This window comes from Peromyscus californicus, unplaced genomic scaffold, assembly GCF_007827085.1.
Source record: "Peromyscus californicus insignis strain IS unplaced genomic scaffold, ASM782708v3 Scaffold_21__1_contigs__length_65335640, whole genome shotgun sequence".
NCBI lineage: Eukaryota > Metazoa > Chordata > Mammalia > Rodentia > Cricetidae > Peromyscus > Peromyscus californicus.
This window is the reverse complement of record NW_026294514.1, coordinates 63,956,798-64,200,590: the sequence shown is the minus strand read 5'-3', so window position 1 is coordinate 64,200,590 and position 243,793 is coordinate 63,956,798. Positions and strand designations below refer to the sequence as shown.

General features: G+C 41.4%; 3 protein-coding genes and 1 non-coding gene across 22 annotated transcripts; 2 read left to right on the top strand and 2 right to left on the bottom strand.

Annotated features, from left to right (window-relative positions):
• Positions 1-251: 251 nt before the first annotated feature.
• Positions 252-133,391, bottom strand: Trip12 (thyroid hormone receptor interactor 12). Of its 16 annotated transcripts, none has more exons than XM_052750574.1 (43): positions 133,273-133,391; positions 108,112-108,258; positions 91,846-91,971; positions 89,709-90,367; positions 89,562-89,621; positions 76,286-76,391; positions 72,859-72,995; positions 68,478-68,561; positions 67,144-67,239; positions 59,491-59,639; positions 57,951-57,986; positions 57,774-57,869; positions 56,500-56,592; positions 56,159-56,320; positions 54,549-54,617; positions 54,296-54,461; positions 52,255-52,372; positions 52,003-52,162; positions 49,946-50,099; positions 47,826-48,054; positions 47,433-47,551; positions 43,742-43,949; positions 40,550-40,650; positions 40,021-40,195; positions 38,898-39,039; positions 37,977-38,168; positions 36,721-36,872; positions 34,232-34,404; positions 33,851-33,924; positions 33,019-33,218; positions 32,343-32,470; positions 31,377-31,528; positions 29,153-29,295; positions 27,979-28,135; positions 25,761-25,859; positions 20,071-20,185; positions 19,633-19,787; positions 18,312-18,476; positions 7,446-7,610; positions 5,291-5,404; positions 4,816-4,910; positions 4,421-4,524; positions 252-3,813 (listed from the first exon to the last, which is right to left on the bottom strand). In XM_052750574.1, the coding sequence occupies exons 2-43, from the start codon at positions 108,207-108,209 to the stop codon at positions 3,617-3,619; spliced, it is 6,123 nt and encodes a 2,040-aa protein (XP_052606534.1). In that variant the 5' UTR covers positions 108,210-108,258; positions 133,273-133,391; the 3' UTR covers positions 252-3,616. The 16 variants fall into 16 exon arrangements, with proteins under 16 accessions (XP_052606534.1, XP_052606535.1, XP_052606525.1 ...); XM_052750575.1 differs by having other exon boundaries at positions 34,232-34,389; positions 52,006-52,162; XM_052750565.1 differs by having other exon boundaries at positions 89,562-90,367.
• Positions 16,001-16,107, top strand: LOC128118058 (U6 spliceosomal RNA). The gene has a single exon (XR_008220982.1). It is a non-coding gene; the product is annotated as a U6 spliceosomal RNA (small nuclear RNA).
• A 401-nt stretch (positions 133,392-133,792) lies between the features above and the next one.
• On the top strand, positions 133,793-194,526 carry Fbxo36 (F-box protein 36). 3 transcript variants are annotated; one of them, XM_052750583.1, is made up of 5 exons: positions 134,312-134,413; positions 134,508-141,598; positions 170,389-170,497; positions 180,829-181,001; positions 191,017-191,552. In XM_052750583.1, exons 2-5 carry the CDS (start codon positions 141,572-141,574, stop codon positions 191,200-191,202), a joined length of 495 nt encoding a protein of 164 aa, XP_052606543.1. In that variant the 5' UTR covers positions 134,312-134,413; positions 134,508-141,571; the 3' UTR covers positions 191,203-191,552. The 3 variants fall into 3 exon arrangements, 2 of the variants coding, with proteins under 2 accessions (XP_052606544.1, XP_052606543.1); XM_052750584.1 differs by lacking the exons at positions 134,312-134,413; positions 134,508-141,598 and adding an exon at positions 133,793-134,001; XR_008220966.1 differs by lacking the exons at positions 134,312-134,413; positions 134,508-141,598; positions 170,389-170,497; positions 191,017-191,552 and adding an exon at positions 193,734-194,526 and having other exon boundaries at positions 180,887-181,001.
• An 11,145-nt stretch (positions 194,527-205,671) lies between these two features.
• On the bottom strand, positions 205,672-231,951 carry Slc16a14 (solute carrier family 16 member 14). 2 transcript variants are annotated; one of them, XM_052750581.1, is made up of 5 exons: positions 230,350-231,951; positions 224,309-224,581; positions 217,787-217,930; positions 211,219-212,196; positions 205,672-206,175 (listed from the first exon to the last, which is right to left on the bottom strand). In XM_052750581.1, the coding sequence occupies exons 2-5, from the start codon at positions 224,565-224,567 to the stop codon at positions 206,024-206,026; spliced, it is 1,533 nt and encodes a 510-aa protein (XP_052606541.1). In that variant the 5' UTR covers positions 224,568-224,581; positions 230,350-231,951; the 3' UTR covers positions 205,672-206,023. The 2 variants fall into 2 exon arrangements, with proteins under 2 accessions (XP_052606541.1, XP_052606542.1); XM_052750582.1 differs by lacking the exon at positions 217,787-217,930 and having other exon boundaries at positions 230,350-231,950.
• Positions 231,952-243,793: the final 11,842 nt, after the last annotated feature.

The following is a 243,793-nucleotide window of genomic DNA, read 5'->3' as shown; positions in this document are numbered from 1 at the left end:
CAGGGCATCTGCCATCAAGAGACTATTGTCGCTGCACATTTTCAAGTGTTTTTCAAGAACTCCAAAGGCAGAAGGCTTCACCAGTGCATAGGAGTCCCTTAACAGTGAACATCTTGCTCTGAGCAGGCAACCTATCCCCAATACTGTGAAGATCACTGCTACTTACCAGAAGCAGCTTTTCAAAAGAACCTTCCACACACCACCTGTCACAAAACACCCTCTGGTTGTACATAATGTAACAAAACTAACCATGAAGGATAATGCTGTTTATTAAAAATATAGTCAGGAAGTCAGGGCATTGATGCAATTTTACATACACATTTGTAGTCTGAAGTTCCATTATTCCAGCAGTTCGTATAAATGTTTCAGATCAAAAGAGAAAGAAAACACTTTACAGAGATCAGCAGTTGCTTATCAGTTTGGTTTTGAGTCCGTTTGTAGTAAAAATAAAACTCCCTCTTCCATTATTGAAGACTGTCTCCTTGATAAAGAGTAAGTCTATAAGCATTAAGGAATTTCTTCTCGCCATTAGTTGTTCAGTTGAACTTCTTGGCATATACCAATTGATGTAGTTAAGTGCTATGAGTTGCCTGGTATTACTGTCTAGGTAACTGGGACTTTCCAATGACCTGTCACAAGGTCACTCCTTACTGTGGATACCAGCTACAGCAATGTCAAATCTAACACCTATATAACACTTCTCAAAGAATCATACAGAGCATGACAGTTCAAGACAATATTCTCATTACAACAGGGAAAACAAAATGGGTCAGAAAACCAAAGTGTAAAGAAACAAATGGAGGTCATTTCTGTCAATGGAACACCCAGAACCCCTCAGGAAATCCTAGGCATAGTAATACACTTTTACACATTTCCTCCCAACCAGTCTTGGAATAATGGTGACCATTCTATTTCCTCAACTTTGTACTTACTGTTAAATGAAAAAGGAATCTCAAAACAAGGTGAACTTCAGAGAACACCAAAAACTCAATCTGCTGGTGATGCGCTAGGGAGACGGCTCAGTGGGTTGAGTGCTTGAGCCATAAGCATGAGGACCTAGTTTGGGTCACCAGCACCCCACCCACATTAAAGACAAAACAACAAAAATCATAGGCATGACTGCACAGTGCTGGCGGGGGTATTGGGGGAGTAGAGATAGAGACAGGAGTGGGGACAACCTGCCTGTGAGAGGCAGAAGCTGGTGCTCTGGTCCTTGGCCTTCATGCACAAGATGTTCAAGAAGTCACTCTTGAACAGGAGCTCAGCTGTTGGCTGTACCACTCCTCATGAGGTGTGCCTGCCTAGCTGGACAACAATCAGACTCTCCCAGTGTTGCTTTTGCTGAGCTGGGTCATGGCACCTACTGCCTCTTAGATCTCTATGCAGCCTACTCTCCTAGGACAAGGGAGATTCTGTTAACATCCTGACAGTGCAGCATTGGCTGTCATACCAATGGTGCTTGCTGGTCCCTGAATCAATCCTTTAGTGAGGACTGGAGCACAGCAAACCAAGTGTACATTCCCCCAGTGTGCAAAACTAAGGCCTCTGCTGAGAGTGTTTTAAAATGTGGTCTTCCTGACCCCAACTAACCACAGATCCCACGTACTGAACACAGAGTAAAATGACAACCAAAGCTTTTCAATGACTTCGGGCTCTGAAATAGTCCAGTCAGAACCATAAGCATTCAATTGATGCAAGGAATCAATGAAGCCAAATCTGCCAGCACCACAGGTGTAAAATGCAAATACAGGTTATTTTAATATGAAACATCACTTTCTTTTATACAGATGTCTACATTTTAACAGACCTTTAAAAAGTGAGGAACAAAATGCTATGTTCACACAAAAATGTTTGTGCTCAGTTTGTAAAACACAAGAACTTTGGAGACAAAGGAGCCCAGATCTTCTGGCCAACAGGGTGAGGCTGAAGAACCCAAATCCCTCCCCCTCTAGGTAACATTGCTCATTTACAAGCCTCTGTGAGCAAAGGCCTCCTGGCCCCAACTCCTCCACACTGGGCAAACTGTCAAGAGATTTCTGTCAGCAGGGGATGTTTCCACGTAAGGCAAGGTCAGTGTAGAATGACAGTTACAGTAGTAAACTAAGCCACTACCTTCCTTTGGGGCAATGGGATGAAGAAGGCTATATGTCAAGAGAGTCAGCACAATTAGTTTTTTCAAAGTTCAGGGTTTTTTTTGTTTTTTTTGTTTTTTAAAAAGGTGCATCTCATTTTGAAGGAGATGAAGGCAGAGTTCAAATTTATTAGTCTTCATTTGAGTCTTAGGAAGGAATTGGATCAGCTCCCATTTTCTTTCCACATTTTGTGTTCAAGAAGCTGTAAACAACAAGACCTGCCACGGCTGGACTTGTGGTCACACGACTTACTTGCACTGTAACGTGGCCGAAACGGCTTATCTTAGACAGGTGGGCATGTGTACAGCACAGAACTATAAACAAAAACGGTGAAGCAAACTTCTTTTATTTTTAGGTAAAAACATTAACCTGATGGATTATTGCAGATCTGAGAAATGAGCACACAAACAAATGGACAGCATTGTTTACAGGTGCTTTGATCTGTGTGGAGACAAAGGCTGAGCGGTTCATCTGCAATTAACGCTGGGAGATGATGAGAGAGTGAAATAAAGACTGAGAACAGCAACTTAAAACAGGAGTAAGGGAAGGAAAAAATCGTTTAAACTCCAATACGGAATGAAAAGTAATTCATTTAAAACTTGACATCAATTTAAAATGGTCTGGCCATAGGATAAATACTGGCCAGCCCAAGCTGTGGACCTTTTAACCTACACAGAAAAATGAATGCACTTTCCTTCCTCCTTTCCAGAGGGTGATGGAAATATCATGTAAACAGACCTAGTGTGTCACTTGGCAAAAAGCCAGGAGTGCTCTGTAACTATATTAAAACTAAGCTATAAGAAAAGCCTACCTACCTAGTTACAAAGGCTGAATTATATTGAGAATGTATTTCAATTCAATGAATTTTAAATTGTATCTTAATTTGAAAGAGCCCAGGATGACAAGGCCCAGGGCTAATGAAAATGTCTTTAACTGTTCATGTTGCATTATTTAAAAACAAAAACAAAAACAACCTGTATGAACTGCAGAGGCAGCAATGAAGTGGGAAAAGAAATTCAGAGAGGGAGGTGGAAAGCACACAGAACCCGTTTACTAAACTAGAGTTGTCAAATACACATGAGTTTAATGTCTGTACTTATGTACAAGAGTTGTCTTTGGAAGAAACAAACTGCAAACTTAGCTAGATGGATACACACAGCCCAGAATTAAACTGCACAGCGACATTTATTGTTCCAGCCTGAAAAAACATCCCTTTGAAATTTCACACAGCAAAGCAAGTTAAAAACTTCACTCATCAAATAAATGATAATTTAAACACGAACTTGCTAAAGAAACCTCATCACAACAACGTTTTAGGGCCTGATCACTTTAAGTCCACGGGGCCATTATGAATTATAATCTGCAAGCCGTTTTCCTACAACAAGAAGGAGGAACATGTTTCCTTGACTCAGGTGACACACAAAAAAGAAATCATGATTTTTTTTCTTTTGCTGTAACAGGCAGACACTGATTTCTTGTTGTGATCAGGAAAGATGGAACGACTGTTGGCCTTCTCTTGCTGCTATCAACAGTTTGTCACGCATTATCTCAATGCTCGAGTAGTCCGGCAACTTAAGATAGTTCACACAAGTCATTACAGAGGGTAAGAAGTCATCTGGGTTTTCTGTTGATTCAAATGTCTTCCGCACAATTGTCAGAGGTGGATTTAAACTCCGGAACCCTAATTAAGAGAAAAAGAGTTCCAGAAATTTGGTTATTTTTTTTTTCTTCAAATGTCACAAGACACATCACTGCTTTGTTTAGTGTTAAACTCCCACACAAAGTAGTCCTCTCTCCTGGCTAATGATGGCTGACTAGCTAAGAGCATTGGCTACTCTTCTGGGCTCAATTGCCAGCACCTACAGGGTGAATGACAGGCATCCAGTCCAAGGAGGATCCATCCATCCATACCCTCTTCTGGCCTTAGGCATACATGACAAGCAAAACACCCATACATAAAAAAATTAAAAAACTCAAACAAACTAAGCAGACTCATTCAACTTATTTTTAGAATCTATTCTCATCTAAGTCAACTAAGAATTTAAAATTTGCACTCTAGAATTTTATCGAAGCAACATTCCTGTACATTAGTGACTGTGTATGTTTAAGGCAGGCTCTGAATTTCCCTGCCAGCGTTTCTTCACATACTCCTAGGCAGATAGGTGGTCACCTTAGAAACCTAATGGATTGTAGTAACTAAGAGACACTGTACTCCAAGTAATGGGCTGTCTCCTAAGACAAGTGATGCTTCACTCACAGAATTAAGGCTAAGCACAGACACTACCCACCTCCAACCGGCAATCGTGGGCTACCCGTCACAAACTGGAGAAACAACCTCTGCTGCTCATTATCAAAACTACTGAGAATCTCAAACAAGAACTTCACAGCTCGACTAAAACAAGAAGCAGAACAGAATTATTTTGTGTTAAAATACTATGTCAATATACCAAGCCTCACTTATAATCATTGATAATGACATCTATTTTCAGATATGGTTACATATGAACTCTCATTACAACACATTATTTGAAAGTTTATTTTGCTGTCATAGCTGAAATCCAAATGGAATAACTTTAACAATACAAAACTTTAGGAAAAAAATTTCCCACAAACTTTGATGAGTTGATCCCTCTCCCTCTAAATCTCTAACTAAAACTGAAGAACTGGCAGAGTCCACACTTACCTGTCATGAGTATAGCCATGATCAGGCCTGCAGCATTCCATCAATGTTTTTGCATCCCAAGTGTCTGCTTTACTGCCACACAGGAGCTGATCCAGCTTTGAGATGAAATAAGGACAAAGAATTAGTAAAAAAAACACCTGCATGCTTGGGTGACAAGTAGCTCTCTAAAAACATGGCTTCCAGGGTGCAACTCCGCCAAGTCCCCTTCACACTGACCAGCAGGGCGGTCTGAGCAGAATGCTGCTGCTGTACTTTACTTTCACACAAGGATTCTATCCCCTGCTGTCTCTAGAACACTCTTATTTAATAAACTTCTTTAATCAGAAAATTTCCTTAGCCTTCCCCAAACTCCAAGCCCTTACTTACTCCAAAATAGCGCTGTAGAATGGTGGGTTTGAAGGAGTAAGGTAAACTACTCTGCTATGATAATTACACAGACAGAAATGACCATGTCTTTTAGACATGAGCTACTCACTTCTTCTGGGTAGAAGTACTGAAGATGACTGAGTGGGAAAACTGATTCAAATCCATCTCTGAACGAGTCAAATTGCCTAGAAACACCTTCATTTAGTGCCCAGAATATCACCAACTGCAAGAAGAAGTCATTTTTAATAAAACACAAAATTCCAAATCTGTTTTCTTTTTAATATGTGACAAAGTATAGTAAATGACCTTCTAGAAAAAGTGTTATTAAGCCAGGTGTGATGGCACATGCCTTTAATCCCAGCACTGAAGAGGCACAGGAAGCCACATCTCTGAGTTCAAGGCCAGCCTCATCTACAGAGTGAGTTCCAGGACAGCAAGGACAGAGAAACCACACCATAAAGTTATTCAATCTCCAGACTATCTCCAAGAAAACTACATCAGTAAAAGCCCAGTCAGATAAAAGTAAGACAATGTCAAAACTGCCACATACATTTTTACATTGTTTTAAAACTTCATAGAAAACCCTCCCTCCAGAAGATAATTACATGTTATCTTACTAGAAGCCAAAGATAATATCCCAAGAGGTTAAAATGTTACTACTGAAATTAAAGATTAACATTTCAAGATCCTTAATTAGCAACTGTCCACATTTTTAATGGGGAGTATTGACTTCTAAATCCTGTCCTCTGCAGTGTGTGCCTCTTCCTAGAAACAGATACAGCTTGGACATGCAGGAGAACAAAATTTGAGGATAAGAAAAAGCAGCTCTAAATTTACTCAGCTCCCAGTGGCCCTGGTTAATTTATTGGTACACAGAATTTCAGATTAAGATGAAACCATTACTACACTGTAAAACTAACAATTATAAAGTACTTTTAGAAAAGCAAGGATATGGATGTTTGCACATTGTTGGTAAGCTGGAAATGCAGCTTCTTCAAAGATAGTACAAGAAACAAGTAATATGAGAAGATAGCCTGATTAGTTATTAAAAGGGATTACTTGAGTCATAGAACTGCTGGGAAGGCAAGGATCTTGGATATTATCTTCTTTTTAAAGAAAATAAAGAAACTACAGCTGAAGTTTTCCAGAGGCTGTAAAGTCCCACACAAGATTTTACGTAAGACCAAGGTTTCAAAATGAGTATTCTAGCTTGAATCCAATGTTCTCTTTAGCCCATGTCAAGAAGAAACCCAAGTAAACTTTTAAACAATGCTAAATATAAAGATATAGCTTGTAATATTTGCATGCAAAGGAAAAGTTTCTCCTACATTTAGCAACCTTAAGTCTACTGCTGTAAATATGCTTTGAGGTGGGTGAGTCCAACAAACACATTAAGTGTGGGTATGTGTGCCTATGCTGGTGTCTTAAAAGCAATTCTGCCAAGGCATCTGGCTTAAAACAAGGGCAGAAATGCAGTTCAAACAAGTGATGACTCCTTTTCACTGGTATCTTCTCCTACAAGAGAAAATGTGGTGTAACGGATGATATTCAATCAAGCTTAAAGATGGGTCAATGTAAGATTATATGAGGCACTGAGAAAGAACTGGTAAGGTTTTTACACAAACATGTTTTCTGCAGAGTTCAGTGCAACCTTTCAGCCCTAGAGCTCCTCCCAGTTGAGAAAAGATACAGGGCATCTATACATTGCTGCTCCATCATGATGGAGCCTTTGATGTGTGAATAACAGATAAGGAATTCCACTCTGTCCTTTGAACCAACAAAGGATAAAATTTAAGGTCACTTTTCGAAGTCACCCTTGAGGTGAGCAGCGGACAGAGCCCACAATGTTGAGGGTCATCCTAAAAGTAAACTACAGTGGACCTATTCAACATGCAGTTTTTGGTAGCATGTTATGAGACTGGGTGGAAGACTGTGTTTCAATGATCCACAAAGTCCATCTGTCTATCCACAGGTCTCACCTCCTATGTTTAGACTTTTGTGTCTATTTTCAAAATGTAGAGAAAGTTAACTTCTTAGGGTTTCTTTGCTGTTGTTTTAGCATAAGGTATTTGTGTGTTCTCTACAAAGTGCACAGAAGCTTACAAAGGCTGAAAGAGACTCCAAGAGTAGTCCCAGTGGTGTGTAAGGTCCACACAGGCAGAAGCTAAGGGACCAAGTTCCAGCAATCCTAACTCCCCTCCTCATAGGAACACAGCACACAAACTCCTATGGCCCATGACCCACAGAAAAGAGACAATACATACTCTTAGGTATTCCTCCAAATTGTGGATAGTGACTGGTATATCCTTCCCTCCTTTCTTCAGTTCAATGTTGGGAAACCCTGGCAGCGTGAAATCCAGTCCCAGATCTTCCACTGAACAGCCATTCATCGTAAGAGTTTCTAATGCATACTGTAGACTCTCTTTGGTCTTTTAACGGAGAGAGGAAAGAACACAAAAATTCATGCAAAATTCTATTGTAGTCACAAAAAACAGAATATTGTAACAACTGATGGTTCCTGTAAAGCTGGTTAAATTTTTGGTTGTATTCTACATATTAAACAAGTCACTGGAATCACAAAAGGAATCACTTTAAACACCTCTTTATTGATACAATTAATTTTGTGGAGAGAAACAAGATTGTTGAGGTATTTTCCATACTGAAAAATAGTTGCTCCCTGTAAGCACACTCAAATCAAATATTAGAGAAAGTCCCTATGCATTTTTGTTAAGCTTTAACAAAACAGGAAAAAACAAAAACAAACAAACAAAAAACACTTGTCACTGTATACCCAAGAATATATATAATTTGGAAAATTATAGACAGCATAATAAATTTTTCCCCTCCCCTACAAGGCTCAAGTGTAAAGCACACCCTGGAGATGCTCACTTCTTATCCACAAAGCACAGCACAGCTTTGTACATTGGGGGTGGGAGCTTCCAAGAAAGCTGAGCCAAGTCACATTAAACCCAGAGGATTTTTAAAAATACTTACAACTTAAAAGGTCTACATAAATGCTATATTTTTTTAAACATTAAGGATCAATGACAAACATACAAATTGAAGTACTGAAAATGAAGGCAGTTAATTAATGCTGATTCATTAGGAAGCTCTCAAACTATCCTTCACTAAAGCAGACGGGATTATGGAGGAACAAGTGAGGAGGATATGGGAGAAAAGTCAAGGGAGAGGGAGATAGGAAATCCTGGAAGTTTGTTCTGAGGAATCTAGAGAGAACATTTGCACACCTGCCCATGCAGATACACACAACATGACAGCAGAAAGAACACTACTTTAAGGGGGGGAAGTTAATGGACTGGGAGAAAGGATGAGGACAAAAAAATGTGTAAAGTACAATGATGCATATGAAAATCCTTAAGAAACCTATGATTTTGTTAACAAGCTTTTAAAAAATAAAACAAACCTGTCTCTAAACAACCTGTTATAGATCAAAGTGATCCCAACTCTCTACCCCAATTACATGGTCATGTGTAACATTCAGTACATCTAGAACATATTTAAAGAGAAGAAACTTAGTTTCTCTGGCTTATATACTATATCAAATTGAACTTAAACATATTCCCAATTATCTTGTGAGAATTTCATCTAACAGGTCAAGGGTCTGGCTCAGTGGTGGAGTGCTTGCCTAGCAGACATGAAGTGGCAGATGTGGTCCCTAGCATTGTTTTAAAAAACAAAAAAACCAACCAAGCAACCAAACAAAAAAACAAAAAAACCAGTCAAATATGAACCAGAAAAATGTGCCCCATTTGCATGTTTTATAAAACAAGGGGAGAGTGGGTCAGGGATGTAGGTCAGCTGGTTATGCACCCTGGGTTTAACCACCAGTACTGAATAAACCTGGCATTGTGACAAACATATTTAGTTCTAGCATCTGGAATTGAGAGGGAGGATCAGAAACTCAAAGTAATCCTTGGCTACATATTAAGTTTACGTAAAGTTAGGACACCAAAAGTAAATGCATCTTACAAGATTGTAGAAGATTGGGTATACGTGAGGCAATCAAAACATGCTACAAGTTTTATCTCCTTTCATTTCTTTCCCATTCTTATGTAACACATGCTAAACAATGTGTTAGAAGTTTAAATTATTGGTGTCTGAGAATCTTCGGGTAGGAATGGGAAATCAAGCAGAACCCTGAAGTTCAATGGACAGCTAGTCAAGCCAACCAGTGAGATTTAGGCTCAATGAGCTATGTATCCCAAACATCAGGTGGAGAATGATTGAGGAAGCTATCCAAAGTGAACCTCTGGACTCCATGGGCATAAGCAAATACACCAACACAACAAAAATCTTGCAGTTGTTCAATACAAACCTACGCAATTTTAAAGACCCTTTAAAATATTGTTTATTCATTTATTTTAATTTGTGTAGTGGTATTTGCTCTGCCCATGACTTTGGGCTATATGTCCTGAAGGAAGCAGTGCTTCTTGCCACCGTACATGACGTGACCTCTTTAAAAAAAAAAAAGTGAGGCAAGAAATCCACGTAAGTCTGCTGAAGGAGTATTAGAGAATTTATTAGGGTATAAATTGAGGAAATACACTCACAAATACAGAACCAAGTAAAGAGCTGAAGTCATCCTCTGTTCTAACAGGGAGCAAATCCACCTGGCAGTCTGCTCATGCCAGGAAGCAGAAACAAGGGACCACATGACCCCTCTTTCCTTTCCTTTCAAGAGGTCACGTACGATGGCAAGAAGCACCACCCTCCTTCAGGCCATATAGCCCAAGGTCATGGGCAAGTAAATACCACTACATATGTGTTTGAATGTGTCTCCTTGTCTGAATATGCACCCATGTGTGCATTGTGTGTCCAGTTAAGAAGACAGTGTCAGATTCCCAGAACTAGAGTTACAGATGACTGTGACCTACTATGTAGGTGTATGGGAATCGAACCTAGGTCCCTTGGAAAAAGCAGCTAGTGCTCTTAACTGCTGAGCCATCTCTCCAGCCCAAATTCTAAACATAAGACATTGGTTCTTGCATAGAAAAAAACGGACTTAGACAGTGTGTGTCTTAGTTTCTTTTCTGTTGCTGTGATAAAAACATTTTTTGAGAAAAGCAACTTAAAGGAGAAAGAAAGGGGCGACAGACTCTACCAGCTTCAACTAGACCAAGAGGTGAGTCTGTTCTAGCCAATCACCCCAGCCTCTAACCTTCAGGCCCAGGGACACAACCATGCCACCATACACTCCCCGCCCCGCACTGGACCCTGTAACCAACAAGCCCCACTCCATCCCCCCAAGACCTCAGATGCTCCCTGAGACAGACTCCGCCAGCTCCAATTGGACCAAGAGCTCCGACTGGACCAAGAGTGACTCCCTGATACACAGACACTGATTGGAGGAAAAAATGGGTAAATGTCAGTGCAAGAATATATTGAACAACATAAAGAGCAATATGGCACCACCAGAAACTAGCGGTTCTACACGAGCAAGACAGAACACCCCAACGTAGAAGAAGCAGAAGAAAAAAACCTTAAAAATGACTTTCAGAAGATGACAGAGGCCTTTAAAGAGGAAATGAAAAATCCCTTAAAGAAATCGAGGAAAAGACAAAAAATAAATCCCTAAAATCCTGCAGGCCTGCAACTGGGGCTGCAACGGGTGGGGGTATGGGGGTATGGGTTGTACCCCTGGTTAGAGATTGGTCCAATCCAAGCTGGCGGAGTCTGTCGTCCCTTTCTCCTTTAAGTTGCTTTTCTCAAAAAATGTTTTTATCACAGCAACAGAAAAGAAACTAAGACACAGTCTAGGTCCAGAAAGTCAAGAAAACCAAGAAAAAGCAATCAGACGGGAGAAACAGTTCAAGATGTGAAAACTGAAAGAGAGGCAATAAAGAAGACACAAACTGAGGGAATGCTGGAAATGGAAAATCTGAGTAAATGAACAGGAACTACAGATGCAAGCATAACCAACAGAATACAAGAGAGGGAAGAGAGAATCTCTGACGTTGAATATACTATAGAGGAAATAGATTTGTCAGTGAAAGAAAACATTAAAGCCAACAAAGTCATAACACAAAATGTCCAGGAAATCTGGGACACCATGGAAAGACCAAACCTAAGAATAACAGAGACAGAAGAAGAAGAACAGCTCAAAGGCACAGAAAATATATTCAACAAGATCACAGAAGAAAACTTTCCCAACTTAAGAAAGAAACGCCTATGAATATACAAGAAGCTTACAGAACACAAAATAGACTGGATCAAAAAAAGTCCTCTCACCACATAATAATCAAACCACTAAACATACAGAATAAAGAAAAACACATTAAGAGCTGCAAAGGAAAAAGGCCAAGTAACATATAAAGGCAGACCCATCAGAATAACACCTGATTTCTCAATGGAGACTCTGAAAGACAGAAGGTCCTGAACAGATGTTACACAGACACTAAGAGACTATGGATGCTAGCCCAGACTATTATACCCAGCAAAACACTCAATCGCCATGGATGGAGTAAACAAGATATTTCATGATGAAACCAGATTTAAACAATACCTACCCACAAATCCCTACAGAAAGCACTAGAAGGAAAAATCCAACCTAAGGAAGTTAAGTGTACCCATGAAAACACAGGTAACGGGTAATCCCATGCCACAAATACCAAAGAAGGGAAACACACATATACACAACACTACCACCAAAAGATAAAAAGAATTAACAATTACTGGTCATTAATATCCTTTAATATCAATGGACTCAATTTGCTTATAAAAAGACACAGGCTAACAGAATGGATACAAAAAGAGGATCCATCCTTCTGCTGCATACAAGAAACATGTCATCAGGAACGGCATTACATATTCATCACAGGAAAATTCCAAAAGATGAAGTCTCAAATCTGAACATTATGCCAAAAAATACAAGGGCACCCACATATGTAAAAGAAAAATTACTAAGGCTTAAATCACACATCAAACTCCACCCACTAATAGTGGGAGACTTCAACACCCCACTTTCACCAATGGAAAGGTCTACCAGACAGAAACTTAACAGAGACATACGGGAACTAACAGACATTATGACTCAAATGGATTTCATAGACATCTACAGAACATTCTACCCAAATACAAGAGAATATACCTTCTTCTCAGCACCCCATGATACCTCTTCTAAAACTGACCACATACTTGCTCACAAAGCACATCTCAACAGATTAAAAAAAAAAAAAAAAAGGAACAACCTCCTGTATTTTAATCAGACCACCATGCCTTAAAGTTAGAATTAAACAACAACACAAATTACAGAAAGCCTACAAACTCATGGAAACTGAAAAATGCTCAACTGAATCACCACTGGGTCAAGGAAGAAATCGAAAAAGATTAAAGACTTCCTAGAATTCAATGAAAATGCATGTATAACATACCCAAATTTAATGGGACACTATGAAAGCAGTGGTATGAGGAAAATTCCTAACACTAAATACCCACATAAAGAAGTTGGAAAAAAATCTCATACTAGCGATTTAACAGCACACCTGAAAGCTCTTGAACAAAAAGAAGAAAACTCACCCAAGAGGAATAGACACCAGAAAATAATCAAATTGAGGGCTGAAATCAATAAAATAGAAACAAAGAGAACAGTATAAAGAATCAATGAAACAAAAAGTTGGTTCTCTGAGAAAATCAACAAGGATAGACAAACCCCTATCCAAACTAACTAAAAGGCAGGGAAAGAATATCCAAATAAACAAAATCAGAAACAAAAAAGGAGACATAACAAATCTGACAATAAGGAACTCCAGAGAATCATCAGGTCATACTTCAAAAACCTGTACTCCACAAAATTGGAAAACACAAAAGAAATGGAAATTAATTAAATCAAGACCAGATAAACAATTTAAATAGACCTGTAACTCCTATGAAAATAGACAGTCATTAAAAGTCTCCCAACCTAAAAAAGCCCAGGGCCAGATGGTTTCAGTGCATAATTCTACCAGAATTTCAAAGAAGAGCTAATACCAATGCTCCTCAAATTGTTCCACACAATAGAAACAAACAGAAGGAACATTGCCAAACTCTATGAGGCTACAGTTACCCTGATACCCAAACACACAAAGATGCAAAAAAGAATTACAGACCAATCTCCCTCATGAACATTGATGAAAAAATACTGAATAAAATACTAGCAAATCCAAGAACACACATATACACACACACACACAAAAAAAATTATCTACCATAATCAAGTAGGCTTCATCCCAGAGATGCAAGGATAGTTCAACATATGAAAATCTGTCAATGTAATCCATCATATAAACAAACTGAAAGAAAAAAACCCACATGATCATCTCATTAGATGCTAAAAAAGCCTTTGACAAAATCCAACACCCCTTCATGATAAAGGTCTCGGAGAGATCATGGATACAAGGAACATTCATAAACATAACAAAAGCAATATACAGCAAGTCAACAGCCAACATCAAACTAAATGGCGAGAAACTCAAAGCGATTCCACTAAAATCAGCAACAAGACAAGGCTGTTCACTCCCATATTTATTCAATATAGTACTTGAAGTTCTAGCTAGAGCAATAAGACAATAAAAGGAGATCAAGAGGATACAAATTGGAAAGGAAGAAGTCAAACTTTTGCTATTTGCAGATGATATAGTCTACATAAGTGACCCCAAAAATTCTACCAGGGAACTCCTACAAGTAATAAATAGCTTCAGTAATGTGGCAGGATACAAGATTAACTCAAAAGAGTCAGTAGCCCTCCTATTCACAAATAATAAACGGGCCAAAAAAGAAATCACAGAAATAATCACACTTTACAACAGCCACAACTAATATAAAATACCTTGGGGTAACTCTAACCAAACAAGGAAAAGACCTGTAATACAAAAACTTTTAAGTCTTTGAAGAAAGAAGTTGATGAAGGTATCAGAAAATGGAAAGATCTCCCATGCTCATTAATGCTGTGGGATGGTCTGTATGTTAAATGTTTTGCTGATTGGTCAATAAATAAATCACTGATTGGCCAGTCGCTAGGCAGGAAGTATAGGCGGGACAAGGAGGAGAATAAAGCTGGGAAGTGGAAGGCTGAGTCAGAGACACTGCCAGCCGCCACAATGACAAATAGCATGAGAAGATGCCGGTAAGCCACGAGGCAAGGTATAGATTATAGATTTATAGAAATGGATTAATGTAAGAACAGTTAGCAAGAAGCCTGCCACGGGCATACAGTTTGTTACCAATATAAGTCTCTGTTTTTACTTGGTCGGGTCTGAGCGGCTGTGGGACTGGCAGGTGAGAGAGATTTGTCCTAACTGTGGGCCAGGCAGGAAAACTCTAACTACACATTAATGGCAGAACAAACATAAAAATGGCAATCTTACCAAAAGCAATCTACAGATTAAATGCAATCCCCATCAAAATCTCGACACAATTCTTCAGAGACCTTGAAAGAACAATACTCAACTTCATATAAAACAAAAAAAACATAGGATATCTAAAACAATCCTTTACAATAAAGCAATTTCTGGAGGCATCACCATTCCTGACTTCAGGCTCTACTATAGAGCTATAGTAATAAAAACAGCTTGGTATGGGCATAAAAACTGACGTGTGGACCAAATGAATCAGATTGAAGATCTTGACATTAATCCATACATCTATGAACCCCTGAGTTTTGACGAAGAAGCCAAAACTGTACAATGAAATGTACAATGAAAAGCATCTTCAACAAATGGTGCTGGCATAACTGAACGTCTGTATGTAGCAGATTGAAAATAAACCCTATCTATAACCATGCACAAAACTCAAATCCAAATGGATCAAAGACCTCAACATAAATCCAGCTACACTGAACCTGACAGAAGAGGAAGTAGGAAGCAGCCTACAATGCAATGGCATAGGAGACCACTTCCTAAATATAACACCAGTAGCACAGACACTGAGAGCAACAATTAGTAAATGAGACCTCCTGAAACTGAGAAGCTTCTGTAAGGCAAAAGACACGATAAGTAAGACAAAACAGCCTACAGATTGGGAAAGGATCTTCACCAATCCCATATCTGACAGAGGGCTGATCTCCAAAATATACAAAGAACTCAAGAAACTAGATAGCAAAATACCAAACAATCCAATTTAAAAATGGGCTACAGGCTGGGTGACAGTGGCGCATGCCTTTAATCCTAGCACTCGAAGGCAGATCTCTGTGAGTTCGAGGCCAGCCTGGTCCAGGACAGGCACCAAAACTACACAAAGAAACTGTCTTGAAAAACCAAAAAAAAAAAAAAAAAAAGGTGGGGGGGGGGGGGGAACGCTACAGATCTAAACAGAGAATTCTCAAAAGGAGAATCCCTAAAGGCCGAAAGAAATTAAGGAATTGCTCAACATCCTTAGTCATCAGGGAAACAAAAATCAAAATGACTCTGAGATACCATCTTACACCTGTCAGAATGGCTAAGATAAAAAACAGTGATGATAGCTTATGTTGGAGAGGATGTGTAGTGCAAATTTGTACAGCCACTTTGGAAATCAGTATGGCGACTTCTCAGAAAATTGGGAATCAATATACCTCAAGACCCAATGATACCACTCTTGGGCATATACCCAAGAGATGCTCAATCATACCACAAGGACACTTGCTCACCTATGTTTATAGCAACATTATTTGTAATAGCCAGAATCTGGAAGCAACAACCTAGATGCCCCTCAACCACAGAATATATTTACAACAATGGAGTATGACTCAGCTGTAAAAAACAATGACATCATGAAATTTGCAGGCAAATTGAACTAGAAAATATGATCCTGAATGAGGTAACACAGACTCAAAAAGATAAACTTGGTGCTCGCTTCGGCAGCACATATACTAAAATTGGAACGATACAGAGAAGATTAGCATGGTCCCTGCGCAAGGATGACACGCAAATTCATGAAGTGTTCCGTATTTTTAAATTTTCTTAATTTAAATAAATAAATAAACAGATAAATAAAAAGAAATTTTAAAAAAGGAAGAAAAAAAAAGACAAACATGGTATGTACCCACTCATAAGTGGATACTAGATGTAAAGCAAAGGATAATCAGACTACAACCCACAGCTCCAGAGAAGCTAGGAAACAAGGAGGACCCTAAGAGGGACATACAGATCACCTCAGGATGGGTAAACAGATGAGATCTCCATGAGTAAACTGGGGATAAGGAGGGCAATAGAGGGGAGGGGATGGGGAATGAGAACATGAGGTAACAGGATGGTTGAGCTGGGGGAGGGACGGAGTGGGAGAGCAATGAAAGATATATCTTGATAGAGGGAGACATTATAGGGCAACAGAGATCCCTGGAGATAGGGAAATTCCCAGGAATCCATAAGACCGACCCCAGATTAGACTACTAGCAATAGTGGTGATGGTGTCTGAACTGGCCTACTCTGGTAATCAGATTGGTGAATACCCTAACTGTAATCATAGAGCCTTCATCCAGTAACTGATGGAAGCAGATGCAGAAATCTACAACCAAGCAGCAGGCCGAGCTCAGTGGTGAAGTTATATGTGTTGGCTTATTGTCCAGTACTGAGAGAGAGAGAGGGGGGGGGGGGGGGCAGGCTACAGCCTGTGCCAGTACAGTCACAATGGCAGGAACTTGAGAGAATTGTTCATAGTAGAGCCACAGTCACAAGCAGAACTCAGTAGAATACACATGCTAATGCTCAGCTCACTTCCCCCACTCTTACACAACCCAAGATCTTCTGCTTATAGAATAGAGCCACTCAATGTGAGCTAGTCTTCCTACCTCATTAACATAATCAAGACAACACAACACAGATTCAGAGGCTAAACTTTACTAGATAATTCCACACAAGTGTGCCAGAGGTTTGTCTCCTACGTGCTGACAATGAATACTAATAACTATCACAGCATCTTTAGACACTATCTCCTCATAAACATAACTGGGAGATAAAATGAATAACCTTCCAAATCATCTTCCAGTCTCTACTGCATTTACTCCATCAAGGTGCAATGCTGACTTTTATGAAATGTGCTAGTCTTACCTTAAATAATCTTAAAGTGCTGGAAAGATAGCTCAGCTGCTAATAGCACTGGTGCTGATCTTACTTAATCCATATGGTGACTCATAGCCACCTATAACTCCAGGTATAGAAGACCTGATGCCTTTTTCTGGCCTCTTTGGGCACCAGGCACTCGTGCAGTAAACAAACTCAGATACAAGCAGTCATACATACCCATAAATACAAATAAATAACTATAAAACGACAAGTTGGTTAAACCTACACAAATATAAGTTACTGCACAATGTTACTTTTTAGAAAATACAACCTGTTTTCTTCTGATATCCAATACCATACATATAATCACAGACTGAGCCTAAATGAGCTGGTAATATATACATTAAAAAAAGACAGCAATGATACAGAGCTCAAGATTATCTGTGAGATGAAACAGAAACTTCAAAGGGTAGGCATCCATAAACCTGTTCTTGATTAATAATACTGGGTAGTGAGCCTACCACCTCATACATGCTAGTTTAAGTGCTTTACATTTGAGCTGTATAGCTCCAGCCTGTCAACAACCATTAAAAACTATTTCCAAGCTAGGTATAGTGGTATAAACTCACAATACAAGCACAAACTGTGGTAGAGAGGTGGAAGAAGACAGAAACAGAGAAGTATCTTTCTGAAGAATTAATGATAAGGTATCGGATTATCTAAAATTTAAGACAAGTGGTCTTAGAACTTCCATTAGAAGTATATTTTATTTGGAAATCAAGACATCCACTTGCTGTTATTAGCAATTGTCAAATCATGCTGCTATTAGTTTAAAAGATGTATTAAACATCTCTATTAAGATGAAATACTGCTGTGATAAAGAGAGCACTTGTTGCTCTTTCAGAGGGCCTGGGTTCAGTTCCTAGCTCCATGTGGTAACATCTGATATCCTCTTCTGGCTCCCAAGGGGCACTGCATGCAAGTTATATGCAGACACACATGCAGGCAAAACACCCAGAAAGATAAATCATTTTTTTTTAATTAAAAAAAATACTATTATCAAATAAACTAGGTCAAATACAAACCAGTGAACAGGCCTCATAATTCTAGAACAAATAACTGATCTGATCCTCTGGCTGTCTCTTCCAGACCTACCTGGGATTTATCTTGCTCCAGTCTCTTTTTCTGTCTGACAATGTCTTCTAGGTGATATACTGATCTGGCTACAACCGGATCAATGTCAAATAAATCATGAGATGTCAGTGAGGTTTCCTGCCGCAGCATCCACTTATAAAAGGGCAGGCCAAGGGGAAGGTCCACCTGAAAGGGAACAAGCAACATACTTTGTCACAACTAGCTTGTAATAGGCACTTTACAAGAGGTCATTTGAAAAGGTCAAATATTCCCAGGGGGGAAAAAATTAGGAACTGTTTCTATCTTTAAATGAAATTGAGAGCCACAAATCTCTGCCAAAATTTTAGAATGCTAAAGAACCTATTTAAGGGAACTGGAGAGATGGCTCAGTGGTTAAGAACATTGGCAGCTCTTCCAGAGGACCTAGGTTCAATTCCCAGCACCCACATGGCAGCTCATAACTGTCTGTAACTCTAGCAACAAGGGATCTGACATCCTTACACAGGCATACATGCAGACAAAACATCAATGCTCATAAAAAACTATTTTTAAAAAAAGAACCTATTTAAGCGTAACACAAAAAAGAACACCAATGGTGAACATACAATGTCCATAAAGTATTTTACCCGTGTACCTCTGAAACACTACGTGAAGTGTTTGTCAGTGAAATTTTACTTTATTCTGAACCAAGTAAACACAATACAATTCTACTTATATATTTAATATTCTGAAATCAGAGAAGGTAAAATGAAGAACTTACTTAAAACAAAAAATTAAAATGAATGGAACTTCTGAAATAACTAGTGAGCTGTATATATCTCTTAAAAGAGAATGTAAACTTGTGGGCTTATCAAATGAAAATGTTTTACCCATACTGATAAAGTACCTCAGAAAATGTGAGAAGAGGAAATGAAGAAAAGTCCAGAAATATTCAAACCTCCATGAATATTGATTACTTGGTTTATTATCACAAGAGCATTCTAACAGAAATTCAATGAGTTTACCTACAATGCTCATGGCTTTATTGCTGAATTAAAAACATCAAATCGAATCCTGCCAAAAATACAATTAATGCCATCTTTATGTTGCCTGACTCTGAGCCCTGGCTACTAAAGGAATGCTACACAGACTAGAGGTTGGGTGCTATCATCTTGGACACAGGACAGCCTTACTTACATGTGTGCCTCAGAAGCAGAATTGGCATTTTCAATGAAATTCTCAAGCAGTTTGTGCACACATTCAAAATAGAGTGCTCTAAAACACAGCATTGAGTGCAGGGGACTAAGGTACTTTCACAGAACATTGTACAAAATTACAGACAAGCAAACAATCCTAAACTTACCAATCTGAAATCCATGATAGCCTTAGCCATTAATTTTCCTAAGAAGCGAAACTTCATCTTAACCTTTGCGATATGAGCTGGCTTAGCTGTCCTACCAAAGGGAAGCGCAAACAGGCCCTGGAGGTTTTGAATATACTTGGTCCCTTCTTGGCTTCCTGTAAAACGAGCAAGTCACCAAACTTCAGATGAGACTTTCCAAAACAAAACAAAATCTGATAACTAAGAACATTAAGAAATTTAGTTTTCACAAAACTGGATCAACGGCCTCTAAACTAGAAAGCCTTCCCATTGGATAAATGAGAAAATAGGGGTTAAAAAAAAAAAAAAAAAAAAGAAAAGACAGACAAAGACCAAAGCCCCAGCAGGGACTGACTAGGATGTAGGACCCCTTACCTGATCTGAGTAATACAAATCGAGCGACTCACAGCTGCACATTACCTTTTGGATTGCTAAGAGTTACTTCTTCACCTCTCCAGAGACCCAAGTCAGCCCTCTGTAGTTCCTGAGAAACAAGTGCATAAAACTCCAGTGTTGGCCCAAGACCTGTACCAACCTAAAATAAATAAATAAATAAATAAATAAATAAATAAATAAATAAATAAATGGAGAATTATTTTAGAAATTGTGGTGTCATTTTGCCTGGCAACCTCTTGGCTACATGGACATTTGTTTTTTTTGTTTTGTTTTGTTTTTCGAGACAGGGTTTCTCTGTGTAGCTTTGTGCCTTTCCTGGATCTCGCTCTCTAGACCAGGCTGGCCTCGAACTCACAGAGATCCACCTGCCTCTGCCTCCCAAGTGCTGGGATTAAAAGCATGCGCCACCACCGCCCAGCGCACAACATGGACACTTATACAAAGTATTTGCCAGGAAACCTAAGAGATGGTTTCCCAAACTGTCCATTCCCTGAGTCCTGGGCATTGGAAACCCTCTGGCCCCAACATTCCATTTGTATGGCTCAAAATTCCTGCTGAGGTTACCAATTTTGCCTTTAGAGAACAACATGGTACTATTTGTATATGCTATTTTTCTCTTTAAGGGAACTATCATCCCAAAACCAACTAAAGTGCCACCTTCTCAGGAGAAGCCCCCCAACCTCCCCCAAACAATTAGTTTGACTCTTTCCTATGGCATTTTATGGTCTTGCCACAATTCCATTATATACTTGCCTTGTAAGTTTTAAATGAAGAGAATTATTTCGACTGCCTTGAAGCCCCATATAGTCTAACACACATTTAATAGGAGTCTAAGGGGTAAAATTCAAGATCTGAATTCATGTCAGTAACCAGAGTTAGTTAAGTCAGTGGCCTCTTAAGTCCAAGGGTACACTGGAACCCCAAGATAGTTATCATTGTCACACACCATCACAACAATAGGGCTGGGGGTGGGGGGCGGTCCTGGAGCTCCTGATCTGCTAGTTTAAGGGACTAGGCTTTGCTATTTAAAATTATTTAAAGGTGATTGTTCAGTTTACAAAGTTTCTACATGACAGCACCATTATCAATATGCTTGGAGTAGTGTTCACAGACTCAGCATTCCTCCATGTTCTAGCAAGATCTCACCAGTTTTAGTCCATAACAAACAAAGACAAGCAATAATAAACTTACATCACAGTTAAGATTATAATCTGACAATAATCTGCTCAAGTGACCACTCGCTTACAAACATGTGTAAACAAAGGATACTACACTTACTTTTTAAAATAGTCCATTACTATCTCAAGAGTTGATAAAATCTACCATATTTAATTCCTATTTTAAAGCAGTCATTTTGCACCCCAAAAGCACTTTCTGATTAGCTCCCACCCTTTCCACAGGAGTCCACATGAGTAAATGGGTATCACTAACCACGAGTGAATGCTCCAAAAGGTATCTGGTAGTTCACCTTTGGCTTTTCTTACTCCCCACAATCTAAACCAGTCACTATACAATATAAGCTCTGCCTTAAAAATACATTCTAAACTAATGATTCTCCACCACTGAGGATTCATTCTCCTGAATGACCACATACACTAGTGTTCCTAACATCCTACATACCATATTAAGTGACATTTCCTATGAAAAAGTTTTCTTGTTCACTCAAAGCACAGCACATTTTTTTTTTTTTTTACCACAGCCTAATAGCCTATATGATCCCTACTTTCAGTATCACTGACCTTGACTGCTACTGCTCTGTCCTAACTTACTAGTAGCTCTAGCCACTTTGATCCCAAGATAGTTGGAACACACTGCCTGAGCTTCTGCTAGAACCATTCTCCCTAACAGCAGGGACTTGCTTTCAACTCAGATGTCATCTTAGAACCACATTACCATCTTACACAACCTGTTCTATGTCTTTAATCTTTCTTGATCACATAGTTTAAAATGGCGGGATGCGCGCGCACCCTCAAAACTAAAGAAAACCTCCACAATGGTAGTGTAGGGACCTTGTTTATTTTGTTTGCTCACCATTGATTTCCAGCCACTGGAAGAAAGGGAAATTTTAGACATGTAGTAACACTGTTGTCCACAAGGTGGCGCCCTGGGGCCATTTAACTCCCTTTTCCACAAAATTATCCCCAAATAATCCTAATACTCTATTCCTTTCTCTTAAACAGTTATTTCTAAAAGTAAAATGGATTTAACTTAAAGTATTAAATTCTATAAAAAAAAGTATTAAATTCTACAGGTGAATGTCTATGTCACAGCCACTAAAGCACAACACAACTCCCTCCTGAGGCCGGTCAGAAGTATTCTGCCTAGACATTCCACTAATGTACAGCTACTTAGTTGGTCTGGCTTTATCTCCATTTTTAAAGAGAGGAAAATATGATATTCCAGGAATAAAAACAAAGAATAAGAGACTGTCTCAAACAAACAAATATAAAAACCAGCACAATACCACTACCACCAACTTGGCTTAAAATAGTCTTTTTACTTCAAAGTTAACACAAACCAGTATATTTATACGCCAAGCAATGTTCTGTTTATCATATTTTAGTTTGCGAGCCATTCTAGCAAGATGATGTGATGAATATATTTTCCCAATGAAGACGGATTCTGTAACTTCTTTTCAGACTAGGGAAGACCCACTGAACACCATAAACCATTGGTTTCTGCACTAGTAGTTCAAATCTTAACCCTAAGCAGAGCCACTGAAAAGCTGTTCTGAACCCATACGGTTCTCATTTAATAGTTCACGCCTGTTGTGTGTGCATGTGTGAATGAATGCATACATGTATGTGCAATCCAAGTACTCAGGTTTCAACAGACAATTTGTGTTACACATTTCTCTTTTCACTATGTGAGTTTCAGGGAGGCTTAGTGGCAAGTGCCTTTACCCACAGAGCCATCTTCACCAGCCTTATGTTTCATCCCAGCTACAATCTGAAGATGAGAGTGAAAAAAATCCAGCATTCAGAAAAGAAAAACACTGGAATAAGAAAATAGAAAGCATGTTTAATACAGTAAACACACCTGATGGTTCACAGACAGCAAAGGTTTTACAGTCTTACAAATGAGAAATTGGAGTACCATACCCTGTGAGCAAAAACTACTTTGAGGGAGATTTAAAAAAAAAAAATCCAAACCAGTACTAAAAGGCTTATAAACTTATTACCCCTCTCTTTTTCTTCTCCATTTCCCCTGCCTCCAAAACTTTCAAAATAGCACTGGCTTATGTCACTCATCACCAAGGCCCAATCCCTTGGTTCAAGTCTCAATCTGCTGGAAAACATCTCTCTCTTTCCATTAAGAGTCTTTGCAAGGCTTAACTCCCTGTCTGAATGCCTCATTCGTGTGGCACCTACATCAATTATTTGCAATGCCCTTTTGCTTTTGCACCTGATCTGTAAGAATGGGACAGTTCTGCCATAATATGGATCACTGACACATAATACACTTCTCCGGACACAAACCTCTATATATTTTTTTTCTGGGGACTGTGGGCCCTTAGAGCTTTTCAAGGAAAGTTTTTATAAGATTATGTTTAAGAAACTGAGTAAAAACTTAAAGCCATGACTACAATTATTTAAATAGCTACTGGTAATACTGTAGACAAAACTATTAAACTTACACTGTGTTTACTATTATACAGTATTCTAACTTCATACATAAACATAAGAACTTAGCTACAACTTTGAGGTACTTCTATTATCCACATTTTTTACAAAAGAAAATAGGAGCAAAGCAGTGCAGATTCAATGGAGTTAAAATCACCAAGTTTGTCTTTACACAGAAAGCCATTACTTGAATCTCTTGGCACACTGCCCTTTTCTGTCTGATGAAAACCATCTCATGGGGTTGGAGAGATGGCTCAGCAGTTAAAAGCACTGAATGCTCTTAGAGGACCAAGGTTCAATTCCCAGAACCCACATGGCAGCTAACAACTGTCTGTAACTCCAGTTCTGTGGCAAAACACCAATGCACATAAAAAATTAAAAATAAATTTAAAAAAAGAAAAAGAAAGCCATTCTTTTTTTCTAAGAAAGGAGAGAGGAAAGAAAGAAAGAAAGGAAGGAAGGAAGGAAGGAAGGAAGGAAGGAAGGAAGGAAGGAAGGAAGGAAGGACAAAAGAGGGGAGGAGGCAGAGAGGGAAAGAGAGAAGGAGGGAGGGTCTCAAACTATATTAATGTGAAATGATCATTGAATATGGACTAAAATAACAAAACACAGGATTTAAAATCTGAGATATCATTCATGGGAAATCTTACAATGCAAACACATGAAAGAAAAAATTATCAACTAGATAAATGATAAACTGAAAGGAAATGACAAGTCATTTATAAATCCAGTTAACAAAACTTTTTTTTTCCTTTTTGGTTTTTCAAGACAAGGTCTTTGTGTGTGTAACAGCCCCAGCTGTCCTAAAACTCAGTATGTAGACTATACTAGTCTCAAACTCAGAGATATGCCTGCCTCTGCCTCCCAAGTGCTGGGATTAACTTAATTCAATGGTAAAGCAAAACCAAATTAAACACTAAAAAGTCTCAGAAACTTTTCCAAAATGGCTAAGTGACCAACAACAATGCAAAAACTATGTTTTCAATACAAGGAAAATGCTAATTCAAATCATACCAAGATTCTACTACTAACTCATTACTAATTTCAATTCTTAAAACTGAAAAACCTGGTAACAGCAAGTACAGAGTAAGAACATAAAACACTGGACTCAGAAATAACATCACTGGGAAAGTGAAAGACCTGGTACCAACACTGATGTACAGTATGGTATTTTTTAGTAAAATTAAAATATATTACCAAATGACTTAGTAATCGAGATATATATCCAAGAGAACTACAAGTATGTTTATTAAAGAAAGACTTGGGGCATGAAAGTTATAACAATGAAAAAACTGAAAAGAATGCAAACACCCCTACTAAGTGATTAACACGTAGTAAGCCACCTGTGAGATAAAATGCTCAAGGAAAAAAAATTTGAAAATTAAAACAAAACAAACCACACACAACATGAATGAGGCTCATGTGCATTGCAGAAGTGAAAAAAGAGCAACACAACAGCCACATTATTGCATGAACGCATTTATTGATGAGCTTGTAAAACTAGCAAAACAACTTAGCAAACTAGACCTGTGGCTGCCAGGGCAGTCTTTACAGAGATGGATAGTCTCCACTTGCCATGGTGGAGATGGCTCCATGTCAACTCTTAGAGAATGCTTTTACAGTGTACACTGTATTCTGTATCAATAAACTAACTCTGAAAATGCAGTCTAAGCATTTCTCAATTACTGATTCTTAGGATAGCCTCTCATTTCATGAACATTATACAGGTATGTGCGTAATTATGCCAAGAAAAAAATCCTGATTCTGATTTTGCATTTAAACCCCTGAAAAACATAGAACTTAAAACATATCATAAGCCAAGTGGTGGAGACGCACGCCTTTAATCCTAGCACTCAGGAGGCAGAGCCAGGCAGATCTCTGTGAGTTCTCAATCCAGGACAGGCACCAGAACTACACGGAGAAACCGTGTCTCGAAAAAACAAACAAACACACAAAGCATATCATTAAAGAGAAAGTAGACCAAAATTTTTTAAAGCTAAATTTCCCAACTGCCTTTCAGAATTTCATAGTATCAATATGCACAAATGACATTTTATCAATAGCGTAAGTTACAAGGAGTCCAAAACTCACCTCATTTTCATACTGGATTTCTAACATTGCCCGTGAACTCCCAAGGTCCTGCATCACGGACTCAGCTTGTTTTAGCAGCTCCTCTCTGTTCACAGTGCGCTAACAAAGGAAATTGATGTGAAGAAATAATGCTTCAGGTATCACTTACTGCAGTGCAAAATAGATTTCACTGTTAGAAAAGTACTCCTTTAAGCACATCCCTTAGGAAGGTTAAAGTGGCTGCACTGTTAAAGACATTAACCAGTCCCTGAAACTGACCCGACTCACTACCCTCCATGTCAGATTAAAAAATATAAAGCTGAGAGTCCCTCTCAGGGAAAGTAAAGCTGAGCTGCACAGAAGACTCAGATGAGCTGACTTGCCAAGACTTGGAAAAGCTGAGTTGCAAAGAACATTCTCAGAGGAGAAAAGCTGCAGAGAGAGACCAGCACAGTTACCTGGAAGAAACAGAAACCAACTGAGCTGCCTGTAAGAGGTTTAGACCAACTGAGCAACCCGGAAAGGACACTCTCCAAACTGTTGAGCTGCCTATAGACTGTGCAGTGTGCTCCAGGTTCCCAGCTTTGTCACCCATTCTAGGGTGGGCTTTGATAATGCAACTATCTTTTGAGTAATTTCTGCTTCTATAAGTAACCCCTCACCCATATTCCTGTAAGTAACCCTAATAAAACTCATCTTCGCCACACTGGACATCTGTACTTTGTTCTGTTCTGGAACTCCATAACTGGGGTGAGAAGATGTGTGTTGTGTCTCCCCAGGAAAAGTTTTGTCACACAACAAGTATTCTCTCAATATATGAAAGAAAGCTAGATATAAGCATAATTACTGATATAACCTGATCCATGGCAAGTTTAGAAAATTCAAGTCAGAGGAAAGATCTTTGCTACTTTGCCAAACAGTGATATAATTCAGTGCTCCAGCTACATAAAATATCCTTGGGCACATTTATACTTTGATGATAGGGAAGTAGGTGTGGAGACTACAGAGGAGACAGGCAAGCTATTTCTCTAGGCTCTAAACTGCCAAGAACAAGATGCCTCCTAATGAGATCATGAGGATGACAAAAGTCCTGCTATTTCCAAACATAGAGCACTGCTACTGATGGAAATCTTCATGAGATAAAGAAATAACATGATCTGCTGCTAAGTACAGTAACCTGGGTATGTATGTTTGTTTCTAATTACAATCACTCCTTCTACCTTTTGTTATCCCTAATAGGATTTTTGGGATTAAAAACTTGGAAGCCGTGAGATAGATAGATAGATAGATAGATAGATAGATAGATAGATAGATAGATAGATAGATAGATGATAGATAAGAACAGTGGAAGTCAGCCAGGCGGTGGTGCACACCTTTAATCCCAGCACTTGAGAGGCAGAGGCACGAGGATTTCTGAGTTCAAGACCAGCCTGGTCTACAGAGTGAGTTCCAGGACAGCCAGGGATACACAGAGAAATCCTGTCTGGAAACACACACACACACACACACCCCAAATAAAACAGTGCGGGTCAAAGGACACACACGGACGGACACACACACACACACACACACACACACACACACACACACACACACACCAAATAAAACAGTGCGGGTCAAAGGGCTGGGATTGGTTTCACATGAAATGGCTTCGGTACAACTGCAAGCTAAGATGAGAAGCCCAGGAGACGATAAAGTCAGCAACACTGGAGCTGACTGGGACAGACTCAAAATATGCAAGGGATTCTGTTTCACTCTTCCAAATGGGCTGACATGCTAAGGGAGTAAAATGCATCTAATACACAGAGTCAATTTTAAAAGAGAAGCTTTTCAATATAAAAAGAAAGAAATTAAGGTGTTAAGCATCATGGTAACTAAATGAAGTATGTTATTTCAGAAATAACAGAAGACAAAAATTAAAAAAAAATAATAGACAATATAGTTTTAAGAGGCTCAATGGGAAATTTTACTAACGGGTGATTTTTAAAAGATAGAATGATAAAGTTCAGCAATTAAGAGTAACTGCTACTTGGTTCCCAGCCCCTTCATCAGGCAGCTCACAACTTCCAGCTGAAGGGGATCCAATACCTTTTCTTCTAGCCACATGCATAAACACTCACACAGACAAAAGAATCAAGTGAAAGCTGTTACTCCACAGGCATAATCAGATGCAGTATTTTAGGTTCTGCCTTTAATTTAAAAAGCTCAGCATCAATAAACTCTCTTAGGAAATACTTACCTTTTTTCTATCCAATCTAGGTGCAACTCTGCTGTCTTGCGAATCAGACTGGTTGATTTCAGGGTTGGTATCAAGAAGTCGTTGCATGGCCCGGTCCCGATCAAATGCAGTTACATAAAAAAGCATTTGTCGGGTATCAAAAGGAAAGAAAAATGGGCTATAAAAGATAAAATACAAATTTATCATCTGGGTGAGAATCAGAAGACATTTTAAAAACTTCAAAATCTGTATTGAAAACAACTTCTGATATAATAAACTATGATGTACACCTTTAACCCCAGCACTGGGGAGGCAGAGATGGGAGGATCTCCAAGTTCAGCCAATCTGGTCTACATAACAAGCTCCAGGACAGCCACGACTACATAGAGGGACCCTGTCTCCACACACACACAAATTCTGTAACTGTTTTGTTGCCATGGAGTTTTACTATGCTGCCCAGATTGGCTTTAAACTCTTAGGAAGGACAGTCCTCCTAAAACATCTCTAATGGAAGGGCCTAGAGGAGTATGCCATTACAACACCACACCTGGCTGTTGTTGAAATTACTAAATGTTGAGCAATCATGTATTCTACATGCCTTTCCACATGAAATCTACAACTGGATATCCACAATCACCTTAAACGTATTCCAAAGCTTTTTGGATATGCAAGCCCTCATGCCATACAAGCTCGACAACATTCCAGACTCCAAATACAAAAGTACTTCATGCACCACAGGCTTAGCATTAAAAAAATCATTGCCAAGAACAAGCTCCTTGTTTTCAAAGAATGAATCCTACAGCCAAGACACTTCCTACAATGACTTTAAAGGTTTGATTTTATTTTTATTTTTGAGAAAAGCTGTTGAAACGACCACCTGAATCTCTGTTTTTCACAATATGGCAGCCTGTAGGGGATATGGTGAATCCAAGTGAAAAACCTCAATTTCTAACTTATTTTTACCACAACTAATAATAGGCCTATAGTATCTAGTTCAAAAACAGCTCAGAAAACCAAGCAGCCACATCTCTGGAGTATGATCCTCAGTCAAATATCTTTCAGTGGGTTTGCCAAGTTGTCAACAAATACTACAATATTGGTAAAGATATGAACAAGTCAACTACAACATTTCTATCACAAATCAAAGACCAACACCATGCTAACATTTACAAGTTTATCAAAGAGACTGTCTTACCAGGTTTTTCCTAGCTCAGTGAGCCATGTTGGGATGTTTCCTGTCATGATTACTAGAGGATCTTGAAGCTGCCTATTCGCTTTTGCTGTTAACTTACTGTTAATAAATTCACTAGTTGGAATAATCTCCTTGCACATCGCGTTCTGTAAAATTGAAAACAAAAAAGAAGTTCAAAAATGTCTTCCTTTATCCATAAGTCAGTCAGTCTGTAGATTTCACCTGTGTTTTTACATGCAATATCCAGTCCCTCAATGATATTTCCCACTTCTGAAACTTCTTGTATCCAAACCCCATGAAAGCTGTTTCCTTCACTCTTCCCCATACTACACAAATAAGAAATGAGGTATGCAACTGTTTACTCATGAAGAAATGAGTGCTGGCTAGATTTATGTCAACTTGACAGAAGGGAAACCTCAACTTGCTTTTGGTCGTAGTATTTCATCCCAGCAACAGAAACCCTAACTAGGACAGAAACTGGTACTGGGACTATGAGATATTGCTGTGACAGACCTTGACCATGTTATGTTATCTTCTGGAGGACTATGGAAGCATCTTTGACCTTTGGGCTGGAAAAGTTAGTGAACATTCAAACCTTAGTTAACTGTGCTGTGGGAGTGTGGAGGATAAGAATTTTGAGTTATGCAGAGGATGGAAGCCTGGCTTGGAAAGTTTTGGGAACACTTCATTATCTATCATTATCAGAGCCACTACATATTTTGAATTTAAGAGCCTCTGGCTCTTGTCAGCTAGAGCTCAAGACTCAGCTGTGACTAACAGGAGACCAGCACCACTGCAGTGAAACCTTTGTGTTACTGGGACAACTGATGCTGGTCTGCTGGACCTAAGAAATTAGCAGTGGTTAAGAAGAAACTAGCATCACTGAGGTGAAATCTTCTGGGAAATGTTTCCTCAGTCAGCACACAAAAGCTGTGTTCCAGAGGTGAACAAAGTTTTATCTTGAGCTGGCAGCTGAACTTGGTGATGTACACGTCACCTAGGTGGTACTATTTTGAACATATGAGGGGATCATGAAAAGCAGGTGAGGCTTCACACTGTGGGGCTGTGGGGCATGGCTTAAGTTACTGAAGAGAATTGAGCCCAGGAGAGGCTGCTGGTTAAAGTGCAGCCCAGTTGCAAAAGACCCCAGCATTTTGGAGATGCCAGTACCATGGGATGATCACCAAGGAAAGCAGCAGAAATGAGGTAGAGCTCAGAAGACAAGCAATATGCCTGGTAGAGGGAGTTGGAGAAGTGACCCAATCCCCTTGGAGGAACCGTAAGAGTGAGTGAATCCCAGATATTGGAAATTGAGTAATTTACACTGTTAAGAATTTAGTCTTGCTTTGTTCAGATTATGACTGTGCCCTGGTTATTCCCTCTTGAAAAAAATAAAAGTACTTAATTTTGATTTTTGCAGTAGCCCACAATTGAGACTTTGAACTTTTAAAAGAGATTTTGGATTTTTAAAGAGAATGGATATTTTTTAAAAAACTGTGGAACTTTATGTTTTATATTGTGATAATATTAACATGTGAGCTTGGGGATGAATAAGAAAAAAGATTGTGGTTTAACAGTGATATGCTTGTGTGTCAAGTTGACACGGGATCAACTGTGCTGGCTAGTTTTATGTCAAGTTGACATAAGCTATGTATACTCATTTGAGATGAAGAAACATCAATTGAGAAATATTTACATAAAACTGGACTGCAGGCAAGCCTGCAGGATATTTCTTAATTAGTGATTAATGTGGGAGGCACAGTCCATCATGGTTTTGGCCACCACAAGGCTGGTGGTCCTGGATTTTATGAAACAGTAGGCTGAGCAAACCACCATAAGAACAAGCCAGTAAAGTAAACAGCACTCTTAAATGGTCTTTGTATCAGCTGCTGCCTCCTCCAGGTTCCTGACTTGCTTGAGTTCCTGCCTGGACATACTTCAGTGATAAACAGTGATGTGGAAGTGGAAGCCAGATAAACCCTTTTCTACGCAACTTGCTTTTGGTCATAGTATTTCATCGCAGTGATAGAAACCCTAACTAGAATGAAATGTTTGGTTATTTCTTTTTTAAAAAAAAAGACTGAATCCAAGAATATAAGTTCCACAAAATGAGTTCATTGTGTACTTTTAGTGAATCACTGTTTCTATTTCTAGTATAATAGAACATTCATTTACTAAACAGAAAACTGTAAGGTGACACAGGATTTCATGAAGAGACATTACTCACATCATACAGGTAATACCAGTATCGACTGATGGCATGTAAAACTCTTAAAAGGAGGATCACATCTAAGGATGGGTCTTCAAAGGTGATATTTTCAGGTGGTGTGGGAATGAGGTAAACTTCTAAAGGATTTGCTACTGATGGGCACACTCCATCTAAAGGATAAAGCAAGTTTCAGTTTTGATCAAAGTAGCAATAGCTAAACCTTCAGACCCAGAGTCATCTTTACTATCTGAAGCTGTGTCATGTTTAACTTCTTGATATCTCAATGCTATCAGACATTTCTTCCCTTTTAACCTTGTGCACAGTAACACACAGGCATATAAAATGTTCAAGTTCACCTGAACACACATACACAAACAACAGTAGAAAAATAACTCCTTTGCATTCTCTTCTTGTGTAGAGACACACTGTAGCTGTCCTATGAGGTTAAGAGCCAATCTGTTTGTTGGTGACCTTTCGAAGAAAGCCTTCAACATTTTTTTCTTTAGTGAATGAATGCATTTAACCCCTCATGAAGTCATGAATTCTTTTTTTTTTTTTTTTTTTTTTTTTTTTTTTTTTTTTTTTTTGGTTTTTCAAGACAGGGTTTCTCTGTGTAGCTTTGCGCCTCTCCTGGGACTCACTTGGTAGCCCAGGCTGGCCTCGAACTCACAGAGATCCGCCTGGCTCTGCCTCCCGAGTGCTGGGATTAAAGGCGTGCGCCACCACCGCCCGGCAAAGTCATGAATTCTTAAAATATTATAAGACTGTCCTCCTAATCTATTTTCCAGTTTTAATTTTATAGATACTTAATTCTTGTTTACTAGACATTAAAGTCAAAGATTTAACTAAAAGTAATCACACTATAGTAATTTATATCTTAATTATACTCAAAGCTTTCTGAAGCTCTAAATCAGTTTTAAAAAGCAAGAATACAGAGAAGCCAGGGCCTGATGACAGTCTGCTTCCCTCAGTATGTCATCTTACCATGCCATAACTCATCATGCTTCTTTGCATTTCTGGGGGAAGTTTTTGTTGGAGCTGTCTGGGCTCTCCCCCTTTTGCCACCAACACAATCTTTACTACTTTCTTCATCCTCTCTCACAGGTTTGTACCTAAGGGGATAAGACAGTATGAAAATCAAATATAGATTTTTAAAAGTGCAAACTGTTGAACAAAGCTAATGTCTAAGTCACAGAATTCCTAAGAGTTCCCTGGAATCCAACCTCTCCCTCCCCATTTGTATTCAGAGAGTTACCAAGCATTTGTCTTCTTAAAAGAACAGTAAATAAGCAAGTAAGTCTTCCCAGGAAGACTTTACTTTGGGAAATGGTTCTCTTAAAGGCAGCACAGGAAGCTGCATTCAAATGCCACAGATTATAAGTTATCAAAACTTATAATCTAATACCACACCATTTTGACTCCATTAAAAGACCTGAAATGAATCAAAAAGCAGATTACTGCCTATAAACATGCTTTCCAGTAGATAGAATGAGGAAGTAATGTTCATATACATATATGCATAATTAAATATTTGAAAGGCTTTTCATAGTTAAAATATAAGAGTTAGGTTCTCCCTCTCCTCACAGAATTGGGCCACGACTTTAATATGAATTCAAAAACTAAGATCACATACTACTAAGAGAAACCAGTTTAGACTTGCCATATTGTATGAGTCTTTGTCCAAATACCAGCTCTTCCCAGAGGATTGCTCTCATCATCAGTAGATTCCCTTTCATCTTCAGCCTGTACACTGAACTGCCGCACTGCCTGATACACAGTCATGTTATATGGTAGTAAATGTTCTCCAATATAAAACTGTAGCCGGTGCCTTACATTTCCTGAATTTAAAAACTGAGCAGCCTGAATAAAGCAAAGAAAGGTCCATATAAGTCAAAGTACTGACATCTGTAATTAGCCAAGACATATCTGCTGGGGAAACAAGCAAAGACCTATGGTTGATGTTTGAAACTACAGATCCTCCTGAAGCCCATATATTCTGATTATCACTTATCTGAAATGCTTTAAGACAGAAGTGCTCAGAGATTGAACTTTTTGTTTCAAGTATGAGGATACTTAACATATATACAGGTATGGGACCCAAGTCTAGACAATTCATATTTTGCATACACATCTTTGAAGACAACTGAATATTGGTATGGTTAGTGTAACGCCCCCCGCCTTTTTTAAAACAACCTACCACTTACAGGCAAATGTGAATTTTGCACATGTAACATCCAGTTGACTTCAGATTTTGAATTCAACTTATATTAGTCTATTTTTTCCTCTACATACACGATTACAAAATATTTCAATTTATAAGCAGGTACAATAGGAAATTAATAACTAACAAATGAATTACATATATACACTAAAATAAGTTACTAAAACAATTAATTCATTTCTGTGATTTTTCGAATAGTGGTTGATGAGGGCACCACTTGAACCTGGGAAAGCTGAATCACAGATATAACATTGTGTGAAAAGTACCTTACCAGAGACTCATCTATTTCCTCATCTGATCCATCATCATCACTGTCTTCATCGTCTTCTCTTACTCTTCCATACCCTAAGTACCAAAAAACCCCAAAAAGATAGTTATCTAGGAATATTAGGTGTCAGATGAAAGAGTATATACATTGGTTAAATAGGTGTTCTCTTTAAAAAGAAATAGATATTACATTCTGATCTATGAAGAAGAAAGCTAAAAAATTCTGAAGCACAAAACACTCTGCCTATTAAGTAACTGCAACATATGCCTATTTACTTCTGGTAGGAGCAGAGATTCCCACTACCTAAGGTTTATCATTACTAGCAATCTACCCTTTAATGCTAATTTCATAACCATATAAGTAAAGTACATAGGAAGAAAATACCTCTAACCACAAGGTATCTTTCAATAGCTTGCACCAGAGCCAGGGGATCAATCTTAACAGGCCCGCCTTTCCACTGCTTCACATTTGCACAGTCTGGGTGTCTTTGTAACTGACATTTTAACTGATGTGTGTTGAAAAATTTTAAAGCTTGTGATCCTCTGTTGAGAGAAAAGCTCAAGATAATTTGAGAAAAAAGGTTATTCTATTATTTTCAGTCAACATATATTTAACTAAAAAGGTAACAAAAACTTCATTTCTTATGGTACAAAGCACTTAAAGATTTAACAACAAATCAAACTATTAAATACAAGTTATTATAAATTAACAATTAAATGTGTTTTCATGCATATGAAAGTATGAAATGAACATGATCTCTGGCCACTTTGAATTTATGTGATCATGCCTATCAGATTATTTCTCTGGAATAAGAATTCTTCAATTATCTAAGCACACTCACTTCTGTAGTATTTTGTCCTTCCCTACTAAATTCTATTTGAAAAGCAAGGGGGAAAGGATCCTCTATCTTTTTGCTACTACTTTAGATTTCACTTATAAAAATAAAAACGTGAAATAATAATATAAAAATAAAAACTAACCTTCAAATTTACTTTGTTACTGTTTCTTCCTGTTAAAAATTCTGATAAGAATCAAATATAGTCAAACTTACAATGTGGCTAATTACACAACACCATGAAGCGTGTAACTATTAAGCAAGCATAGATCATATAAACTCGGACAAAAGTGGAAAGCTGTAGTGGGTAGCCATTCCAGCTTTGACCTGGAAGTTCCAAACCCCATTGAGGCTTCGGTAACGGTCACGCCTACAAGGCGGGGCTGAGAGAGAATGCTGAAGACCCAAGTTCCAGATTTGGGGGGGGGGGGGGGGGGGGGGGGAGAGGGCACGACCCTGCTCTTGGTTCCTGGACCCTGGAGGCAGACCGAGCTGAGTTCTCCAGAGAACACCTCCGGACAGCCCTACACACCTTTCCTAGATCCTGTAAACTATCCCTTCACTTGTAAGTTACCCCACAAAATAAACCTCCCTTTTAACTACGTGGAGTGGCCATAATAATTTCACCAATAGAAAGTCTCATGGTTTTTTGTTCTGGTTTATGATTTTGAAACTCAAATAGCCCAGGCTAGATCTAAATTTCAAGGTCCTATTCTACCTACTTCTTATAGCTATTCATTTAAAAGGATGTAGCAAAGTAAACTGAAGGTTAGTTTTTATTTTTGTATTATTTTGCTTTTATTTATAAGTAAAATCTAAAGTAAAAGCAAAAAAAAAAAAAAATTCCACCTTCCTTGTTTTTTGAACGGGACTGCAGGTATGCCACCATGTTTGGTGATATCCTTTTCCTTCATTACTATCCCAAGATAGTATAACGCTATAGCACAATATGCAGAAAACAACTTCAGCCACACTATGGATAACAATATCTACATGACTATACTGTTTTGATTCAAATTTTTAAAAATGTTTTTAAAACCCATGAAAACATGAGTTTTAAAATAAAAATAACTTATATTAGATTTTTTTTAATGAAGCTTCAAGAATTCCCTAACACATTAATTTTATCTTTCTAGAACAACTTGTAAGTCCTTAAAACCAGTAAGAGTAACACAAATTTTTACCGAAAGTCAAACTTCAATATGACCACTTACATGCTAAAACCCATTAAAATACAGTTATAACCACTTATCACATGAAGTCACAGAATAACTATTTTATTGCCCACATACAAAAAAATTACTGGACCAGGCAGTGGTGGCGTTTGCCTTAAATCCCAGCACTAGAGAGAAAGGCAGGCACACCGCTGTGAGTTCGAGGCCAGTCTGATCTACAAAGTGATTTCCAGGACAGCCAGAGCTGTTACAAAGAGAAACCCTGTCTCAAAAATAAATAAATAAATGGCCGGGCGGTGGTGGCGCAAGCCTTTAATCCCAGCACTCGGGAGGCGGATCTCTTTGAGTTCGAGGCTAGCCTGGTCTACAGAGCGAGATCCAGGACAGGCACCAAAACACAAAGAAACCCTGTCTCAAAAAAACCAAAAATGAATGAATGAATGAATGAATGAATGAATAAAAATAAATAAGTTGGAGAAGCATTACATATTAAAACTTATCAATATAGAAAAACTAAAAATGTGTATCAAATATTGTCAACCCCGTCACTGATTTACCTACTTGAAAAATGTTAGTTGTTAAAATACATGGTATGAGCTAAGGGGCTAAGGGTAGTGTCACATGTCTAATCTCAGCACTTGAGAGGGAGAAGCAGGCAGATCTCTTTTTAAGTCCAGCCTGGTCTAAGGAGTTCTAGGGACAACCAAGACAGCACAGAAAAATCCTGTCTTAAAAAAAACAATAAATAAGCAAAAAATAAATACATGGCATGACCTTACCAAGACCTTACTACCAGACCTTTCACCATGCTTTCATTCAACAATTCTGGTGACAAGTGGACATACCCAGGCAATGGTCCTTACCTGCCGCCAGCCCCATTTCCACTAGGGAAATCATGCACTTTGACTGGAAATTGTTCCATTTGGCTGAGACAGTTGTTCATCTTGTGAACTAGTGCCAATAAAGGCGCATGGCCCACTGGTTCTACTCTTCCAATGGGCTCTTCTCCGGGAAGCTAGAGTTATAAATAAACCATCATTAAACATGGCCTTTTGAAAAGTCAACGCAAAAACATTTTAAGTTTCACAAATGGAAATTTATCTATTACTTTTGTTATCTTTTAAAATAGACTTCATTAGGACAATGTTTCCAAGTAAGTTATTTCTTTTTTATTTTATTTTATGTGCACTGATTAGTGTTTTGCCTGCATATATGTCTGTGTAAGGGCATTGGATCCCTGGAACTGGAATTACAGACAGTTCTAAGCTGCCATGTGGGTACTGGGAATTGAACCTGGGTACTCTGGAAGAGCAGACAGTGCTCTTAACCGATGAGCCATCTCTCCAGCCCCATATTATACACATAATCTTAAGCAAGGTATAAAATACTTGGTACATCCCACACTTGCACCGACATGCATGTGAAAATAAGATTTAAAACAAAACACAACAAAATACGTATCTAACAATACCATTTCTGCCTTTAGGCAGTGTTTAAAAATACCCACGAACACTTAAAAGGGGCATGGTTAAGTAGTTTTGCTATTAAGCAGTAATCATTAAGTTCATTACACACCAAATATGCAGAAAACAACTTCCTGAGTTATGACTTCTTTAAAGCAGTTGTAACAGGAGGTCTAATCAACAGTAGTTAGCTCTATTCTCACCTACTAGGGGTAAAAGGAAAAAATGGGAACAAGCCTACAGACCCTGCCCTTGTAATCTATATTAAAGATTGGTTGTTAAGCATCTTTTATGGACAAAATGGAAACACTGTACACTCCTATCATAACCTCAGTAAATATTAATAAGTGTTGCTACTATTAAGGGCTTATTTTGTAAGGGGAGGAGAAATACTGGACAAAGTTGATGTGGGCTTCATGTCACTAGTGGTTGGGAAAAGGGTATTTGGTTTTTTTTTTTGTTTTTTCTTTTTAAATACTATTTTATGACAAACAAAAAGCAGATTTCTGAATTCCAGGCTAGGCTCATCTACATAGTAAAACTTTGTCAATAAGTAAATGTCAAAGGAATCTAACTGAATAGGCAACACACAGGGCACCAATGTACACACTTGCTAGTACCAACTTATTAAGACATCATGACCATTATTAACTTACTGGAGAAGAAAAAAAGACATGTAGGAATCGCTTTAATCGGATCTCTCTGCTGACAGCATCCTTTTCACTTTTAGATGTCAAATACAGTAACAGCTGTTTCACAAATCCACTATGTTGGATTTCAAATGAAGAAACATCTGACTCAGAGACTATGCTACGGATTTCTACAAGGCACTCAGCTCCACCGTCCACCTGAAAGAGTGGAGAATTCCCCAATAAGAATCAAAATATATATTCAATGGCTTTTAAAAACAAACAAAGAAACACCTGCCAGCCATAAACCCTATGAGCTCCAATACAACCTGGCAGGCAAGATGGCCCACTGGTACAATAGTGGCTCGACTATTACTGGGCTAATTCTCTGCTGAGATCTGAAGCCCACTGCACAAGAGGGAATTCATTCCTAGTACTATAAACCTGGTTAAAATCCAATGGAGGTCAAAAGACCTACTACTGTTATGAACAAGTAATAATGAAGACCATGACTTTGTACAATTAATATTTTAATAACTTTTTCAAATTGGAATAAGGCTCTTTTAGAAGGCCAGATTAAAATGATAAAACATGACATTGCTTTAAGTTAATAAATTTAAAATATTTATGAAATAGCTTAGAAAACAAGAACAGAAATTACAAAAAGTATATTAAAAAAGAAAGAATCAGATGAAATGGTCATGATAAAGATTCAAGCCTTTACGAGTAATTGTTATGAGTCTGCAGTTGGAGATGGTTATGAGGAATTATAAAAGACATTCTTAAGCATTTTGAAATTTTATCATTTGTCAATAAATAGGAAACACAAAGAATGGAAAGCAACGGCTAGTCAAGAGACAAGGAGCAAAAGAAATCAGTTGTAGAAACCACTGTTTCTACAACTCCTCCTTAACTACCGACCAGCAAACAAGATGCACTGCACAGTACCTGGAGGTTGAGTTGTTCGGTTGCAGCACAAAGTCTCTGAAGTACATTCAAGGCAGGGTTGCTTCCATCCATATTCTCAGAACTAAAATAACGCTCAACAAATTTATGTGCCTGCTCCTTAATCCAACCTTTAATTTTTTCTCTAAAACGAGGAAAAAGGAAATATCAATGTCTCTGTGTAGGTATGAAAAAAAAATCTACATTGAAAGTCAGAATAGGGACCTAGAAGATATTTCAGCAGGTTAAGGTTCAATCCCCAGGATCCATCCACATGGTGGAAGAACCAACTTCTACAAGTTGTTTACTGACTACAACTGGTCTATGATCATTACTATAATTCAGAGTAAGTAAATTTAGCTTCATTCTGAAAACAATTTATCTACAGATTTATAGATTTATTTATAAATTTATCTATAGAATGGCTTAGGTACATGGAATATATTTCAGGTCATTACATGAACAGTAACAAGATGTTTATATGCAAATGAAAATTGACATAAGCATGTGAGCAGGCTGTTTAAATTATAAACTTTAAAAATACATTTGCTTATTCTTCATAATTTAGAGAATCAGCAGCCAACTCAATATTAAAAGTTATAATTAAAATAAAAAAGTTATCTTTAAAATAAAATACCACTGGGAAAATGTCTTTTTTATAGAGGAAATACTCTATACAGGTACTCTACATCACCATCAAGTGCCTTCCCAAGAAAGACATTGCCGTAAGATCCATACACTGGTGAGAAATTAGTATCTGACATAGATCCAAGTATTTTTTTAAAAAGAGCTGCTCTCAGCTACCAATCTTCAAATTCCATTAAATAGGTAGAAGAATTTTCACTAGAATATATAAACATGAAATGCAAGAATAATCCAGTGAAAGGTTCCACACAGAATAAAACTAACCAGAGCTTTCAAGTGGTTATATATTACTGCTATGGTTTTTATATGTAAGGAATAGGGCTGGAACCATAGGCAAGTCTTGAGCTACATACATCTTTGACTTGAGAACAAATTGAACCAAGTCCAAGTATCACCTACATATGACGAATGTGCTCAATACAATTATATTGAGACCTTTCAGATGAAGGACTCCCACCCCCAATTCCAGCACACACTTCACCTATTATTGGATATGGTGTCTTTTGAGGCTGCCCTGGCAAGACCACTAACTCCCGCAGTTCGTGCTGGCTCGATGTTGTTGCTGTTGGACTGTGCACTTAACCTTCCCCATGTTTTTGGATTCAAGCTTGCCAGGAAGGAAGATTTAGGTGACTGAGTAGTGGTAGGGCTTTTAGCTATAAACAGAAAAGAATTACATTCAAATCATTTCAAAAAAACTGAAGAAAATCAACAAAAACTTGAGTCTTTTTTCTTTTCTTTTCTTTCTTTTTTTTTTTTTTTTGGAGACAGGGTTTCTCTGTGTAGCTTTGTGCCTTTTCCTGGAACTCACTTGGTAGCCCAGGCTGGCCTCAAACTCACAGAGATCCGCCTGGCTCTGCCTCCCAAGTGCTGGGATTAAAGGCGTGCGCCACCACCGCCCGGCAAAAACTTGAGTCTTAATACAGGAATTAAGAGTACCAAATCATGATGAGGACACTTATTTGATCACCTCCTCCTCCATTTCCCCATCAATTTATCAAGGGACTCACCTTGATTGTCTACTTTGTCATCATCTCTTGGAGGTGAATACTTAGGCCTCCTTGGCCCTCGTTTTGGCAGTCGTTTTCTCTTGAGAACATCACTTAATCGACTGTTGCATGGAAGAACAATGAATGAAGTTAGCAATTACCAATGAAGAACCCAGCTAAGATAGTAGACAGTACCTACCGTGAATAAAAATGTCACAACAATTTTCAATGAGTGATTTAATATGGAGTCTGTAACAGTCATATTCTATAGGAGTTATGGAGATAGAAAATTAATTACTAACTGTTAAAATTAATAATAAAGGCTTAATTTTCTTCATATCCAACTTTACAAAATATAATACATTAAACAAAAATACAAAGAACAATTGGCTAAAAAAAAAAAAATCAAATAAAATCAAACTTGAGTATATTTCTTCCCTAACCTAACTTGCAACAGAATATATATGGGATTTAATGTTCATACTATAAAAGTATTCTAACTACTTATAGTATCATACTCAAAAAGCATAATGAAGGCAATAACATAAATATATTCATTCTGTTGAACTTGTAGCCTTTTGTTTGTTTTTTCGAGACATGGTTTCTCTGTGTAGTTTTGGTGCCTGTCCTGGATCTCGCTCTGTAGACCAGGCTGGCCTCAAACTCACAGAGATACTCCTGGCTGCACCACCACCGCCCAGCTTTTATCATGTTTTGTTTGGTTGTTGAGACAGTGTTTCCACATTACCTCATGTAGGACCTCAAATCTCTGATTCTCTTGCCTCATTCTCCTTGGCTCTGAGAGTAGGGAGGGCTTCACTTCATCTGCCCAAAGTCGTTACTCTAAACAACACTACAATACTCTACACCACACCTTGAAAACTGCTGCTCTTGACATTGACAAAGATACATAAGAATGGGCACATAGATGAACATTCTAGGGGATAGCAAGATAGTTGACCAGGTAAAGGCATTTGCCATCAAGTCAGACAACCTGAAATTGATCCAAGCACCCACATGACAGAACAAGTGAACCAATTGGTGCAAACTGTCCTCTGACTTCCACAATGGCACCAGGAACATGAACACACAAATATATATGATTTTAAAAATTAAACTGTTCTGTTGTTCTGTAGCTCAAGTAACATTTAAATAATGCAAATGATTTTTTAATTAGGAAAAGACTCCCAAAGTCTGGTAATTCTGTAAGTATACTTAATATATTCAAATGCATAACCAAGAAAAACAGACTTTCAGAAAAGAAATATAGTACAAAAACTTGTAAATGGAAAATGAACAATTTTCATGTGGAGGGCTGAAGAGATGATTGGACAGTTAAAATTCTCTTCTATGAATTGGGGTCTGTTCCCAGCACCCACATAGAGGCTCACAACCTTATTCCAGGGCATGTGACACTCTCTTCTAGCCTCTGAAGGTACCTGCACATTTACGGTACACAAACATATACTAAGGCGCACACGCATAACAAAAGCAAGAGGACTGCTGTAAGGCCTGGTCTTCACAGTGGGTTCCAAACGAGCCAGTGCTACATATCAAGATTTAAAACCATGGAATATGAAACAACAACTCAAGACAAAGTATTTTAAAAGAATGGCTTTCTTTGAAAAAATGAAAGAATTGTATAATTTATCATACAATTAGATTGTATAATAAACAACTACTCCCTTACTGAAACTGGCAAGGCTAAATAGAGAAACCCTGTCACCACCACTCCCACACAAAAGAAAGATTACATTTGTCTGAGCTATCTCACAGCATCCTGAAACTCATGGAGCATTTAAAGACATCTCAGGCATCAAGTCAACATTTTATAGCAAAATCCTGTAATAATTTAGGGTTACTGTAATGACCAGAGTATACAGAAGAGGTGAGATGGAGGTAGAAGGGTAAATGGGAGACAAATACAACATCATCATAGATGGGAAGGTTAAAAAGTTCAAGAGGCTCAAAGCCTCATTTTCAGAAACTTGGCCAATTGACACAATGAAAAGCAAAAACTCACCCACTTTTCTGAATTAGCAATCAGCCCAAGCCAGACTTTTTATTTAAGCTAAAGTATATAACTGCCACAGGGTGGCAGCAAAAATGACTTCCTTCAAGTACCTGATCCCCAGCCATCTAGACAAATGTACATGATGGGTTCTTTAAGGTATACATGATTTAATTTTAGGATCCCAGTGAGAATATGTTACCAAGATACATTTTACAGGAGCTGGAAAGTTGACTCCAGATTCAAGTTTACTAGCTTTGATTCCTAGCAGCCACATGAGTTCAATTCCCAGCACCTACATGGCAGCTCAGAACCACTGTAATTTTAGTCCCAGAAGGTCAGGCATCCTCTTTTGGCCTCCAAAGGCACTGTATTAACATGATGCAGAACCATACATGTAGGCAAAAACACCATATACATATAACAAAAGTTTTTGTAAAAAAAATTTTAAGATGTATTTTAAAGAAAAAGGAAAAATATGTATGTATGATTACACTGGGTACAATTTAAATCAGAACTGAATATGGCTTATCATGTACAACTCATTTGGCAATATTCCAGTTTCTAACATAAAAGAAATAAGACCACTTAAATGTGTGATCTTCTAATGCAACAATTAAAAACAAAAAAAAAAAAATCAAAGTTTTCCAACATCCTACATAGTACAGCAGAAGAGGCACAAATGACTTTAAGAACTACCATTTACCTTTAAGAAATAGTCATGTGATTGACAATTAAAGCTAAATGAGAAGCCAGGTTTGGCCACCTAGCTTATAGTTTCTAATTTTGTATTTTTCACGGCATCAATACCTGGGTATCACAAAGGCGCATATGCAGTAATTGAAATAATCACAAAATTATGGAATGAGAAAGAAAGGCTAAGATAATCTGTGATACGTGTAAATAAACCCTAATGTGTCTTCACCTCATTTCATTTGGGTACCAATGTGAATAATGTACATATATCTCATGTACCTATAAAACAGGGCCCAGTAAAGTAGCTTTCCTGAAGTTATTTTCTTTCCATTTCAAAGAATAGAAGGGCTGAGAAAATACTTCAGTGGTGGAAGTAATTGCTGAGGCTGTAGACTCAATCCACACCACCACAAAAAAGTCTGTCTCAGGGATTTTATTCTCAGTAGGAGTCATGGATATCAACATAGATAAAGACAAAGTATTTTTAAGATCACAACAAAACTCACCCTTGAGGGCTCAGGTCCAGAGAATCATCTCTGCTATGCTGCAAACTGGGTGACCCCAGATCAGCAGAAGCATTGGTTGCAGCCGTGGCTGTCCCACTGCTGGCTGGTGTTGTAGACCCCAGGGATCCTGACCCATTTGTGCACGCCTTTGGTGGACTTGTCAACAAAGACTCGGATTCTGCTAAATGTTTTACTTGGTGCATGACACCTTCAACAGAAACAGGAACATAAAGAGGTCAGTTATTCAGGAATCAAGAACAACCCCCACCACTACAAAATTCCTAAATATTAAGCCTGATAGACTAGAAATAAAGCCGGGAGCACTGGCTGTTCTTCCAGAGGTCCTGACTTAAAATTTCTAGTGCCCATGTGGTAGCTCACAACCATCTAATAATGAGATCTGGTGCCCTCTTCTGGCATATAGGCATACATGCAGGTAGAACGCTACTTTCATAATGAAAAATCTTTTAAAAATAAATACAATGAAAGGTATTTTTATGAGTATCTTCTAATCTTCAAACCAAAATCATATAAAACAGTGCTACACAAAGTTTTAAAACATTTTAAAAACAATAGTAAAACAATGAGAAACAGCACACATCACAATATGATAACCAGAAAGGGAAAAGATGGAAGTAGTCAATTAGCTTCAAAGGAGAACACTGTAATAACACTGCTATCCATAAAAGGTGGTGGTTGCCACATTGTCACGAGTAAGGAGAAATGAAGAGTTCTTATTGTGATAGGAGATACACAGTCATAGATATTAAATACATGAAAATCTGTGGAAGGAATTATGTATGAACATTGTTCAGGGGTCCTAATCTTCCATTAGATTCTGTTTTACTTTGTTTAGGGTTTTTTGTTTGCTATTATTTGTTAAGGTCTATGTAGCTCTAGCTTACTGAAATTTTTTATGAAGACTAGGCTAGCCTCAAACTAACAAAAATTTGCCTACCTCTGTCTCCCAAATGCTGGGATTAAAGGTGGACACTATCATAACTGGCTTCCATTAGATTCTAGAAGGAAGGAAGGAAGGAAGGAAGGGAGGGAGGGAGGGAGGGAGGGAGGGAGGGAGGGAGGGAGGGAAGTAGGGAAGTAGGGAGGGAGGGAGAGAAGGGAGAGAAGGGAGGGAGAGAGGAGAGAGAGGAGAGAGAAAGGGGGTGGCACATTTTATACTTCAGGCACTTGCTACAAAAATGTGTTTTAGGCCAAGCTATGCTAAGTACTGAGGACATAAGTAACAGGCAAGACAAAAACACCCAGAAGACAAAATGACTAGGAATGATGAATTTCCAAAGATTGTAGTAAGTAATGATGAGCTCATAAAACAGAAATACAGCAAGTTAGGGCACACTATAGGAGAACTAAGCTCTATCTGGGAGGAAAACAAGACCTTCAGGAAGAAGTTAACATTTAAGTTCTAGTCTTTTGAGTAGCATGACCTAGCCATGCACAATCAACACCATTATGTATATGCCACAGATATCTGAGGGTTGAAAATAGAATCTGATGGTACAGCAGTCTCTAAGCTCAAAAATGACTTGGCATGGGATGGAGATGAAAATGGGCAAGTGGATCTCATATACTTCTAAAAAAAATTAAATGTGCGCCCACACAAATACTTGACTTGATAGCAGCAGCTAAATTTGGGTAATGGAAAAATAATGCTTTGTCTTTAACATCAATTCCTACTGTTACATTTCTTTTTTAGCATGTTGTTAGTTGAACAAAGCTAATTTTATTTAGTTACTATGTTACCTCTTAGGTTAGAAATCAAGAGATCTGCCCCTCTTTCGGATTTAAGGTATGTACTTACCATGCTCAAAGATAACTAAATGGTTAAAACTTCTTTCTACTTTGTTTCTAGTACTATATTGGCCTATCTATAATATTTTCAAAACACAGAAAGATTAAAAACCCAATATAAGAAGAAGTATGACTCTAGCCAGTTCAACCATCACCTGAAGCTTTCTCCTTTAACCAGCATCCAGGAAGACAGAGGCAGGTAGATTTCTGAGTTTGAGGCCAGCCTGGTCTTAAGAGCAACTTCCAGGACAGCCAGGACTACACAGAGAAACTCTGTCTCAGAAAAACAAATCAACAACAAAAAGAAGCTTCCTCCTGCAGCAGATGGTAACAAATACAGAAACCCACAGCTAGACATTATAGAGATATTGAGATTTTGGAACACTCAGTCTGGATGGGACAACTCCATCAAATCCTTCCCCTCAGGGCTTAGGGAACCATGCAGAAGAGGTGATGGAAGTAATTTAAAAGTCAGAGAGAATGAAGGACACGAAGGAATTAAGGCTCTCTAAACAACACATATAACTCAGCCTGGGGCAGCATGCACAGGCCTGCATGGGTCTGCACCATATGGAGTCCTAGAGCTGAAAGAAGTGCCATCTCTAGCCCTGAAAGCGGCCCAGAAGCTATTTCCACTTGCAAATGAAAATTTAGTATTCTCCAAGGGAGTCTCACTCAGGAAAAACTACTCCTAAGGATACACTGCAGGCCCAGCAGCAAATGGTCAACAAAAAATTAACTCAACATCATCTTTGAAAGCTCCTTGTCTCAATGTTGTATCATGGCTCTTCCTTTGTCCCCTCTCCTGCTATTTTTTTTTTTTTATTTTATCTATTTACTCTTACATTTTTCTTCTTCTCTCATCCTTTGTGTATATATTGTGGCTTTCACACTAGTGATTTTATGGGATTCCTAAGTATATGAACGAGTGGGTCTCTACATCTCTGTTTCTTGTGCCTTTTGTTGGGCTCTTTCCCTCTGTTATGTCCTCTTCTGATGTGTTACTTCTTATTTATCTTTTATTTGATTATTATTCCTTAGAAGCCTGTTTGGTTTTCTAACAAGAGACAAAAAGAGGGTGGATCCTGATGGGAGGACAAGTAGAGAGGACCTAGGAGGGGAAACAGTAATCAGGATATATTATGTGAGGAAAAAAATAGCTATTTCCAATAAAAGGAAAAAAGAAAAAGTGATCAAGAGCTACAGAGATGGCTCAATGGTTAAGAGTACTGCCTGCTCTTTCAGAGGACCTGAGTTCAATTCCCAGATAAAAGCCCACAATTATCTGCTAAATCTAGTTCCAGAGAGTCTGATGCCCTCTTATGGCACTAGTCATGTACATTCTCAACCCAATAAATGATAAAATAAATCCTGAATTGTTCTAATCTACTGCAACCTTATTCAAAGAATCACTATAGATTGAAATATAGCAACTATACTTTTAAGTCTGACTGCTCCCAAACTTGAGCATGTATTGGGGTCAGGCACGGGGCAAGGCAGGGAGATCACTGAAAATGACTAATAGTCATCAGTGACAGTGACTCTCAATCTTCATGTACTTTCCACACAATATACATACTACACATGAAACACACTGATTATGCTTGAGCTCTTAAACATACATATACTTTTAAACATATATTTGAGCTCTTAAACATAATACTTTCCTTGTAGACACTGAACATACCACATCAAGTTCTATCTGGACCATTAAAGGTGGTGATGGTACACGTCTTTAATCCCAGCACTCAGGAGGCAGAGGCAGACAGATCTGAGACTGAGGCTGGCCTGGTCTACAGAGCAAATTCCAGGACAGCTAGGACTACACAGAGAAAACCTTTCTCAAAAAGAATGGTGGGGGAGGGGAAGAAAAAGGCATTACCTTCTCTTCTGAAGTAAACACTAAAAATATCAGGTAACTTTTGCATTAAAATTTCTGCCATTTGAAGTGCTCCAACTACTATCTTCAGGTCTTGGCTTGACAGCATAGAAGCAATGTGACTAAAAAACAAAACATTTGTGTATGAACTGTCTGAAGTTGGTGATTATTTTTGGTCATACTGCTTAAAACTTAAGAACAAAATTCCATCCTATTTTAACAATTCTAATTTTTATTAAATTCAGTTAGATTTTAAAAATTATGATTATGCTAAAATAGACATTAAAAATTATTCAAGACATTCCAAACTTCATTTTTCTGTACAGTGATTTAGAAATTTCTAAAATAACTTTAGATTTAAATTTCTAAATCATTTTAATATTTTCATGAACACACCTTGAAACAGCATGATTTTTCAGAACATCCTTCAGAAGTTCAGCATCAGCAAAATAAATTATCCTAAGAATTGCTCTAAGGCACTTATGTCTGACTGCAGGTCCTGCTGAGGAGCTATACACTTCATAGAGAACACCAAATAAGGTCTTAATGAAAGACTTAGCCAGTTCCGGATCTTCTTTCATTAGCTGTGCTCGAGCATCATCCTTCTTTAACTCTGAATATCCACCTGTTATTAAAAATAATAATAATAATAATAATGTCCTGAAGTGACTGACCAACTACTATAGAAGCAACCATAAAAACCAAGTATTCAGCTCAGCAACTACTATGTAAATGTTTTTCATTATAGAACAAACATTAACTTACCTAATATTAAGAGATTACTGCACTGACCACTCTGACCAGCAGAAACCATTAGTGTAATCAGTGTACTAAGCAGACCTCTTCTTTGTACTAAAGCATAATCTAAGAAACACTAGAGAAATTTCAATAGTAACTCACTAAAATATGAGCTACAAAAATGAGGGTTATAAGAAATGGAGTTATTACTCAGATAAAAGCTATCAAAAAAAACTGGATAAACAAGGGGATTTTTGCTATTTTGTTCACAAACAATATGTATAAGGAGAATGGAACTGATGAAGACTATGAACAAGAGTTTGGCCAATTATGGTTACACATCTTGCCCTTTGCCCATAAAGTACATTTGTTTACATCTTATAATAGGACAGCTTTGAGACTACAAAAGTATTAAATAGTGCAAAGGCTGTATACCTTATGAAGCTTCTAACATTTACTACCCAGACCTTTTCTGGGGGTGTGGTGTGGGGCAGGACCAAATGAACACCTGAAATAGATCTCACAGGCATCCCATCACTTAAAGAAGAAAAATTAGTGGGAAAGACATCGTACATGTAGTAATACTGGCTTATTCATAATAATTGAAGCACAGGTTTTAGTGAAATATATCACCATTACTTAACTATGTAGCTGCAGTTTTCCCCTGTTGGCCTAATGGCTCAGGCTTCTTGCTAGGTACATCTTATATTTAAATCAACCCTTAATTCTTATTTATGCTTATCCATGTGGCTTGGTACCATTTCCCAGGTCTGCCTTCACATCTTGCTTCCTCTATGTCTGGCTGGCAACCTTCCTGTTCCCAGAATTCTGCTCTCTGTCCTGCCTATACTTCCTGTCTGGCTACTGGCCAATCAGAACTTTATTAACCAATCAGAGCAACACATTCACAGCATACAAAACTTCCCCCCCCCCTTTTTTTCCCAAAAGTAAAGTCTTAACTTTAACATAGTAAAATTACATATACCGAAACAATTATCAAGCAAGAATTACAGTTACAATATCTAGTCTATTTATAATAATTAGTCTATCTGTATTTGGCAAAATTTAAGAAGACATCCTAGCTATCCTATATTTGTAAGTCTAAGGTTTCATATCTAACTTATCTTTTATCATAACTAAGGAAATTACAACTATCTAGTCTTCAACTACATGAAAGACCTCAGAAGGATATAACTGAGACCGGACTCAGCTGCTCCCTTTCTTCGGGAATGGAACAGTGGAGGTTCTCCGGGTTATATAAAACTCTGCAGGCGGATTTAGGTGCCTGCCAGAAGGAGGAAGCAAAGGAAGGGAAACAGTCCCGGGAGGTTAAGGGCTGAATGGGTAAGTGTTTGTTCGGGGGGGGGGGGGGGGGGTGGGGGGGGGGTGTTTAAAAGAGACAGGAAAGAAGAGACAGGGAAGTGGGTAAGTGTGGAAAGCGTCCCACAGCAGCCACTGAGGAGGTTGAACGTGGAAACCACCCAGGCCTTTGGAATTTGCCTCACGTGAGCGCCACAACTATCTTACCCTCCTCAAAGGATATTCAATGAAAGAATTACTATGTAAAAAAGAAAATATTACAGGTTCCAGCAAGAATAAAACGTGCTTGACAAGGCTAAAGGCTAGAACCTACATGGCAGAAGAAAAATGGCTCCTTCAAGTTACTCTCTTGATTTCCACATGCATGTTGTAGAACATGTATACCCACACAGTATACTCAAAATCAATTTGAAATAAATTCCAACAGTGCATAGCTACTTAGCTCAAAGGATACTTACTAGTGTTAGTATTGGCTAAGGGGTTAGGTTTTCTCTGAATGGCACGTGCTGTTCCCGTGTCCTCATTGATTTGCTGCATAGAATTAAAATCAATAGTATAAACTCGTCCCAGAGTGGACAAGCTTATCTCATCCTCACCGACCTGATGGGCTGCCTGAGAGCAAAGAGAGAGAAACCTTGAATATAAACATGTAGAAATTCATTACCTTAAGCACAGCGGGGACCCTCCACACATGCTACTTTACGTATCTATTTTATGTGGCTGGTAAACTCACAGAATGTGGAAATTCTAATACTGTTGATGACAAAACTCATTGGTTTAACAAATCATGTAAAATTAAACCACCAAACGGTGAGCCCTGAGATACTCTGAGACAACAGTCTAGGAAATACCAAGTGATAGAGCATAATTGACATGAAGATACCATTTGTATTTCAAAAACTGCACTGTGAAAGAAATTTATAGATGTCCTTAGAACTCTAGTTGTTAGATGGAAAACATATTTTTACCCAATCAATTTCTAATAACCTACTAAAATTCTCCTTAAGCCAAATACCTTGTAGAATTGTCCTTAGGTAAACAAGACAACCTCACATTTAACTGCTGTTCTAAGACTGTAAGGAACACAACTAAAATTTAAGATTAATAATAATGATGCAAACATTACACAGAAGGGACTATTTAACTTCAGACAACCGAGAGAAGTTGCAAAATATGTTACATATGGTGGTTGCACACCTGGAATCCCAGCACTCAGGAGATTAAGTCAAGAGGTTTCCAGGTTCAAAGACAGCTTAGATTATATAGCATAACCTATGACTTTAAAAACAAACAAACAAATACTCTTAATATAAAAGACCAATCTAAGCGGAGACTCCTAGAGAGAATGAATAACTATCTGGAAATAGAGAGTAAACTAAGTAAGATGTAATTATCAGGAGAATGCTAAAAAGAAAAACAAAGTTAGAAATTAAGAACACTAGCAGCTGAGGCACAAGGGACCAGTCAACAATTAACTCTCATAAAAGCACAAACTAGTTCTGAATTGTGAGTTCCTTTATAAGGACTCCTGACTTTAGAAACTGATTGGAGGAACGTATCTTTAAGGTACATCTTTACAAGAGATATGAAGATGGTTGCAATTCAAGCAGTGTTTTAAATTTAGAAGAATTATGTGTGTGTAGAAAAATGCTAGCAGAAGCAGGGCGTTGGTGGGACATGCCTTTAATCCCAGCACTCGGGAGGCAGAGCCAGGCGGATCTCTCTATGTTCAAGGCCAGCCTGGTCTATAGAGCAAGATCCAGGACAGGCACCAAAACTACACAGAGAAACCCTGCCTCGAAAAACCAGGAGAAAAAAAATGCTAGCAGAAAATGTACAGCCTCTCCAGCGCTGCAATGCTTTTCTAGCATCAAGTCTTTGTGTCATCTGAGAAAAGATTATTATTCCATTGACTACAAACAACATCAGATGAACAGAAATCACAGCAACTGTCATGGAAAATCATCATTAACATTTTGGTATATTCCTCCAATGTATCACTCATCTTCTCTTATATCAAGTCGCCAAAAGTTCTATTGTTTTGAACACTGCTTTCATTTATGTCATTAAAATCTATTGCACTAATATTGAATTACATATTAATCTATTTTTTCACCATTTTTGTATTCACCCTGGGGCAGGTATTTGTTTTCACTTTTTCCCCCATTAAATATAAAAAGCACACATTGGGAGATTTCTTCTGGTTGAAATAAAAGACCTGGCTTTGAAACATAGTCTAACCCTCCAGTGTTTCCTTTGGGAAACAAAACTATGGGACAAAGAACTTAGATTACTTGCTCCAAGCCAAGCAGGTAGTTAGCAGCAGAAGCAGGACTAGAACATCATGTTTTCTGACCTCAACAGAATGAGGACCTTCTTTCTCAGGAGACAAAATGAGAGAATCTTAAGTTAATTCAAAACTGAGCACACTAAACACACACAACCACCTCCCCATTCCATCCCTACACCCACTCTCCACAAAAATAGGCATATTTAAATGGTACAATGAAACTACTACCTCAATGATCCGGCTGTCAATCCTGTTATAGGGATGCCAGAGGCCTCGGTCATCCCGCCACTGCCAAATTGCACCATCTGTGTTCTGGGCATTTCCCTTCTTCAACATGGTATCAACTGCAAAGATGCCTTCTTTTGGTAAACATGGCATAAGTTCACTGAAAATGAAAAGTGCAATTATTTTAATAAGTAACTTTCTGCACCATCTGTAGGTATTAAGACTCTCAAGGAAAATGTCCCCATTCTTTACCAAATCAGAGATGTCAGTTCATACAGTTCTTGAGGGCTTCGTGGCACAAGATCAATCTGCTCTTGACAACTTCCATTAGAGGCACCACACAGGAGGAAGTGAAGTGTTTCTGCAATGTCTGTTAAGCCAACAACAACAAAACATAATACACTCATTCACTTACCACCTTCCTTTCAAATATACTGGAAGCACATGGCCTATGAGGTAAGCATCTGGAGCTCACATTTCCTGCCTTACATGATGCTTACATGTTAACTCAAGAAACAAACATAATTAAAATGTTCTCCATATTAACTTTCCACTCCCCTAAGACATCAGTCTCTGGAGAATTTAGCACCATAATCACTCAGATGCAGAGGTTTAGTCACTGTAAACACTAAAACCTAAGACAAAGTTGTGTCTGTTAGCTGTAGTGGGTTTGTATACATATTATGTACATGTGAAAGAACACAAATCCAGCTATTACATTTTTTATTATCTTGGAAAGGTACCATTTTGTTAACTTTGTCAAGTTATACAAATACACTCTAGTGTTTCACAAAGATGCTTTAATGGGCATGAACAGAATTCAGAGGCAGACCACTTCCTTATCATACAGCAGGCTTCAAGCTTCATTCTGCAGTACCACAAAAAGTGACCTTGAAATTGTGTTGTGTAGTTTATTTTTACAAGTGATCGGGAAAGTAGTTAAGATACTACCCCACAAAAAGGTAAACGTGCTCACAATTACTTATCACTGTAGAATGAAAATGTGTCTAGTGGCTTCCATATGCTATATGGGAAATTTCCTGGAATATGCAAAAGAAGTAAAAATGTGACATTAAAGGAAAATTATCCAGTGTATTCAGAGAAAAGAACTGACTTCCCTTCCCAAGCTGGTATTTAAAGCAGGACTATTGTGCCTAACAGTAACTAGAGAGAAGCTGTTCTCTGACCCTAGGAAACTATGGACTAATCAAGCTTCAAAAAGGTCCTAGAGACTTCAGAGTAAGTTAATAAAACTACTTGAGAAGGAGTTAAATATTTCTCAATTTCACTGAGGCAGACAGCATTGTGCTCAATCTGTCCAACTATTCACCTCAATCACACTGTCTTTTTGCCAAGGTCTATGTCAATGCATTAGTTCATAAGAAATACAGTGGAACGTGAAACTAGGTTTCTCCAAACAAAATATTATACAGTCTGAAACAGTGGGGCCAAAAGCTGAGTCTTCAGTAAAAGGCAAAACTGACTCCTCAAGATTGTATATTAAAATTTCAAAATTCTAAGTATGAAATTATTAATCATGACTATAGATGTTCCAACAATTATTGACTCTGTAAGAAAGAATCATAACACAAATGTTTACTGAAACCATACCACTTTCTGACATTTACTTATGAGACAAGGCCTAAGAAAGAGGGGTCAATGACAATTTGTCACTGGTTAAGAAATAGAAAACTGGTAAAATCATTAAAAATTGGAGCTATTGATCAGTAGAAATAAGGTTCAGCTTTCTGAGAGAAGCATTCTGCACTCAAATAATTCGCTGGAGAAAATCAAACGGGCTGAGAGAATTGAGTTACCTTAAGAAGTTACCTTAATATAAAACTTATGAACGATCATTAATGATTAGTGTGACATTGGAATCAATGATCTGGAGTCATTAGTTTTAAAAACACCAAAGGTGAGTTTTAAGAAAATATAACATCAGAAGTACATGATCAAGCCAGATGTGCCAGCATACACTTTTTCTCAGCACCAAAGACGCAGGTGGATCTATGGAAGTTTAAGGCAAGTCTGGCTTACATAGCAAGTTCTAGGATAGCCAAGGCTACATAGAAAGACCTTGTCTCAAAAAAACAGAAAAGATCTTTAGCACTGCTGGATATCAAACACCCAGACCTCATATATGTCAGGTAAGCCTCTACCACTCACTGAGCTACAGTCCTGACCTCATCATATTTCTTCTTCAATATCCAATGGCATTTATCATTTCTTTTACTTCTGTGACTTAGGTTGACTTTTACAGCTTAAAATACAATAATAAAACAGCACTTACTTTGTTTCATAAGTTGAACAGCTAATGTTGGGCAGTTGGAACACATCAGAGAAAACATGCGAACCACCATTATAAACATCCCAGAACTTAAAATTGGTGGAGTCACTACCAACAGTTGTTGAACATTTGTAAGCAGATCTTTGGAAGCAACCTGCTGCAGTAAATTCTTCATGAACACAAGAAAAGAAATTATTATGCTGTAATTCAGCGATTCTACAACTTTAAAAAATATACTACCAAAGATGATACTCACCTCTTCGTGTTGAAAGTTGTCCACTAGACGTGCAAAACAAAGGCAAGTGCTTTCTACTGACTTTTTGTCCTATTTTTTCACAAAGGAAAATAAAGTTTATTAATATAAAATGTTAGCACCACCAGTCAATTAAGTTCTTTCTTTGCCTCAAATCTAGGTAACCTCATTATCAGATGTGAGCTTTGAAAAGAAAAACCTGCAAAGTGTAGTTGGTAATATTAAAGAACATATACATTTGCATAGAGACTTGAAGATTCACGAATTTGACACCATCAGCAGATCCAATGCCCTAAGCACTAAGGAATGAAGTTCCTGATAACCAAAAAAGATTTGGCTATTAGAATAGACTTGCTATAAAAATACAGGCCTCTTGAAGAAACATCTGTAAATGTTCCTCATAACAACAAAACCAACATTATGTTTACTTCATTAATGGAGCAACGAGGCTTCCTTCTGTAAAAATATAAATCAAATTGCAAAAGTGCACATCTTTGCTGCTACTAGATTCCCAAGAAAGCAGGCTAGAAAGTAGCAGTCAACTAATTTAAATTTTCTGATTCTTAGTTCTCATTTATGAAGTAAGGATGTTAGTTAGTATTGATTTTCACAATGAATTACAGAATATATTTTAAATTACCTCAATTTCAACTATGCTTTTAAGAATAAGCAAATTAAGCATTTGCTTAATTACATTAAGTGCATTCCTTAATCACAACATTTGGGGGCCAGAAGCCAACTGATCTCTGTGAGTTCTAAGCTAGCTAGGGCTATAGTAAGATCATATCCCCAAAATAGATAAGAAACAAACTGACTAGGCATGTATGATGTAGACTTGAAATGATTCAAATTCGGAGATAGTCTGGACTGTAAGCTGTCCCTTATCCCACAAAAAAAAAAGAAAAAAATTTAATGCCTTTACTCTATCTTTATCATTATAGAAATGTAAGAGACAAATGTGAGCCCATCATCTTATATATAATCCCTTAAGTATATTCTGTACATCTAATTTTCACAAGGCTTAACATAATTTGCAGAAGCAAATTTAAAGTAGATTCCTTAAAAAGTGTCTCAGTAATAAATGACATTATTGATACAGGGTACAAGAAAACAGTTTCTCTCTGACCTCCAGATGTGGCAGCTCAATCTCCTCCATTTAATTGTGGTATGAATTCTGCTTCTTAAACTATTTCTAATGTTTTACCTTTTACATACCTACTCCACTCTCCTCCAACCCCAACAGGTGGAATTTGCACTTTTCATTTCTATTTCAAGACAACCTGTCTCTTCCCGTCTTAACCCACACTCCCAATGCCTTTTAAAGAGATCCTTCTGAAAGTAAATTCTGACCTTACAAAGGAAAATCTCAATTGTTACTAAGCCATAGTTGCTATCAATATAAAGATACTGAACATATAAATTACCTATCATTTGAGTAAATCTGCCAAAATCTTATTAAAAAAAATAACCTAATTAATATGTGACTGGATAATACACTTAAAAAGAAGCATAGATCAGAACATTTTAAGTTATACACATCCAATCAGAAGACCTCAGGGAAGGAAAAAAAAAAAAAAAACTTTCATGGCATAGGAAACAGATTCATACTTTACCTGATGAGTTAGCCTTTGGGTAAGCAATGGTAGGGAATCTGCCACAAAATGAAACTCATCTGGTGTGATACTCTGGCAGCAATTAGCTGCAATTGCTAGTGCATTTCTTTGGGCATTTATGCTGAAGAATTCTAGATACAACAAGCAGTCTGCCAAACCACCCTAAAATACAGAAAACTGTTAAAGTGAAGAGAAAATATTCTTTACCAAAAATAACTATTAAAATGTCTAGTACATCACTTCGGAGGAATATGTCCTCTTCCAGAGCTACAAGGAAGTAGCACAATGTAGTTCTGAGATAAACATCAAAGGAAATACAGTCCTTCAGCAACAACACTTACCGCCTGTAAAATGGCTTTACTGTGTCGCCGTGACAACATCTCCAAGGCAGTTAAGGCCTGCTCTGCCACATCAATACACTGAATAACTTGCAGCTAGAAACATTAAAGTAGGTACCAAAGGTTATTATTTATTCTTCAACAATACTTTATCTACATGAACACTTTACTTCCTCTATTTGTAGCCACTTAAACTAGCTCCACCATGAAACCAAACTAAAAAACAACTCACCCTTGAGTAAAAGCTAGAAAGCATAGCTGGCAGTTTCCTCCCAACAATTTACTCAGTTTCAGGATACTGAAAAATATAGCCGGGCGGTGGTGGCGCACGCCTTTAATCCCAGCACTCGGGAGGCAGAGCCAGGCGGATCTCTGTGAGTTCGAGGCCAGCCTGGTCTCCAAAGCGAGTTCCAGGAAAGGCGCAAAGCTACACAGAGAAACCCTGTCTCGAAAAACCAAAAAAAAAAAAAAAATATATATTACCGTAAGACAAAACTTCCTATTTATAACAAATGAGTTGATACATGTAAAAATTTTTTTTAAACCAGGCTTAAAATTTTAGAGTATATTTCATTGGAGTAATTATATTTTATCATTACGCATTAAAAAAAAATTAGAATATACACCAAAAGCACAACCTACTAACCACTGACCATATGAAAAATTTCCTTTCTCCACTAGTCAATTTTGTGAACATGAGCAAGATCCTTTGTCTCAAACTTATCAGCTATCAAATGAGATTATAAATAGCTATCAATTCTACTGTCCTATTTTTCTCTTATTTTTACAGATTGTGATGTGTTTATGCTATGGAACACATGTAGAAGCCCTTCCACTGTGCACAAGCAGGTCTCAAGTGTCTCGTGTCTCATCTCCCCTCTATCTTACAGGTGCTGAGACCACTGCGCCTGGCTTTTTTATGTGTATTCCAGAGATGATAAAAATTCAGATCAGAAGGTTTACCCTACAAGCACTATTACTCATTGAGGCATTTCACCAGCCCCCAATGTATTATTTTCTAATGAAATGCTTTATGCTGTTCTCTGATATTAATATATTCAATACTATCATTAAAATCATAAAATTGGGCTTATTTTGTAAATGATTTATTAGTTTCAACTTTAAACTACTAGTCTGTTGTACATAAAATGTTTTTTTTTTTTTTGGTATATTGGTTGAAAACACAGACTTCAATTACATCATAGATATGAATTAAAGAATTCAAAACTTGACTCCTCCTGTGCACTTATGAACAAGGTGTACTAAATCAGGACTACCTTTTCTAAGAAGACAGGGATAGCATCTACTACAACAGCAGATGACCGAGGGAGCGCTTCCATCATATAGGTTAAGGCTCGGCAAGCATGATTCATCTAGAAAACAAGGTGAGATTTTATTCAATAAATACTCATATTAAAGTTTAGAGTGCCTTTAAAAATACATGATGTACTTACAATGTCAAAATTATGTTCCATCTGCAGTAATGTTATCTGTTAAAAACATAACAAAGTATTAAGAACACACACACACAATGACAGCAAGGCATACGTCAGAATTATGCTTATGATGTCATTCATTACATGCAACAGCTATGGACTGGCAATGCTGTTGTAAGTCATCAACTTAAAAAAATCATCATTTCTGTTGCTTATAACCAACCATTTTAGTAGTTCTAATATCCTTGAAAGAAGCTCATTAACAGAGGATTTACCAATTGACACATCATTAGCACCAGCAATGACTGGTATTTGCTGAATTAATATCAACACAGACTGAAGACCACAGTTTATATTCTGTGTACATCTGAAATGAGTACCATTATAGCAATATGTTAATCATACAATAAAATGTGATTTGAAAATAGGATTGAATATATTAGAGATTACAATTAATAAAGGATATGAATGTAATTATTTCACAAATAAATAAGTCTAAAAATCAGATTTTACATTATTTTCTCATTTGAAAAAGACTTCACAGAGATTGCAGCTATTTTTGTCAAAAGAAGGAATGCAAAACTGGAAAATTTTAAATGCACTGTATTTCAGGTATCAAGTACCCTTCAATTAACTGGTGATAATAAAAGATATACAATACCCATGACTTCTTGGGTAAATATATATAATACATGCCTTGAAAAAGTTCTTCAAAACTAAAACATTTATACACATTCACCATCTAAATCAGTCACTTAAAAAACACATCTAAATTCAAAAGGCTTTCATAGGAAACACCAAGTTTTCTAATTGAAAGATGGAATCAATCAGCTGTAACACATGTATTATATATATTACATATATATATTTACGACTTGTAAATGTCAATTGTTTTAATCTCATTTCTGTTGCTAGGATAAAATACCCTGAAAAAAGCAACTTAGAGAAGAAAGGGTTATACTTCAGTTAACAAGTATAGCATAGAGTTCATCATTTCAGAAAAGTCAAGGCAGGGACTTAAAGCAGCCAATCACAACAACAGTGAAAAACAGTTATGCTTACTCCTGTTCAGTACCATCTCTGTATATATAGTCCAGGATGCCCTGCCTAGGGCATGGTGGAGCCCACATAGGCTGCATATTCAAGTTAATATAAAGAAGACAATTCCCCAAGATACGAGCCCAGGCCAAGATGATCAAGGATCCCTCCCAAGTGATTTTAGATTATGTCAAGCTGGGATTGAGTAATAAACACTCAATCTTTCTCAACCACAACGACAACCCAAAATAAGTTAGCTTATTATTGTCCCAAAAACTGGGAAATTGAACAATAAACCCTAACACATTTTTTCACAATGTAGAAACAAAGCATTACTGATAGGCTGAATAACTTTAAACCATTTAAGTAATAAAGATCAAGCGAGTGACTTCAACAAAAACTTGGCGCAAAAATATTTACAAACTCAAGCTGGGTATACAGCTCATTAAGAGAGAGTATTTATTTGAACAGCATGTACATAGGCAAAGTAAACCAACAGAAAAATAGTAAGTATGCTTACCAAAGCTGGAACAACACTCTTCACAGGAAACCCTCCTAGAGTCTCTTCGTTTCCCATAACCAATAGCTGACACATTTCAATGACTGCCTGAAGCTGTTGACTCTCATCACTGGCTTGTAGTCCTTGAAGAAGCTGTTGGGCCTTAGAACCTTCAAGAGAATAGAAGGCATTACTTTTAAACACTGAGAGCTGGAGACACAGCTCAGCAGTTAAGAATAATATTACTCTTCCAGAGACTCCAACTCTATTTCTGGCAGCAATGTCAGGCAGCTCACGAGCATGGATAACTGCAACTCCAGGGGAATCTAACACCTCTTCTGGCCTCCTCAGGTATTCATCCATACATGTGTACATAGAAACATGTAGAAACACTCGCAAACACGTAGGAAAAAAATGTTAATCTTTTTTTTTTAAATTACAATAAACATTGAAGAGCTGGGGAGATGGCTCAGTAGTACTCTAAGATCAGATTTCAAAACAAATGTTTCTCCAACCATGTAGAAATAAAAGATATAACACAGAAAACCTTAAAGGAATACCCACTCCTGGAAACAGACATTATAAGGCAAAAAGAAAAAAGGAAAGCAAACTCAAGTCTATGCCACTTAAACACTCAAAAGAGAGCTACTGTGTCTGCTCAGCCTTAACATGACCTCAATTACTTGGTTTATGCCTTTTTAACTTAAACAAGTTGATTAATTTTTAGCAGCAAAATTCAAATCACCAAAAACAAACAGGAACTGTTTGCTTTGCTATACCTACACTTTCAAAGAAATGAATGTAGCGAGTACAATTTTCGTCCAATAAAAATTTCTTAATAATGGTATCCGGGTGTCAAAAGAATGTTATGTTTCTTTAAATATACACACCAGGATTAAATAGAAAACAAAGAGTAGAGAAAAGGAAGCAAAATTAAGACAGGCAGAATAATGCATCTGAAGATATGAAGTATTTAACACAAAAACAAACAACTTTTGTAGTTCTAACTACACTAGCAGGTGCTGGCTGCTGGAGAGGTTCTTTTTTTAAGCCTCAATTCCATTTTGCAAATTCATTACAGTGAAGAAAGCACTCAAAATTAAAACCAATGCTGGGGTTTGTAAAAGCTCAGTGCTACAGCGCCTCCCCTAGTATTCATGAAACTCAGGGGATCCATCCCCAGGATGGTAAACAAATGAGTAAAATCTACCAATGTGTATTGTCTCTTCCCTATTCAAATTATTATTTGCACAGTGGGCTTTTATACCAGTTATCATTAAGTTTTAAAATATATAAATGTGGATACAAAAATATGTGAAAATAACTTTCAACCTATATGAACTCAGAAACATAATCACCTAAACAGAATAGAACTGGCAAATATGCCATGCAAAGGGTGGTCTCATAAACATTGAAGCTGGCAATCTTAAGTATAATTATTATCAGTGAGATTGCAATTATCTAAAAGCCCTATATCCAACTGTGTTTCTAAAGAGACCTTTAGTAAAACCAATGGCCAAACTGCTACATATCAATGATGTATGAAGAAATCTAATTACTAGAGCAGTAGATTTAGATATAAAATGATCATTTTATACTCATAAACAATTGAGTTAGGGGTTCAATGGTAGACCATGTGACCAGCATAGATGATGTCATGAATTCAACTCAACTAGCAGAAAACAAAGAGAATAAAGTTGGCAGCAGCCATCACCACCCATGCCACTGTTTCTTGTTTTGTTTTTTGTTTGTTTTTTTTAAGATTTATTTATTGTGTATTATGTATACAGTGTAGTGCCTGCGTGCCAGATCTCATTGCAGATGGGTTGTGAGCCACCATGTGGGTGCTGGGAATTGAACTCGGGACCTCTGGAATAACATTCAGTGCTCTTAACCTCTGAGCCATCTCTCTATCCCCCATGCAGTTTCTTAAGTAGACTAAATGTACTTATTACCAAAACTTGGTGCAGATAAAAAGAGAGATGTTTCTAATGGACTGGCAATTAATACATTATATAGTATAATATACAAAAGATTAAAAATACCCTTTTCCCAAAACAAAAATTTAATGAGAACTGTGTTACCGTGTATCTGGCCAGTCATCTCAACATCAAGCAAGTTTAGTAACAACAGGACATATTAGCGCCTATGCTGAAATCAAGTATATGGAAAAAAAACGTTCCCCATATAATCACAAAGATTAAAAACACTAATTTAGGAGTAAAGACCAATTCTGTTAATGTTTAATATCTGAAAGGCATCATAAAGCAAAAATGGAATTACTAAACTCAGCAGCACTAAATAAAAGTATTCAGGCCTGCACTGAAAATATAACTGAGGGGCTGGAGAGATCGCTCAGAGGTTAAGAGCACTGGCCTACTCTTCCAGAGGTCCTGAGTTCAATTCCTAGCAACCACATGGTGGCTCACACCATCTGTAATGAGATCTGGCGCCCTCTTCTGGCCTGCAGGCACACATGCAGACAGCACACTGCATACATAATAAATAAATAAATCTTTAAAAATATATATATATGTAACTGACAACTTGGAGGAGAATGGGATGGAACTGCTTTGGTTCTTATTAAGCTACCGGCAATTTGCAGCATCAGTTCAAAAAAAGTTCAAAGCACCAGCACTCCAACTACTAGTCACAGCCTCATCTTTGCATGTAAGGATTTCAGAAACCTAAAACATAGCCACAGACCAAACATTCCAATAAACAGGAGACCAGGAATTGGCAGGCCAATATTTTTCTACTAAGAGCCAGACAATAATTATTTTAAGCTTTGCAGGTCATACGATCTCCACTGTAGCTATCTTAACTAGTTCTGGACTCTAGTATTTTAGTTCAAAAACAGACACAGATAGTACAAAACTAATGAACATGGCTCTGATCCACTAAGACTTTATGGATAGTAAAATCTGAAATATACTGAATTTTAAACTCAAAATACGATGCGTTTTTCCCAGGCATTTAAAAAGGTAAAGGACATTCTTAGTTCTCAGGCTACATAAAAAGATGCAGGAGGAGTCAGTGAATGTTTTATGAAGAAAAAGAATGAAAGTTACCTTGTCAAGTCTCTTCAGTTCTTTTATACAAAATGTTGTAAATACATAAATAAAACAAATACTAGGCTTAATTGTTAAAAAAAAAAAACTGGGAACACAGGACTAAGAATTATAAAGAGAGGAAAAAGAAAATCAACACTTCTCAGATATTAACTGTGACAAATACTCGGAAAAAAAAACAATGAGCTGGGAATACGGCTTATCAGTGTAATGCACAAAGTTCAATTGCCCCAGCACTACCAACAAAAGAAAATAAGGGGCAGTGACACTACACAATTTCAACAGAGAAATCTGCTATAAAGAATCAATGAATTGCCTAGAACTAAAAAGCACAGTATTTCAAATTAACTCAATACAAAGCAAGAAGTAAGAAAAGATTGTAGCAGACAACTTTAGAAAAAACAAACTGGCCTGGCATGGTAGCGCACGCCTTTAGTCCCAGCACTAGGAAGGCAGAGGCAGGCGGATCTCTGTGAGTTCGAGGCCAGCCTGGTCTACAAAGTGAGTTCCAGGAAAGGTGCAAAGCTACACAGAGAAATCCTGTCTCGAAAAACCAAAAAAAAAAAAAAAAAAAAAAAAAAAAAAAAAAAAAAAAAAAAGAAAAGAAAAAACAAACTGGTATTGGGCATGGTGGCACAAACCTTTAATCCCAGCACTTAGGAGAGAGGCAGAAAGCCCTAATTATAGAGTTCCAGGACAGCCAAGACTACACAGAAGCACTAACACACACACACACACACACACACACACACACACACACACACACACACACACACACACACACACCCTTGTTCACAGGAAAAAGAAAATCCTAAAAAAGAAAACAAAAAACTAAAAAAAAAGTTTAATGAAGATAAACTATAGCAATCAGGAAAAAAAAAGTGCTGATAGAAAATGTTTCACAAAAGAAAATATCCTTTGAAATTTAAGGGCCCAATGATTTTTCAAACAAAAACAGATGATTATTGGTCACCCTTAACTCTATGAAATACAGTCCTTCAGCTGGAAAGAATAAACATTTTTAATAATGCATCTAAAACAATTATTTGTTATCAAATTTCTTTTTTTCCTTTTTTTTTTTTTTTGTTTTGTTTTATCAAGATAGGGTTTCTCAGTTTTGTTTTCTTTTGTTTATCAAGATAGGGTTTCTCTGTGTAACAGCCCTGGCTACCCTGGGACTGACTTTGTAGACCAGGTCTCAAACTCACTGAGATTCACCTGCCCCTCTGCCTCTCAAGTGCTGAGATTAAAGGTGTGTACCACCACCACCCAATGTTATCAATTTTTTTACAATGCAATCATGAAATTTGCAGGCAAATGGATGGAACTAGAAAATATCATCCTGAGTAAGGTAACCCAGACTCAGAAGGACAAACATGGTATGGACTCACTCATAAGTGGATACTAGATAAAAAGCGAAGGACAATCGGACTCCAACCCACAGACCCAGGGAGGCTACATAGCAGGGGGGACCCTAGGATGACTGTGGCTTATAATTAAGTTTTGGTTTTTCCCAATCACTGGGCAAGCTTTAGTGAAACATTTCACTACTAGGATAAGAATTTGTACCGTATCAAGCTGATGACAGAAAATGCTGGCCATACTTTCAGGAGGGGAGGCTAAAATCTTTTTAGATTATGGATTAGCCTATAGAAAAAATGTCTGCCGTAAATCTAACAGTGAAGGGGAAGATGAATAGGAATCTCACTTACCCAACTTACATAAAACATAGCTCGCTGAACAAATGAAAATAGGTTTCTTCTGTATCCCAGAATCTAATCAATATTTTTATATATATATAAAAAATTCAGCTAGCATTTGGCTTAAAGGGACTTATTGGAAAATGTTATCATTTTTACTATTTTCTATAGAGAAAATATTTTACTGTTTAAAATAACCCTGGACTGTTGAATTATAGCCTGTTTTGATGTTCAAGCTATCTATTATTTCTCCTGCAGTTGTACATGTTTTTACATTCAAAAAAAGGGAACAAATACTATAGAATTGTATTACATGAAATATACAGAATATACAAATTCATAGAGACAGAAAGATTAGACATTATCTCAAGATGGAGAAGAAAAGAATATAGAGCAATGATTTCCTAAGTATAGAATCTGTTTTGTGTGATGGGAAAGTCCCACAAATCGACAGTAGTATCAAGACATAATATCATAAATGTAATAAATCAATACATTAATGTAATTAATGAATATCATAAATAGAATTATTGAATGAATGCTGCGAATATAATCGATGAATACCACAAATGTAATTGATATCATGAGTGTAATAATGAATATCACTGAGCGTAATTAAATGAATGAATGAGTTAATGAATGAATGGAAAAGAAATATCTCATACAACAGTAATAGAGGAGGTCAGGATCTAAACTACTTCAATTCTTAAACTGTTTGTGATATGATAAATTATTTAAGGTTATGTGTAATAATTTCTAGTGAAACCATTAAAACACACAACTGACAGTTTAGTAGAGAAGAGAAAAATTATATAAAAGAATACAAAATGATTATCAAAATTAACAGTTCTCACCTTAAGTTTTATAAAAGCCCCAAAATATAACTATAGTACTATACTATTGTTATACATAATAAGTAAAAATACAGGGTTCTATATCTCCACAGTGGTGAATTAGTAGCTAATAAAACTTTGTGAACATCTGACATTTGATCCAACAACCCTGTTTTCATAGAAAAAAAAAATGTCCAATTCAAGATAAGATGTCCAATTTAAGACAAGAGAGAAATACAAGGTGGCTCCGTGTAGAAAACAACTCGGCTTAAATGTACTTATGATCAGGATAGTACCAGTATCTAGTTAGTATATGGTAGTAAATAAATATTTAAGAGTTCTCAAGAAGATAGGTATGGTAGTATCCACCTGCTGTGGATGATTGATTGATAGATAAAACTCTGATTGGCCAGTAGCCAGGCAGGAAGGATAGGGTAGGCTGGACAAGGAGGAGAAGAATTCTGGGCGATGGAAAGGCTGAGGCAGAGAGACGCTGCCAGCTGCCGCCATGACTAGCAAGATGTAAGGTACCAGTAAGCCACGAGCCACGTGGCAAATTATAGACTAATAAAAATGGGTTAATTTAATATATAAAAACAGCTAACGAGAAGCATGAGCCATTAGGCCAAACAGTTTAAATAATATAAGTGTCTGTGTGTTTATTGTATAAGTGGGCTGTCAGACTGCTGGGGCTTGGCAGGACCCAGAAAGCAAACTCCAGCTACATCCACCCATTATCCCAATACATGGGAGACATAAGAACCCCAGAGTTGTAAAGAAGCCTGGGGCAATATTTTATAATTCACAAAACTCTCAAAAAGGGAACTCTGTGGCAGAGTATGTCACCTGAGATGAAGGGAAACAAAAAACACAACTGCTTTTAAGTTTTCCTTGCTAATAAAAGCCAGAAATGAGGTGTTTTGTTTGGTTGTTTTGCCTGAATATATGTCTATGTGAGGATGTCAGATCTTGGAGTTACAGACAGTTGTAAGATGCAATGTGGGTGCTGGGAATAGAACCTGGTGATCTGGAAGAGCAGCCAGTGCTCTCAACCTCTGAGCCATCTATCCAGCCCGCAGTTTGTTTCTTGTGAGGAGACATACCAGAGGGAAGATTCGGGAATAAAAATTACACATGATGCAATGTTTTTTAATTTTTTGTTTTCATTTTTTGAGACAGGGTTTCTCTGTGTTGCCTTGGCTGTCCTGGAACTCACTTTGATGACCAGGATGGCCTCAAACTCAGAGATCTACCTGCTCTCTGTCTCCCTAGTGCTGGGATTAAAGGTATGTGCCATTAGGCACATCATATAATGCAATGTTTTAACTACAAAATAAAATTTAAAAAGTCTTATCAAATAAAGATGCTTGCTACATAAGCCTGACAACCTGAGCTCCCATCCTTGGAACCTATACAAAACTAGAGAGGACCAACACCAAAGTAGCCCTCAGACCTCCAAATACGGGCGCGCTGCGCGCACGCACATACATACATACATACACACACACACACACACACACACACACACAAATACCACTTGTAAGATTTTATTTAAAAATTTCAAATACTTGATGGTACGTATATATTAGCTAGCAAGCTATGAGGTTATTAAAAAATGATTAGATGTTGTCAAAAAGACTTTAACTGGACTTTTAACTATAGAACAGTATATTCCGTTATAAATTAAGATTACAAATAGTCACTGTTATGTCAACCATGTATGTAAAATCTGGGTTATAATTAATCTGATAGAAGTCTGGTAAGAAGTAATGCTGCAGAGAAATCGCTATCAGGTTCACATTAATGTCTTATGAGATAAATTTTGTAATAACATAAAAAGCTTCAGATAAAAAAATGAATTCAAAATATGTAATCAGATGACATAATTGTATGATTCCTTCCTACAGCTAAAAATTTTTATTTTTTTTTATAAGAACGTGGATTACTTAGCAGTCAAAAATAAAATTACAGAAGGAAATCTAAAAGATGCTAAATTATCACACCAACAAGTAACCAATAACAATTATTCAGAGACTTCAAGGAAGGAAACATTTTAAAGTATTCACTTACTAGCTCCGCTTCCAATTGTTCTATGGAAAAGCTGTGACATCCGAGGACCAAGAGGACCAAACAGGTGAGGAGGAAGACCCCTGGCCTCTAACAGGGCTAAAGAAAAAAGAAGGGCAGGGGAGTAGTTGAGTTGATTTAAAACAACTGACCTTACCTAAAAATGTCAAGGAAGTGATTCATCTCACACAATTGAGTTAGCCCAATGTTACTTTCTACTCTAAGTTTTAAAAGAAACTAAATTAGCCGGGCGGTGGTGGCGCAGGCCTTTAATCCCAGCACTCGGGAGGCAGAGCCAGGCGGATCTCTGTGAGTTCGAGGCCAGTCTGGGCTACCAAGTGAGTTCCAGGAAAGGCGCAAAGCTACACAGGGAAACCCTGTCTCGAAAAACCAAAAAAAAAAAAAAAAAAAAGAAACTAAATTAAATTTCTAAGACCTCAGACACACAAATTTAGTTGCTACAAATTAAAGCACCCCCATGACATCTTCAAATATGTTAAAGTTTTGGAGAGAACTTAAAAATACATTCTGATCAAAACTATGTAAGAAAACCATAAGGTAAATTACTATTTTAAGTAAGTCATATATTAAGAGCCCCTGCCTCATTTTCCCATTAAAATTACTTCCCAGAGAGATTTTGGTAAACCTGTCCAAAAATATGAAAATCATGACACCATTTTTACCAGTTAACAAAGAAAAGCTATGCTTCTAAGTGATATCAAGGGGGAAATTTTAAAAACTTGTTATTTCTCTCAGAAACTGTAGTAAAGCAATGTGAAACTACATATAATGTATTGGAAATCTATTAAAAATCCATCATCTGAGATATAAGTACAAACCTACCTAGTCATATACATGGAGTATACATAATACAAGATTGTATTTTAAAGGCTATGTCAAATTTTTTTTAAAAAGAAGAAAGAAAACTAGAGTTTACGAAAGTAACATGGGACTTGGGGAAAACTCACCCTGCTAGATTTATTTTTATTTAATTTATTATTATGTTTTTAGATACCAGAGAATAACAACATATTGAGGTGCTTCGTAATTTATTACTAAAGCCAATTACACATGTAATCATGTGAAGAAATTTTTTTGAACAAATATGAGGCTTTGCTTGGTTAAACAGTAAAAATGAAGACGCAGACAGGTCATCTCTGAAACCAAAGCATCATGTTGTCATTAAGCACAATTTTTTTTCCCAGAGGTGCAGGTATACCTAGAATTGCTAGACAATGTTCAAGTGAATATATATGAACTGAGTTCGTTCAAGTCAAGAATAGGAGGATCTGCAGCCTGCAATAATCATTTCTTGCAAACTCAATAGCTGTCTTTACCTTGTAATCGTCCCATCTCAGAATCATCCGATTCACTCTCCCCAGAGGTGGTCATGCCAACAGCCCCTGCAACAGAACTAGAGGCTTGGGGAGAGGGGGGAAGGTAAGGATTAGGAGGAGCATTTAATCTTGTATGTCTGGCTTACCTTAAAGAAAACCAAAGCTTACAGACTATAATAAATGTATCACCCTACACACTCAGCCCTTCTACACTCTCTTCCATGAAATTTAGGAGCAAAAGGGGAGCTCAGCTACTTTATATAAACATAAGCTCTGTAACCTTCAAGCTCTTGAAAGAGCTTTCTCCCAGATTCCTCAGCCACTCAATCAAGTCAGACTCTAAATGACATTTCAGAAATGTAAATAACCATATATCTGCTTTCTCTAATTGCAAGAGTATGAAAAGATTATACATACTCAAAGTGAAATACTAAAGACATACATTACAATTAACACATAAGTGCAAAGAATTGCTATAAAAAAGAGGGAAGCTGCCGGGCGGTGGTGGCGCACGCCTTTAATCCCAGCACTTGGGAGGCAGAGCCAGGCGGATCTCTGTGAGTTCGAGGCCAGCCTGGGCTACCAAGTGAGTTCCAGGAAAGGCACAAAGCTACACAGAGAAACCCTGTCTCGAAAAACCAAAAAAAAAAGAGGGCAGCTAAGAAGTCAAAACTTAAAGTAGAATGAAGTAGAAGGATTCCACTACACAAAACATGTATGAACCAAATAAAAAACAAAACCAGTTTAAGTTAACAGCAGCAAATATTATGAATCTGACCAAACGAGAAATACTATTCTTAGAGGAACTAGTAGTCCAATAAATCACTAAGTGTATGCTGAAACCTACACAGCCTCAAAAATAGGTTTGATCTACATATGACAACATCATTAAGAATATCATCAAGCCTGCTTAATGGATAATGACAAAATGCCATTCAAGAAGACACAGGTTTATGACTGACAAATTTTGAGAGTTCTTCTGAGCAGGACATGGTGGCAAGTGCATCACCAGCATAGGGGTTTCTCTGTCTCTCTGTTTCTCCCTCCCTCCCTCCCTCTCTGTCTGTCCCTCTCTCCCTCCCTCCCTCACTCCCTCCCCGCCCCCCCCCCACACGACCTTATTTAAAAGTAAAAGAAGTCAATGTGCCAGTCACCAACCAATTCTACATTTTTAGAAAATATTTCTATATATATTATATACTTTAACTTCAATGGATTCTTTAATTATTAAATACAGATTAGAACAAAAGCTAACAAAGAGTGGCCCGAAGGCCTAATCCAGCCCTTTCGTTATTTGATAATATAAGTGATAAGAAGAGAGCCAAGCCCAGCTTTTTATAGAGGTACTAGGGATCTCAATCCATACTTTTCCACTTTTGCAGCAAAAGCTCTTAGACACAGAGTCCCTCCCCAGCCCTTGGCAGCTCTTTCCAAGTCTGACACAGCTGTCCAATGATGTTAAGTTCCCTTTATATACTGTTTTACAAAATTAGGTGTTCAGGCTAGCCTAGCCTTTAAGCTAACTTAATTAAAAATAGATAGCTGTTTGGTGAACTGTAACAGCTGTCAACTCAAAAATTCATTAGTCAAACCCAAAAACTTTATTCACAGGACATACCATTTCTGCCTCTACAGCAGAGACAATCGTTTATATTTTATAAACATTTCAACCTCTTACAAAGGAAAGATAACAACATTGGAATAAGGCTTACAGAAGGATTTTTATTTGCCAAAAACTGCTAAATATCATGGGTAAGTAAAGAAAGCTTTAGGAAGATTTGTATGTCATAAAACTTCGTAGTAAGACAAAAAGCAGCTTTCCTTTAATGTAGTCTCCATCACAGGGTAAAACAGTTCTAACAAAATTTGTAGTACTAAACAAAAGAGGGAGAGAAAAGCACCCATTTAAAGCTGGGTGCTTCCCAAGTGGTGGTGGTATAGGTCTTTAATTCCAGCACTCAAGAAGCAGAGGCCAGCCTGGTAGCTAGGGCCGTTAAAAAGAGAAAGCCTATCTCAAAAAAAAAAAAATCAAAACAGAAAAAAGGAAAAGAAAAGAAACTGGGTGCTGGGTATGGTAGCTTACACCTTTAATCCCGGCACTTAGGAGGGGAAACAAGGTGAGCTCTGTGAGTTGGAAGCTAGAGTGACTACCAGGCCAGCCAGAGCTCCATAGTGAGAACCTATCTTTTTTTTTTATATGACTGTTATTATTTTTATACATTTTTAATTTCAAAACAAAATAAAACCAAAAGCACCACAATAGATAACTCCCAACCCCACTATTTGGTGAAGGAGGGAGTTTTCCTGTCTTAAGACAACAAGGACAGAACAGAGGAAAATAACAACTAGACAAGAGCAGAGAGCCAGGTAGAGACCCTGTCTTTTTAAAAACAACGAAAACAGTTGCTTTCTAGGACATGACCCTGATCACTTCTTGTAGTTATGAAGTCTTGATATTAATTAAAAAGTGAATGCCAGACCATTATCTATTTTTCCTTGCCATTTCACTATTCTGAAAGAAGTCTACCAACTACAGAACCACTCTTCCAGAGACAGACATCAAAAAGTAGTTGAAAACACCACAGATGTGTCCTCTATGCTAGTTTTGATTTGTATTTTACACATAGAGAAAATAAAATACATTATCTCACAAGTATTTTGCCACAAGCCAACAAAGGAATTTCTGCTATCCACCTCCAAAGCTTAATCAACTCAATGCTCCTTAAATAACAGTCAACACCTATGTGTATCTTTTGTCAAAAAAAAAAAAAGAGAGAGAGAGATAGAAAGAAAGAAAAAAAGGAGGGGCGCGCTATATCACACTGATTTCAAATATGAATGTCAATAAAACATACATACTACATTCCCTTTGAACATTTATCTTCTAAGATAATGTATCAAAGACCAAATCCACTGGCACTTCTCCTTTCTAACCTGGAAGTTTATCTATATGAATTAAACTTTTCTAACCTGTAGGGAGAAAACACACCTGTACTGTGTGCATTCGGTTTCTACGACCTGGATTGAAGCGTCAAGCATCTTAGCTTAGAACTCTGGGAAAGCTTAACCAATGTGCCTCAGTTTTCCCTCATTTATAAAATGGCAGTAACAGAACTCACACCTCAGCAGGTTGTTTTGAATATTCAATGGGAATATATGGAAAATGTTTGAAGCCACATCTGCAGAGTGAACAGGCACTGCAGTTATAATTATTGTAAGAGTCAACTCTAACAATATATTCAGAAATTTCATTTTTGTTACTTATTTGGGAACTGGCCTCATACTTCAAATATTCTCACTTGAAATAAATAATGGAAGTTTAGGAAGTGATGTTCAACACTGGCAAGTAGAAGCTGTGTATTATCAACAGCCTGAATGAGCCTGCAAATGAAAAAGCTTATATTCTTCCAGAAATTTACCAATTAACTATTAAGAAAAACAGAAGGTGATTTTTAAAAGGTAATTTCTCAATAGAAGAGATGCTACAAATCCAATGTCTATAATTTTTCTTAAAAATTGGGATACAGTAATGACTTCAAAATAAACCTAGCTAAGCAGAATACAGTAACCATGGGTAACCAGGCCTTTCCAGCAAAATGATTAATGACCAACCACAGGCATAAGAGAAAACTATTGTATGTTCTAATATTAAATCACACTACATAATAGAGCTTCGTACAAAAGTTTGTATATGTTTTGCAATTAAATTTGATATAGCATGATTATAGAAATACATGTTCATAATGAAGAATTAGAGTATTTTTTGTTTTGAAAGAGTAATTTCACACTAGATTTTAAAATTCACTTGCCACAATTCTGTTAATGGTAACAAATACTTAAAGCTAAAAGGAAGAAAAAAAATGTCTTTTCTAATTTTTGCCATCCAAAGATTATCAAGAAAAAAAATTAAAAGCCCATAAAAATCTAAATACTATTATAAAAGTAGCTTCAGAACAAAGTAAATTTTTAGGGCTTACAAAATGCTAAGATTCATATGCTTACAAAGAGATTTAAAGTACATCCTTACATTTTTATTAAGAATTTAAATTCACTAAAACAATTGTTAGTCAACTCACACACATTGGTCAATATATAAAAACCTTAAATGGAAAATTTACACCTTCCTTATGAAGCCCTCTGAATGTAATTAGTAAATGTATGGAATGGATGATAATTGAAATTATAACAATGAATAAACTAATCAAAAACACCCAATCTATGACGTAAAACAAAATAGGGGGCAAAAAAGATATTTCATGGTAACATCTATGATAATTCTGTTCCCTCCTTTTTTCACCTTACTTCGAAACAAGAAAATTCATCCAAAAGTAAATTTGTAAGACAAAAGAAAGTGTCTTAGAGCTAAGTAGTACCAGTCTACCTGCGGCTCCTTGGGGAGCTTCATCTGTCCGGGCAGCTGAGGAATTTACTGTTTCCTGGTTGCTTTCAGGGTCTGCCATTTTCTCTTGCCGCCGGGCCTCAGCTGCTCCTCTCTTGCCCAGGCCAGAGCCTCGCCGACTGCAATAGAGAAATGTCATCACAGTGAGCATTACCAAGGCAGGAGGAGCAATGTATAGTCAACACAAAGCTCAAATTCATACAGCACAAAGCCAGTTTCTTCTCCCTTTTAAATAAAAACTGTTACAGAAAATCACTAAGACTTTGTATATCTGAAATTCTTCCAAGTTATAGCTCACACAGTACAAGCTTTTGTGTTACTGGGAGCTGTTGTCATCTTTATAGACATGATCGTTAAACACTTCCAGATAAATGGAAAAGTAGATCCTCCTGAAGGGGAAAAAAAATTACTGCAACCTGGTAGTGTCTAGAAACACAAACAAAATGAAGCTCTTAATTACCTGAGTACTTGAGGGGTTTTGTTTGTTTGTTTGTTTAGTAAATTCTCTAAACAGGAGTGGGTTTAACTAATCTTTCCTTCAAAAGTAAAGAACTCATTCAAACCTAACTTATTACCAAGCTGCAAATGAGATTCAAATTCATCCAACATGTAATTTTCACAACATTCTAGGCTAAATACTCTGCATGTAACAAGTTGCTACCCTCAAATCCTGTTTCTCTGAAAGAAGCCCACAAGTTCATTAGGTCACCAAAGCATAAAACGTAAGAAAAACCCTAACAATTCATAAAAGGTTGTGGACCAAGACTGTTTAATTCAAGTATGCTAGATGGTTTGTGCATAACATGACCATGTATACTGAAAGTAATTTTACATGCACTGATCACATGGCCATGGGTACCAAAAGGGTGCAATGAAAGAAAATTATATTAACACTAAATTATCTGACTTCACATACAGCAAATTCAGACTATAACTCTTTGTTAAGACTAAAAGGGGCAGGGAGAACTGCAGAGTTGGTTCCACAGTTAAGAGAGCATATAACTCTTCTAGATCAGAGATCAATTCTGAGCTCCCAGGATCTACATGGCTCACAATTGGCTATAACTCCAGCTCAAAAGGATCAGTTAGCTTTGGCCCCCTTAAAGCACCTCTATATATCAATATTTATTTCAAATCTTTTTTTTAAAAAGTTGAAAACTTTGCCCAAAATGGAACTAAAGCTCTGCAGAACTCAATTATTTTCTCACAAGTCCTCAATGGGTTTCTCTGTGTAACTTTGTGCCTTTCCTGGATCTCGCTCTGTGGACCAGGCTGGCCTTGAACTCACAGAGATCCACCTGCCTCTGCCACCACCGCCCGGCTAGATATTTTAAAAGCAATATGAAAAAAAATGTGTGTGGGGGACAGGGAACAGAAGTTTTTTATCCTCAGGCTATTAAAAAAAAAAAATCCATGGTCTATCTGGGCGTGGTGGCATACATCTTTAATCGCAGCTCAGGAGGCAGAGGCAGACAGATCTTTGGGTTTAAGGCTAGCCTGGTCTCCATGGTGAATTCCAGAACAGCCAGGGATATATAGAGAGACCCTGTCTCCATTTTAAAAGAAAAAGTAAAATTCTCTTCTCATATCATCATTAACCATTGAAAGTGATCAGAACTTAGTGAAGAACCAAATGCCATTCAAAAATCTGCTTACTTAAGTCTGAACAGAAATAAGGCAGGCTAAAACTCACTTGACCCATTAATGGTTTTACTCCATTTCCTAGAAGAAACTATATTTAAAAGAGGAAGCGTTGATATTTGGCTACAAAATAAATAGCAAGGATGGTGGCACATACCTTTAATCCCAGTCAGGGCTACATAGTGAGACCTTGTCTCAAAAAAGATGGTGTAGTAGTTTAGAACACTGGCAGCTCTTCCAGAGCACCCTGGTTCAGTCCCTAGACCTATCTATACTGATTGTTCAAAATTGTTGTCTCTCTCCTCTCTCTCTCTCATTGAGACTGGGGTTGTTTTGTTTTGTTTTGTTTTGTTTGGGGGGGGGGGGGGTGTTTAGATAGGTTCCAAGACAGGGTTTCTCGGTTTAACAGCCCTGGCTGTCCTGGAACTCTCTTTGAAGAACAAGCTAGACTCAAACTCAGAGATCTGAGTGCCTCTTCCTTCCAAATGCTGGGATTAAAAGCAAGGTATATACCACCATACCTAGTGATACAGCCACTAAAACAGGCATCTTTTTGGTTCTTCAAGTATATCACAGGGAAAGTTCACCTTTCTTTAAACAAGTCCAATCTGCACAAAAGATATTCACTGGAGATCTATTTGGCAGACTGTTTGAGTACCTTGTGAATAGTCTTGGCTGGCCTGGAACTCACTACATAGACCAGGCATGCCTTTAACTAATAGAAATCTGCCTACCTTTGCCACCAGAGTGCCCGGAGGAGAAACTAAGTCCAACTCAACCTAATATCTAGATACTGCTAATAACTGTAACAATGTTTTTGCAAGAGAGGAAAAAGTATAAATGTGTCAAAAAGTAACATAGTTTGTGTTACCCCTTTGAGGCACTGATTATGAAAGTTGGGCTTTCATTTTGACGTTTTTCATTCATTTGTTACGGGATAGGGTCTCTTTATGTGGCCCTTGCTGCCCTGGAACTAGCTCTGTAGACCAATCTGGCTTCTACCTCAAGAGATCTATTTGCCTCTTCCTCCAAGTGCTAGGATTACTCAGCCCAACCACTGCAACAGGAATTAAGACATGGTTAGAATCACTAAATATGTTTGTTGCACTGATCCATTTAGAAAAAGTGTTTTTTGTTGTTGCAGTTCGTTGCTTTATTTTTTGGCCAGGCATGGTGGCATATGCCATTAATTCCAGCACTCCAGAGGAAGGTCAATCTCTGAGTTTGAGACCAGCCTGGCAAACGGAGCAAGTTCCAGGACAGCTAGGGCTACACGCACGCACGCACGCACGCACGCACGCACGCACGCACGCACGCGCGCACACACACACACACACACACACACACACACCAATTTAGAAAAAAAGGTGATTTTTTTTGTGTGTGTGCATAAAGTTATGTCAAGTTATTCCTTTAATTTTATTTAACATGTAAATATGTAAAGTGCATTGCTATATATTACTGGGCTGGGTGTGGTGGTACATCCCTGTGATCCCATGACTTGAGAGACTGAGGCAAGCAAATATTAAATATATTCCAGGCTACCTTGCACACAACCAAGACCCTATCATAGCAGTGGTAGGAAAGACGGGAGAGAAAATGGAGGTAAAAAGGAATAAGAAGAAAAAGGGAGGGGGCAAGGCAAAGAGGGGAAGGAAAAATTATTTGGTAATTTTACGATGTACAGAAAGATTATGATAAAAGTTGAAACACTTGAGCAAAAGAAGGTAAATGAAAACTGTAAACTCAAAAATACTAAATAACTTACCTGGTACTAGCACAGGAGCCCGTGGTCTTTTGACGTGTGCTCCTCCTCAAACTGGGGAGCTCAGCAGGTGGGGACTCACTGCGCTTCTTGGTAGACTTTCTTAAACCTATATGGGAAATAGAAAAGTTGAAATTTCTAAGTTATCATGAATTAAGTATCCAGCTGGTAGGCTTTTAAAAAAAACAGGATCAGTCCAATCACTCAACCCAAACCTCAGAGTAGCAGTCCTGTCTTTCCCAGGTCCTCTACCCTCCAGCTTCTGAGATTTCCCTGGTATATACACTGTACTTCAAGAATTCAATCTCTCTGGGTGGTGGTGGTGGTGGCAGTGAACGCCTTTAATCCCAGCACCCCGGAGGCAGAGGCAGGTGGATCTCAGTGAATTCAAAGCCAGGTTGGGCTACAGAGCTAGTTCCAGGATAGCTAGACTGTTACACAGAGAAACCTAGTCTCAAAAAAACAAAAACAAAAAACAACAACAACAACAACAAAAAAAAAAAAAACAGAGAGAGAGAGAGAATTTTTCAATCTCATTAACTTTACCCCCTTGATACATTTTTTTGCTACTTTACACAAGGCTAATCAAAAAGAACACAGAGGCTGGGTGGTGGTGGCACACGCCTGTAATCCCAGCACTTGGGAGGCAGAGGCAGGTGGATCTCTGTGAGTTCAAGGCCAGCCTGGTCTACAGAGCTAGTCCAGGACAGGCTCCAAAGCTACAGAGAAACCCTATCTCGAAAAATAAAAAAAAAAAAAAAAAAAAAAAAAAAGAACAGAGAGCTCAATAGAGTATTTCATTTATGCCATGAGCATGGAGCTAAAGATTAATGGAATGACCAATTTTTAGAACATAACTGGGAAGAAATCAACCAGCACATTTTGCAATTATTCTGAAAGCTATCTAATGCCTTTATAGTGATAGTAGTAAAGTTCTAATAACCAAGAAATTTTATTATTATTTTCTGTTTTGTTTTTCGAGACAGGGTTTCTCTGTGTAGCTTTGGAGCCTGTCCTGGAACTCACTCTGTGTAGCCCAGGCTGGCCTTGAACTCACAGAGATCCGCTTGCCTCTGCCTCCCTAGTGCTGGGATTAAAGGCATGCGCCACCACCGCCTGGTCGAGAGATTTTATTTTTTTAAATGAAGAGGCATGACAGCATCTACCCACCCACCCCCTCTCTTCACCATAAACAATGATACAATGTATGATAGTATATTGGGTGGTAGGCTCTATTTAACCAAAGAACTTCAATAGTGAACAGACTCCAAAGTCAACAAGTCAAAAGTTCTCTGAATACTACTGCACCAACCATGTTAAAGGAAAGTGAGCTTTATCAGGGAACAATTATTATTTCTATTTTCCATTAAGTTTTAAGTTTTGGATATATCCTTTTAAGGAGAAAATTCGCTACAGGGTGGTGGGGGGCAAAGACAGAATCTCATGATGTAGCACCAGCTTGCCTTGTCTCCCGGTGCTAAGATTAAAATGCACTATCACTACCATGCCTGGCTACTCTTGAGTTCTTAAAGCACCAATCGGGACTGGGAGAGAATGAGTTGAAAAAATAATTCTAGATATTTAGGGGACTAGAGATCTGACTCAGCAATCCAGATTCAGTTCCCAGCACTCACAGGCAGATGGCAACCAACTTATCTCCAATTCCAGGGAAGCCTTCTTCTAGCCTCCTCAGGCTCATGCTCACACATGCCTTGTGCACTTCCATACACTCAAACATACAGATACATTTTAAAAAATAGTATATTAGTTGTCTCCACCTTTTCTATTAAGTTAAAATTGCTGCTCATGAAAGAAAGTAGAGATTATCTTTACATAATCAGAAACAAAATCAGACTCTATGAAGACAAAAACTGAAGACTGGAGTGACATTTAATATAAGACAAACTTTCAGGAAATTTATTTCTATATAACCTCTGTGGAACTTAAACTGAATGCAAAAGAATCAGAGCATTATAATATAATTGATAACTAAAGATTGGCTTAAGAATTCTTGAAACTTCCATTTGTTTTTAGGTTAATTTTCAACACAGTTTCTTCACATAATCACACACACCGATGCTTTCTACTCTACTCAGTCTTTGTCTTGACATACACCTTGGTCACAGGAAGCACAACAGAAGCAGTGTACACTGCAACAGACTTGACAATATATTTAGTCAACATTTAAAAAAATCCAACCACTCGTGAAACATGCTAAAAATCTTGCACTTGAGGCTGGAAATGGGAGGATTATGTTCAAGATTAGCCTGGACTGAATGAGGCTCTATCTCAGAAAGAAATTTATTTCAAGGTTACCTGGGCTACACAGTAATTTCAAAGCCAGTCTGAGTTACATGAGACTGTCTCAAGAACCCAAAAGCACTCAAAATCAAGGGAAATAAATATACAATATATACACAGGAAAAACGGCAAAACAACTTTCACATATAATAAAATCACTTAAGAGCCAGGAGGTGGTGGTGCATGCCTTTAGTCTATCACCTGGGAGGCAGAGGCAGAGGCAGGCAGATCTCTTGAGTTTAAGTCTGGCCTGGTCTACAGAGTGAGACCCAGGACAGCCAGGGTTATACAGAGGAACCCTATCTTAAAAAAACAAAAACAAAAGGGGGGAGGGAACCTGTTAAGAATATTAATAATGAGGCTGGAGAGATGGCTCTCAGGTTAAGAGCACTGACTACTCTTCCAGAGGTCCTGATTTCAATTCCCAACAACCACATGGTGGCTCACAACCATCTATAATGAGATCTGGTGCCCTGTTCTGGTGTGCAGTTGTACATGCAGGCAGAACACTGTACACATAATAAGTAAATAAATCTTTTTAAAAAATCGCTGTGTTCTTAAAAAAAAAAAAAGAACATTAGTAATGTCATGTTACGATGTGTATTATCTTTCTATATGACATGACAGTGATAAGTGGTAAATAGTAACAGAAAAAAGAAATGCCTGCTGGGCAATGGTGGTTAATACCAGCACTTGGGAGGCAGAAGCAGGTGGATCTCTGAGTTCCAGGTCAGCCAAGTCTACAAAGTGAGTTCCAAGACAGTCAGAGTTGTTACACAGAGAAACCCTGAATCACCTCTCCCACAAAGAAAAGAAATGCCTAGTGTCATGAAAAACAGGAAAAGTATGTACACATGCGTGCGTGCGCGCACACACACAAAGACACACACACACACACACACACACAAAAGGAAAAGTCTGGATTAAAAAAAAAAAAAGACTAAAAAACATCTACTGAATTCTACCCCTTCACAAAATGCCACTACATTTTGTGAAGGCTACACAGAGAAACCCTGTCTAGAAACAGGCCCCCACCCTCCAAATTTAAAAAAAAAAAAAAACTGACACATAATTCTACAAAGGTGTTAAGAATGAAAGATCTTCAATCACAACTCAGTTTTCCAAGTGAAAAGCAAACATATTAAGCGCTGCAGTCCAAAACGCTAAAGGCAGAAAACTAAGATAACCAATTAGAACTGAGTCTGCTCTGAGACACTGAAGACTCAGGAACTGGTGGTGTCAAGAACCCCTGGGGCAATATGAGGTTAAAACCAAAGATTGGCCAGTGTGGGGGTGCACAACAATAGGAATTGCTGAAGGAGGCAGAGGCTGGAGTTTGAGGACATCCTGGTAAGAGAAAAGAAGAAATTAAAAAAAAAAAAAAAAAAAAAAAAACCACCCAAAGATTGAATGATGGGAAGTTTATGAAGCTACCCGATTTCCACATCTCCTGCATATTTCCAATTGTGAAGCTGGGTAACTTTCTGGACCCAGGAAACACAAGAACATTATATTTTACAACATCTAAATAACAGAAATCCTTGATAAAAACAGCCAGTCAAGAAATAAATATGTCATATTGCCGCCCCAAACCCCAGAATTATTCTTGGTTCAAGCTCCTCAGAAATTTGACACACCTTCACTTTCAGACAGGAGTTTAAGTCTTCCCTGGGGAAATTTATCAGCCTAAAAAAAGGTAAGCTAAAAATAGTAGCAGATGAGGTTTCATTACAGAATAGTCCAACCAATCATTAGGCAGTAAATCTCAGTCAAACTAACTAACAGCTTAAAAATTGGATTTCTGCTCTTATCTTACACTTGACTATGAGGAGACAATCACAACCATCAGCCACTGAAGAAAAGTTCCCAGTTTCAAACAAAACCTATCCAAACACTAGCAAACACACATACACTTAAGTTAGAAAAGATAATATTCAAGCATGGAAAACTGCTGTAGTCAAAAAACAAATGTCAATAATCCAAATACAAGAGTCTATGTAGGAAAAAAAATGAATCATAACACAACAATCTCTTCAAAATAAGATAGCAAATGTGCAGGCTAGGGTGAAAAAAAAAATCCATTAATAGGTTAAGAGATGAAATTGAAATTTACCAGAAGAGAATAAAAAAGAAAACCAAGGACAAAAAGGTCAGGATCATAAGAGGAAATCCCCCTATCAACCTCCCCCATACATACATACATACATACACACACACACACACACACACACACACACACACACACACACACACACACACAGAGGAAATCAAGAGAAAAAATAAACAAGGGCCAGGCAACTATCCACTAATAACTGTCCTGGTTTTTCTGGGGGCAATCCTGACTTTTAGGCTTAAAGTCCAAGCCTAGTGAAAGTCCCAGATCCAGTAAAACAAGGACTCTTGGTCAACCTAACAAAGAATCAAAACAAATGCAAAAGCAATGCGATAGCTTTACTTTCTAAGTGACAGTACTTGAGCTTCCATTAAAGCAACTTACTAAGAGATACAGGTAGTTATAGTATTAAAAAATAAAAGCAAAATGGTCAAGATACAAACATTTAAAATCTGAGAAAATATTTGGCTATGGTTATATGCATCTATAATCCCAGCTCTGAGAAGGCTGAGGCATGGTAACTATGAGCATGAGGCCAGCTGTAGGGAAAGCCTCCAAAATAGGAAAAGCTGAATGACTGAAACACTCCCTACAGCTGAGACAGTGGCACAACTGAACCAGGCACAAAGAACAACCATTTGGAGGTCTCCTGTCTTCAGCATGATGAAACATATTTGTTTATACTGTGGAATATTTGTTTAATGATGCAAAAATGTGTTGATTTCTTTTCTTTTTTTTTTGTTTTTCTTTTTCTTTTTTTATTTTTCAAGACAGGGTTTCTCCCTGTAGCTTTGCGCCTTTCCTGGGGCTTCGAACTCACAGAGATCCACCTGCCTCTGCCTCCTGAGTTAAAGGCATGCACCACCAACACATTTCTTTTATGTTGCATTTGTTAACTCTGTAAAGCTGTGTTACTTTGTCTAATAAAGAGCTGAACAGCCAATAGCTAGGCAGGAGAGAGAAATAGGTGGGGCTACCAGGCAGGGAAAATAAATAGGCTCCAGAAAAGAAGAGGGAGGCACCCAGGGGCCAGCCACCCAGACATACAGTCAGCCACAGAGTAAGAAGGAAAGCAAGGTATATAGAATAGAGAAAGGTAAAAAGCCCAGAGGAAAAAAACAGAGAGAGAAATGGTATAATTTAAGTTAGAAAAGCTGGCTAGAAACAAGCCAAGCTAAGGCCAGTCATTTTTAAGTAAGAATAAGTTTCCGTGTATTTATTTGGGAGCTGGGTGGCAGGCCACCAAAAAGTTTTTTTTTTTTTTTTTTTTTTTTTTAAGAGAAAAGAAAACCAACTACAAGCCTGTCTGTCTAAGGCTAGTAAGGCCCTCCGTAAATTTGAGTGGCACCATTCCTTGGGCTTGAGTTCTGAACTGCAGGAAAAGGAGACAGCTAAGCACCTTTTTTTTATTGTTTTGTAGACACATTTTTACCAGTTGCTTCATTCACTCCCTGCCATGATACCAGCAAGCCAACATAAACTCTTACTTAAGCTGTTTTTGTGAGGCTACTTTATTGCAGCAACAGGAACAATAACTCGACATGATTTATAGGCTATTAAAAATATAAAATATTTTTTAAATTACCTGAACCAGTACTATAGTACTCATTTTACATTTATGACAAATTGCAAGAATATGTTCATGTGAGTTTAAGTTAATTATAAAATAAAAATATTAAATAAAAAAAGAACATATGTTCGCACATAAACATCTGTAAAATGTCAAAAATGCATACCAAAAATCATCACATACCATCTTTTCTGGGGTATTCTTCCCATCTCTACATGGAGTTTACTGATCACTTCAGCTTGGAAGCAGCAGAACTGAGGGAAGCCTGTCACTGAGGCAGAAATTTCACTTGTCTTTCTGACATGCTAGTACCCAGAAAAGAATTTGTTCATCTGCCTTTGAGACTTGAGGAAGAAATAAACTAGAAAAGGCCTTCCTATACAACTAGCCAGAATAAATGAATTGTATCATTTACAAAGTGGTCTCGATGAACCACTGCTGCTTCCTAAGAAAATTGCAATTGATCAAATAAATCTGCAACACGTAGGTGTTAATTCTAGCACTTGGGAGGCTGAGGCTGGAGGAAGGATCAGGTATTGCAGTTCATCCTCAGTATATAATGAGTTTCTCAGTTGCCTGAGCCACACATTAAGACCCATTTCTCAAAAGAGTAGCAAAAAAAGTTTGTCAAACAAAAGTTACTGAACGACTTCTCGAAGCTTCCTAGCTATAATGCATACCCTGAATCTCCTTAAATACTTGATCAAAGAAAAGTTCTCCACATGGCAGCTAAAAATTACTAGTGTTTCTACAAATGAATCAAAATGTCCCTTACCACAAATCTCTTGTCAATCAAATCTTAGAATGAGCTCTTTCCCCATTCTCACGCCATGTTAAAGTTGAAAGAAAACATCTGTAAAGAAATAATCTATCCACTACGAAGCATCTCTTATTTTAGATCATAACATGGTTTTTATGCTTTTTTTCCCCAACCAAGATTGCTAATCAGAAGTCAGTTTCACGACATTAAGTCAAATAGGGCTTGTGAATGTGAAAAAACAAATTTTGATGCATTCTTTTAAGCAATGAAGGCACCCACAAGATGGCCCAGTGGGTGAAGGCACTTCTGGTCAAGCCTAAAGAAAACAGGCTACACAAAGCTGTCCAGTGATCTCCACAAACACACATGCCTTGGTATACTTAATGGACACACAGACACACAATAATACTTAAGAAAAATTTGCCAGGTGGTGGTGGCGCACACCTTTAATCCCAGCACTTGGGAGGCAGGCGGATCTCTATGAGTTTGAGGCCAGCCTAGGCTACAGAGTGAGTTCCAGGACTGGCTCCAAAGCTACACAGGGAAACCCTGTCTCAAAAGAAAAAAAAAAAGAAAAAAGAAAAATTAAAAGGAAAAGGTTATTGAGGGAGGGGGAGCTTAGAGGGTTAGCACAGTGTTCAAACACTTGCCCGGCACATACAAGGTCCTGGGTCCAATCCTAAGCACAACAGAAATATAAGACCCCACTAAATATTTGACTAGGATTCTGAATATATAACTTGCCATATTGTTTGCTTTAAGTTTATGAAATTCATTTTATATTCATTCACATTTCACAATGTCAATTTCTTGGAAATAAGATTAGAGGGGAGTTTGGCCCTAACTATAATGTTTTGTTAGTCACAAAACTGGTATGAGTAACAGAAACTCACATCTGAATGTTCCCAGTGTAGAAACAGACTCGAACTATGGCCAAACTCTGTGTTTGCTGCTGAAGTTAGTCACCTTCAATTCAGTTATGCTTACTACATTCTGAGATAGCCACATGATAGTGATTATGTTAAATAAGTCTCTGCAGATACACTTACTTTTCAAGTATTATACCCATTTCACACACACAAAAAAAATTGACAAACAAGATTGTTGATCTCTATTATGGACTTTCTCCCAAAAACATTAATAATTCAAAACCAGTAACAGTTGCCCTTCTCTCACTCTGCCCACCGCTATGCAATTCACTTCAAGATCAATTTCAGAATGGCCTGGGTTTGAATCTCAGCGCTATGACTTCTTTGTTTTATGACCTTGGACAGAAACAAGACCAATGACTCCATGTTCTTTCTACCTGTAGCCTAAGAATACTTGTCACAGAAAACTGATGGACATATGAGACGACCCAAGACAAGCACAGGCACAGTAAATATTGGCTACTATTTTATTTTAAACTGTTTCTCACTTATTTAAAAAAAAAAAAAAAAAGGCAGTAGAGCAGTGTGGCTGAAGTCTTTAATCCCAGCCCTTAGGAAGAAGAGGCAGATGGATCTCTCTGAGTTCTAGGCCAGCCTGGTACACAGAGTGAGTTCCAGGACAGCCAGGATTATTACACAGAGAAACCCTGTCTCAAAAAAACAAAAAAAGAAAAGGAAAAGAAATTAGAAAAAGGGTGGTAGTAGTAATGAGACTGGGAAAGCAATGTGCTGACTGAGAGAGTGACATTATATAATGAGTCTGAGAACACTACATCAAGTTTCTGATCATATAAGCATGTTTAATAGAATAGCTCATTTGCTCATGTTCCAAGGAACTGACAGAACTCTTGGTGTTTTTTCAATGATAGTTCTAGGAAAATCCTTTAAAAAGAGTCTGGGTTATCTCCCTACACAGTGGTCAAGAAGTCCCATGAAACTTCCCAAACAATATAGACAATTCAAAAATCAGCTGATAAAACCCTATTGCTGAAGTTGCCATACACCTACGTGACAGAATACAGAAAAATCAAGCTGGTACTGAGCTTGAAAATTCCTATTTACTGCCTAGCCCTCATAGTGCTAGTGGAAAGTATTCATGATTATTGGAAGAGCTGTCACTCAGCTGTGGATCTTATGTCAAGATGAGCCAGTTGACACAATAATGGCACAAAAATGGCAAGGTTGTAAAAAAAGCAACCAACTGCTTTCTGACAATATTTGATGATCATTCCACGGGACAGAATTTAATTTGTTACTGTAAATCCATGGTGTTACTGCTTTGTGAGGGGTGGTGTAAGCTCTAGTGGGAAAGCTGTTGCTGCTCCTTTTTTTTTTTTTTTTAAAACCTGGAGCTGAGGACCAAACCCAGGGTCTTCAAGCCCTCTACCACGGAGCTAAATCCCTAACCCCTGTTGCTGCTTTTTTACTAAACAGACATGGTATGCTCATCATATTCCCTTCTAAATAGCTATGCTCATCAATTAGTGCTTCTATTTGGTGAGATAAGCACCTTCGCACTGTTCAGTGGTAACTGCATAGACTGATTAAAGTACTAAGAAAGAAAGAGTGCTGAATGCTTTAAAGGGACATGTGTATTATGCCCGACAAAGGGCAAGGAACACTGCAGAGGGTGGAAGACTTAATAGTTTGGGGCAGGAGAAATGGCTCACGTTTCACAACAAACATCAGAGTTTAATCCCTACAATCCAAAGTGGAAGGTAAGAACTGACTCACTAACTCTGCCCTCCACATACGTGCCATGATAAGCATACCATTTCCTATTCTCATTCTCTCTTTCACCTCAGACACACACACACACACACACACACACACACACACACACACACACACACACAATGGCATAAGGGGCTGAGACAGGTAAAAGGTAAAGACAATGCTGTTCAGCCTGGGACCCAAGTTTGATCCCTGAAACTGACAGGAAAACAACTGACTCACACAAGTTGTCTGCTTGACTTCAACATACACTAAATGGTACCTGTGTACCATCATCCTCACACACACAAATAAAAGTAATTTTATTAAAAAAACTAAAAATAAAATTTTTTTTTTCAGAGACAGGGGAAGAAGGAAAAGGGGTGAAATGCTACCTCCAGATAATGACATGTTGTTGTAATCTTGAACACCCAGCAATAGCTGTGACTACCTTCACAAGAGCTGCTCAACTAGGCTCATTAAAACCTGTCCTGGAAAGAGAAAAGGCTCATAGACCCCACTCCTCCCTGAAGAATTATACATATTTAAAGAAACTGATGTAAAGGTAAAGACATTTTCTTAAATTGCATAAGCTGTTAGCTAAATGTCCTAGAAATCATCCTTCACCCTATGTTTCTGTAAGTAGCCCTAATGAAATTTACTAAGTGTACCCATACACACATACACACACACACACACACACACACACACACACACACACACACACACACACACACACACCATACAACATTTAAGCTAGGGGAATAATTGGGAAGAGGAAGTTGAATATTAAAAGGAAACAAAAGGTAAGGTAATAGATATGACTGAATTACATGTATACGAAGACTTAATGAATCCCATTCTTGTATAATTGTATATATACAAATTATATATATAATATGTATATATTATATATATATACACACACAAATTTGTATAATTAATATATACAAATAAAAACTCTTTCCTTTCCCCTTCCTTCTTCTGACACACTCCCACCTCTTTCTTTCTCCCTCCGCCCCTTGAGGGTCTCACTATGTAGTCCTGACTAGCCTCAAACTCACAAAGATCTGCATGCTTCTGCCTCTGCCTCCAGACTGCTGGGATTGAAGGTGTGCACCACCATACCCGGCCCTTGAAACTATTTCTTTAAGTGGGGTTGGCTGGGGGGTTAAGAAATGGCTAATCGGGCCGGGCGGTGGTGGCGCACGCCTTTAATCCCAGCACTCGGGAGGCAGAGCCAGGCGGATCTCTGTGAGTTCGAGGCCAGCCTGGTCTCCAAAGCGAGTTCCAGGAAAGGCGCAAAGCTACACAGAGAAACCCTGTCTCGAAAAACCAAAAAAAAAAAAAAAAAAAAAAAAAAAAAAAAAAAAAAAAGAAATGGCTAATCACTTAAGAGCAGGGGTTATTCTTCCACACAACCCTAGTTCCAGTCCCAGTAACCAAATGGCAGCTCACAACTTTAACTCCAGTTCCAGGAAATCTGGTATCTTCTGTCTATAAGGGAACCACACATGTGCATGGTAAACAGACATGAATGCAGGCAAAACATCTATATACATAAAGTAATTTAAATGTTATAAGAATAGAAAGCTTAACAGGCATAGTGGTGCATGTCTGTAATCTCTGTACTTGAGAGGTGCAGGCAAGGAGGATCACAAGTTCAAACTTGGACTAAAAAGTGAGCTATAGTTCAACCTTACTTGCATAAAGAGATCTTGTCTTAAAAGAAATGAAGAAAGCAAGCTGACATTTGAGAAGAGCTTGAAGACATAGCCCTGTGCTTACTATGTGCCATCACCTGGCCATGGAACTACTTTAAGAAGTAAGAACCAAATGAGATGAATAACTTGAGTGAAGTATTGAGAATAGGAAACAGGAGTATGAATCTTAGGCACTGTGATAATGGTAAACAGAATCCAATTCACAGGCTATGAAAACTACACAGCTATCTAACAGAGACCCACAAAGAAAGCCATACGCAATTACTTCACTTCAAGTGAGAAGGGGGGATAAGAGTTGACATCAATATTTCCAAATGTCAAGAAAATTGAGCAGGATGGGATGTCAAACTTTTTTTTAAAAATATTTATGTATTTATTTATTATGTATACAGTGTTCTGGCTGTGTGTTTGCCTGCAGGTCAGAAGAGGCATCAGATCTCATTACAGATGGTTGTGAGCCACCATATGGTTGCTGAGAATTGAACTCAGGACCTCTGGAAGAACAGCCAGTGCTCTTAACCTCTGAGCCATCTCTCCAGCCCCCGATGTCAAACTTTTTAAGCAGGTCTTTCATTTCCTTTTGACTTCAAGCTACTAAACTCCCAAATCCCAATGCATTACTATACAATTTTAAATGTCACCTTTCTAATAATCATATGATGTACATAAACAAAAAATGTTATGGTTAAACAAGTAAGGAGCTTGCTCACTACCAAACTTAAAGACACCAGAATCCAAAGCAGGAGAGAACCAAGTTGTCCTCTGGCCCCCACAAGCATCACAGCACATGCCCAGGTATGTGTGTGTGCATAGCTATAGATTTAGTGCTAAACAGAGTTAACACCTCAGGCTCTATATTAAGTTCGGCTGATTCAGTATTAGCTGAAGTTGTTGAACAAGAACGCTAGTGACATGGCTCAGCCCGTAAAGGTGCTTGCCACTGAGTGTCAGGACCTGAATTCGATCTCTAGGACCCATAGGGTGGAAGTAGAAAAGCAATGTCTTCTGACCTCCACATATGTACACCATGACGTGTACCCAAAAACAAACACAAGAAACAAAAATTACTTAAAAAAAAAAAAAAATGTTAGCAGCAACCACTCAAAGGCTTTCAATAACCAAGGTAGACCATAGCTCTATCTAGCCAATCTTGTAAGAGGACTCAAAAACAACAACTTCCTGACCTCCAAAGTACTGTGCTATATGCCTGCAATCCCAGGCTAAAGTATAAAGATCACAGGGCTTGAAGCGAGTTTGAACAACATGCTGAGACTGTCAAGAATTTAAAAACAGAAAGAAAATTAAGACCTTTAAACCTGTTATTAAATGTAAAAAGGGCCAGGTGATGGTGGTCCAAACCTTTAATCTAAGCACTCGGGAGACAGAGAAAAGCATCTCTCTGAGTTTGAGGCCAGCCTGGTCTACAGAGCAAGTTCCAGGACAGCCAGGGCTACACAGAGAAACGCTACGCCCACCCCACCCCCCAAAAAGGATGTGGCTTAGTGTTCTCTTAGTTTCTTTGTCCTTTATTCCTTACAACAGAACAAGGAGAAACAGCTTCAGTATCACCATAATCAGCAGCTAAAAAGTCAGTATCATCTGTTCACCCCAGTGTTTGTGTGTGTGTGTGTGTGTGTGTGTGTGTGTGTGTGTGTCCCCGTCCGTCCGTCCGTCCGTCCACCAAGGCTAGTTCAAAAAGGAAAACACACAGCACTATGCTCTTCCATCTGTTTCTTTGCTTGGAATATTGTTCTACTCTCCTACAAGCTTCAAGAGGACAATATTCTTCCCATTAACTTAAGTACCCAGCAGTATGTGGAATGTATGATGCAATCATCTTTTAAAATCACCTTAAAAAGTCAAAATACTGCACTTTTAAAATCTAGTACAGAACACCAACATTTCCCCCATGCTGACATTAGGAAATGACTGATCAGCAAATGCTGTAAAGACAAACACATAGATATTGAAAAAAGATTACTTAGCAGTAATAAGACATTTCTTGTCTGTCTCTGCAAATTTAACTTGTATTTCAATTGACATGCATTACCATATGGAGATAAAACAGTAAATCTAAGAGAAAATAAATAAACGAACTTGAATGTATAATCATTACTCCTGACTAACCAGATGTTCTTTGAGTAAAGAAAGATCGATCCACAAACTTACTTGCTAATTTGGCCTGTAATCCAGAAGGTCCAGGTTTTGATGTCTCTGACTTAGAAGACCCTGGAAGAGACAGTTTTGTTTTAGGTAGGCTAACTTTAGGGCTGAAACGAGCAGCCCAATCAAATTTTGAAGAGCCACCAGTTTTACTCTGTTCCTTTTCCCTGCTACTTCTTCTGGGACTAGGGCTGGATGCTGAACGGGAACGCCTGGCCTTGTTCTGGTCTTTTCCTTGTTTCACCCTGGCACCTGGTGGTACAGTAGAAGAGGCCGAGGCTACAGCTGAGGATGAGGAGGAAGTGGAGGCAGCAGCAGCAGAAGAGTCGGTGATGGTGCTACACCCAGCTTTGGCTGAGGTGGCTGATTTTGAAGCCAGCTTGGTGGGTTTTGCAGCTCTCTCTTCGGCCCCAGCTGACTCAGACCCAGAACCACTCTTGACACAAGAACCCTCTGTCCTCTTCCGTTTCTGACTCCGTGAACTGCCGGCAGCCACACTCTTTCTGGTGTGAGCCTTGCTTGTTGACGGCAATTGTGCAGATTTCAGTTGTTGCTCCTGGTCTAAATGTCTCTTCTTTGACTTACTATGTGGCTTATTGGTTTCTGAGAGAGACTCAATGTGCTGAAATGCTCTGGGCTTTTTTGCAGAGTTAGGAGAATTGGTCCTGTTGTAGTCTGGACTAGCACTGCGTTTCACTCCTCGAGAATTGTCTTTCTTAGGCACCTGCCCCGTTTTCTGCCTTTCAGAAGTATTGGCTCTGTCTGGATCCTCTGGTTGTGGAACTATGACAGCAGATGATGAACTGCAGCTTCTATGAGGTTAGATAAGAAAAGAGTTAGTAGTAGCCTGTCATGAGTAAACCTGCCATTAACACTGAAGTCCCCAACTCCCCTAAATCTCTGGACTGAACCAGGCAGTGGTGGTGCACACGCCTTTAATCCCAGCACTCAGGAGGCAGAGGCAGGCGGATCTCTGTGAGTTCGAGGCCAGCCCGGTCTACAGATCGAGATCCAGGACAGGCTCCAAAGCTACACAGAGCAAAACCCTTCCTTGAAAAGCAAACAAACAAACAAAAATCTCTGGACTAAGTATCTGGAGGAGAGAAGGGGGTAAGACAATTCCTATGTAGTCCAATACTAACATTTTCAAATAGTTCAAAGTGGAAAGAAAAGGCTGTGATTTTTAAGTGTATTTTGTTGGAAAATAAGCATACTTCTTATAGGGGTGGAGAGGGAAGAGGTTATTACCTCTCTCATAGCCCAGAATGGTATATAACTAAGAAGAGTCTCAGCTAAAACTGTCTTTGAAAATTGGTCCTGCCTCTATTCCCATGTGCTTGGGATTACAGGCTTGTTCCCACCAGGCCCAGTTCAAAGTAAGAGTACTCTTTGGTTCAAAGATCACTGACACTAACACTCCTAATCAAGAGTTTATTGTTTTAAGAAAAAGGATGCTTAATGGTTCATAACCACTAAGTGAGAGTACTGAAGTTCCAATCTAAAAGACCATCTTATCAAACAAAGAATCTTCACAGTAACATCTCTTTGCAAAGCCTCCTACCAATCGAACATCTAGAGAGATGGCTTGTTTAAGAGCACTTGTTGCTTTTGCAGAGGTCCAGTGTTCAATTCCAGCACCCACATGATGGCTCACAACAACCAGTAACTCCAGTTCTAGGGGATCCAAAGCCCTCTTCTGGCCTCCTCTAGCATCCACATATATATATAGCACCCATAAATAAAATAAAATTTCTTTGAAAAAGAATACTAACAAAAAATAATATTGACTTAAACAGGCTCTGACAATTGGCATTAAAGAAAACGTTAATTAAATGGCATTTTCAAATGCCGACAATGGGGCATAAGCAATTAAGAGCATTTGCTGCACTTCCATAGGACTTGAGTTCGGTTCCCAACACCCAGACCAGGTGGCTCACAACTAGTTGTAACTCCAACTCCAGGGAATCCAATGCCCTCTTCTGGCCCCTGTGGGCACTGGCACTCATGTGCACATACCCACACAAATACACAACATACACAGGATTTTAATGCCCACCATGGTTTGTTAAGCAAATGAAGAACATCATCACTCCCACACAAGTAAAAATTTCATTGCTTAAGGCACGTATCAGTGATACCACCAGAAAGGGAATAAAATATACACTCAAGAGAAAAAAAAGAAAACTTGTGTAGCAACATTTGAGATAATATTGTAAGCTTTAATATTATGCAGTAATTCAAATACCATTTAAGTCTCCCTGGAAATTGTACAAGCAATGTGAAAATTTACCTTTTAGAAAGGTGTCCCCTTGACAGTTCAGAAGTAGTATTAGATTGCACTTTGGGTGCCTTAAAATTAGATTTTCTACTCTCAGGAGGGATATATCCCTTATGTTTTGCCTGCCCTAAATGTGACCTGTCAGCAGAAAATCAAAACAGAAATCTATCAGGATACTGAGATGCAAATACAATATCAAAAGTGAAATTTTTACATTAAAGTCTCCATAATTGACCTACACTTCTTCCAAATATTCATTAAATTTTGAACCTATCAAATAATCTGAGAAAAGTAATTTTGTCTTAGAACAAACCATCTATATACCCAAAGATTAAGATTCCTAGGTATCAGTTATCAAAATGCAGTGTTTTCTTAAGCAAGCTTTTCAGATTTCATTACAGATATTCAAATATTTTCACACACACACACACACACACACACACACACACACACACAAAGCAAATACACTAACTTGAATATCACAGTGTATGCTAATGCACAGTAGGTTGACTAAATGACAATATACTATATTTTCCAAAAACTGAACTCTGGATGTTTTAAAGAGGAAGAAATGATAAATAACGCAGGTATATTTAATTTGATATGTTTAACATTATTACATAATGTAACATATATCAAAACATTATTACATTGTATCCGATAAATGTGCGGGGGGGGGGGGGGGGGGGGGGGGGGGGGTTTAAACTTTAAAAAAAAAAGGCAATGTGACTGTGGCTTTTAAAAGTTTATTACTGCTGGGTATGCAGACCAGTGGTAAAGTATGTGCCTAGCTATCATGTACAAGATCTTGGTTTCAATCTCAAGCACAGAAGGTAGGGGGAGAACCTGGAAGGGGAAGGGAAAAAAAAAAAAAAAAACCCTTTGTAGAAAAAAGGCAACTGTGATTCACAAAATGGTTCCAATTTGTACGTAAATACAGAAATGGGTGAAGCCATTTTCAACCTGGTTTTGCATAGAAAAGTCAATGTGGGCATCAAATAGCAAATAAAACATCATAAAATCAAGACAGTATTAATAGGAAGTACACGTGTGCAAATGTACAGCTACATTCTGGAGATAGTAACAATTACCACAAAACATTAGTTCATGCTCAAAAGACTCCAGTGATATACCTATATTTTGTTTATTTACAACAAATTTTAGTATCAATACCATCATTATTCTAAAAGAAAGTTTAAAGAAAATGTGTCAACTGTAAGGTCTTTTGTGTAACTTCAGCCAGGGACTACAATACATATGCAATAAAAAGGCAGATAAACATCTATCAAAAAATTCATTTTAATAAAAAGAATTGGCACCCATGTTCTTCATAAAAGTATTTGCTAATAAGGAATGAGAGCACACTATTACTAATTCTCAAGACAGTTACTTTTCTAAAAGTAACTTGACAGGGGGTAGAACTTAGGTTCTACCCTAAGAACTTGGTTTAAAACTTAGGTTTATGTAGTAGGGTCCTGGGTTTGGTCCTAACTTTGCAAATTGTTCTAGTTACTTACAAAGAGTGTAAATTTTTTTTTTAAGGAAAAAGGATTTAATAGCAATAGAATATTGATACACTATATCATCCAGATATTTTCATATTTTTTCTGTACTTTATTATATTTGTATTGGAGACTGAACTCAGGGCCTTGCACATGCTAGACAAGTGTTCCACTGCTGAGTATCCTCAAAAGTTTTATATTTTAAAAATCATTAATTATTCATTCAAAGTTAAGCATCTTTTTGAGAAATAATAATTAAGCTGGGTGTGGTGGTAAACAACTTTACCACTAGTATCAGGGAGGTAGAGGCAGGCATATCTCTGAGAGTTCAAGGCCAGTCTGTTCTATAGAGGTAGTTCTACAACAGTCAGGGCCATTCTAAGAAACCCTGGGGGGGGAGGGGGGAGTGGGAAGAGGGATGAGAGGAGATCTGTGGTTGGCATATAAAAAAAAATATTTTAATTAAAAAAAGAAACTCTGTCTCGAAAAACCAATGTCAACCTCTGGCTTCCACAAGTGAATGCATTGGCTCCTATATACTATATACTAACACATACACCACAAATTAAATACACTAAATATAAGAAAGTAAAATGGTTACATATCCCCAATAAATCATTAGAAAACTATAAAAACACTAATTCTTTACCATCAGAAATTAATCCACTATAAAGTAGAAACTATTCTTTCAAAACAAAATTATTCTTTGGTTTTATTTAAAGCCCATTAAAATTTTGTTTGCAGTGCTAAACTTAGAATGCATTTATCATGACCTTACTAAGACCTTCGATGAACTAGAAAACAGCATATAAATTCTTAGTATCATGTCACAAAAAAGTAAAGTCTATTCTATCAGATTAAAAAACCAATTCAGCTGAGTAGTGGTGGTGCTAGCCTTTAACCCCAGCACTGGGAGACAGAGGCAGGTGGATCTCTGTGAGTTCAAGGTTAGCCTGGTCTACAAAAGCAAATTCCAGAACTGTTACACAAAGAAACCCTGTCTCAAAAAACAAAAAACAAACAAACAAAAAAAAAGTCTGGTGGTTGTGATGTACACCTTTAATCTCATCACTCAGGAGGCATAGGAAGGTTGGTCTCTGTGAGTTCAAGGCCAGTCTGGTCTATAGAGCAAATTCCAAGATAGCTAAGGCTATACAGAGAAAGCCTGTCTTGGAAAAAAAAAAAAAAACCCTCTTCCGCACCCGCCCCCCCAAAAAAAGAACCAAAATTCATAAAACTGGCTTAGACTAACTAACAATACAGTGTGACCCTTTCAGAATCATTTAGCTGCTGCTATTCTCATTGAGGAGTGACTCTTGTTTTTAAAAACTGCTGTACAGGGCTAGCAAGCTGGCTCAGTAGGTAAAGACACTTGCCACTAAGTATGACAACCTGAGTTCTAGTCCCAGGACCCACATGGGGGAAGGAGAAAATCTCTGCAAAGTTGTCATCAAACCTCAACACGTGCACTATAGGACCCTCACACATTAAATAAATCATGTTAAATCACTGTACAATTGGATGAAAACAGTAGTCATTTTCACTATTTGTTTTAGAAAGAGGCCAATAGCTCTTCTTTATTTAAAGGACAAGTCAATATTTTCGGCTTTGTAGGACTTGGGGCATAACTTAGTGGTCAAGTAATGCAAGCTTGGGTTTGCTCCCTAGCACCACAACAACATAGAAAGGACTATAACCATCAAATTAAGTAGTGTCTTCCTTTTTGAGCTCCTTGTAAAGACAGGGGCATATTCCTTCGAGCTTCCTATGGTATTGACTGTGGAAAGTTCAGTGGTCCTTGGAACTAATTTTCTGTTCACATATCAACAATTTTTTTTCTCTCTTTAATCAACTTTCATCACTTGACTTTATGTAGTAATGTTGAGAAAAGTGCCTATTAATCAATAGTACTTCCACATTATACTGACACCAGTATAAAGCTAGGGAGGAATAACAAAAAAACAAACAAAACTACAAAGCCCAGCATAGTGGTGCATGCCTCAGCACCTGAGGCAGAGGCACACAAAGCAAGTCTAGACTATATAGTGAGAGTTTTTTTCAACAAAAAACAAAAAATTAACAATTAAAACTTTAAAAAAAATTTAATCAACTCTACGTTATGTACTTCCAAGGTTATCTTAAAAGCAAATCTCAAATACCTGTTGTCTTTTATGATAAGAGTGTTTACAGTAACTGCTATATAGTCAGAACTTTGGTAGATAAAGGATTAAGTATAATCTGTAGGGCTTGAGGATTAAATCAGTGGTAAAATATGTGGCTTAGTATGCATGAGGCCCTAGGTTCAATCGCCGGCACCAAAACAGAACTGCCACCAAACACAAACCAACACATACAAATTCATAGTCGAAAGATTACAAAGAGATCTAAACTTCATGTCAATGAGTATATTGCACTTAATGTTAGAAAATGAAATAAGTGACTAGTTAACAACTATATAGTTCCTCATGTTATACAGATTTCTAAATGTTTGAATTCATGCAGATATGGTGACACATATCTATACATCCAGCGCTTAAGAGTATTATTTGAGGCTACCCTGGGCTATACAGAGAAAAAGCTTCATGCTTGTGCTCTCTCACCCTCTCTTTCTCCCTCCATCCCTCCCACACACACACAGAATCCATATTGCCAAGTATTAAGTTCACTGGAGACTTAATTACATCTCCAAATTTGTATGTGTGAAAACAGGAACATGTACCTTTTACTAATACAAAATTAATTTTTGTATTCCAAAAAAATTAAGTTTTTTATTTGAAACATATCATAAGGATTTCAAGGAAATTTTCAACTACATAGTGATTTTGAAGCCAACTTGGACTATATAAGACCCTGTCTCAAAAAATATGGTTGGGGGGGCTGGAGAGATGGCTCAGTGGTTAAGCACCGACTGCTCTTCCAGAGGTCCTGAGTTCAATCCCAGCAACCACATGGTGGCTCACAACCATCTGTAATGAGATCTGGCACCCTCTTCTGGCCTGCAGGTATACATGCAGACAGAATACTGTATACATAATAAATAAATAAATTAAAAAATACAGTTAGAAGGAGGAAGAATAGATTGAGAAGACTGCTCCATAGAGATGTGCCTCTTGTAAAAGCATGAAGACCTGACCTCAGATTCTGAGCATCCACATGCAAAGCTGGGCCCAGCAGTAATGCATATAGTCTCAGAGCTGAACCTGAAACTCACTGGTGACCTAGATTAACAAAATTGGCAACTGCTAGTATTGGTGAGAAAATCTGCCTCAAAAACAAGGTGGAGATGGGGGCGGTGGTGGCTTACACCTTTAATCCCAACACTCAGGAGGCAGAGGCAGGCAGATCTCTGTGAGTTCGAGGCCAGCCTGGTCCACAAAGTGAGTTCCAGGGCAGCTAGGACTGTTGTACAGGGAAAACCTTGTCTCAAAAAATAAAAAACAAAACAAAAAAAAGCAAGGTGGAGATCAAATGACAAAGACAACCCTATGCAAGCAAGCATGCACACAGAGAGACGGATATACAGACAGACAGACAGACAAGCACACACCACACAGGCAAATGTGTACACAGCTCGAACAATGAATGAGTAAATAAATAAGCAAGCAAACAAAGAAGAAATTCTATCTAGACAGCAGTGATACTGCCCCTAGAGATATACACTGGGTAATAGTGATGCTATTGTCATCTTATAGGTGTAGGCTAGAAGTTAGCACACAATACAGATATCAGTGTCATGGGACTGAGTGTGGTTGGTCAGCAATGAAGTGCTTGCCAAGCATATGAAGGCCACAGTTTCAACCCACAGCACTGAAAACTAAAAGAAAAACAAAAAGCTGTCCCCTGATCAGTATGCTGCAAATATTCTCACTAGTAAATACATGAACACATAATAAAAAGGAATAAAGAAAAAAATGAAAACACCCTGAAAATGTGACATGAGATACATGGAAAATATAATTTTAATTTCTTAGTTATTTTACAGATTTTAGACAAGTTGTGAATTTCCATAAATGCAAATGAAGCAACAAAAGCTTATTTTCAGACTGCTACAACCCTACTTAAGCCACTGAAATCTACTTTTGAGATGCCAACACACGAATAAGCTAACGTAACATCAACAGCCAAACATTTACCTATTTAAAATGTTACTTGGCAATTGTGTTCTTCCTGCTTATTTTTATTTCTGTAAAATGCTAATACATGATATTGGTATTTTTAAGCAGTAAGTAAGCAAATATTTTATATAAATGTATTATTTTAACATACTAAAGGAGGGGAGCATGGTGGTACATGCCTTTAATTCCAGCACTCAGAAGCCAGCTAAGGCAACAAAAAAAAAGGTTGGGGGGGGGTGGGGGGGGAGGCACCAAAGCATAATGAAGACAGATCCTATGATACACATTAATGATTAATCACAGGGAAACCTGTATCTGGTAGGGTTAAGAATTACTGTACTAACCTATTTCAACAAGTATATTGGGTTTACTCACTACCAATTTATGTGCAATTCATGGCAGGACAAATATAGTAATAATTAGTCTAGTCTTTGTCTTCAAAGAATTCTATCTCACAAAACAAAGTAATGCATCTACTAGGTGCTCTACTGAAGTTCCCCCATACACACAAGTTACCTCTATCAAGAGAATACAGGCTTTTCAGAACATCCAGCTTCAAGTCTGCCTTTAAAGAATGAACAGCACCAGACGATGGTGGTGGGACACCTTTGATCCCAGCACTGGGAAGGTGGAAGCAAGTGGATCTCTGTGTTCCAGACCAGCCTGGTCTACAGAATGAGTTCCAGGAGGCCAGGACTGTTACACAGAGTAACCATATCTCAAAAAAAAAAAAAAAAAAACAAGCAAACAAAACAGCAATCAAAAGAGCATTTCAGTCAAAAACTAGATTCAAGAAATTACAAAACTCCACAATGCTGCTGAGCAAAAAAACCAAGAAAAGAAAGAGTTGGAACCTGCTGGATGGTGGTGACCCACACCTTTAATCTGTCTCAGGAGGCAGAGACAGGTGGATCTCTGAGTTTGTGGTCAGCCTGGTATACAGAGTGAGTTCCAGGACAGCAAGGGCTACACAGAGAAACCCTGTCTCAAAAAAACCAAAGGAGAGGAGAAAAAAAGGCAAACTGCTCTTCCAGAGGACCTAGGTTCAATTCCCAGCACACAAATGATAGCTTCCATGTTTTGCTCAATATTAGACTATTTCACTAACATATTCAAAGCACTAGGTTCAATATCCAGCACAAAGGGGTGAGGTAGAAGACAGGGTGTTAAATATTTGCAATTTCCAACTGGAGAGTGGTGGCCTCTTTCTGAGAGTAACCAAGGCAATCATTATAAATCTTGTTTCTCAGTCCCAAGACAAGGTATTAGTCTTCTCACCGTTATCAATACAATGTTGAAAATGGAAACTCATGTAAAAACTCCAGCCTAAATTCAGTAATTTTAGCAGTAATATTTGCTACTACTGACTAAATCTACTAACACAAGTTGCTCAGTCAATACTGGCATAATTGCTTTTAAAAATTGCTCAAGCCAGGAACAAGTAGGGCATAAAGATGAGAGGTTCGTGATCATCTTCACATAGCAACTTTAGATCAATATGGGCTACAATAAAAAAGCACTGAGATGTCCTCATAAAATTCCCTTCCTCCCTTCAATCTCACTGAGCAAAAGACTGATGTGGCTAGAGAGATGACTCAGCGATCAAAAGACTCGCTCCTTTCTAGCATCTACAAGTGCCAGATTGCAAACAACAGATATTTCTAACACCAAGGGATCTAACACCCCTACCCTCACTGGATACACTCAAGATGTGTGTTCTCTCTCCTCTCTCCCTCTCTCCCTCTCTCCCTCTCTCTCTCTCTCTCTTTCACACACACACACACACACACACACACACTCTCTCTCTCACTCACACACACACACACACACATTCTCTCACACACACACACACACACACACTCTCTCTCTCTCTCTCTCTCTCTCTCACACACACACACACACACACACACACACACACACACACAGAATCTTTTAGAAAAAAGAACAAAAAGCAAAGAATGTAAAATTTAGAAGACAATAATGCTGGTTAAGTAGGAGAATCAAAATACCATACTATACTGATAGGTTTTATTTCACAAGCAGAAGAGATAAAGAGAACAGAAGAAAGCAAGAAGTCACCATTTGCTCAAAAGTCCTGCAGAAGTGGAACTTGTCAATACCTCAAGAACCACAGACTTGGGTGGTGGTGGCGACGCCTTTAATCCCAGCACTCGGGAGGCAGAGCCAGGCGGATCTCTGTGAGTTCAAGGCCAGCCTGATCTACAGAGTGAGTTCAAGGATAGCCAGGACTGTTTCAGAAAAACCCTGTATCGAAAAACAAAAAAACAAACCAACAAAAAAGAACCACAGACTCTTAATAACTCTGCTTTTCTGTCTGCCCATTTTCATGCATGAAGCAGTCAATATGCCAGGTGGCAACTTTATAATGATGTCTTCATACCTTTGCCACCAAAACAAAAAAGAAAAGGGGAAAAAAAAAGTATATCACAATTTAGTTCATGTGTCCATATGAACATAAAGTCTTGTACTTTCTCTTAGCTTTGACCAAAGGCTAGACAATGGTCAGCTAAAACCAGGAGTTTAGTTAACAGAAGTAACAAACATTCAAGATGAATAAGAAACCACTGGACAGAAGAGTTGCTATGATAGGTGTCTGATAAAACAAAACCACAGTTCTTCCATTCATCCTCTGTAAAATGGGTGTAATTTGGGTTTTTTGTCCCCCAAACAAACTCCTACTACATATAGTCCATGATCTTCCTGTCTCAGCTTTCTGAAGTGTCTGAATTGTAGGCATATAATATCATAAATAATGATATATTTGCTAAAATCTAAAGCAAAGAGGACCTGGTTTACTCGAGACTATAGGCTTAATGTTAAGCCTACCAAAGAACACAGGAAAAGAAGTGAATGCATAGCAGTAGTCAGCTACTGCTTAGAACAATTGTTGAACAAGGAGGAAAGGCTAGATAGATAATGAGTCTGCCTGCAGATCCTGGGGATCCCTAACATATTACTCTAATAAATGTGTTAGGAGAAGTACAATGTGCTCTGAGGTTTCTGCAGGATTTCTCTGGAGGAGAGAACAGACTACATTAAAATGGAAAATGGGCCTGAAAGATGACTCAGTGAGCAAAGTCTCCTGCCACCAAATTTGACAATCTGAGTTTGAGACCCAGGACCCACACAGTGGAAGTGAAAATCAACTTCCCAAAGCTGTCTTCAGATGTACTTCCACACACATACAAGACACACAGAAATATATGTATTTTTTAAAAAGGAATAATTATTTCATATAATGGGAAGTATAGTGACATTTAAGTGAAGCAATTGTACAGATATGCAAAACATGCTCATGCTTCTGATACAGCTAGTGAAAATTAACAAGATATACAATACCTTTTTTTTTAAAAGGGGGGTGGGGGGATCAGACACAAAGCTATGCTAACGCCCTCTTATTCAAATAATCATTTTATAAAGATTTTTATAAAGATTAAGTCAACACCCTCTATAAATTCTTCTTAATATCTATAAAATTTTAAGACTTAGAGAGTTCAAGTCTAGATTTCTTACTAGGTGTATCTCACTTATCCACTGTGCAAATCTTATCTTGCCAAATACTTGAGTAAGATTGTCATGGAAGAGGAATCATGTGGCATTTCAAGACAGAAGTAGAGAAAAGAGAATGTCAACTCTAGACTAGCTTTCTTCTATTTCCCCTTTATTGTCTGAGGACCCCAGCACACAAGATGGTACTACCTTCTTGGGGGGTGTCTGGGAGAGATATCTTCCCTCAGGAAAAGGTGTCCCCCACCACATCTCCTAGATGACTCTAATCTAGCAAACTGACAATGAACATTAACCTTCACTTTGAGACAACATGAGCAGAACAATTAAAGTCATCTTTTTTAATTATACTAATGTATATTGGGAAAAAACCTAACATAAAACAAGTTGAAACATGTCAAAATTTTAATATAAGCACGGTCTTATCTTTCTCTGCCTGCCCACCTTGACTAACTCTTATCCCTTCAGGGCGAGGGATGTCCCTCAGTGGTACAGTGTTTACCCTAAGTTCAATTCTAATACCACAAAATAAAAAAATATTTAAAGTTTTAAATCCTACAAAGTTCTAAAGAAATTAGAGACACAAACATTACAGAACAAGCAAAATGACTGTCCACTGCAACAATCTGACCAATCAAGAAGAAAAGCTAAATTCAGTCCAGTGTGTGATCATTAGTAAATAAATCCAGATTACAAAGATGAAGGCAAATGTTTAAGTTGGCAAAGGGTACCAACAGCAAGACAGGATACTGGATACATGAGTATAAACAGCTATATACTAAACTGTATTCCAAAGACAAAAGCAAATATAAGCTAAGAGGTGAGTCCATTTGTTTCTACATAATATTGATTTTTAAAAAATCTTTCCTCAAAACTTTTTCATGTCTTGTGTGTGTGTGCATGTAGGCATGTACGATACAATGTGGAGATCAGGACATTTGGGAGTCAGTTCCATCCTTCCACCAGAAGTCCAGTAGTAAGAGTAAGCTCATCTTACGTGGCAGCAAGCACCTTTTCTTGCTAAGCCAACTTGCCAGCCTTCAAGTGTTAATAAAAAGCTATTGTTCTGGTAACTATATCAAACATCAAGTAAACTGTGCAGGACCAATTTCTGAATAAGGGTAAGGCAGATTTGACTTAAGCACTACAAAAAGCAAACCACAAGAGAACTCAGAAGAAAAGGCTATTCTTGGTTTAAGGAAAGGACAAAGAATAGGAATGGTATGGTGATATTTTATTTGTACTGAAATGTGATTTTATTCGTATGTTAATAAATAAAGTTGCCTGGGGGCCAGAGTTAATAGCAAACCATAGCAGAAGTCTGGCAGTGGTAACACACGCCCTTAATCCCGATCACATGACAGGCAGATCTCTGTGTGTTCAAAGATACAGCCAGAATCTCAAAACCAACCATAGAAGACCTGGAGGTCTGTATAGATGGGCAGTGACAAGGAGGTCATGTGGTTGGGTTTACAACCAATGAGAAGGCAGAACAGAAAGTCTATATAAAGACAAAAACACAGGAAGTAGCTCACTTGCGGAGAGGTAGGACAGCAGCAGCAGTGAGGGTAAAGAAAGGGTTTCCTAGCTCTTAACTACTGCTCTGACCTCTTGGGCTTTTAACTCTGAATTTGGCTCTGTATTTCTTATTTAATAAGATTGTTCATCTACAGGATGGACTTAATTTTGATGACTTCCATACATTAAAACGACACATAGAACAAGAAAAATGTCTGTCAAGGTCAGTGAGTTAATAACCTTCCATGAAGAGCTACAATTTTAACAAGCATCTTTGAAATTAAGACAAAGGCCATCTAACAAGCAATGACAAAGCTGGACAATATAGAGCAAGATGTTCAACTCACAGCAATCAAAAAGGCTAATTTTTGCCAACAGCATCTTTTTTCTGCACTTTTAAAAAATAACTGCTTGGGGATAGAGTTATAGCTAAGTTGACAGAATGCTTTCCCAGCATTCACAAGGTCCTGGGTTCAATTGCCAGCACTGCATCTTCAGATACTCAGCTAATCAATACCAAGGACAACTCAACTACATGAGATCCTTTCTCAAATTAAATGAATAAGGCTATGCTCTATTAATTAGCATTTTGATAAATGGATGCACATAAAATAATAATAGGATTAGAAACTAAACCAATCTTGTTGGAAAAAAATATTCAGAAATTTAATAATTTGTTAATTCATATCCTTAGAATTTATAAATCTATTTTCAGGAATTAATACAAACAGAACCTCATTCAAATGTAATAAGCACATCCACTCTTTCATAGAATAAAAAATAAAAAACCTTCAGGAGGTGGGAAAGGGCACTAAACTCTCCAATCATGGGATTTCAAGTTAAAAATCATGTAGGCATTTCAAGTTCTTGTATATTCTCACTTACTACACTTACTGAAAGCAACTGGTCACTGTAGTCTATTATTCCTACTATAATTTTTATGCTGAAAATTCAGATATAAAAAAGGCAGTTATAAAGATACAGAACAGAACTACATACCATGGTTATCTAAGTGGTAAAACTAAAATGATCTTATTTTCCTGCAGCTCCCCATTTTACAGTCTCCATAGATACTTTATAATAAAAACAATACAGAGGAAATTAGCACTGATACAATCTTAAGCAAAATTGCTATAAAAGTTTTTTTAATCCCACCATTGCCCATTCAGAAAACACGTGAAAGCACACAGTACAATTAAAATGATACTGCATGGCCAAGAGGGAAGGGATAGCCTACAAATACCTGTGCTAGAAGTGGAAAATGCTAGAAGTATCCCTGAGAGCAAGCCAACAGAGAAGCAGTGGAAGGAAGTTTTTTTCCTAAGGAAGAAAAAGAGAACAGAAAAGAGAGGAACAGATCAGCTATCATCCAAAAACTCAGAGGAAAGAGAAAAAGAAAAATAATAGGAGCAAGATGTCTAGTTCATTACACACAGCAATGGAAGATGTTGAGAATAAAAGGGAACAATCAGAAGACACTTTTATTGTAGGAATGAATGCAAATTATTATTCTTTTAAAAAGGTAAAGGGACTGAAGTGATGGTTCTCAGTTAAGAACACTTGCTAGGTCATGCTAAGGACCCAGAATTTATTTCCCAAGTACCTACATGGAAGATCACAACTATCTGTAACTCTAGTTCTGACACCCTTTTCTGGCCACTTAGAGGAATACATTGTGGCACACATACATACATGCTAGGAAAAAAAACAAAAAACACTCAGACAAAAATAAAAATAAATCTTAAATTATTAACCAGAGCATGCTTGTAATCCCAGTATACAGAGGCTAAGGCAAGGGGATTCAAAGTGAGGCTGGCCTAAACTAAATAGAGAAGCCTTGCTGAGCAAGTGAAAAAGCAAATAATGAGAGGTAGAGTGAGCTTAAGAGGTATTCTTGATTTGGGAGGACAGGTTAACTGGAAGGAGACTACACAACACTGGCAGTTTAATCCTGTAGGAAAGAAAACAGCAAACCAAGACTGAAATTTAAATAAAAAGTCTAAGAGATAGCCAGGTGGTAGAGGAGCCAGGTGAGTTTCTGTAAGTTCAAGGCCAGGTCTACACAGAGAAACCCTGTCTTGAAAGGGGGAAAAAAAAAAAAAAAAAGACCAAGACCTGAATAGAGTCCCACTTTGGCAGTTCACAACCACCTGTAAAACTGAAGCTCTATGGGACCCAACCCTTCTTCTGTCCTCAATAAGCACATGTACACAAACACACACACACATAAAAATTCATCTTCAAACTACAACTGCAATTGCTTTTTCCCAATTAATCTTAATTCTCTACCTCACAAAACCACTGGAGAGGTTTTTTTCAAGATTAGATAAACGTTAGGAGAACATGGTAGCAAAAGTTAGTCTGGGCTTTGATGAGAACACTCTAGCTAAGATTCTCCTACCAGGAAAAGAACCAAGATGAGAAGGAGAAAAAGAAAAAAAAAGAATTAGACAAACAAGGCATATTTTCATTTTAAAAAAAAAAAGTTCTTTTTGGCCTAAAGCTGTTTGATTATGCTTATAGTTATACACATAAAAAATAGAAAATAAATCATTATTACAATGCACAGCTGAACACAGACATATTTCAAACAAGATGTATGTAGTGATACAAGAAATGATATGATGTTAAGCTTAGATAAGTAAATAGGACTTCTTATGTATTACTTCTATGAAGAGATTTTTCTTTGGAAATAGGAAGTCATGAACTTATTGTGTAATAGAAGATGATGATCCTGAACTTCCAATCCAGTTCACACAGTGCTGGGAATCCAACCCAAGGGTTTTTGCATGTTAGACAAGTACTATGTATAGACAATTCTGAAACAAAACAAAATATGCCAAGTATCTTTTTAAAAGACATGTTAAAGGCTGAAAAGTGTGAGAGCATCAGCTAGAAAGATGGCTTGGTCATTAAAAACAATGGCTGGGCCTCCAGACAAACCAGTACCCAATACTGGCTCCATCCCCTCTTCTGGCCTCCACGGGCATCAGGCATGCATGTAGTGCACAGCCACACGTGCAGGTAAAAGATTCATAAAAGTAATTTTTTTTTAAACTTAAATGTTTAAAAGAAAATTATGGAAGCTACATTTTACAGAAGTGAAGGAAAGTAAAGCTAAAACGAAGGCATAGCTAAACTCTTCGCATGTTTTCCACCATCTTTAGACATTTAGAATTTGTATTTTTTCCTTCAAAAGGAAGCACAGGATAGACTACCTTACGCTGAAGAGTTAAAAGCATTTGCTGCTCTTGAGAAGAGTCCCCAGCATTAAGATGAAGTGAAAATTTCTACCATATATCACAAGATTTACAACCACTTATAAATCCAACAACACCCTCTTCTCAACTCCAAGGGCACCTGCATATACTCATAGCAGACACATACATAAGCATTAACTTAAAGGCATAGATAGCTAGATAGGTAGATAAAAGGATATCTTAAAAATACATGTAGAACCCGGGAGATGGTGTGTCAGGTAAAAGTACTTAACACACAAATCTAGCAACCTGAGTTTGATTCCTACAATATGTGTAAGTGGATTTATTCCAAAGTTGTCCTCTCATCTATACACATAACATGTGTGCCCATACTCATAGATCATCCACATAGTAATGAACTATTTTCTTAATGTTTAAATTAAAATGTGCCATTCTACAATCTAGTGGAATTGCAATTATTGTATACTTATAAAATTATTTAAACCAATGCAACTGTAACACAAAAATTAGTAACTTCCATTTGTTTCTAGCTTTTGGGAAGATATGGGTGAGACAAGGTCTAGCTTTATATGCCCCTGAACTTGCCGCGTAACCTAAGACAGGATTAAATTTGGGGTCTTCCCTGCCTCCCTCCAGAGTACTGAGAATACAGAAATGAGTACCATGTCTAAACCAGCTCATTTGTAAACATGTCACCGTAAGAAACTGCTTGAAGTCTATAGAACACTAATATAGCACACAAATGGACAAAATATTGCTATAGTTAATAGAGCAATGCTCTTGACAGTTCATGTACTCAAAATGTACAGCTTCAGTTGTTCGAAAGACTTAACTTATATGAACATATAAACCCATGTACTTTCACAGTTTTAAAAAGACTGACAATATGCCAAGGTCAATAGAAACATTTTAAGTAGACTGTGGAATTAATACATTTTTATTTTACTTTTATATATTCCCTGTTCATAATTATACTGATAACTATACTTATTATCCATATCTCAAAACTGGGCATGGGGACCTATGTATTTTGTTACTACCTAAATTACAGTGGTGCTGAATGCTGAAGACTTTGAAATGTTCCATTTTCAACAATATGTGAATGAGCAGGGTGCAGTGTCACACGCCTCTAACCCCAACACTATGAAGGCAGAATTAGGCAGAGCTCTGTGTTTAAGGCCAGCCTGGTCTACAAAGTGAGTTTCAGGAGAGCCATAACTATACAGAGAAACCCTGTCTAGGGGGGAAAAAAACAACGAAGTCAATATGTGAATGACACAGATGTTAGGATTACATTCTCAAAAAGTAATACTATTCAAATTAATAAAAATGTATTTTTTTAGCCTTCGCCATAAAGGTAAGAACGGATGTTTCATATCCTCAATGTAACAAAGCACAACTCTCTAAGTGTGACACTAACTTTGAACATTACATTACATAAGATAACCAGCAACTCCAAGAAACAGACAGACCCACTTGAGAGGACTAAGGAACTAAGATTCCCCTGCAACCCTTACCTAAAGACTTGCAACTTCTACAGAAGAGAGAGAACTCACACACAAAGCTGTCCTGGTCCAAAGTCCATACCCATAACTACTTACAGTCAACATGACAAATTACAATTTATTATTTACATCTGACATTTCAATTTCTTTTTAATGATTTAAAAATATTATAAACATGACTAACTCAAACTGTTAATTTAAGTAATCATTCTAGAAGTAACTACAATTCACTGACTCACTTCAAGCTAACCACTGACATCACTAGATTACAGAACTATGCTTAACAAGTAGAGTTCTGAGTACTTCAACAGTGACAGACCATGCCTAAATCAGATCCATAATTTTACTTTCAAGAGACTTTATCTTACTCTTCACACTATTGTATATAAAACCATTCTGATAGAGACGAACAGCAGACGACAAAATCAGAGAGCTGCTATGCTAACAAAACATTTCACAGCCTCATTGTTCAGACAGTGTTCATATGGAGTCCACAGGTGAGACTAATCCACACCCCACCCACCCACAAACTGGTGTCAAAACCTAAATGAAACTTGCTTTCAATAAAATCATTCAGTCTTAAGAACCACAAAAATGGCTGAAAGACATGTTGCAACATGAGTCAGGCAAGTACAAAGGACAAACAAAACATGATATGCCTTATGCTAACAACCTTAAATTAGGGCTTCATATCAGTGACTGGGAACTGATTTTAGGAACCTAACTTATTCAGAGAAAGACTGAGAAATAACTTTAAATTCCAATTTTGTTCTACTTTGCTCAGAAATTAGGGAAATGGCCCATGTACAATGTTCCAGTCCTCATAATGAGGATGTTTTTGTTCATTTTTTATTCCCAACTCCTTTTCAGATTACCATGAAATACATACCTTCCTCCTATTGAGTCGTCTTGTGGTTGGGCCCCGGCAGTGTTCCTCTGTGAACGTCGCAGTGACCCCCCTGGATTGTTATTAGGCCGGTTGGACATTGGCACCTCTCTCTTGAAGGGACATACCCTTACTAGACACTACCATTCACTGTAAGATAAAAAGGAGGAAAAAAAGTCTAATTAGACACACACAATATAATAGAGAAGAAATGAGGCACAGCAAGCTGTACTACCTTATTATACTGTGTAACTTGACTATGAGAGTGCTATAAAAGATCAGAAAATTTTGGGCTGGAGTGATGGCTTAGTGGCTAAGAGCACTTGCTGCTCATCTAGAGGAATTGAGTTTGATTTCCAGTATCCACATTAGGCAACTCAAAACCACTTGGAACTCCAGTTCAATGGATCCACTGCCCTCATTTAGCCTCCTAAGGTGCAAGCATACATAATGTAGGGTCAGCAAAATGGCTCATCAGGTCAAAGTACTTTCTGCCAAGCCTGAGTTTGATCTCTGGGACCTACCATGTTGGAAGAAGAGAGTCAGTTGCCCTCTAACCTCAATTCATATGCACTCATGGACACACAGAAATAAACTTTTAAAATAATAAAAAGTAGCCTGGAGGTGGTGGCGCACGCCTTTAATTCCAGCACTCAGGAGGCAGAGGCAGGCAGATTTTGAGTTCCAGGCAAGCCTGGTCTACAGAGTGAGTTCCAGACAGTTAGGACTGTTAAAGAGAGAAACCCTGCCTTGAAAAAAAAAAAATTAATAGCAACATGTCATGCCTACTTTATGGTTCTGCTGTAACTAACAATGGAAACTAAAACTGCAGTATCTTAATAGTACCATGAAAGCAGTTCATTACAGTAAACTGAGCAATAGTCCCAGATCTTGCTGTGAAATCAGACTAAGCTTACAAAGTGGTAATTATGGTATAAAATGTTTCATAAAACAAGACAATATTTGGGACTGTAAGAAGGGCTCAGGGGTTAAGACCAGTTACTGTTCTTACTGTGGACCAGAATTTGACTCCCAACACTTGTCAGATAGTCAACAACTGTCCAGTGAATCCAACTCTCCTGGCCTTCAAAAGCACCTTTACTCAAATGTACATCTCCAAATGTAGACAGACACACACCTACCTACACAGAATTTTTTTAAAGCCTATACTTTAATCATAGAACAGTTTGTGTAAATAAATCCAAGTCGGGTATGGTAGCACACATCCTTCCAGTCCTGGTGAGGTAGAGGCAGATAGAGGAGGATCTCTGAATTTGAAGACTACATTATATACGAAGTTCCAGGCCAGTCAACACTACATAGTGAGAACTGTCTCAAAAAATAAATCATAAACCCAATCTTTCATTTTTGTTGTTTTTGAGACAGACTTGCTGTATACCGGGTTACTGGGATCCTATTTCCACTTGCATAGTACTATACAGAAATGAACCACCTCACAAAGTCCAATTTTTTTTAAAGTCTCCAAACTGGCAATCAATTCTTTCAGTACATCTATTTACAAGGGGAAGAAATCTTTACAGAAGCTGATGCCAAAAAGAATACAGATGAATCATAGCTAATCTTCTCCATTCCACCCTGGCCACTGCCAGATCATAACTAAATGTGTTGAATGGATTTTTTAGACCTTTTTTAACTATGATAGGAAAAAGTAGTTGAGTTTATAATTTGACCCAATTCCATACAAAAGAACTATTTATCCTTCCTTATTCTAAGCAAACTATCAAGAAGCATGATAGCTCATCCCAGCATTGAAGAGGCTGAGGTAGTAATGAGCATTATATCCAATGCAGCCTGGGCTATTTCATCAAGACACTGAATACAAGAAAGAAAAAAATTGTTGGGGGTTGGGAGGGAGTTATTATAAAGAATTTCAGCCCTTTCTTTGGCACATAGAAAATTATAATTTTAGGATATGATAGTACTTCCTAGTCAAATAGTTCAAAACATAAAAAGGAATAAAAGATTGCTAATACTTTCACAGAATTTTAAATCACAGAAATGCTATTTGATAGACTAGGGAACAAGCCTGTAATTTAGTAACCCTAATAATCTTGAGCAGCCCCAAAGCCAGTTCATATTACATTGACTCATGAAACACTACCACCTACTTAAGAAGCAACTTTCAAAACTGAAGGAAAGCTTTAGTATTTTTACAGTGAAGACTGAGAGACAGGAAGGGGGAGGGGGAGGGAGGGAGGATGGACAGAAACAGAGAGAGGGAGACAGAGAAAATGTGAACAAGTTACCATATCCTATGTAATGTCTAAAGGAGGTTTTCATTATGGATTTGACATTTAATGTGCATCTTCTTTGTCACACATCTCCCCCTTCTGTTTCATGCTTTTTGAGATAGGGCTCATTCAAATCACTATTGAGTGAAGCACAGCCTTGAACTCACCCTACTACCATTAGGTGACAGGAAAATACTGGAATTACACTATCATAAACAGTACTGGAGGTTGAAGTAAGGGCTCTGTGCATACTTAAGCACTCTACCAACTGAGCTGAGCCATAGCCTCATCTCCATTTTGTTTTTTGTTTGTTTGTTTTTTGTTTTTGAGACATGTAGCCCACAGGCTGTCTTCAAACTTGCTAGGTAACCGAGGAACTAATCTTGCTTCCTCCACTTCCTAAGTGCTGAGATAACAGACATGGATGGGCTCAGAGCCCATATGCTTTATTTTATGTATTAATGCATGCTTGTCTGTATACCACATACAGTGTGTGCTACCTGCAGAGGGTTAGATACCCTGGAATTGGAGGTTATAGATGGTTGTGGGCTGCCACATGGCAGCTGGGTACCAAACCAAACCCTAGATCCCCTGTAAGAGAAGCCAGTGTTCTTAGCTTCTGAGCCATCTCTCCAGCCAGGCATTATCAGTATCTTAAGCATGTGAGCTTCAAACTATGAAATTAAATATACTAATTTGGTATATGGCAAATTAAATATACTCATTTGGCACAATAGTATACTCATTTGGTTACAGTAACAGCAAAATTTAAATGTGCCAATGAGTCCTATACTACTACTATTAGAAAATTAAAGAACCGGGAAGAGGGCGGGAGAGGGGAGAACAAAGGAATCCGTGGCTGATAAGTAGAACTGAATTGTATTGCAAAATAATAAAAAAAAAAAAAAGAAAATTAAAGAACCACAGTAATAACAGCATGTGGATTTACAAGCCCAAATCCAGAAATGAAGCAACAAGCCAGAGAATAACCAAAGCATATGAGTAACTACACACAGCATAGGGAAAATTACTAAATCCTGTAAGAATAAGAACTAAAGGACAGTACAATGCAACAACTCCACAGGAAAATGAAACAGCCACCCTCACTTGTGACATGTCATTCTTGCTAAGAAAGAATGTCAAGGACTTAAAATAAACCTACCTTTAAAATAGGAATACGCCGGGCGGTGGTGGCGCACGCCTTTAATCCCAGCACTCGGGAGGCAGAGCCAGGCGGATCTCTGTGAGTTCGAGGCCAGCCTGGACTACCAAGTGAGTTCCAGGAAAGGCGCAAAGCTACACAGAGAAACCCTGTCTCAAAAAACCAAAAAAAAAAAAACAAAAAAAAAAAAAAAAAACAAAAAAAAAACAAAAAAAACAAAAAAAACAAAAAAAAAAAAACAAAATAAAATAGGAATACATAACCTTCAAGCTTCCTCTAAAAGAGAGAGAAGAGCTGAGAAATAAATACAAGTAGCCTTACAAAAAGCTTACTATTTTATTACTTCACTGGATTCACACTCCATAAAGACCTACAACTACCAGTAAATAAACAAACAGTACAAACACCAAAATAAAAGGTCCTTAATCTCCATAATCTCCATCTAAAATTCTCCATTAAATTGACAGACTACAGATGGTAAAATGGCTAAACTGATAAGAACAGCTAATGCCAATCATGTGGAACTACTTAAATATATTAGATTACTAATATAATGTAGCAGAAACAGAGAGGGAGGTGAGTTGTGAGGTGTGGGTTTTCTGACAAGTTGACTTCTCAATAGCAACAATTAAGCCAGAAGGTTATAAAGTTGTATTTTCTTCAGTATGGTAAAGTTAAATGTTAATAAAAAATACATCAAGGGGCTGGAGAGATGGCTCAGCCCTTATGAACACTTCCTGCTCTTATAGAGGACCCAGGTTCACTTCCTGGCATTCACATGGCAAACTGTAAACTCCAGTTCCAGGGATATGCCCTTCTCTGGCTTCCTGAGGCACTAAGCACACATATGGTGCACATATATACATACAGGCAAGCAAACACATATAAAATTAAAATACAAATAAAAAATATGTTGGTAAACTCACTTTTTGTATTTTCTATAAAATGTGAAAAGTACACACTTGCCAGGATAGTAACTCATATCTCTGATCCCAACACTCTGGTACCAGGCCAGCCAGATATACAAGGTTTCAAATACGCCTACGTTACACAGTAAACCCATTTTAAATAAATATAAAGGTATAGATGTTATTACTCGCACTATTTTAATTTCTTTTTTTGTTTATTTGGTTTTCTTTTTGTTTCTTCAAGACAGGGTTTCTCTGTATGGCTTTGCACCTTTCCTGGATCTCACTCTGTAGACCAGGCTGGCCTTGAACTCAGAGATCCGCCTAGCTCTGCCTCCCGAGTGCTGGGATTAAAGGCATGTGCAACCACCGCCCGGTCTATTTTAGTTTCTAACAGAGAGAGACAAAGACTAGATTTTCTCTATTAAAAATAATAAAATTCAAAAAAAGGCAATAAGCCAGAAAGAAAAACATGGTAAAACTTCATCTCTAGTCATCAGATAGGATTTTTAAATGTTCTGAGACAAATCTAAAGAACAAGTATACTGAAAGATGGAAAATATGCAAAGACTAGACAAAGCTAGTGTTGCAACATTACTTTCAAAAAAGATACGACTTTTTAAAATAGCAAAGGCAGTAAAAAAAAAGTATAGTATGTTGATATAAGGGTGGATAAATCACATCTCATTAAAAATTATTCTAGTTCTACAGATTATGTTAAGAGCTACCCCTAATGTAAACTATGGACTCTGGAAACTAATGTACAATCAGGGTGGCTTGTGGGGCTATGTATCTGTGAAGGTTTAGATTACTTAGAAAACTTCTGTACCTTCACTTTAATTGTTCTATGAACTAAATTTGCTCTGAAATTGAAGTTTTCATTATTTTATGCGTATGATTGTTTTGCCTATGTGTATGAACATGCACCGTATTCCTGCCTGGTGTTCAGAAAGTACAGGTAATGAAGTTGGATCCCCTGGAACTAGAATTACAGTTAGGAGGCACCATGTGGGTGCTGGGAATCGAACAAGAAAAGGACAAACGAAACTATCAAGCCACAGTGTACAGGATAACAATGCACAGATTTCCTATCCTATTTCTTACTATCTAACCCTAAAATCCCAGATTACTAAGAACAAGTATTACTCACTTAACAGCTCATCCACACTTCAGTATCTACAATTAAAGTTAGGTTGGAAGGCTAGTGTCTTGACTCCAGGACAACTGTTAACATGACTTCTTTTTTTAAACACCATTTCACACTGTAATCTAGGGTGGCCCTGAACTCTTTGCTATCCTGTTTTGGCCTACTCAGTGTTGGAATTACAGGTGTGAATTACCACCACTACCTGCTTACACTGACCTTTAACAGGTTAGGTCTTTATTCAAATTCATCCTGGGGCTTTCCCTTGTTCAATGCCACATACACCCATATGTGAGTAGTAATACATAACCTATTAGGAAGGTAAGACTTTCTCTCTAAGAAAAGACAGTAGTGTTCAGAGTTTCCAGGTCAGCCATAGAGATGAGACCCTGCCCACCTTCCCCTCACCATCACCCTCAAAAATATAATGTATTAGCATCCTTTTCTCACTATTTACCAAATTAACAATATTATAAACAATTCTAAGGCTGAACAAACCAGTAACAACATTCCTAAGATCAATCATTCCTTCTCTACAATAGAAAAATAGTTCTATATAACAAGAAGCACAGACAGAAACAGAAGTAACTTCCACACTTCCAAACTGTAAAATTAAAAAACAAGCCAGGTTTGGAACACACCTTTAATCCCAGGGCTCAGGAGGCAGAGGCAGGCAGATCTGAGTTTGAGGTCAGCATGGTATACAAACAAGTTCCAGGACAGCCAGGGCTACACAGAGAAACCCTGTGGGGGAGGCAACAAAAACGAAAGTCAGGACATTTAAGTCTCTCCTAGGAGTGTGCTCGTTTATAAAAACCAAGAATGAGTTTCAAGTGATAGAAGATTTACCCCTGTGCTTTGTAGAGACATAAGCTATGGCCCGAGCCCTCTTAAGACAATTGAAAGTGAGATGGAAAGACTGTGATTGACATTAGAATCTTCAGGAGGGAGGTTCACAGGAGGCCTTTATAAATCTCCACACAACACAGTCTATTATTATCGCTAGAGTGAAGAGAGAGCCTAATAATAGGGAAAGCTGGGCATAGCCATTCATGCCTTAAATCCCAACACTCAGATCTGTAAATTCAAGGGCAGCCTGGTCTACATAGCAAATTCCAGGCCAGCTAGGGCTACACAGTGCGACCCTGTCTCAACCCCATCCTCCTCCTCCAACCACACACACACACACACACACACACACACACACACACACACACACACACACAAACCACCAAATGCTATTAAGGATGTAGGGGAAAAGGAACTGTTTTAGAGGAATGTAAATTGCATAGCCACTATGGAAATCAGTGTGGAGGCTCCTCAAAGAACTAAAAACAGAATGATCTTGTTATTTCTTACTGGACAAGATGGCCTTGGCAATTCTGCTGTTTCTCAGCAGTTTGTTAAGTGTGTAGTATACTCAGGTGATCCTAACCTCTGTTTGAGGGAAATCTCCTAAATTTCCCATGTACACACGATTTGAGTTCTGGCCAAGTTACATGGCTGTTATCTGGCCCAACTATCACACTCTTAAGTATATAACCATAAGGGTTTCAAGTCAGCATACCACATAAATACTTGCACATCCATTTTTTACTGCTGTGATATTCAAAATAGCCAGGAAATATAGCTAGCCTAGGTGTGTCCATTACAGTGAATGAATAAACACAATATGATACACAAGCTAAATGGAATTTTATATATCCATAAAGAAAAATGAAATCATAACATTTACAGGAATGTATGCATTGTGAAATAAGACTCAGTAAAAGACAAATACCACATGTTTTCTCTCATATACAAAAGCAAAATTAAAATAGATATTTATATGTATGTTTGTAGGCCACAAAACTAGAAAAGTAGTGGAGAAAAAAGATCTAAAGGGAGGTGGGAAACAGTAATGTGGAACATATGCATTGGAAAGCAAGAGGAACAAATAGAATAAGGGAAGAGGCATGGGAGAGGGCAATGGTGAGGGAAATGAATAAGAACAAAGCAGTGACACATGTGTATGAAGATGGCATTATGAAACATTACTTTTATATTAACCTTAAATTTAAAAAAAAAGTTTAAGTCAGCTTAGATTAAAGAAAAACAGAATACCCAGAGCATAGGGAGTACTATTACAAAATAGTAGTACAAGTCCTGAGCAAGGCAATACAACTGCCAGGGAAAGAATACATACATCCTGGAGTAAAGGTTTTCTCCAGGAGGAAAAAATAAAAAGGGGGAGTGTGTCTGGAATATGAGGCTGAGAACTTTTAGATAGGAAGGAACAATTTCAGGAAGACCTAAATAAATGAATAGCAAATAGATGGTAAATGCTCTGAAGAAAGTCTGAAGCTTCCTTAACATAGAGGACAACCCAACACAATTATATAAGGCACGCTCTTCCCAAGAAGTTCCACTCCAATGCACTAAAGGCTTTAAGTCAAAATACCCCATATAAACCTGCAAGTATGTGAAAAGATACAAGTCCTTATTTAAGCTCTGAGTAGGTGGTGGTGTAGCTAAAGTGGCAGAGTACTTGTCTAGCATGTCTTAGAAGATCAATCACTAGCAAATCATACACACACCAACACAAATTAACTACTAATTCTTACTTTAAAGGGGGGGGGTTAGCCATTAAAGGCTAAGATCAAAACAAAGCAAAAAAAGCTAAAGGTAGTTCAATGATAGAATGAGTGGTATTCAACACCTACACCCACGTCCACAACAAAAAAAAAAAAAAAAAAAAAAAAAAAAAACTTTTACCTCTTAAGTAAGGACTTTTACAATCTTGGAACAGTAAAACAGAGTTTTTTAATTGCTCCTGTCTCTAAGTTTGGTTCTTCAGTAAAAATGTGCCATCTTCCCTAAGTATCTATCCAGTCCTGGCAAGAAAGTAGCACATTTTCTAAGGCACTTGAGAGGAAGTGCCTTTTCTTAGGCAGTTCATACTGGTAGGAGGTACATACAACACAATTTTTTTTTTTTAAAGTTTATTTAAGGCAGGGTATCCCAGATGTGGTTTGAACTTACTACATGGCTGAGGATGGCCTTTGAAGTTCTGATTGTTATCTTTACCTGTCTGGTGAAGTGCATACAGATATGCACCAGTTTATGTGGTAAAGAATCAGCAAAGGTGTTTGTGTATGCCTAGTAGACACTCAACCACCTGAGATTCATCCCTAGGCCCCACCCACACCACACCCATCTACCTTAACAATACAGGCTACCTCCAAACTCACAATCATCCTTCCTCTATCTCCAGAAACTTGTTCTAAGATGCATACTGTCAGGCTGGAGAGATGGCTCAGAGGTTAAGAGTACCCACTGCTCTTCAAGAGGTCCTGAGTTCAATTCCCAGCACCCACATGGTGGCTCACAACCATCTGTAATGAGATCTGGCGCCCTCTTCTGTGTACATAAAATAAATCTTTAAGATGCATACTGTCACAACAAAACTGTCACTTTTATAACAACTAAATGTGAGTACAGGTTTGTTTTAATAGATGAAAAACATTCTAAAATCAGATAGTGGCTTCTAATCTCAGTGCTAGGGAGGCAAAGGCAAAAAATTCTATGAGGCCTGATCTACAAAGTGAGATACTGCCTCTAAAAATAAAAATTAGAAAGTGATGATATGGTAGTATAATTTAAACTACATGAAAACACTACTCTTAAGTAGATAAGCCTTATGGCATATTAATTAAATCTCAGTGATAACATTTTTAAAATATTTTAGAACCGGCAAAGATGGTAAAGGACAACTGCTGCCAAGGCTGACCATCTGAGTTCAATGCCTTAAGAACCACAAGGTGAGACCCCATCCTCAAATTATCTCCAGAAAACCCATCCTTGTCTGACCACACACACACACACACACACACACACACACACACACAAAATCAAGTTTGTTTTTTTTGGTTTTTTTTTTTTTCGAGCAGGGTTTCACTCTGTAGCCCTGGCTGTCCTGTAACTTGCTCTATGAACCAGGCTGGCCTGAAACTCAGAGATACACCAGCCTCTGCCTCCCAAGTGCTGGGATCAAAGGTGTGTACCACCACCGCCTGGCCGTGGACATTTTATTCTTAAATTGTTTCTGCTTCCTGAAGTATTCCATTGCATCAGGAGGAAAGTCTTGGATGTTTTATTATATTTGGGGAGCCAAACCCTTCCTCAGGTATTGAAAGGTACCATAAAAAAAATGACATTTACTTTGTGATTCAAGGAATCAAATTAAGGGCCTCAGGAATTCTAGACAAGTATAGGACCATCACCAGTCCTAGACTTTTCTTTGAAACAGGATTTAACCAGCCCAGATTGGCCTCCATTTTGCTGTCCTTCCTCCACCTCCCAAATTACCAGTCTCTCAATTTACCACTTAACTTTGCTTCTCAAGTAACAAGCTAAATAATCACCTTTAAGAATGAAAAACTAGCTGGGCGGCGGTGGTGGCACACGCCTTTAATCCCAGCACTCGGGAGGCAGAGGCAGGTAGATCTTTGTGAGTTCGAGGCCAGCCTGGTCTACAGAGCGAGATCCAGGAAAGGCACAAAGCTACACGGAGAAACCCTGTCTCAAAAAAAAAAAAAAGAAAGAAAAACTAGCCGGTCGGTGTAGTTCTGTAAACCAGGCTGGCCTCAAACTCAGAGATCCAGATGCCTCTCAAGTGCTGAAATTAAAGGCATGTACCACCACCACCCAGCCTAAGAAAAACTCTTAACACTCAACCCTTAAGTGAGTATAAGAGAAATTCAACTTCTCAAACTGTATTTTCAGATGTAAAGAAAAATCTATCCTATCAGTAAGAATGGTTACTAGCTAGCAATAATAGCTAACTAATCAAGCATTTATCTTGTTACTGGCATTATTCTAACTCCTATGCATACATTAATCCTCATAATACTCAGGATATAGGTGCTGTTATTCCATTTTTTTTTAAGGGGAAATTGAAGCCAAAAAAGTGGCCTACCCAAAGTTATGTGGCTAATAGTTTAAGAGCCAGGATTTAAACTGATTCCCAGCCTTGGCTCTTAACCACTACTTAAATTCCTTTATAACTGGGACATTATTACATTAACTTCCCAAGACTCCGCAGTCTATGAACTCTACCATACTCCAAGTAGGGAACCAAAGGGAAGGATTGAAAAGCTGAAAAGAACTTAGCTGCTGTTGCTGATATTATTACTTAAAGCCTCTCCTACACGTGTTTTATTGTGTGTATATATATACACATATATACACACATATATATGTATGTATATATGTATATGTGTGTATGTATATATGTATATGTAGTATAGTCTTAAAAGGTTCTGGGTTAGTCAAGACTGTGAAAGCTTAATGAAGTAAGAGTTCCCCGGAACTGTGAAAAACAAAATAAGCAAGCTAAGCTAAGCTTCAATTTTTCAGCTAATTCAAAATACTCCAATGATGGACTAGTATCTTCTATCAATTCCTTTCACTTCTAATTTCTCCAAATTTTTAGGAACGAGGAAGGGAGTTAGCATGGCCTAAAGTACAAGCAGTGATGAAAGGTAATAGTAGCTGGTTAGAGGCAAGAGCAGATTTTCTTACACTGCACAGCCAAAGCTGAAATTCCCCAAGTCTTAGCTCATAGCAGCAACTGGAAGGCAAAATTAAAAAGGCAAGGCAAAGAACAGCAAAAAGATAGAGACGCAGTCTATATTTAACACTCTAATTTTCTAAAAAGTATTTTGAAATCAAATGTGTTCCATTCCATTAGCAAGCTGATCTGTTCTAAGTTAAAGTTACTTAAACTTCTCAAAATTCAACTGAATTATTGCCATCTACTAAGGAAAAGACAAACACATATGGATGTAGTATAGGGGAGGATGGATCATGCAGAAATTCCATGAGACTAAGCCACTTCCCCTATGTAGCTAAAAGAACGGAAATAAATACCTCACAAAAGAAAAGCCTGAAACTGCATATTCCTTGTGCAGGGAGGCTCCTGATTCTTATATCAGCAAAATATATACTTTACACATTTTTATCCTAAAGTTCACACAAACGTATAAAAGGTGGACTACGCAGTCTTCCTAACTCCACAAAAATGTTAGCTTAAGAATGATGTTGAGGCCAGGCAGTGGTGGCACATATCTTTAAACCCAACACTCAGGAGACAGAAGCAGGCAGATCTCCGAGTTCGAGGCCAGCCTGGTCTACAGAGTGAATTCCAGACAGCCAGGGCTGTTATACAGAGAAACCCTGTGTCAAAGAAAACAAAAACTAAGAAAATGCACAATGTCAAACTATGAAATTACACTAACAGCATCTTTGCTATTTCAACTCAAACCAGGTCCAGTGTGTTGGCATACACTTTGAATCCCAGAACTCTGGAGGCAGAGGTAAGCAGGCAGTTTTCTAGGACTTTGGAGCCAGCTTGATCTATATATATAGTGAGTTCCAGGGCAGCCAAAGCTACATGATGAGAACCTCAAAAAATAAAACAATTTTTAACCAACCTGTAATTAGCAGAGTCTACAAGAATACAGTAGACAACAAGAGATCACAGCACTCAAGCTTAGAAGGATGGTGAGTTCAAGGCTAGTCTGGGATATATAGTAAGACCTTGTCACCATAATCAAAAATATTCAGCCGGGTGGTGATGGCGCAAGCCTTTAATCCCAGCACTTAGGAGGCAGAGCCAGGTGGATCTCTTTAAGTTCGAGGACAGCCTGGGCTACAGAGTGAGTTCCAGGAAAGGCACAAAGCTACACAGAGAAACCCTGTCTCGAAAAACCAAAAACAAAACAAAACAAAAAATATTCTAGAATTCAAGAGGCTGAAGCAAGAGGATCAACTTTTGAAAACAGCAGTCTGTGCCTTTCTTTCCAAAAACCCACTCCTGAGCCAGCCTCCAATTCGGAGGGATCCTTCTGCCTCTGTCTCCCGATGCTGGGATTACAGGCACTGGTTACTACCACATGCCTTGGCTTCAGTTTTAATAGGCACAATTTAAATTGCTTCTGTTTAAAAAATCCTGTTGTAAGGTTTTTACATTGTTCCAGGATGGCCTAGACAACACAGCCAAGAAAAGCTAGGGTCTGAATTTTGTGTTTAATAAAATTGCTGGAAGCCAGGTGGCAATGGAGCACACCTTTTATTCCCAGCACTAGGGAAGAAACAGCAGATGGATCCCTGAATTTGAGACCAGCCTGGTATACAGAGCAAGTTCCAGGACAGCCAGGACTACAGAGAGATAAACCCTGTCTCAAAACAAAAAAGAAAACTGTTGAAGCACCTTCATTATACAAAAATATCAGGAGCAATGAATATACATCTGCAGGCTGGGAGTGTCTCATAGTGGGAGAATGCTCACTTAACACTATTACTGAGGCCACAGAAGAAAAATATACAACAAAAACCCCTTACTCAAAGTGTACCTTATTTCAAGGAGTTCAAACTTATAAAAATAGAGCACAATATTTAATACAGTATGAAACCAAAGTGGCATGAGATTCAGACCTGTGTTAAATAAAGCTACAACTTCATGGATGGACTTGAGAATAGGTACAGAAGAATGTTTAATGGTGTCACTGTGGCTAGGCTACAGTGGTAAGGTTAATGATAAGGAAACCTGAATGACATTATTACAGTAATTCTGAGAGAGAAACTATGTTGTCCAGACTTGCTCAAACCCACAATCCTCCTCCCTTTAGTTTCCTGAGTGCTGGGACAAAGGCATGGGCCTTTGTCATTACTGCCTTTACTGTAATCTTCAGTGGGAGATAAATAAATTTGATATACTGTAGAGAAATGGTTCAGAGCATTTGCTGCTCTTGAAGAAGACCAGAGCTCATCCTAGCACTCACACTGAGCAGCTTTCAACCACCTGTAACTAGCTCCAAGGGATCTCACACTAGCCTCTGTAAGCACACCTATGTATGTGCACGTACACACACATAAAAACAAATCTTTAAAGACATCCTTAACACATTAACTATATTAAATTATCATTAACCTCTGAAATAAAAAATAACATGCAAATATTAATTTATAAATGAACTGAAAAGGGGGTGGGGGGGGCTAGAGATGGCTCATTGGTGAAGAGCCCTGGCTGCTCTTCCAGACAGCCACAGTTCTGTTCCCAGAACATACAAGGTAGCTCACAACTGTCTGTAACTCCAGTTCCAGGGGATCTGACACCCTCTTCTAACTTCCATGGGCACCAGGCATGTACATAGTGTGTATACATAGAGGCAAAACACTCAAACATAAATAAATCTTCAACAATTTTTAAATGAACTGCAAAGAAAAATAAAACTGCTGTTGGACTTTATTATTTTTATGAACTTGCTTCCCTTACTAAGACACTGAATTTTGTGCTAAATTTTGGCAACGATAAACACAATGAAGGTATATCTGGAACAGGTGGTACCTATCTTTAGCCACGGCTATTCCTGAGCCTGAGTTAGAAGGATCCCTTCAAATTATAAATGAGCCCAGACAGAGTAACATAGTAAGAACCATCTCAAAGTGGGCAGAAAAAGCCCTAAAAACAACATTTCTTGTTTACTTTCTGAGTACCAAACAGCATTAAATGTTTCATAAAATAAGAAAGAGTTAACTCCCATCAGTCCCTTCGTTCAATCACAGATGTCCTTTGGTGGAAGCCGTCTTAGGATATTTGATTACCATTTATTCAGATTTTTTTTTGGTTATTATTCTGAGTACTGCTTAAGACCTAATGCCTGATTTTTGTTATTGTTCACTCAGTAATTTTTAAGTTATTATAGAAAAAAATTTTGTTAAGCATAGTACAGTTAAAAAAATACTACTTCCTCAAGGGCTAGTGAAGGCAGATCATTTAGATAATAAGACTTGCCTGGCATGTGTGAAAAAATCTAGGTTCCATTCTCTCAAAAAAAAAAAAAAAAAAAAAAAAACGTGTATCTTTCTGGAGCTAGACAGACATCTCAGTGGTTAAGAGCACTTGCTGCTCTTCAGTTCCTGATACCCATATCAGGTGACTCACAACTGTCTGGTGTAACTTCAACTCCAGGAGATCCAATACCCTCTCTTCTAGCCTCTACAGTAATCCATACACATGAGGCACACAGATATATCCAATATACATAAAAAAATAATTTTTTAAAAAATTATAGCTTAGAATACAAATTAATTCTACCCAGTTTAATATTAAATTTTTTAAAGTATCTGCCTAGCATTCTGGTTGATGCCATAGGTATTTTTTAAGGTTACTATGCTTTAATTATGAGCATGTGTAATCTTTGGATATGTACACTGAGTACAGATGACCCACTCAGTCTATTAAGATGATCAAGGCTAGCCTGGTCTACAGAGCAAGTTCCACGACAGCCAGGGCTACACAAAGAAACTAAGGGGGGGGGGGGGGGAGAGAGCCTTGGAAGTACAGGAGCTGGAGTTATAGGCATAAGCCACATGAAATGGGTGCTAGTGTTATGGAATAATCTTTTTGTACACTATGAAAATGTGCCATTCTGATTGGTTTAATAAAAAGCTGAACAGCCAATAGGTAGGCAAGATTTTCAGGTACACAGGATGCTGGGAGGAAGAAGGGAGGAGTAGCCAGACAGAGAGGGAGGAAACAGCATGGGCAGTACAAAGTAAAGGTAGTAAAGCCATGAGACAAAAAGTACATTGATAAACAAAAATGGGTTATTTTAAGTTGTAAGAGCTAGTTAGTAACAAGTCAAGCTATGGACTGAGCTTTCACAGTTAGTAAGAAGCCTCCAAATAGTTATTTGGGAACAGGTTGGTGGGACAGAAAAATCTGCCTACATGCTAGGAACTGAATCGGGTCCTCTAGAACAAGAGTCCTTAACCAATACGCAGGAAGAACAGGAGCTCTTAACCAATGAGCCACCACTTCAACCACTCACAAATTACTATTCTTTTACTTTTCATTTGTCTTTCAGGCTGGGCATAGAAATAGAACCCAGAACCTACTGAGCCACACCTCCAGCCCACCTGTTCATCTTAATAAAAGTGAATAAAACAAGAGGATTTTATCTTATTTACTTTGGTTTGTTTGGGCTAGAGATAGTTCAGACATTAAAAGCACTGCTCCCCTTCCAGAGTACAAGGTTTGATTCCTAGCAGCTCCATGGTAGCTCACAATTGTTTGCTGATCTACAGTTCCAGGGACACAAGACAAAACATACATACACCTATACACATTAATTTTTTTTAAAAAGAGTCTCTCTCTGTAGCATAAATTGCCCTCAAACTGATTATATAGTCCAGACTAACTCTGAATTTGCAACAATTCTCCTGTAAAAATGCTGGAATTACTGACATAAACCTCTTGCAAAAAAAAAAAAAAAAAAAAAAAACCATGTCTTTAGAATACCTATAAACTGCTGCTCATGATAAATACTGTATTCCAGCCAGGCAGTGGTGGCATACACCTTTAAATGCCAGCACGGGAGGCAGAGGCAGATGGATCTCTAGGTCAGCCTAGTCTACAAAGTGAGTTCCAGAACATCAGACAGCCTGGGCTACACAGAGAAACCTGTCTTGGGGAAAAGGAAGGAAGAAGGGGGGGGGGGGGGGCAAGAAGGGGAAAGAGAGAGAATACTGTATTCCTATATAATTTTTTTTCATTTGGGGAAGAGTTTGGAGTGCTGATAATTAAACCTAGACCTTTACATGTACTAAGTACACTTTCTGCCAGACATGACCAAACAACTCCTGTGTCAACTATATGAAACACAACAAAACTCCAAGAACACAGATTGTTTTCAGTGCTTTTCATATTCCTCCAATAATGTTGGCAAACAGAATGCAATGGATATGTATTGGTAAATTGCCATCTACTTAAAAAAAAATACAAGCTACTAACATTAAATCTGCATCAATTTACCAAAGTTGTCTTGTGCCTTAACAATTCCTTAATAGTGAGCTCAGGATGTAGTTCAATTGGTAAAATACTTTACCCAGCATACACAAAACCCTGAGAATTCACTCTCCAGCAGTAAATTTCAGATGGGCTGTGAGAACTGACTTTGGGTTTCCAGACCATCAGATGTTTACCATCATAAGGCCTTCAAACTGGGTTCATCTTAAGGCAGCACAAGGTACTCTTATTTATTTAGAGTACCACCCACAGTACAGTGAACAGGAATTTAAGTCAGGATAGAACTCACCAGCTATGACAGCAAAGAGATGATTAAGTATACACGGAAATGCTCTAACTCAAGTCTTGAAGGCTCATTTATAGATACTTCAGTGTTATGGAATATTACTTTAAACTATGTTAAAGGTGTGTTACATTTGTTTATGCTGCATTTGTTTAATTACGTAAAAATGTGTTGCTGTTTTCACCTTGCCTACCTAAGGTACCTGACTGGTCTAATAAAAAGCTGAATGGCCCTAGGCAGACAGAATAATTAGGAGAAAAAAATCTAGGCTAGAGAAGAGAAGAGAGAACAAAGGAGAAAGAGGGAGACTCCTAGGGTCAGACAGACAGACACAGAATAGGACATACATAATGAAAAAAAGGTAAACAAACGTAGAGACAAACGTAGAATGAAGAGAAACAGGTTAAGTTATAAGAGCTAGCAAGAAATAAGCCTAAGCTAAGGCCGAGCATTCATAACTACTAAGTCTCCGTGTCATGATTTGGGAGCTGTTGATGACCCCAAAGAGGGTCTATTACACTTCAGTTTATAAATAGCCTTAAAAATCCCTGTATGGCTGGGTGTGGTAGCTCAGGCTTTTAATCACAGCACTTGGGAGAAGGAGCCAGGCGGATCTCTGTGAGTTTGAGGCTCACCTGGGCTACAGTAGAGTGAGTTCCAGGAAAGGCACAAAGCTACACAGAGAAACCCTGTCTAGAAAAAAAAAGAAAGAAAGAAAGAAAATCCATGTATGTCAACAACACCATATTTACAGAAATAAATGAATCCTTCTAAAAAGAAACAAACTAAAATGATGAGTTAATATAAATTGGTGTGGGAAACTAAGCTTTTGCAATATATCAAAACATTACTGTAGCTTTAAATGATAACTATTAGGCTTGTCCTAGTGGTACCACAACTGTAGTGTCTGCTACACAAGAGGATGAGAACACCTCAGTTACATGGCAAGAACATTTCAAAAATAAAAGCTAACTTTTATTATTTGTACACAAATAATGGACAATTAAAGAATAATACGCAACTGCCCAGGATCCCTACTCCCTACCCCCACAGGGTTTCACAGTGTAGCCCTGGTTATCCTGGAATTTGCTCTGTAGAACAGGCCTGGAACTCAGAGATGAGCCTGCCTCTGCCTCCTGAGTAACAGGATTAAAGAATTAAAGGCAAGCCGGGGGGTGGTGAGATTGCTTTAGCTATATAATAAGACCTTGTCTCCAAAGAAAATCCTTTCAATTTAACAAGGCATACAATTATTCTTACAAGATTTGTTTCCCTCAACAAACTTTTTTTCTTTTCTGAGACAGGATTTTGCTGAACTGGAACTTAAGTACTTACTAGACGACATTGAACTCGGAATCTGTCTGCCTCTGCGTCTCCACAGTGCTAGGATTAAATAAAGTATGTACAACCAAGCCCAACCTTCAAAAAACATTTTTTTAGAAATATCTATTATTAGGACTGGAGAGATGGCTCAGAGATTAAAAGCACTAGCTGCCTTTCAGAGGACCTGAGTCCAATTCCCAGCAACCATAGTTGCATGTTTGCGCACACACACAAAGACCCAGTCTCCAAGCTATTATTGCCAGGCTATGGTGGCACTCACCTTTAATCCCAGCACTTGAGAGGCAGAGGCAGAGGCAGGCTGATCTCCAAGTTGGAGGCCAGACTGGCCTATAGAGTTCCAGGACAGCCAGGGCTACACAGAGAAACCTGTCCCAATAAACAAAAACGAAAAAAATGTTGTTCACTACTGAAAACTAAGAACAGCACAAGCAGCTAGAATTATTTTTCCCAAGGCAGTGTTTCATCATGTAGCCCTGGCTGGCCTTGACCTCCTGAATCTGGGGCCTCCCAGGTGCTGGGTTTATAGGCACGGTTACCATGTGCAGCTAGAACATACCCCTCTGCCGTTTTTTTGAGATAAGGTCTCATTATGTAGCACTGGCTGTCCTGGACTCACTATGTAGCCCAGGCTGGAACTTAGAGTTCCACTTGCCTCTTCCTGGGACTAAAGACATGCACAACTACATTAGAATGCCTTCTTAAATGAAGCAAAACCAGGAAACTATCACCAAGGTTCCCCACACTCAAAACAAAGCAGATAAGCCTCAAATCATAAATTCCTTTTTCTTCTGGTCAATGAAACTGAAGGAACTACCAAGAATATCAAAATCTAAATCTTAATGGCCTCAGGGAAAAACATACTTACTCCAAAGATCCACCTGGAGAGCAGGTAGATAATGTGAAGAACTACTTCACAAAGCTTAATCACCTGTTAAGAAGAACTACAAATACTAAAATTATACAATCTACAAAGTAAACTCAGTGTAATAGCCCTACTTTCATCCTTATGTGGCCTAAACTCCCTTTCAAGCATAGTTTGGTTAACTGCAGACTATAAGAGGCAGAGCTAGCCATAGTGGCCTGTAATCCCAGCACTTGGAGACATTAAAGTGAGAGGATGATAAACTCAACACCAACCTGGCTATACAGGGCTACATATCTAGACCCTGGGTCAAAATTATGCAATAAGCAAGCAAGCAAAAAACAATCTACTGGCTTGATACCGAGTCACAGAGGTGACACATCTAACCTGGTACTCGGTGGGAAATCAGTGGAGAGATAGAAAGAGACCAAAACCACTACCCAACCACAGGAAGCATTCTCGAGAATCTGTTGGGGTCAAATTCTGCAGGTAAGGGTGCTATTTACACAAGTCAGTATACCTGAGTTTGATACCCAGGACCCACATAAAGGTGGATGGAGCAAACCAATTCCACAAAGTTGACCTCTAACCACCAAAATGTAGAACAATAAATAAAAATCTACTGGATAGAGCAAAGAAACCTTCCAAGGAAAGAACCGTTTCAAGTATAAGACTGGTGGCTTATTTGACAAAACCAGGCAACCATTCCTCTTCAAATGCACCTTCATGTATACTATAATGATCTGAAATAATTGCCCTCAAAAGTCTAAAATCCAGTTGGGGAAAACAAAAGCAACACATCAACAAGTACTCCATTATAACCCAAAAATGAACCATATACAGGTAGATAACCAAGAAATAAAAGGAGCAGAAAATAATTTAAAAAATGAGTTGAAGGGGTTGGCCATGTGTGTGCCTTTAATCCCAATGACTGGGAGGGTGATGCAGGCAGATCTCAGTGAGTTCAAGGCCAGCCTGGTCTACAAAGTGAGTTCCAGGACAGTCAAGCCCTATCTCGGAAAAAACCAAAAAAGAGACTTGAGTCATCAAATTACCTCTGCAAGGCCAGTGTGGCAAAGCATGACTATAATCCAAGTAGGAAGACCATGAGTCAGGTCTTCCTAGTTAAATGAGACCCTGTCTCAAAAATTAATTAACTGTACAAATAAGAATAAATAAAATTATCGCAACTGTTCATCCTAGGCCTACTCATCCACTTTGGGAAAATAAAAAGCTCCCTAGGGGGCTGGAGAGATGGCTCAGCAGTGGCTACTCTTCCAGGGGTTCCAAGTTCAATTCCCAGCCACCACATGGTGGCTCACAGTCATCTATAATGGGATCTGATGCCCTCTTCCACCATGCAGGCATACATGCAAATAGAGCACTCATATGCATAAAATGCATAAAATACATGAAAAGTAAATCTTAAAAACAACCTCCCTAGATTCTATAAGAGTCCTTCCCAGCCGGGCGGTGGTGGCGCACGCCTTTAATCCCGGCACTCGGGAGGCAGAGCCAGGCTGATCTCTGTGAGTTCGACGAGGCCAGCCTGGGCTACCAAGTGAGTCCCAGGAAAGGCACAAAGCTACACAGAGAAACCCTGTCTGGAAAAACCAAAAAAAAAAGAGTCCTTCCCTTACTGTGAGCTCTTGCCACTAAAGAGTCAGCTGGTGATCCCAGCATCTGAGGTGGACACTGGAGATCAGCAGGTCAAGGGCATCATCAATACAGAGTTCCAAGCCAGCCCGGGGTTAAATAAGACACAAGAAAAGAAGGAATTATGTGAGAGCCCAAACCAGAAAAGGTACAAATTCTGTCAGTAAGAAAAACATAAAAACAGAGTGCCCTGTAGAGATGGCTAAGCAGTTAGGAGCAATAAACTTATTCTTGCAGAAGACCCAGATTCAACTCCCAGCATCCACATGGCAGTTCCAGTCCCCCAAGGGATGCAAAGCCCTTTTCTGACCTCTGTAGGCACCATGGCATGTTGTACACATACACACATGCAGGCCAAACACAGTCAAAATAAAACTTAAAAAAAAAGTCTGAAATTTCTCTAAATAGGATTAACAAGTTTATCTGTAGGACACACATCAAGAAGTAGCTGGAATGTTAATGCAAACCTAGATAAAACTTAACTTTTTTTTAAATTTAACATTGAATTTAGGCTCAAGTTCCACTACCAGTTAAGTAGTAATTTCTAGTTATAAAGTACTCTCTGCAGCATATCAACTCTACCTTACTTATTATAGGACCACTAACATCTACCATAATTTCCTAATACAAACATCCTTCTTGAGTGGCTGGGATTTTTTTTTTCCCACTATCATTTTATGTGGTGAGTTTCCAAAACCACCTAGTAAAAACGATTGCCTATTCACATTTTAGGGATAAAATGGAGACCAAGTAGATTAAGAGACTAATACTAACTGAAATGATATCAACTTTCAAACCGGTGCTGTGTCTTCTCTAGTGCTGTCTCTTTTAACAGAATCAGGGTTAGAGATAGGGCTCAGCACTTCAAAGCACTGCTGCTCTTCCAGAGGATGGGGATTCCCAGCACCCACTGGGTTCCTCACAACTGTCTGTAATTCCAGTTCCAAGGGATCTGATGCCCTCTTCTGGCCTCAGTGGGGACCAAGCACACAAATGACACACAGAAATACATGAAAGCAAAACACCCATACATATAAAGTAAAAAAAAAAGATTTTCAAAAATAATAAAATAGAATCATAAAATCTTAACCAGATAACATAATGCAATTGGAATAAAAGTAAACAGAACTCCAACATGTACTCCCCTTTTGAGACCTTTAACTCCAGAAGCAAGTAGATCTGTGTTTGTGCTCCAGGACAGCCAGGACTACCTAAAAACCCTGTCTTAAAACCTAAATTCACCACAGGTGGTGCTGGCACATGCCTTTAATCCCAGCACTCAGGAGACAGAGCCAGGTGGATCTTCGTGAGTTCAAGGCCAGCCTGGTCTACAGAGTGAGTTCCAGGACAGCTGGACTATTTCACAGAGAAACCCTTGTCTCGAGGAAAAAAAAAAAAACTAAATTCACACAACTTTAATCCCAGCAATCGGGAGGCAGAGGCAGGTAGATCTCTGAGTTCTGAGGTCTACATAGAGTTCCAGGACAGCCAGAGCTACAGAGAAACCCTGTCTTTTTTTTTTTTTGTTTTTTTTTTGTTTTTCGAGACAGGGTTTCTCTGTGTAGCTTTGCGCCTTTCCTGGAACTCACTCTGTAGTCCAGGCTGGCCTCGAACTCACAGAGATCCACCTGCCTCTGCCTCCCGAGTGCTGGGATTAAAGGCGTGCGCCACCACCGCCCGGCTGAGAAACCCTGTCTTTAAAACCCAAAATAAATAAATAACTAAATAGCTTCAGCTGGTGTCCTTCACATGGTGTGCTTGAAGGTAAAGCTTATGATGTAAGCAAAAAAGGGAGGTTCATGCTGAAAAGAGAGAAAAAAAAATGCCTGAAAGGAACATAATATACTTAAAAAGTATCCTCAAAAGTAGACAGTGATGTTTAAGAAAGATGTTAACGAGATAGTAACTGCGGTGGTATCCAAACATTGCAGGAGAAAACAAACTCATGAAGGATTATGAAAATGACTTGAAAATGGAGACTGAGATTAAGAGAAACAAAAAGACTCTTCTCGAACAGCATGGACAGTCTCAGTGTGGATGAACCAGAGGCAGAGAAAAAGACTGAAGTCAAAATGAGAGGAAATACTGAGGGAAAAAGGAAACAAAGCAGACCCTTCAAAACTGGAAAGTGCTGCGTGGGACAGAAGTTTGGTTGGAACGTCTGCACTGATTTAAGCTCTAACTAAACGAAAGTCATTTGTTTTCATACTTTAAATCGGATTTATTTCAGTAATTCAAAAACCAAAATAACTCAACTGTTTTGGGAGCTTGAATAAAATACATTCGAAATAATTTTTTATAAGTAAAAAAATTTACTCCCCTCAATCAAGAAGTACTAATTTTTACTTTGGTCTACTCTGATTAGACTCCCATCCATTTTTAATATTTGCTGATTTTTGTTTGTTTGTTTCAAGGCAGAGTTTCTCTGTGTAACAGCTCTAGCTGTCCTGGAACTCACTCTGTAGACCAGGCTGCCCTCGAACTCAGATTCGCCTGCCTCTGCCTCCTGAGTGCAGGAATTAGAAGCAAGGCATGCACTAGAGCGCCAGGCAATACTTTCTAATTTTACAATAGCACTTTCTGGAACTCCCAAGAGTTCTCAAACTTCAATAAAGTATATGAAAAGCTAAAACAAAACGCCTGATCAGAGAAAAACTGAATGTTAGCTGAGCGACTTAAACACTACTCAAAATCCTGAAACACGGTGAAGCAGATGGAAACAATAATAACTAAGAGTTCTGCAATTCTTATATTGGTACAGTCGTAGAAAAGCAGTCATACACAAAGCCTGGCAGCAACCATGCTACAATGTAGAAACCATACCAAGTCTTGGACTAAACATGGAACAAGGAGTAAATTAAATACTGTCTTAAGATTTAATACTGAAGTGGCTGCATAAGCATAAGAAAATAGGTCTCTATAATGTCCTCCACAATTTATTATCCATAAATTTGTAGTAACTCCAAATGCGATGCAAACAAGGCCTCATATACAGGCCTCTTGCCTTTTTTCTAACACAACTGAGACCTTTGTTCCTAGCATCAGTTTTTTTTTTACCGTACTCAATAATAGCTCTTTCAACTTTTCTACCACGTATTTTTGTTTTGTTTTTAAGAGATGAGATTCTAAGCCTCAACTTGCCGAGTCTTTTTAAAAAATTTTAATGGCAAAAGTATCTAAGAGGCAAGAGAAAGTTAAAAGACACCACTACAGGGCCTACAAACCGAAGATTGCCTGGAGATCGGGTGATTTGGCAGCGCAGGCCAGACCGCGAGCTCAGACTAGGGAGACAGGAGAGCGGTTAGACCACTCGGAACAGAGTCACTGCGCTATCAACCGCCCCCCCACCCCCACCCCACCCCCACGTTTACCTAGTAACATTCCCGCCCCCAATTAACGGAGCGAGGACGCTAAAAGCCAGCACCCCGCCAAGAGGCTACAGCTAAAACCTCTCCCAGACAAAATAAAACGCAGTAACAGAAACAAATCCGCTGGACGGGTGGGAAGCCGCCCCTTGCCCTTTTCCTCTCACCTCAGAGGTAATCAATTCCCTCCCATCCACCTAGAGTAGTGTGTAATTTAGCCGCCCCCACCCCCACCTGCATTTTCTTTTTCTTTTTTTTTTAAATTCTAGCAGTGTTTCTCCGTTCTAACTAATTGAGGCTTTCTGTTATTCCGAGGAAGAGAAAGACACAGGCTGGGTCTTAAAACCTTCGTTTTCAGGACATCCCTGTAACTTGTTTCCCTACAAGAAACCCACTCGCGAATCACAAGGAAGAGCTGAACTGACGGACAAACCGTGTAATAGGTTTTATGTAATCCACATATATTAATCGCCTGACTCGCTTTGAATGTTAATACGATTGGGGTGACAATTGGCCCACCTCCCTCACCCAAGCCCCAGTTAACCTCTGCGTCCTACTCCCCTGCTGGTCTTCTCAGAGGATGCTGCTCCCTCAGCCAAGTTTCTCGGCCTCTACCGCGGCCCCTGCCAGCCCGGCAGGCACGTCGTCGTCCTCCTTCAGCCTCGACTTCCCCGGCTGGAAAAGCCTCCCCACGCCAGCTCGGCCCGCCTCGCCCGCCCCCAACCGTCCCCCTCAGCAGGAAGACCCTCACCGCGGTCCGAAGTCACGCCCGCCTCTCTCTCCTCAGACCCTTGCCTCACAACAGTTGTCACTCGAGCTGCTCCCTAGTTTCCATTTCCGGGCCGTCCACAGCCCAGAGCCTCCCTTTCCCTGTTTCCGGGCCCCCCGTCCCATTTCCGGGGAACCCTTGCCGTCTTCACGCCCCCCACCTGCACTTCCGGCCCCCCACTTTCTCTCTTCCTAGACGCCCTCCAGGTTCCAAAGACCACTTCCGGTCCCCTCCCGGCCCCCGCTGGGCTCCCCCAAACCCGCACGCCCTACCCAGGTTCCGCCTAGGGCCTTCCTCATCGCAGGAGGCCTGAGCGGGGACCCAGCGCACCCCCCCCAAGCCGGGCGGCCCCGGCTCCTCAGGCCGCGGGCTCGCTCGAGCGCCTCACCCGTCAGCCTCGGGCTGGTCCTTCCGCGGCCCCGCCGCCGCCAGCAAGTCGAGCCGAGAGCCGCGTCGCCAACGATGACACCAGCGGGCTGCTTGGGACTTTCGGCTCAGGCTTCCCAGCCCTCCTCAGCCCCCTCCGCCAAGGCCCAACCCCGCCGCTCAGAACGGCGTCCCAATTACCTAGTTAGGCCCCAAAGTCTCCGGTCCGGACTCGGTGGCGCGACGGCAACTTCCACTGGCTCCCCCCACCCCCCCCCAGCGGCGGCGGCGGCGGCTTGTCGTCCCTTCAATTATCAGCTGAGCCGCAGCACCGCGCGGCCGTGCGCCTCCGCCCGCGCCGCCTCCCTCCCCGCCTGCTCCACTCCAGCCCGGGACTACTTTGCCCTAAGGCTCCGGCCTGCGGGATCTTCCGCAGGACCAGCCCCGCTACCTATTTACAGCCCAACACATCGCCCCTCCCTCCCCAGCGCTCTAACTCTGGTCGGCGAGCAGCCTCCAGTCTCCTTCCGATCCCTTCAAGGGACCAGGAAGGGGACTGTGGCGCTCTACTTGGTATCCCTCCGCTGGGGTCACCCCCGCCCCTCCGCGCTAGCAGGAACTAAATTCCACTTCGGGTCACCCAGGACCTGATTGTAGAAATTTCACAAAGCAGCCTTCCTTGTGTCCCCTGGTAAAGAAAATCACCACCCCAAGTTAAAACCCCCACTGCCAACTCAAAAGCGGGCTTCGCTTTAAACTGGGATTGCGGCCCCCTGACCCCTGTCAAGCCCCGCCCCTTCCTGGTTGTCTTAGCGACGGCGGTGGCGTCCCAAGATGGCGTCGTGGCTGCCGGAGACTCTGTTTGAAATTGTAGGACAAGGCCCGGCGCCGAGCAAAGACTATTACCAGTTGTTGATCACCCGGTCTCAGGCAAGTGCGAGCCGCGGGTTCCTGTCTCTCCTGACCCCTTTCCCCGCCCGGCTGGGACCCGTGATGCGGGCCGCTCCAGGCAAACAGCCACCGTGGCCTGCCGGAAGCGCCGCGTCTCAGCTCACAGCGAGAGATCTCCCCTGGTCACTTCTGCTCGGCGGCCCGAGAGTCGGTTCTCTCCCCGAGGCCGGCTCGACACTGGCGAGCCTTCCTTGCCTCCCCCCACTGCCGGCCGCTTCCCTTCCTACCTCCCGGCTTCCTACCCGCTGCATTCCCTCCGCGCGCCAGAGGAAAAACAGGCGTCCCTGCTTGCGTGCCGCCTCACCTCAGCGTGGGAAGGAGGGAAAGAAAGACTCAGCCAAGTGTCCCAAGGAGGAGCCGGCAGGGGGAGAAAGGGACGGTCTCTTCCAGGGTAGGACTTAATCCTGGGGGATTTTTTTTTTTTTTTCTAAAGAACCTCGAGGTGGCCTTTACTATTACCACATCAGAATTCCTCTTTCTAACAGGAATGGCTGACTGAAAGGTCTTCCCTTACCTTGCTGGAGCCTCTATCCCTTTGAAAGTGGAGGGGGTGCAACAAAAATGTTTCAGCTGCTCTGCTCATCAGCCCCACCCATAATGACATCTGCTCCACAACAATAAGAACGAGGATTATGTTATCGCTGGAGTAAAGTAACCCCGGGGGCCTTTTTTTTTTTTTTTTTCTAAGTGTTCTGGTTGTCAGGGGTGGACTTTGGATAATGTAATGAAATGCTCTGGTTGAGCTGGGCCCACACTGAGAACACTGCAGACTGCAGATTCCTGACCGAGCTTATCCCAGTCATTAAGCTATTCACGCACTCCAAGTTTTAATAGGACATATTCCGACAAAATTAAGTTTAAAACCTTATGTTTGTTTGGGTCTGGGTGTTGATTATCCCATCTGTTTTTTTCCAGGAGCTCTCAAACAAAAGAGTAATGAAGTAATGTTTCTTTTACCTGTAAAACAGTAATGATGTGTGCGTTTACTTTTTATGTAAGACCTAATAATACTGCAATGTAATAGCCTGTCAGCTTTTATTTTTTTTAATTTCTTAAGAATTTGACAATTAAGATTTTTGAAGGTATTGTTTGGCTTTGTATGTGAAGTGGGTTGTGGTTTGGTTTCTTTGTTTTTGGTTTGAGACAGGGTCTCACTATGTAGCCCCGGATGGCCTGGAACTCAATATGTAGACCAAGCTGGCCCTGAACTTAGAGAAATACACCTACCTGCCTCTGCCTCCTGAATTAGGCATTACAACCACCTTGAGAGGTGAAAGTTTTGTTGGGTGGTTTGGTTTGTTTGGTGTTTTGTTTGGTTTGTTTTGGGTCAATTTTTTTTCCTTTTCTCTTTGGCTCTGTGAGGAGTAGAACCCAGGGCCTTCTGCTTGCTAGACAATTTTACTACTGAGCCAGATTCTCCCACCCCTATTAGCTTTAAGATCTTCAGTCCTAATAATTCTTCACTCTTTGTATGACTGACCTAAGACATAGTAAGTAGTCTTTTGGAATTCTGTTTTCCCATCTATTGCAAGTAAGTTCCAATGTTAATTTGACTTTTACTTTACAGTATTTACTGTATCTTTAAAACTGTTCTTTTGAACACTTTCTCCTTGAAGGTCTGGTGTCACAAGGAGGCTTCTCTCCCTCCCCGACTCCTACCCCCAGTGTTTTAAGCATCAGTGAATTGAGAATATCTGTCTACATGCCATCCTCTAAGTAATCTGCTATATGAAAACTTCCCACAATATTCTTAACTTGTGTTTTCACTTTTTAAGACAAAGCATCTTTTAGCCTAGGCTGTCTTGAACAGGATCCTGATCATCCTGCCTCTGCCTCCCAAGGGCTGGGATTATTATAGGCATGAACCACAATGCCTGGCATTCTTTTAAAAAAAAGAAGAAAAGAAAAAAAAATCCCTTTTCTTTTTTTTTAATAATTTATTTATTTGTATTTTAGGTACATTGGTGTTCTGCCTGCATGTATGTCTGTGTGAGGGTATTAGATCCCCAGATTCCCCAGAAACAGGAATTATTGACAGTCGTGAGCTGCCATGTGGGTGCTGAAACTTGAATCCAGGTCCTGTGGAAGAGCAGCTAGCACTCCCAACCATTGAGCCATTACTTTATACCCCCCCCCTTTTTTTTTTTGTTTTTTTTCGAGACAGGTTTTCTCTGTGTAACTTTGCCCCTTTCCTGGAACTCACTTTGTAGACCAGGCTAGCCTCCGAACTCACAGAGATCCGCCTGCCTCTGCCTCCCAAGTGCTGGGATTAAAGGCGGCGCCACCACCTCCCGGCCCCTTTTTTCATCAACAACTGTTCTTTAAACTAGCAATGGTGGGAAAGACCTTTAATTGCAGCACTGGAGAGGCAGAGGCAGGAGAATCTCCAAGTTCAAGGCCAGTCTGGTCTACATAGGGAGTTACAGGCCAGCTAGGGATACATAGTGAGGCCTTGTCTCAAAAATTAATAGGGAAAATGTTTTAAAAGGACTGTTATTTGGGGCCATATTCTTTTTATCACTCACTCACATGTAAAATCCTTCTCAAGACTTAGTCCATTTTCTTTATCAAATACACTACAGTTCTACAAATAAGAGTTTATTTCAAATCTGATTAAGTTGACCTCTTTTCAAAATTAAATTTGTTGTAAAAAATAAGTCAAAGGGGTCTGGAGAGATGGCTCAGCAGTTAAAATCACTGACTGCTCTTCCACAGGACCTGGGTTCAATTCCCAGGACCCATATGGCAGATCACAACTGTCTGTAACTCCAGTTCCAGGGGACCAGACCCCTATGGCAACACCAATGCACATAAAATAAAAATAAATATTTTTTTAATAAAAATAAATTTTTTAAGTCTTTAATAAACAAAAGTCAAAAATAATTATAGTCTTGAAATATATTATGTCTAAGGACAGGATAATTTTTCTAAGTCTACATACAGGAAACGGAGTACTTAGTAAGAGGTAGCCTGGCATAAGTATTTAAAAACTGTTCTATAGACCACTCTTCTGGAGAAAGCCATGTCTCTCTTCTCTGTTGATGCCCAGTTTAACCCTTATTCATTTTTTTTTTTAAATTTGGAGAGGTGGTGGTGGTAGACACTTTTAATTCCAGCACTAAGGAGGCAGAGGCAAACAGATCTTTGAGTTCAAGGCCAACCTGGTCTATAGAATGAGTTTCAAGACAGCCAGGGCCATACAAAGAAACCCTGTCTAGGGAAAAAAAAAAAAAAACAACTTTTTTCCTTGCCAAGTATAGTGGCATACTTTGTGTAATTCCAGTACACAGAAGCAGGACTATTAAAAGTTCAAGGCCAGCCTGGTCTACATAGCAAGTTCCAGGACAGCCAGGGCTACACAGAGAGACCTTGTCTAAAAAAAAAAAAAAAAAAAAAAAAAAAAAAAAAAAAAAATTAAAGCAAATTAAAAACTTCATGTGCTAGCAAGATGCCTCTGGAGTTAAGGGCACTTGCCACCAAACCTGATGATGAGTCTGATCCCTAAAATCCACATGATGGAGAGAATGTTGCCCTCTGACCTTCACATGTATGTTTCTGTGTGTGTGTGTGTGTGTGTGTGTGTGTGTGTGTGTGTGTGTCTCCGTGCTCCCTCTACCTCACAAACAAACACAAATACACACACACACACACACACACACACACACACACACACACACACACACACCAAAGAGAGACTATAATGGTCCAATTATCCTTAAATTCACAGATGTCCCCCTGCCTTTCCCTCTGATAGCTGGAATTAAAGGCTTGTACCACCACCACTACACCTAACCATAGCCATATTCTATCCTCAATGTCTCTAGTCCAAGCTAGCTTCAGACTTGCCTTGCCTTAGAGCTGGAATTGCAGGCATTCACTAACCATACCTAGCATATTCTTCTATTCCTACAGAGGCATTCTCAATGAATAACTTAATGCTATAAAGCAAATCTCTGTGATCCTAGCCCTCAGGAGGCTGAGTTGGGAAGATTTCAACTATAAGGCCTTTGAGGGCTACATAGTAAGTTATGAGGCCAACTTGTCTTACATAGCAAGACCATCTCTAAACAGAAACAGGGCCAGCAAGATGGTGCAAGGCACTTGCTGTTAAGCCTGATGAACTGAATTCAACCCCCAGGACCCACATGATGGAAAGAGAGAGCCAACTCCCCAAAGTTATTTTCTGACTTTTACATATGCACTGTAGTACACACACATAAATACACACAAATAAATGCAATTTTAAGTTTTATAATAAATATAAACTTTCTCAGCATAACTTGAGGCTAGTGTAGTTCTAGTCTCAAATCTTGCCTTTATTATGATAATCTTAAGGCTTCGAAAAAGGAACATATTTTTCTTTTGAGGAAGTGGGGTAGGGAGGTAGAAAGGGTCTCTCTATATAGTCCATGCTGGTCTAGACCAACTAACCTTGAATTCACAGAAATCCACCTTCCTCTTCCTCTGAGTGCTAGGATTAAAGACATGCACCACCATCACCACTACCACCACTATATGTGGCCAATGTACTATTTCTAAATCAAAGATTCATACATTATTCTCACTCTAATTTTAATAGTGTGTATACTGAATCTTTTTCGAGACAGGGTTTCTCTGTATAGCTTTGCTCCTTTCCTGGATCTTGCTCTGTAGACCAGGCTGGCCTCCAACTCACAGAGATCCACCTGGCTCTGCCTCCCGAGTGCTGGGATTAAAGACGTGTGCCACCACTGCCCGGCTTGTATACTGAATCTTAATGTTATGAGAACTAGTAGATTGATGGTATATCAGACTAGAGAAACATTTAAATATTACTTAAGCTGGAGGTATTTTTATATGTGAATCTAAGAAAATCTCAGTTTTTCTGAATACAAATATTTTCCTTAATCAACAGCTTAGTATATATATAATATATTATATATAACTATAGCGACAAAAAATATGAGATTCCTGCCTCCAAAGAATGAGATTCCTGCCTCCAAAGAATGTCCCGTTCATCCAACACCTTTCTTTTATATACCAGATACTATTCTAGAAGCCAGGGAATTACCAGTGACAGCCACTTTCTCTCATGAATATTCAATCTACTAGGAATATTAAAGTTAGTATTATAAACCTAGAATTTTTTTCTAAAAGAAAAACAAAACATGGGTCTCACTACTTAGCCCAGGCTGGCCTTGAACTCAAGATCCCCCTGCTCCAGACTTCTAAGTGATGGGATTACCAGCATGAGCCCTTCCTTCTAATAAGTATAGTGTCCAGTACATATAATCATTCATAACCTATTGCTCAGTTAACAGTATAGATACTTTAAAATCTGTGAACCCAAAGAAAGCCCAGAAAATTGCTTTATATTATATGGTTGAGGCTACTAATGTTACAAATATTTTATCTTCTGAGACTGGAAGCCTACTGGTAGTGTTTGCCTATTTTACATAGGGGCTTGGGTTTGAGCCTCACCAATACTCCCATGCATACAAAAATTCTGTCTTAGCCGGGTGGTGGTGGCACACGCCTTTAACCCCAGCACTCTGGGAGGCAGAGCCAGGCGGATCTCTGTGAGTTCAAGGCCAGCCTGGTCTATAGCGTGAGATCCAGGACAGGCACCAAAACTACACAGAGAAACCCTGTCTCGAAAAACAAAAAAAAAAAAAATAGAAAAAAACTAGAGTTGTTCTTTCTGCTTTGTTGAATATAAGCGGAAAATAAGGCAGGAGCTGGGGATGTGGCTTAATTGTGGTGTGCTTCACTAACTGAGAAAAAAGACACAAGGAAGTACTGCACTGACTGGCTTGATTTGGCCCCAAATAAAGGGATTTCTCTGGTAAACTGAAGTCATTCAGTAAGCAATAGATTGCATATTTTGGGAGGTAGATGAACACAGTTGAATTGATATTGGGTATTTTTCTAAGAGGACCTAGGAATCTGAGAATCATGCTTTTCTGAACCCTATCCTCACACACCCAGTTCCTGGAAGCCACATATACAGTTGGAGGAGAGCACAGAGGTACATCTGCTCTTTGCTTCTGCCTACTTTTTACCCACTGACTATCAGCCACAGCCCAGATGTTTTCCACCTGGAAACTGCTGTCCAGAAGTCAGGCTCACCTGTGTTCTCTTGTCCTCCACCCCTTGGTGCAGCTTGCCCAGCCTCCCGTCTCCTGCTTTTTGTCTGCCCTGCTCAGCCCTTTTCACCTTCTCCCCTGTAACTGAGAACACTGAGCCCAGCTCTGTTCCATCGCTCCTGGGGTGTTTTCATTTTAGCCACTGAAGTCATTCACATCTTCCTGCTCTTCCTGACACCACAGCTGCAATAAACGCACCCTTCCCTACCCCACAGGTTGGGTCAGGTGTTTATAATAATAAACTGCATTATTCTTCTATTCCTCATGTCTGACACACTTTAGAAAAATGGTTCCCAACCCTGTGACACTCCAGGATGTACCTAATTAGAGTTGTGAAATGGCTTTTAATCAGAAATTTTAAATTCCTTTTAAGTGGCATAGGGCACTTTGGGGAGGAAGAGGGATGGCATGGTCCAACTAAAAGGGTTAAACTCCTGAAAGTTAGTGTTCAGTGCTTAGCAGTGTAATATCACAGTCACCAAGAGACTCCTCAAGCCTCACTTCAGAATTCCATAACACCTGCACAGACCTCCCTCCACCCCACATCTTCTGCAGGTGAGTGTTCACTCTGCACCTGTGAACACCTACTCAATCTGGTCTCACCCCACATTGCCACAGATCGGCTGCATAATTATGTGGGGCAGTAGAGCACTTAATTGGGAGTCATTGAGTCATGGATCCTTTGAATCCTCCTGCTACCATGCAGCTCTTGACCTGGAGCAAGGCTCTTAATTTATAAGGTTGCTAGATGTAAAAGATCACTAAGGTGGAGTGCATTGCTAAAATGTTCTTTCCTATGACAGTTGCGTTCGATCCTGGAGAAAGCACTAGATTTTTTTTTTCCCTTAGAATAATTGAATTGGCAAAGACTCTGCATTGGTAGCTGTATGACCTCCTTCACCTACCTAATGTTCCATTTTATTCATCTATGAAATGAACAGTTCTACCACTGCTGCTGTACAGAACAAGAGCCAAATAACTTAAGAAAGGCACTCAGGGCCAGTGTTTCTCAATGGCAGGTTTTGTGATCAAGATTGGGGAATCCTGCATGAAACCAATTGATATTTGCTTCTTTCTGGGACTTCTCAAGACTTTAAAACCCTACTGTGAAAAGAAGAATGATTTTCGCATATGAAAGAGGATAATGCAGATGAGTCGTGGATATGATGCAAGTTGTTACATGCGTGCATGAAGAGGTCACAATGAAACCTATTGCTTTGCATAATGACTACATGCTAATAAAAACAGAACAAAACCCTGTTGTGTGTCATGAATCTCCAGGAGGAGACTGCAACTGAAGCTTTTTTTTTCCCCAGTTATGTGACCCTGGAATCTCCTTCCCTGAGGCTCTTCAGGAGTAGAGACTCTGAAATGCTGTTTGGAGTATAGCAGGAAATACCAGAGGAGCCAACATCACCTTTTCCATGAAAACAACTGGAGTTCAGTCGCCTGTCAGTGACTTTCTTTTCCTCATTTATTTTCACAATCAGCTTATGCCTCCACAAAAAAAAAAAAAAAACAAGTGATATTTTCATTGGTGTTGCATTTAGTATATGGATAAATTTTCATGAACTGATATCTTGTTAGTATTGTGTCTAACTTTCCTTTGCAAACTATCTAGGTAAATAATCTTACTACATGATAGTATAGAAATCATACATTTATTTTCTTAGACTTCTAGGTGTTTCTTTTTTTCAGTCATCATTTTTTAACTGATAATTGCTTCTCCAAATTGTGTTTCCTGTTTCTACTTAGCAGTGGGGGGGGGGGGGGGGGGGGGGGGTGTGACACAAATGATTCCAGATGTTAAGCAGACACTCTACCACTGAGCCAAACCCAGCTCCCCAAAGTTGACTTGTGTTTCTAGTAAATTTTCTTCTGGCTAGTGGTCTTGCTAAGTCAGCTACTAACTCAAATTCGTTACCTGTAGATGACTTTAGATTTTCTATGACTAGTCCATCTCTTCTATGAATAATGGCATTCCTTTTTTAATCATATTTGGTCTCTGGTATGGGAGGAATTCTTTGGGAGAGGTTGTTTGGGTTTGGGCTGTTCTGTGAGATATTTATTTTATGGATCTAAGTGTTGGTCTACATGTATGTCTGTGCACCATGTGTGTGCCTGGTGCCCTGAGCATCTGATTCTTGGTACTGGAGTTACAATCCATTGTGAGCCAGCATGGAGTACTGGGAACCAAACCTGGGTCCTTCACAAGCACAGCAAGTGATCTTAACCCTGAGCCATCCCTCCCGCCCTGTTCTCTTTATGAGAAAGTCTCACTGTGTATGCACTTGCTGCTAGTTTTGCACTTGTGATCCTCCTGCCTCCACTTCCTAGGTGCTGAAGTTACCATCCCACTCTAGATTACACCCATTCTCAGTCCTCATCCTCACCATGCTTGTTCCCTTCAAAGAGAAATGATTGTTTGTAGACTTCTGGGGAAGCTTTCAATATTTCGCCACAAAATGTTTGGACTTGGCTTAAGTTGTATTGTTTTGGTTTGTTTTGTTTTGTTTTTTTCCCCTGAGACAAGATCTGACTATATAGCCCATGCTAGCCTTGTCATTAATTTTTTCCTTTATTTTTTATTATTTGTGGGTGTGTGAGTGCACATGAGCATGTGCACGAGATGTATATGTGCATGGATATGTGTATATGATGTGTATGTGCATTCATGGAGGGAGTATGGGTAGGTGGATGGGTGTGTGTGTGTAGGGGTTGGTGCACATATGCCATGACACCTACTTGGAGGCCAGAAAACAAATTTTTTGTTTGTTTGTTTTGTTTATGCCGGGTATTAAGGGCATACACCTTTAATCCCAGCACTCTGGAGGCAGAGGCAGGCGGATCTCTGTGAGTTCAAGGCCAGCCTGGGCTACAGAGTTCCAGGAAAGGCACAAAGCTACACAGAGAAACCCTGTCTGGGGGAAAAAATTTTTGTTTGTTTGTTTGTTTTATTTTTGAGACAAGGCTTCTCTGTGTAGCCCTGGTTGTTCTGGATCTCATTCTGTAGACTAGACTGGCCTCAAACTCAGAAATCTGTCTGCCTCTGGATTAAACACTCATACCACCATACCCAACCAGCAGTGTTGGAGAATGGAAGTGAAATGAAGTCTAAAAGGAAGCAAGCAGAAGGAATATTTGTGTAGATGGTTAACCAAGTTTACCTTCCACATTAAAATACTTGAATTTGCCGGGCATGGTGATGTATGGTTGTTTGTTTGGTTTTTTTTTTTTTTTAAGATTTATTTATTATGTATACAGTGTTCTGTCTGAATATACACCTGCAGGCCAGAAGAGGGTGCCAGATCTCATTACAGATGGTTGTGAGCCACCATGTGGGTGCTGGGAATTGAACTCAGGACCTCTGGAAGAACAACCAGTGCTCTTAACTGCTGAGCCATCTCTCCAGCCCGTGATGTATGCTTTTAATCTCAGCATTCAAGAGGCAGGCAGATCTCTATGAATTAAAGGCCAGCCAGGTCTACATAGTGAGTTCTAGGATAACCAGAGCTACATAGTAAGAGCCTGTTTCAAATAAAATAATAATAATACTTCCAAAAAATAAAAAAATAATACTTCCATTTACAGCTATTTTATATATTACTGCTGTGGTCTTCTGACGTGGTAGAATAGTGTCATCCTTGTAAGCAAGAGATCAGATGGGTAGAGCTTAAGGTAAAAAAAAGTTATTATTCTTGAGCTTCTCTGGGGGTTGCAGCCATTTTGTTGGCTGGCTGGCTGACCCCAGCATGCTGGAATAAACAACATTCTTGCTGATTGCATTAAAAAAAAAAAAAGCCTATGTTACTACTTTTGATATTTAGGGAAAAAAATACTGGAGAGATGTCTCAGTGGTTAAGAGCACTAACTGATCTATTGAAGGACCCGGGTTTGAATCCAGCACCCACATGGCTTAAGGATTTAGGGATGTGTTAGCTCCAGTTTGAAACAGATTCAGACAACTAAAATCTTTTTTTTTTTTTTTTTTGAGAGAAGGTTTTACCATAGCCCACACCAGCCTTATACTTACTTATTATGTGGCCAAGGCTAGCTTCGACTTCTGATCCTCCTGCCTCTGCCTCCTGAATGCTGAGACTGTCATCATGCATCACCCTCTCAAAATTTGATTTTTGGGGTTTCTGAGCAAAAGGAAGAAATTAGGGGTGAAATGGTTTATTATTGTTCTATTTCAGTAAAAAGCAGTGACCAGTGGTGGGAGTGAGTGGGAGCAGAGAAGAGAGGAAGCAAGAAGTGGGCGGGGAGGGGTTGGAAGGAGGGTTGAGAGTCAACCAGGACCAGTACCGCCAATAGCATTGTAGTTAAACATTCGTTCTCGAGTTGTTAACTAGTAGGCGAAGTCTCTACCTTCTGCCTCAATTTCTTAGGGCTAGAATGATGGTTAGTGGGTAAGGTGCTTGCTGTACAAGTGTGAGGGCCTGAGTGTGCATCCCCAGCACCCACTTAAAAGCAGGACTCAGAGGTACACATCTGTAACCCCAGACGTAGGATGAAAATAGACAACCTAGCTGAATAAGTAAACCACAGGTTAAATGAGAGACCCTGTCTCAGAAAATAAGGTGGGGCCAGTCAAACTTGCCTTTAATCGAAGCAGTGTAATAAGGAGGCAGAAGCAGGCAGATCTTTGTGAGTTCCAGGCCAGGCTGGTCTACAGAAGGAATTCCAGGCCAGACAGTACTACATAGTGAGACCCGGTTTTTTTAAAAAAAGTGGAGAGTGTGTGCTGCGCACACACATTTGGAAAGACAAAGTAGACTGTGGTTGGAAAGTAGCACAAAATGATAAATACAGGCCTTGCCTGGAATACTCAAGGTCCTTGGTCTAATCCTCAGCACCAAAAAAAAAAAAGTCATTGCTTCGTAGGCACTGAGAAAGAAATGGGCTCGTAAATGTAAAGAGCCTAGAAGTAGCTTAGCAAGAGTTCAGTTGGTAGAGTGCTTACCCAGCATGCAGGAAGCCCCAGATTTAACCCCCAACACTACATAAAAGCAGGTGTGGTGCTGCATGCCTCTAGTCCCAGCACTGAGGAGCAGAGGCAGGAGGAGCAGGTGTTCAAGGCTAGCCTGGGGACACAGGCCCATCTGAAAAACACAATAATTGCCGGGTGGTGGTGGTGCAGGCCTTTAATCCCATCGCAGGAGGCAGAGCCAGGCGGATCTCTGAGTTCAAGGCCAGCAGCCTAGTCTAAAGAGCAAGATCCAGGACAGGAACCAAAACTACACAGAGGAAACCCTGTCTCAAAAAACAAAAAAAAAAGTCTATGCATTCATTGAGCTTCTACATTTCTGAAGTTATCCACTTACTAAAATGCATGTGTAACCCAAATCAACACGGGGCTTTCGCAGTCATTTGATAAGGGATCCTATACAGAGTATTTTCCCACTGAGGGCTGACAAGAAGGCCTGCTGCTGCTTGCTTCAGCTCTCAGGTGCTAAACCAACAACCCCATCATGCTCTGTGCAGTGCCCATTTGGGGCTTCGTGGTTGTTGGTAGTTTTGCTATTTAACAAGACCCCCAAATGAGTCCTGAGTTCTAGCCAGTTTCCCAAACACGAGGAGACTGTGGTGTGCCCTAGGGATAATACATATGTACATAAAAACTTCTTTGGGGTGTGAGTTGTAGCTGCAGACTGTGTGTTAGGTTTTGTTTGAATTTTTCCATTTTGAAGTGATTGATTGTGAAACATAGTTCTGTGGCTCTAGGCTGGCCTAGAATTCCATCAGGAAGGATGACCTTGAGCTCTCCTACCTCCACTTCCTACATGCTGAGAATACTCTGTGCCACCAGGACCTGACCTTGAGTCAACACTATATATCCAGTGTGGTACCTAAATAGAAACAAACAGAAAACAAGCCTGTAGGTTGGTAGAACTATGGCCAGAAGCTTGTTGGAACCTAGTCTGCACTTCGCTGGGACAGAGGTTGGGGATTTGCTAATGTGGTACCTGCAGTGCTGTAGTAGAGTAACTGCCATGAGCAATGAGAACATGCTGACCAAGCACATGCCTTATTTCTGAGTTCACTGGTGCCATTCTAGTCCTCTCACTGAGAACTGATCTCCTAATATTCTACAAAGTCTCTGTTCCAACTAAACATTTTTTTGTTCTGTCCAGAATCATTTATTTCACTCACTGCCCCTCCCTATTCCGGTCTACCTACATACCATTACGATAGAAATCATAGAAATCGTAAGGATGGGCCCATGACCCAAGGCCTCCATGAAATGCATTGTTAATTCAGACTAAACCAATATAGTCAACCTTTCAACTTCAATTGCTGTTTGTGTGTGGTGATAGGGATTAAACACTACCTTCAACCCCACACACACCCCGAAAGACTTCACATTTGCTAGGCAAATACTTTGCTGTCTTCCCAGCACCCCCAATTTCATTGTCTGTGGTGTACCTCAAGGCTTAGGCTCTCCAGTGCTTAAGGAGATAAGTGCAGTCAGAGATAAGGAGGCAGGCCTGCAGTGGAGAAAAACAAACTAGGACTGATATCAGATGCTAGCATTGGTACCTCTGGGTCCTGCAGGGCCTGAGGCCGGCCAGAGCACTCACCTCCCCTGGTAAAATGGGGCGAGAATGGTCTCTGATCCTGTGGGATTGAGCTTGTCTCTTTAGGCCAGTGATCCTAAATTAATGCAGCCAGGCCTTTGTGCTGTCTCAGATGCACTATAACTAAGAATGTAAACCCTGCTTGTCCCTGAATTTGTCCAAATTTAGTATGTTTGGATTTCCTTCTGAATATCCTAAGATATTTTCTATATTTCATTTCAGGATCACTTTTCTGTGGCTTCATGACCTTTTTGGTTCTGTTTTGGATAGACAAATGGAGAATGGGAAAATGAACAGGAAGTAACACAGAAGCAAAAATCTTGCAGTATAGCCCTAGGAGAGTGGAGGCAGATAAGTAAAGCCCTGGGACATGCAGGGTCCAGGTGGACATAGCCAAGTCTTCCCAAATGCCTTGAGGACTGTCAAAGAAATAAGGTCTTGGGCCAGCAAAGTGGCTCAGCTAGTAAAGGTACTTGCCACCATGTCTGCCAACCTGAGTTAGAGTCCCAGGACCCACCTGGTAGAAGGAGAGAATCAACTCCTGTGAGTTGTCCTCTGACCTCCACATCTGCACGACATACACATGTATACACATAAATTAATTCATGTAAAAAAATTTAAATTAAAAATAAAAAAGGTCTTATCAGCATTCAGGAGATTGAGCCAGAAGTATGACAGGCCTGAAGGCAGATTAGCCTACGAAACCCTTCCCCCTCCCTTTTTTTTTTAAGCCAAACATCAGGGCTAGAAAACTGACTCAGAGACTGAGTACTGGTTGCTCTTCCAGAGGACCTGGGTTCAATTCCCAGCACCCACATGGCAGCTCACAGCCATCTGTAACTCCAGTTCTAGGAGATCCAATGCCCTTCTCTGGCCTCAGTGGACACCAGACATACACATGGTACACACACATATATGCACCAAAACACCCATGCACATTAGAAAGGGAGGGGATACCGAAGAGAGCTCAGTGACTAAGAGCCTGCTGTTTTTCCAGAGGACCTGAGTTCAGTTCCTGGCACTCATGTCAGCTAACTTACAACTCCACGTAACTCTACTTACAGGGGATAAAATGACTCTGGCCTCCACAGACACTGTGCACAGACATACACATATTCATAATTAAAAATAATAAAAAATAGGCAGTGGTGACACACACCTTTAATCCCAGCACTCAGGAGGCAGAGGCAAGCAGATCTCTTTGAGTTCGAGGCCAGCCTGGTCTACAAAGTGAGTTCCAGGACAGCCAGAGCTGTTACACAGAGAAATCCGGTCTTCAAAAACAACAACAAAAATTGGTGATTTTCAGAAATCTGTACCCATGTTCTTTAGTGTATCTTTTCCTCTGAGGGCTGGAAAGATAGTTGAGGGTATAAGAGCACCTGCTGCTCTTGCAGTTTGGTTCCTACTACCCACATTAGGTGACTAACAGTTGCTTTTAACTCCAGACCCAGCAGTGTTGGAAGCCTCTGGCCTCCTTGAATACCTGCAGTCACATGTAGATACCCATACATAGACATACACATAATTTTTTTCGATTAAAATGATTTTGCAGCCGGGCGGTGGTGGCGCACGCCTTTAATCCCAGCACTCGGGAGGCAGAGCCAGGCGGATCTCTGTGAGTTCGAGGCCAGCCTGGGCTACCAAGTGAGTTCCAGGAGAGGAGCAAAGCTACACGGAGAAACCCTGTCTCGAAAAACGAAAACCAAAAAAAAAAAAAAAAAAGTGATTTTGTTGGGCCTATGAGGATACTGGACTAAAGTCTATCAAATTGTGCAAACAGGCAAATTGTATACTATGTGAATTATTTGTCAATATTTTATAAAACATTAAAAAAAATTGAAAATGATTTTGAGACAGACTCACTATTGTAGTCTTGTGTGGCTTGTAATTCTCTCTTATAGGCCAGGCTGTCCTCAAACTCAAAGAGATCTGCCTGCCTCTACCTCCAGAGTATTGGGATTAAAGACATGTACCACCATGCCTGGTCAGGTTTTTGTTTGTTTGTTGTTTGTTTGTTTTGAGACAGAGTTTCTCTGTGTAGTTTTGGTACCTGTCCTGGATCTCGCTCTGTAGACCAGACTGGCCTCGAACTCACAGAGATCTGCCTGGCTCTGCCTCCTGAGCTCTGGGGTTAAAGGCGTGCACCACCACCGCCCAGCCTGGTCAGTTTTTAAAATCTAAGTCTCTTTTTCTGAGTGCCTCTTTGCTTCTCTTTACCCTCTTTTTAAAACTCTACATTAAAATATCTTTGGGGCTAAATTAATGGCTCAGTGGTTAAGAGCCATACTATTTCAGAGGGCTCAAGTCAATTCTTAACACCCACATTGGCTTACAACTAACTACCTGTTAAATCCAGTCCCAGGGGATCTGACCCCTCTGGTCTCCAAAGGCACCTGTACACATGTGACATACACAGATACACATATACACATAATTTAAAAAGCTGTAGAGAATAAAAATGTAAGAGTCTGATGGTCCATGTTCAGGTGGCATCGGTCCTCTGATAGCTCTTAGCACAGAGTACAGTGTGAATTCAGTGAGCAGTTGTTGACTTAATAAATGTAAGTTTTATTTGTTAAAATTTAGTTTTGTTTGTTTGTTTTCTTCTCTGTACCTTGTTTCCCCCAGTACTCAGGATTGAGCCCAGAGTCTCCGCACACTAGGCAAATACTCCACCACTGAGCTGTTTCCCCAGCTCTTACTGTATCATTTCTACTACATTTATTTATTCATTTTGTGTGGGTGGGTGAGTGAGGATATGTGTGGTGGTCAGAAGACAAGTCTTTTGTTTGTTTGTTTGTTTTCGAGACAGGGTTTCTCTGTGTAGTTTTGGAGCCTGTCCTGGAACTCGATCTGTAGACCAGGCTGGCCTCGAACTCACGGAGATCCACCTGCCTCTGCCTCTCGAGTGCTGGGATTAAAGGTGTTCGCCACCACCACCCAGCCTAGAAGACAGTTCTTAAGAATTGGTTCTCTCCTTCCACCATGTGGGTCCTGGGGATCCAACTTGGGTCATCAGGCTTGGTAGCATCCTGTACCTACATCCCATTGGCCCTGCTGTAACATTGTTAAAGAAACAACACAAAACAAATGGGTCCTAAAGCACTTAATGAGGATGGAGCAGTAGGCTCTGGACACTCAATGTCTAGCTGTTCCATAATTTCCAGAGACAGAGTAGGCGTGAGAATAATTTTAGGAAGCTGGCATCCGTTTCAGCCATTACTGAATTGTGATACTAGGGGTGACACTTCTGGTGATGCTCCATGGAGTGCAGGGAGGGAGCAGGAAGTAGTATGAGGGGGTGCTGAGGAAGGGTGGTCAGTGGTCACTGCTTACCACTCTAGGGTATGGGCCTTGGGAGGAACAAATAAAGATCCCATTCACACTGGCATCTTTAGAAGATGCTTTGGACTACTGTGTAAGATGGATTGGCTCACTGCCATTGAGGAGTCAGTCTTGTGAGGTTTGGACCCTTTTCTCCAGGGTATCATGGAGATGAATGGCAAGCAACATGAAAAAAATGAAACTGATAGAATTTGGTCATGAACTTGATATTGTAGGATGACTGAGAGTGAGAGCATCGGGAATGACTCAGCCAGTGCCACCAAAATAAGGAATGTAGGAAGGGGAAGGGGAGGGTTTTGTATGGTAAGATCCCTGTGGACTACACTGGCGGGTGCACACTTTAAGCAGCTGGATGGTTTACAAGGACTCCAAAAATGAAGAATGAAAAACTCAACTGTGAAGTGGTGCACACCTTTAATCCCAGCACTTAGGAGGCAGAGGCAGGTGGATCTCTGAATCGAGGCCAGCCTGGTCTACAAAATGAATTCCAGGGGTTTGGGGATTTAGCTCAGTGGTAGAGCAATTGCCTAGCAAGCGCAAGACCCTGGGTTCAGCCCTCAGCTCTTGGGGGGAGAAAAACAAAAACAAAAACAAAAAACAGAATGAGTTCCAGAACAACAGGGATATACCAAGAAACCCTATCTTGGAAAAACAAAACCAAGCTTGAGAGACTGCTCAGCAGTTAAGAGCACTGGCTGTTCTTCAGAGGACCTGGCTTCAATTCCCAGGGCCCATTATGAGGCAGCTCACAATTGTGTGTAATTCCAGTTCCAGAGGATCCAACACCCTCACACAGACATACATGCAGGCAAAACACCAATGCACATAAAAGTAAATCAATCAATCTTTTTTGTTTGTTTTTTGGTTTGGGGTTTTTGGTTTTTTTTTTTTCTGGGGGGGGGGGGGGGTTTCAAGACAGGGTTTCTCTGTGTAGCTTTACGCCTTTCCTGGAACTCGCTTTGAAGACCAGGCTGGCCTCGAACTCACGGATATCCACCTGCCTCTGCCCTCCAAGTGCTGGGATTAAAGGCATGTGCCACCACCGCCCAGCAAATCAATCATTTTTTAAAAAAGAAAAGAAAATATCAAACCAACAAAAAGAATGAAAAGCTAGATTTTAGCTCAGCAGTGGGAAAGCCTCATGGATGACGTTACCAGGGGATAGAAAACAGTTTAGGATAGAACTTTCCCGCTGAAGATCAAGGCAGGACTAGGAGGGAGCTTGGGAGTAAGGTGCTTGCCTGGCATGTGTGAGACAAATATGAAAGAGTCAAGGCAGAGAGAGAGTTGTGATCCACACTGGGATGTCCTTGTTGGGCTGGGGAGATGCCTCATTGATACTGGTTGATACCCTATACAGGTTATTTAAGGATAGGTTAGAGTTAAAATAGTCCTTGTAATAAATGATAAAATGTATCTGTAGCAAGAACTGTCTGATAAAACAGTCTTGGTTAAAACATGGGAAATAAAGATTTCTAAGAAGTCTGCAGGAATGTGACTAGATACATTCTGGTACATTCTGATATATTATTCTTGTGGCAGAAATCATTCATTGTCCCCAGTAACCAATTTTTTCCTTTTTAATAGTGAAAGGCCTACCTAATTTATAGCTGAACAAACAGACCTCACAAAGAAAAAGAAAAGGAAACGTTTCTAAACCACCCCACCAGCACCACCCTGTATAGCCAAGTTTTGGCCTTGGGATAAAGCCACATAGCCAAGTTTTGGCCTTGGGATAAAGCCACATAGCCAAGTTTTGGCCTTGGGATAAAGAGGAGCCCCAGGGATGCCTGATTTTCACCCTATATCCCTAGAGTTACAGGTATGAATGGCCATACTTTGACTGTTATGTGGGTACTGGGACCCAATCTCTGGTCTTCATAGTTGCATTGTGGAATATTAGTTTAAGGTGTGTTACATTCATTTATGCTGTGGAATATTTGTTTAATGATGCAAAGATGTGTTACATTCTTTTATGTTGCATTTGTTTTTTGTTTGTTTGTTTTGGTTTTGGTTTTTGGAGACAGGGTTTCTCTGTGTAGTTTTGGTGCCTGTCCTGGATCATGCTCTGTAGACCAGGCTGGCCTCAAACTCACAGAGATCCGCCTAGCTCTGCCTCCTGAGTGCTGGGATTAAAGGTGTGCACCACCACTGCCTGCCTTTATGTTGCATTTGTTTAACTCTGTAAAGCTGTGTTACTTTGCCTGTCTAAAGCACTTGATGGTCTAATAAAGACCTGAATAGCCAATAAATAGCAAGGCAGGAGAAAGGATAGGCAGAGCTGACAGGTAGAGCAAATAGGAGGAGAAATCTAGAGGGAAGAGCAAGGAGCAAGAACAGGAAAGGAGGACGATAGAGGCCAGCCACCCAGCTGTACAATCAGCCACAGAGTAAGAAGGAAAGCAAGACAAATAGGATAAAGAGAGGTAAAAAGCCCAGAGGCAAATTGTAGTTAAAGAGAAAGGGGACAGTTTAAGTTAGAAAAGCTGGCTAGAAACAAGCCAAGCTAAGGCCAGGCATTCATAAGTAAGAATAAGTCTCTGTGTATTTATTTGGAAGCTGGGCAGCAGGCCCCAAAAGAGTAGGAAGAAAAAAACCAACTACATCTAACTGTTTTGAAAAGAAAATATCTTATTGTATTGTTTATTTATGCGACTGTATCGGGGCTGGGTTGTGCCATAGCATATGGAGATCAGAGGACAACTTATGGAAGTCTGTTCACTCCTACCTTGTTAATCCTGAGCCTTGAATTTGGGGCATCAGGCTATTAGCAGACTCATTTACCTGCTGAGCCATCTCAGTGGGCCTCAGCAAGCACTCTTTTTGTTTTTGTTTAAGATTTTATTTATTATGTATAGTGTTCTACCTGCACATATGCCTGCATGCCAGAAGAGGGCACCAGATCTCATTACAGATGGTTGTGAGCCACCGTGTGGTTGCTGGGAATTGAACTCAGGACCTCTGGAAGAACAGCCTGTGCTCTTAACCACTGAGCCATCTCTCCAGTCCTAGGGCCCTACCCTATCCCTTTTTGGTGAGTGTATATTTTTGTTACAGTGTTTTGTTTGTATTTTTGGAGGTAGGGTTTATCTGTGTAGCCCTGTTTGTCCTGGAATGCCTTTAATCCCAGCACCCAGGATATAGAGGTAGGCAGATCTCTATGAGTTAGAGGCAGCCTGAGCTACATAGTGAGTTCCAGATCAGCTAAGGCTACACAGTGAGACCCTGTATAAAAAAAAAAAAAAGTTTATGAAGAGATTCATTTGTAAAAATTTGTAAAATTAATTGCAATTAAATGAAAAATCAAATTTTAAGATTTTAAATAAAATAAATAAAGCTACTTATTGGCTATTTATCTCAGTATTTATCAAATTTAAAATTGTATGACAGTATGGATTTGATCCCCAGCACAGTTAAATATTTTAAGTATTATTGTACAACCAGTGATCCCCACTTTTTTATTGGAGGGACTCCCTGCCAGTTTGATTAGAAGCTTAGCAAGAGTATTTTCAGCCCTCTTGTGGAATTTAATCTTTCTCCTTCATCACCACATAAGTCGAAGCCAACAGAGTCCCTTCTTCCTTCTTGTCACACTGGTTTTCCTAGCACCGTCCTGCATTAGCATTTCCCAAAAGCAGAAAAGCAGCAGGGCAAGGATGCTCTGGCCCTTTAATGTGGTGAATTATGGTCTGGATCTCTAAATGTATTTAATATGATTAAAATATTACATTCACTTAAAATAGTCTCTTAGTCATTCACATGAAAATGTTCTTTTGTGGCAATGTTATCAATGTCCCTTGTTCTTTTTGTGTCTTCTAAAACAAGAGCCTTTAAACTCACAGTCTCCTTCTTCAGCTTCCCTTCCATGCCTGTGTCACCATACCTTTCTGGACTCTTAATGTTGTTCAAGCTGGGCGGTGGTGGCCCACTCCTTTAATCCCAGCACTCAGGAGGCAGAGGCAGGCGAATCTCTGTGAGTTCAAAGCCAGCCTGGTCTACAAACCGAGTTCCAGGACAGCCAGGGCTGTTACACAGAGAAACTCTGTGAGACAGGGTTTCTTTGTGTAGCTTTGCGCCTTTCCTGGGACTCGCTTTGTAGACCAGGTAGCTGTCAGATGATGCACAGAAGTGAGGAAAGGCTCCAAAACAATGGCAAACTTTCCCCAGGCATCACAGTATGAGTGTTTATGGATCAGGGTGTGCAAAGACTAGAAACTGTAGCTTCCTCCCACTGGATGTTTCCCACCTGAGCTGCTTGCCTACAGAGTTCTCCTACTGAGACTAGCTAATCCCATACCCCCCAATCCCCGTGCTGTACCTAATAAATATGCTGAGGTTCCAAGCTCAGGCAAGTAGCAACAACAGAACTGACCTGATCCTAGTTTTATTGTATCTGTCTTTTCTTCATTACCTCACTTCCCCTAGCAGGGTTCCTGGACCTAAGCTGAGCAGGATGTAGCATACATACATGCAGACAGATATGCAGACAGACACATAAAATTAAAATAAATAAATCTTAAAAAAAAAAACTTGTTTCTAAAAGAAAAAATAGAAGTCTCAACTTGTAGGGAAAATATGATCAAAGACTTCAAAGACTCATTGGTATAAAGCCAGAAGTGGTGGCTCATGCCTGTATAATCAAATCAGTTCCAGCTACTTGGGAGGGAGGGTAAGATAGGAGTATCAGCACAAACCTGAGCCAACCTGAGCCAACCTTGAAAAAGCAAATGGTCATGTACATACTAGGCCAGAAACACAGGCAAGTATGCTTGTCTCTCACAGCATCAGAATATTATTGAATAACAAATTTACAGGGTGTAATGGGATCCAAAGACAGCAATTTGTCGTACAATCTGCCTACCTGAGCAGCCTGGCCAAGGCAAATGCAAGTTCTTCATTCCAATCTTAATTTCTGATATTAACTCTTCATATCATACTACATCACATAGCACAAGTCAATATATCTTTATATATGTATGTATGTATACACACACATATTATACATATATATATGCACCTATGTATGGGTAACAGAATGAGTATCAGCTAAAGAGGCTTCAGCAGCACTCAAAAGGGCTAGAAGTGGGCTGAGACAGAGTCAAGCACCAGGAGAGAGCTGCTGCAGAACTCAGCTTCTAGTTAAAAGACTTTAGGAAAAGGACATCGCAGATCAGGTCCAGGTACACACAGACCGACAGGCAGACTTGTAGGAAGTCAAGAAGACTGCATCAACAGCTGGGCACTGAGCTGAGTCAGTGAGTTCTCCACCTGAGGCCCATGGCATCAAAAACTAGAACTTGAGTTACAGATTGTTGTGAGCCTGAGCCGCCATATGGTTGCTAGGAATCGAACCTGGGTCCTCTGGAAGAGCAGCAAATACTCTACACTTCTGAGCCATCTCTCCAGCCCCGATATAGTTTTTGTTAGAAACGTGTGAGGGTGTTTTTTGTTTTGTTTTTCATTTATTTTATTTTATGTGTGTGGGTGTTTTACCCATTTGAATGTGTACTGCATGTGTGCCTGGTACCCACAGAGGTCAGAAGAGGCCATGGGATTTCCTGGAACTAGAGTTAAAGATGGTTGTGAGCTACCAGGTGGGTGCTGGGAATCGAACCTGGATCCTCTGCCAGAAGAACAAGTACTCCTAATTGCTAAAAGGAAGGAGTTAATGGAAACAAGACTGGACAGGGAGCAGGAGGAATGTGGTATAATTAAAGTGGTACTCATCTTTGTGTTAGATCTGCCACTGGCGAAGGGGACACAGCTCCTCACCACATCTGCAGTTGCCCAAGTTCTTAGAAGTCTCCAGTCAAGCAAACCTGGGGTTTGTGGCGTCTATAAAGAAATTAATTTCAGAGTGAGCCAGAAATGAAACAAAGTTGGATTGATGGGGGAAGGAGGGGGCAGGACAAGTGTGAGCCTCTCTAACAGAGGCCTTTAAGTGTGTTTACAATGGGGATCTATACTCTTGTGGCTTTCTGAATTATACCTCTACAGCTTGCTAAGGACTCCCCCTTCTCTCCAGAATTGTCTAAAGAATGTAATTTATAACGAAGTTAAAAGCTAAAGAAATTTTCTCCGTAAACAAGGTTGTAAAGAGGATTTATGAGGGGTGCTATTTAGGTTTAGGGGAAAGAGGAGAGTGCTAGAAACCTAAGGTTATGTATCATTTTAGCCTGAAGTAAATGCAGCCTAATTATCATCTTTGACATCCTTGATTGAGGTGTCTCTAGAAACAGCACCATCTGATCTGTTGTGAGAGGAATGTATTCATTGCCTTTGACAATGCCTTTTGGGAAACATAGATTGTCTCTGTGGCCTTGGGTCCCTCTCACTGGGGTCTGATCCAGCCTTTCTTTGCAGTAAAGACTGATCAACTTTCAGCCTCTTCCTGTCCCAGCCTTTTCTTCCCATATCACCACAATTCTACCATTATTATTTTATTTTTTTTCTGAGACAGGGTTTTTCTGTGTAGCTTTGCACCTTTCCTGGATCTCGCTCTGTAGACCAGGCTGGCCTCGAACTCACAGAGATCCGCCTGGCTCTGCCTCCTGATTGCTGGGGTTAAAGGCGTGTGCCGTCACCGTCTGGCTCTACCATGTTTTTATCCTATGGCAGATATAATTAGAATCATTTGCCGGGCATGGTGTTAATCCCAGCCTTCAGGGATCTGAGACAAGAAAATCTGAGTTCAAGACCAATCTATTCTTCATTCATGTCTATGTCAAGGCCAGTGTGGGCTACACTACATAGTAAAAGTCTGTCGAAAACAGTATTATTTTTATTTATTTATTTATTTATTTATTTATTTATTTGATTTTACTGAAGTGCTAGGTGTTTGTCCTGGTACTGTGAAACTCTTTCTTTTTTTTTTTTAAATTTCTTTTCTTATTTTATTTTATTTTTTATTTTTATTTTATTTTTGCTATTAAGACAGTATCTATTTAGCAAGTGAAGGTTTTACCTAATAGGAAAGCATATAAACAACATTTGGAAAAATTTAATCATGGGCTTGAAATGTCTTACTTAGTGAAGGGAAAAACAAAATATTATTATAAACACTACTAACAGCAAATCAATACTTAAGAAAACATTGCCGGGCGGTGGTGGCGCACGCCTTTAATCCCAGCACTCGGGAGGCAGAGCCAGGCGGATCTCTGTGAGTTCGAGGCCAGCCTGGTCTCCAAAGCGAGTTCCAGGAAAGGCGCAAAGCTACACAGAGAAACCCTGTCTCAAAAAACAAAAAAAAAAACAAAAACAAAAAAAAAGAAAACATTATTTTTGCACATAAAAAAATCAGGCATCTGTTTTATCTAGTTGTAACAGAATGTTGACCTTGGGAATTATAATTAAGTTAGTCCCAAAAAGGGGAAAAAAAAGGAAAAAATTTGAAAGACATGCAGCGACATCTCTTCCTCACCTTTTACCCAGTTTCCCTTCCCACTAACCCACCCCAGATCGTCATTATTTTCCTGTGTTTCTTTTCTAAGTTTCTTTTTTTTTTAATTTTTATTTATTATTTATTTTTCTATTATCAACTTGATACAGTATAAATTTTTTTCCCCCAAATGCCGTTTATTGAAGGAGGGAAGAGGTCTTAAATACAGGCTTATAGTACAATGGGAGAACCCCGGAAGGCAGAAGTTCACTACCGATGTTTTACAATCTTGCATCTAAGCTGGAAAACGGTATTATTAAAGGTGTGTGCCACCATGGTCAGCTAAGGACTTTTGTCTGTTTTCTACATGTATGCAAGAGGATCTTGGATCCCTCAGAACTAGAATTACAGGGTGTTGTGAGCAGCCTAATGTAGTTCTAATGTAAGAGCAGCAAATGCTTCACACTCTGAGCAGTTTTTCCAGCCTGATTAAAAAATATTTTGATACTTGGTTACTATTTAGATTTGGGTTAAGAGAGAAAGCTGTACAGTAAAAGCTGAGATGGCTTCCTGGCCTGATTAGTTAGTGGCACAAGATGGGAATTCCTTCTGTTCTGTGTAGGGGGTAAGATTTTCTCTCTCAGATGTTAGTGAACATAGGTAACCCCAGCAGCCGCTGCCAGGCTGTGCCTGTGCACTAACCAGCCTTTACTTGAAACCGCCCTGCCTGAGCCAAGAGAAGCAGAACAATAGGAAGGTCTAAGTCCCCGAGGACAGCCTTCAACTACAGATCTTGCTGTGTCTGAGACTTCCTGGGTGAGCCTCCATGCCAGCCTAGAGGGGCAACAAATGCATCCTCACAGTTCTAGGTTCATATGAAAATAAAACAGAAAAAAATGTTGTGCCTGTGGACTTTAGAGAGCAACTTTTAGAAGTCGGTTCTCCCCTTCCGCCATGGGTTCTGGATCAGATAGTCCCCTCTCTGGCTTTTATCCCCTGAGCCACTATACCACAGGCCCTAAACAAGGTTTTGTGTTCCTTTTTTGCTTTGAAACTGGATTTCATGTATCCCAGGCTGGCCTTGAACTCACTATGTAGCTGAGGGTGACCTCCAACCTCCTATCTTCCTGCCCACACCTTCCCAGTGCAGAGTCATAAATGTATGTGCCGCCACATCTTGTTTGAGATACATTTTATAGGAAGCCAGGTAGGAAATATCTTGAGTTTGTAGATCATAGACAGTTTATGTTACACTTCCTTCATGTTTTGTTGTATACCCCCCACCCCACCCTACCCTAACCCCCCCTACCCTATCTCCCCAACCCTAATTCCCCCACCCCTACCCCCGCCTCCCAAGGGTTTCTCTGTATAGCCCCAGCTGGCCTCAAACTCAGATCTGCTTGTCTCTGCCTCCTGAGTGCTGAGATTAGGGCCTGTTCCACTACTGTCTAGCTCCAGTTTTTTCCTCTTTAAGTCTTTAGGAACATAGGGCTGGGGTAATAGTGATGAACAGTCACCTGAGTTCAACCCCCAAGAAACAAAATAAAGGGACACGGTAGCATACATCTGTAACACCCTCCCCCCCAGTGCTTTTGTTTGTTTGTTTTGCTTTGTTTTGAGACAGAGTTTCTCTGTGAAACAGTCCTGGCTGTCCTGGAACTCTCTTTGTAGAACAGACTGACCTCAAACTCACAAAGATCCGCCAGCCTCTGCCTCCCAAATGCTGTGATTAAAGGCACGCACCACCACCACCCAGCTAATCCCAGTGCTCTTAAAGTGAGGTGCAAGGTAGAGACAAGGAAATTCTTGGAAGTTTTCAGGCCAGCATATGAAAACACCAACAACAACAAAAACCCGTTCTTCTGTCATGGGGGATGTATATTAAACATACATCTATGTTCTATTGGCTGGAGTTTGGCAACCCCTACAAACCCTATAAAAGGAGACTAGGAGGGAAAAAATACTGATTTCTGGTTTAAATATTAGGGTAGCACATCCAGGTAGACATATTCATAAGCCAAGAGATCTGGGCTGGAGATATGAATTGTGAGTCATAGACATACAGGAGCCAAGGAAGGAGGCTTTGGGGCAGCTAACATCATGCAGGAAGGTGGGGGCTGGGGGGACCAGAGTGAAGGTCAAAGTCCAAGGAGGTTGGCTGGGAGTATGAGAAGAAAGCCAATTTGGGTGCAGTGGCTTAAGAGCTGTGAGAGATTTATGTGCAGAACCCTGGAGACATGCAAACCAGCCTGAGCTTGAAGAGAGCTCCAGATGCCCTGCCTACCAGTCTAGGACTGGGAGGAGCCAAATGTTCCCGGCAGGAGCAGCAGCAGGCAAACACAAGCACTGGTATGCAGGCAAAATAAGACCTGAGGTGGGACATAGGCAGGGTGAACCACAAGGGATTGGGAAATCTGAGCTTCAGGCAGAGTGTTGATTTTTTTTTTTCAGTGCTGGGGCTAGGACTCAGGGCCACTCACATGCTAGGCAAGCACTCTGTCACTGGGCTACACTATTTTCCAGCCCCCTTGTGGATCTTTTAGGAATTCTCTTAGCAGCAGCTAGGAGCATAAAACGAGAATGGTAGACAGAAAAGCTTTGTAGCTTGATATGGTTGTGTGCACCTGTAATCTCAGCACTTGGGAAGGATGAGGCAGGTGGATCACCAGCCTGGGGTATATAGAGTGTGTTAGAGAGGAATTTAGGAGTAGCATTGATTCTTTCCAACTGGCTGGATGAAGGATAAAAATGAACAAGTCTTCCATATTTCTGCTGCCTCCGGAGACTGGGATTACACTATCACTGAAACAAAGAACTATAAATGCTGGGGGTGTAGCTCAATTGGTAGAGTGCTTTGTAGCTAAAGTTTTCCTGCCTGGCCCACAGTCAGGACAAATCTCTCTCACCCACCAGTCCCACAGCCCTCAGACCCGACCAAGTAAACACAGAGACTTATATTGGTTACAAACTGTATGGCCATGGCAGGCTTCTTGCTGACTGTTCTTACAGCTTAAATTAATCCATTTCTATAAATCTATACCTTGCCACGTGGCTCGTGGCTTACCAGCATCTTCACATGCTGTTTGTCATTGTGGCAGCTGGCAGTGTCTCTCTGACTCAGCCTTCCACTTCCCAGCTTTATTCTCCTCCTTGTCCCGCCTATACTTCCTGCCTAGCCAATGGCCAATCAGTGTTTTATTTATTGACTAATCAGCAACACATTTGCCATACAGAACATCCCACAGCAGTGCTTGCCTAACATGCACAAAGCTCTGGGTTCGATCCCTGGTGTTGTAAAAGAGCATAGTGGCACACACTACGCACTTGTAATCCAAGCAGTGCGGAGGCAGAAGCAAGATGTTCAGGAGTTCAAGGCCAGCCTCTACCACATAGTGAGATACTGAGTTCAAGACCAACCTAGGATACAAGAGACCATGTCTAAACCTTTTGTCCCCATCCTCCACAAAGAAAGCTATGTATTCCTTCTTCCTTCACTGATGGAATGCAAGCTTCATTGAGATGGAATTTTATTTATCTATTTATTCCCTTAGTTGAGACAGACATTCATTATAAAGACCTAATTGGCTTGGCCTCCAATACATAGAGATCTGCCTGTGTCTGCCTCCCAAGTGCCAGGATTAAAGTGGTGTGTCACCATGCAGGGCAGGACAGGGGGTTTTAATCATTTTGTGCTCTGCCTGTATTCCCTGGAACCCCAAACTGTATGGCACTGGTTGAAACTCAATAATTTTGTTTTTCATTTTTGTTTCTTTGAGGCAGAGTCTGGTGTTGTGGAATCTTATTTTAACTAAGCAAAGATGTATTTCATTTGTTTATGTTGTGGAATATAACTACGTGAAGGTGTGTTACATTTATGCTGCATTTGTTTAATTATCTAAAGATGTGTTGCTGTTTCACCTTGCCTACCTAAAGCACCTGATTGGTCTAGTAAAAAGCTGAACAGCCAATAGCTAAGCAGGAGAGGGATAGGTGGGGCTGGTGGACAGAGAGAACAAGTAGGAGGAGAAATCTAGGCTCAAGAGAGAAGAAGGAGGAGAGAATGAGGAAGTAAGAGAGGACATGCCCAGGGCTAGAAACCAGGCAACCACCAGACAGACAGAAACACTGGGGGACGCAGGAAAGTAAGACATACAGAAAGAAAGGTAAGAAGCCCAGGTAGATAAAGGCAAAAGGTAGATAAAGAGAAACAGGTTAATTTAAGTTAAAAGAGCTAGTCAGAAATGAGCTAAGCATTCATAACTAATCATAAGTTGGGAGCTGGTTGGTGACCCAAGAAAAGAAAGCCTGGTACAGTCTTGTAGCTAAGGCTGTCCTGGAACTTATGATGATCCCACCTTAGCCTCTGGAATACATTCATGCTGCAATACCCCCTCCTAGCCACTGAGTTAGCATAAACTCTCTTTCTGTGGTTCTGGAAACTCAGCCAAGGGTTTAACACATGCCAGGCAAATACTCTGTCACTGGGCTAATCTCTAGCCCTTCTTTGAATTTATTATTTTTTATTTATTTATTTATTTATTTATTTATTTATTTATTTGTTTGTTTGTTTGTTTGTTACCCAGGCTGGCCTTGAATTTAGGATCTGACTGCCTCAGCCTCCTAGTCGCTGTAATCATCTACCAGTGCTACCAAATCTGGTCAATGAATTATTGGTTTTCCATTAAATTACTGAAGAGATCAATGTTCACATAACCAGTAAGTAAGTGTCCATGAAGATGTGTGGAGCTGGATGTATAATACAGTGATCTAATATTGTAGGGAATATGAGGAATTCAAGACAATGTCTTTCAGGTTACACTGAAAACCCTGACTGAAAAACATACTGGGCAGTGGCCAACTGGGGGAAATTTTACATCTACTGGCCTCAGGAGAAATGAATTTTTACATGGAGTTTCAGTGCTGCCAATAGCCTCCTCAGGAAGCTGACAAGAGCAGAGGGACCAAGAGCTTGCACTAAAATACCGTCTGCAAACTACCCGAGGGAGGACAGAATGAGTTGGTGTTGGAGAACACAGTCCTCCAGGCAAAGCCATTATCATCAGCTCCCCGGTGCCACTTGCTGGAGACTTACTCAGAAAAGAAGGAGATGAGGCAGAGCATTGGAAGCTCACCTGGGAGTCCAGCTGTTCCTCTCAGCTATTTGTATGCAATCCTGCACTAATTGCACAAGGCCTGGGGGAGGGGCTCTCTTGGGACCTGATGTTGTATATAGGTTGGGTAAGGTTAACAGAAGGAGACTCCATTAGCGGGAAGCGTCACCATACCCCTGTGAGTAGCTCCTCACTCATGTTCTGGAAGGAAGCTCAATAAGCTCATTAGTTCCCCAGGATGAACTTTGTTAAACTCATACTGCTGATGAAAGTTTGAAAGTCAAGCAAAGCCAAAGTTCACTTGAAGAAAACAATTTTATCAGAGTTTAAAAGAAAATTCCCTGGCTCAGTTGCCTTTAGCCTACTGGCTATGGGTGGGATAGGACTTCTGTTGGTCTTTTCTGTGTCAAACACACAGATTGCAAGCCCAACGCCACTTTGAGATCTTTGGCAGCAGTTAACTCTGCACCTCACACACAATAGAGCCTGTATGATAATGAGTATTCAGAGACGGGTAATGCCTGGGGGGCGCTCACCAACCTAAGACAGAGCACCTGTGTGGCCTGGGCAGGCATCTCCATGACAGGTAAGGTGACCTGCTGACGTCCCACACAACCTAAGTCAGAAGCTCATTTTCTAGTAAAAGGGGGACCTGTAGGGCCTGGCCCCCGTTTTGGGTAACTGTTGCCTTGCTTGCTGACCTTGACCTTGATATCCTCCCTATGCTAATTCCCTGCCGGGTTCCACCCTCCTGAATGCTTAAGGGAAGTTCCTTGTCTGTGTATCCTGCATAATGGGCGTTAACAGCTTAGATGCAAGATTGTAAAACATTGGTAGTGAACTTCTGCCCTCCGGGGTTCTCCTATTGTGCTGTAAGCCTGTATTTAAGACCTCCTCCTTCCTTCAATAAACCGCATTCGGCATTTAAAAAAAAAGAAACAGAAAAGAAAATTCCCAAGGCCAGCAATCTGTACATTTCAGCTGTTGTCCAGAGAAGGAGAATGGAGAAGAGAAGTGGGGGTGGGGTGAGAAAGCCATGCTGTTTGAGTCAAGCCTTCACCACATGACAGATATGGAGGGGAAGGGTGCTTTAAAGAAAGGGCAGAAGTCCAGAAAGCACCAGGGAAAAAACACCCATAGGCTCTGGTCAGCATCAAAAAGAAAAAAAGGGCTGGGCATGTGGTGGTGGTGATGCATGCCTTTAATCCCAGCACTCAGGAAGTAGAGGCAGGTGGATCTCTGTGAATTCGAGGCCAGCCTGGGCTACAGAGGGAATTCCAGGGCAGCCAGGCCTACACAGAGAAACCTTGTCTCAAAACAACAACAACAACAACACAAAAAGCTTGTTTGTGAGCCTGGACTCAGGAGCTGAACAGATCCAATCTGACCTCACGGTGCTTGTGAGGGCTGCACTAAGTAGGGTTAGAATTCTGGGAGGAGGGGTTGGGGATTTAGCTCAGTGGTAGAGTGCTTGCCTAATAAGCACAAGGCCCTGGGTTCGATCCTCAGCTCCCCCCCCCCCCAAAAAAAGATGAGAGGAGTTTAGGGGAGGGAGTGACACGGGTTCAAGGGTTGTTGGGCATGGTGGCACACACCTTTAATCCCAGCACTCAGGAGGCAGAGGCTTGTGGATCTCTGTGAGTTTGAGGCTAGCCTGGACTACAGAGTGAGTTCCAGGACAGGGGCAAAGTGACACAGAGAAACCCTGTCTTGAAACTCCCCCCCCCCAAAAAAAAAAAAAAAATTCTGGGAGAAAAAAAGTTGACTATCTCAGAGTCTGCCTATCTCTTTAGCATGGCTCACAATGAGCCCCGTACCTAGGTGGTCCCTCGGACTCACCCTCCTCTCATAACCTTAAGGGTGTCTGCACCTGGAGGTAGATTCCCTGCTTTACTGTATCATTCTCCTGTCTGAAGGTCCTTTAGGAGATAGGATGAAGTTGAGGTGTAGCTATAACCCATTTTCATTGTGAAAATCTAAAAGTCCATTTCCAAAGCTATTCACAGAGGGGATCTAAGTTCATACCCTCAGGTGTATCTTCCAGGCTACAACCTGGAAAAACCAGATCTCCTTCCTGGCATTCCTGGACAAGACAATTAAGGGTGTTTCTGGAACTGTAGCCTTTGAGGTCCCTACCCTAAGCAGCCTTTCTTTCTTTCTTTTTTTTTTTTTTTTTCTTTTTGGTTTTCGAGACAGGGTTTCTCTGTGTAGCTTTGTGCCTTTCCTGGAACTCGCTTTGTAGACCAGGCTGGCCTGGAACTCACAGAGATCTGCCTGCCTATGCCTCCGGAGTGCTGGAATTAAAGGCGTGCGCCACCACTGCCCAGCATCCTAAGCAGTCTTTCTACTTGCTGCTCCAGTCAACTGGGACCTTAGAAGGAGGGGGTATAACCATTGTTCACACCCCCAAAGGAAATTTCAAAACAATCAGCAAAGGGGGGAGGAATAGGAGCCGTGAGGTGACAGCAGGGAATAGGAGTAAGGAATGCTCCAGAGTGCACGGCTTACCAAAGTTCACACTATTCCAATTTAGCCTGAACAGAAAGCCCAGGAAATTTTTGGCCAACTGAACCTGAGACTAGCAAATCCAATGTTGTAGTCACTGGTGTAATATGGGAGTGAAGCATTTGTTGGTTTGAGGGTTTTTTGTTTTTTGTTTTATTTTTTTATTTTAGACATGGTCACTTTGTAGCCCTGGCTGGCCTGGGACTCACAGAGATCCACCTGCTTCTAGCTGAATTTAAAGGTATGCACCACCACCTCAGCTATAAATTAGTTTAATGCTATGCCTAATATAAATGTGTAAGCATTTCTTCATTTTAAATTGTATATTTCAAATGTTTTTGGAATTCCTATCGTAATGGGACCTCTGGCCAGATGACACTTAGCAGTTCTTGTTATACTGGGGTGGGTGAGAACTGAACCCACAGCCTTGCACTTGCTAGGCCAGTGACCTTCCGCTGAGCTCCATCGCCAACTCCTTTTCTTTTTTTTTTTGGAGCTGAGGATCGAACCCAGGGCCTTGCACTTGCTAGGCAAGCACTCTACCACTGAGCTAAATCCCCAACCCCGCCAACTCCTTATATTTTTCTTTTTGAGATGGTCTCACTAAGTTGCCTAGTCACACCTTGAAATTGCAATATAAATTTTAAAAAAAATGAGAACATGGCAGCTCCTAGGTATGGTAGAAAAGAAAGTTTATTGTAGATATGAGGGAGAAAACAACCAGAGACACCTGGAGGGGTCCAGGCTGAACCAGGCCAAGAGAGGAGAGGGGAAAGAGGGAGAGAAGAAGAGAGAGGAAGCAGGAGCCAAGAGAACACCATGAGACCAAGAGGCCAAGAGAGGAACCACAGACCAAGAGAGATCAAGGAGCAGGAATGGAGCCAGCCAGGGCCAAGAGGGGAAGAGGCCAGGAGAACTGGGAGCCAAAATGGCCGAGGTTATAGATGGATCTGAGAAGTAGGGGAATGGAAGGAAGCTCAGGGTCTGGGAAGGTTCAGGGTAGAGGCTGGGGTGAGAAGTTCTGAGGAGCCAGGACTCAGTAACAGGTCTTGGTGATGCTGAGACTGACTGCCAGTGTCAGTTTTGATTTGTTAAATAAGCACCTCAGGCATGGGTTAATGAAAGAGCCGTAAGTCCCCTTTGCCAGAGATAAGGAGAATGACTCCTTTTAGCAATTAGGGACTATCTTAAGTCCTTGAGGGAATGCTGGCTTTTGTCTAAATGCTGGACTTTGGGAAAAGGAATTTCTGCATCAGTCTCCATAGTAGCCGGGATTATACATACATATGTTCTGCCAGGTCCAGGCAGCATTTAGGTTTGCTTCAGGATTTACCCTCTCAGCTTCTTGTCTTCTTTTCCCACCAATATATGCTTTGGTCTCCCAAGCCTGCTCTGTTATTGCCTCGGGGGAATTTCTTTGCTCACCCTTTGACATGCAGAGGCCTAAGAACTTTAAATGTTTAAAACCCAGACTATGGGTAAAGGAGAGGGTCTCCAGAATATCTACCACAGACAATAAATAGATTGGCTGGAAGATGCTGGGAACCTCCCTCGTCTCTGAACCATCCAACTTGGAGATCTGGGGAGAGCCAAGATGCAGAGTTTGTCCTGGGCCCTGTGGGAAATCCTCCATGATTTCCTCTTCAGCTGGTTTGAGAGTGAACTTAAGTCAGTCATTACTCTCTTCAGGTAGACCCACAGTGCAAGAGCCTAGTGGACTTTGCCTTGTTCCTAGAATTGGGGTCAGAGCCAGAGCTGGACATTAACTAAGTTAACCAGTCGTAGTGAAAAGCAAACACTGGGAAAAGAAAAAAGAAAAAGACCCAGTGGCACCTCCTCCCTCAGTTCGTCTTCAGGTCCTAACCTCAGATTTAGGTTTAAGTAGAAGGCAAGAGGTGTACACAACTATGTCAGCTCCAGTGTCTCCTGACAAATCATTTCCCCCTTGACAGATTTCTTCTTTGGCTGTCACCAAGGCCTCAGCCAATTCCTTCTTCCACCAGGAGATTGCTGGTGATTTCCAGTTTCTTAAGATCCATTATTTGCCGGGCAGTGGTGACGCACACCTTTAATCCCAGCACTTGGGAGGCAGAGGCAGGCGGATCTCTGTGAGTTCGAGGCCAGTCTGGTCTACAGAGTGAGATCCAGGACAGGCACCAAAACTACACAGAGAAACCCTGTCTGGAAAAACAAAAACAAAAACAAAAAAATCCATTATTTCTACAGGAAATTCACCTTTATTATTATTTATTTCACCTTTAATTACAGCACTTGGGTGGCAGAGGCAGGTGGATCTTGGACTCTGTGATAGCCAGGGCTACAAAGTGAAACCTGTCTCAAAACAAACAAACAAACAAAAAATAAATTAAAAAAAAAAGAAAAGAAAAAAATCTTAGTGGGTGGGGGGTGGGGGGAGGGGGGGCTCGGGTATGTGCCTGGAGAGATGACTCTTCAGTTAAGAGCGCTGTCAGAGGACTGGAGTTGAGTTCCCAACAACCCATTTCAGTCCCCTCTCAACAATCTATAATTCCAGCAAGGGAGATCCAACACCTTCTTCTGGCTTCCATGGGACCCAGCAAGTGAGTGTGCATTCCCACATAGAGATATAATCACATACACCTAAAATTTAAAAACTTAAAAAAAAAAAAAACCTCCTGCCAAGAGAATTGGACCACTGCCACATGGTATGTGTGGTCAAAGGATAGCTAGATGTTTTTACTTACTGAGCCGTCTCTAGCCCAACTGGCTGCCTCCCCACCCTCCAGAAAGAACAGGGGATATTATTAACTCACCACGACACTTGAGTGATGGCCAAGAGCTTTTACAGACTTCCATACTAAAATAAAAATGGCTGAAGGGGCGGAGTCTTCAGGTTTTTGTTTGTTTGTTTGTTTTGTTGTTGTTTTGTTTTCCAAGACAGGGTTTCTCTGTGTAACAGCCCTGGCTGTCCTGGAACTCACTTTGTAGACCAGGCTGGCCTCAAACTCACAGAGATTCACTTGTCTTTGCGTCCCGGGTGCTGGGATTAAAAGTGTGCACCGCCAGGCCCAGCTAAATATTTATATTTCAAAAAAATAAAGAAAGAAACATATAGGCAGGGCAGAGCATAGTAGCTCACATCTATAATTCAACATTCAGGAGGCAAAGGCAGATGGATCTCTGTGAATTCTAGGCTAGCCTGGTCTATAAAATTTGAGAGTGCCCGGTCAGCTAGGGCTACACAGTGGCCTCCTGTCTTAAAACACACACAATTAAAGCCACTTACAATTTTTAAATTTATTTCTTATTTTATGTGCATTGATGTTTTGCTTGCCTACATGGGTGTCTGTGTGAGGATGTCAGATCTTGGAGTTATAGACAGCTGTTAGCTGCCATGTGGGTCCTGGGAATTGAACCTGGGTCCTCTGGAAGAGCAGTCAGTGCTTTAACTGCTGAGCCATCTCTCCAGGCCCCATTTATAACTTAAGATTTAAGCTGGGCATGGTGGTGCACACTTTTAATCCTAGCACTTGGGAGGCAAAGATAGGCAGATCTCTGAATTCGAGATCAGCCTTGTTACAGGAGTTCCAGGACAGCCAGGGCTACCCTGAGAAACCCTGTCTCAAAACACCAAAAAAAAGAAAGTCCACAAAAGATTTTTTTATTTATTTTGTTTGTTTATTATGTAGTGTGTGTGTGTGTGTGTGTGTGTGTGTGTGTGTGTGTGTGTGTGTGTCTGTTTGCCATATATGAATGTATGCCATATATGTTAAGGTGCCTGAGACCAGAAGAAGGCATCGGCTCTCCTGGGAGATCCTGGATCTTCTACAGTTACAGGCAATTGTTAGCCTCCCTTGTGGACTCTGGGAACTCAACTCAGATCCTCTGGAAGAGCAGCAAGCATTCCTAAACTCCCAACTCTCTCCAGCCTTCTGGGTAATGTTTAACTAAGCAGGTTGAAGCAACTTGAGAACTCCTTGGTAAGATGTTAGGCTCTGAGGTGTTTGGGGTTTTGTGTGTGTGTATTTTATTTTGTTTTGTTGGGTATAGATTAGAGACAATATTTCACTCTGTTAGGCCAACCAGGAATTCCTCCTGCCTCAGCTCTCAAGTGCAGGGATAAACCACCTCTCCAACAGCGTTTGCAAACTTCTGAGAAAGGAGGCTTCTTCCTCCTGGAGAATTTTTTTTTTTTTTTTTGTCTGCCAATTCCCTAACTCTTTGGCTATCCCAGTACTTCTGTACATTTATTTTACCATATGAATTGACAAGAATTTGGCCCATTTTAAAAAACAAACAAATATTTATTGGCACTGCATTTGTATTAATTTGTGAAGGAATGATTTTCTTTTCATCGAACTGTAACTTCAGTTCCAAGGGCTTGAACTCCTTGTTCTGGCCCCAGCAGACCTGGAGCATGCAAGTGACACACAGGCGTACGTGCAGGCAAAGCACTCATACCTAAAAATTAAAAGTAACAAAAACAATTTTTTTTATCTTTAAAAGATGATGCTGCACATGGTCTGTGGCACTTTAAGTATCTTATCTTGGTACTATAGAGTGCATCCTCTACTTACAGAACTGCCAGTTTTCATCTCTTCAGCACCACTAAAGTGACAACATGTACGGTTTTTGTAAGGCACAAACCTATGGAGATGAAGGGAATTAAAAGTAACCAAAGGAACATGCGTTTCTTTGTTGTTGTTTTCAAGCCAGAATGTAGTTCATAGTAGAACATGGTCTGGAAACGGATAAAAGTTCAGTTTAGAGCTGGGGAGGTGAAAGAGCAAAACAGGCTAATGAAGCAGTCAGAGCCCAGGGGAGGTGGGGCATGTGGAGGAATTGCCTGTGATGGCAGTACTGCAGTCCTGGGTGTTCTGCCTGCATGCATGTCTGTGCACCAGATTCATGCCGTGTCCAAGGAGGCCAGAAGAAGGTGTTGGATCCCCTAGGGCTGTAATTACACATGGTGGTTAACAGCTGCATGGATGTTGGGAATGAAAGCTCTTCACCACTAACCCGTTTCTCTAGCCTCAGTGGCCTGATAGATTGTTTGTTTTTGTTTATTGAGACAGGGTTTCTCTGTGTAGTCCTGGTTATCCTGGAACTCACTCTGTAGACCAGGCTGCCAGCACTTGGTAGACAGAGACAAGAGAATCAAGCACTCAAGGCCAGTCTTGGCTACTTGGTGAGTTCTAGGTCGGCCTGGGCTGCATGAGACCCTGTCTCAAATAAACAAACAAACAAACAAACAAAAACAAGTGAACAAATAACCCTAAACTTAGGATAGCTGTCAGAATTAGACTCATTTTTAACTGCTACCAACTCTTATTTAACTACAGATCATCTTTAGATGGTGGAAGATTTCTCTGAGAAGTGAGTTTCGGTCAGCAAAACCTGGAGAGACAAAGGAAACCCATGAAGATTTCTTAGAGAACTCTCATCTTCAAGGTGAGTCAGTCACACTCCAGTGTATATGGCAGCGATAGATCACGCAGTTCATACTTGTGTAATTATGTTCTTACAAATAATAGAATGGGGGGACTGGAGAGATGGCTCAGTGGTTAAGAGCACTGGCTGCTCTTCCAGAGGTCATGAGTTCAATTCCCAGCAACCACATGGTGGCTCACAACCATCTGTAATGAGATCTGGTGCCCTCTTCTGTCCTTTAGGTATACATGCAGACAGAATACTCTATACATAATAAATAAATAAATCTTAAAAAAAAAAAAAAAAAAGAAAGGAAAAGAAACCAACAACAACAAAAGAAATAATAGAATGTTGGATTTGAGTTTTATTTTTTAAGGATTGAAGAGATGGCTTAGTGGTTAAGAGTGTGTACTGCTCTTGCAGAGGACCCCAGATCAGCTGCCAGCACCCATGGGAGGAGGGGCTTACAATTGCCTGTAACTCCAGCTCCATGCAATCCATGACCTCTTCTGGCCTGTGCGAGCAACTGCACACACCCACATGCACATAATTAAAAATAAAATAAATCTTCGTTTGTTTGTTTGTTTGTCTTAAGACAGGGTTTCTCTGTGTAGCCCTGGCTGTCCAGGAATTCACTCTGTAGACCAGGTTGGCCTTTAACTCACAGAGATCCAACTGATTCTGTCTCCCAAGTGTTGGGATCAAAGGCGTATGCCATCACCACCCAGCTAAAATAAATCTTTTAAAATCTCTTTGGCATAAAAAAAATTTTGAGATAGGGTCTCATGCATCTTAGTGTTGTGTCATTTTCTGGGGAGGTGTGAACAAGTGTCTGTTTGCCCCAGACAGGATAACAATAAGAGACCAAAGATGTATTCCACCCATGTTACTGGGTGTTAGTCACAGGCATATGGGTGACTCAAAGGCAGCTGTGTCACTGAGAAGCCCAACCCTGAGTGGCTAGTGACTCACAAAGGCTTCGTCCCCATACACCTTGCAGGCAGCTCAGTAGTCAGTTGCTCATCTACACCTTCCCTTCTTGGAATACCCTGCAGAAAGACTTCTCCATCAGCAGAAAAGAGAATGGATGCTCCTGCCTAAGCATAGCAGAGCTCTGGGGTTATTCGGCCAGCTGTAGCCTCAGTGCTGCCACTAGCTAGCTGTTGTGACCACAGTGACAGCTCAGCCCCTTTGTGAGTTGGTTTCCTTGTGCTGGGCTGGGAATAATCCTACTTACTTTATTCGGCCGTCTGGAGCTTTCCATGACTTGCTCAGCATTATATATAATCAGCTCTTAATTATTGTTTGCTCTATTGTTAAGCAGACGGCGTTTGACTGGACTGATTTTTCTGTCTCCTCTTGGTCTTCTCCCTAAGGACCCTACAGGATTTTCTCATGCAGAGATCCTGGCAGACAATCTGAGCATATCACTCTCAGCAGTACTTAGCAAGGAGGTGGTGTTTGCTGTCATTTGATCTTGTCCTTAGTTCCTTTCCCTCACTGAATTCTTAATCTTCAAATCAAGACAATGGGATTGGGAGTTCAAACCTGTGCCTTTCTCCTGTCTGTTTGTAATGACGTCCTGGGGGATTTAGTTCAATCTCCAGTTTTCAGTGCTGCCATAGGGCTGGAGAGATGGCTCAGCAGTGAGGAGCACATCCTGCCCTTGCAGAGGACCCAGGTTCAGTTCCCTGCACCCATGTTAGATGGCTCACAATTTCCTGTAACTCTTATTACAAGGGATCCAATTCCGGCTTCTGGCCTCCATGGGCAGGCATATATGTATACACGTGTACACACACACACACACACACACACACACACACACAGCTCTTACTGGGTTGCCTTGTCCAGCCTTGATGCGCTGGTGTATGCCCCGTCTTATTGTAGCATTTTATGCCATGTTTGGTTGATGTCCCTGGCACGTCTGCTCTTTTCTGAGGGAAGACTGAGGGGGCATGGATCTGAGGGAGCGGGGAGATGGGAGGAGAAACTGGAGGAAGGGGAAGGAGGGGAAACTGGGGTCAGGATGTAAAATATGAAAGAATAATAACAATAAATAAATAAATAAATAAAAATAAGAAATAAGCATTTTAGAATGCTCCTCACAAGGGGGTAAGTCCTAAGTTAGTATCTCTCATGTGAACTTCTCTAATAACATACTCAGGTAGTTACCTAACTCTGCCCATGATCAGTTCATACGAGTATCTGATAGACCACCAGTGTATCCACCGCTTCCATAGAGGGTTCACTGGGCAAAGCTGCCAATCTTGATGGCTTGGATTCCAACCTTGGGATATGGTGGGAGGAGAGAACTGATTCCTACAAGTTGTTCTGTCTCTCTGTCTCTGTCTCTGTCTCTGTCTCTGTCTCTCTCTCTCTCTCACACACACACACACACACACACTATAATTTTAAAAATCTTCTAATCTCACCTTCCATGGGATAGTGGAGGAGGGGTGACAAAAATCATGCAGTTACACCTTATCTCTCCTTCTATGATGTGTTTCCCAAACACTACAATTTGCACAGTGGCAGGCAGGTCCCAAGATGACCCGGAAGGAGAACCCTTGAGTGATTCACACATGCTCTTGCATGTGGGCTGATCCATGTGAGCAGTAGGATTCAGGACACCTGATAGTATGTAACTTTCAAGGTTTAGTTAGAAAAGACCCATCCCTTCTCTCCTGGTGTCCTTTCTCTGTCTCTTTCATCCTGTCCACTTAGTCTAGGGTTTGAAAGAAAAATCACAGGGCAGAAGAGCTGTAAATCCTGGCAATGGCCAGGAGGAGGGAGTTGGAGAAACCAAGGAGTGAGTTAGGTTTCAATAAAGCAGGTAACTGGGGCTGAGGAGATGGCTCAGCTGTCCAGAGCACTGGCTACTCTTCCACAGAACCTGGCTTTGATTACTAGCCCTCAAGGCTGTTCACAACCTGCTGTAACTCCAGTTCCAGGGGACCCGATGCCCTCTTCTGGCCTCTGTGGGAACTGCATGCACATGGTGCAGACATACATAAAAATTTAAAAGGAAGGAGAGAGCAGGCATGGTGGCAGGTGCCTTTAATTCCAGCGAGGCAGAGTCAGGCAGATCTTTGTAGCATGGGCTACAGATCAAGTTCCCAGACAGCCAGGGGTTCACAGAGAAATCCTGTCTCTAAAGGGGGGGGGGGTGAGGAAGGAAGGAAGGAAGGAAGGAAGGAAGGAAGGAAGGAAGGAAGACAGGTAGACAGCTTCAGCAATGGAAGTCTGCAAGCAGCTGTAAAACTGAAGGTGGGAATGAGAAGAACCAGAGTGTCAGGGCGAAGATGCTTAGTATCCAAAGAAGAGACAGAAAGGAGAAAAGGAAAATATATGCTTCTAAGTTAGAACTCAGAAATATGGGGAGGCTTAGCAATGACTTGTAAGCCACCATGTGGTTGCTGGGAATTGAACTCAGGTTCTCTAGAAGAGCAGCCAGTGCTCTTAACTGCTGAGCCATTTCTCCAGCCCCTCAGTAATGATTCCTAAGCAAGCACCTGCTTTGAAGGAAAGGCTCCTGGGGTATATATTGTCTCACTAAGGGACAGCATTCTTCTCATCTCTTTAGCATGTTTCCAGCTTTTGGGGGTTGGCTTCTTCTGGGCTGGTGATTGACAGGCTCATTTGAATTAACTCTTAAGGGAGGAGACAATAGTATGTAATGTTCTAATCACTGGAACAGGACAGATTAGGACTCAGTTTCTATTCTTATGATTAGGAGGAAATGGCTTTCCCTTAATGGGCTTCAACAAATTCCTGAGCTACCTTATGGTAAATGTTAGGTGGGGTTCGAAATGATCATGAGGGAGGGTCCGGCGTCTGGCCTCCACCTCTGCTGATGCTTGTTTAGATATGATTTGGGGCTAGTAACTTCCAGAGTCCAGGCTTTGACCCTCAAAACTCCAGTCCCACAAAGGGAAATTCTTCAGGCTATTACTAGTGGTCCATATCTGAACAGGTGTTTCCAGGTTTTTGATCTTTAAAAAAATATTTATTTGTATTTGTGTATGTGCTTGAATGTGTGTGCACTCTTGCCAGGATGCACTGTGGAGATCAGAGCTGGTTCTCACCTTCCATGGTATAGGTCCTGAGGCCAGAGCTCAGGTCAGCATCCTTGGTATTGAGTACCTTTACCCACTGAGCCATCCCACAACACACCCACCTTTCCCCTTATTCAAAGGATTGAGGAAAGGGCTCACACAGGTTTGCAAAAGTAGCAAGAAAACTTGATTTAAAGGCAAAGCAAGTGACTGGGAGATGACATAGAAGGCATGAGTACTTTCTTCTCTGCCAGAGGACCGAGTTTGCTACCCAGCACCCAAGTTGGGTGGTTTACAACCACCTTTAACTTCAGCTCCATAGGATTCTACACCCTATTCTGGCTTCTGCAGGCACACACACACACACACACACACACACACACTCCAACACAGTAGTAAAGATCAGAAAAACGGGGCTGAAGAAATGGTACAGCACCCACAAGGTGGACCACAGCCATCCTTAATTCCTGTTTCAAGGGACCCTTCTTTGGACTCTGTGGGCACCAGACAAGCATGTGGCACACATGTATATGTGTATGTAAACACTTATACACATAGAATTAAAAAAGAAGATCAGAAACCCACTGTCAAGGTTGACACTGGAGGTGCTCAAGAGCCCCAGTTACTGTTTGGGTCTCCTCTTACGGGGTCCAAAAGAAGGAAGAGTTTGGCTAATAGCGGGCGGTTCTCTGTTTTGACAGATTAAGTCATGTAATCACTTATCGGCTGAGAATGTTTCTTCCCATAATGCCTCTGATTAATGTGGAGCACAGATTGTCCAAGTTTGCTGGTTGTGGAAAGAGGAGACTATTCCATTGTTCAGAGAGAAGTACATGCAGCCAGATGTAGGCGGGGTCTGAGGATGCTAGATGCATTGTTTGGAGAGGGCTGTGTGTGTGTGTGTGTGTGTGTGTGTGTGTGTGTGTGTGTGTGTAGTATGTACAAATGAAGAAATGTGTTGCACACTAATCCTAGCACTTGCAAGGCCAAGGTATTGTTAGTTAATTGGCGGTGCTGTGCCCTTACCCTGCAAGGAAATGTCACGAAACACGACAGAATCTGCTAGTAAGAGTTTTATTAAAGATAAAGGGACAGAGAGTGGGCAGGCATGTAGGAAACACGTGTGTGGAGAAGAAGGAACCAGGAACATGGCGCTGGATTTTAAAGACTGGGTGTGCACAGGTTGACGTCACTACTCCATGTGTGTGCGTACATCACATGGCTACGCTGCGCGCTCTTACGTAGCCATGCAACGTCACAGATCCTGGTCAAGCGAGATGCCTTGACCCGGAAATGGCTATCTTGACCTGGAACTGGCTAGGCAGAAGTGTCCAGGTCCATGGGGCATCCTGGTCACGCCAGATGCCCTGACCCGGAAATGGCTATCCTGATCTGGAACAGGCTAGGCGGAAGTGTCCGCCGGGCATATGCAAACACGCCCGACCGTGGGGGCGTGTTGTGAACCCTTCAGTTGTGCCTAGATTGAATGGACCCCCAACAGACCACAGGGGAGACCAAATCCTGTATGTAAAAACAAAGAGCCTTTATTATATTCAGGCTCCAGGGCTTGGTCCCTCTGTCTGTCTGACACAGTGGTGAGAGCAGGGAGCCCTGAGCCCAGGCTGGGTAGAGTTTTTATCATAGCAGTGGTTGGGGTGAGGGGATTTCCAGGGTTCAGGACCCTGATTGGCTGACATTGGTCTAGGGGCATCTGCAAAACAAAAATAGGTGTGTGCTAGACTCCGGGACATCTGGCCACCTTATCTAGTGGTTAGAATGTTTAGGATGTCAGGTACTTCTCCTTAAGATGTAGGCCTTCTCTGGGTGGGGTCAGCTTATGGCTTTTCCTGGGTCTGGGTGTTGCCTGCCAGTAAGCCTGTCACAGAAGCTGTGTCTGGGCCTCTAAGCCTGTCATGGCAGCTGTGTGGGCAAGCTGTTTGGGGGCCCTCCACAAAGGCAGGCAAATTTCTGTGAGTGTGAGGCCAGCCTGGTCTACATAGTGAGTTCTACGACAGCCAGGGCTGTGTAGAGAGACCCTGTCACAAAAAATCCAAAGCAAACAAAACGTATTTCCATTCCTTGATTATTCAGAGCTGAGGAGTGATGAGAGGGATCTTCTTTTCTATTTTAAAATTTTTATTACATAGTGTGTGTGTGTGTGTGTGTGTGTGTGTGTGTGTGTGTGTGTGCGCGCGCGCGTGTGTCTGCAGCACACATATCACAGTAACTGCACAGGTCTGGAGGTCAGAGGACAGTTTGTGGGAATTGGCTCCCTCTCTCTCATAACCCGAATGATGTGTCCACCCCTCGCTCTCTTGAGCTGTCTCACGCTTTCTCACTCTCACACTACACTCCATCTCTTGCGTCTCCACTGCTCTCCCTGGCCGTGTCCAGTCTGCTTTGTTCTCACCTCTGGACTCCTTTTAGATCCCTCTGGATCTTTTTTGTCTTAACCACAATACAAACCTTCCCCCTAATGGGGTGGTCATGTCGGCAGCTTCTTTACTGTGCCCCTCGAATAAAACTGGCCCATCTTTCTTGCTTCTACATCAAATTTACATTTATGTCAAGTAATCCATTAGTCTATTGTTTGTGAGCTACAATCTCCTTTGCAAGTAACTAAAATGTCTAAAAATACAAGGAAGAGCTGGGCATGGTGGCACATGCCTTTAATTCCAGCGCTGGAAAGGCAGAAGTGAGTTCAAAGCTGGTCTGATCTACATAGGTAGTTCCAGACCAGCCAAGGCTACATAAAGAAATCCTGTCTCAACCCCAACCCCTATTTAAAAAATAAAATAAACATACAAAGCAAAGCTATAATGGTTTTCATGAAATATTCATCTGTTAATGCTTTTTATCTTCACCTTATATTTGCTAAATTATGTAAAGATAGGGCGAAAAGAAAGTGGAGAGGAAGGAATTTTAATAAGAAAAAATGAAATAATCCGAGTCAACTGAGCTCAGTATACTGTGTTTCAGATCATTTGGGGGTGGGAGGGAAGTGTAAAAGACTTTGCTGCCCATCACAGAGGCCAACCCAGGAACCGATCTTTCAAGTGCCTTATTCAGAAAGCCCTCAGGCTAGAGAGCCCCAGCGGAATCAGCCTCCTCAATCCCTTTCTCATTAGCATTTTTATAGAGAAGAACCAAGAAATCAATTCAAGGTCCAGGCTTATCCTTCTGGCCAGGTGGCTTTTGTCTCTGAGGTCCCCTCCCCCTTATCTTTCTGTCACTCTCGGCATACCGTTTGTGGACACCAAAGCCAGAGTCTTGCATTACTCCTTTAAATTATTCTTTAAAGATTTATTTACTGATTGATTTTTTTTTTTTAAACAGGGTTTCTCTATGTATCCTTGACTGACTTGGAACTTGCCATGTAGACCAGGCTAGCCTCGAACTCATACAGATCCTCTGCCTCCCACTGGGGTTAAAGGCTTGTGCCACTGCAAGGAGATAAATATTTATTTTTATTATTTTATTTGAGTATACCAGGGTGCCTGTCTGTGTGAGTGAAGGTGAGAGAGAGAGGGGGCAGGGGAGAGGGGGAGAGACGGGAGAGAGGGAGACAGAGGAGACCACAAGAGGGCTTTGGATCTCTTGGAGTTGGATCCCTGTAGCTGGATGATAGTGGTACTGAGAACTGAACTCAGGTTCCCTGAAAGACCAGCAAATTGTTTTAACAGCTGAGCTGTCGCTCCAGCCTTCCTTCCTTCCTTCTCTAAAATATTTTTTACAAAATTTTACCTCTGTGTGTGTGTGTGTGTGTGTGTGTGTGTGTTGTTATGCCCAGATCCTGGGGACTCCCAAAAGACCACCAAGGAGGTTGAATCCTCTGTGTAAAAGCAAAGAACCTTTATTTTCAAGCTCTGAGCTTGGTCCCTCTGTCTGTCCAATGCAGTGGTGAGAGCAGAGAGCCCAGAGCCCAGGCCGGGTGGGGTTTTTATCATAGCAGAGGTTGCGATGAGGGGATTTCCAGGGTTCAGGACCCTGATTGGCTGACATTTATCTAGGGGTATCTGTAAAACAATAATAGGTATGTGCTTGACTCAAGGACATCTGGCCACCTTATCTAATGGTTGGAACGTTTGGGATGGGGGTTGGGGTTTTAGCTCAGTGATAGCAAGCACAAGGCCCTGGGTTCGGTCCCCAGCTCTGGGAAAAAAAAAAAAGGAATGTTTGGGATGTTTGGTACTTCCTTTTAGATGTAGGCCCTCCCTGGGTGGGGTCAACTTATGGCTTTTCCTGGAATCTGGGTGTTACTAAGCCTGTCACAGAAGCTGTGCCTGGGCCTCTTAGGCCTGTCATGGCAGCTGTGTGGTCAAGCTGTTTTGGGCCCCTCCGTGTGTGTGTGTGTGTGTGTGTGTGTGTGTGTGTGTGTGTGTGTGTGTGTGTGTGTGTAGCAGGGGGAAGGTTTGCAGACTTTTGGTTTTTCGAGGTAGGGTTTCTCTGTGTAACAGCTCTATCTGTCCTGGAACTCCCAGGCTAACCTAGAGAGCTCCACTTGCCTCTGCCTCCCAAGTACTGGGTCACCCCTCCCCCCACCACACACACACCATAAGGGGTTTGCAGACTTTAATGTCTACTGAATCTTATATCCCTTCACAATCCTTTCTTTCTGCGGTCAATGAGAAATCCTGGAAAGAAGTTGTGTCCAAAGAAACTGATTGGCTGATTAGAACTATACAGGCTAGCTTAGAACTCATGATCCTCAGGCCCCTGCCTTTTTAGTGCTGGATTTGCAGGTGTGAGCCTCTTAAACCCAGCTCTTGGCTCTTTTTAATGTTGAATTCTCTGCCTAGAGATGTTCCTGTCACCATTTTCTCAAGATACAACCTATGTGGAAGTGTGGGGACAAACTTCAACAAGACCTATGCTTTACCTCATGATGAAGGACTTGGGGAAAAGATGGCTCTAAAAATTACCATGGATTGATGGGGGCAGATGGGCTTGGTGACAGGGTCCCCATCTGTTGGTCTGCCAGTTTTACAATGAAGCTTGTTTCCCTGCCCTAGCTCATCTGTCTGTCAGGTCTTTGACAATGACAATAGCCAAATTTGGATCCAACAACAGTAAAGGGCAGCAATGCCTTGTATATATTTCTCAAGGAGGAGGGTCTCTGGGGGAGACAGCCAGCCTGCTGACACTGGCACTAGCCGCTACACAGTTGTAAGCCCTTTTTATTTCTCATCCCTCATGTTTCCAATCTCATTGCTAAAACATCTTAGTTATGTATGCATGTAGCACGTCTGTGTCTGTGTGTGCGTGCATTCGTGTGCTTCAGCATGTGTGTGGAGGTCAGAGGATAACTCTCGGAAGTTCTCTATTTCCACACTATATGGGTCCTGGGGATCCAACTCAGGTTGTTGGACTTGGCAACCTTTACCCATCAAGCCGTCTCACAGGTCCTTCCTTTTTATTTTTCCTTTTGAGACAGGGTTTCACTATGTATCCTCGATTTGCCTGGAACTCACTGTGTAGACAAGGCTGGCTTTGAACTCAGAGATCCATTGACCTCTGCCTCCTGAGTGCTGGGATTAAAAGCACCCAGCCAGGTTCTTTTCCTTTTAACCTTAAAGTCCAAGCTTAATGATGGAGCCATTGGAGGACCTTCACATTTCATGCATGTCCACCTGGTATAACCAGAGAGGTGATCATGCTCTTTGTCTGCTCTGTCCACCCAGTTAATGGTGGGTGATGAGCTCCCTCCTCTGTCTCTAGCTGACTCTTTGTTAGCTGTTAGCCTGGGTGAGCATCACCAGTCATGTCACCTCCATATGTTTCTGGTTTAGCCATTGGTGGGTGGGGGTGTGTACTGCTAGTCGTTAATTAGACCATGTTCTCTTTGTTCTCACGTATTGGTATTCATGACAGACTTACCATTTTGCAACAACAGAAAGCCAACCCCATCAACAGGACAATAAACAAATGCCTCCAAAAATCCTTTAGTGCCACAAACAGCTTGGTGAGAATAGGAACGACTGGTTTTCTCTGTGTAGCTCTGGCTATCCTGGAACTCTCTGTAGACAGGCTGGCCTCTGCTCCCTCAGTGCTGGGATTAAAGGTGTGTGCCACTACCACCTGGCTTCCAAAACCTGTTTCTTATTGTTGATGGTTTTCTTTTTTCTTTCTTTCTTTCTTTTTTTCTTTTTCTTTTTTTTTCCAGAGCTGAGGACCGAACCCAGGGCCTTGCACTTGCTAGGCAAGTGCTCTACCACTGAGCTAAATCCCCAACCCCTGTTGATGGTTTTCATGTGACTGAAGGAAGTAACTGTTGGTTTGTGGTTTGGCTTACAGTACAAGTCGCCTTAATATTTGGTGCAAGAATATTAGACTATGTCTTCAACCTGTGTGAAGGTAAATTTGACTACCTGGAGCGGCTCTCAGACAAACTGCTGATAAAGATCATCTGCTACCTGGACCTTGAAGATATTGCCAGGCTTGCTCAGACATCAAGCAGGTTCGCAAAGGTAGTATTCCCCGATGCTGTGTCAGCTGCACCAAGAGCCCTCCCACTGAACTAACCTTGGGTAGCCATATTCTTCTTTATCCTTGTTTATTTGGGGCTTTGTTATTTTATTTATTGATTGATCTATCTATTTATTTATTTAATGTATATGGGTGTTTTGCCTGCATGTGTGTATATATATATATATATATATATATATATATATATATATATATATATATATATATGCACTATGTGCATGCAGTTCCCTCAGAGGCCAGAAGAGGGCATCTGATCCTCTGGAACTAAAATTATAGGCAGCTGTGAACCACCATGCCAGGTGGGTACTGGGAACAGAACTCAGGTCCTCTGCAAGAGTAGCCAGTGCTTTTAACTGCTGAGCCATTCCTCCAGACCCTGAGTCTGTCTGTCTTCTTTCCTTCCTTTTTTCCTTTCTTTCTTTATTGAGATAAGGATTTATGTAGTACATGCTAGCCTTGAACTTATTTTTCTTGTCTTTTTTCTTTCTTTCTTTTTCTATTTTGTTTGGTTTTGTTTTGGTTTTTTTTTTTTTTGGTTTTTCGAGACAGGGTTTCTCTGCGCAGCTTTGCGCCTTTCCTGGGACTCACTTGGTAGTCCAGGCTGGCCTTGAACTCACAGAGATCCGCCTGGCTCTGCCTCCCGAGTGCTGGGATTAAAGGCGTGCGCCACCACCGCCCGGCTGGTTTTGTTTTTCAAGACAGAATTTCTCTGTTTAGCCCTGGAACTCACTCTATAGACCAGAGTGGCCTCAGTGATCTGCCTGCCTCTGCCTTTCAAGTGCTGGGATAAAAGGTGTGTGACACCACACCCAGTTTAGCCTTGAACACACTCAAGGAACTTACTGTCAAATATCAGATTGCTAAACAGATACAGGTGATTACAGTATAATGTGCTGGGTTTGACAAAAAACATGTGGGCAAAGCACAAGGATTGTGTGTCAAGTGGTTTCCTGTGTTTCTTAGAAGTGAGTTACTCCATCTGGGCTTTGAGTGCAAAGAAGGGTGCATTTTTCTTTTCTTTCTTTTTTTGAATGCTGAATGCCATTTATTGAAGGAAGGAGGAGGTCTTAACTACAGGCTTACAGCACAATGGGAGAACCCCGGAGAGGAGAAGTTCACTACCAATGTTTTACAATCTTGCATCTAAGCTGTTAACACCCATTATGCAGGATACACAGACAAGGAACTTCCCTTAAGCATTCAGGAGGGTGGAACCCGGCAGGGAATTAGCATAGGGAGGATATCAAGGTCAAGGTCAGCAAGCAAGGCAACAGTTACCCAAAACGGGGGCCAGGCCCTACAGGTCCCCCTTTTACTAGAAAATGAGCTTCTGACTTAGGTTGTGTGGGACGTCAGCAGGTCACCTTACCTGTCATGGAGATGCCTGCCCAGGCCACACAGGTGCTCTGTCTTAGGGTGGTGAGCGCCCCCCAGGCATTACCCGTCTCTGAATACTCATTATCATACAGGCTCTATTGTGTGTGAGCTGCAGAGTTAACTGCTGCCAAAGATCTCAAAGTGGCACTGGGCTTGCAATCTGTGTGTTCGACACAGAGGAGACCAACAGAGGTCCTAACCCACCCATAGCCAGTAGGCTAAAGGCAACTGAGCCATTCCCTTCCTTAATGAGCTTTACTGCAAATTGGAGTCCTCATCAGATGGTATCCCAAAAGCAAGTGGAACTTAAATTTTATAAATTTTATAACTTTCAAAGCCAATCGAAATGTATATAACCACTGAATTAAATTTATCATGCCCAATAGAATGAAAGATTAACTAACTGTGGTAACAACTTTTGCTGCCAGGGTCTCCACTGTGCTAGCTGTAGTAACCAATTATGAAATGGCAATCCCAGAAACAGTAGCAGCGGTGGCTGCCACTGCTATACCAGCAACAACGGTAGCAGCGATGTCAAATTCTCTTCTAGAGCATGTGGGCATCCACTGGCATGGACATAACTCCAGGAACACGAACCACCAAGGCCCATTTTTCTTGATCCCAGCACGACTTAAGCTGGCAGCTCTGCAAAAGAACAACTAAGAACCATAAAGAAAAAACAGGCAGCTCACAAGGAGCAGAACTAATGGACTCATAATGGCTACATTCAGCCTCACAAATTTTAAGGTATCTTCAAAGGGGGCTAAATGAATTTCAGGAGGCCAATAAATGTTGCAGAGAGCCATTCCTTAAAAGTAGGTACTACACCAGCTTGAAGAGGATTGTGAAAATGAAAAGACTTAGAGAAAGGGTGCATTTTAAGTCAAAAGACCTTCCAAGCAGAGGAATAGAGGCAGAGGCAGCATGGTGGCACTAACGGTACTTAAGGACGAGCCGACAGGGTCTCATTGGTTAAGAGTATGCACCACCAGCTGGTGGCACATGCCTTTAATCTGAGCTCTCAGGAAGCACAGGCAGGTTTGAGTTTGAGGCTAGCCTGGTCTACATAGTGAGTTCTAGGCTAGCCAGAGCTACATAGTGAGACTCTGCAGTAGACCCAAGTTCTGCTCCCAGCACCCATTCAGGAGGCTCAACAACTAAGACCCTTTCCTGGCCTCTTCAGGTGCCTGAACTTACATGCACATACCTCCACACAGAGACATATACATATACACATAAATCAAAATAAATCATTTTTAAAAATGTTTACTGGGCAGTGGGGTGCACGTCTTTAATCCCAGCACCCCAGAGGCAGAGGCAGGCAGATCATTGTGAGTTTGAGGCCAGCTTGTTCTACAGATGGACAGCCAGAGCTACATAGAGAAACCTCGTCTCAAAAACAAGACAAAACAAACAAAAAACCCACCCAAACCCAAAACAAACAAAAGGGGACTTCCAGGAGTAACTGACCCACATCCACTTGCATTTCTTCAGCAGTGGCAGTGTTGGTGGGCCCTGTGCTCCTGCCCTCCCACCTGAGGCTGACCAGAGAAACTCTGGCTCTTGGCACTCTCAATCCTTAGCAGCATGTGCTGAGAGAACAGCACCAAATTCAGCCTGTTAGGACAGGGCCCTGGTTTCCTGCCTCTTCATCCACTTCTGCAGTGGTGTATGTGCCCCACAGGCAAACACATTAGAATGTGCCTTTGCACCCCCATTTTGGCTGGAGTGTGTTGCTGGCAGCTGAAGAACCTTGGCTAGCTCAGTATTTAGCTGTGAAGTCGTGGAGGAACATTCACATAACAGAACAGGTTTTCTTGGATGATTCAAATCACACTGTTACCCAAAGAATTGGCATTTCCCCCACAGTAATGACAGTAAAATGTTTTCATTATTAGAATTCATCTTGAGTAATGTGATTTATTAGTATGCAGAATTCATTTTTCATTTATTTCTATTTAATTTTTGAGACCAGATCCCACTATAAGTTAAGTTGCTATAGAACTATATAACTGAGGCATGATCCTCTTGCCTCAGTACCCTGAGTGCTAGGCTTATAGGCGTGTGTGTCATCATATATGGCTTACATTTGTTTGGATTTGACTTTAATTTCTAAAAGTAGAGGACCAGAAACAAGTACTATGAGTAATTGTTTGTTTGCACATCTTTTAAAATATTTTCTTTTCTTTTTTTAAAAGTTTTTATTTACGTGCATTGGTGTTTTACCTCCTACATGTATGTCTGTGTGAGGGTGTTGGCCCCTGGAACTGGAACTACACACAGTTGTGAGCTGCCATATGGATGCTGGGAATTGAACCTGGGTCCTCTGGAAGAACAGCCAGTGCTCTTAACTGCTGAGCCATCTATCCAGCCCTTTTTTATTTTTTTTTATTATTTATTTTTTTTATTTTTCAAGACAGGGTTTCTCTGTGTAAATCTGAATTGTAACTCACTTTGTAAACCAGGCTGGCCTTGAACTCACAGAGCTCCACCTGTCTCTGCCTCCCAAGTGCTGGGATTAAAGGCATGTACCACCACCACCCAGCTTTATTTTTTTTTATTAATTAATTTGTTTATTTATTTTGAGTTAAGGTCTTATTACATAGCCTTGGCTGGCTTGGAACTCATAGATAATCCCCCTTCCTCTGCTTCCCAAGTGCTAAGATTAAAGGAATGTGCCATCACGCCCAACCCAAGCATTCATACTTTAAAGAGGATGTAGAAGTAACCAAAATCCAGTGGTAGGGACCTAGTGACAACTTCTGCCAGGCCTGGATTTGTTTCCTCCAGTCAGTGCAGAGACTCACCAGGAGCTGAGCATCTGGTGATGTCTCCTTACCCTGGGTGTGCATCTAAGTCCGTTTCAGTTCTCAGGCATGCTGTGTTTCTCCCATTCTCACTGTCTTGCCTTTACTGCGGCAAAGCCTTGAACCTGCATTGAGTAACATCCCCAGTGCTCTAAAGCCAGGCTGTCCTTAGTGATTGGTGTGTGTGTGTGTGTGTGTGTGTGTGTGTGTGTGTGTGTGTGTATGTGTGTGTGTGTGGGTGGGTGGGTGCATATGTGCGCGCGCACATGAGTACGTGTGCCATGATGCATACATGGAGATAGAGGACAACACTGTAGAGTTAGGTCTCACCTTCCATCTTTATGTGTGTTCTGGCGATTGAACTTGGGTTGCCAAGATTGCATGGCAAGTGCCTTAACCTACTTCACCATCTCCTCAGCCCTTTTTAAAACTCACTATGTAACGACAGATGACCTTAAATTTCAGATCCTCAGAAGTCCTGGGATTACAGGCATGTGCCACCATACCCAGTTTATGAAGTGTTGTGGATTGAATCTAAGCCCTGCATCCTGGGCAGTACTCTGCCACAGCACTGCGCCACAGCCTCAACTTTTTTTTTTTTTTTGAGTCAGGGTCTCACTATGGAGCTTTGGTTGGCCTGGTACTTGCTATGTAGACCAGGCTAACCTCAAACTCACAGAAATCTGCCTGCATCTTTCTCCCAAGTGCTAGGATTAAAGGTGTGCACCACCATGCCCACCCTAGACTTTTTAAATTACATTTATTTATTTTTTATTTGTGTGTGTGTGTGTGTGTGTGTGTGTGTGTGTGTGTGTGTTCACACACACTCATGTGCCACATCATTAGTGTAGAGGTCAGTGGACAACCTATGAGAATTGATTCTCTTTTGTTTTGTGGGTTCTGGGAAATCAAACTCAAGTTGTCAGTTCTGGCAGTAAATGCCTTCATTTACGGAGCCATTTTGCCTGAGACTTTTAAGTACCCACCCGACACACACACTTAAAAGACTTGTGCACGTGCATACATGTTCACTAGGGGTTGAACCCAGGGCTTTATGTATACTAAAACGTACATGTTGATGCCAGCTATGATGGCTCACAACTGTCATTTCAGCTTTTGAGAGGCTGAGACAAGAGGATAGCTGTGAGTTGGAGGCCAGCCTAGTCTACACAGTGAGCTCTAATCTAGTTTGAGCTACATAGTAACGCCCCAATGTGGCATTTGTACTAGCATGTCCTACCTCCCTTGGTTTTTATCCCTATCCAACTGAAGACTCCTGTCACTTAAGTTTGTATGTCTCCCTTGATAGAGTGCCTAGCCTGGGTCAGCTCCAAGGATATGGTGTTTAGATGCCTCAATAAAGTAGGCACTGGGGCTGGAGAGATGGCTCAGGGGCTAAGAGGGCTTGCTGCTTTTCTAGAGGACTCGTTTGGTTGCCAGCTTCCATGTCAGGTGGATACTTTTGTTTGGTTTTGTTTTTCTTTCTTTCTTTCTTTCTTTCTTTCTTTCTTTCTTTCTTTCTTTCTTTCTTTCTTTCTTTCTTTCTTTCTTTCTTTCTTTCTTTCTTTTTGTTTTTCAAGACAGGGTTTCTCTGTGTAGCCCTGGCTGTCCTGGAACTCACTCTGTAGACCAGGCTGGCCTCGAACTCAGAAATCCATCTGTCTCTGCCTCCCAAGTGCTAGGATTAAAGGCGTGCCCCACCATCACCTGGCTACAGCTCCAGGAGCTCCAACACCCTCTTCTGACCTTTGAGGAACCCTCACACAATTAGCATATATACCAGACCCAAAATAAAAAGTAATTCTTAAAGCAAGGGCTATATCAATTTGTTTATATTTTTGAAATAGTGATTTGCAGCTGAGGCTCTGGTGGGCTCAATGGCTGTATTGTTAAGTATAAACAAGCGAGGAAGCTTCCTCAGAGCTTGCTGACTAGAGAGTGCCCTGCAGGTGTCTCCGATGCCAGAAAGGCAGAATTCTCCACTTGTCAGGTGGCAGGGCCGGCACTGAACTGAAGGAAGTTCACCAAGCTATGCAGCCACATAGTCACCTGCCTGGGAGCCCGCTTACTGACCTTAAATCAGAGCAAGCGTCCATGCTATTCTTTTTCTTCCAACTGCACCAGAATTGACTCAAAGAAATCTCCAGTGCAGTTAGAGAGGTTCAGACACACAGGGAAAGGACAGTGATGGTTGTGATGTGACTGTGACCATGTTTCTTGTGGCTTAGAAGTAATTGTAACATGAATTGCTAAATGGTCTTATTAATAATAAAAAAAAACCCTGGAGCCAGATATTGGGGTGACAGCTGAAAGGTCAGAGAAACAAAACAAGCCAGCCACGTTCTTACCTCTATGAAATCCTCAGCCTCACGAGAGAGACTTCCTGTTTACTCACGCCTTATATATCTTTCTGTGCCCTGCCATCTTCCCTTCCTAGTGCTGGGATTAAAGGCATGTGCTCCCACACCTGACTCTGTTCCCATGTGTGGCCTTGAACTCACAGAGATCCGGATGGATCTCTGCCTCCCGAATTGCAAGAATTAAAGGTGTGTGCTACCCACTGCCTGACCTCTATGTTTAATATAGTGGCTGGCTTTGTCCTCTGATCCCCAGGCAAGCTTTATTGGGGTATACAATTTATCACCACAGTTACTGAGCATGTTTGTTTGTACGTGGGACCTGCCTCAGAAACAAAACAAAACAGCTGGGTGTGGTGTCTCACACCTGGGTGGCAGAGGTAGAAGGATGTCTGTGTGTCTGAGTCCAGCCTGGTCTACATAGTGAGTTCCAGCACATTCAGTGCTATATAGTGAGACTCTGTCACACACACACACACACACACACACACACACACCAAAATAAAGCACTGTCCACTCTCATGTGTTAGTTGAAGAGGCAGATTTAAAAAAAAAAAAAAATTTTTTTTTTTTTTCTTAAATTGTGTGTATGTGTGTGTATGATATGTATGTGGGTGGGTGTTCTGCAGCATGGATGTAAAGGTCGGAGGACATCTTACCAGAGTCAGTTCTCACCTTCTACCTTGGATTCCAGGGGTCAAGGTGGGGCCTTGGTCTTTTTAGGCAAGCGATTTTAACTGCTGAGCCCTCTCACTGGCCACAGGGACATTTATAATCCTTCAGTCCACAAACTCCCGTTGAAGAGGATTCTCCAACTCTGGACAAACAGATAGGCGAGCAAGTGAACTCACGGTTGTCAGCCACACTTCGAGGCTGGTTTGGGGGTGCTGAGGGGACCTAGAATAGTGTGTGTGTGTGTGTGTGTGTGTGGTGTGTGTGTGTGTGTGTGTATGTGTGTGTGTGTGTGTGTGGTGTGTGTGTGTGTGTGGTGGTGTGTGTGTGTGTGGTGTGTGTGTGTGGTGTGTGTGTGTGTGTGTGGTGTGTGTGTGTGTGGTGTGTGTGTGTGTGTGTGTGAGTGTGTGTGTGTGTGTGTGTGGTGTGTGTGGTGTGTGTGTGGTGTGTGTGTGTGTGGTGTGTTGCTGTCACTGTCACCATCTCGAGACAGAGTGTTGTATTTTAAAAACAGCAGGAAGGAGTCACACCATACAGCTGGGCCCATGTAAGAGATTTATTGAGGGGAAGGGGAGAAGGAAGCGGGAACTGGTCCCTGGGGACAAGGAAGGGAAAGAGAAAGGCGAGACTGGAGGTGTACAAAGCTCGACTTTTATAAGGAAACAATGTGCAAGGGTGTGCAGGCCAGTACAGATGCCTCAATGCTAATACAGAGTCTCACTGATCAGCCCTGGCTGATCTGGAACTCGATTTGTAGACCAGGCTAGCCTCAAACCCCCTGAGATCTGCCTCTGCCTCCCGTGTGCTGGGATAAAAGGTGTGCACCACCACCACCCAGTTTAAATTTTTTTTTTTCTAAAAGGACATTCCCTATAATTTTCCTTTGCTCTTCATAGTTAGGATGTGTAACCTGAGTAGAGGAATGTTGAAAATGGAGCAGGATAATGAATGACCTGCAAGGCGTAAGTGTTTTGGAGCTGGGGGTGGTGATACATGCCTGTACTCTGGAGGCTCAAGTAGGATTGTTGAGAGGTGGTAACCAGAGGTACATAGCAAGGCTCTGTCTTAAAAAACAGATGGTGAGCCGGGCGGTGGTGGCGCACGCCTTTAATCCCAGCACTCGGGAGGCAGAGCCAGGCGGATCTCTGTGAGTTCGAGGCCAGCCTGGACTACCAAGTGAGTTCCAGGAAAGGCGCAAAGCTACACAGAGAAACCCTGTCTCGAAAAACCAAAAAAAAAAAAAAAACAGATGGTGGCACACATTTTAATCGCAGCACTCAGGAGCAGAGGCAGGAAGAGCTCTGTGAGTTGGAGGTCAGCCTGGTCTAATAACAAGTTCTAGGATAGCCAGGGTTACATAGTGAGACCCTGTTTAAAAACAAACAACATCGCCAGGCGGTGGTGGCGCATCCCTTTAATCCCAGCACTTGAGAGGCAGAGCCAGGTGGATCTCTGTGAGTTCGAGGCTAGCCTGGTCTACAGAGTGAGATCCAGGACAGGCAACAACACAGAGAAACCCTGTCTCAAAAAACAAGCAAACAAACCCCAACACAGCCACAAATGTTTGGGTATGAAACATATGATTCAGTGTCACTGCTCAACTTGCATTATGTAACCCGCAATGGCTGTTCCATTGCTGTTTTTGTAGATAGGACCTTAAAACAGCTATTTAGAGACCCAGCATCATGTAGTTCAGGTTAGCCTCAGATTCTCTGGGTAGCTGAGGATGACCCTGGACTTCTGGCCATAACAGGGCACAGCTTTGCCAGTACAGCCACCTCAGATGCTTCAGAGACCGCCCCTGACTCATGTTGGAAGGAGAGCAGTCAACACTGCACTCCACCTTACCAGCTAGCAGAGGCTAACCTTCAACTTCTGATCCCCCTGCCTTCACCTCCCAGGCACCTGCATATCTAGTTAAAGCAGTGTTGGGGCCCAAACTCACAGCCTGCTGCATGCCAGATTAGCACTCTACCAACTAAGCCCTGGATTTCACATCTTTTTTTTTTTTTTTTAATTTATTTATTTATTATGTATACAGTATTCCTCCTGCATGTTGCCTGCAGGCCAGAAGAGGGCACCAGATCTCATTATCAATGGTTATGAGCTACCATGTGGTTGCTGGGAATTGAACTCAGGACCTCTGGAAGATCAGTCACTGCTCTTAACCTCTGATCTACCTCACCAGCCCCCCCCTTTTAAAATTATTTATTTATTTATTTGTTTGTTTATTTTAAAGATTTATTTATTATGCATACAGCATGTATGACCAGAAGAGGGCGCCAGATCTCATTACAGATGGTTGTGAGCCACCATGTGGTTGCTGGGAATTGAACTCAGGACCTCTGGAAGAGCAGCCAGTGCTCTTAACCTCTGAGCCATCTCTCCAGCCCCAATTATTTATTTTTAATTCTATGTGCATCAGTATTTTGACAGCATGTATGTCCATGTGAGGGTGTTGGACCCCCTGGAACTGGACAGACAGACAGTTGTGAGCTGCGCTGTGGGTGCTGAGAAGAGCAGCCAGTGCTCTTGACCGCTGAGCCCTGGGTTTCACATCTTAACTGAGTGCAGGACTTGTTTTGTTCTGCTGTCCCTGGGTATCTGTAGATACCAATGGGTTTGCCTCTTCTCTGACAGGGACAGTTTCTGGAGGCCAGACCTTTGTGGCAGCCGAAGTCACACGGTACCTCCCAGGCAGCAGGTGTTCGTTCCTTTGAGAGTGGCAGTGTGAGCTAGTGGACAGTGTGCCTTAACCCACCTCTGGCTCTTTCCACCTGCAGCTGTGCAAGTCTGACTCACTGTGGGAGCAGATAGTTCAGTTGGCCTGTGACACCATCACCCCCGACATGCGGGCCCTGGCGAAGGACGTGGGCTGGAGACAGGTGTTCTTCACCAACAAGATCCAGCTCCAGAGGCAGATTCGCAGGAAGAAAAGACAGGGAAAGCAGGAGAAGAAGCATGCTTAGGGGCCAGCTGTCCCCATCAGTGGGGCCACAGATGGTGCTTCTCTTCAGATCTAAATTTCATTCTCTTTTATCAACAGTTGTTGCTGATTCCAGGAATCACTTGAAAATCACATTTTGTACACACACACACACACACACACACACACACACACACACACACACGTACACGCAAATCCACCCAGTGCCTTGCTTGAGCAACCACCTCCGTCCTTCTCAGGCCAACCCATGGCCCAAGTACCTAGGGCTACAAGACAGGAAGCCTCTCAGGCCACCACCTTCCAGATCCCCTATTGCCTTTGGGGAAAGAGGCACTTGTTGTGTATGAACTAACAATAAAGAGTTATTAGCAGGCTTGTGGTTTTGTTTGTATCAGACAGGGATTCCAAGCTGGACCTTTAGGATGACTTTGAACTTCTGATCCTCTGGCCTCCACTTCTCCACTGCTGGGATTACAGGCATTCACCACCATGCCCTTCATGAGGTACTTACCTGTGTGCCAAGTAAGCACTCTATTCATACCCCCCAACACATTGCTGGGGTTTTGTTAAATATCCTTTTGTTGTTGTTTTGTTCTCTCTGTAGCCTATGTCCTGGAACTCGATCTGTAGACCAGGCTGGCTTTGAACCCAGAGATACACCTGCCTCTGCCCCCACCCTACTGCTGGGATAAAGGCGTGCACCATCACTGCCCAGCTGTTAAATATCTATTCTATCTAGGCATTCAGAATAGCAGCTTGGCTTTTGAATTGTTTTCCTGATGTTATGTTTCCTGCATCCCTCTGTGGCACGGGTCGCTGGGTGCACTTGGAGGTGCAGGTGCCGCAGAGGCACCCCAGGAGGGTACAGCTGCTCCCCCACTTTGTCTAGCAGAGTTTGTGTTCAGTCACTGTCTTGTGAGCCCAAGGTGTCATCCACCACACAAACAACCCCTGGTCTGGCACTGGAGCGTGGCTGGGAAAGCCCAGACATTCTGCAGGCAGCCCTCACTCAGAGGATGCTACCACTGCCAACTGTTGTCAGTTCTTAGGGGAGGAGCACCACTTTCTAAAGGGAACGCAGCCTGACAGCACTTTGCAGTAGGGATCCGCCCCCTCCCACCTGATGGAATTCCTAGCCACCCTCCCATGACCATGCATGCGCTGGCAAGACGCTTAGTCATTCTGGGGCCTTATGTCCTGCGTAATCTGTGTGCTGTGTGGTCACGTAATTTGCGCGCAGCATGACCACATAATCTATGCGCATGCATGGTGTAGCTACTTAAGCCCATATGCCCATGTGCAGGTGAATCCATAAAAGCGGATCCCACAACCTCTCCCCCCTGTTCCTGCACAATCTTTCCATAGGCCTAAGCACATCCCTTCTGTCCCCTTCCCTTAATAAACTCTTATAGTGGGTTTTGTTGTACCTCGTGGCTTTTTTTTCTTTCATGCTAAACAGTGCTGCATAGTAAATAACATTGGTGCTGAGACGAAGCAGGATCTCTGCTGTTCTGTGCCTGGGACACTGTACTGAGGTTTTGTTCCTATTTGCCTGGCTGCCGGACTGCTTTGCACAACACCAGCTGCTTCGATTGTTGAGTTCTCCTTTCCAGCCAGTGTAAACAGTTCCCTAGACCTGTGGGAATGACTGTTGATCATCTGGCGCCCGTCTGGTGTCCTCGGCCTTCATCGGCTGTGGTGGCTCCCATCACAGGCTTCAATCTCTAGCCATTTCCCACATCTGCAGTCTGACATGTTGTTCTCACCATCAGACCCCCATCCTTGGGCTGCGTCCTCGGGCTGCATACACCCGCTTCATTCTCTTGCTTGACGAAGCATCAAATGCTGTCAGACCAGGTCCAACAGCTATGCACGCCCTGGCCCTCACCCTTCTGGCTAGACAAAGCATTGGGTGACTTGTGCCAATTGCCGATCCTCACTTGATCTTGGGGATGCCTGAGATTGTAGTCTTGGATCGCTTTGGGTTTTTTTTAGTTTTATATATATTTTTTCTCTCTGCTGCTGTTATGGGAAATAAGGCTTCCAACCCTATTAGTCCTACCTTCTCCCTGGGATGTCTTCTGGAAACTCTTAAGCCTATCAGCTTAATGTCTTACTTAAAGATCTCTAAGCTTGGGCTGGAGAGATGGCTCAGCAGTTAAGAGCACTGGCTGTTCTTCCAGAGGTCCTGAGTTCAATTCCCAGCAACCACATGGTGGCTCACAACCATCTGTAATGAAATCTGGCGCCCTCTTCTGGCCTGAAGGGATATACGCAAGCAGAATACTGTATACATAATAAATAAATAAATTAAAAAAAAAAAGATCTCTAAGCTTGTCTGCCCCTGCACTAAGAAATGGCCCAAATATCCCTTAGATAACAATAAGAAATGGCCACCTAATGGTTCCTTAGACCCTGATATTTTATGGGAATTATCTAACTTCTGCCAGTGAATAGGCAAATGGAAAGAATTACCTTATATTCAGGCTTTTTTCTGTCTAACCTCTAGACCTTCCCTTCTCAATTCCTTCTCTCCTGCCCACGTGCTCCTAGCTATGCACCCTGAACCTGAGGAATCTCTGACTGCCGCTCTGGACTCTGCAAATGAACCTCTGCCTATCCAACCTCCCACTCCTGCTTGAGCATCTGCCCTTCTGGCTCTTCTCTAGTCCCCTCCTCCTCTCCAGTATCAGGCTGCTCCAACTGCCCAACTCTGGCTCCAACCTTTACACCTCCTATTGCTTGTCCTCATACTGCTAAGAGATCTGACTCCAGCCATGCTGACCTGTCAACCATTCTTCCTTTGCGAGAGGTAGCCAGGGTGGATGGACTGATTAAGGTTCATGTCCCTTTCTCCCTTGCAGAACTTTCTCAGAAAAAAATACTGGCTTTCTATACCTCTAATTCTGCTTCCTTTAAACAATTCCAATATATTACCCAATCTTGTAGTCTCACCTTTCATAATGTATATATGATACTTGCTAATAACCTACTTCCTGAGAGCACAGATGAGTTTGGGCATTGACTAGGACACATGAGGTTCATCAAACCAATGCTGCCCACCCACCTGGAGCTGAGGCGGTTGTAGAGAGCCGTGCACGGCCGCGCCTCAAAGATGGCGCCGGCATCCGGCTTCCGCCTTCCCGATGGCAGGTGTTCTCTGGGATAAACAACTCCTTATTTGGCTTGGGCGTGGAATCTGGCTTGCTTGCGTATGTCTGACCCTATCGGCATTGTCCACGTGGCACTACGGGGTTGGTTGCCCAGTGGCTATAAAGGGTGTGGGCTGGCTTTCCCCGGAGTCAGAAGATTGTTCAAGGTTCCTGAATAAACTGCTTGGAGAAGAGCCTGGTGTTGCGTCTTCCTTGCTGGTCGAGGCGGACACGACAGGCGGTTCCCGATCAGGACCCACACTGGGATTATAATACCCCGGGGGGCTCTCTAGCTAGGGATAGGTTTATAACCTGCCTCCTGGTGGGCCTTCGTAAGGTTGCACTCAGAGCAGTAAACTATGAAAAGCTAAAAAACATAATTCAAGATAAGGAAGAAAATGCATCTCATTTTTTAGAACAGCTTACAAAGGTTCTACAATATACTAGGCTAGATCCTGAGAGTCCAGAGGGCAGACAGCTCCTTATGACCCACTTTATCTCACAAAGGTTACCCAACATCAGGGCAAAACTTAATCGTCTGGAGAGGGGGCCTCTGACTCCACAGGCAGAAGTTTTAGCAGTGGCATTTAAGGTGTACCATGGGAGAAATGAGTAAGCCCATAAACAGAACTGCCAAATGCTGGCACACGCTATCTGACCAGCTTCCCAAAGGCCTCCAGGTCCCTGTTTTAAATGTGGTAGAGAAAGCCACTGGGCACATGCATGCCTTGCCCTATGTGGGCCACCAACTGGGCCTTGTCTGAAGTGTCACCAAGAGGGACACTGGTCAGCTGACTGCCCCTGTGCTCCTTGTGGCATGAGGACATCAAACAGAGACCACTCCTAGGCTTGGCCATGGGCAAGGATTGAAGGTGACCTGTTCCTGGCCCTACCACAACCATCTCTTACAGGGAACCCAGGGTAACCATTGCAGTATTGGGATGATCCCTTTCCTTCCTTTTGGACAACAGAACCACTTACTCAGTCCTGAGGGAGTTTTGGGGTCCCACTGTTAGGATCCTGCCCTCACTCCTGCACATACGCAGTTTGGGGTCTTGCATCATCAGTGTGCGCTGGTGACTATGTAACGTGCCTTAAAAAGCCAGACGACCTTATCCTCTCTCTCTCTGCTCTGCTCTGCTTCTTCCCCTCACCATCTTTCTCTCTCTCCAGGCCTGGCTCTCCTCTTTCCCCTCCCCACTTCTTCCTTCCTAATAAAGCTCTGAAAACTAATACTGGGTTCTGTCGTGTGTTGGTTAAGCAGTGGCACTCGTGACTGTGGCTGGCCATGCTGATGGAGGAGAGTGCTAGATGTATCGGTGACAGAAGAGTCATGAGCCATGGTTAACTTTCTAGAGCTTTATTGGGAGAGAAAGAGAAAGGGAGAGAGAGAGAGACAAAGAGAGAGAGAGATAGAGAGAGAGAGACCACGCGGAGGGGGGAGAATACAGAAGGAGAGAGTGTGGAAAGAGAGGACACAGAGAGAGCACACCCACTTTTTAGGCTGGGACGCCGTCGCAGGCTGGTGACATAATTAAGGACATAATCCTTACATCGTGACTGTGACCTTTCCATGCGGTAACCAGCGCCACCACCAGTGCCACTTACCATCCTTTCACCCACCTCTCCTTCTCATCTCCCCATTGTTGGGATAGGGGGACAGCCTTACCTACCTCATCAGACCCCATAAACCTGCCCTGTGCCCCCAAATTTCTTATCCAGCTAGGGTTATAGGGTCTCTGTTAGTTTTTCGGCTGCGTTGTGTTCTTACCCTGCAAGGAAATGCCACGAAACACGACAGAATCCGCTAACAAGAGTTTTATTAAAGGGACAGAGAGTGAGCAGGCCTGTGGGAAACACGTGTGTGGAGAAGAAGGAAGAAAAAGAAGAAGAAGAAACCGGGAACATGGCGCCGGATTTTAAAGGCTGGGCGTGGACAGATCAGCGTCACTACTACACGCAAGCGCGTAGATCACATGGCCACATTGCGTGCTTACGTGGCTAGTGGGACATCATGGATCTTGGTCCCGCGAGATGCCCTGACCCGGAAATGGCTATCTGGACCTGGACCTAGCTAGGCGGAAGTATCCGCCAGGCATAGGCAGACACGCCTGACCGTGGGGGCTTGTTGTAAATCTTTCAGTCTCGCCTTCCAAAGTTCAACTGTCCACTCCTCAGGTCACCTATTTGGGTCTAAACATTGCTCCAACCCACAAGGCTTTCACTGTAGATAGAAAGCATCTCATCCAGTCTCTTGTAGTCCCTGCTACTAAACAGGAGATTCTGTCCTTTCTGGGAATAGCTGGGTTTTTTTTTTGTTTTTTGTTTTGTTTGTTTTTGTTTTTGTTTTTTTTGTTTTTTTGAGACAGGGTTTCACTGTGTAGTTTTGCACCTTTCCTGGAACTCACTTTGTAGACCAAGCTGGCCTCGAACTCACAGAGATCTGCCTGCCCCTGCCTCCCAAGTGCTGGGATTAAAGGTGTGTGCCACCACCGCCTAGCAATAGCTGGCTTTTTGTGGTCTTGGGTTCCATCTTTTTCTCTCCTTGCTCACCCCTCATATGAGACAGCTCTGGGCTCCCTGCATGAACCCCTCCTTCACACCATTACTAAACCCTTCCAGAAGCTCCAACAGGCTCTCCTCCAGGCCCCAGCACCTCCCCTCCCAGACCTAACTCATCCCTCTCCCTGTATGTAACAGAAAGAGAGGGATTTGCCCTGGAACCCTAGAGCTCTAGCTGGGACCTTCCTGTGCCCCTGTAGCATACCTGTCAAAGAAGCTAGATCTTACCACTCAGGGATGGGCACCTTGCATTCATGCTTTAGTTTCATGTAATATTATATGACCTGCCTTATTATCATACTTCCCAGGGGCCCAGAAGAGACGCTATCAATGGCAGAGGAGTGAGTCTAGATACACGGAACTCGTTTATTCGTCTGCCACCAAAATTCTGCCTGGTTCTCTGGGGACTGGTCTATATCTTTCCCACAACAGCATCACCTTCATGTTTACAATACAACATAAGAATTGCAAGGTCCCCACCAGAAGCTCCCTGGCAACTTCATTTGCAACCCAAAAAGGGGGAAGAGAATAAAGGCAGAGTTAGCTTCTTCCTGTTCTCATGTGGTCTTCATTTACCATGGTCTCCTATTCCTTGTTCTCCCTCTCTGTTGTTGATCCAGCTGGGATCTCCCGCTCCCCCCAAGCTCTCTTTCCCTCGACCCTCGCCTTTCATTACCCCCACTCATGTCCAGGCTGTTCATGTAGATCTCATTCCATTTCTCTGTCATTGGGCGATCCCTGTGTCTTTCTTGGGGTCCTGTTTTCCGGGTAGCCTCCCTGGTGATGTGAGTAGCAGACAATTCATCCTTGTTTCATGTCTAGTATCCTGCTATGAGTGAGTACATACCATGTTTGTCTTTCTGAGTCTGGGTTACCTCACTCAGGATGATTTTTTCTAGATCCATCCATTTGTCTGCAAACCTCATGATGCCATTGTTTTTTTCTGCTGAGTAGTATTCCATTGTGTATATGTACCACATTTTGTTTATCCATTCTTCAGTTGAGGGGCATCTGGGTTGTTTCCATGTTCTGGCTATTACAAACAATGCTGATATGAACATAGCTGAACAACAGAGAGGGAGAACAAGGAATAGGAGACCATGGTAAATGAAGACCACATGAGAACAGGAAGAAGCAAAGTGCTAGAGAGGCCCACAGAAATCCACAAAGATACCCACACAACAGACTGCCGGCAATGGTCGAGAGACAGCCCGAACTGACCTACTCTGGTGATGGGATGGCCAAACACCCTAATTGTTGTGCTAGAAACCTCATCCAACTACTGAGGGATCTGGATGCAGAGATCCATGTCTAGGCCCTGGGTGGATCTCTGGGAGTCCAATTAACGAGAATGAGGAGGGTTTATATGAGCGAGAATTGTTGAGACCAAGGTTGGATAAAGCACAGGGACAAATAGCCAAATGAATGGAAACACATGAACTATGAACCAATGGCTGAGGGGTCCACACTGGATCAGGCCCTCCGAATGGGTGAGACAGTTGATTGGCTTGATCTGTTTGGGAGGCATCCAGGCAGTGGGACCAGATCTTGTGCTCATTGCATGAGTTGGCTGTTTGAAACCTGGGGCCTATGCAGGATTGTTTGGCTCGGCCTGGGAGGAGGGGACTAGACCTACCTGGACTGAGTCTACCAGGTTGACCTCAGTCTGTGGGGAAGGCTTTGCCCTGGAGGAGATGGGAATGGGGGGGGGCGGCGTTGGGGGGAAGGTGAGGGGGACGGGAGGGGGGAGAACAAGGGAATCCGTGACCGATATGTAGAACTGAATTGTATTGCAAAATAAACTAAAATAAATTAAAAAAAAATCTCAATAAAACAAATATCTTTCCCAAAAAAAAAAAAAAAAGGCAGAGTTAGATAGGAGCTGGAATAAATCAGAGAAGGAATTTATGTGCTAGGAATACATCCTTACTGTGGCTAGGTGAAAACATTATGAGTCTATCACAAATGTGCTCCAACTACAAACTCACAGGTGATAGGGTAAAGAAATCTATAAGTCACTAAAATAAAACTGCCTCTGTTTTTCTCTGCTACCAGTTTCCTAACAGGGTGGGGCAAGAGTACTGAGAGCTAGTCAATCTGCATCACAGCTTGAAGCACCTCGTGAGAGGAAACCCCTTTGATCTAAGAAGTTGCTCTGGGGCAGTGGAAGATCTGAACTTGATTTGCACAAAAAACAAAGTTATGCACCTAGGAGGCCAGGCACTTGGCCGGGAGCCAGGTTGTCTCCGAAAGGACGTTTTACCTAGTTGAGGGGCTTCAGATACCTAGCAGGTGGTCTGGTAGCTGTTCTGTTCCTCTCTTGTCTTTTTTTTTTTTCATTTTTTAATTTATATGTATGTATGTATATGCCTACATGAGTTTATGTGTATTATGTGCATGCAGGTGCTTGGGGAGATCAGAGGGTGTCAGATCCTCTGGTGCTGGAGTTATAAACAGTTGTGAACTGCCATGTGGGCGCTGGGAATTGAACCCAAGTCCTCTGGAGGAGCAGCCAACGCTCTTAACCGCTGAGCCATCTCTCCAGCCCCCCTCTCCTGTCTTTTAATGCTTTGTTTGGGGCTGGCCATATCTTTGGATGTGGCTAAAAGGAAGTATTTGCAAAAGGCAGATACCTAATTCAAATGCTAAAAAAAGGGAGTCGGAAGCTCTGAGCCAGAAAGTTCTGCTTACATGACTTTATCCAAGTACTTTGAGCATATATGCCCCAGACTGAGGTTCACATACACACATTCTGGGAGAATTATGAGCACAAGGAATTCATAGCAAGATGCAGCTGAATATTAAGGCTGTGTAACACCAAATACTCCGTGACAAATGGCTTTCCATTTGACAGACTCTTGGCCAGTCAAAGTATAGCATATTATATACAGCTGGGCTTTCTATTCGATATCCGTGTGGCTTGTGACACTTTGGCAGCTGCTGAGCTTCTTATTTGGGAAGAAGCTAACCTTTGGGTCACCCACCACTACCTTCTCTCACCATAACCTGTCCCATCTCTTAACTTATAAAGGCTTACAAACTTTACCTCCTTCCTGGGTTCTTTCTCTCCAGGTGGCATTACTGGAAGATGCCACACTTACTTTCCAGACTTGCCCACCCCCAACCCACATTGGGGGTCAGTTCCTTTTTTCCCCTCCAGGCCAGCGCCCCCACCCCTTCCCCCTATATGGTAGGGACCCTTCAAGGTAATTCTTGTAACCCCCACAGCTGCTAAGCTCAAGGGCTTTCCTCACTGGATCCCTCTGTCTCACCTGAAGTCTTTTATCTTACCCTTCACCACAGGAGAATTCTTCCTCATACACAGTGACACAGACAGGGCCCTGCTCTCTCAAGTTCCAGAGGACACCAGGATCCACCGCCTTGTCACCAATTCCAGAAAAATGTGGTTTCACCTCACAAGCTTTTCTTTCCTGGTTCCCTCTCCTAATTAACTACTCAGCTAATCATTACAGGATCACCATAGAGCTGGAGGCCAAGGACCATCAAGTATACCCAGGCAGTAAGGAACAGTAACAGTCCAGAGGTATTTACTCCCCCAGACCCAAAAGGGTCTGGACTCTGAAAAAAACAGACTTTAATATAACAACCTATTACTGTTAAATGCCCTCAGCAATTGATCACCTGTGTCTCCTGGATGCTAAACTAATAAAGAAAACAGATGCCTTAAAATTTGTCTCAGATAAGGCTTATCTCAGGTAAAAATTAAAAGCATGTTCCAAGTCTCTCTCTCTCTCTCTCTCTCTCTCTCTCTCTCTCTCTCTCTCTCTCTCTCTCTAACACTAATCAGTAAGATTTTGATAGTAGCAGAGTACTAAACATTTTGATATCATGGCTACCAGCTCAAGGTTTTAAATTCTTCTGTGAGCTGGGTGGTGATAGCACACGCCTTTAATCCCAGCACTCGGGGAGGCAGAGGCAGGTGGATCTCCGTGAGTTCAAGGCCAGCCTGGGCTACCAAGTGAGTTCTAGGACAGGCTCCAAAGCTACACAGAGAAACCCTGTCTTGAAAATTTTTGTGTCTTCTTCTTCTTCTTCTTCTTCTTCTTCTTCTTCTTCTTCTTCTTCTTCTTCTTCTTCTTCTTCTTCTTCTTCTTCTAAGATTTATTTATTTATTATGTATACAGTGTTCTGTTTGCATGTATCCCTGCAGGCCCCAGAAGAGGGAGCCAGATCTCATTACAGATGGTTGTGAGCCACTATATGGGTGCTGGGAATTGAACTCAGGACCTCTGGAAGAACAGCCAGTGCTCTTAACCTCTGAGCCACCTCACCAGCCCCCCTGGCTGCTGCTTAATATGGTTAAAAATTCTTCCGAGCTTCAGAGCCAGCTTGAATCCACTTGGGCAGGTCAGATCTACTCCAGATAAGTATAACTCAAACTTTCTTGGTCCCAGGATGCCCCCTCCCTCACCCTGGGACCCCTCGGGGACCCTCCCCCAGGCAAAATTTTCTAAACCACCTCTTCTGCCTCACCAGCGCCTTGTCAGACCCAAACAGTCACAGAGCCCTAAGCAGCAGAAGATGATGGACACTTCCCAAAGCAGCAGAAGGACTACCTCAGGACATCCGGCTACCTCAGAAGCTTCCTTCCCTACCCCAAGAGTTAACCGATGCCCACCGAGTCAGTTGGAAGCAGTTTTGGCAGACATGGTGCCCCTATTCCCGTCCACCTGCCATCTTTTTCAAGAACAAAGAGTCTGGGGATAATAGAATTCCTAGCCACTCCCCCATGACCAGGAATGTGCTGGCAAGACACTTAGCCATTCTGAGAACTTACTTCCTATGTAGTCCGTGTGCTGTGTGGTTACGTAATTTGTACACAGTGTGATCTATGCACAAGCGTAGTATAGCTACATAAGCCCATATACTAATGCGCAGGAGAAACCATAAAAGCGGATCCCACACACCCTTCCCCTCTTCCTGCACAATCTTTCAATAGGCCTAAGCACACCCCTTCTGTCCCCCTTCCCCTAATAAACTCTTATAGTGGGTTTTGTTGTGCCTCATGGCTGTTTGCATGGTAAACAGTGCCACATAATAAATAACACCCCCTACCCCCTTACAGAGATTCTCTGTGTAACAGCTCTGGCTGTCCTGGAACTCATTCTGTAGACCAGGCTGGCCTTGAACTCACAGAGATCCACCTGCCTCTGCCTCCCCGAGTGCTGGGATTAAAGGTGTGTGCCACCACCACCTGGCTATAGCAGTGATTTTAAGAGCAGAGGCTGTGGGTAACCAGTGTGAACATGCATTTAGTTAGCATAGCCCAGAGATGCACATAGCAAGTTGGAGACCAGTCAGAGCTACACGGGACCTTGTCTTTAAAAAGAGGAAGGGGGGCTTTGTTTACTGGGAAAGAAGAATATAAGAATAGCATCTCCAAGTGCTCTGTAGACAGCACCTGACCAGGATGCAGTATAAAAAGTTAATATAGAAGGCCAGACATGGTGGCACATACTCGTGATCCCAGAATTTGGGAGGCAGAGGCGGGGGACTTTGAGTTCAAGGCCAGCCCTAGGTTACATAATGAGACTGTCTCAGACAATCAATCAATCAAAGAAATAAATGGAAGGAACATGACTGAATGAGGACAAATATTTAAAACTGATTGAAATGTTTTATTTTCTTCCCCCTGTGACAGGGATTCTCTGTGTAACAGCCCTAGCTGTCCTGGAGCTAGCTCTGTAGACCAGGCTGGTCTCGAACTCACAGAGATCCTCTTGCCCCTGCCTCTCGAGTGCTGGGATTAAAGGCGTGTACCACCATTGCCCAACAAATGTTTCATTCTTAAATACAGGGAGAGTAGCTCTTTAGTAGTTCTGTACAAAACAGTTGATGCCTGCCTGTAATCCTAGCACTCTTAAAAGTTAAAAAAAAGAGAGAAGAGAGAGTGAGCGAGCTTGGGTTTATATAAAACTCACTGGCCACCTTTAAGGAGGACAGCATTTATTTAGTTACAGGTAAATAAACAACTTGGGTATGCGAAGGGCAAACAATAAAGCATACGATGTGACCACACAATTAACCAGTGAGAATATCTTCAGAACACTGCGGGTATGACCAGAGAGCCATTTGTTTTTTTTGTTTGTTTTTGCAAGCAGGTCTTGCTTCAGTCTTGCAGGGACCTCTGATTCAGTAGAAGCCACTGCACCCTCAAGTACAGTATATGCACACATAGAAACCCAAGCTATCTAACGTGGATGCAACTCCAGCTGGGTCAATGGACAGAAAGTTCGCATCTCAATGCATAGTATGCAATGCCAACACCCCCTATCATGGGTCATAGCACCATTCAGCACACTTAACACTGCCTCCTGTTAACTGATGGTGCAGACAGTGAGAGTAGCGAAGTAATGTAGTTTTAAAAATACATAACATGTTTAACGGTTCCTAATTGTATAGTAAATACGTATACACACGTACATGTATGTGTGTGTTTGTATGTATTTAACAAGAAAATAAATATCACTGCTTCAGCTTTAAAGATTATTATTTATTTATTTTTAAGACAGATTCTCATTATGTACCTCAGGCTCTCCTGGAATTCACTCTGTAGACCAGACTGGCCTTGAACTCTGCCTGCCTCTGCCTCTCAAGTACTGGGATTAAAAGTATGCACCACCATGTCTGGCTAATATTACCTTTATTAAAACATCAAGTTGTGCTACAGGTATGATGATAAAAACCAGCTCTTTGGCCAGGGGTGGAGGCAGAGACAGAGAGGAAGAGAAAGACAAGTCTCTGTGATTTCGAGGCTAGCCTGATCTACATAGTGAGACCCTGTCTCAAACAAAACAAAAACCAAGCATGTCTTTGTGTTAAGCCAAATGGAGCACGGCATCTAAATGATCATTTATCTGACTTCTGGGCCATGCTTACATCATTGGAAGTAATATCACGTGTGTGCATCCGCAGGGCCTTTGGGGCTCCTTTCTATTAACCAGCCTGCTCACTACTGATGTTATCTGGGTGGTTTCACGGTACAACCCTTTTCCCTAGTCCTTAGGGCAGAAGACAGTGGAGACGAGGCAGAAGGAGATGGTTCGTTTAATTACCTGTTAACGTCCGGGAAGCTCCCCTTGCATTCTGGCTGAAAGTTAGACATTGGGAGCATTCTGCAATTCCAGTTCCTAGCATTCCTGACTTTAATTATCAAAGATAATTGAGACTGGAATGGATTAATTTTAAGTAAATTTGACCCAAGACAATGGCAGTTCTGTTTGATGAGCAAATTGTGAGTCAAAGTTTCTTGCTTTTGGCGTGGAGGTGAATCTTGGGGTCTTGAACACATTAGGCAAGTGCTCTTATCACTGAGGACATCCCCAAACCAGCAAGTACACATTTAAGTCATTTAAAGGTATGTATAAATAAGTAAGGCAGTCAGAAATTTCAAAACGATCCTGGGAAGAACATTCTGTAGTCTGAAAATGCTTTAGCTTTAGAAAAATAGAGATCTCAGCTTAGGAAGAGTATTTGATTTTGTGATGTCCCAGATCAGACATCTTCATGTATGAAACCAACAAAGAGAACTATTTTGAAAATTGTGCCAGGTCCAGACAAGTGAATAATCTATATTGCAAGAGGCACCAGAGCTAGGCTGTTTGGCACCATGCCCCAGTGTCAGGTACATGGACAGGGACAAGGCAATCCATCTATAATCCTCACAGCTTGATTCTTTTTGTTTTTGTTTTTTTGAGACAGGGTTTCTCTGTGGAAGCCTGATTGTCCTGGAACTCACTCTACAGACCAGGCTGGCCTTGAACTCACGGAGATCTGCCTGACTCTGCCTTCTGGGTGCTGAGATTAAAGGAGTGTGCCACCCACTGCCCAACTCTAAAAAAAAAGATGGTTTACTCTAAGACAATAGCATGAGTCAAAGTGTCTGAATCGTAGCCCTTGATGCCACAGTCATGTGCACTAAGAAACACATACCGCCAGGGACATCATTCACAGACCACTTGGGAAGGATTTGTGTTGAGTTCAGCTTATTGCTGAACTCATCTTCTATGACACAATAAACTGGGTTAGAAGGAAGGCCAATTTCATTTCTAAGGAAGAGTTAGAAACTGTACTTGGCTACAGAATTCTTTCATAAAAATATAAACTTTTTAAAAATTGTACTAAATTGCATTACTTACTAAAAAAAGATTTGTTTTTGTATTTTATGTGTATGGGTGTTTTGTCTGAGTGTATGTATGTGTGCAACATGTGTGCAGTGGCCACAGAGACGAGAAGACGGCCTCTGAGCCTCTGGACCTGGACTTACAGCAGGTTGTGAGCCAGCGTGTGGGTGCTGGAGGCTGAACTCTGGTCCTCTGCAAGAGCAGAGTGCTCTTAACCTTTAGCCAGCTCCCCAGCCCACAAGTTACAGAACTTTTGAAATGATAGCCTGCCTTTGTATGATATTAGAGAACAATAACTCCTTGTAAGAGTAATTTATGACACCCAGTCATATTCTCGTGCTCAAAGCCCATTTATCTGGATCCTTCGTGGAAATATAGACTCTTGGGTTTTACCTTGCAAAGAAGTGGTTGAGTTGCAAAGCTTTTATTTCCAGTCTTTGTATGTAAAACCCTAGTCCCAGTGGATGACAGGAGGAGGGGGAAGAGAGGAAGAGAGGGAGGTAGAGAGAGAGAAGGTAGAGACTTCCTTCCTTCCTTCCTTCCTTCCTTCCTTCCTTCCTTCCTTGCTTCCTCCCTCCCTCCCTCCCTCCCTCCCTCCCTCCCTCCCTTCCTTCCTTCCTTCCTTCCTTCCTTCCTCTCTTTCTTTCTTTCTTTTTTCTTTTTTTTTTTTTGAGACAGGTTCTCATGTAACCCAGGCTGGCCTGGAACTCACTAGGTAGCAGAGGCTAACCTTGAATCTTCAATCTTCTTGCCTCCACCTAGAGGTGGGATGACAGGCATTTGCCACCATGCCTGGTTTAAGTTTTCATCAGGGCACCTGTATCAACAAACACCATCGTCCCTAAGACATACGCCGTTCTAATCACTTCTGCCCCCTGCGGAGGCCATGCTGCGGCATTTACCGCCAGTGACCACACAGAGCGCCCTCTAGCAACCAGGTGAGGTAGGCTGAGGAGAGGACTCAGGAAGTGTTGCAGGACACTAATTAAACATGTGCACCGTCTGTGTACTTTCTTCTGGATTGTTCTACCATCTGAATACAGGGTTGAATGAGCAAAAAGAGTATTCCTACCATGTAAAGCAAACCACAGATGAAAAAGGAAAAATCGTATTTTTGTGTGATGTCGAAGATCCACCCTACAGAAACAAAAAAATACAGATATATTCAGTATGACACGGTTTAAGACAAAATTCAAAGATATAAACCAGGCATTTATTGCTACTTCAAATTTTTTTTTTGTTTTTTGTTTTTTGAGACAGGGTTTCTCTGTGTAGCCCTGCCTATCCTGGAACTTGATCTGTAGATCAGGCTGGCTCAATTTTTTTTTTTTTTTTTGAGTTTGGGCTGGGGATTGGGGATGTAGTTCAGTGGTGATCACTTGCTTAGCACACATTAAAGCCAAGGCTCAGTCCCCAACAGTGCCCCTCCAATTTATTAACTTTTCTTTGTGATGCTGGGAATGGAACCCAGAGCACTGCACATGTGGCCGCCCTGGGCTGCACGGCCAGGCCTCATTCAGAATTTTTTTTTTTTTGATACAAGATCTTACACATTATACTGAAGGCTGGCCTCAAATTCACTAATGGTTGTTTCATTATTCTTTAATCTTTAATTTTTTTGTTTGTTTGTTTGTTCTTGAGACAGGGTCTCACTATGTAGAACTCACTACACAAACCAAGCTGGCTTAGAAGTCACAGAAATCCACCTGCCTCTTCTGTCTCCCAAGTGCTGGAATTAAAGGCGTGCACCACCATGCCTGGCTGTCGTTATTTGTTTTTAGTTTATTGTGTAAGTGTGTGAACTTTATGTACAGTAATAATGTGCTATGTGAAGGTCACGGAACACTTTGTATCGTGAGTTTTCTCCTTCCACCTTTCTGTGGGCTCCAGGGAGCTAGCTCAGGTCATCCAGCGTGTAGAACTTACATGGCAAGCACTTTACCCACTAAAGCTAGCTCATCATCCTTATTAAACATGTTATTTGACTTAAAAATAGGAGACCTCAGGTGTGGCAGAGGCAGGTGATCTCTGTGTTTGAGGCCAGCTGAGACATAGCAAGTTCTAGGCCAGCCAGAGCTACCCAATGAGAACCTGTCTCAAAAACAAAACAAAAGTCAAAAAACAACAGCAAAAAGAAGACTAAAATAAAGGTCATATTCTTTAGATGTGGCTTAGTAAAATGCTCTTGTCCTTACTCCATCTGCAATCTAAAACAAGATTAAGCACATAATCCAAAAACGAAATGATTCAGCTTCAGAATCTGAAAGCCACACTGACATTGACATCTTAACAAACCCCCACCAACTTCTGCTCAGTGACACCAGCTGCCTCCAATGGGACTCCTGTGAGTGATGACCAGTGTGTAAGTGAAGACGCTGTAGCTGGAGAGTGGTCTGTATCTACCTAGAAACAGGGCAGGTGAAGGGACTGGATGTAATTTGAAAGTTAGAAGATCAGGGCAGGACCTGGGGGCACAACAGGTCTGCCATCCCAGCTCCTGGAAGAATGTAAATTCAAGGTCTGCTTGGGCTACAGAGTGAAAATTAGCCAAGCTTGCCTCACACCTCTAATCCCAGTACTTGGAAGGCAGAAGCAAGGCAGACCTCTGTGGGTTCAAGGCCAGGTTGGTCCGCATAGTGCATTCCTCCCAATAGGAAAAAATAAAAAATGATTGGTGATGTATGTAGCCCAATGGTGATCACTTACTTGCTTAGTATATGAAGAGGCCCTGGGTTCAATACCCAGGGAGTCCAGAAGAGAATGTGGGTTCTCTGGAGCTGGAGTGGTTGTGAGTCACCTGATGTGGGTGCTGAGAACTGAACCTCTGGAAGAGCAGCAAGTGCTCTTAATCACTGACTCATCTCTTCAGCCCCCCCCCCCATACTGGGGGTTGAACCTAGCTAGGGCCTCACACTTGCCAGAGACGTGCTCTACCACTGTGCCACATCTTCAGCCATGTGAACTCCCTATGTAGCTGAGGATGGGTGAGATTTCCTGACCCGGCATGCACCATTACGCCTGGTTGTGATCTCTGTTCTTTGATTTGGAACTTGGGACCTTTGCAATCCTTTCACCCATTAACTCAAAGCAATAGCTTCAAAGTGAAACCTGGTTCCCTGTTCAATTGCCTTCCCTTTTCATTTGAGTGTGCCCAATGAGAAGGATAGGTGTCTTTCTCACCAATTAAATTGCTCCCAGCTCTTGGGCAACACTCAAAATGCTTGTTAGGGTGCTAGATTTTATTCAAATGGGGGTTAGCCATGTAGATACTCAAGCTAGCCAAATCTGATTGGCTGGATTTGTTTTTTTTTTTTTAATTTTTATTATTTATTTATTATTTTGTTTTGTTTTGTTTTTTTTGAGACATGGTTTCTCTGTGTAGCTTTGCACCTTTTCTGGAACTCACTCTGTAGCCCAGGCTGGTCTTGAACTTATAGAGATTCATCTGGCTCTGCCTTCCAAGTGTTGGGATTAAAGGCATGCGCCACCATCGCTCAGCTTGGCTGAATTTTTTTAGAAAGTATTTTGAAAATATCTAGACTACCAGGAAAACACCTATTACTATGACATCTTTTAAGGAGAAATGAATACCCAGCAATGTTATTTTAAGGTGTGTTACTTTTGTTTATGTTGCCTTTATCTAACTCTGTGAAGCTGTGTTACTTTGCCTGTCTAGAACGCCTGATGGTTTAATAAAGAGCTGAATGGCCAATAGCAAGGCAGAAGAAAGGATAGGCGGGACTAGCAGGCAGAGAGAATCTATAGAAGGAGAAATCTGAGAAAGAAAGAGAAGTAGCCAGAAGAGGAGGACTCCAGGGGCCAGCCACCCAGCTACACAGCAAGTCATGGAGTAAGAGTAAGAGAACAGGAAAAGCCCAGAGGCAAAAGGTAGACAGATTAATTTAAAATTAAGAAAAGCTGGCAAGAAACAAGCCAAGCTAAGGCCAATCATTTATAAGTAATAATAAGCCTCTATGTGCTTTATTTGGGAGCTGGGTGGCAGGCCCCCCAAAAGAGAAAAAAACAAACAACATGTTATAAAATGAACTAGATTGAAGTTGGTGTTGTCTACTGTCATGGTTGAAATGGCTGTGTAATATCTTGAATTGCATGCTTTCTCTAAATGGAAACACTCAAATGTCTAATGTGGCACTACATTGTACCAGGTTTTTAAATGGGACTAGAAATCTCCCTGAAAAACGGGGTTTGTTTCTGAAATCACTTACAAAAAAAAAAAAAGGTCATTGGAGAAGTAATTTTCTCTGCTGCCCGCTAAGTAGTATTTAAGCCCATTTGGGATGTCTAGCAAGAACTGAATGTGGTTATTTAGTTGATCCTATTGCCAGGCACCCTGACCCCATAGTGCACGAATGCTGGGCCTGCATCACATTATGACTTTAGTTTCTTGGTCTGGAGAGTAATTAAACATTCTGCAGACAGCCAACGAATGTCCTTCAGTGTATGAATCAGTGGGAGGAGAGGAAGCAGCAGACACAGGAGAAAAGGCCCTTCAGACCTGATGGATGGGGACACTAGCCTGGGGTCCTCACAGCAGTGAGGGGAGGCGCCCACAGAAACTTTTTTCTTTGGCTATTTCTATTGTGGTAGTGTTTTTGATGGTTTTGTTTTGTTTTGCTTTGAGATGGGGTCATATGGACCCCAGGCTAGCCTTAGGCTCCTGATATTCCTACCTCCACCTCCCAAGTTGCTTGAGATGGGGTCGTATGGATCCCAGGCTAGCCTTAGGCTCCTGATATTCCTACCTCCACCTCCCAAGTTGCTTGAGATGGGGTCATATGGATCCCAGGCTAGCCTTAGGCTCCTGATATTCCTACCTCCACCTCCCAAGTTGCTTGCACAACATGCCTGGCCTTAAAGTTCTCTCCTAACTATATACTAATATAAATATATGTGAAACATAGATTTAGTGCTTCTGTGTGAGCACATGCACGTGCCTGTGTGTGGAGTGCTTGGAGGTTGTAAGACAACCTGAGTGTGCACCTCCACCTTTCTCCATCTGTTCCTTCGAGGCAGGGTTTCTCCCTGACCTTGAGGTACACGCTTTCTTTCTTTCTTTTTTTCTTCCTTTTTTTAGTTCCTTTTGGTTTTTCAAGACAGGGTTTCTCTGTGTAGCCCTGGCTGTCCTGGAACTCATTCTGTAGACCAGGCTGGCCTTGAACTCAGAGATCCAGAGATCCACCTGCCTCTGCCTCCTGAGTGCTGGGATCAAAAGTGTTTGACACCAACGCCTGGCTTTTTGTTTTGTTTTGTTTTTTTAAAGACAGCATTTCTCTATGCAGCCCAAGCTGTCCTGAAACTCAGAGATCCCCCTGCCTCTGCCTCCCAAGTCCTGGAGTTGAAGGTGTGCACCCCCATGGTGCCTGGCCAGAGGCAATTGTATTTTGGGTTAGACCTTTGACTGCCAGAACAGTAAGATAATGTTTATGGCAGCTTATTCGAGCAGCGACAGACAACAAAAGGCATGGATGCCTTTGGTGGTCTTTTGAGACAGAGTCTCACCTTGGACTCTAGATCTTTGTCTCTGCCTCTGAAGTGTTGGGACTCTAGGCATGGACCACCACATCCAGGGTCTGACATGCTGGGTGTAGAACTCAGGGCATCCTGCATGGTAGGCAGGCACTCTATCAACCAAGACACATCCTTAGCCCTGTTCTTGGTTTCTTCTCTTTTAAAAGTTTCATTTATTTAATGTGTGTATGTGTATGGGTCTGTGCCACAGTACCAACATGGAGATCAGAGGACAATCTACAACCTTTCCTTCTTTCCTTCCACCACGTGAGTTCTGAGCATTGGACCCAGCTCATTGGGCTTGGTGGCAAGTGCCTTTGCCTGCTGAGTCACAGGTTTTGATGTCTTGAGACAGGTTTTGATCATGTACCTACGGTAGGCCTGGAATTTGTAACAATCCTCCTGCCTCAATACCCCTACTACTGGGGTTATAGGTGTGTACATCTGGCCTTTTTGTTTTGATTTTTGTTTTTTGAGACAGCTTAGGCTGACCTCTACCTAGCAGTGCTCTTTCTACCTAAATTTCCCAAGTGCGGAGATCACAAGCATGTGCCACCACACCGAGCTCTGACATTGGACTTTGTAAGGGCTGGGGACCCATCCTGCCCTCCAGCATGCACTCTAAGCTCTGGGTACCTTGGGGGCACTCACCTGCAAATGGTGGTCCCAGTAAAGCTGAGATGCCATTGGCACAGATGATGATGCCATAGGCATTGGCCAAGTGCTCAGTGCCAACCAGGTCCTCCGTCACCACCGGCATGAGGGAGAAATACCCGCTGGAAAACCCAATCAGGGCGCAAATGACAGCCAGGCTCGCATAGGTGTGCATCAGTGGCAGAAGGAAGATGCTGGAGACCAGGGTGAAGTTAGCGATGAGGAAGACGTTCCAGACGCTGGTACAGGGGAGGTCAGCCACCGCCCCCAGGATCACCTTCCCGAAGATGTGAAGGACTGCTATAATTGAGGTCAGAGGGAACACGTCGTTTTGCTCCGACAGGTTATACAAACTGACGATTTCCGGCAGGTGGATAAAAGGGATGACAAAGCTGCTGTATGCAAACAGAGCCCAGAAAATAAAGGCCACAAACACGCGGTTGGTGAAGAGTGAGGCTGTTCCGAAATAGCCCGAGTACCAGTCCCTGAAGCCCTTCTGGACTCGGACAGTGAGCTGGCTCACTGTCTTCAGAACCCGGAAAGCACACATGTTCTTCCTGGGACGGGTTTGACCTTGACACTCCTGTGCTTGAAGGTCACAGACAGTCTCCTCATTCTCAGGCTGTCTGTCCTGTTCTTCAGTCATGCCCAAGGGTCCTCCTGATTTTACAGATTCAGTGGAGTAAGCTGGGAGGGCACAGGGCTCCTCCCCTCGTGGGCAGTTTTCTACCTTCCCAGGAGAGAGGGGTCTCATGAGCGCCCCACAGACACACAGGTTCAAGGACACGGCACCTTGTATGAACATGGCATTCCTCCAGCCATACTCTGCACACAAGTATTTCAGCAAAACTGTCATCAGGAATGTCCCAAATCCTGTCCCTGTGGTACTGAGGCCCTGGGCCAGGGCTCGTCTCTTCTGAAAGTACCTTCCCACCATGACCACCGCAGGCAGGTAGGCCATCCCGCTGCCGAGGCCTGCAGGTGAGATGGGAAAAAACACAGGCAGAGTCAGGATCCATAGTGCATAAAGATCACCTGCTGTGTCAGGCGGCTTTCCAGACTGTAGCAAAACCACCTGAGGTAATCAACTTAAAAAGAAGGAAGGTTTCTTATGGTTAGCAATTTTAGAGAACTTACTTCGTGATGCTTTGGGGCATGTCATGACAGAGAGTCATGACAGAAAAGTAAAGAAAAAGAGGAAGAGAAGACTAGGCATCTGACTGTTGGTAGAATGCTTGCCCTAGCATCCATGAATTCCCAGCACCACAGGAAAGTGGTCCCAGTCACACCACATGTCCTAACATTTAGGGAGTGGAGAGAGGAGGATCAGAACTTCAAGGTCATTCTCAGCCAAACAGTGAGTTTGAGGCCAATATGGGATGCAAAAGACCCTGTTTAAAGGGGAGGGGGGCATTTTCCCAATTACATATTCCTTCCACTAGGCCCTACTCCCTAAAGATGCCACTACCTCTCAACGGCCTGTCTTCACTACACAGCCTTCAGGGACACTTAAGATCCAAACTGTAACACCTCCATCTCCTTACACCATTGTACTTTTCCATTCTAAGGAAGGAATAATAGTGACTATGTAAAGAAGTTCTGGGGAGAGGGGAGCCAGGAGGAGCCGCCATTTTCCCCATCAAACTTTGCAGTAGTTTCCACCAATAACATCAGAGCAGATTCCTCCTGTAAGATCAGAAGATTCAAAACACAGTGAGTTCTAGGCCAGCCTCACCTGAGGAGCAAGGCCCTGTCTCAGGCAGAATCAAACAGAAAAGAAAGTGACAAGTCCCTTGTTGGAGCACTGTCCATGAATGAAGCTGTGTGAGAATTTCTGAGAACTTGTGAATTAGCCCAGTAAACAAGACAAGTATTGTAACCTCTGTTCCTTCCATAACAAGGGTTGCTCCTGGAAGGAGCTTTCATGCCCTCCCAGGTGAGACACTAGGAGGGGTTTACTTAGTCACCATCATCCTACCCATTATTATTCAGAATGATGTTCCCAAGCACCAGCTGCCCTTGTGACTGTATACAGCTTGAATGCTAGTGAATGCTGCTCACATGACTAACCTAACCCTCATATTACTCTCAGAATATAAATTGTCTGATGCCCTGAATAAAGATGGCCATTGCATGAGACCTTACTTAGTCTGCCTCATTTCTGGTCTTCTACTCTCCCAGGTTTACGCCTCCTGCTAGAGCAGTAACAGTCCCTAAGCCTCCTGCCAGCGTCAGTGAGGGCAAGACAAAGTCCTCAGCAATGGGCCAAACCTGGACCAATCTTTATAAAGCTTATGATCACAAAGATAGAAATCTAGAATTTCTTAGAATGTAAAATAGACAAAGTAAAAACAGCCCACAGAGGCCAGCAGACAGCTACAGGACAGAGGGGCTTGCTGTCAACACACACACACACACACACACACACACACACACACACACACACACACACACACACACACGGAAAGGGGCTGGAGAGATGGCTCAGTGGTTAAGAGCACTTGCTGCTCTTGCAGAGGACCCGGGTTTGGTCTCTCTCCCGTGTTAGCACCCACATGAAAGCTAACAACTACCTGTAATTCTTGTTCCAGGGGGTCTGACGCCCTCTTCTGGCCTCTGAGGGCACTGCACAAATGAGACTCATATACATGCAGGCAAAATTCCCATAAACATAAAATAAAAATAAATAAATCTTAAAAAAAAAAAACTTCTAAAAATATTAAAAAGACATCAACCATGGTCCATCACCAGGTCCACATCCTCCTCATGGGTTGATTGAGTTTGGGCCATCTGTAACATCTACCTGCTATCTGAGAAAATTAACAAAGTAAAAAATATAGAAATGATAAAATACCTAGATGACTGTATATCTAAAACCCTAGCTTGATCCTCCAAGAAATGAGAAACTCAATTTCTGTGGCCAGTGTGGACTTTTGAGACCTTGTCCCTTTAGAAGCTGGCTACAAAATGTCACTGTCAGACAGACTCTGCAGTCATACCCTCAGCGCCCAGCCTGTCTGACATCAACAATGCCACCTGGACCACACTGCTGTGAAAGGAAACCCTCCCTCTCCTACCCCATTACCCCCTCCCTCACCCGGTTCCACTCTTCTCTGGTCCTGTGGTAGTTGTTAATTCTCTCCTTCTATCACATGGGTCCCAGGATGTAACACCTACTTGGTGGTAGGAACCTTTGTCTGCTAAGCCATCTCACTTGCCCAAGACAAATCTTTTCAAAAAAGAGATTAATTATATATTAATTATTAATATATTTTATATATATATATATTTAAAAAGCCTCCTCAATGAGTGTGTCTATGGCTATTCTTAAAAAAAAAAGCCCTGGCCGGGCGGTGGTGGCGCACGCCTTTAATCCCAGCACTCGGGAGGCAGAGCCAGGCAGATCTCTGTGAGTTCGAGGCCAGCCTGGGCTACCAAGTGAGTCCCAGGAAAGGCGCAAAGCTACACAGAGAAACCCTGTCTCGAAAAACCAAAAAAAAAAAAAAAAAAAAAAAAAAAAAAAAAGCCCTAAGTGGATGAACCACAGGGGTCGCACCTGAGAAATGTACCATGAGGATGTGCTGTTGTCTGAATATCATACATCATACAAAAAGTGCTTTTCCAGCATGCACGAGACCTGCCTGCCTCTACCTCCCAAGTGCCAGGATTAAAAGCATGCACCACCACCACCTGGCTAGGATCAGAATTTCAAGGCCATCCTTAACCACAAATTCCACCTAGCCTGGGCTACAAGAGACCCATCAAAATCCAAAGTATGTCAATGCCACAGAACATATCACCTAGTGTCTTAAACAAATTCAACAAAATAAATTGCAAGAGGCATCGGTGTGGGGTTAGGAAAAGACTTAAAATAGGCAACAACAGGGCTGGAGGGATAGCTCAGCCGTTAAAGGCTAGGCTCACAACCAAAAATAGGCAACAACAAACAGCAATGTGTAAAACCCTTTTTGGACTGCAGTTTAAACATGCAAGTTTTGGGGGACGTCGTGTACCCCTTCCCTCCTTCCCACCCCCTCTCATGCTATATAAGCCTTGCTGAGGAGAATAAAATTTGCAGCTTGATCAGAACACTGTCTTGCTGTCTTCCTTTCGTGTCTCCCCCGTCCCTTTCATTCTCTCCCGCAGGTGGGTCGCCCCCATTGACACCCCACTGGCCGGGGCAATTCCTCTTGTCTTAAGCGATATGCTTGAGTTTATGTCATATTTATGCTACACATATGCTACTATGTTTGTTTATCAGCTAACATTTACCAAGTACTTTAGTATGTACCATCATGCTTAGCATTTTATGTAAATTACTCCCATCATTTCAACATGCTACTCTGGTACTCTTACTTGCTCTTCGATTTGCACATAAGGAAACTGAGGTGTAAGGAGCTTCAGTGACAAGTCTAATGTGCCTATTGTCACACAAATACTAAGTGGCTACAGAAGGTGGACACAGATGGGTGCAACTCAGTGGTAAGTGTGCTTGCCCAGAAGGAATGAAGCCCTCAATAAACCAGGCCTGGTGACACACTGCTGCAATCCCAGTACTCAGGAGGTGGAGGTGGGGGCATGAAAAGTTTAAGGTCCTTCTCAGCTACACAGTAAATTCAAGGCCAGCCTGGGGACACATAAGGACCCATCTTATAACAGAAATGAATAAATAAATAGACAAAACCTTTGGTTTTTACATTGTTTGTTTTCTGAGATAAGGTCTTCACACATAGTCCCAACTAATTTTAACCTTTCCATCACCTTGCCTGAAGCTTCCAAGTGTTAGGATTACAGACATGCTGTGTATCACCATATCCCAACCAATAACTTTTCCTTGCTTTGTTTTTTGAGACAGGGTCTTGTGTAGCCCAGGCTGGTCTTGAACACACTGTATGTAGCTGAGGATGGGTCTTGCATTCTGGATCTTCCTGTCTCCACCTCCTTAGGGCTAGAATTATAGCTATGTACCACCACATCTGGACCTTTTCTTTTGTTTATGGTTTTGTTTTCGATTTTTGAGACAGGGTCTCACTGTGTATTCCTGGCTGTCCTGGAACCATTCTGTATACCAGGACTTTGAACTAATAGAGATCCTTCTGCCTGTATCCTGAGCACTGGAATTTCCTTTCTTCTTTTCTTCCTTCCTTCCTTCCTTCCTTCCTTCCTTCCTTCCTTCCTTCCTTTCTTCCTTTTATTCTGAGAAAGAGTCTCACTATATAGCCTAGGTTGAAATTCTCTATGTAGTCCAAACTGAACTCAAACTTTTGGTAATGCCCCTGCCTCTGACTCAAATGCTGTAAATGCATGTGCCACTACATCTGGCTTTCTTAATCAAAATAGCTTTCAATTCTGATTCAACAATTCATTTTTGAGGAGGATCAGAGTTCTGTTTCCACAGAGTCAGACAGGATCAGCTTCACCAGAACACAGGGTTCCAGGAAATAACTACTCACTGTGTGAACCCCACAACCTGTGGGTGAAGGAAATTATGGCTAGGAATACATTTTGCAGAATGCAAATCACTCTGCATGGTGTTCAGTTTTAATCCATCCCCTGCCTGTGTGCTAGACTGGCTTCTGAGAATCTCAACCTGCCTGTGGCTTGTGCTAATTCATTCATCTGAACAGAGCTGAAAGATAAATGACTATTCCATTATTCACGTTTAGTTCTATATTTATTAATGAGACAGTGTCATTCATTTCCCTAGAAATTTGTTTACTCACTTAAATTTGTGTCATTATCCCCCCTTTCCCATTCTTCAAAGGAGAAAGATCTACCTTAGCACTCAGGAGCTGGCATGAAAGTTTGAATTTTGTTCTATTTGGGAAGCCAAATACAGTTGCTAGTAAGTTACCCACACATAAAGGACACTTAGCATCTATTAAAGTTTTTCTTGGGTCAATGGATAAGAAGGCTTGCTATGCAAACCAAGGATCTGAGTTTGAAACTACAATATCCGAGTAAAAAGTTGGATGTGGCTTTGTATATTGTAACACTAGTGGGGTGGGGTGTCACCAGCAGGAGGCTCTCTGGGGCTTGTTGACTGCCAGCCTAGCTCCAGATTCAGTGAGAGACCCTGTGTCAAACAATAAGGCAGAAGATGACAGAATGGCGCACACACACACACACACACACACACACACACACACACACACACACTTCCAAGATGAGAACAGAATGCCTTAAAATTTTTTTTAAAGATTTGTTTATTTTATTTTATTTGTGTGAGTGTTTTGCCTGTATGCATACATGTAAACTGTTTTGTGTGTTTGTGTGTGTGTGTGTGTGTGTGTGTGTGTGTGTGTGTGTGTATGTGTGTGTGTTATCCACACAGGTTAGAAGAGGATTTCAGATCCTCTAGAACTGGAGTTACAGATGGCCATGAGCTGCTATGTGGGTGCTGGAAATGGAACCTGGGTCCTTTGCAAGAACAAGTGCTCTTAACTGCTGAGCCATCTCTCTACACCATCAAGAGAATGTCTCAATGGGTCTCTTTTCTCCACAGTTAAATTCGTCATCTAAATGCACAAGACACTGAAATAAAAAAATGTTAAACCATGCTTACCAGCTGCCACTCCAAAGGTAATAAAGAGAGACTGCACGTTGGCTGCATAGGCACTCAACACCCAGCCGAGGGAGTTCACCAGCCCTCCAATGATTGCTGTTTGGCGGCACCCACAGGTGTTAATGAACAAGCCGATGAAAGGTCCTGCCACAGAGCAGTGGAAAAGGCACTGACTAGAGGCTCCTTGTTGTCTTAGTGCCCCCACACAAAAAGTTAAAGAATAAAACATTACCAGGGCTGCTTAAAGAAGACCAAACCAGGGCTAGCAAGATGGCTCAGCAAGAAAGGGGCTTGTGACCAAAGCTGCCAACCTGAGTTCAAGCCCTCAAACCCACTTGGTAGAAAGAGACCAGACTCCCACAGGTTGATGACCTCCACACATGCACCCCCCCAATAAACAAATAAATATAATTTTTAATAACACAGGCAAAACCAAAACATCTTATGATGGGGTCTCTGCAGGTGTCAAGGCAGGTAACCATTTGAAAAGAGGTAAGAATGAAAAGCCCGTTCAGATTGACTTGGTCAACCTGGATCAAACTGGGAAGTCTTATGCCAGGCAGTTTATTGTAAGCATATTTAAACACAATAGATTTTGAAAAGGGTTTTCCAGGCTAAAATCATTCCAATTACAGGTGCCCAATAAAGCTTAAGGGGTGACCACATAGAAACTCCTTTACAAAGTACATGTGACCATGAAGGTGGGTTCTACAGCTAAAAGGCCTGGGATCTGGTGTGGTCTCTGACAAAGATAGCACAGAGGTCAACAGGCCATAAAGGACATGTGACATCTCCCCTAAGGATGGGTTCTATTAACTTGGAACTAAAGATAAAGGTCTAGGGCGAGAGAGTCTGGGATAATCATTCTGGGGGGGTTGGATGAGGTCAGCCTCTACAGATAGCAAAGGTCACAGGGTCATTGACAACACCTACTCCAGCTTTCTGGATGGAATGCAGGTATTTTATTGAGAAGAGGTAATGCAGTATTTATTGTCCACTGAAGAGACACCCCTAAGTGAATAACATTCTGGTTTCCCTTGAGATCTTTGGGCACAAGGACTTTTGTGCTCCCATCAATCTTAAAAGTATAAAAACCTTGCAGATGTATATAATCTCATCAGAGAACAAATGATTCTAGACTGGAAACAAGCAGTCAGCCTCACTCTGCCTACAACAGAAGTCCTTGGCTAGTGTTCTAACAGGATCCCACCTGGCATGTATTTTCTTGACCTTACACAAAGTTTGAAAATGTGTGGAATAAGCAAACACTTGAAAATGAGAGAAATCACACACACACAAATTCAGTAGCAACACTGATGAGTTTCCTACCTATCCCCAACTGACTGGGGCCATGTGATGGCTGACCCTTTGGCTTGGCCACACCCTCTCAGGCTAGTAGCAATTTCTACCCTTGCTTCTTGTCTTCTTCCTGGCCTTCTAGCTTCCAATGCAGATGAGGTTAAATTTCACTTATGACATTTGTTCATGCATCGTGTGTGTGCATGTTTGTGTGGGTGACTGTGCCTTGGTGTTGGAGTGGGGGTTAGAAGACAACTATAGGAGTCCATTCTCTCCTTCTACCATATGGGTTTGAGGGATGGAACTCGGGTTGTCAGCAAGTGCCCAACTGAACCAACTCACTGACCCACACCAGAAATTTTTACTCGAGTTCGGTTTTTTTTTTTTTTTTTTTTTTTTTTTGAGACAGGGTTTCTCTGTGTAGCCCTGGCTGCCTTGGAACTCACTCTGTAGACCAGGCTGGCCTCAAACTCAGAGATTCACTTGTCTCTGCCTCCTGAGTGCTGGCATTAAAGGCGTGTGCCACCACTGCCCAGTCTGACTCCAGTTCTAAAGGAAACATTGGAAAAGGATTTTCATAAAGATGTCTATAGCCAATCACAGAACACCCAACTCGAGCAAAACTCAAAAGTACTTGCTGTCTTCAATACACTCAGGCCCTGCTTTCTCCCCCAGTTCTCCTCTGAGACCATTAGGCTACAATTTTTTTGGTTTCATGCAGCCCTGGCTGGCCTTGAATTGCCTATGTAACCAAGGATGACCTCGAACTTCTGACCCCCCTGCCTCCACTTCCCAAATGCTGGGATAACAGGCATCTGTCACCATGCTCGGTTTATTAGGTGCTGGGGGATGGACCCCTGGGCTCTTCATGCATGCTAGGTACGTGCACTACAGCTGACCTGCATCCCCACTCCCAGGATGTGCATTTTTGACACCCTGTAGAGATCCAAGATGGTTGTCATCACTTTATATGGTTATTGAGTGCTATACTTGAGTGGGGTTTTTTGACTTAAAAACTAATTTAGGGCTGGAGAGGGGGTTTCCGTGGGTAAAAGAAGATAGCCGTGCAAGTCTGATGACCTGAGTTCAATTCCTGGAACTTACATTGGAAGGGAGAGGGCAGATTTCTGAAAGTTGTCCTCTGACCTTTACATGCATCACACTCATACATTAATAAATAAAATAATTGAGCTCTCAAGAGTTTCCCTGCTTAGCCCAAACTAAAAAAAACTTCCCTGTGAGGTCTCTTTCTTCTGTGCTGCAGACAAGGCCAGTGCATTAGTTACTTTTCTTCTGCTGTGACCAGTCCTGATAAAAACAACTTAAGGGAAAATTTGTTTGAGCCTGGGTTAAAGGGGTTCCTTTATCAAAGACATCACCGGGCCTGGCCACATTGTGTCTGTCATCAGGAAGCAGAGAAAGACAAATACTGGCGCTCAGTCAGCTTCCTCCAGACCCACATTTAGGGTGGGTCTTACCTCTTTAGTCACATCAACACAAACTCTACAGAGGTTTGTCTCCCAGTGACCCTAAGTCTGTCAGATTGACAGTGAAGAGTGAGCATCGTACTGGGCAAGTGTTCTACCATTCAGCTACAGCCCAGCCTTGTCTGCTGTGTGCGTATGTGCTTAAAGATTTATGTTATTTTTACGTATTTATTTATTCACTATGTAGCCCCAGCTGGCCTGGAGCTTGCCATGTAGACCTGGTTGGCCTGGAAGTCACAGAGATCTACCTGCCACCTGCCTCTGCCTCCCAAGTGCTAGGATTAAAGATGTGCACTACGACACCTAGCAAGATTTATTTTAAAACTATATTTATTTATTTTATGTGTATGAGTGTTTTGCCTGCATGTATGTATGTGTACTACGTGCATGCCTGTTGCCTGCAGAGTCCAGCAGAGGGAGTCAGATCCCCTGGAACTGGAGTTTGAGATTATGAGGTACTTGTGGGTGCTGGAAAGTGAACCCAGGACCTCTGCAGGAACAGTCAGTGCTTTTAACCACTGAATCATCTCTCCAGTTTCATTATTTTGTTTTTAATTATGTGTATGTCTGTGTATTATGGGTATGTGCATGTGAGTGCAAGTGAAGGCGGAGGTGTCAGATATTCCTGGAGCTGGAGCTACTGGCAGTTGTGAGCCACTTTAGGTGGGTGCTGGGAACCGAACCCAGATTCTCTGCAAGAGCAGCAAATGTGCTTAACCACCCAGCCATCTCTCCAGCTCCTTGTCTAGAGTCTTTGAAAATGCATAACTTGAAACATGAATGTAAAGACTTACTTAATAAATTCTGACATTAATAACAACTGGGTTAACTTCTTTTTTTTTTTTTTTCTTCCTTTTTTTTTTTTTTTTTTTTTTTCCGAGACAGGGTTTCTCTGTGTTGTTTTGGTGCCTGTCCTGGATCTCGCTCTGTAGACCAGGCTGGCTGGCCTCGAACTCACAGAGATCCGCTTGGCTCTGCCTCCCGAGTGCTGAGATTAAAGATGAGCACCACCACCGCCCGGCAAGGGTTAACGTCTTATAACAGACTTATTACATACTAAATATATTTTTATACAGTACATGCTATATATTAGTATAATATTAATATATATTAATAATTAGTAATAAGTTAAATATATGTATATTATATAAACATAAAATCAGCCCATTGTTATGAAAATCTGGATGAATTCTTGGGAGTTCTGAAATTGAGATACCATGAGTTTGATGATATTTCTTTATAGACATTAAAAAACATTCAATTACAGGTCCTATGGAAGAGCAGCCATTAATCTTAACCACTGAGCCATTTTTCCAGCCCCACATTTTACTTGATATACATTCACACTCACTCAACCATGCCATAGTTGGGGACCAAGTGACCCAAAATGGAACATGTGTGACTCCTAGTTTTGCTGCTGACAGCCCTTTGACATATGAAAGACCAGCAGGCTACAGTACGATGTTTCCAACGTAACAGAAAGGATTCAGAGGTGAGCTTTTATGATATGCACACTTATGAAAATTTCTAAGACATTTAAGAGAAATAAAAAGAAAGGAAAGCCACAAGTCAGGGTGAGTATTACTAGCTAAAGGATTTTACAAGCCAGAAGGAAGGTGTTAGCTGCTGTACTGACTGGCTTAGTTTTTGTTGGTTTTGTTTTGCTTTTTGTTTTTTGAGACAGAGTTCCTCTGTGTAAACAGCTCTGCCTGTCCTGGATCTCACTCTGTAGACCAGGCTGGCCTCAAACTCACAGAGATCTGCCTGCCTCTGCCTCCCAAGTGCTGGGATTAAAGGCGTGTACCACCACTGTCCAGCTTAGTTTTGTTTTTTAAGCATTGCTCATGAATACCTGGCAGGCATTACCAAGAGCTAACTGCCATTACAGCAAAATGAAAAGGACTGATTCCACAAGACACATGCACGCACGCCAAATAATAAAGAACACTTGCCCCACACTCTTGGGACAAAAGGAACACTAAAACCCAGATCCAGTGATTTCATTATGGCTCTTGTTTGGGAACAGATGATTGTGAGCCACCACATAGGTTCTGGGAACTGAAAGAGCAAGTGTTCTTCACCACTGAGCCATCTCTCAGTCCTGCCCTAGTTTTAAGACCAATGAAGAACCGAAGGTGTCAATAATGTCATAGACATTTGTCAACAATATTTTTTGTTTGCTTGTTTTTGGTTTTTGAGGCAGGGTTTCTCTGTGTAACAGCCCTGGCTACCCTGGAACTTGCTTTGTAGATCAGGCTGGCCTTGAACTCACCTGTCTTGAACATCCGTCTGTCTCTGCCTCCCTAGTGCTAGGATTAAAGGCATTTACCACCACTGCCCAGCTACCAACAATCTTTTCACATACATATTTGTGCCCTTGGGTCTCATGTATGCTGGCTGTTCTGGAACTCGCTATACAGATGAGGCTGGTTTTGAACTCCTAATCCTCCTCTATGGTGGTTTCAATGGGACATTTCCCCCTTAGGCTCATGTATTTGTACACTTCATCCCTTGTTGGTGATGCTACTTGGGAGGTTATAGAATCTTTAGGAGGTGGAGCCTGGCCAAAGGAAGTGGGTCACTGGGGGTGGGCTTTGAGGGTTTATAGACTCACCCCACTTCCTGTTTGCTTTCCCTGCTTGTGGCATGTACACAGAGACATGATCTCTCAGCTTCCTGTTCCTGCTCCCACACCCACTGTGTCCTGCCATGCCTCCCTGCCAGGATAGACTCTTAACCCTTTGGAACCATAAGCCAAAATAAGTGCTTTCTTCCATGAGTTTTATTACAAATGGAAAGGTAGCCAACCCTGGTTAATCTTTATCTTTTTTTTTTTTTAAAGGTTTATTTATTTATTATGTATACAGTATTCTGTCTGCATGTGTCCTTGCAGGCCAGAAGAGGGCACCAGATCTCATTACAGGTGGTTGTGAGCCACCATGTGGTTGCTGGGAATTGAACTCATGACCTCTGGAAGAGTAGTCAGTGCTATTAACCGCTGAGCCATCTCTCCAGCCCCTAATCTTTATCTTTTAAAAATATTCATCGAGGGGCAGCAGATGCAGTGCAGTGGTAGACTGCTTGCTTAGCATTTGTGAGGCCCTGGACCTGATACCCAACAGTGCCCCCAAAACATTCACAAAGTTAAATAACCTGAGTGAGGTGGTTCGTGCCTGTAATCCCAGCATCTGGCTACGTACTGAGTTTAAGGCCAGCCTGGGCTATGTGAAACCCTGTCTCAAAACAACAGAAATGTTGCCAACTCTAAGGAACCACTGAGCGAAGGCCAATTCCAACAAAAGTGTTAAACAAGCAGACGTGATGAAAGTGAATCATCAGTTACAAAATCAGTGTGGAGGTCAGGGGGTGAAGGCACTGGCTGACTCTAGTCCGGCAAATTGAGCCTCATCCCCCAGGACTGAGATGGTGGACGGAGAGAATCAACTTCTACAAGTTGTCCTCTGACGTACAAAAGGGCCTTGGAACACACACACACACACACACACACACACACACACACACACACACACACACTCACAGAGCTAAATGGTAAATTTGGTGTTCTGAATATTTTACTTCAATTTTAAAGTTGTTGTTGGTGATAATCTGACCCTAATGTTTCAGGACTGTGATGAATTACACTCTCTCTCTCTCTCTCTGTCTGGATGAATTACTCCCAACAGCGACTTGTCATTTTATAGCCACCCCCTCTTAGAACAGGTGGCAGTGAACATACCCACGATCAAGGTGATGCCCATACTCAGGGAGCTGACCCAGGCGGTCAGGCCACGGCTCTGGTGGAACTCTTCAAGCCACTCCACGTTGAGGACTCCCAAGGCCATCTGTGAGCCCATGATGAGGATGTGTACAAAAAAGGAAGAAAGGACCATCATCCAGGCCCACCCGCCATCAATGTCTGGGTGGGGCTTCAGGGCCTTCTTAGCCTTGGGATCATCTTTAAGGTCATACCCGATATCTTCATGACTTGTATACATGGTTCTAAGGTTTTCTGAAACACATACAATAAATAATTTCATCACACATTGAAACAAGCAAACAAAAAATCCACCTTCTTGTCTTCGGACAGCTCTACCTCCCACTGCAATCAAAGCAGCTTCAGGGTCAAGTGATGCTCAGATTAGAGTTTGTCACTGGTAGGTCTGGGGACATGCTTTACTTCTTTACAGATCACTTTAAAGTCTGTCGTTATAACCACTTCATAGATACTATAAAGTTAAAGAAAGGAGAAGAGAGGGTAGGGAAAGGTGGAGGAAAAAGGAAGAGGAGAGATGGAGAGAGAGAGCGCAAGCCCCCTGTATGTGATGGGTAAGACAGACTAGTCTGTTCTCTGGGCCTGACGGTAGGTAGTGACAGCAAGTTGAACCCTATAGTTTAATGTCTTTGGTGAACTAGGTAGTTAGCTCACTGCCTGAGAATGGGGAGTGTGGAGAATGTAAGGAGGCATGAATGTTCAGGATAACTGAAGCAACCACTGCCTACAGGTGGAAATGACTGTTGGGTAGTTTCTTAAGTCAAGTGGCACCACTGCAGGCTAGAGCCAGTGCCTGCAGAGGTGGAGCATGGTATCTAGACAGATTGAACACGGCCACAGAGAACCTAAAATAACAACAAATGACTACAAGTTGGTCTGCTGTCACTGAATGCCAGCAATTCTAGACAAAGATCCCGATAAAAAACTCCTCTGGCCTATGTTCCAAACAACTCTGTGAGTTTTCACATTATAGACATGCATGCTTCAAATTTGGCTGTTTTTTTTTTTAAATTTATTTATTTTTATTTTATTTGCATTGGTGCTTTTGCCTTCATGTATGTCTATGTGAGGGTGTCAGAACTTGGAGTTACAGACAGTTGTCAGCTGCCATGTGGGTGCTGGGAATTGAACCCTAGTCCTCTGGAAGAGCATTCAGTGCTCTTAACCGCTGAGCCATCTCTCCAGCCCCAAATTTGGCTGTTTTATTACTCATATGCGTGTGTATGTGTGCATGAGTGCATGTGTGTGTCCGTGTGTCCAGTTGTATATGTGTGTAGGTATTCATGCATGTGTGTGTGTATATATGGAGGCCAGAGGTTAACCTCGGGTGTTGTTCCTCAGGAGCTGTCCATCTTGTTTTTCATTCCCCCCCATCCCCCGCTCCCTGTTGCAGTTTTGGTGTTTGTCCTGGATCTCGCTCTATAGACCAGGCTGGCCTCAAACTCACAGAGATCCGCCTGCCTCTGCCTGCCGAGTGCTGGGATCAAAGGCGTGCACCACCACCGCCTGGCTTCCATCTTGGTTTTTAAAATTGCTCACTGGCCTGGAATTCACAAATTCAACTATATGACTTGACCAGTGAATTCCAGGAGTTCACCTGTCTCTTAATACCCTAAGAGCTGGGATCACAAACATGTGCTGTCTTGTTTGATTGTTGTGGGTAAGTGGGTGTGTGGAATGTGTATGGTACACACATGTGGGTCTGTGGGTGTTTGTGTATTGGGAGTTCACAGCAGGCCATTGGATGTCTCCCTCTATTCTTTGCCTTATTGCTTTGAGACAGAATCTCTCACTGAAGAGGAATCTGGCCAGTGAACTAATGCTTGGGGTTACAAGCACATGTAGCCATGCCTGGCTTTTTATTTTTCTCCTCAAGGAAGGGTTTCTCTGTGTAGCCCTGGCTGTCCTGGAACTCACTATGTAGACCAGGCTGACCTCAAACTCACAGAGATCCACCTGCCTCTGCCTTCCAAGTGCTGGGATTAAAGGCATGAGCCACTACTGCCTGGCTCATACCTGGCTTTTTACATGGAATAGAACTCAGATCCTAGGCTTGTAGGACAAAGACTTTACTGAGTAAACCATCCTTCCAGCCCCTTATACTTAACTTTACTGTGAACTTATACGGCAGTGACTTCAGAGAACTCCTAGTTTGACCTCACAAGTGGCCCCAACTCCCATATGACTTGGAGAGTAAGGTCTAAGAGTGAGCTGTGGGAACCTACCTCAGGATGATCTGGGGCTATAGCCCATGAACTCGAGGTGAACAGTTCCAGTATGTTTCTTGTTGACTGCATATCATCCGTCACCCTACATGTCAGCATAAAGATTTTATTTCTGTTTAAGTTTAAAACAGTGAAAAGAAATGTGGGTGCGGTGGCTTACACCTTTAATTCCAGCACTCAGGAGGCAGAGGCAGGGGGATCTCTGTGAGTTCCAGGCCAGCCTGGTCTACAGAGTGAGTTGCAGGACAGCCAGGGCTACACAGAGAAACCCTGTCTCTAAAAACAAAACAAGAAACAGTGAAAAGGAGAGCAAGGCTTTGAGGTGAAAGGCTGGTCTGGAGAGTGGCATTTTCAGTTGATGTTTACAAAAAGGTTTCGCTCCCTTTGACTATTTCCTTTGAAACTGGAATCAACTTTGACGTACATTAGAACAGAAGGGACGTGGCTAAGTGGTGGTGCACTGACCCAGAGTAAGTGAAGCCCTGGGTGCCCTCCAGACCCCAAAATCAAATATGAGAAGGAAAACCAGGGGCTGGACAGATGGCTCAGTGGTTAAGAGGACTGGCTGCTTTTCCAGAGGATCTGGGGAAGTTCCCAGGACCCACATCATGAGGCTTACAACTGCCTATACTCCAGCTCCAGGGGATCCAAGGCCTTCCTCTGGCCTCTGCAGGTACTGTAGACGTGGTACACAGGCAGACATTCAGACCCACCCATATACATACACAATATTTTTTTAATAAAAGCATCTAAAACATAATAAGTACAAAGGAGATCAGTCAAGGAGAACGGTTGACACTGATTTTTGATCTCCATGACCAGATAGATGTACACACACCTACACACACATGCACATACCACAGACACGTGCATACACAAAATGAAATGATAGTTTTTCAAACCACAGAAAAGTACCCCAAATAAGGATTTTCTGTGGCAATGTTAAGAACTTTATATTCTTACTGAGTTATTTATTTTATGGGTTAAAAAATGTGGTTGCCATGGAACTGCTCAGGGCATTTCCAGTTTATTTGATCATAAATGAACATCAGTGAGTAGCATGCAATGGACAATTTTATGCAAGAGGCCCAAGTGAGAAGGCGGGAGATGGCATTACACGCAGACAACTCAGAACGCAGGTCGGGTAAATAGCTCACTGAGAACTCGGGGGCCCTGTCTGATCTCCCTGGAAGAATTAGGAAGAGGTATGGTGGAGCATGCCTGTAATTACAGAAAACAGTGGGCTGAGACAGGAGGATTGCTGGGAATTTGAGACCAGTCTGTCTTAAACAACAACAAAAACAAAAACAAAAAAGGGGAACAAAAACTGTGGGCATGGCAGCAGAAGGATCAGGAGTTCAAGGCCAGCCTCAGCTATGTAACAAGTTTGAAGACAGCATAGACCCCCCACTTCAGGGAAGGCAAACACAGAAACAACAACAACAAAACCCAAAACCAAACAAAAAGAAACAAGTGTTTGCATTTAATATTTACATCTTTCTCAAAGCAATCATTCTTTGACCTCACAATTCATTGTCTAACTAGGTCGGTAAAATGGAAGTCTTTAAAAACAAGGGTTTATCTGATATGATTTGACTATTTCCTCCCAAGCTCATATGGAAACCTAGCTGCCACTGCAGCCATAGTAACAGGTGGGCCCTTAGAAGGTTTATGTTACAAGGGCCCCAACTTGAGGAGTGGATTAAGGCCACTGTCCTTAGAGTGGGTTAGCTGTCTCGGGAAAGGGTTCCTGATAAAAGTGGAATGGGTGTGACTTGATATTTAGTCTGATGCCCTTTTCTGGTCTGTTCTCCCATCCCCAGCACTGTATGCACACATTACACACACATACATGTGGTCAAAACACTCACACACATAAAATACATTTTTTAAAAAGGAATCTGGAGAGATGGCTCAGCAGTTACAAGTACTTGTTCCTTTTGCAGAGGACTGGGTTTTACTTCCCAACACCCACATAGGATGGCTTACAACTGACTGCAGTTCCATAGGACCTGATGACATCTTCTAGCCTCAGAGGAATGTGGTGCACACAGACAAGCAGGCACATACATACACACACATTTAAAAAATGTGAAAGATCTTTTAAAATTTTTGAGTAAATAAAAAATAAAAGTCATAAATGGGGGTAGGGGTGACCTTGAAGTGACAAATATAGTCTACATAACAGAGTAATGAGGATAATGAAAATGTCAGTTTTTTTCTGTAATGTATCATACATTAAATTATAACTACCTTTTTACAGTTCAGTCATGGGAGTTTTCACAAGCATGTTCATTTTTTAATTGGGATGTCACTATGTCGAATTCAGTGAACTAATTACAATGAGAAGCAAAAGGGGGTGCGTGATAAGTTAAAACTAAAATTGCAATCTTTTCCCACAGGGTTCAGAGCCACTTGACAGGCCAGGTTGAGTTCTTCAGCCTTAGTCTAAAACAGTTGAACACAGGAAATTTCATGCCGGTAGAGGGCGCGCTCGAGACCAAGAGGCTGCCGAAAAGAAAGGCAGCTCGTGTAGACAGCAGGACAGAGAATCCCAGCTAGCTCCGTGTGTGTGTGTGTGTGTGTGTGTGTGTGTGTGTGTGTGTGTGTGTGTGTGTGTGTGTGTGTAAATCCCAAACGAAGAAAGGCAGCTAGTGTAGACAGCAGGACAGAGAATCCCAGCTAGCTCCGTGTGTGTGTGTGTGTGTGTGTGTGTGTGTGTGTGTGTGTGTGTGTGTGTAAGTCCCAAACGACCCCATAAGACAACTGAAACATCTGTTTGTATCTGTGTTTGACAGGGTCCCGCGCACCCCAGGCTGACCTCAGGTTGGAGGATGACCTTGAATTTCTCATCCCACTACAGGATGGGTATTGTATCACAGTGCTGGATTTAGGCAGTGTTGGGGGAATTGAACCCAGGACCTCATGCATATTAGGCAGGCACTCTATCAACAGAGGTACATCTCCAGCCTTGAAAGTGAGCCAGTTGTTTAGTGGGTGCCCCGTGAAGTCCGAATATGAACAAACCTATAGTCAGTCTCAACCTCTTCTCCACACCACCTCCTCCCTTCTCCCTTGCCCTGGACCTCTCACTTCTTTGACCAGGCAAAAGAGAATCTTTCTAATCCCTAATAAGCACCCCCAGGCACCCTTGCTAATGAGCCTGAGCCTGAACCAACTTTTCTGCAGGAAGAAAGGGCTTAATTGGTAAGCAGAGATGAGCTCATAAAACCTCGTCAGGCTGTGGCAGCCTCTACCCTTTAATGGCTGTGCTAGGTCTTCACTGTCCCCTTTCCTCTCTGGAGATGCTGGATCAGAGCGGCTCCCGGGGGCTCAGCATCCGCCACCCTGGTCCATCCGCGCGTGATCCTGCACCCTCCGAGCCTCCACCCCCATCAGGACACCCTGACACAGAGACACCCGCGCCTTCGGAGGTCGCTGGCTGTAGTCCCAATCACTGTCTACTTCGAGTAGTAAACTGGGGCCTCGAGAACCCCGGAGCCGGAGGCCGGGCGCGGAGGTGACGCGCGCTCTGGTGTCCGGGGCGCGCGACGTCCTGGACGGTGCGCATCCCCGCCTGCAGCTCGGGGCACGAGGGAGTACCGCCGCCCTGCCCAGGTCCCTCTCTTCCCCGACCCTGTCCCGGGAAATCGCCCCGTGAGGATCCCCAGGAAGAGCTGCAGCCACCAGTATCGACCGGTATCCGCCAGTATCCGCCGGCTCAAAGATGCTCCAACCCTGCGGCAGTCCCTGGCCTTAGCACAGCCCCAGGATACTCACCGCACGCAGTCCGCAGGACAACGGTCTCACTCGGCTCCGAGTCTCGACCCGTGAACTTCCAGGTCCTCTCTAAGAACCCGGGGCCACAGGGCGTGGGGATTGGTGGCAATATCGACTAGCATCCTGCAGATGCGGTGCCTGGGGCTCGGCTCTTCGCCCGGCTCCGTGCGCTCGGTGCAGGGCTCCCGGACTCGCCCTCCGCTCGCTGTCTGGCCAGGTGAACCTTCTGGAGCCTAAGGCTCGATGCTTCCGTCCCGGAGCCTTTAAAAAGGGTGCATTTGGAAGGATCCGAGCCTACCCCGAGCTTCCTTCCAATCCGTGCAATTTCCGATCTTCACGCTGCTTCATTCCTATACCGGCTAATTCTGGTTTGGCAGGAAGAAAAAAAAAATCTGTGAGCTCCTCACAGGCACACTCTTGTGGCCGGTTGAATGTTATCGCCTTGGCTAAGATTCGTCAATGCTGTGCACGTTTGCAGCCTTAGGAAATGGCTAGAAATCTCCGGGGTGTGGGGGAAATCAGAAGTTTTTTTTTTTTTTTTTCCTGGACTTAGGAGGAGAAGTATTGAACCAGACCTTCATATGAGTCTCGGCCAAAAAACAGCAGTTTGTAGAGCGAAGAGGAGGGATTTCAATACTCATGGCCACAGTGGACTGAAAATCCTTCATTTTTGTCTCAGCGTTGGTACCTCCTCTTTCCATCGTTCTGAAGTACCTGTTATCTACGCTCATAGGCTGGCAACACAATGTTTTGCTCTCAAAGAGTTCTTAGGTATTTTGTTAAATAAACGAAAAAAGCGCTCTTTAACCTCACCTGACCTGTTCCGTACTTTCCTGCTATAAATGACCAAACGTAGTGGCTGAAAGCAACACAGATCATTATTTTACATTTCTGACCAGTCAGAACCTGAAATGGGCCTTACTGGGCTGAAATTCAGAGCGCTGGCACTCTGAAGGCTGTGTTCTTCCTGGCAGCGCTACTAGTGGAGCTTCTGCAGGCTGCCCACATGCCTTGGCTGGCAGCCACTCCCCATCTTCAGAACCATCTACACTGCATCATTCTGTCTGTCTTGGGCACTAGGTCACACTCGGTCTCCATTGTTTGCCCCTCTTTCTTCCCTTTTCATTTAAATCTTTCAAACGTGTAAAATTTATTTATTGTGTGTGCATGTGCTTGTCTGCCACAGTACGTGTGTGGAGGTCAAAGGATAGCCTTTGGGAGGCAGTTTCCTTCCACCCTGTGGGTTCTGCGGATTAGGCAGGCTTGGTAGCAAAGACCTTTTACTACTGAGTATTCTCTCCAGCCCCTTCTCTTCCACTTGGGGTTATCTTGGTCCTGCCTGGATAACTCACACATCTATTTTAAGGCCAGCTGACTAGCAAGGTACTTCCATCTGCTACCTTGATTCTCCTTCCGCCATTTAAGGTCACATAGTCACAGGTTCCTGGGATTCAGATGTAGATTCCTTTGGGAGAACCAATTATGCTGCTCACCTTAGACTTTCTTTCCTCCCTCCTTTCCAAAAGATGTTCCTGTGTATTTTATATTATTGTTGCCTTTATTGTTTGTTTGTTTTTTAGTTAAAATTTTTTTTTTGAGAGACAGCAGTTCATGTGCCCCAGGCTGGCCTGGAAGTAGCTACGTAGCTGAGGATGGCTTTGAACTTCAGATCTTCCTGCCTTCACTTCCCACGTGCTGGGATTATAGGCATATACCACCACAGGCAGTTTATGCAGTGCTGGGGATGAAACACAGGACTTGGTGCATGCTAGGGAAATGGTCCCCTGGTTGAGCTCCATTTCCAGCCTTCCCAAATTCATCTTAATAACTGAGATGATTGTGAGGAATGGCTAAATGAGGACATTGTCTCCAGTGCTGGTAGCAGAACAAATGGATGGTGAGTACTCCCTTGGTTGTTCTTCTCAGATGTCATGCAAACAGGCTTTTGACGGCAAGTCAAGAGCCGGAAGCCAGGTGTGGCGGCTCACACTTACACAGTCCTAGCACTTGGGAGGTTGGGAAGTTCAAGGCTAGTCTGGGCTACAGAAGAGCATTTTTTTTTTTTAAGGTGTAGAGTTCCAAGCAAGTATCTCAAGTACAGATGATCCATCTGTCTTTAAAAGAAGTGTTATGGATTGAATTGGGTGTGAGACATCCCTCACAGGCTCATGACTGAACACTTGGTCCCCACCATCGATGTTGTTTGGGGAGGTTATGGAAAGCTTGGGACATGTGGTGTGCCTAGCAGAAGTGAGTGGCTGTGGGCAGACTTTGAAGATTATCTGTTCCTGGTGCTGGCCTGACTCTCGACTCTCTGATCCATAAGAAAAGAGACACTGATATAAAAAAAATTGTAAAATGCAGTAAAGGCATCCAGACTGGGAAAGGAAATATAAAATGATCTCTAATGTCAGGCGATATGATTATATCTAGAAAATGATGGACACCCATGAAAACAGAGGACTAGTCAATGGGCTCAGTGAGGTGCCAGAGCAGTTTATGTACAATAGCATCAAAGAGAACTTTCAAGGTCGGGAACCAAGTTTAGTGAAGTACTGTGCTCTGAAAAGTTGCAGGAGGTTATTGAAAGAAATGGAAGAAAAAATTGAATGAATGTGGGGCTGGAGAGATGGCCCAGCGGTTCAGAGCACTGACTACTCTTCCAGAGGACCTGGGTTTGATTCCCAGCACCCTCATGGCAGCTCACAACTGTCTGTGATTCCAGTTCTAGGGGATCTGGCACCTTCACATACATACAGGCAAAACACCAAATGCACATAAAAATAAATAAATCTTAAAAAAAATTGAATGAATGCATACATCTCTCCAGGCACCTGTGGCCTCCAGTCCTAGGATGTTTCTCTAAGTCTGGCTTGTCTGGTTGGGTTCCCTGCAAGAAAAGGTCACACAGATATTTTTCAGGAAGAGTGCCAGTATTAAGAAACTCTTAACACTGTGTGATTGGCCATGATTTAACTGAGGCACTGTCCTGTCCCTGTTGAGGCAGTTGAGCATGCAGGGCAGAAGCCAGGAGTGTGTGGTGCTTAGGTGTCTAAGTCAGCTGAACCTGAGCAGGAAGCAAACTCTTCCACTGTGCATCTATGTGACTTGGCCATCAGCCCCAAAGTGGAGATAGTCGCAATGCTTACATCATAGAGTTATTACAAAGGTTAAATGATGCTGTGTGTCAAGCACCCTGTCCCTACATTGTTAAGGAATATGTTTCTGTTTCTCTAAGAAAAAAATTTTAACTGAGTGGCGGTGGCACATGCCTTTAATCCCAGCACTCTTGAGGCAGAGCAAGGTAGAACTCTGTGAGTTCGAGGCCAGCCTGGTCTGCATAGCAAATTCCAGGACAGCTGGGGCTACACGGTGAGACCCTGTCTCAAAAGCAAAAAATGAACCATCCAAACAAAAATCCCAGAGACTCTTTGGAGTCAGTGAAATTTCAGTTCTCAACATTTATTTCACATCTTTTCTTTGGGCAGGGGGTGGGAATGGGGTTGTGTTTAATGTGACACTAGTGATGAGATTAAACTCCAGGAATTGAAGAAGCAACTGTAGAAGCAACTGAGGCGTGCCCAGCTAGGCTAAAGCCAGGTTGCTCCGCATGAAGTGAAGGAAGACTGTTACCAAGGCCAGCAAGGTGACACCAGGATTTACACACTAGTGGAAAGTTTAAAGACCAATTTAAAGAACGTCGGCACATTGGCCACTGCTGACCCTTGGTCAGGCAGTACAGGTGAGAAGCCATCAGTCAATGCCTACATCTCCACAAATGTACAGGTCTACAAAAACAACCTCAAAAACGAGACTCGGGCCCTGCTGAAACCTTGCTCTTGGGAGAAAGAAGATCCTCTTTTATGTTTGGTTCTCTTTCTCCTACTGCAGTTTCATGTGAGGAAAAAGTAATTTTTTTCTTCATATTAATTTTCAATTTTGATTTGTTAGACTTCACCCCAGACAAGTGTGGCTTATCACTCATCTTGATGAAAAGAAACACTGCGGCCGGAGGGCTCATGCAAGTCTACATCAGCTGAGGCTCTTCACACCTTGTAATGATCCCTTTTAGGCAAGGTGTAGAGGTGACACACCTTTAACCCAGCACTTGGGGGGCTGAGGTAGGTGGCTCTCTGTGAGTTTGAGGCCAGCCTGGTCTATATATAGTGAGTTCCAAGACAGCCAGTGCTACATAGACAGACCCTGTCTTAAAAAACCCAACATCTATGTGTCTTTTTGTTTGTTTGTTTGTTTGTTTGTTTGTTTTGAGACAGGGTTTCTCTGTGTAACTGCCCTGGTTGTACTGGAACTTGCTCTGTAGACCAGGCTGGCCTGGTGCTCAGAGATCTGCCTGCCTCTGCCTCCCGAGTGCTGTGAGCCACCAGCACCTGGCCTCTATCTGTCTTTAAATTTTAGGTTTATTTATGTTTATGTGTTGCCTATATGTAGTATGTATGTGTACCATGTGTGTGCCTGGTACCTCCTGAGATCAGAAGGAGGAGCTGTATCCACTGGAACTGCACTTGCAGATGGTTGGTAACCACCATGTAGGTGCTGGGAATCAAACCTGGGTCCTCTGTGAGAGCAGTCAGTGTTCTTAACCACTGAGCCAGTTCTCCAGTATCGCCTGTGGGATCCTCAACAAAGATTATATGACATAACATCTGATGGTATATATGTCAACCAAACCCAAGTTGATTGACGTTGTACAGAATAATTGCCCAGTACTCTTCTACAAGGTCAGTGTCAAGGGAATGAGGCATGAGACTCAGTGGTGGAGCAGTTGCCCAGATCATTCAAGGCCCAAGACTTCAAAACAAAATCCAAAAAAATTAAAGTCTCCTGAAAGACCATTATTTGAGACTAGTCCAGATTAAAGGAGACACAAGACAAGACATTTAGTGGCAGTGTGTGGGCCTGGATCACTTTAACCGATAATGATGAGTTCACTGGCTTCATCTGTCTGGGGTCTAGAGATTGGGTAACTGGGGTCTAGAGCCTGGGTGATACTGCCCTGTTTGTCTTTGGGGCTTTGAAAGTGAGGGCTATAGTGCTGGGATTGAAGAAGACACTTGTTTCATCTCTGCAAAATGCTTACCAAAGTGTAAAAAGTACCTAAAGTTTTTAGAACAATGCCGGGCAGTAACTCTCCATGAAACTTGGCAGGTATTTTTAACAATTTTCCCCCCTCAGTGTTGAATTCCCTGTAGTGGTCCACATTCTCCTACTGTAGTGGTTTGAAAAAGTTTGTCCCCCGAAAGGGAGTGTCACTAATGGGAGGTGTGGCCTTGTTGGAATGGGTGTGGTCTTGTTAGAGGAAGTGTGTCACTGTGGAGGCGGGCTTTGAGGGCTCAAATGCTCAAGCCACGCCCAGCGAGACAGACCACTTCCTGTTGCCTGTGAGTAAAGATGGTAAGAACTCTCAGCTCCTTCCCCAGCACTGGGTCTGCGTGCTGCCTTGCTTCCCGCCATGGCAGTGATGGACTAAACCTCTGAACTGTAAGCGAGCTACCCCATTCCAGAGGGATAAGAGTCCATCATGGTGGGGTTAAGGGAAGGCATGGTGGCAGGCAGCAGGCATGGTGATAGGAGTGTGAAGCTGAGAGGTCCATCTTCACCAGCGAGCATGAAGCAGACAAGCTGGAGCTGAGGCAAGGCTGTGAATTCTCAAAGCCCGCCCCTAGAGGCGTGCTTCCTCCAGCAAGGCCACACCTCCTAAACTTCCCCAAGCAGCACTACCAACTGGTGACCAAGTACTCAAATAATGAGCCCGTGGGGACAGTTTTCATGTCACCACATGTCCTTTAAGGCACTTATGTGTTGGGCATCTAGAAAGTGAGTCTGTCTGTGGTACTCAGAGCTGGACTATGTGGATGAGACTCCATGGTCCTGGCAGAGCAAGCTTGTGCCCAGTGTGGAGAAGGTTGCTGGTAGAAGCAATCGTGGCGATTCCTTCATGCAGTTTCCTGTAGTTCCTTTCCCCTGTGGGATGTCAGGTGGAGGATGAGAGAAGGGTCGAGAAAAAGTGCCTACTTAAAGCCCCATGTGGCTTCCCAGTTCCTTTTGTAAAAGCTCCCCCGGGAGCCAGGGCGTGAGAACAGAGGTGGAAGTGATGGCACACACCCGCGATCCCAGTACTTGGGAAGCTAGGGAAGGAAATCGCAAGTTTAAGACTGGCCTGGACCACAGAGTAAGTTTCAGGCCAGCTTAGAGCTTGAAGCAAGACTCCATCTCAAAACAAATAGATAATGCGCCTCCCTTTCCTATCCCGAGGACCTGGGCAGCTATGCTTGACTGTGAAGACATGGCTTGGTTCAAGAACCAGTCCCGAAAATGGCACAGAAATTATACTAAGACACACCAGGCACAAAGCGATGAGTTCCTGGGGAACATACATTTTTGCAAAGAAGCCTAACAAGAGCCTGAAGAAGATACAGCCAGAGGATGCCAAGAACCAGTCAAAGAGAAAGTCTCGTTTGGAGTTAAAAGGTCTCTTTTTTCTAAGATTTACTTATTTTATGTGTATCAGTGTTCACCTGTGTGTGTATCTGTACTATGTGCATGGTGCCTGGTGCCTGTAGGAGCCAGAAGAGGGTGTTGGGTGTCCTGGAACTGGAGTTACACACCATGTGTGTACTGAGAAGCAAACCAGGTCCTCTGCAAGAGCAGCCAGAGCTTTTAACCTCAGAGCCATCTCTCCTACCCCCTAGTTCCTGTATTTCTCAAAGCAGACATTGGTTTCCTGCAAGTTAAACGTCACAGCAAATTGTAGAACTAAAGACTAAGGAAGACTACGGGTGGGTGGGGCTTGCGAAGGTCATCAGATGAGCCCTGGCATGGTGGCACATGCTTGTAAACTCAGTGCTTGAGGATTCTAACAGGACAGTCCATGTAACAGCCATGGTTACAAAGCCAGTTTGAGGCCAGCCTGAGCTACAGAACAAGACCCCAGCTGAAAAAAGAAAAAGAAACAAAGGTCATCAAATGACCTGCCTGGTTCTGTAAATCTCAAAGATTCAGCAGTGATTTTTTTTTTAAACCATGTGGGTGGGGCTTCCCTTTAAAACTTAGAATGCAGGGGAGGTGGAGCAAGGAGGAAGAGGGGAAGTGACGGGACTGAAAGTACACACTGGGGACAAAGTCCCAAAGGACTTACCCCACTGCCTTTGCTGAGCTTGTTTTCTCTGCTTTCTTCTCTGAGGATCAAACTTTCCCAGTTGCCAGTGGCAAACAGCTGTTCTGGGCAAACATCTTTTCACCTCCTCAGCGCAGATGTTGGCTACTCTGTGCCCTGTTTCTCAAGAGACTCCATCCTGGGACTGTTTAAAACACCATCCCAGATGTTGTGAGTGACTAAGTCAGAAACAGATGAACATATTTGTGTCTTTCCACGGTGTCAGAACTTACCGAATGGCAATAAGTTCGTAAGATATGTTGGTTTTTTTGGGAGCACTTTGCCAATGATTTCCCCAATCAAGACCCCAGCTGACAAACATGGGTTCTTTTATTCCAACGTCAGCTACTAAGTCTCAGATCACATGTCACGTTGTAAATACATCTGTTCATATGTATGGAAGTTATAGAAGCCACAGTAGAGGTCAAGGAGTTTTAGAAGAGGCTAGACATGGGTGGAAGCTGGAAACTGATCGATCTGCAAAAAGAGCCTGGGGTGGGAGGCAGTCAAATGATAGCCTGGGGAGATCTGGCTAGATACGCCTCCGTGGAACCCTAATTGAGAAAATATCTCCATCAGACTGGCCTGTGGGCAAGTTAGTGAGACATTTTCTTGATTAATGATTGACGTAGGAGGGCTCAGTTCACTGTGGGTGTCAAGGACACGCTGACCTTAGTCTGTCTCTCAGCTGTAGAATTCTCATTATGCCCTGAACTGACCTGTGCCTTCATCAAGGATGTCTCTGTAAGAGACCAGGGTTTACCCATCATTGCAGAGCAGTGCAGTAATGTGGCTATGAGCCTGGGCTGCAGCTTGCCTGGACTCCCACTGTGGCTCTGCCATTCATTAGTTGGGTGATCTTGGGCATTTTACCTAACATTTCTGATTTAAGTTTGGGTTTTCTTTGTTGTTTGTTTGTTTGTTTGTTTGTTTGTTTGTTTTGAGTAAATTAGAATGAAAATAGCATTTGTCTCATTGCATTGTTGTAAGGAGTAAGTAAAATATGTAAAGAGAGTGGAACAGCACCTGGTTTGGAGTGGCTATGTGTAGTAGTATCAGCTCAGCATCTTCACTGGCATTCTCATCATCAGCATCATCAGCATCAACAGCATCATCTCCCTCCTTTACTCTCATTCATTCAACAATTTTCTCAGAATGCGACTGTGAGCCAGACACTGCTTTAGATGGTGGGGTTACAGTAATGACCCAGGCCAGGTCCCTGCCCTTGCGATGTCCATCCTGAGGGAGAGGGAAATGGAGACAAGCTTCCAAACATGATGACTGACGTGACAGATACAGAGAAGACAGAGAGTGACAGCTGATTAGATGATAGAAAGGGACTCAGAGCCTCTCAGAGAGAGGCATTTTTAAGTTCTTGTTCTTTCTGTGTGGGGTTGGGGGATTAAAGGCACTTGACACTACTGTCCAGCAATGTGTAGCCCAAGCTAGCCCCTAACTCATGATCCTCCTGCCTCTGCCTCTTCAGCAAATTCTACCAGTGTGTGCCACCTCAACTGTCTGGTTTTTTGTTCTTAAAGATTTTTTTTTTTTTGAGTCAGAGTTTCTCTGTGTAACAGCCCTGGCTGTCCTGGAACTCCTCTGTAGACCAGGGCTGGCCTCAAACTCAGAGATCTGCTTATCTCTGCCTCCCGAGTGCTGGGACTAAAGGTGTGTACTACTACGGCCAGGCAAGACATTTTTTTTTAATTAAAAAAAATTACATTCAATCCGGGCGTGAGAATTAGATCCTGACCAACTTTTTACACAGTATTTATTAGCCTATCCAGTATCTTTCATGTTAAATCAGCTACTCATTAGCTATCAATAATCTTAAGAGTATCCCACTCTTAAATCTAAAACTCCCTTTATCATTTTTTTTTCTTTTTTGGTTTTTTGGTTTTTCGAGACAGGGTTTCTCTGTGTAGCTTTGGAGCCTTTCCTGGAACTCACTCTGTAGCCCAAGCTGGCCTCGAACTCACAGAGATCTGCCTGCCTCTGCCTCCCGAGTGCTGGGATGAAAGGCGTGTGCCACCACCGCCCGGCTTTCCCTTTATCATTGTATCCCAATAATAGCTTCTCTACAGTTTATATAAAAACATGTAGACTACTTCTTTAAATCAGTGAAAGTAGAATTCTCAGAAATATAGCCAAATGTTGGGAAATCTAAAATTAATAAAACTGACATGAAGAAACAACAATTCCTGCAATTTCTCACAAATGAAAATATTTGCCAGGTGATGGTGGTGCACGCCTTTAATCCCAGCACTTGGGAGGTAGAGGCAGGCAGATCTCTGTGAGTTTGAGGCCAGCCTGGTCTATAGGACACGTTCTAGGATAGCCAGAGAAACCCTGTCTTGAAAAACAAACAAAAATACATTCGCACATACACCCACACACTCATGCCAGGGTGTATGTGTAGAGATCAGAAGACAGTTTACAGAAATTAGTTCTCTCTTTCCACAGTTTGGGTCTCAGGGGTTGAACTCAAGTCATCAGCTTGGCTGTAAGTGTTTTTACTGAGGCATTTTGTGAGCCCTTTAGAGGGACAGGACTCACCACTTTCCTTGTTTCTGTAGCACGTTTTGAAGCTTCTTCCCTAAAAATACCCCTCACAGGCTCATTGAGAGCCATGATAGTTAGCACTAATGGTCCATTTGATATTCGAACCACCTAGGAGACAAACCTCTGGGCACGTCTGTGAAGGAGTTTATGAGTCAGGTTAATTAGGAAAATCGACCCTCAATGTGGGCTGCATCATTTAATGACCTGGTGTCCCAGACCAAATAGAAAGGAGAAAATGAGTTGAGCTATGTATATTGTGTGAATATATATATCGCTGTGATTGGTTTAATAAACAAACTGACAGGCCAATAACTGAACAGGATAAAGTTAGGGGGGAAAGCCAAACTGAATGATGGGATGAGGAAGGGACACACAAAATGGGATAGAGGTAAAAGCCATGAGCCTCAGGGCAGCACATAGATGAATAGAAATGGGTTAAGTTGTAAGATCTAGTTAGTAACAAGCCTGAGCTATCGGCCGAGCATTTATAATTTATATTAAGTCTTCGAGTCAGTTGTTTGGGAAGTGGCTGCCAGTTGTTTGGGAGCAGGTGTTCGGGACAGGAAATTTCTGCCTATATCTGTCTGCCTCCTGACTGCAGATGTCATTAAGTGACTAATTACCTCACACTCCCGAATCCAGCCTTCCTTGCCATGATGGACTTTAGACCCTAAAACTCTGAGCCAGAGTCATCCTTCCTTGAGTGGTTTCTGTCAGACATTTTGTCACGGCAACAGTAAAAGTAACTAATACAGAGCTCACCTTAGGGGACAGCCCCAATAGTTCTTACTAATAGATGCCACTGAAGAAATTAAACTATGTCAGCTTCTCAGTTCCTTGCTGAAGAGCAGGGAATGGGTGCAGTATGGACCAGACAGAGCGTTTTCATCTAGAATGGATGTCCCAGGAGCTAGAGAGGCTTCAGGGCACAACAGAGGCGTCTGCCTTAGGAAGCTGCAAGCCCAAACAAAGCGTTGGGGCTGAAGGGAGTCAAAGCCAGGAAGGTGAGAATGGAGGTGGAGTGAGTGAAAGAGCAGCCGGGGCAGGCTTAGTCATGCTCTGTCTTACATGAGTCTGGTCATGCTGTGAGTCTAAGATAGAGGGCTGATAGATTCATGAGTGCCAGTAAAGTTAAAACAAGACAGCTTGTTACTCATTTGGGAGAAATAAAATATTATTGGGATATGATGTGTATTCACTTAAGTATTATCTATGGTCATCTTTTGTTAAATGACAGAGCTGAATAATTGCAACAGAGATCAACCACATGTCCTGAAAAGCTGTTTTTTTTTTTTATTAGCAGTAAAGAAGAATATTATTGTTATTTTGAGAGTCAGTTTTCCTCACAAGTAGCTTGCGTCAGAGAAAAAGCTAACTAATTACAATAGTACAGAAAGAGATAAAGACTACTGCAATGGTTTTAATTGTCAACTTGATGCGGTGTAGAATCATCTGTTTAGGGAGTCTTGGTGAGGGATTGTTAAATCAGGTTGGCTTGTGGCCTTGTCCTTGGGGGATTGATTGTATTAACTGAGTTGGGAAGACCTGCCTACAGTGGGTGGCAACATTCCCTGGGCAAGAGATCTGGGACTGTAGAAGAGTAGAGAAATCCAGCTAACTGCAGGCACACATGCATTAACTCACTGCTCTCTGCTCTTGACAGTAGGTGTGACTAGCTGCTTCAAGTTCCTGCTGCCTGGACTCCCCACAGTGATGAACTGTAACACTATTGTGAGTGAAATAAACCCTGTCTTCCTTAAAATTACTTGTGTCAGGGTGTTTTTGTGTTTCTGTTTTTTGTTTTTGGTGGGGGGCAAGGTTTCTTAGTGTAGCCCTGGACATCCTGGAGCTCAGAGGTTTGCCCACCTCTGCCTTCCCAATGCTGGGATTAAAGGAATACACCACAGCCCGACATCAGGGTGTTTTATCACAGCATCAGGAAACAAAACTAAGATAACTGTTATCTTAGAAAATAAAGGATAGGAAATACCTCATGAACTTAAGAGTTTTTAAGATCAATACATATATTGATTTTTTTTAAAAGATTTATTTATTTATTCTATGTATGAGTGCTCTATCTGCATGTACAACTTTATGCCAGAAGGGGGCATCAGATCCCACTATAGATGGTTGTGAGCCACCATGTGGTTGCTGGGAATTGAACTCAGACCTCCGGAAGAACAGTCAGTGCTCTTAACCACTGAGCCATCTCTCCAGCCCCATATGTTGATTTTTAAACACATTAAATGTATGCATGTCTCTATCTCCTGTAGTCTATTAGATATTTCTACCATTTTGTTCCCTCAGCACCTCCATTTCAGGATGTCATTCCTTCTCAAAGTTTGCCAGCACTTATTCCAACTTAACTCTATTTCTGCTACAAATGACCATCATTTGACTACCTTCTAACATTTTGCTCACTTCCTATAACCACCAGTTCCTTAGTTCTAGAAGGTTTAATTTAATTTTTGATTAATTAAATTATTTTAATTAATTCTTTAATTTTCTTGGGTTGCTTTCATTTTCTTGTTTATCTTTTGTTCTGTTACTTTGTTGTAAAGCTAAAAAAAAATAGTCAGACCTTGTCTTGGAAAACCAAAAAAAAAAAAAAAAAAGATTCAGATGGAAATTTTCGGCGATGGTGGCGCATGCCTTTAATCCCAGCACTCGGGAGGCAGAGGCAGGTGGATCTCCATAAGTTCGAGGCCAGCCTAGTCTACAAAGTGAGTTCCAGGAAAGGCACAACACTACACAGAGAAACCCTGTCTCGAAAAACAAAAACAAAAGTCAGATTCTCCTAGAGAGGTAATTTCTAGTGATAGGACCATAAATACCTTCACAGATTGGGGAAGAGACTTAATGAGGATAAAAGGAAGTGACCACCTTTTAAACCACACACATGGATAATTATCTCCTTTTCCTTTTCAAGATCAATCTCAGTTCTGAGAAGTTTAAGATTTAGGTGTTTTTTTTTTTTTTTTTTAATATTTATTTTTAGCTGGGTGGTGCTGGTGCATGTTTAATCCCAGTAATTGGGAGGCAGAGGCAGGCGGATTTCTGTGAGTTTAAGGCCAGCCTGGTCTACAAAGCGAGTTCCAGGACAGTCAGAGCTATACAGAAACCCTGTCTTTAAAAAAAGTAAAAAAAAAAATAATAATAAAATTTATTATTTTGTAAATATGTGTATGTGTGTGACTGTGTGGTCATGTGCATGTGAGTGCATTGCTCACAAAAATCAAAAATGGATATCAGATCCCCTGGAGCTGGAGTTACAGGCAGTTGTAAGTCACCATGTGGGTGCTGGGAATAGAACCCAGGTCCTCTGCAAGAATAGCCAGTGCTCTTAACCACAGAGCCATCTCTCCAGCCCTTGAGATACAGTTTTAATTTTTGTTCACATATTAACTATAGATTATGTGGGTCAGGAACTTAACTTAATTGGCTAGTTTTGTCTTCATGGACATAGTCAGATGTCAAGGGTTGGACCTGAAGAATGGAGCACGCTGTGGTTCTCTGCTAGTTGGGCCTCAGCTGGCCTGTTGACTGGTGATCCTACTCAAGGCATCTCCAACATGGTGCCCAGGGAGAGAGCATTGGACTACTTACACGGGTACTCAGGGATCCTTGTGTAAGGTTCTAAAACACAACAGAAGCATTCTCTTTTGGTAGAGGCAGTCATCAGCCAACTCAGATTCAAGAGAGATGGGG

Coding starts and splice junctions, on each gene's coding strand:
- Trip12 (XM_052750565.1), bottom strand. CDS start 108,209: ATGTCCAACCGGCCTAATAACAATCCAGGGGGGTCACTGCGACGTTCA. Junction 76,392..89,561: donor ATTACAGGCCAAATTAGCAA/GTAAGTTTGTGG, acceptor TTTCCCATATAG/GTTTAAGAAAGTCTACCAAG. Junction 36,873..37,976: donor ATGTCTTTTTTTCTTCTCCA/GTAAGTTAATAA, acceptor TTATAACTCTAG/CTTCCCGGAGAAGAGCCCAT.
- Fbxo36 (XM_052750584.1), top strand. CDS start 133,906: ATGGCGTCGTGGCTGCCGGAGACTCTGTTTGAAATTGTAGGACAAGGC. Junction 134,002..170,388: donor TGTTGATCACCCGGTCTCAG/GCAAGTGCGAGC, acceptor ATTTAACTACAG/ATCATCTTTAGATGGTGGAA. Junction 170,498..180,828: donor AGAGAACTCTCATCTTCAAG/GTGAGTCAGTCA, acceptor TTTGGCTTACAG/TACAAGTCGCCTTAATATTT.
- Slc16a14 (XM_052750581.1), bottom strand. CDS start 224,567: ATGTATACAAGTCATGAAGATATCGGGTATGACCTTAAAGATGATCCC. Junction 212,197..217,786: donor TACCTTTGGAGTGGCAGCTG/GTAAGCATGGTT, acceptor TCTCACCTGCAG/GCCTCGGCAGCGGGATGGCC. Junction 206,176..211,218: donor ACTGGGACCACCATTTGCAG/GTGAGTGCCCCC, acceptor TTGTTTCTGTAG/GGTGGATCTTCGACATCACA.